The 265813-nt window shown below is 40.2% G+C and overlaps 5 protein-coding genes and 1 non-coding gene across 14 annotated transcripts; 5 read left to right on the top strand and 1 right to left on the bottom strand.

Moving 5' to 3' along the window:
• Positions 1-8294: 8294 nt before the first annotated feature.
• On the top strand, positions 8295-20451 carry cry2 (cryptochrome circadian regulator 2). Of its 3 annotated transcripts, none has more exons than XM_066700544.1 (12): positions 8295-8542; positions 9194-9302; positions 10759-10901; positions 12395-12579; positions 12843-12931; positions 13389-13529; positions 13794-14105; positions 14585-14736; positions 15014-15216; positions 16029-16112; positions 16642-16790; positions 17242-20451. In XM_066700544.1, the coding sequence occupies exons 1-11, from the start codon at positions 8385-8387 to the stop codon at positions 16782-16784; spliced, it is 1719 nt and encodes a 572-aa protein (XP_066556641.1). In that variant the 5' UTR covers positions 8295-8384; the 3' UTR covers positions 16785-16790; positions 17242-20451. The 3 variants fall into 3 exon arrangements, with proteins under 3 accessions (XP_066556641.1, XP_066556642.1, XP_066556643.1); XM_066700546.1 differs by lacking the exon at positions 8295-8542 and adding an exon at positions 8612-8831; XM_066700545.1 differs by lacking the exon at positions 16642-16790.
• A 26815-nt stretch (positions 20452-47266) lies between these two features.
• mapk8ip1a (mitogen-activated protein kinase 8 interacting protein 1a) lies at positions 47267-71447 on the top strand. Its single transcript, XM_066700543.1, has 12 exons — positions 47267-47381; positions 54962-55204; positions 58941-59022; positions 60088-61002; positions 64077-64152; positions 65034-65206; positions 65789-65892; positions 66237-66353; positions 67386-67439; positions 67671-67741; positions 67917-68015; positions 68543-71447. Exons 2-12 carry the CDS (start codon positions 55037-55039, stop codon positions 68613-68615), a joined length of 1932 nt encoding a protein of 643 aa, XP_066556640.1. The 5' UTR covers positions 47267-47381; positions 54962-55036; the 3' UTR covers positions 68616-71447.
• Positions 71448-73893: 2446 nt separating this feature from the next.
• Positions 73894-113587, bottom strand: cstpp1 (centriolar satellite-associated tubulin polyglutamylase complex regulator 1). Its single transcript, XM_066700542.1, has 9 exons — positions 113375-113587; positions 108853-108955; positions 100453-100583; positions 86498-86582; positions 82768-82853; positions 80542-80737; positions 78976-79085; positions 75564-75627; positions 73894-74809 (listed from the first exon to the last, which is right to left on the bottom strand). The coding sequence occupies exons 1-9, from the start codon at positions 113415-113417 to the stop codon at positions 74644-74646; spliced, it is 984 nt and encodes a 327-aa protein (XP_066556639.1). The 5' UTR covers positions 113418-113587; the 3' UTR covers positions 73894-74643.
• A 12059-nt stretch (positions 113588-125646) lies between these two features.
• lrp4 (low density lipoprotein receptor-related protein 4) lies at positions 125647-217558 on the top strand. 3 transcript variants are annotated; one of them, XM_066700540.1, is made up of 38 exons: positions 125647-125720; positions 172776-172922; positions 183774-183890; positions 187215-187328; positions 188959-189075; positions 192289-192417; positions 194611-194730; positions 194887-195012; positions 195275-195400; positions 195840-195974; positions 196926-197051; positions 197253-197483; positions 197640-197796; positions 198291-198508; positions 201191-201367; positions 201475-201600; positions 202243-202451; positions 203031-203112; positions 203318-203423; positions 204021-204222; positions 204352-204541; positions 204890-205021; positions 205509-205649; positions 205838-205924; positions 206342-206513; positions 206631-206793; positions 206987-207212; positions 209909-210212; positions 210342-210560; positions 210826-210960; positions 211403-211511; positions 211744-211888; positions 212332-212445; positions 212550-212676; positions 212963-213033; positions 213198-213285; positions 213665-213806; positions 215257-217558. In XM_066700540.1, exons 1-38 carry the CDS (start codon positions 125663-125665, stop codon positions 215593-215595), a joined length of 5727 nt encoding a protein of 1908 aa, XP_066556637.1. In that variant the 5' UTR covers positions 125647-125662; the 3' UTR covers positions 215596-217558. The 3 variants fall into 3 exon arrangements, with proteins under 3 accessions (XP_066556637.1, XP_066556636.1, XP_066556638.1); XM_066700539.1 differs by having other exon boundaries at positions 211696-211888; XM_066700541.1 differs by lacking the exon at positions 215257-217558 and adding an exon at positions 214075-215240 and having other exon boundaries at positions 211696-211888.
• Positions 217559-220091: 2533 nt separating this feature from the next.
• On the top strand, positions 220092-242052 carry ckap5 (cytoskeleton associated protein 5). Of its 5 annotated transcripts, none has more exons than XM_066700534.1 (46): positions 220092-220223; positions 223867-223951; positions 224174-224367; positions 225483-225689; positions 225802-225973; positions 226117-226249; positions 226518-226615; positions 226761-226874; positions 226969-227073; positions 227267-227356; positions 227549-227713; positions 227842-227970; positions 228248-228400; positions 228655-228753; positions 229001-229111; positions 229345-229437; positions 229550-229735; positions 230005-230099; positions 230230-230287; positions 230376-230501; positions 230669-230802; positions 231007-231181; positions 231316-231429; positions 231518-231646; positions 231865-232059; positions 232210-232333; positions 232666-232772; positions 233136-233225; positions 233788-233913; positions 233998-234147; positions 234263-234466; positions 234833-234968; positions 235151-235344; positions 236203-236372; positions 236589-236612; positions 237139-237312; positions 237566-237686; positions 237773-237952; positions 238383-238570; positions 238691-238766; positions 238884-239072; positions 239211-239348; positions 239533-239616; positions 240017-240179; positions 240473-240624; positions 241162-242052. In XM_066700534.1, exons 2-46 carry the CDS (start codon positions 223895-223897, stop codon positions 241399-241401), a joined length of 6162 nt encoding a protein of 2053 aa, XP_066556631.1. In that variant the 5' UTR covers positions 220092-220223; positions 223867-223894; the 3' UTR covers positions 241402-242052. The 5 variants fall into 5 exon arrangements, with proteins under 5 accessions (XP_066556631.1, XP_066556634.1, XP_066556633.1 ...); XM_066700535.1 differs by lacking the exon at positions 220092-220223 and adding an exon at positions 221419-221498; XM_066700537.1 differs by lacking the exon at positions 233136-233225.
• Positions 238189-238296, top strand: LOC136748944 (small nucleolar RNA SNORD67). Its single transcript, XR_010816665.1, has one exon. It is a non-coding gene; the product is annotated as a small nucleolar RNA SNORD67 (small nucleolar RNA).
• Positions 242053-265813: the final 23761 nt, after the last annotated feature.

Here is a 265813-nt window from a genome sequence, read left to right as displayed (position 1 = left end):
TAAAACCAGCCAATATTCAATATAGTAAATGAGATTAAAATACCTGGAGCTGATAATCAAATAGGGGGTCCTGATTTTATTTGGATAGAGCAGAATAGATCCACTACATGTTAGATAACACAGTTACATGACGGCATAGGTGTAACACACACACACTTCTGAAACGAAAGTATGTTTACAAGGCTACAAATGGTTTCATAATATAATTCACAAATTGAGTTTTTTTAATATTGATTATCTTTCCTATTATCCGATTGCTGCCCCGCAAACACACTCTTCTGAAATGAATGCATGACACTCAAGTGAGGTGCAACTCTGCTGAGCGCTCTGTCCCCATGATGCGCAGTTTTATCCTTGGAGGAAGATGAGCAACAGTGTTGCCCCTCAGCTGAGCCAAGCAAATCACGGCCAGTAACCTTCTGGTCTCCTCACTGGAGCACTTTAGATGGGCATCAGTCAGATAATAGGCAAGATAATTAAGTACAGTAGTTCTTCCCCGGAGTCAGAGTGCCACCTGATACAACACGTGCGTTTTTATTAAGTCGATGCAAGGGATTGTTTAAATTTATTCTACCGTAGTTTGAGACTCAATTTGTGACTTATATTATGAAATCAATTGTAGCCTTGTAAGCATAGTTTTGTTTCAGAAGTGTGTGTGTGTTACGCCTATGCCTTCATGCAACTGTGTTATCTAACATGTAGTGGAAGACAATCACGACCCCCTGGTTGTTTATCAGCTGAATTTAATATTGGCTGGTTGTAAATCTGGCCGATCAGCTGCATTGGCAGTTACTGATGGCCTTTGAAATGGCGATTTAAAAAAATAGATCTGTTTACAATTTCAACTTGTATGCACCATGACTCTCATCAGATTCACCAATATGTCTCCCGTGTCACGATGGTGTCACTGATCAAGTCACGTGACTCACAAAATTGAGTTTTGTCCCAGGCAAAATTTCATGCAGTTAAATCACATTTCGTGCACTTAGAGTATTTTGTCCTACATTGCTTAGCAATTTTGTGGGCGAAAATAAAATATACTTTGCCTTCCGTGGATGGAATGAACACCCGAGTACGCATTATGTCCTCAAAGTGAAATTCCGTGGACGAAATGAAAACCCTCTTTCATCATTCCGTGCACTAAATTAATTAAATATATCATTTGTGGCGCAAAATGTCTGACACACAAAAGGCGCCCCATACGGGCCGGCCTAGACCTGAGAGAACAGAGAATCATGGGAGCTGAGGGAGGAGAAGACGGTGGAAGTAGCACAGTCAGCAGACCGATGGGAAACACAGTCACTGGGAGGCAGGAGGTGAGAGCAGTGGAGGTGGGGGTGGAGGGCGAGACGGAGCGGAGATTACGGCGGAAGGTGACAGTGGGTGTGGGAGGGTGGGGAGGGAGACAGAGGGAGAAAGAGAGGAAATGGTGCTCTGAGATGTCCAGGGGTGTCAGGGAGAGCGTCGAAGGGGAGCAGCCTCTTGAGAAGATGAGATCCAGCTGGCAGCCGGCCCTGTGAGTGTGGGGAGACGGGGAGAGAGAGAAGATGAGGGGAGGAAATGTGGCAGATTGGGAGGGATTGGAGAGGTGGATGTTGAAGTCTCGAGGGGAGGAGAGGGAGGGGAGGAGAGGGAGGGGAGGGAGGAGAGAAGGAAGTGCAGTTCATCCAGGAAGTGAGTTCTACTGCATAGAAATTTGTCTGCTATTTCTGCCTGAATGCACTCACAACACCTCAAGCTCAACCTCTCCAAATCTGATCTCCTTTTTCCCTCCCTCCTGCTCCTCACCTTCTGCTGATCTCTCCATCTCAATTACCTCAGAATCTACGAAACTCTCTTCTTCCACTATGAACCTAGGAGTCGCCCTCGATCCTGCGTTCTCCTACATTCAGCACATCACCACGGCAATCTGCAGAATCTGCAGGTGCGTGTCAGCGTGGTGATGTGCTGGGTGTAGGAGAGCGCAGGATCGAGGGCGACTCCTAGGTTCTCAACAGAAGAAGAGTGTCGTAGATTCTAAGGGGATTGAGATGGAGAGGGGGGCACAGGAGATCAGATTTGGAGATGTTGATCTTGAGATGGTGTGAGGGCATCCAGGTGGAAATAGCAGACAAACAGGAAGAGATGCATGAGGGGATGAGGGGGTCATAAGAGGGAAAAGAAAGGAAGGGCGTCATCTGCATAGAAATGGCAGTTGAAACCATGCGATGCGATGAGGGGCCCAGAGAGCGTGTTTAGAGAGAGAGAACAGGAGGGGGCCCAGGACGGAGCCTTGGGGTGCGCCTGTGAGGAGAGGGCGAGGTTCTTCATCCACGCCTCGCCATGTCACTTGGAGGCAAAATCATCAGCAGAGAAACAAGGGAGGAGGAAGGGGAGGGGGGACGAAGAGGGAGGAGAAAGTGGAGTAGTTCTGCAAGCAGAGATCGGTTCAAAGATCTTCATCCTGAAACCGTGGAATATCTGTAAAATATACTGTTTTAAGTATTTACAATCTGCATTGAATAAATACTGGCATTAACAACCTTACGTATTGCATTTCCATTGTGTTTTCATTGTTTCAATGTATATTTTTATTACATAAAACATGATCAGGTGTATATGAGCTAATGGCTACATATCTACCTACACTGCTCAAAAAAATTAAGGGAACACTTAAATCGCACATCGGATCTCGAAGAACAAAATATATCAAAGATCAAAATCTTTCCTGTACATTGTGTAATTCGTTGAGAACAATATGATGTAACAATGGTCAATGGAAACCAAAATCACCAACCGAGTGAGGGCTGGATTCAAACTCACACCGAAACATATCTCCTTGTTTATTCTCTATATACAGTACATAAATGAGGTTAAATACAATAGTAAAGATTTCACAGTTATTAACTATGCTGATGACATGGCCCTGGTTGCCTGCCTGCAGGATGTCACCAGCCCTTCCTTCCTCCAGCACATCGATCACCTTGCCACCTGGTTTGACGGCAGCTTCCTTGACTTTAATGTCAGTAAGACTAGGGAGCTGTGTCTGGGAAGTAGGATGGGAGCAGACAGCATGGTGCCTGTCTTTAAGCCAGTCACTATGAAGGGGCAGGAAGTGGAGCAGGTTATATATTTTAAATATTTGGGAACAATAATTGACAATAAGCTTTCTTTTCAGCCTAATGCAGATTATATTTATAAAAAGGCACGCCAGCGGCTTTCTCTCCTCAGGAAGCTGAGGAGTTTTAATGACAGCAAATACACTCTAACTATGGTTTACAGGTCACTCACCGAAAGTGTTCTCACCTTTAACATTGTTTCCTGGTATGGGAACCTCTCAGTTGAATAAGCTGACCCAGGTGGTCAATCAGGCCAGTAAGATTATTGGAGACAAACAACTGCAACTCCAGAACCTCTATACTCGGTCCCTTACTAAGAAGGCAACCCAGGTCTACAATAACCCTACTCACCCCCTTCATTCATCATTTCAGCAGTTACCATCTGGCAGGAGACTCAAGGTCCCATTAGCCCAGAAGAATGGGTACAAAAAATAATTTGTGATATATTAAAAAGCCTTCTCCCTTCAGCCCATGAGCACTGTTGCTATTGGAAATGTATTTTAATGTATTTTAGGTGTTTTTTATTGTTGTCCTGTGTTGTGTTGCCAGAATGCCGAAGGCAAATTTCCATTTTATGTAAATTTAATGGACAATAAAGTTTTCTAATCTAATCTAATCTAAAATCAAAGTAAACAACTGAAATCACAGGCTGTTCCAACTCAAAATGTGACTCAGTAGTGTGTGTGGCCCCCACGTGCCTGTATGCACTCCTGACAATGTCTGGGCATGCTTCTGATGAGACGGCGGACGGTGTGCTGGGGGATCTCCTCCCAGACCTGGATCAGGGCATCAGTGAGCTCCTGGACAGTCTGTGGCGCTACTTGGCGGCGTCCGATGCACCGATACATAACGACCCAAAGGTTCTCAATTGGATTCAGGTCTGGGGAACGTGAGGGCCAATCAATGGCATCAATGCCTTCATCATTCAGGAACTGCCTACACATTCTGGCCACATGAAGCCGGGCATTGTCCTGCACCAGGAGGAACCCAGGGCCCACTGCACCAGCGTAAGGTCTGACGATGGGTCTGAGGATTTCATCCCGGTACCTAACAGCAGTCAGGGTCCCGTTGGCTAGCACGTGGAGGTCTGTGCGACCCTCCAAGGATATGCCTCCCCAGACCATCACTGACCACCGCCAAACCGGTCATGCTGGATGATGTTGCAGGCAGCATAACATTCACCACAGCGTCTCCAGACTCTTTCACGTCTGTCACATGTGCTCAGTGAGAATCTGCTTTCATCTGTGAAGAGAACGAGGTGCCAATGGCGGACCTGCCAATTCTGGTGTTCTCTGGCAAATGCCAATTGAGTTGCACAGTGCTGGGCTGTGAGCACAGGTCCCATTAGAGGATGTCGGGCCCTCATGCCACCCTCATGGAGTCTGTTTCTGACAGTTTGGTCAGAAACATGCGCACCAGTAGACCACTGGAGGTCATTTTGTAGGGCTCTGGCTGTGCTCCTCCTGTTCCTCCTCGCACAAAGGAGCAGATACCAGTCCTGCTGCTGGGTTGATGCCCTTCTACGGCCCTGTCCAGCTCTCCTCATGTAACGGCCCGTCTCTTGGTATCTCCTCCATGCTCTTGAGACTGTACTGGGAGACACAGCAAACCTTATTGCGAAGGCACGTATGGATGTGCCATCTGTGCAAAACTAGACAAGAATCAGTCAGGAAGGATAAGGAGAGAGAGCAATTGTCTGTGGCCACCACCTGCAAAACCATTCCCTTTTTGGGGGTTGTCTTGCTGTTGCCTCTCCAGTGCACATGTTGTCACTTTCATTTGCACCAAAACAGGTGACATTGATTCACAATCGCGTAGGCTTCCTAACTGGAAAGATTGATATCCCTGAAGTTTAATTGACTTGGTGTTATACTGTGATGATTACATGTTCCCTTTACTTTTTTACAGTTTTTCTAAGATTTTTAAAAAATTTACATTACATTCAAGTGATTGTACTTTTAATATCACAAGTAATTATTTGCTTTGATTTGTATGTGGCCCCTACAAATACTCAAACTTTCACATCTGGCCCTTTGAGAATAAGGTATGGACACCCCTGATGTAGACAGCAGAGAGCAATAGAGGTCGATTACTGTACTATTACACTTTTATTGCTCTTATATGCATAAGTCACCCTGGAAAAGAGAGTCTGTTAAGAAGTAAATAATAATAATGATAACTGAACTGCTGCCCTAACCTGAATAGAAAAGGCCGCTTGTTGGCCATAGACAATGACTGAGGTTTCAATGCACTTTAAATTTGGCTTTTTTGGTGAAGATGTGTAGATGCTTTGTGTCTACAATACACATAACATTTATCAAAACAAAATCAAGTATCTCTGAATATAACTCTGACAACTGTTCGCCCCGGGGGGTGTCCTATGTGGTGCTCTGGTGGCGCTTCATGGCTGTGTGTCACCGCAGTGTCGTGCACCCTTCGGTTCTGATCTCTAAGGGGATGCAGAAGACAACGCAGGAGCAGTTAGAGAAAGGGACGCACAGGGGAGACGGGTCTGTAAGCTGCTGCTCTGACTAGTTCATTTATTGACGAGTTTCAGCTGACATGCAGGTATAATGCATTGAGGGAAGGCTGCTGGACCAGTGCATGCCAATGAACCCATGGCAGGCTGGCACTGTAGGCAATGCTCGGTTACATTAGACACTAGAGCAACACTGTATCCTTTCACCCAGATATTGTAGTAATCAACCGAGGACCTGGCACAGGCAGTCTGTAATGCACTGAGCAGGACTGGCTGACAGGTGATGCGTTCAGAGATTTTGTCTTCTTGGATGAGTTGAAATTGCAGAGGGGCACGACCTGCGATATTGATCATTTGGAGCTGTAGGTGGAGATGAGTCACGCAGGTGTGCCCTTGGATGTCTTATAGGTCTTTGTCTCAGATGTCTTGTGGGTCTTTGTCTTAGCTTAGTGGGATAATATTGTCATATCAGGACAACTACACACACAGCCAGCAAATTATTGTTATAGAGCCATGAAGGAGACGGCTGAGTCCAAAGACCAGCAGCTCACCGTAAGCATGCTGTTCTTTAGTGTGTGTCTTAAACAACAACAAGAGGAGAGAGCAACAAGTTAGAAACTATTTATTATTATTATTATTATTATATAATATTATATAATAATATTATTATATTTTAAATAACGCATGTGATATTGGCGATAAGTGATTTCCAATTTAACAGCCACAATGGAGAAAGCTCCTGACTCTCCACTCTCTGCCCTGTGCTACACACTCACCCCTCACACATGGGATTCACTGGGATTTGTACAGGAAACTAACAACCGATGGACAGACAATATTTTAAAAATAAAATAACAGTTTTTTTCCTTGCAATGGAACAAACAGAATCTCGCAGTTTGCTGGCCTGTGGCATAATTTAAGTTTGTATACATAAAATGATACTTTTGTGGAATTAATCAAATGTAGAATCAAACATGAAGTCCTCAGGCAGAGGATCGATAATGCCTATGCCTACGGGTGGAAATCCAGTTGCCTGCTGATGTAACAGATGACCTGACATTGACTGTTCTAATGGGAGTTCCCATGTATGCCGCTACAATACCTGAGAGCCCACTAGATGGAGCCAACAACTAATACATTAAAACAGTATAATTGTTTCATTTTGCTCCATCTGATCCATGTATTGTATTTCCTCAATACAAAAAAAAAATGTAGACATTCTGGAAAAAGGTTTCACTCCTTGACGAGCACCAATCTTGGATTGCCAATTAATGTCATTTTCCTTTTGGTTATGTTTTACATTCAATACAATAATAATAATCTGAGCAAATCATTACTTATACATGAGCCATTATATAAACCTGAACATAGCTGAAAATGTGCATAACATCGTTTTTCTTTTTTTATTAAAACATTTCATCTAGAGAAAGGGCCTATTATAGTAGAGTATGTATAATAACAATATTATAGCATCTTAAGTGAGAGAATTCCTGTGAAAATGCATTGGAAATGTGTTCTGTGTATCATTTTTCTGCAGGGTCACTGGGTCTTTAAGCAAAAGGTTTTCCTTATTTATGTCCAGATTGTTGTCCCAATTCCTTGAAGAATTGCATCCCTCACTGGCATTGATCTGCAGAGAGAAATATTTGAAATACTTAAGGAGTGTTTGCAAAATGTTACATTTCAGTTGAAGTCAACTTGTGAAATATCACCAAAAATCCTATTAATCTGTTCTTGGATCATGCAACAGGATTTATTTATTTATTTATCTAAATTAGTTTACACCGCTTTACTGCAGATTATACATAAACGTGGATCTACACTGCTTGTTATAAAACATTTAAATCACATAAAAGTTCCACATCAACCAGACCCTCCAAAAGTGAAATCTATCTTATTGAATATATGATATAAAGTGGATTAAAGAAGTTCCATACCCATTGTGCTGCAGTCTGTTCCTGAAGTTGTGTAATAACATAACTTATGTAAACTGATCACTGAAGCTTATATACATTCAATACAGGCTGTGCATATTGGAGGACACTGGTTTGCCATGACTAAAAAGTCACATTTGATATTAAATATTCCAAAAATGTATTTCTAAACCGCTGCAATTAAGCTTTGCTGGTGTACATTTTATTGGCATAGTAGAATAGTATCGAAAAACTGGACAGATCAAAAGATTAGGCTTTCAGGATTAAGTCTGGGAAAAGTCCCTTTGAAGAGTCAAATAAAGGCTAAGTGTGACAAGAGGGGACACTGACACTGGCAAATCAACACAACAACAACACCGTCTATACAAGCCTTATATAAGATTTTACTGCGAGTAAATAAATCATATAACTCGTGAAACGTAACGCTGATGCCATTCCTGCAGCAGCCGACACCAGGCCAGGCACGGTCGCGTTCGTGTAGCGCAGACTTCCGCAGGCTCCACCAATGGGAGCGGAGGGATGATGCAGACCTGCGCAGAGCTGCGGACCTGTGCGCTGCAAGAACGCCGCCTGTCATTCCGACAACACCGGAGAAACGTGAGGGGGCGGGCCTACACGTGAGCAGCAACCAATTGGCGTGGAGCTGGGCAGTGACCATGTCAATACTGGTGACGTTACTCGCGGCTCAGCCAATCGGCACTGGAGTTGGGCAGGTCCTCATTATAATACGCCCGACGCGTGTCACAGCTCAGCCAATAGGCGCGGAGTCTGACGTGCCGATGTGCGGAGACAGGCGGAGTATGGCAGCACCGCGACGCTGTTGTGGATGTGTGTGCTATTGCCTGTGTTTACTCGAATGAGCTGTGCGCCATCATGGCAGTAAATTCCGTGCACTGGTTTCGTAAGGGGCTGAGGCTGCACGATAACGCGGCTCTGCAGGAGGCGCTGAGCGGCGCGGACTCGGTGCGCTGTGTTTACGTGCTGGACCCCTGGTTTGCGGGCTCGGCCAGCGTCGGGGTCAACAGATGGAGGTTTGTGCGCGCTGCTGTTGCGTCATGGCATGTGCGCTGCGCGGTGTGATTTTCACGCACGTCCGGCTGCAGGTGTGTGCAGTGCGGGGCAGCGTGACCTGCCGGGGCCTGTGCAGCTGCTTATGACGTGTGCTGGCTTCCACCTCTAAGCAGCTCTCTTTAAATTAATACATTTGCCAGCATTAATCGCTCTAGATCATTTACTGTGCAATTGTGTTGTTTAAGGAAAGTCGTTTTCCCAGCCGGTTCTTGGAAACGCACGTGTGGTTGTTGAGGACTGAGCTCGCAGGTAGTGCATGTGTCTGATGGCTCCAACATCTGGGGATTATTGCACGGTTTCATGCGCTTCAAAAGTTTTCCAATAACCTGCAACGCCTCGTACTCGCATTATTGCGTTCACTAACTAAACTCTGACATGATTTTGAAATCCACTGCATTGGATCCATGTTCATAGCTGAAGTTTTTGACAATGCAATGCGCACCCAGGCTGCCGGAGCTGCGGAGGAAAGGTCATCCCCGGTCATGAGTGGCAGGGCAGAAGACCTGCTGGAGCCACAGAAGGCCCTGGAGATCTCTACAGCAGGGAGACTAACGACATGGACGGCATTTTGTGGTGATAACTCTCTCTATCCCTTCTGATCACATTGGCAGATTCCTGCTCGAATCACTGGAAGACCTGGACCTCAGTCTGAGAAAACTGAACTCCAGGCTGTTTGTCGTCAGAGGTCAACCTGCGGATGTGTTCCCGAGATTATTCAAGGTAAATGCAGCAGGGAATTGTCCACAACCTCCATGCTAACTTAAATGTGTGTAAGTGTGTAAACAGCAGACATTGGTGTGCTGATATGATGATGGATGTCTCCTGACACTGGAAACTGAAAGTTAGTGAGTGAATCTGTTAAACCATAACACATGATCTCCTATCTATAGGCAGTGATCTCTATATATGGGCAATCATTGCAATGGATCATTCCCTTATAAAAATACAAAACTGAATATCGTCTTGCAAAACATTACTGCAATTACAATATAAGAACCCCTCTACTGTATAGAAAACTATGAGGGAATGCACACATTTATGACATGTATACATATGTACATGTATGCAAAATATAAGAGAGCAGATGACTTTTAACAAGTTTAAAATAACTGGTTACATGTAATTGAGCCATGAATATGCCTAGTGTCATTTACCTAATTTCATACAGCAGTTAGACAGCTTAAAAAGTGTTATGACTTGAAGTCTCCCATCAAAACGTTTTCAAATGCCTCTCAAGACGTGCACTGAACTGTTGTAGACTTTCAGGGCATTGCATTGTATTGTTCAGAAATGAGTGTAATTTTGTAATTAGTAATTTATTTGACTCGGACTGAGAATCTGGGAAGTGTTGCACAGATCAATACACATTGATGAACCTTGACCAACAAAACACTATTGGAGATGCTTGGTAATGTGGGTGTCAAATCGCAATCTTCAAAAGCATCTCTTGCAGGCAGTGCGTATGCCCGTATCAGGATGCCACTGTCTAACCGTAATGAAGTGTTCTTAATGAGAGTGCGTGCTTTACTTAAAGGATGAAGTATTGTTTTATCACCATTTAGCACGTGGGAGCACATTGAGTTTAAACAGAGACAGAACTGTAGATGCATAGATGTGTGTCATGGTCACTGATGTCTATTACATGACCTCCAGAAAATAGTATTCATGAAGATAAACCTGTTGGACATCTGCAAGAGCACCAGCTATCACCAGCTATGCCGAGTCATTCCTGTTATAAGAGATTCTGTGGGAGCTCTTTCTCTCTTTGTTATCATTAATATGCCCAATGAATTGAAAAGGCACACAGCTCTGCCTAGAGAGAGAGCAGTTTCCATCTGAAGTCTTTCACCCGCTCTCCACTGCAGTCCCAGTGTCCCCACCAGAATCACCACTCTGTCTTGCTCAAGGGAGAGCACAATGTATATGTATTAAAGATCCCACAGTAAAGCAGTTGTCTATCTGCTGTGACTTCTTTTTGAAGCGATGGATCTCTTGACCAATATGGTAAATTCTGTCTTGGGTATTTACTGATCATGATCTTGCTTCAGGTTTCTTCACTCCACAGGGTTTAATCTGTGTTTAATCTCTGGTTACGCACCTCCGGGGTTTACACAGTGACGGGGATGTTTGTCTTCACAGCTGACCCTGTTCTTTTTGGCTTTTCGTGTTTCTGTAGGAGTGGAATGTAACGCGGCTGACGTTCGAGTTCGATTCGGAGCCCTTCGGAAAAGAGAGGGACGCGGCGATCGTGAAGATGGCGCGGGAGTTCGGAGTGGAGACCATCGTCAAGAACTCGCACACGCTGTACAGCTTGGACAGGTGAGACGGCCGGACACGCTGTCCAGATTGAAACTGTGTGTCTGTGTCTGTGTGTGGGCGGGTATCTGTCCAGTTCTGTCCAACCCAAATTAAACTACATCTACAGCACAATACAGACGCGTAAGTGAGGGCACTGTTTTGGGAATTTCAAGGCAGTTGTGATGTATAATGCAGGCTGATTCATATGAAAAAGGCACTGGCACGTGAGAGGATTTCAGTAGGCTTTTAAAAGAAGGTTCAGCACAGTGTACATTATTTGTAAAAAAAATAGTTTTCTTCTATGAAGGCCTGCTTTCCATGTATGTATAAATATATAATGCATTCTTAAATCTTTGTGTGTGTATATATATATATATATATATATATATATATATATATATATATATATAATCAATAGCAAAATGAAAATGAGCATGGAGCATAGTTCTGTTATAGTATTTACTCCTGCATAATGATCATATCAAATATCATTATATATCTGAGAGTGTTTGATCTCCTCAAAGTACAGCGATTATTTAAAATGTGCTGGGTTTTTTTTATTATTTTTATTTCTTGGCAGGCGCCCATATCCAGGGCGACTTACAACATAAGTGCAAAAATACAGAGAAGTACAAGGCATCAATCATTACAAATTCAACTTAGCTAAAACATAGCAATTCCATATAATATATTTGACAAATTCCAATTTACAAGCTGTTTGCATTTGCTTTTAAAATTATTATTATTATTAATAATATAATTATGTATTGCACCATTCTATCGTGGACATTCTTGCAGTGGATGTCTTTCAAATCCCGAGAAAGCAGCCTTCATCTTCGAGTTCATGTAATCGGTGATGAAGCAGCGCACTGTCTGCTCCGGTCGTGCGGCTGTTGTGCGGCTGCGCATTGCCCTGCCTGGCCGAGCAGGAGCTGCTGCCCCCCGGCGGACATGTGCGCTACTGCTCGGCACGTGTCGCCGCCCGACGGGGGGTCCGGGCTGCAGCGACGGAGCTTTGCGTAAGGAGGCGCTGGAGTCTGGGTTTAATTGGATGCCTCCGCTTGTTTCATTAGGGTTTGTTTTGTGGACAGAGACATTATAATGCCTTCACAAATGCTGCTCTCCAGAACTTGATTATATATATCATCCAATGTGAGGTGGAATTAAGAATTAAAAGGCTTTTTTCATTAGTGCTATGAATAGGACCGGTTAGTAAATGAGTATACATAAGTTATAAGAATAAGTTCATTAGTTGCAATCTAATAATAAACAGAAATGTAAAAACCAAAGCTTCAGATAAGTCTTTTTTGTAGCTGCTGTCAGCGATTCACTTTTAACCCTTCATCTGCCTGAGTGTTTTCAGCAGAAAGGCTTTAATGACAGAATGTCATGTTTATTTATCGATGACGATTGTGTCTGCTGCACCAGACTGAACCACTTTCATAAACTCCATTAGATTTAATTGATCATTGATTTTAGTTTTTTAGTTTTTGTTTGTTTTTTCTCCCTGCTAGAATAATTGAATTAAATAACAACAGCCCTCCGCTGACGTTCAAGAGATTCCAAGCGATTGTCAGTCGCCTCGGTCTTCCAAAGAAGCCCCTGGGAACCGTGACCGCCGAGCAGATGGACAGGTGTAGGACAGACATTTCAGAGAATCACGATGAACACTATCGAGTGCCGTCCCTGGAGGAGCTAGGTACGATGCGGCCGAATTACCCTGTCACATAAAAAACACAGAGATGCGCACAAACCCATCCTAGAGTAACCCAAGTGTCATTTGTGTCTCTGGCTTATGTTTCTGTACATTTCCATCCACGTGAAAACAAAAGTGTGTTTTTTGTTGTTTTAGTTTTTTAACTGGATATTTGGGCTTTGCTTTTTGACTTTTCTTTCACAATTGTGCTCGGCCTCGGCTCTGGCAGCTCCAGAGAGTTGCTCACTGGGTTTCTTGTTTTCCAGGCTTCAAGACGCATGGGATCAGTCCCTCCACGTGGAAAGGAGGAGAAACGGCAGCCCTGGAGCGGCTGCATAAACATTTAGAGAGAAAGGTGCATAACTGCAGAAGTAGTGGGACTGCTGCAGATGTCTTGGCATTTAGATGTGTTCCCCACTAAAGTTAGAACTGTAAAAATAGGCCCTTTGTTTTGGTTTTGGCCTTGCTTATGAAGGATCTGCAATTTATATACATTTTATTTTATTTTTTTCAATAAAACAGGAGCAGCAAACACTCCATAGATTTTATTTTTAGCATATACATAATGAAACTTTAAAGAATAGAATATACCATTAATAATGTGTATTATCACTGTATTTTGCAGGGGGGGGTGTTCCTGAACTCATCTTGGCAAAGGATTTGTTATCCACATTTTATTGAGCAAATATAGTACCAAGAAATGTGCAGGAGTATGTTTTTGTTTTTAAATATTTTTCCCAGACCGTCTTCTGAGCCGCACTTTACGCTCCATTATTGTAAGGCTGGACTCTTGTTTTTCTTTTTGCCTCCAGGCGTGGGTCGCAAACTTTGAGAGACCCCGGATCAATGCCTACTCTCTGATGGCCAGTCCGACGGGCTTGAGTCCCTACCTGCGCTTTGGTTGTATATCGTGTCGGCTGTTTTACTACAACTTGCTCGAACTCTACAGACAGGTACGATCCGTAACGTCTGACTTATTTATTTTTAACGATTTTTCGACTGTGAGGGACATGTTTTGTAAAACAGATGTATATTACAGACACAACAGATTCTTACACCATCCTTAAGAAGTTCACTCATACAGGCTTCTGAACACCGTTCTGCAGCCCAGTTCTGATCCACTGAGAAGGAATATATATGAACTGTGTGATATAATGGTCTGGGAAAACCAAACCACATCAAATCAAATCTTCCCTTTCCTGTTCTCTGTGGCGCAGGTGAGGAAGAACAGCAGTCCTCCTCTGTCCCTGTTCGGGCAGCTGCTCTGGAGGGAGTTCTTCTACACGGCGGCCACCAATAATCCCAAGTTCGACCAGATGGAGGGCAACCCGATCTGTGTGCAGATCCCCTGGGACAGGAACCCCGAGGCGCTGGCCAAGTGGGCCGAGGGGCAGACGGGCTACCCCTGGATCGATGCCATCATGACCCAGCTCAGGCAGGAGGGCTGGATCCACCACCTGGCCCGCCACGCCGTTGCCTGCTTCCTGACCCGGGGGGACCTGTGGATCAGCTGGGAGAGCGGCATGAGGGTAAGGCATCGGATGGCCCACCTTCAGCGGGACGGGACCCTTTTGCCCCTTTTTCACTGGCATATCCGACCCAACCCGGAACCAGGCTGACAGTTTTGTCGCACCGTCCCTGAGCCAGGCTGTGCATGGATGGATCCGTTTATTTATTTATAACAGTAAAAGCTGATAGCTGATTAATTACAAATGGTAGCAAGGATTAGTCCACACAAGTTGCAACAGCTTTTGAAGTAGGTGAGCTTGTGATGTCACTGACCTCAGCTCGGGTCACGCCGTGGAAACACGCCCGACCCGCACCGGGCCAGCTGGGCTCAGTTCCAGCTCGACTCGGGGTCGGGTCGGATGTGTCCGTGGAAAAGATTGCTGCCTCCCCACCGCAGTGTGATTCTGCCCCCTCTAGTGGCCCGGTAGCGGGACTGCAGCCGTGGCCCGTAGAGACGGGTCTGTGCTCGGCCTCATGGTTGAATTGATTCCCCCCACAGGTGTTCGAGGAGCTGCTGCTGGACGCGGACTTCAGCGTGAACGCAGGGAGCTGGATGTGGCTGTCCTGCAGTGCCTTTTTCCAGCAGTTCTTCCACTGTTACTGCCCTGTGGGCTTCGGAAGAAGAACAGACCCCACTGGAGATTATATCAGGTGAGACCAGAGGGAAAGAGCTTTGCAGTGATTGAATCTTTTATTTATATATATATATATATATATATATATCTTATATATATGGAAGCAGTAAACGCAGCTAATCCGCAAATTATTTTTGTTGTTAATTCATTGTATTTTAAATCCCCGAATCCTTACAGTGGGGTAATTTGTAACCTTTCCCACTATTAGAAATTATATTTGATTCTCAGAATTCAGAGTGGTGTTAAAGTGAAAAGAGAGTGCACACGTTTAAATGTGCTCCCTTTCCACCCAGGCGATATATACCAAAGCTGAAAGAGTACCCGAACAGATACATCTACGAGCCGTGGAACGCCCCCGAAGCGGTGCAGAAAGCGGCCAACTGCATCATCGGTGTGGACTACCCCAAACCCATGGTCAACCACGCGGAGGCCAGCCGGCTCAACATCGAGCGCATCAAACAGATCTATCAGCAGCTCTCGCACTACAAGGGCCTCAGTAAGTTCCTCCCTCTTGTGAATCTCTTGAACCTCAACCAGCACCACCAGCACATTTGATTCTCTGTTGCTTTACAGGAGCTTTTTTTTCTTTCATCTTTATCGGTAAAACTGACTTCTGATACAGAACAGTCCAGAACAAATATGTACATTTAATTTTGGCAACATTTCAGATGTTTCAGCTCTGTTACGAAACCCTACCTTATTACATCAGAAAAGGTTAAATGGATGTATAGCATCAGTCTGTAGGAGAACTGAGCACACAGTCTAGCCAGGTGCTAACGCAGGGTTTTAAACTGTATTAGATGTCTCATGGTTTTTAGTTTGTTGTGTGACCTCACTTTATTAGATTTGTCTCTGTTCAAATACGATGTAAGCAGGTTAACTCAATTTCCGTGTCTGTGGACTGTCAACGCTGTGGGTTTCAATGTTGTCTATAATGTGTTTACAAGGCATGCCTCCTTCACTGTAAATGCATTAAATCGTTTACCTCTTCTGTGCCTTGTTTTTCCCAACACAATATCGTGAGCATCACCTTAGACCAGAAAATCTGTCCGTGGAAATGCAAATTAGAATTATCATTGGCTTCGAGGGATCCCTTTCTCTAAAGCCTTCTGTGGTTTTGATACTTAAAGCGCCCTGAAATATCCGATCCCTGCGATTCTTGGCGTGATTTGGGTCTTGTCTGCAACTGGAGTTGACACGTTTTTGGAAGCCATGTTTTCTTTGGCAGTGTTTCAGTTTCTCAAATATCATGAACCCAGTTTCCCCGAGAACTCTCTCTGACACAGATTTGTTGTTTTTCTCCCCCAGGTTTGCTGGCCTCCGTACCCACTAACCCCGAAGACGCGAAATCGCCAGGAATGGACGATTCCCACGGGCACAGCAGCAGCAGTGGTGAGTTACGTTGATGCATTTTGTTATGATTTGCTGCATTTCCAAGCAAAACTGACTGTCGGGGGATACAGACACTCGATCTCCTGTTCAAATTTGAGGATCTTCTTATGTGGTCCTCTCTTCCGCACCTAACTGTATCAAAGACAGAAAAGAAAAAGTGAGGACTTTCTGGAGCATTCAGTGCAGTAATAAGGAGTGTACTAGGATTAGCATCCCTGTTGGGATTACTAAAGGATCTGCAGTGACCTCGGGTGGCCTCTCTTTACAGAGGGTGCTGTCTGTGGCTCAGCGCCCCTGTCACAACATATGGGTACTGGTTGAAAATGTGTGGTGCATTGTGGTCTAGATCCAGCTACGCCACCTCCAGGAGCCTTTGCATCTCTGATTAGATCCGATTAGATCAGTCTTCAAGCTGGAAAGGCTCATTGCGAGTCGAGGAGTGCATCCAACGCTACTGTGGGGCTGAGTGTGATTAATGTAACTTTTGATCATAACTACAGCGAGTTAAAAGCCTATTACTCCTTTTCAGCGTCGTGTTCATTAAAGCACAGTAAAGTGGCCACTTTGAGGAAGAGAGAGAGACCGTCTGAGTTGGAGAGTGAAGAGAAATGTTCAAGACCCAAAGTTCAGCGTCCGTGTGTTGCGGGAGGGAATGTAAATGACATACAGTAATCAAAGGTAATTTTACTTCCTCAGCTTCTATTAGACTGAAATATGAATCTTTATAGACTTTATATAGTGAGGGACACCCAACACTTCTCATTGAACAAGGAGATATTTTCAACATAAACTAGATAACCATTTGGTGAAAACATATATATATATATATATATATCTAACGTGTACGTTAAGGTGTTTTGACCCATTCCTGCGGCAGCATGTCTGAACTTTGTGATATTCGATGTATAGCAAGAAAGATGTACATTTTATTTTTCGTTCTGGAACTACATTCCCCAGAACTTTTGAGCTCAAAGTTTCTAAACCCTTTGAATAACGCCGAAGTGGGTTCGAGTTCATGTCTATTCTAAATTGTTCATCTGTGCCTTCGGGACGATTTACCACGTGTGCATGAACTCAAAGGCCGCCCGCTAAGCATCGGTTTGAACCGTGTCTCCTCTCTGTTTCACAGGCGGGAGGCGCCGCGTTCGGAAGCTGGTGTCGCGCTGAAGCACGATCTCCCTGCTGCCCGCCCGGCATTCGAGCAGCACGATCTGGCACATCTCTGACAAGCATCCTCCTTTACAGACTAAATGTTTCTCATAAACTCATTCCTGGAACACAAGACGGAAAAAGGATAATTGCCAACGATTCCTCAGTAGCATCAAGGCTAAACTAGACCTGTAAGATTAAACTAAGGCATCGTAGTTGACAGCCAGCTTTTCAATAGCTCTGCTTGGAGGTTGTGGTTAATGTAGCTTTTCTGAACAAGCTGTGAGTTCTGAGTGGCAGGCTGAAGTTTTGTTAATTTGTGTTTATTTTTATTTTTTTTCCTCTTACAAAATATTACAATGCACTGGAATCATCAATTACATAATTGCAGCCAAGAATATGTAGCTTCCCGTTTGGCACTGGAATACCGAATGCTTTTTTCCTGCATTGGCTAGTCGAGTTCAAAGGCATCTTGACACAGAGGTCGCTTGTAACTAAAAGGCAACACTTTCACTGAACCAAAATTTGCTGTCACAATCTCTAATAGTTTTGTTCCCCCCCAATATTTATATTAATTCCCTTAATATGCTATTTTGCACATTTACCAGACTTATTATTATTAATGATAATAGTAATTATAATGATAATAATAATCAGCCTTAATAATCTACAGATTTATTCATTTCCAACCGCTTATGCTGTGAAGTAGAATAATGCAAGAAAACTGATTTCAGATTTCTGCAGTAATATGAATCACTAAATTGCATCCTCTGAAAGCTTTATTTTATGATGTAAACTGACATTTATTTAAATTATTGCACATACCGTACATTCCAAGTTAAAAGTAAAGTTTAACATTGTGTAGTAAGAGTTTAAGTCCATTTTATTTAGTAGTTTAACAGTTTAGTTTTTTGTAGTTAAATAATTGATATTTTATGATTAACCATTTTTAAATGCAATAAATATCATGCATTGTTTATTGGAACTTATTTATTGAAATGCTCCTTATGTAATGCATGCCGAGAGTTAAGTAAATTGTTAGTTTGAACACTAAGAGTAAGTGTTTAGATGTATCTATAGAGAATGACTGCAAGGATATCTTTCATAATTTACACTGCATGTGATTTTTATTTAGCCAACCCCCCGTGCAATAAAAATGCAGATTGCATTGCATAATCGACAGTCCGCTCATCCAGATCTCAACATTTTACACTTGCATTCCCCAGTGAGATGTGAAGAAAGAGATAGAACTGCTAAAGGTTTCCACAAAAGGACTGTAATTGTGCAGAGAATCACCTTATCTGAGATATTTCACTTGCACTCTTACATTTCCTCCAGGCTTTAAATGTTGCCGTTTCATTTTTTTAATACATTTTTTGTATGTCTGCCATGGATGACAAAAGAAAGCAGGAATTAAAAGTACAACAACAGATCTGTAGGTAAATGCACCAGCTGTACCAGGATTTTGGGTTCAAGCAATACACGGTTCCGTCTGTTTCTAAATGATGCACAGTGACGTTGCAGGAAACTGATCTTTCTCAAGCAGCTGTCTTTGCTTTTCCTCTAGAATATGCATTTGTCATCATTGTGTGAAGCAAAGCAATTTTCATTTGGATTTAGACATTGAAAGAAGTGTTAATCTTGTACTAAAGAACATGTCCGGGAGCTGCCCGGCTATTGTGCGGCTGTGCAAAGACAGTAAAGTGAGAGGTCTGGTAAGAAGCGTCTTTTTCTAGTTTATTATATTTTGCTGGATGATGAATTTCATCTTCAAAGATTACTTTTTTCCTGAATAGGAAAAGGATTAATCTCCCCCCACCATGTGTACATCTCTAAAGAACAGCCTCTTTTATTAATCCAGATTTGACAAGTCAAGCTCACAATGGCGATTTCTTTAAAATCCTTGCATCTGATTTTTTTGTTTTTTCATTCATTTTATTTCTTGGCTGCTCGGATGTCATTCCATTATAAAAGTCAGTTTTTGTTTTTGTTTTTCTGGGTGTGCTGAACAATTACCTGAAGCTCGTTCATGATTATAAGGCCAAGCGAAGCAGCTGGAAATGCTTCTTGAGGTCAGAAAATAATGTTGATATTTCCTTGCTGAATGGAAAATCTCCTTCCCGTTAAGGTCGGCCACAGAGGTTCCTAAAGGTACTTATAGACTTAGTCTTCCATTCCAGGTCAGTGAATGATAACTCACTATTGCACTACTTCAAGTTAGGACCCTTCTGGCCAATCGCCCTGATAAAATAGGAAATAAAATAGTTTCTGTGATGTAAAGTAATATGTTTAATTTATCTATAGGTGCCTTATCAGTGAGTCTCCCTCTGTATGTGTTGCGTTTCTCTTTTGTGTTTGTCTAGCAAGCATAAAACAATCTTTAAAAGAGTTATTGACCGAATTAAGTTTTTAACCTTGTTGTGGGTTTCTGCGTTTTATTTTATTTTGTGGCAGCTTTGGCAGATGGCTACCTGAGATCCAGGTCAGACTCGCAATACATTTATGCCTGTAACTTATGACTTGTAAAGATTAATTTTTAAAAAGAGAATGTTAGCCCTGGCAGTATATCAGAAAGTCCTAACTTAGCCCTACTCTATTGTGTGTCATTATTTCTATTTATTATCAGAGAATGTGAAATGATGTCAAGATTAGGGAATAATCCGAGTGTTCAGACAATGGGTCGATTCCCACTGAGAGCATGCTTTGGGTAAATTGCCCATCCAGTGTGTTGAAGTGGGCATATTGTGTCCATATTAGAAAGTAAGAAACAATTTTTCTTTTTATTTATTATAAATCTTTTTCTGCTCATCAGATGTGGTTCTAAAACTACATTTTAGTTTCCTTGTGTATACCACGGGAATCTGGAGCTTTAGGCCATCGTATAACATTAGTAATGACTATAAGTCAAACTTCTGATCTCTCCTGGCTCTGCTGCTGTTAATCCACCTGCTTTAAGGACTCGGTTTGTCTATAACTATGATTTCACTTCTCAACTGCAAAAAAGGCCTGGTGTCAAATGTCCACATACAGCTTTTTATTTTATTTTGTTTTGTTTTCATTTTATAAACTGTGGAAATTGATGTATTATAAATGTATATTTTTTTTGTTTGCCGGTTGGTTTGTTTGAACAGAATTTGTAAAGTGTAAGATACATTTTGTTTTTTCAAATTAAAAAGCAGCTTGTAAGTAATTATTGAGTTCCTGTGTGTGTGTTTACTGTGTGGGATGTCTAGGAGAGACAGTTCACCTGCTCGCTTCATACAGTACTGTACAGTTCAGGCATGAACACGTGTGCCACAGATTGTTTATTAAATGTTGCACTACAAATATGACATTTAAAATACTCCTTTATTTAAATTCAGTAGGTTCCTTGTGTAATTTTATTTTGCATAGGTATGCCTTATATTACATCAATAAGTTACCTTCCTCCTTTAAACAAAAAATAAAATCCTACCTGAATTTGCACGTCTTTGCAGTAAGACACACTGTTGTTTTTAACTAAAACTACATTTAGTTTCAAAATCAGGTCAGCAGACAGAAGGGCTTGGTGCTGCACAAAACTGAATATAAACTAGGTGTAATTAAAGCTTCAAAAGAACGGGAGACGCTGCTACGCAAATCTTCAACACAGTGCCCGGGTATCTCTCTGCGCTGTGGGGTGTTATATCTGCCACTAGAGGCTGCTACGTGCTAGTGATAAAGCCACTGAACATCATAGGAGCAATAGCCATTGGTTTTGTTAAAGCACAGAATGGTTAAAGTAAGATCTGTGTAAAGTAACTTTTTAATATACATTACACCATCCATGTTTAATATATGAATTGTGTTGGATTTGTTGTGGCAGCCAGCATTTCTATTTAGCAATTTAAGTCACATAATATCACCTGAAATCAGATTTCTAAAACCACACCCCAGTCATTATCATTGTAAACTGGCAGCAGGGCTTTTATTTTCTCTTCTATATTCATGCCTTTAATTAAAGTATTCAGGTTTCCTCTTGCAAATTTCTTGGGGGTGTGTAACTCGCTGTGGTGTACTTACACCGTTTGTCCAGAGAGCAGCAGTGGGCCCCCGTTACACACGGCCCGGGGGGGTGCTTTAACCACATTAACTCGGATGCTCTGCTTTGTGTGGTTTTCAAAAGAGCGTGTTAACTGTCTTAGGTCCTGATTTGACAGCATTCACAGATGATGGGTCTCGCTCTTGGCCTGAGGAAGTGGGTTAAGATCATCTACAGCGGTCTAAGCAGCAGGGTCCTTGTGAACCGCCACTTGACCGAACCATTTCCGGTCAGGTCGGGGGTCCGGCAGGGTTGTCCCCTGTCGGCCCTGCTGTACGTCCTCTGCTTGGAGCCGTTCATGCAGGCGATCCGCCGGGACGTCCGGGTGACAGGTTTCCATCTCCCGGGTTCCGGCGGAGAGCAACTGAAGGCCCTGGCCTATATGGACGACGTGGCCGTGGTTTGCACGGACGCTCCGTCCGTGGCCAGGGTCGAGGAACTGCTGGACGACGGGGGCCGCTGTCAACAAGGCCAAGAGCGAGGTCTACCTCTCCAGGGCATGGCCTGTCGGCCGGGGCCCGCCGACCGTGTTCCCTGTGAAGCCGTCTATCAAGGTTCTGGGGATCACGATCGACGGGACCAACACGGGCACCCGGAGCTGGGAGGAGGCCATAGCGAAGGTCCAAAAGAAGATCCACGGCTGGAGCACAAGGACCTTGATGATGGCTGGTAAGGTGCTGGTCGTAAAGGCCATCCTCTTCCCGATACTCCTCTACGTAGGAATGATCTTCCCCCAGACAAGGTCATCGCAAAAGTAGTGACCCGAATTATATTTCGGTTTGTCTGGGGGAGCAAAATGGAGAGGCTGAAAAGAGTGCAGATGGTGAAGGGTACCCTGGATGGAGGCAGGGGGGTCCCGGACGTTGTGCGGCTGATAAAGGCGCAGGGGCTGGCCTATGTGGTCAAGAACATCCAGGCTGCTGACAAGAAAGTGAGTTTCATGAACCGCTTTTATTTTGCCAGCAGCCTGAGACCTTTCGGCCTCTGCGCCATGGATAACACCAGGCCGCACTCGTGGGATCCCCCGCCGTTCTACAGGGCGCTCCGAGCCTTTGCGCTCGAAGTAGGCCTCCATAAAGTCGTGCTGGCCTCCTGGGATTATAAGACCATCTGTAGCCAGATGAGATCTACCCAGGAGACCAGCCGGATAGAAGATTTCCCTCCCGAAACCTGCCGGTTTATCTGGGCTAACGCTACGCACGTTTGCCTCACGAATACGCAGAAAGATGTCTCCTGGATGGCTGTGAGTCGGTGTCTCCCCACCCGAGTGTTCATGCACAGAAGGGGCATAGCTCCTTATGACACCTGCCCCTATAAGGGTTGCCTGGGGAAGGAGACGGAGGCTCACATCTTTAGTGAGTGCCCCTCCGCCCACAGGGTCTGGCTCCTGTTTTCTTCGTTCCTCCACAGGTTTGCCGTTCCTGCGCGGGCGACCGCCCAGCAGATCCTGTACGGTCCGGCCAGGGGATTATCATCATCCACCCTGAGGTGCTGGTGGCGTGTCGTCTGCGCAGTGAAGCAGGCACTGTGGGAGGGACGGAACATCTGTCTATTCAACAAGCAGGAGCTGGACCCGATTGTCATCGCGCGGAGGGGCATGGTGTTCGTAAGGGACTACGTCAATCTGGAGGTCCATCAGAGGGGCAAGGAGGAAGCCTATAAGAACTGGCACATACAAGATCTGGGGGAGCTCAGGATCCCATGATGGGACCCACCTCCGGGGACGGTCAGTTCCCCCTGCTGGAGCCCGAGTCCAAGATCTTTTAAATATTTTATGGATGATTGTTTTTAAAAAGATTTTAAAAATGAATCTTAATTGTTTTTAAAGATTTAGTTGTTTTTAAATCACTAATTGTTTTAGGGGTTTTTTGGTTTCGTTTTGTTATATTCTTTTGTCAAATACATTGTCCGTCTTGGATTTAATTTTAAATGCATTGGACCTTTTTTGTTTGTTTTTTATTTTTACCTTTTTAATTGTTTCTTTATTTTGTCCAATGCATTTTCAGTTATTTTCAATGTATTTGACTTTTATGTTGGTGAGCAGTTTTGCTTTAATCACATTTGTTTTGTTGTTTTGGGCACGTTTATTTTAAGTTAATTGTTTTGTTTTTCGTTAAAATCACAAAGATTTTAAAAATTTTAAGTGATTTTAAGAATTGATTTTTAAAGATTTTAATCATAAGTATTAAAAAATTGAATTGTTTTTATGTAATTGTAAAATACTACACCCAATAAAATAGTATTCACAGATGATGCTCTGAGAAATCCCTACTAACCTGCAGAGAGGCTGCGTGTAAAAGAAACAGTACAGGGACGGAGAGGTATCTGTCAAAACCAGGGGACTTACCTCATTGTGTGGGCAGATGCATACGTTACACAAAAGTATAACATCATATTACATTTCAGAATATAGTACAGAATGTTTACATCCTACCATCAGCATGAATATATGAATGATATATGTGTCTTAACCATAGGGACAAGGCTGTTCTGCATACAGTTACCTTAGTCTGTCAGCACCGTGGCATACCCTGCAAGTGTAGAAACATTAACTGAACATAATCCAAGAGTTGTGTTCCCTGAATAAAGCCTGGACGACGTTCTGGGAATAGAAAACAAATGAGCAATATGGATGTGTGGCATGCTCTCGTTTCTATGTTTATGCCAGTTGTTGTTTTAGGTGTATTTTGTTTTTGTTCATGTTATTTATTCTCCTATTTGTTGTAGCGATGATGCTGTACTGAATAAGTGAGCTATTTCTTTTCTCTTTAAGGGAAGCAGTTTGCAGAGAACGCACAGCTCATGCTACTTTGCAGCACAGAGAGCTATTTGCTTCCATCATTTTCCCAAGCGGTCTTCTCTGGCAGAGAATGACACTAAAACTGATTGCCTGACTGCACTGACTTGCAGATCTGCAGGAAAAATAAGGACAGACTTATCTGAGTGTGCTGAGTTCAGACGAGCACTTCAGTTGACAGCTGATAGCTACATTCAAAGCACTGTGTAAGTAAATGGGCTGTGATTAAAGAGTTACTGTACTGTAATATAAGCAAAAGGAAAGCTTACCTCTAATTTGACAACATTTGCATGTATGAAGAAATGTTACCTCAATGTTTTTTGCCTTGGAATAATGTGGTCCAGGAGGTTTTATAATATAGCAGAAGTACTTTAAGGACAGACTCACCAGTAATCTTATAAAAGGATCTATCTGATCTATTACATTTGCCAACATGTTTGCAATTTCAAATGTATAATTTTCAGATTGTCTGTTTTTTTGATCCCAGATTTAAATAAAAAATCTAAATCAGTTCTACATAGATGACAGTTAGTAGCCTGACAGCCAAATCATGTTTTGGATTTTGTTCTGTTCGGTGCATTACAATAACAAAGGGAGAGATAATGGTTTTACTCATGAACGGCCTCAGCGTGATGCCTTTTAATTTTGTGGCCAGTGAATTGTCCCCAGCACTCTATTTACATGTGTCCAGTAACACTTGGATTTCCTGAAGGCTTTTGAAAGAGGATTGCAATAACAAAAAAGTCATGTCTCTAAATTCCCCAATGCTTCAACAGAAGAACTAAACAGCCAAACATTCCTCACTTGCTTTAGCAAAAATGTATTGATACTTTACAAATACAGAGTCTAATCTTAAAAGGAGTTTGATCAGGGACTCTATCTAAAAGCCTTTGCTAGATGGGCTAATCAACACAAGTCGACTGAATGCCTTTTGTTCAGCTTCTGGTCTCAGAATATGTTTTTGTGTCTCCAACCCCGCATCTGCTGTTATAAATTATTCATTTAATATGTGTCTGGTCCTTTATCTTAGCGTTTATTTGTCTTCCATGTTGGTCATGTTCCTTCCATGGCCACGATGACTTTTTATTGTGGAACTGATTGCGTTTACAGCTTACAGGCTTGACATTTTGTGAAAATATTGAAATGTCACATTTTGGTGAAACAAAGACATTGCACTTAATTGATTTACAGGCATCCAGGACAAAGGGGATGGGTTTAACAGGATATTCAGTCAAATTAACAATACATCACACATCTGAAAAAACAACAATATGTGAGTTTAAATAAAGCACTTTGGAAGGACATCAATACTATCACACAAGTTTAAGTAATTCATTGTCCCTTTATACAAGTTCCTTTCTAGGTGAATTCCTTAAATGAGTTTTACTATACCACCGGCTGCTATTGACTAAAACAGGACAAGGCTGTCTAGCATTAAGCACTTTCAGCACATGAAATATAATTTCCCACTCGGTAGTCCAAGCAGTAGTGCTGTGCAGTGTGTGCAGTGTGTGTGTGTGTGTGTGCAGTGTGTGTGCAGTGTTTGTGCAGTGTGTGTGTGTGTGTGTGTGCAGTGTGTGTGTGTGTGTGCAGTGTGTGTGTGTGTGCAATGTGTGTGCAGTGTGTGTGCAGTGTGTGTGTGTGCAGTGTGTGTGCAATGTGTGTGCAGTGTGTGTGTGCAGTGTGCAGTGTGTGTGTGTGTGTGTGCAGTGTGCAGTGTGTGTGTGTGCAGTGTGTGTGCAATGTGTGTGCAGTGTGTGTGTGCAGTGTGCAGTGTGTGTGCAGTGTGTGTGTGTGCAGTGTGTGTGTGTGCAGTGTGTGTGCAGTGTGTGTGTGTGCAGTGTGTGTGTGCAGTGTGTGTGTGCAGTGTGTGTGCAGTGTGTGTGTGTGTGTGTGTGCAGTGTGTGTGTGTGTGCAGTGTGTGTGCAGTGTGTGTGTGTGCAGTGTGTGTGCAGTGTGTGTGCAGTGTGTGTGTGTGCAGTGTGTGTGCAGTGTGTGTGTGCAGTGTGTGTGCAGTGTGTGTGCAGTGTGTGTGTGTGTGTGTGTGTGCAGTGTGTGTGCAGTGTGTGTGTGTGTGTGTGTGTGCAGTGTGTGTGCAGTGTGTGTGCAGTGTGTGTGCAGTGTGTGTGTGTGCAGTGTGTGTGCAGTGTGTGTGTGTGTGTGTGTGTGTGCAGTGTGTGTGCAGTGTGTGTGTGTGTGTGTGTGTGTGTGTGTGTGTGTGCAGTGTGTGTGCAGTGTGTGTGTGTGCAGTGTGTGTGCAGTGTGTGTGCAGTGTGTGTGTGCAGTGTGTGTGCAGTGTGTGTGCAGTGTGTGTGTGTGTGTGTGTGTGCAGTGTGTGTGCAGTGTGTGTGCAGTGTGTGTGTGTGCAGTGTGTGTGCAGTGTGTGTGTGTGTGTGTGTGTGTGCAGTGTGTGTGCAGTGTGTGTGTGTGCAGTGTGTGTGCAGTGTGTGTGTGTGCAGTGTGTGTGTGTGTGTGTGTGTGTGTGTGCAGTGTGTGTGTGTGTGTGTGTGTGTGTGTGTGTGTGTGTGTGTGTGTGTTTTACAGACGAGATATGAATGGGCTGTTGCCTTGGCTACACAGTGCTGGGGTAAATGGTCGGTCAATGCAGGTGACTCTCGGAATAAAATATCAGATTCATTGACAGTAACCCCCCCGGTGGCTGAGCTGGGCGCATTAGTGAGGCTTAATAGGAATAAATGATAAGCAGAAGATAGAATGCATCCATCAATAATATTGGATTATTTATTTATTTATTTATTTATTGTTGCTTCTCTGATACCTGTAGTTATTAAGATGAAGGCATGATAAATGGTACTTATATCAGTTGACTACTGAATATTTTTGGAAAGTTGAATCCCTGTCCCTTGCATTGCATTAAAACCTTTGAAAATATTATTTGCAACCATTTTTTAAATTATCATGACATATCTGTTGTTGTTGTTGTTGTTTTAATGATGACGGAGGGGATTAATGTGGCTGTTGTCTTGCCTGTTCAAACTGCCATCCTCTCGGCGCACAACGCAGCGCTGCATGGAGCTCAACTGAAGCGTTTTCCTCACATCCCTGCCTCCCTGCTGTCCCAGGGATCTCATCGCAGCATCACTATACCGGCTATTACTACTAATGGATACATAGGGGCAGAGCATGGCGGATCGAGAGAAAAGAAACGCTTCTCCGTCTGGATCCCCCTTCTTGGGTTTGCAGATTGCGTCTCCTCCTAATTTCAGGTAAACCACAATAGAAGGAAGATGCTGTATTGCGGCCAAGGGCTTTTCCTATAATGGATCGGGTTGAAAACGCTGCTGTTGGATACATCAGCAAGACTGGTGCTGCATTAAAGGATGCTTGTGGATACTGGTTGCTAGCAGGAGCGAAAGTACTGGGTGTTTTTCTTCTGCGTGCATTATTTAATTAAGCCTGCTTGCAATCAATACATGTTTGCAATGTTGCCATAAAATAGCAGCCTTTATTTACCAACGTGTGCCATTGATATGCAAATTGCAGGGCGTAGTCTGCTGCTCTTCAGGTAAAGAGATGAAACACTACCAAGGTACTCTTGCAAACGGAAAAAATAAATCACATTTCCGTGTTGTACCTGTTGAAGTTGGGCTATTATCATATATATTTTCGTCTTTTTAAATTAAACTTCCCAAGGTATTGGTTCTTTATCAGCTGGGTTGATCTGAATGATAAGAAAAAGTAAGTAGAATCCTAGATCTCCATATTAGTTAATGCTGAAAAGTGATATTTGTTTTTATTTATGCATTATTATTATTATTATTATTATTATTATTATTATTATCTTGCATCTTAGTTATGTAGTAACTTAGTAACTCTGATTTTAAAACGTTAAAAAATAAGTCTGTTGGATGTATCAAAGAGCAGACACATTATTTTTTAGAATAATTGCATTACTTTATAATAACCTTCAATACATGAACCAATATCAGAGGTACAAGCATGTTACCATTTAGGAGAACGATAGACTGCGTTCAGAAATGCAATAATATGGCAATGCAATTATCTAATAATGATCGTTGTTTCAAGCTTGTTTTCAATAAATAAATTAATAAATTAATACATTAAAAAACTGCTCTCCGTCTACACACGTCCTGCCACTGTGATGTTGTCAGCTTTGTATCAGCAAAATGTTCAGGGGGACAATGAGTTATAACCATACGAGATAACGGTCTGCTTTATTTTCCGTTTTATTGAGCCACATTCTGCAACCTTGACCTCTTTTTTCCTTTCTTAAAAATGATGCACGTTGCAGAAAGTGACCCTCGCTTCATATGTGTCTTTGTGAGAGGAGGAGAGAGATTGCATTTCTGCAATACACTGAAAAAGATGGAGGGGGGGAGTAAAAGTATGCTATCCTTCATTGAAATATTCGTTTATGTGGTGTATGTTAAGTGTTTATTGTTACCATTTAAATGTGCTGTTTTGTCTTTATATCTGCTTGGAAATGAGAAGCAAACACCCCTTTTCATGATTTTAATCTGTTTTTATTATTTTACAAATGTGCAGGTAAAATACGTCATAGTCAACTTGAAGAGCAGTAGGTCTACTGTTAGGGATCTCAACATTACTTACAAAGAAGGATATTGCAATGCAGTAATCCCATCTTTCACATACGGTGTACAGCAAATACAGCAGGTTTGAAAAACAATAGTGTGTGTGTGTGTTGGAGAAAGAGAGAGAGTATGAACAATTAGTATCAATTCAGTAAACTATGCAACAATATGGCTACATTGACAGAAAATGGAGATTGTTGACTGGCGTATAGTACAATATTAGATAGAGAAATGAAGGAGGTGAGGAATTCAACCAAAACACCACCATCGTATGAATCTCATGTAGACTGCTTTACACCAATCCCCCTGGGCTGTCGTCAGTCAACATTGTTCAGTCTGCTTCTCAGATTATGCACATTTTCTTGCTGCATGTAGCAGAAACTGCTCCCGACAAGTATCTTCTAGTCTGATGTAAGTGGATAAAAAGATGGTCAATATTGTTGTCCATCGTGTCAGATTATCCGAGGACAGCTGTATGGCCAGAATGGTTAGACTATTGTAGGTCCATGAAACATCTGGATGAGGAAAAAACAAAGCAAAACATATTTTGAACTTCATTACAAATGTTCTGATGGGAAGGGGGTCATATTGCAGGCTTGTTACAGCCTTATGATGCTCTGTGCAAACTATATTCTCATGTATTCATGCTTACAGGCTATCAAAGTAAGGGATGAACTTACGATAGTGAATGTTTTGTAAAAAGTTAAACAAGAGCAGTTCATTTATTTATTCACGCGTTTTTTGGGGTGGCAGAAAACATAGAAGAATACAGAAACACAAATTCCCTGCACGTATTTCTGAAAAGCGATCACCTGCCAAGCTTTTTAATTAGTATTTGTATTTTTAACTTTCAAGCTTTTCTGGTATAACCTTTAGAAATCCCCAGCATTTCACATGTTGGCAGTTTCCCAACACAAGACATCTGTTGAGTCGTTTTTATTGATAACCATTTGCATGGTTAGTTTCATAAACATGTACTGCAGTCCTCTAAAAAACTGTGCAATGTTTGTATGACATATTCTACTGAAAGCTTTGTGGCCCTTATATGTCTTTTCCAAAATAAAGATTGTTTTCATTGACAATTTTATGTATTAATTCTAATAGGATTCTAGCTGTCACAGCAAATTATGTCTGATTTCCTGTAGACATTGTACACATCAAGAGTATTTGGCAGGATCTTCTTGCATCTTACATTCGTCTTAGACTGAAATAACACAGTTAGTGTTCCTACACAAAGACATTAGCTGTGTTGTGATTATTGCATGGAGTGACTTTGTAACCTCAGCAGTGTCTCTAGATCTGGAGTCTTGGTTGAATTTAAAAAAATCAATTGTTTTTCTCTGGTTTCAGTATAAGCAAAGCACTAAAGCAAAAGGAGGGAGTGATTTGGTGAATTCGGTAAGCGGAGTCATGATATTTCAATTAATTCTAATTAATTGTAGATCTGATCAGTGTAGTGATGTCAGGATACAGGCCGTTACAATTATAAAGTCTACTTGGGTGTTTATGTGCGACACTGAAATATTTCTTAGTGTTTCAACTTAGAGAAAAAATATAATTATGCAGACTCCTCAATTAACTGCTTAGACCCAAGCTGGTCCCTTCATTGAATGCTTTATGAATAATAAACTGTGTGGTCTGCCTGCATAATACCGTCTGTGAGGGTGCTGTGAAACTTAATTAAATTTGCCTTCGGGCGAGTAACACATCATGCAAAACAAGTCTGTGTTGACCAGTTTCCCTGTGAAAGTACCTATCCTGTTATAATTGATTTCTGACTTAGTGATGCATGTGATATGATGACCTTAAACTCTCATAGCACCCTGATTCAAGAGTCATGACCTCAATAATTGGCCAAAATAGTCCCAATAATATACACGACAATAGTACCAGGCAGTCGTTATTTGGAATCCGTTTCATTGTGTAGAATAGCCAGAATGTCCCAGGCTGTCTCTGGATGCATAGTTTTATGTTTCGTCCGCCACTAGTATCATATTTAGCGTGCAGATCATAGATTCTCCTGCATGGAGACTGGGTAAGAACTAAAGAATAAAAAAAATTCTGAGGACATTATTATTAAAGGTACCTAAAGCACGTTTCTAAAGAAGCTGTCAATTTCTTTTTGAATGGAGATTAGATCATTTATTGTTAGAATCCTTTCCCTTGGATTCAAAACAATTATCCACACAAAGTACATGGGCACTATCTTTTCTCTTCATCTGTTTTCAGGGGGAATGCAACTATTATATACCACCCACAAAGTATGACGCATTACCTATATAACTGGTGTCATTAGGCTTTTCCAAGGCAGGGCTGCCATTTAACCCTGTCATAGTTATTGAAATAGTTATTAATAGTCTTTGTGCTGATGGCTTAAGTGCATATAACCCATTTCTGAAGCAGTGAACTGACAGAGACGACAATCTTTGGGTTCAATTCTTTGTCTGAATGACCTCTTATGCATTACTTATCAGATTTTAAGATGGTTGGATCTCCTTTTTTAATTTTCCGTTCTGTAATCATCTCTTGTGTGGACATAGCGTCTAAAAAAATCTGAAAAGTATGGTATCTAGTTAATTTATTTGTAGGCTATTTTTTTTATCAAATAGCTTATATAAATATGTCATGGGTGGATAATTCCTCAGCAAAGTGGAGAAGCTGAACTTGCAGTTGAAATGCAGTGTTTAATTTGAATTCAAGTATGAAGCCAACAGATGACACAGCGCTCGAGAGACCACAGATTCTGCTTTAATAATCGGGAGGATTACGCAGGAAGTGGTGTAGAATTGCCTGTCAATCTTCTAGGTCTGCCAAAAATAAATGAAGAGGGTAACCATGTGAGAACAAAGTAATCTTTCAAATCTGTTATGAATTGAAACCGATACATCCAATTAACTTTATAATTAATTAATTCATTCCAATTATATATTTTTTTCATTTTAAATTTAAAGCATTGTAATCCATACTTGAATAGCTGTGAGCAAATAGTATCAATTTTTATCGAAGGAAATTTCCCTAAACTTCTTTCTGCCATTTTTGCCCATTCTCAATCCTACGTAATGGTGTTTCTTATATAACAGGGACATTATATTATGCCTTCTGCTGCTCAGTGTCACCTGCCCTTCTATCCTGTATATCACATTTTCTGCAATACTCGTAACTGGCATATTTGCCCCTCCATACTACGGCCCTTGGTTCAGTATATTCTGGTAGGTGGGAGTAAAACATCTTTAAAAAAGACTCAAAAAAATAATGCTTTTGAATACGGTCTCAAACTACAGCCGTTTGTGCTGCCTGATGTTCGAGCTGTAAGGGAGTGATACATCATTGTTATTGTGGCTGCTTTGATGTTTTTAACGCTTTGGTAACTGCATCAGAATCTATCAGACAGGTTATCTTTTCTGTTTTCCATTTTTCTGCAATTATTTTCCATTTTCTTCCCTGCTGTAAATGCCATGTAAGTTTGTAGATGCCCTTGTGCAGGATATTACCTGTCACAGGTGTCTTCAAAATCAGGGAGTTTCTTGTCAAGTAGGCTACTTATATCTAACTATCATAATCTTCATATCATTTTTTCCTAGTTACCCTTCAAATGGGGAAAACAACACAGGTTAGTGAATTTGAAAGACATTCAATCAATACAAACACATGAACTATACACAGTTTACTCAACATCCTTACTAACTTAACTTATTGTGCGTATTTGATAATACAGATTTCTTTGTATCTGTAATCCATGACAGTTATCGTAACTGCTTGAAAAGAGGGTCTAGGAAATTACTAAGTCAATAATTTAGGAGGTCAGTGATTATAGATTATGATTTGGGAAATACACTGACTGGGTTTATCTGTGGCACGGTGATGCAAATCTTTAATTAACCTAGGATGGAGAGAGCTGGCTTCGTTTCAAATGTAGCAGGTTTGCAGTCCCATTATATACAAATTACAATTCGTCATGAGATGGAAGAGCTGCGGCCTCATGGGCAGACTTTTGAATTTCTGGCAAGAGATGCCTTTAGCTGGAGTTCAGAGAGATCATGGGCTTTTTGAAGGCTTGATAATGTGAGTACTGCTAATACAAGGTTGTTACACTGCAAGGCTGATAAATATATAATCATCTGTACATAGTGGGTGCCGATGCATTAGCTCTAAGTGATCAGGGTAAACCAACAAACACATATTTTAAAAAGGCCATTTGAAGTCAGTAGTACCCAGGCCCTGTAATTAAACATCTCTCACAAGTCCTAGGTATTTGTAAAGGGAGGCGGGTGGTATTAGGAAAAGTCACAGTACTGCAATCTACCGTGTGTTGTTGCATAGTTCAAAATCAATGAAAGAAACCTGACCACTTATGATTCCTGCTTGAATATGATTCACCGTAAGGAGGCTGCTGTGTATGAGCATGCAGTGTTTTCAGCTCAGGGCCAGGGACAGTGAAACACCGGTTGAGGCCTCAGCCAGGCTCAGTGTCGATGCAGACATCCGCTGGGACTGCTAATGGGAGCCCAGTGCATCTCGCTTTACACCGAGCAGGCTATTGAATATTCCTCCTGATAGGGGCTCGTATTTGGAGTTCTCTGAGGTGTGTAACCTTTTCCTTTCCTGTATTGATCTCAGTCAGTGGTGGTGAAAAGGGAATGAGAAAAACTGCAGGTCTGATTAATCCATAGACCTGCTTTGTCTTCTGGTGTAGGCCAATCTGGAGGATAACAATGGGGGTGTTTACATGTCTTTTTAACTCGTCAAGTATTCCACGCGTGCACCTTTGGCCCGAAAACTCAGGAGAATCAGGTTATTGGTAAAAAAAATTTTTTTAAAAAGGCCTCGGGGTCAATCCAAATTACTTGAGTAAATGATGTAAGAATGATGAAAACACAGGAAAAACATGCCCATTTCCACATGTAAACCCACATTTCACATGTAAATGCTACTGAGATATTTGTTTATATTCTAAAATGACAGTATAAAAAGTGAAAGATAACTGGTGAGTTTATCATGAGTAAATTGCTGATGGACCTTTCATGGGTAGCAATGATGTATTTCAGGTTCATAGCACTGCCGAAAGCTGTTTTTTGTTTTTTGTTTGTTTACTATTATCATTATACTCTCTATTGTTGGGGGTCTGTTGTGCGCTGCTCAGTACTGTACATCATGTTGTAATCAGTAAAAGAAAATATTAAACCACTAGGCTCGAGGCACAAGCCACAGCTGAACATGTCACATGACAGCCATGGATTCGATGATGTCAGAGGCTGTATTTGAAACCGCATACTACCCTACTACATACTGCAACTACATACTGATTTTCTGACTAGTAAGTAGTATACTACACAGTATGAAGACAAATGATTCAGTGTAGTAAATATGTCATGTGACCTCATGGGACAGACGTGAAGAATGCTGGGATGCAGTATTCCTCGTAGAGAGCTCTGGTTGTATACTACATATTTTGGCAAATGTAGCAAGCCATCCGGGTACTTTTACCATACTACAAATTACTATACTACGTCCAATATGTATACTGCATAGTACTGAAATGCTGGTATGTGGTACATGTTGTATGGTAGTATGCGGTTCTTGAGTACTGTTCTCGCGCATCTAAACCAGCCTTTCTGGGATTTTCCTGCAAAAACAGCAGGAGAACTGTAGAGTAGAGCTAATTTACATATTAATTAACTCCTTTGCCCTTAATTTGCATGACATCGGGTAAACAGCAGCTCGTCCCAAGTGTAATAAACTAAGACCCTGAGAGGGAGCGGGGCATTTCATCTGTGAGTCGAGACTGTTGCCTGGAGTAAAGTCAAAACACACACGTAAACTCTGCCAATGACATTTTCTGTTGAGGAGATATTGAGTCGGGTCATCTTTCCTGGTTGGTGCAATAACCAGCTGCACCTGAACAGATTACTTGGGAGGTAGGAAAATGCATTTTGTGGTAAATTCCTCATGTTATATGCTAGAGTCCTGACTGCTGAATGAACTCTGATACATGTGTCTTGGGCACTGTCTCCTGGCACTATGAATTACTGCTTTGCCGTGATGTGCTGTGTTTATCCTAAATAAAGCAGAGGGTATGGTAAGCTGTTGTGACATGTGTTGATATCAAGAATTGAATTGCTGATATCAAGAATTAACTGCCAATTGTTGATATCAACAAATTTATTTTTGATATCAAAAATGCATACTGATTAACATCTGTTGACGTGTAACTTAACCCTTTACACTCCGCCCCATTATTTTCAGATCATTATAAAAATATGTATCAAATAAGTTTATCAAAATATAAATAATAAAATAAAATAAAAATATAGAAACTAGAGACCAGGAACTTTCAAACTATGTCTGACTCGTGTATGTAGGGTCTTCCTAGCCTGAGATACAGGCTTGTGAAACGGCCATTTCTCACTGTGTATAGGACTAATGTGCATCTGCTGGAGTTTTGTTTGTACTCTGTCAGCCGATTAGCCCTACGAAAGGCCACAACTTGTTCATTCATTTGATATAAGATAATTGCATATGGTACAAACTATCAAGGAGAAACACACAAATAAACAGGAGCAATGCCATTAGAGAAGGGCAAGTAGAGAGGATGCCAGTCTGAGAGTTATTCACATCTACTGGGGACTTTTCCGAAGAACGGGAGAAACTATAACACGGAAAGCAGCCAAAACCGGATGTGTATACATTTTTTAATATCCAAAATAGAACTGAATGTTAATTAGTATGCATTTTTGATATCAAGAATTCAATTTCTGATATCCAAAATACAATTTCTGATATCAAAAATACAATTGTTAATATCAAAAATACCAGATAATTCTTGATATCAGAAATTGAATTCTTGATATCAGCAATTATTATTATTATTTTTTATTATTTTTATTTCTTGGCAGACACCCTTATCCAGGGTGACTTACAACATAAATGCAAAAATACAGAGAAGATTAAATTATGGATTAAATGTCACATAATCTATATGTTATAATCTAACACTTAACATGGGCCAGAAGAAGAAGAATCCGATCCGAAGTTTCTTTCTTGCAGATCAAGACGGCCATCTCAATAGTAGAGAAGTGGACACTGTTCCACAGACACATGTGTCTCTGGTGACGTTCCCCTGAAAGAGCGACTTTGGGATGTACAGTGGGAATCATACTATTGAGCTCTGTTGCGTATCAAAGTTTAGGACAGGGTTTATTGTTTTGTATTTCCATGTACAGATAACGACAGCCTGTCTCAATATTGTCAGGGAGTAATGCCTGTCTGATGCAAGTCGTCTGCTGTTTATCATTACATAGCTGTCGGTCTGGATTATGAATCCAATTTACAGTTTTATTTACATCACTGACAGGATGAGATTTCTCCAGACATGCTCACACGGGGGCCGGGCACAGCTGTTAATCCAGAGCCGCGGGTCCTCAATGAAATGTTTGATGACGTTTGCCCTGATTATTTAACCAAAGCGACTGGACAGCTTAGATGCATACTTTGAACCTGATTCATCTGTGGCAAAAATGTAATATCTTTGTAGTTTAAGTTTAGCATTTATCAGAGAACGCAGTTTGTGATCAGTCACCTCGGTCTATGAGAGTAGTTCCTAGTAGTTGTATGTTGAGTCCTGCCCTGATATATATTTCTTAAATGCAATACACAGAGTTTTCCTTACTCTTTTGCACTGAGACTCATATCAAATGAAGGAGGGCTGTCCGATTCCAGTCCTGGGGGTCTGCAGTGTCTGTTGGATTTTGTACCAGCCCAGGTTTTGGCTCCTAAATCAATTAACTGCATGAATTTAACACTTCTCTCCAGACTCTGAAAATCTCGTTGTTTTGACGAATCAAAAATTGTAAGGTATCAGCTATAAAAAGAAAACATGAAAGTTTTAGATACCTGAGTAAATAACAATATTAATTAAGTAATTGGGATCTCCTGTTGGAACAAAAATCAGCAGACACTGCGGCCCCCCAGGACTGGATAGTAATAAATAATAAAGGATAGTTAATTACATTCTTACATCTTTCTTCACATGTAGATTAAATGACTTGGGCCACAACTAGATTTGAGAGGCAGTAACCAATAGTAAACATCACATCATGAATGTTAATCAGAATAAGATGCCTTTGGTGGGGCCGCTCAGCACTGTGTTCCTCTCCCACCATGTCTTGTGCCGTGCCTGGTGCTCTGAACGGGCTTTTGCACGAGTCGCCTTTCTTCTCCTCATCATTTATATTAACTCCCTCTGCTGTACACTACCCTGTGGCCATAAAATCCCCTGAAGGACATTTTTTTTTTTTTTAGTCATCATTCACTTCTACTTACATTTTTGTGTTCTGTAAGTCAGCAAACTTGCATTTATTTGCCAAAGCACGTCTCAATACTCAGACTGGACTTTCAAAAATAGCAGTACTCTTAATTAATCTGTAACACCATCTTAATTATTTTTCTGTAATGTACTTGTAAGTGTCTTGTGCAACAGTTAATCGATCCAATAATTTCTTGTACTGTATTCACAGTGTGTATATATGTATATGTATATTTCATTATTATTATTATTTTTATTTTTATTTTATTATTCCTAATATCATCAATGCCCGTATATATTGTTTTAAACATTTCTGCCCGTGCCTTAAATTACTTTGAGGTCTACTGGTTTGAAACCTATTTTATCAGTTTATAACTTGTTTGTGTTCAAAATATTATTCAGGGAAAAGCACTGGGATTTCTATCTTAAAAAATGAATTGTTTTGTTCTTTAATCAGCTCAGCTCAAGACAGCTCAGAAATGTAGTTCACACTAACAAAACTGTGACTAGTGACAGACAGTGAGGGGTTTATATGGGGACCAGAGGGAAGCAAGGAACCAGGTTTGGGAGGTGCATGGCGAATGGGGCAGAGGGTGATTGAACAAGTGTACATGGTGTTCAGGAATGTTGATTTGATTGATTGATTGATTGATTGATTGATTGAATGAAGGGAGCTGGGAGAAGTGACTGGTAAGGAAGGTTGATGGTGACATCTAGTGGGGAAAAGTGGAAGTGCTTGGACTGGGAGAAGAGTGCTGGTCTGTGGCCGTGACAGTATCTCTGTGTCTAATATACAAATACATGGTATATGCTACAGCATTTTATTAGCTAACCAGTTGGGAATCAGGTAAATGATAAATGATCACTATAAATGATCAGACCTACTTTGTTTCATATGTTGAGAAACTAACTGGTTAAATTAAGTGAAATTCTGGTTTTGCCCCTGTTGTCATTTAAAGACATGTAGACAATTCAGAAGTATTTCATAGGGAAGTGCATCTTGATTGTAGATGTGTTCCAGGAAGTGTATGTTAATCTCAACAGATGCAGGGGTTCAGAGATGGATTCTGCGCCGTGCCTCAGCATATAATCAGAATATAGCACTTCAATTAAGCACAAGAAAACAAACACTGCTCTAATGAATTGTAATAGACAACATGCGGCTGCAAATATCATTTAGCTCGTGGTGCTAATAATTCAGGTCCATGAAATACTGGTGGTACTCTCAGACAGTTACACAGAGATACACGCAATACATTATATAGAAAATAAACACTGAATTTGATCAAATTAAGCAGTTTGTAGTTTTTACTGCCTTGAGCATGTTGAAATATGCACAAACATTGACTGTAATTAGCATGGACAGAACATGGATTACAGTGGATAGCTACAGATAATCCTTTGTGACTGAAAGCATAGATTACCCTGCACTGTTTTATGAGCAAATAGAATTGTCTTGATAAGGAAAAAATCTGGGGCTAATTACTTTAGTGAGCAGTTAAAGGCAAACACTGCTACCGTGCGCCGCAACATTGATTGAATTTCACAAATCCGTCGTGCACTGTCCTAAACAAAGCCTTCTCTGGGGCTTTTGTTGTACCTTGAGTTACAGCTTTCATACCCCCAATGCTGTAATAGCCAAGATTGTTGCTTTCTCTCAAGGCTGTTGCAAGGAGTTTTCTTGGTTTCTGTGCAGACGGGTGTCTCGAGAATCTCTCTGGCAGTCTCTATCATTTCCCTTTCTGCACTGACCATTCAAATAAAATAGCTAAAATCAGCATTGGGAACTTAAATGTGCTGTATTATTGTGGTTATTATTATGACTTTCAGGTGGTTTATTTGACTAAAGTAATATAATAGTGCATGTGTTTTTGCTACTACTGCTAATAATACAAGGAAGAATGATAATAAAACATCTGAAACTAACAGCACAAAACTGGGAATTGCAGATTTTGCGATTTTTTTATGTTCCCAGGACTACTCCCTGCATTGATCTTTTTACACTGTGTGGCTTATTTCCATTGTGATCTTGACAGTCCTATTTTTGTTTAATTCAATATGCTGGATACTCAAACTTTCACTCAGGTCTTTCTCTATAAATCAGAAGTTTCCCCTGAGTTAGACCCTGTATTATGTTTTTTTTCACAGAATGTACTATTATTATTATTATTATTATTATTATTATTATTAATATTATTACTACTGAATTAAACTAATAAAGAAAATACACAGTACATTGTTACATGAACTGTACATAACATTAACACTGCAGAAAATGTCAACATGTTTGATAGTTGAAATATGGTTTATTTATCCTTTTAAGAATGTCATGCCCAAGACGTATGGAGATTAATCAATCCTTGGCATGCATAACGCTAAGTAACAGAGGTATTTATACACACATCTTTGTTTCTATACTCTCTGATTTATATTGGCAATTAGGAATTATGGATTATGTTACATATTTACAAATTCCAAGCATTTCTAAAGATCATTTATTTATATTAAATAAAGGCAGCAAATAATCACACAAATGAACTGAAAATGGTGTGAAGGAATTATTACAATGCAGCCGAGCAGCTTAGAGACCTCGAAAGGGTTCTGTGAGAATGCAAGATGCTTTCAGCGTCCTGATGAGCCTCTAACCTTTTATTCAGTAATATTGCAGTATCTTGTTTCGCAATTACATGAATAAATATTTAGATAATTCCTAATTAAAATGTAAAGTTATCTGCAAATAGGAGCCTTTGTGTTCTTCTTACAGTCAATTCAGAAATGTGATAAGCTGTTTTCTGTACAGTCTAAAATTAAATGCTCCCAATTGTGTGGCATAGCACGTTCTCTATTGCTATTGACAACAGAAACATCTCGACCGAAGAAAGGGATGTTTTAATTTCCTGTGTACAGTTGCTTATGCAGACCTCCTTAGTCTTTGTTTTATTCTTATGAAAATGAATCAATTAATATATATTACTGCAGAAATACACAACATAGGAGTAGGTAATTGTTATCCCACACCTGCTACATTTAATAAACTCATAACTCGGCAGGATAAACATCTCACAGGAAGGCCCTTGTTAACAGTGTTCAATTAGAAGAATACTGTCTCTTTGGAAGGTGGGGATTTGTTGGTAATAAGCATGCAAATGATAATTAGTGACAACGTGCAAGGAACTGTTCTCTTGGATTCTTCTTCTGCATGTAAGAAAATGCAGGGTCAATTGCAATTAACTGCAGAGTGACTAGGGGTGATCCTGTGGTCAGTATGGATCTCCTTACTACAGTATGCTACCTAATTGCCAACTGCAACAAACTTCTCTGCTGAAATGAGTCCCCAGCTCCCCACTAAAAATGTTATCAATTGCTATCAACAGTAACAGTTGCTGCCCCCTAGAGGATACTACAGCATAGGAATAACTTATAGACTTTATAGATGCATTAAAATATATATTTTTTATTTACACATCCTATTTAGATTTTTACTGAGTTTCTTAACATGTTTTTACCATGCTACACCATACTATGCTTTACCATACATTGACATGTTCTTACCATGGTACACCACATTACCTTTACAATATTTAACCCTATTTTTTACCATGGTAAACTAAACCACATTTTTAACATGCTACACCACAGTACAGCACACAACAATGTACTCTTGTTGGGGACAAAAGTGTCACAGCCTCATGTTTCGTCCACGGCCCTGTATGGCATATCTTGTTCCCTTATGACACTTTTAAGCTGCCATATTCAACTTAAAACTAAGTGTGATTTGTATTATTTAAGACCAGTTAACAACTTGAGCAGAGAACAACAAACTAGGAAATTGAGATGTGTGTTTTTTTATATCTTGATTTCAATAACCAGCACACAGTACAGCCTATATATCATCTGCAGAGGATTGCTAGAGTTTATAATATAGTAGGAATCCATGCGGCACTATTTCTTTAATTTAGAGAGCCTGTCATACAATGTCTTCATGCAAGCTAAATGACTACAGAGGGAGTAAACCCACACAGGAATAGACATTGCTTAAGTGCTACAGTGTAAAGATGGCATAATTCACTTTCCTGCCATGCTTTCTATAGTATTACTATCAATTGTACAGATATGCTGGAATGTGGTTTTAAAGAGTTCCCATCGTGTCTAGCAGTTTTTAGTTGGCATCTCAGGAGCAACACAGCCTAGCAAACATATTGTCTTGGCCATTCAAACCGGGCATAATATTCCAATATTATTGCAATATAATATTGCAGAGGAAAGTGATAGTTCTTTTCATAAAGCATCCTGGCATACATATCAGATAAGACACAAGGAATTGTCATAAAATGAAACATACAGTGTTTTCACCTTTTTGTTTTTGCTTCATGTTGCTCGTGGCCTATAGCTGATTTCCTGTTATTAAGCATATTCATCTTGGTAGCGTAGGTCTGAATGAGCTGGCCATAAAGCAGTCACTAAGGTGCTGAGTCAAAGACTGGGTTCACCCTGAGTGGGACATAGCGTACCACGCCTCCCCTGGCTCTGCTCCAGGGATTTAGCAGCTGATTTCCACGTTGACAGACCGTCCGGGCCTTTGGCGATGCAGTACAAAACACGCCTGTGCTGCCAGCGAGCGATCAAGGCTCAGTCGTAGTCTATACTGTCGTTGCCCTTCAGTGTTGCAACAATGTATTCCCATTGACGTCACAACGATGTCAACAGCAACACAAAGGCAAAGCAGATGTTTATGGATCCACTTAAAAAACATTTGTTGTTGATGCAGAATGACATTTCGAGATGCATAGAAGGCATTTTTTTGGAAATATCAAATGTCATGTAGGATATGTTGTCCTTTCCGTAACGAGCGTTATCCACAGACGTGCTCTCCTCCACACTCATATATATTGCGTATTGCAGTGTGATTATATTGGAGAAAGCTTTTCCTATTTATTTTTTAACCTTCGGGTTATCATGCTTCTCTGGTTTCCTGTCTCCTGATGCTCTTTAACACGGTGTCCTGGATGTCCTGTGTACAAACATGCACACTGCAGGTTAACAGCTGTTCTGTGTCTCAAAATGTAAATGTCATACTGAAAACATACAAACCTGATAAAATTAAAAATAAAGCAAAACGTGTATGTTTACATTTAAGAATAAAACATCTGAAATGGTCTTAATGAGACCATTTTACCATTCTCAGGGAGTTCACCTTATTGTGAGGCAGTCGAATAGACTATAGCAACTATGTTTAAACATATATATGTAGGCAGATATACTTTAAATATGAGGATCAATTGTTTTCCCTTGTTTTTTTTTTGTGTGGAAATACGTCATGTTGGTAATACAATTTACTAAATTGATCATATAATGAATATACTAGGAAATAATTAAAGTATGTACAGCACAGTTCTGTCCAATGATTATCTCAGGAATAGCATTTAACCATAAATTACACATCAGCTGTGAACTAAATTTGACCTTGATTTACAAATTGAATTGATTTCTAATTGTGTGCATTTTCTGATAAGCAGATGTTTGTTTTCCAATCAACTAAAGATTTTTTTGCATTGCTAAAAATTAAGCTGAAATATTTTAAATGACAAAAACAAAGAAATACACATACTAGCCTAGACTGGACTTCAGACTGGACCCCAGGTCTCTGATCTCTCAGTCGGATAGATCCGGTGTCTGAAAAACCTCTGATTACTATTTCTGCAGCAATTCAATTCAATCTCTTATTTGCAGTGGTTTTATTACTCCGAAACCATCGTATCCTCTGCAGAGTCTTCTGCCTTGGACAGCCCCTTTAAAGAAATGCAGTGTCCATACCCTGGGGTCAGACAAAATCAAACCTTTTAAATATCTCCTTCATTGAACCACATAGTCCATCACCAGATGCAAATTGTTTGACTTTCCAGCTCGGTCTATAAATAGACTGCAGTCTTGCTTTTGTGGGACATGTCTCCTTGTGTCGCTATGTGGAAAAGTGAGTCTGAGGTACAGGAGGCAGCACCAATTGTATACCAGCTTCCAGTTAGAGTAGGGTTAATACGTTTTCTGTTGACCTTTACAGCCTCCTTTAAGATGAGGAGGCAGGTTTTAGAAAGCACCAGCCCCATTGATCACAGTAACACTATCTACCTTTCTGCAAGGATCAAAAATGGAGGTGGGAACATGAGCTTTATTGATCGGAGCCATTAATAATAAATGAGCAGAGCTTTTTAGAAGAGTATCTTCAGTCAAAGCCCAGACGGAGCATTTTGTCATTTTTCTGTAGAGGAAAGCAATTTTCTTTTTTTTTTTGTCTTTCTAACAGCCGATGATATTTTGATGGACCTTTGGAAAATGTAAATACAAAAAAAAGAAACGAGGCAAAGTGCAGCAGTGAGAAGCACAGAAGCCCAGGCACTGTGAGAGACGGGCTGGTGTGAGGAAATCCGGAAGGCACTTAGAATAAGGGCATCTATAATTGCTTTTTAAATTGATCTTGCTGGTTATTGCTCTGCCGGGTAAATGTTGCTCACTTTCACCATGGAGTCTAACGAGGAAGAAAGCTGGATGGAGGACCAGTGGGAGAAATGGTAGGAAAGAGCTGAATTACTTGATTGTGAGATCTTGCCGTTGTGCTTCTCGTGTAATTGGGGGGTTTGCTGCGAGCTTTTCGGTTTGACCTTGTGTTGCTTGTCTGCCGATTCTCTTGTCCTCTGCTCTTTAGCAGTGTCTGAGGAACGTCCTTGAATCTGAGGTGCTGCATCTGAAAGGGATTAGTTTCTATAGGAAACAGGTTAAGGTAAAGGAATGGAAATGGGATGAAACAGTCAAAATATTGGGGTCACTGCAAAATATTGGGATCACAAATGTGTGGATAACAGGATACTGATTCAGGGTTGACAGAGCTGGATTACAATCTGGTATGAAAAAAGTTTTTTCGATAATATATCCACATTTGCTATGGACGTTTTTTCTAAAACTTTTAATTGAGACATATATTTATATATATGCTATCCTTATGTTTCCTTGCTAGGTTATCATCTTTAATTATGATGGTTTAATCTTTATTATTTAGTAAAAAAAAGAAACACTGCATTTTTTGCTTCCAATATAATTATTTTGTATGACCCAGAAAGAGGAAAAAAGCGATGGCCCTCTAGCTGAAATTACCTTTTGTTATAATTCAGTGCCTGAGTCAGCAAATAAATGACAGCAGTCAATCAAGAAAGAGACATCAGCAAGCAACAATGGTTAAATATATTTTAACAATTATCTTTATGTAACTGCTTATTGTCGAAAAAATCATCGCTTCAAATTTATATTTGCGTTACGCTTGTGTCCCATCTGATGGTCCTGCAGGGAGATGTTGGTTGCACATTCAAGTTCCCTTCCCCCATGAAAACAACTTGACTTGGATGTTGCATTCAGGGGAGGAAAACTCTTTTATTTATATCTTTCTCTGTACAAATGTCCTCTTCATTTGATACCCTTAATTTCTAAGGGTCTCAATTTCTGAATCTTAGTGTGTGCTGCGCCTTAATCTTATAAAGCGGCCTATTTTCCAACCTTCTTTCTCTCTTTGAAGCAAACCTGATACTCAGCAGAGACTAAACTGTACTTCTGTCACGTGTTTTAGACCTATTTGTGTGTTTGACCCCAGCTTGTTATTCAATGTTTATTTATTTAAAGCGTTTTTATATCTTATGAGATGTTAGAACAAATCAGTGCATTTTATTTTAACCATATCTAGCCATGTATTCAGTATTACGTCAACTCCTAAGTTAGCTTTCTCTCCAGGGTGGCCTGGTGGACATTTGTATGATTATTTTACAAAAAGATCCTGAAAGTACCACCCTGCTTTGTTGAAATAGCTTTTGTTGTGTAATAATTGTACTTGTACGTTCACCTACTTGAGGTTCGAGGAAGACTGTTCCCTCCTGGGTTGTCTTCACCTGTTTCTCAGGCAGTGTGGAGACTTTAAAGAAAATGGAGACGGTCTAATTTAGTTTTACTCTAAACTTCAGGGGCTGCCATTTTTTCGACCGGCCATTTCCCGTCTAGGACGCAGTGGTGTGGGAAATCGTCTCGAACGGCTGCAATGTGTGAAGCAGCCATTGTGTTCGTAACTCACTTAAGTGGTGTCAAAGCCACTGTCACTCTGTGCAGATGCAGTACCGCCAGGACTTGGCTATATTTTACCCCTGACGAATCTTGTGTTTGCCCGTGCAACACCACTCTTCGTTAATGTCGAGTGTGAGAGACCTCAGAGCCCTCACTGGAGAGGTGTGTTTTCCAGCGCTGTTGCTTTATTATCTGTAGCATTTCCTTTCGAGCTCAGCCCTGTAACTGTTAATTCTTCCTGAGTCGATCAATTTGTTTTAATGACCTTATTAGGGTCGGGGTCGTCACTCAGCATCACTTTCTATAAATGTAAACCATTAGCAGAAAATGTTGCTTATGTTCTAAATATAAATGTATGAAAGAAATCCATGACAAAATAAAAGTCACTCAAAGGTCTCAGCTACTTCAGACGTCAGATATTTGGTTCTCATTTAGTACAAAAACAGCTTCCTTAGTTTATCATTGTAACACCAGTTTTTACCTCACATCTGCACTGGAAATGGTACAGATTAAACTGATCAATTTGGTACATTTGTATAATGAAAAAGTTTGCTTTTTGGGAAACTAATCTAAAAAGCAAGAATGAAGGAACTAATCTAAAAAGGAAGATCTTCAAACACATTTTTCTCGTGTGTGTAAAATGGCTTCATTGATGTCTCAATTTGTTACACGAGTACATGACATTTTAGAACGTCTGCTTCTGGATATTACTGCCCAAATCTTGGTCTTAACAGCAAACACTGCCCTGTAAATATTTAAATCATTATTTTGAATACAGCAATTATCTCTTTAAATAAGTAGGCCACTATTTTCCCCCCTTCATACTTAAATACTTCACACAGCCAAAACTCAAATTTCGTTTTCTTTTAGGGGCTATCATCTTAATGCAGGGTTTCGGCATAAATTAAGCCCGCAAAGACATTTTAATAAAATGAAAATGAAAAATAATAATTAGTAAATGCAGGCCCGTGCAAAGAGTTTCTGGAAGGCGGGGGTGAAAATCCAGTAAAGGGGCACTCCTGGAGCTCCGTCGAAAACCAGGGGGGTGAACCGTCAACGGGGAGGGGATGTGCTGAGAATAAGTAGAGGTTTGGGGGATGACAGTAGTTTCAACAAGGGGGCAAATAAATTGTCGGCTGAGGAGGCATTGCTGTACCTTTTGGAGTTTCAATGACATAGTCGTTGTGCAGATCAGCACTGAGCTTGGCATCATGGGAACGTGTGGCCCCACTTGGGTCCAGTTATCCAGCATCACTCGTCTGATAATAGTACACAGAGCAAATTTTAAAAATATTTGATTTTCTATCTATGTTCACGATGCCCGCCATCAGAGGCCCAGAGTCCGACTCCCTGGAGACCTTGTACGTCTCGAGCACGTTGCTCAGCCAGGGAACCGAGGGCCCCGTGTTATCCTCAGGAGGCCGGCCACAATCCCCTCGCTTGCTGTCAGAGGAGGTTAAGTAACAGTTACTCCAGCTCGCCCTCCCGGGCAGGAGGGCTCCTTCCCTCTCCTCCCAGCACATCACAATTTAATCGCCAGCACTGGAGTTTTGTCACTCGATTGCCTACATGACATTAGTTAGCTGTAGGCTTTTATCATGATTTTTCAGAAGATATAGAAATGACTCCCCCCACCCACCGGCCAATGCAAACAGACATACAAGACGATAACAAAAAGTTACATTTGTATGTCCCCAAACCCCTCTTTCAGTTTAAATACATTACAGTGTTTCTGTGCAGCCACTGAATACCTGCTTTACCAAGAGTTTCACTGACAGTTTTCCTAAATATCAGGAATGAAATTGAAGCAAAAGTTGCCTATAAACCAAACAATGTGCCCCAAACCCATTTAGAAAATGGAGTAACTATATGATCGTTTTTGATTTCATCATAGTCATAGACTTTACCTGCACCTATAGTGTAAATAAATATCAGCCGATTCCTTTGCTTGGCATCCAAGTTGAATTTCAACATCTGTAGTACAATTATGAAGTATGTAATACTACCAGTGTCAAATCAAATAGGAATTAATCATAAATGACAGTCTTTGAAGGAAACCTGATTTTAGCTGGGCTGATACAGTGCCGAATGGGATGTAAAGAGAAAATCAAATCCCTTGTAAGCTCTTGGCTGTAAATCACATGAATGTGTGTTCTGTCGCTGTCTTTCCTTCAGGCTGACCCATGACATCAGTCTGGATGAGTTTGAAGACGAGGATCTCTCCGAGATAACGGAGATTGCGGATGAATGCGGCCTGAACCTGTACTGTCATGACAGTCTGGATGTCAAGGTAAGGGCCTTAGTACTTGATTTCTGATGCCTCCGGTTGGGGGGGAGACCTCAGGCACACGTCAGTCAAAAGTACAATGGAAGTGGATTTTCTTACTCAACTTTTAAACTTGCACCTTCACACAGACGTTTACCCCGGTGAAGGGTTACCCACAACGCAAAATCAATTACTTTTGAGATTTTTTTTATAAGACCTGTTTTAATTCAGGCTACTTTTGAAGCTAAACTAAATATTATTTTACAAGAAAGCACTTTTCAGGATTCTTATATTTATCTGTGATGGGAAATGAAATTTTTAGTTATGGGAACACTGGTGAACTGCATGTAATCTTTGGTATAAACCAGGCAAGCAACTGATGCTAATTGCACGCGCCAAGCTAGGGGGAAAAAAAGATTCCACTTTCAGACGGAACTATTTAAATATACATCTATGATCTGACGATTATCTGTGATTTTTGGATTTCTACCCATCAGCGAATAAAAGCAGCTGCATTTATAAGAATTGAGACAAAGCCAAGACAAAGACGTCAGTTTCAAGCCTGGGTGGCTGATAGAGCCGCCTCTATGGGAGGACAATTCGGTGGCTTTTAAGTGTGTGGCTCCCGGAGTGACAGACACATGATCGGGGCCCTGGTTTGTATTTGTGTGCTTGTTTGGATGGGTGACTCTCACTTAGCTCACAAAGTGTACATTCCCCCTCTCTTCATGGAACCGCAAGATGCTCCCCCGGGAGAAACATGAAACTTACAGTTCACACATAAGATCCCTTTTAGCACACCATTTAAACTCAATGGGCCTTTTCTTTCGGTGCTCAAGTACTCCCCCATGTGAAGAATCATGTGGCCGTCTCTAATAAAGCAGAGCTTTCTATATGTACTACACTCAAACTAGATGTCCTTCATTTTGTTCAATCAGTGAATCGACCATTATTTATTAATCAGATCAAGCCTATCTGAAGACACGTCTGCTGATTTAAAATGATGGATAGAGACGAAAACGGGGATGCATAACTTGTTGGGCTAAATACCCATTTTCCGCACTTTTACATTTCTGAGCAAGTTTTCTTCCTTGATAGAGCAAGTGCACAGAGGCGACACAAGATATGACCCTATTACTAACGCATCTCATTTAAATTCAGGGAATGCAGAGATTTTTGCATAACTTTCATTGCTGTGAGCACAATTTCATGGAAAGCCACTAGGTACATATTATACTTATGTTTTATTGAAAGCAAACCAGAGATTTGCAGTGTAGTTGGATCTTTTCCCCTTCACAAGTCATGCAGCAACTGGCGTGGAAAATCAGCATCACACTCGAAGCCGTGCCTTTGAGCTGAGACATTGACAAGGTGTTACCTGCAGAAGCAGTAACCTTAAAGAAACACGAGTTCGTTCCTGCAATTCATGTGCTCTTACGAGAGTCCCAGTGGAAGCCATTATAATTCATTCTGCTGCATTGGGGATATAGGAAATGACAAGGTACACAGTGCAGCCCAGTTACACTGAAGATTAATGCACATGTAGCATAAAATATAGTTATTAAAGCTGTGAAAAACAGTCACCAAAATGTACCAGCTAATCTGGACTGTAAAAACATGGGCAGCTACAAGAGCGCTATGCATTCCTTTAGGAACAATTCATGTATTTGTTTGTTTGTAAAATAAATGGTAAAGGGTTTAAAATATGATCACACCTGTAACAGGAATCTAGAGGAAGGGAGAATGCTTTAAAATATACACTACTGGTCAAAAGTTTTAGAACATCAAAATTTTTCCAGTTTTTATATAGATTTACGCAGTTTAATGTCTCAATGTATTCTTTCTACAATGGAAATCAAATTTTGTTCAGCAAGTTCTTCCCAACACTGTTGCTGAAGTTCCCACAAATGTGTTGCACGTGTAGGTTGCTTTTTCTTTCGCCCTTCTGTCCAGTTCATCCCATGTTTTGGGTCATTATCTTGCTGTAGGATGATCCCCTGGCCAACTAGGCGTATACCAGAGGGTATTGCATGGCGCTGCAAAATGCCGTGGTAGCTGGTTTGGTTCAGGGTGCCACTCACTCTGTGCAAGTCGCTGACTCTGGATCCAGCAAAAGAGTCCCAGGCCATCACCTCCTCCATGTTTGACAGTTGGTGTCACACACTGAGGAACCATCCTTTTGCCTACTTGATGGCGCACAAAAACCGATGAACCGAAAATTTCAAATTTGGATCCATCGGTCAATAAGACCTTCTTCCAGTCTTCAGTAGTCCACAGGCGGTGCTTCATGGCCCAGGCAAGCCTCTTATTTTGCCTTCTCTTCACAGTTGAAACTGAGACTTATACTTCGACCAGTGTTCAGCTGTGCTTGAAGCTGTTGTCCTGTGAGCCGCCTATCACGCAAGCTGTTGACTCACAGAAACTTGTCTTCTGATTCTGTTGTGGCTTTGGGTCTGCCAGACCTCTTCCTGTCAGAGTTTCCTCCAGTTTCCAAGTGCCTTTTGATGGGGTAGGAAACTGTACTTAAAACCTGGGCTTAAATTACAATAAAAAATTGAAAAATGGGACTGTTCTAAAACGTTTGACCGGTAGTGTTATTATTATATTATCACAGTTGTCTTAGTATCTGGGGAGCTAATGATAAAGACATACACATACAGGTGGATAGTCGCATGTTTTCAGACACAAGTATATTATACTTCCCGTATTTTTGTACCTGCAATTTTTATATCTATTGTAAACATCCTAACAAGTCTATATCACTTTTTTGAAGATCACATTACCCTCTGGTACTTTCCACAATAAATATTAATTTGCCTTTTAAGTAATGTAAGGATGTGTGTAAAAGGTAAAACAAAGTTGGTTTCAGCAATATGTTTTGTATATGAACTCTGCTATGTGTTCATCAAGTTTAATATTGGGTCAGATGTAAATGTAAATATATAACGTAGTGTATTTACTAAACCATTTATGAAGGCACAGAGCTTGAATCCCAACCTGAGATGTTATGTTTTGCTCTTGAGAAAGACCCATTCAGAGAAACTGCTTATTAACTCGTCGTATGGCTAGGATGGGACAAACTCTCACCTATAAAATCTTTTGTCTCACATTTTTCACTTACATACTTGCATGTCAAAATAGGGGTTCCTCCTTTTTTTAATTTTCTTTATTTTTTACACAACTAAAACAGTCCTTGTGTTTTAAACTGTGGGATCCACCACCATCTTCCTCCTTCATTTTTTTAAGTCTTTCTCTTATTTGATTGACTTAATGACCTCTTAACATGTAGATATGCTATGTGGTCCGTCAGATTATTTTCAAGAGCTTTTTATGATCATCTCCTGCTATAAAATAAATTAAGTTTATTCTGTTGCTAGGTATGTTTGACCTTCCTCAGTGGAGAGCAGCTTCACTATCATCCTTAATACCAACTGATATGGCAACCCGTACAGTACCTGCACAACCTCAGCTCCTGCCTGTATTACTGATTAGCTTTCAAACCTATTGGTCAGGAATATTCTTTATTTTTCTTCTTTCAGACCTACGAGAATCCACATTATTAACAGCCAGAGACCCGAGATGACATTCTTGGGCATTATTGACAGGGTCTGTGTGAAATATGGAGATTCCAGCAAAGCATGATGCATTTACCTAATTGCTAAGATGGCAGTTCTAATGTTTTCAGAGATGACTATATAGTGCCAGCCGTTTGTGAATTAATTGTAATGTTCTGGTGTATCTTTCTTTAACTAGCAAGAACACAGATAATGAATGGATATCCGTTGCAAACATTTGGAAGTGTAGGTTTAATAGTACATTGCAATTCCCATCGGAATTTCTGATTATCTGTCTGCGTATTTGTTCATTCATGAAGAAAATAAGTCTTTAGCCCCGTCTTGTTTTTAAAAAAGAATAGCCAGATTGGTTTGTGCCCACAGACAAAAATAAAAGCACTCTTATTAGCTGAAATGGTTTTGCCCAGCTATTCTGAATATGTTGCCTGCTTTATGTTTGAAGGAGTGTGATCGTTTAGAAACAAAAGTGGTTTAATTCTGCACATAATCAGTTTAAATGAGATAGACCAACTGCCACTGAGCAGCGGGCATTTTACAAATCAACGCAGCGAGTGTTCATGTGTTTGTAATTGACCACATTTCTCTCTGAAGTGGTGGATTTGTTTTTCTGTAGAATAATAGAGTGGTTAACAAAAATGGGGAGCTGCTTCCCGCTCCCTGTCCAAACCTGATTCACCCGACGTGATATGCCCCCGCTGTCAGCTCTTATTACAGTAAGGCGTGTGAACCTCAAACCCAGAATGAACCCCTTCAGTCGATGCCATAGGCGCACGTCTTCCCTTACAAAGGCAGATGCCCTGTCTCGGCACCGCCGGAATTGCCCCCTGTGCGTCCCTCCATAATTGATGAGGTCAGCCTCCTCACACTCCCCGGAGACAGTGATATCAGGGATGAGGTCATCTCTCGCTGGATGAGGTAATGTGCACACACGATGCTGCAGCCTTTCCCTCTCGCCCCAGCTGTGGTGCTGTGCAGTGCAGGCCTTGGGTTTACAGGGCTGGACAGGTGGTGTCGTTCTACACTAATGGGAGTTCATGAACTGACCGATTCCTGTGATGAATGGATGCGGTTAATGGATTTTAGGCACTGAGAGATGGACAGGGTAGGCCTGGCTGTGGATGATCAATTTGTTATTGATGCTTTTGTTTTAATGAGGTCGTCTGTTGCTAAAGGAGACGGAAAATATGACTGTTGTGTATTTTTTAATCTCATAGTACAGTTCTATAAGGTTGATGGATGTACCGGTTGTTCTTGTACCTAAATAATGCAGTTCTAGATGGAATGAATTTCATATTCAGTCATTTATATCTGTTCCCACTTGAGTACGGAAATAGTCAAGGTTTTACTTCCTAGAGTTTGGCACTTGGTCCTGTAGGATTTGACTGCATCCTTGACAAACTAAAAGCTATACTACAACTCTCTAACTAGAAACACAGTGCTTATATTCAATATTCAATTAATGAACTGCCAATCTCTTTACAGTGACAGTGGTAACATAAGACAGGGGAAACCACCTCACTAGCAGATAAGTGGTTCCCTAAAGTAAGCTTTTAATACTGAACCTAGAGTCCAATTTGGATTTAGTACATAAAAACAAGTAATTGTGTAACCCTGCGAATTAAAGGTCCAGAATACCCAAGCAAGAGGAAGGTGTAAAACTGAGAAACAGTATCAAATAGTTTAGAAAAACCAAACAACAGCAGGGAAATGAGCAGAGGACAGACCGCAGGGACGGGGAAGAAACACTGCACCTGCTGACATCAGGTCCCAGCCGGCCTCCAGGCTGCCAAACAGTTGGGTTATGTTAGGGCTTCTGCTATTGATAATCATTATATAATTATTCTTTTTATTATGTTATGTATTACTGAGTGTTTAAATACATTGTGAATGTGTTATATTTCACACCTTCGGGCCAAAAATCTTTCTTAGACTGGAAATTGTGTACATATTGTCTATATTGTCAATGCACACACACACACATTTTGCACGGGTGCCAGGCAGCGCTCGGTGCACTTCCCGTCAGGCAGTCAGACTCAGACCCGCTGGCCAGGGGCATTTTGAGGGACACGGATAGAGAGAATGAGCATCCGATCCTGCGGGGATGTCTCAGAACCTTGTCTCTGGCTGGTTGCCTAGCAACAAGGCGGTCGCTCTTAAAGAGAACGAGCATAATTAAAAACATTACAAAGAAAAGAGACAAGCTGTAGAAAGGTAACAGTCCTTTTCCTCAGGGATGGGCTATTGATTTTGCTTTTCTCGTCAGGACCTGAAATGGATTCCTGGCAATGTATGAGAGCGGTTCAGCTTTCCAACGTGGGCTTTACGTTACACAGGGAGAAGCATACCGAGGACTGGTGGTTTTGATTGGACATTAAATATAAGATCCTAAGCTGCGTATTGCCAGATTGAAAGAAATTCTATGTATTAGTGCTTTAAAGATTTTCTGTCAAGTAGAAAGAGTTAATCTGTCACTGAAGATTTCCGCAGCATTTCTAATGTGGAGAAAGCATCTCGTGATTTCCAAAAAATGAACCCTGATACTCTATTCTAAGATCAGACTTGGAGGGAACGTTTCGTACAGTTAAAAGAGAGGCAGAGCGTTGTTCATTTCAAGATCACATTGGCCTTCTTTTCGTTTGCCGTTCCTCCGAGAGCAGAATAGTGAGATGCCTATTTTTGGTTGTCTGGTATACTTCTGATTTTGGTGTACACATCTCTGAACTATAACCCTCCCCCCTCCTGAAATAATGACGTGATTTTAAAATTAAGAGGGCAGTTCAATGTCTTTCCAGTTGCAGCATGTGTGGAAAATACCTCACTATTCTCAATTTGTTTTCCTGGTAAAGTGTAATACTCTGTAGCAGTGGTTCTCAATCCTGGTCCTGGCGGAACACAGACCCTGCTGGTTTTTGTTCCAACCGAGCTCTGGATTACTTCATTGAACCCTTAATTGAATAATAATAATATAATAATCTTGAACATTACCTGAACATGTATTCCTTTAATTTCAAGGAAGGGAATTAGTTATTTGGGAAAATAGTCATGCACTATTATCATATATTGATTTTGTGCTTGTGTGTGTGTGTGTTTAAAATAAGAATAAATATGGTTGGTATATTTTGTAAAATAAAATAAAAACTTCCTTTTTAAATATTACTATTTAAATATTACTTCATGTCTTTCATGAAAAGCCAGGGTGAAATCTTACAGGAGCTGGGAGGGGGTTTCTGACCGGCTACTCCCTCAGTGCTGCTCTGACGTATGATTGTGCTGCCAGACCGGGCTGGGGAGGGAGGGAGGGTGTGTGGACATACCTTATACCTGAGTTTCAGTGCAGGGCGATCCCTGGGGTCGGGGGAGCAATGGCAGATTCTAAACACAAAACAATATTAATAATAAAAACAATAATGATGTCAATAATCATGATGAATTGCTACGAGCCGTATTGCCTGGATCTCCTCCACACTTTCCCAAACGCCATAAACAGGGCTGCCCCCTCAATCATCGATTCCAATCATGATTCATCGTTTGCATTTTCTGTCAAGGCCCTGCAGTTTACAAGTGAGCCGCACCGGGGCTGAGTCACACACAGTGCTGCTGTAAAAATAAAGGTGTGAGATTTCTCCAGCCTTTTTTCTGCCTCTAATTCTACTGTGCTTACTACTGTGAAGCAATCCTGTACCATTTATTAAAAAGACAGCAAAATAGCACTGAAAAGCAGACATTTTAAGTTTTCCACAGACAAATCTATATTGTTTTCTAGAAAGAAAAACAAACACTAAGGAAAGGCCCTGGCACATAGTAGATTATATCTCTGCAGCCTTTTCTCTGATTACAGTGGGTTACAAAATATTTTAAGCAGTACCCAGAGTCAATCCAGATATTCCAAGGTGCTGTGAGCCCTGGTGAGCACAGAAAGGGTTACAGTCTGATGTCATGACGTGCTTTAATTGGCTTCCCTGCCTCCCCTGTCGAGGCAGCCAGCTCCCTGACTGATCCGAGCCGCCCAATCTTGTGCCGTCTTCCCAGGGCCATGTGACCAGGGGGGCCAATAGCGCGGCGGGCAAGGTGGATGGGAGTGAGGCCAGCAGGCTGCAGGCAGAGATGCTTCATTTGGATTTGATTGATGCTGTGGATGAGATACAGGACGAGGAAGCAGAACTGCCCGTCACAGAGCCCCCCGTGAAAGAGCCCGCTCCCGTGACCATGGACACGTACAGGCCCAAGAGACCCACCACCCTTAACCTCTTCCCACAGGTGCCTCGGACTCAGGTAAGCAGGCGTCTTTTGTCACCGTCTGGCGGCTGGCTTGGCTTTTTCAGGAGGCTGGAATATTTCAGTAAGGGTGGATTAATGCTGTCATCTTGTGTATAAGTGGGCTGGGCAATGTGACAGTGCCTTCTATTCAGATCACATATATCCCTGTCTTTGTGTTGTTTCCAAAGGGTTCTGGTGTGTCTAATCCTTTTTTTGTTCTTGGGTATGTGACAGTCGCGTGAATATTCTTATCAGAATGTTTTTTGAATCCGGCTCAAATATTACTAGTGGATAATTATCAGCATTGAATAAAATCTCCTTTATGTCCCTGTTGTTATTGTAAATGATTGAACTGCTTTCGCACTATAGATTATGTTTCCCCCTCAGTTATTTGTTAGTCTAATATGGCTTCAGCAGATATTGTTTAAAGGTCAGGCTTGCATCGCTGGCTGAGGAGGAGGCAGCCGCACAGCTCAGACAGAGCTCTCCTTTACCCGGCCCACGAGCACAGCCGGGCTGCAAATACTCCCTGAATTCGTGCAGAACTAAATTTGGAAGCAAATTTCTTTACAGCCCGTTATGTCACCACTTTGATACAATCCGCTTTTCCAGTGCCTTTCATCTGAATCGGGGGAGGTTCGCCATGGAGATGTGCCACGAAGACAGGTTTTAACAGAATGGACGGATATCAGATAAAGCATGAGGATAATAAAAAAACAGACACTACAAACTGACTTCCTCGAGCACTGCCAGACTGTTAAATATTCCCTTTCTGATATCAAATCCTGCATATGAAAGTCGAAAGGTTTGGAAATAAATAACAACACTTTGCTCAGGCAGATTATATTTTTAAACAGGTGTTGATTGTAGTTGATATATGTTCTACAGTCATTAAAATGCAGTCAATATGCATTAAGCACTCCCTAATAAATGATGGCCGGTTTTAACACAATGATTGTGCAGTTACAGCAACCAATTACAAGGTGGTGCTGTGTGCTAAGAAAGTGCTGGCTATAAATGTTCACAATAATTATGATTATTGAGTAGTCTGGTGTTTCTATCCTGTACAACAAACAGACTCGTAGTTTATAATGTTAAGCAACACATATGATTTTTTTGTCCTTTTTATTGTTGTTTGCATATTTGTTATTATTGTTTACAATGATTAAGGCAATTGCCATGCAAACTGATAGTTAAGACTGTGAAATAACATTTATTAAGAGCCGTGAAGGAGGGCCTTTTATAACGATTTATAACAATTAACAGACATATTTCTTCCTAATTGAGATTTAACTGACCTCCCCTACAGCCTAAAAGCCAAGTGTGAACATTTTAGCAGGAGCAGACTTCCGAAGGGGCTCAGTCACCACTCCAATGAGGCAATAGCTGTGATGTAACTTCTCACGCTTGGATTAGCATGGTTATTAGAGGAGAGACCATAGGAATGACCATGGGATTAGTTGTAATAACTGGTGCTGTGTGAAATCATAATATCCAGGTCAGCAAGTTTGTTGTTGTTCATCGAGGAAAGATAAACAACCTTCACGGCTGATCTTATTTTGGGATCTCCCGCCTAATCCCTAATCTCAGCCCTGTCAAATCTGTTCATGTACCCTGTCAGTGACTCCATTGAGTCCACAGCCTGTGTTATGTTCACCTCACAAAGTTTATGTGATGGAAGTCATTCGTTTTGAAGGAGATCATATAGACTGAAGTAATTAAAAAAGTAGTTAAAAAAAACACAAACCATTAAAAATGACATTATATGCCATGATATACGGTTGCACAGGGTTAAATTGAAATATTACTGCTTCATTCTGTCCATGAGTTCTGGACAAAAGTTGGTCTTCATGGCATTCTCTGTGGACGTCTCTTTAGATCAAAGCACTACTGAGGAACAAGCTTGACTTGGCTCCGTCTATAAAGAAATTAAGTAGTACAAAAATGATCCTGCACTCCTGTGCAGTGGGCTATTTAGCTTTGGCTCACTGGTGTGTATTGGATCTTTTTAATAATACCAGGAGATTTTCCTTCCTTTTGTTTGTTTGATCACGCAAAACATCAGTCCCGAGCCTCCCACATTCTATCAAAATTGTTGCCGCTGAATCCTCGCCTGTCTCCTCTGCTGTGTGTCACGCTAACAGCGTCAGACAGAGCGTGGAGGTTTCACTCGTTTTTAACGTCTCTGAGTGTCAGCTTGGGTTCTGTCCTCTGTTCTCCATTATCTGTAGCTCTGCTTAACTGAGTTTGGTCTCACCCGGTACCGTTCTCTCAGATAATTTGAGGAGCTGATTTGTGTTTTGATATTTATTTGAATAACTGCATTTTCAGCATCGAGGATGACATATGAAGACGACAGCAGGCCTTCTGTACAATGGGAGTTTAATTATAGTTACTGTTGCATGTTTAGTAGAAAGTTTTGTCATTGCTTTTTAATGTTTTCTTGATCTCAGGTTTATATAGAGGCCTATTACTAAATCAGAACTGGGTGGATGTTTACAAAAGCCTAGCTACTGATGGGGAAAATCTCAGATAGCAAATGCCTTTTGTTCAGTGAAAAAGATGTTGCATATTGTATACAATACGCACACCAAGCATAATAAAGCAAACATAATAACATAATAGACAATAATTAAACCGGGATAAAAATAATCAGTTTTTCCGGTAGTGTTGTTACTCCATTACTCTTGTGACTCAAGGTAGATCCAGAAATGAGTCACTTCCCTCCCCCTGATCATTTTCATTCTCTGTGCCCCAACTGTTTTGCACCCTTTCCCAGCAACATCACTCGTACAGTAGTACAGCAGTTGCCCTGACTACAGACCACATTGGATCATCTAAGTGAATCAACGATTAGATTAGAATATAGTTTTTTATTCAAAAGGGAAATGATGTCACAGGCACCCTGAGCCAGGAGCCTCTCTCTTCCTGCATTTACCAGCAATAACAGCATGTGACATTTACAGGTTTTTTATCACAAGTGAACTGCTGTTGCAACTAGTGTTAATTTATTTAGAGATATATTGTAATAAGCTGGCCCTAGCCATTTTACTTACTGTGAATTATATTGGCTCAGGTTTCTTAGTGATGTATTGGTATCACACCATTGGAACAGTAATTACATCAGTGTTGCCATTGGGCCACAATTTAAATAGCCGGCCTGGTTTTCTTTGTAGGTTGTCACAGTGATGCATCCACTATGCATCACAAACTAGGGGGAGGCCGCTTCTCCACGGCTTCTCTGTTCTGGTTAAATAACCTGGAGATCCTATAAGAAAACAGACTATTCAAATCAGTGTTGGATCACTTTTTCATCACATAGTCTGTTGCACAAGAAGAGAGAGGAACATAAAACTGCTTTTCTTTTTTCATTAAACCAACTCAAATCTTGTTCCTCGAGAAACAAAATGAATATTCTATCTAATACAAGGACCCTTTAACTGGCTGTAAGGCTCTTTTGTAGGTAAGAATCAGTAAGAGGCCTGGGGATTGGATGAGAGGGTGTCGAAAAGGAATAGAAGCAGTTTCCCCGATCATGAACGGCTCTCAAACTTTCCAAACAGTGAAAACAAACTCTAGGGGTGAAATGAAATGCAGAATCTGCCTCAGACTCCGTATTTGGCAGTAAAAGGGAGCCGTGTTCCCTTTAAATGAACGCTGCAGCTGGGAACAAAGATTCGTGGTTGTTCAGCAGAATAAAGGCTTTGTTGTGTGTTTTTCTTTTTTTCCTTCTCATTTAATTGAATCACAGGACACGCTAAACAACAACTCGTTTGGTAAGAAGTACAGCTGGCAGGAGAAAGTCTCTCGGTCATCTTCCCCCTTAAAGACAGGTGAGTTGTGAAAGTATCCTGGTTTAAAACAGAAAACTTAATGAATGCTACGTTGGGAAGCTTTTTGTCCCGGAGGATCGCAGGGAGAAGTGTCAGCATTAAAGGGGACCCAGCTTTTCACACTGAATGTAAAAACACAGTTGCCCTAGGTGAATTTTGAGTATAGAAGGGACCTAGCGCAGAACCCACTGATTTTACAGCTACTGTCATAGAAAATAATAAATAAAAGCCATCATCTCTTTTGTAGAGGTCAAGAAAATGCCATCTTTCAATTCCATTAGTTTGTGCTCTGCAGTTGTGCAGCAGTGACTAAGTGACAGCCATGTAAGGCGGCCATCTTGAGCCAGCTCAGGGATGAAATGTGGATTCGGTGTGATGGTTAATGAATTGTAATGTTCTTTCCATCTCCACCTTTGGTAAGATTTAGACATATTTGCAGTATTTCATTTTGTTTTTAGTTGACACGCAAATAGTGAGACGTCTGAAATCGGGCGGGGGCTCTTGTTTAGATCTTATTTTAGAACAAGGCTCCTTTGTAATAAATACATAATTTGTTTAAATACCGTGAAGTTGAAGATCAAAGAACATCCCACATGACAGCTTTAAAAGATGATTTTTCCAGTAGGTTGCTGTCATGTGTTGTTGTATTTCCAATGTGCGGATTGATAACCCATTCCAAAATGGTGGTAAAGGTGATTTGGGTTTTTATGTGTTTTTTAAAATGAGGTTAATAGATCCAGACTGGTAAAAAGTAACCTGTTTACCATACTTTTGGATTCTGAACTGCGAAGATTTGAACAGGCCTTGATGAAGGTGAAGGGTTTAAAGATTAGGGGCCAGGTAGTGTGTGTTTCACCACTATTGATTGTTTTCAACCAGATCATTTGCTTTTCTGAAAACACACATGCCACGCACAATACTGTGGAATGAAACAAATGTGACAGCCTTCACACATTTCCATGTGTTTCTTTAAAAAAAAAAAACACACGGAAATGTGTGAAGGCTGACATATTTGTTTCGTTCGACAGTATTGAGTAAATATTGATCCGTATGTGTTTGTGACAGGGGAACTGACACCAACGCACGACCATATCTGCCTAAGCGACGAGGATAAAGTCCAGCACAGCACAACCCAGACCAAAGACAAAGGCACCTCGACGGACGCCCCGTGCCGGCGCAGCTCCTCGACCCAGAGCAGCGGGGGGACGCGATCCAAACTACAGGACAAGCCCACGTCCACAGCAGGTCAGCAACAGCAAGCACACCCCCAGCAACAGCAGCAGCAGCAGCAGCAACAACAGCAGCAGCAGCAACACAGTAAGGGGGCGTCCGAAGGGCACAGAGACCGCATCCGCTACCACACCGATGTGCGGCTGGAAGCCACCGAGGAGATCTACCTGACGCCCGTGCAGAAAAACTCTGACTCCCTGGAGCACGACAAGCCCTTCCTGTCCCAGTCCAGCGACAACCGCATGTCCGTCAGCTCGGACGTAGACACCACGCATTACCAGTCCCTCCCAAACCGGACAAACCCTTCCATTAGCGAGGAGGATGAGGTGTACACCACCGCTAGCACCGCCTCGGCCTTAGACCGCAAAATGAACGCCAGCCAGGCGGCTGATCGGAGTGACGAGGCTTTTCAGGGGCGATCGGGTGTCCCGCGGACTTCTATCAGCTCCGAGGCCAGCGGCCTGTCCTACGACTCGGTCAAGTACACGCTGGTGGTGGATGAGAACATGCAGCTGGAGCTCGTCAGCCTGAAGCAGTGCTACTCGGGCTACAGCGACGACAGCGACTCTGCCACCGTCTATGACAACTGCGTGTCCTCGCCCTACGAGTCGGCCATCGGCGAGGAGTACGAGGAGGACCTGCTGAAGCGCGATGCCGCGTGCCTGTCGGAGGACTCCACGCCCGAGGCCGACATGCCCTTTTCCAGGAAGTTCCTGAATGTCTTCATGAATGGCCGGTCGCGGTCTTCCAGTAAGTGTCAGAGCACAACCTTCATAACTTGCGTTAATACCATGAGCAGCCTCAGCACGGGGGTGACGTGTAGCTGGGGCTCCTTTAATACGACAAAGCTCTGTGTTACAAAGCAGGGTGTTAGAGAGATGAAATGTGTTGACATGAATTTGACGTGATGACATGATGACAAGCACAGCAGCCCCGCCCACATGACTGTCCTGGTGTTTGTGGACGAGGCTGACAATAAACAGGAGAGCTGCCACAATCTGCAGTCATGAAGTGTAATATACTCAATTATGTAACTGGAATGTGTTTTATTTGAAGACCTTGATACTCCATTTTGATTAGGCAGATAGACCTAGGAGCAGTGGATGGCCTGCTCTACATGTCCAGATTCCTCAGATTTGTCTGTTTGGCTCAGGCTCAAGCTAATTGGTTTGAACAGAAATCCACAGTGATGGAGACAGTTCAGACAGTGCTCCGAGGAGTGGAAACGGCATCTTTGGATTACATGAAATCCTAGCCACCTCCATGACAATATCTAACCTTGAAATCTGTCCTTTGACTCGCTTTGGGGATTATAACCCATAGATATTGTTTATCAGTCATAATATAAACTCATTTTCGGGAGCCCTATAGTTATTAAAACTTAACCTTGACTTTCACCGTAATATTTTATTAAAGTCGCTTTTCAATTTTGCGTTTAATCCATCCCTTCGATAGACATTGTAAAAATCTAATTGTCTGCACGTGAATTCTACACTTCAACCTTTACAGACAAATTGAATGTATTTGCCACTGTAGACTCAAAACACATAAAAAAGCATCTGCAGCTGCCTTTGCTTGTAATACAGTAGAACTGCGATCCTGATCTTGATCCAATTCAGGGCTGGCAGGCGTTCATAGCACTTGATCCTGTTTTTAAACATGATTATAAAACTTGAATGCATGGCTGCTTCTTATTGTGGGGTTTTATTGTTGTTGTTGTTGATGATGTCGCAGGTGGGAGATCTTCGGGGCTTAATGTGTTTTTGTAAAGCGTCGTGACCCCATGCTAGGCTAGAACAGTGGAGCATCTGTGGCAGGTTTGTCTCTGGCGCCGAGGTTAACGTGCCCACTGCTCGCTGACAAGAGCCCTGGGAATTTCCCGGCATAAGGCAGGACCTCGAGTGTACCGCCTGTGATTTCAGTGTGGGTATATTCTCCCAACCTCCTTCAACATTTTAATGTCAGTTTTAGAATTAAACCGTGACACTGGGAGGGGGCATCCAGGACCCATGAACATTTGCCTGGGGGTGGGGGTTCTCTTTTAGTTTTCAGATAACTAATTAAGTAATACATAAATAATAAACAATAATTTGAATCAATAATTATGAATAATATTAAGAAGGAGAATTTCATCAATTCAGTTTTGTTTCTTTAATCCGATACCTTCTCACTTTAACCTCATACTGTATAATGTACTCCATATATGCCAAATTTAAAGACAGACAGACAGAGAGACAGACAGATTCATAGATAGATGGATAGATAGACAGACAGACATATAGATAGATAGGTATCCACAATTAAAGCATCCCTAATTGGCCCTGTATTAAGCACAGTTGTTGCCATCAGCGTTTGTATAAAACAGTTTGAGTGCCAGTAATTACGTGAGTAGCTTTCACCCTGAAGGCGAGCGGGGTCTTCAAAGCCACAAGCGAGGCCCAACTGTGAAACCTGTCCAGAAACCAGGCAGCTCTTTATGTGAACAGGTGCCAGTCAGCGGCGCTCGATCAGCCAGCTGTCAGCAGGGCTGGCACACACAGGCCCCCGCCCGGCCCGCTGACGGATGGATCCGGGGGCTGTCTGCTGGCAGGGAATTATGACATCTGCCACCAAATTCCTTTAATGAAATCAAGAAATAAAACTGCACAAGAAAAAAAAAAGATTTGCAGATGTCTGCAGATAGAACAGGAACCGAATGAAGGGAGGGAGAGAGGCCAAAGAGAGGATATTAAAAGATTCACAGAAGTTATGTATTGAGGATTTATTTTACGTTGTTCATTATTATTATTTTTTCGGACAGAACAGTTTGTGCCTACATCCTTCTATGGCTTCAATCGGGAGCCCAATTCTCCATGCTTTACCGTGTCGTTAGATCTGTGTCGATGCGTCACCTTGGGAAACCCCAGGGGGGTCCTTTTGAAGATACACGTCCAGCCGAGCGTGGTGCTCAGTGGCTGAAAGACCTCACGTGCTCCTCATTACGACCCTCTTGAGAGGGTGCTGGGAGACGAGCCCTTGTGCACAACACGTCCGCTGGCTTATTTAAGTCACTTCCATGTGGGTCTGGAGCAATCGAGGTAATTTCAAGTGAGGCTTCGCAGATGATGCATCATCACTGCAGTTGAAATATGCAGTACTAATGCAAGACGATGGAGTACTGTATTTAAAGCATACTTTAAAGGCGAACAGTCCCACGTCAGATCAGAGCTCAAATTGACATAATCTTCTCAGGTGCATTTAATATATATATAAATGGTGATGATATATAAATATATAAATACAGCTTTTCCCCTGTATCTCCCCCTGTATACAAAGATATAAATGTACTAGAACATAGGAATTATTCAAGCGCATTATTACTCAGAAGAGGAGACACTTTACACAGAGAGGCGTCACAATCTGAACAAACTTCCCAGCGATGTGGTAGATGCTGAAAATTTGGGAACATTTTAAAATAGACTGGATAGGATCCTTGGATCACTTAGTTATTAATGGACACCAAACGAGCACGATGGGTTGAATGGCCTCCTCTCGATTGTAAACTTTCTTATGTTCTTATTAAGCTGTATCGGGCTCTTTGAATTAACAGCAGCCCTGATTTGAATAATCTGCATAATTCACCCATTGAAAGAAGTTCTGGAATTTGGGTTTTGTTCTTATACACAATGTTTTTGATACATATTAGTACATTTAAGTAAGAATATATATATACGCTTGAATATAGAAAGTAAGAACTGATTGCATGGTTCTGTGCCGGGGAGAGAGGAGATCTGCTGTTAATGTCCTCTGAGAACCTTATTCAGGTTCTTCTTGGGCTTTTCCAGGTGCCGAGTCCTTTGGGTTGTTTTCTTGCGTAATAAACGGAGAGGAGAGGGAGCAGAGCCACCGAGCAGTTTTCAGGTAAGCAGAACAAAGGGCTGTCCTTGTGTGGAGCGCTCACAGCCCGTTGGAGAAGGGGCGAAATATGCTGTGCTAGCATTGCTCCGGCTGCTTTCCCTGCAGGAGTGTTTGATTTGAGATGTGCCGGGAGGTCTGTGCGGCCCATATTTAAGTTATTAAAGGTCTATGTTTCAAGGCTTTGTGATTCAGTGACACAGTAATTGAACCACAGACTCATCATCGGAGCATTGCAGATCCCAAACTGCACAGCGATGAGTCCACCTCGTACTCTACACAGGTGCAGGAACGGGAGGCTCTGGGAGGTGGTCCTGTGTGTTTTATAAGCATGTAAAGGTTTGAATTCATCTGAGAAAAGCTTTTTTACACAACAAACAAAGTTATGTTGGCGCTGCAGAAGTGGTACAGTTGTGTTTATTGAAAACATTCAGATATTAGGGTGTTCTCTGGCTGCTGCCATTGACGCTGGATTACTGCTGTCTAATTGAATGACGTGTACACAGCTTACAGCACTACACTGCTGTGAAAGAAGATTAGTTGAGTGTGTCCTCCTAAGATCATAAGCTGGTTACATCTGCTTGGAGGTATCTTCCAAGCGCATTGACATTCAGAGAGCACTAATGAGTTAACGACGGGAAATGTTCCTTTATTGTGACAAAAGCACAGCTGAGCCATTTTCTTTGTCTTATTTTTGTTGGCACTCACGGATGAATCTGAAAATCAGAAGATGCACATATGAAATGGAAGCAAACAAGGAGAAAATGTTGCTCTCAGAAAGTTTGTAGGGCCCAGAGCAGAGTGTGATGTCAGCAAATGCTGTAAAGTGCGCTGGTAAAGCTGTGTAAATAAGTCCTCTGACCGATGGCCTGTGTGCTTCCTGGCAGGTTCGTTCCGCGACACAATGATGAGTTGGATCTGGAGGTGGACGACCCTCTCCTGGTGGAAGTCCAGGCTGATGACTACTGGTACGAGGCCTACAACATGAGGACAGGGGAGAAGGGTGTCTTCCCCGCCTACTACGCCATCGAAGTCACCAAGGAGCCTGAGCACTTTAAAGGTAAGCCACAAAAGCCTCTGGTCGGGGTTTGTCTCTCTCTCGGGAAACTGTTTTTCTTGGTCACCTCATTCTCAATCACATGTATGATGTAAGTAGGACTCTACGCATTGTGCTCTACACATTGTGAAAGCGTGAGAGGAGCGATGCACGAGGGGAGATACTTTAGGAGCGCATGGTTTCCTCATCCAGCTCTATCCACACGGTGAAAACGCCACATCACGCACCTGTCCAGCCAGTGAAATTACACTCACCTGTCCTGCAGCAAGCACCCACACAAACACACACTCAAGGCAAAGTACCAGTAGGGAAAAGCACGGAGGGTGAATCGGCGAAAACGGTCACTGATACCTCCTGAATGACCTCAGCACAGTTCATTCCCCATGCCCTGCCACAATATATATATATATATATATATATATATGACAACAACAGGGAGTACTGTATAGTTACTCATCATCAACTGAAAATGTATGACAGCATCCCTTCTGGGTTTTATTTTGTGATGAGCTGTATTTCATTATAGACCCATTTTCGCTCTTTGGGACTCATTCACATACTTTTGTTTTCCTCTCCTCCGTTCAGAGAAGAGCAGCGATTGGGTGGACAAATTCCGGGTGAAGTTCCTTGGCTCCGTACAAGTGCCGTATCACAAAGGGAATGACGTTCTCTGCGCAGCTATGCAAAAGGTATGTCCACTGGCACAGGGACCAGGCGTTTCGAGGGATATAGCGGGCTTTATCTCCACGGCTAATACTCTGGACGACAGGGTTTTCACAGTGCTTTAGATGTGCAGTTTGTGTGCAGTCAATGGTCTTCCGTACTTCACAATGCCTGTCACACTCTGAGCTCTTTATGTCACAGTGTAAGCGTTGATTTTTTTTGGCAGCCTTCTGTTTTTTCACTTTAAAATACATCCAAAATGAATTTGCCAACCTTTGCTGAGAAACATTGCCCTCACCTGTTAGCCAAATCCCACGGACTATGAAGAAACTTTTTCATAAACCTGTCTTGTGCCGTGCTCTCCTTTCAGATCGCTACCAACCGAAGAATGACGGTGCAGTTTAACCCTCCTTCCAGCTGCGTTCTGGAGATCAACATGAGGGGGATAAAGATTGTTGTTCAGGATGACTACAGTGGATTTGACCGGGTATGCTTTCATATTGTTTTTTTCCCATTTGTCCATCGGTCCCAGTTTACGGTTTGCTGGGAAGCATGTTACTAGTCTCTGTACCAATGAGAAATCAGATTCAGTCTTGTCTCCCTGTAAATATAAATGACAGAGAACTTCTCCTGTTTACATTCTCTGTTATAAGTAATACATTTTACAGAAGGCCGCAGTATATTTGCAGTGTTGGTGTAGTCTTGAATGTGAAACATCTCCATTTAGAACTTGTTACATAAAGAGCTTTTAAGTGGTGGTCCACTTGTGGACGGTGGTGGGTACTGCAGTCAGTGATGTAATGATTTGTTGCATAATGGACTTTCACTAATAAATCAGAGGTTTGTGTAAGTTTTGTACTTTTAGTTTAATCTTCAGGCTGGTACAGAGGAGTCTTTGTCCGTTGAGCTGCACTCGCCACGTCTCCAGGGAACAAAGCTGACTCTGTGCCCGAGAGACATTGAGAGAACTGGCAGCGATTGCGTTTAAAACGCCGGAGTAGTAATCCCGATAATTCATTGTCCGGTCTTGAGTACAACATAGCAGTGAATTTATTCTTCATGATGAGGATTTGCTCAGATCAAGACATGTCCCCATATTCACTCCTGGCTTCATGCATTGAAATCAATAGGTGTGGTGCAAGTAGTGAGTTTCACTCCTGAATAAAGAAAGATTGGATTTTCGATTCTGATCTTAATCTTGAAAGAATGGATTTTCGTAGCAGATTACTCTATATTTTAAGCAATATTTTTGCTCATGATATCAATTACTTATCCCTGTGGATACTATTTCCAGATCTATCTAACAATACATTTATTGTTATACAATAATATAAAATATGATGTAATGCAGTGGCTGTATCTTTTACCGTATATTATCCTTTTTTACTACATGACACTATCTAACTTAACAAATTACGGTTCTTGATCAGTTTATAATGTAGTGTTACTACTACTACTTCTACTACTTATAATAATATTAAGAAAGCAACATGATAATAATAATTCTGCCTCTTTACAGGAGTTTGCGTGTGGTGGAAGAAAGCTGGGACGGATGTTTGCCCTAGAGTCGGGGGTGAGTGTGTTTAGTGTGTTTAGGAAACAGCAGCTGAAATATTTCTGTACAGAAAACTACCAGTTCTGGAAGAAAAGGTAATTCAACACCCATCTGATCTGTAACCCACTGTTGATTTTCACCAACTACTTTATAAAAGCCACGTTAATTCTGCTGCATGCTTTTAGGTCTGTACAGATGCCTTGACATAAAATGTAAAAAAAATATGTATATATTTTCATTTCTCAAAAGGGTACGAAATGCAGTCACTTCTTCCAGTTGAAGAACATCTCCTTCTGTGGCTATCATCCGAAGAACAATAAGTGAGTGAACGGGCACCGCTATAGTCCCATGGTTCATATTTTTTATATGTATTAGGTAATTTTTTTTATATATATTTATAATTGCATGCATTTATTTGTTACAGATACATCTATGCTTAATCTGAGGTACTACCACTGTGAATCAATGACAAGTTGATTTACATTTTGATTTCAGGTACTTTGGATTCATCACCAAACATCCAGCTGATCACAGATTTGCCTGCCATGTGTTTGTCTCTGAGGACTCCACCAAACCGCTGGCAGAGTCAGTAGGGTACGTACTGCCCGCGCACACGGGGAACCAAGCACTGACATCTTTGAACATTGTTGTAACTGAGCTCTCTGCTAACCTGGAGTATAGTTCCCCACTGTGTTGTAATGATGTATTAATCATTGAGGTATTTAGCACATAGCAATATAAGTATCACCATAGTATACATTATATGTAAGGACTTCCACTGTAGTTGCATTTTAACTGAGGTCAGCATAATGTATGTACAGCAGTTTTCCTGCTGTTTTTACTGTGGTTTGCGTGATTTACACAAAGGCAGAGATATGATACTAGTTTCCCTTAGTTTTTTCAATATTTACAGGTTGGTGGGGGGGGGGGCGAAATGTATTTACAGAAGTATGTAGCCTATAGCCACTTCCTACTGTATCTTTGAGGGAGACTGTATTTTTTGTATATTTTCTTAGAAGAGGAAAAATATTTAGTATAAATTAAACCACTGTTGGTAGCTTGACATTTCGGTTCATCTGCACAAATGGAAACTAACAGTCTGTTCCTGTCGTTTTGCACAGGAGAGCGTTCCAGCAGTTTTATAAAGAATACGTGGAGTACACGTGTCCAACAGAAGACATTTACTTGGAATAGACTTCCCTGCCTTGCCTACCTTCCTTGTACATTATTGTGTATCATAACGTTGCATGAAGGAGAAAAAAAAATTACAACTACATTCAAGAAAAAAGACATCTATTTTTTGCCTGTAAATTTTCTTGAAAATAAAAAACGCAAAACAGAAAAGAGCAGCAAAATATCAAAGGATCGTTTGTACTAGTGATTTATCGTCAACCCAGTAAAACCACTCCCAAAGCTCACAGAGCAAAGCACAATGCGCGGTGAGCTGGACGTTTCACTCCTGTGAGTGGAAATGGGACACACGGCTGGAACAGCTTTTTCTTGAAACATCCAGGTGCAAAAAACTAAAAAAGAAAAACATTCAAGCGTAAAGTTGTAGGGATTTCAAGAAAATTTGTAAGCCTCTAACTAGATGTCTGCTTAAGATGTAACAGCCCATTGTTATCGGCCATTTTGGTGATCTGATAATGTGAGCTTGTCAGTTAAGCTGGAGAATTGTCCTGTATTTGCACAGGGGAGAGACCAAAATGTATCTTTCTCATTTTTATTTTGGTTTCTGGCAGAATGTATTTGAGCAGCATTTTTAACCGTAAGAGTTTTTAAAAATGTGTGGGGGTCAGAAAAAAATAACGTACTTTCATTCAAAGATCAGATCTAAAAATCAAGCATTCTACTTCATGTCCCGAGTTTTCTCTTCTAGTACAGAAACCTGAGAAGGGAACTTCTTGTTATGTGTGTGTTTAACAGTAACAAAGGCCTCGGGCTTTACCTGTTAACATGCATGGCCTCAGATGTGAATAGACCATAAGTCTAAGAAAATAGTATTTCAGCAAGCTGTGCACTTCTCATATACTGAACCACGTGGGTCATAACGTAGCTGTGTCTCCTCCATATATCAGCCAAGCTTTGTCAGGAAGTCTGCTTCAGTTTGCAGCATAAAGAGGGTAAGACAGTCATATTACATAGTACATATTATTTTTCTGTACCCTTTTTGATGGAAACTCATCCTCAATTACCCCTACAGACACTGGATACCGCAGTGTGTTCAGTGTGTCTTTAGTTGACAAGGTCACCATGTTCCCTGCCTCTGTTCTTGATGATGAAATTAAGGGCTAGAAGTGTGAAGCTCAGAGCACTTTCATCTGATGGAAAGTGACAATGGATCAAGAAGCTATCTTGTCCTCCTACAGCGAGGCTATATCATGATACCCAGATACACGCAAAGATAAAACATATCGAGAATCGGCAGGGAAACTGTTTTAAAGGCTAACTGTAAATACACCTTCCAGAAAGATTGTGAAATGGTAAATACAGAGCGATAACAGAAGTATAATAAAGCATCATGGAAATGACGTATATTTGCTCAATTGTGACTAAAAAGATCAGCGATCCCATAGCCGTGCGGGATGAATCAATGACTAATGGGGGTGTTTATTTTGTTTGGAAAGCACAATAAAATTGGACTTTATTGTCTTTCAAATCTTAGTGCCTACTTCTATTATTATCATTCTAATCATTATTGTTTCTCTTATGTTTTAGAATTAAAATGGGGCTGTAGCAATTGCTTAAGCGAATACTATCAGGGAATGAAATATCTTAAAATGTTCACATGGTTTCCTATGCCAATACATTGTGTAATGCAACTCTAAATCAATAATGCATCAACATGGTACTGACAAATGTCAATGTTAAACTGAATATACTACAGTTATAATTTCAGAAACCGATATTCCTCCGTTCTGCAGCAGACAATACATTTATTACATTTCAATACTCACTGCAAGTTCAGAAACATTTAAATGAAACATTATTCAGATAATAATGTTGTATAACATTGAAATGAGCTGGTTCTTATTCGCCATTACCTAAACAACCACTCATCCCTCAAGAAAATCAATTAAATTAGAGTTGAGGAGTAACAATGCTTTACATTTACATTTTTGATTTCAGTATCATGCAAGTTGCATTTTGGTTTACAGTGGATATTGAATCTTGCTCTTACAAATGCTGACAGCATCCCAGCAAACAGCTTACAGCAAAGTAACCAGACAGCAAAACCATGTTTACAGCACATGGAAGAGGCTGCAAAGAAACCCAAGGCATGTGGGCTGTCAAGGGTCCTGTGCCTCAGTCAAAGATGTATATCAGATTCAATCCATGGGCTTTGAACTTTGAAACTAAAAAGCACAAGGAGGTTTATATTGTCCTCAGCCAGGTCTGTTGCAGAAACAATTCTCTATTGCGATCTTCCAGTCTTGCCCTCCTTGCTGGTTCTGCTTTGCTGTGGAAATAGACATACGTTCATAAGCTGTTCCCTGTGACTTACCTGGATTGAGATTCTGTAATAAGGACATGGATATCCAGAAAAGATGTGTGTATTGGAATGTGCTCAGGTTAGAAAGACCATCTTAAATTTCTTCCTCAGTAATTACTGTAGCATTGTTTTTGGCGTACTATAAATTGAGCTATCACTGCAACCCCACAGAAATTGTCATTTTACTAGACCTAATGCTAGACATATACTTTGCATATTTTCTATCATAGCCTCGATTCAAATGGAGATTTTAAAAAGAAAGAAAAGTTAATATCCTTAAGTCTAGAGCATGATAATTTCATTAATTAATTTCTGTGCAAACCTGAATGAGTCTACTGTGAGATTTTTTGTATGCATTTTCATTTTAAAACTGCAAACCCAACATTAACATACCAAGAAATAGCAAAGAAAAGAAGTTGTAAAGATATGCCATATATATTGTAATTACAATGTTACTGTAGTGTGTGGAATTCTTATTTTTGGGGTTTTTTGGAGTGTGATTTTTTTCTTTATTTAAAACTTTTAAAGCAGAATTCCCATTTGCACTGTCGTGATTTATCCCAGCAATGGCATCCGCTAGCTGAATGTCTGTGTGAAAAGTGTGTTTGTGTGTGCATATGCGTGTATTAAATGTCATCATTTCTTGACAACTTCCATACCTTCTACCGTCAACACAAACCCTTACGAATTTAAATTCCAGAATCCAGTGAGAAGCAGCAGTATTTTCAGAAGGGACACAACATACAAATAAAACCACAGTCACAGAACATCTGAATGAATATTTCTGGAATAATATCTGAATTTCTCCTGCACCTCCTCTGAGCTCTGAAGGAATTCTTACAACTCATGACGTCGGTCCGATAATCACTGACAAATCACTAAAATGTGACTGAATTACCATTTAAATTTTCTCACCATCTTGTAGGTAAGATTTTGAGGTTTGTCTTTTTTATGGTGTCAATAGCTTTGTGTAGATGGACGTTTAACAATGCTGCACAATCAAATATTGCAGACTAGAGGAGGCCACTTAGACAACCATGCACGATGAAGACACATTTCCTCCACCGCCCCCAAATCAGGGAAAACACAAACATGTAATACAGGTAATTTATTTGCAACTGATGTTAAAAAAGTAGATACTCCGTGACAATAAGTCAGTGTTGCTGCATCTCTTTTATGGAAGTCATTCACTAATAATAATCCTCCAGGTCGGGTTCGTCTCTCTTGCTGAGGCCGATGCTCAGAAGGCCGGGATACGTCCTGGGTGCGACGGGACGCGGCAGTCGTGGTGCTCTGGGCTTCAGGCCATAATCTGGAATGCATTGATCCCATTCAGAAAACATCGTATTCAGCTGAAGTGCTAATTTTACATTTGTGTTAAGAAATAATGAGTTATATACACATTCTCTGGGGTTGAGATACACCTATTCATTTTATCATGTTGACAAAATATTCCAGTCTATTGTATTTGATACAATATGATTTCAGTATGTTGTCGATATTTAAAATGGATTTCAAAGTACAAGATCATGACTTTATATTGTGCTTAACCAACATTCATCTCGAGTTTTCAGTGGAATGTATCGAAGAAAAATAAGTTCTCACCATCAAAAAGAGCAATATTCTTTTGGGGAAGATCAATTGTTAACAGAGGTTCCAGAGGTTCTGGAAGTGTTGCTTCTCTCCTTTCCCTAAATGGGAAAATGAAGTATATTTTAGACATGCAATGGTTACATTTTTAACAGTTTGACAAGTTAATATAAATTAAGCAGGAATTCAGCCCCAGCATGTTAATTTGTGTTTTTTTTGTGTGTGCATTATACACAATGGGTTAACAACTAGCTGGGGGACAATGCAGCGTTGCCCTTGAACATGTGAGAATGTGTCTGTGAGAGCGAGAGCTGATATCATTGCGGAGGAGTGGAATTCCAGGTGAAAACCTCATCAGGAATAAGTGGATGATTAGTTTACAATTGCACTTGCTCCCATGGATAGGCTGAATTGCTGCTGTGAAGATTGCAGTTGAAAAATCAAGTATTTTCTTATTTGGTTCCCCTTTTTCTTCCCCAGCTCTGGCAAGATAGTCAGACAAGCAGGAGAAGCCAAAGTGTTATTTATCCACTGCAGTGTTTTAGGATTGTGTAAAAAGTTAGCTCAGTTCGCAGTCTGTGAACCTGCTATATGCTAACTCCTGAAATGTGCTCCCTTCCCCCCCAAAAAAAAGAGAATCCTATCTCTGAAAACAAAGTACCTTTTCTGCACTGGAAGTGCAAATGTGCCTCCAACCAAAACTGCCACCAAGAAGAAAATTGTCAGTGTCTTCATTGTGAGGTTTCTTGTGCTGCCTTTAAAGAGAATTGAAACTGTGGCAAATCTACTCTTGAGAGATGCTCCTTGAAATAACTGACTTCAGAAATGTATTTCTTATTCTGGCTCTCATATTTAGAATGCTCTTTAGAATACTGGAGCATTGTAAAACTGTGATGTCACAATATGAACATAGCAACCAGTGCTGATAATAAACTGTACCAAGTGATCTCAAAGTTGTGCCATATTGGCGTTTTATAAATTAAAACATTAGTATATTACCTCAGATTACTGATAATCCAAAGTCTGTGAAGGAAGACAACCATTACTAAAAAATAGAAATAAATGATGGAAACCAAATTGGTTTGCCTACATTTTTTATTGTAATTAAAAATTAGAAAATGACTGTATAGGTTTCTATATTAAATGCATCAAATTATCCTAAAATTGAGACTACAATTGGGGGCACCATTGAAAATATATCTACATTGCCAAAACAAAAAGACATATATACTGTCAAAGCTTCAACGTGATCCTGACACTGGAAATTGCATTTGAAATTGCTCTTGTTGTTCTGAACAGTGAAACCAGAATTATTAATACACAGTTGTATAGGAATTCCTCTAAACCTTGTCCTAGTGACTTTTTCATAAACACAAAAAGACATTTGAATGTGTTTCTTAACTTTTATTTCTATATACAATATTTTCATCATTCATTGAAGTTTTTTTTCTCAAGACAAAATCTGCCAATGTACTTCTGTTCATACAGGGCAGTGAATATTTGTATACCTTCAGAACAAACACAAATACAAAGCTTTCTTTTGTTGTGTTGAATCTGTTGAATGTTTTATCACAAGTACAATTCCTTACTGATATAAATAAACAATTTATAACAATTTAAATAACTATAACTAGTAAACAATAAAGAAAATAATTGTATTCTCTTGCATGTGCGCATCAGTTATATTCAACCACAGGGTGGCAGCACAAGACACAAATACTGAACCCATGCATCGCTCTGTGGATTCCATCTCTGCAGCTAAAAGAGCGAAGACAGACTGGTTGTGGTTTTCTGCTCGTTTTCCTCTCAGAAGGATTAATCTGGAATACGTTTCCTTGCGGTGTTTATTCAGGGCACAGGGAGAGGCCTGCAGTGCTGGACTTCTGAAAGAAATACTCGTTTGGAGAAAAACACACTGAGGTGACAAAAATGGCATCAGCTGCTTCCTTTGAGGCTGATTTCTTTCACCTAATAATCTGAGTGTAAAGCCTTCTTTTATCAAATAATATACAGCATTAGCCGACGAGAATGAATTACACTGGGGAAACAGAGGGCTGCGGTGTCAATGGGTGGAGTCTGACACAGTGACGCATCACAGGAGGTCAGATGAGCAGCGAATCCCAGTGTAAACCTCCACTCCTAGTTCTCTGAGGAGTCGGTCTCTTCGGTGGAGCCATCACTCTCGATCTCTATCCTCTTTCGGTGATGCAGGGATTTGCGCGGCGACGCCTTGCGGATCAGCTCCTTGTGGCCGGTGGCGCTGCTGCTGCTGTTGGATGTCGGGCTGACTGAGATCTGGGCGATCCTGCAAGACAACAAACCAGACAGCCAGCAGAGCAATGTATTTAATACCTATCCACTGATTCTTTCAGTTAATCCCATATATGGACCTGTTCTTTGGTCCGTCTCGAGGTCTCGGCCTATAAAGGACAACGTCTTAGGGCTCAGAGCCATTGCTGAGACCACTGACCCTCTATATCTCTGTCCCGTTTCTCTAGAAGATTTTATTACTGAATAAACATCTTATCGATCCGTCGTGGTTCTGTGAATCACTTTTATATAGGCCCTACTTGCACAATCAGAACTGTTCTCCCAGGAGATTGACGCTCCTACTACTACTACTACTACTACTACTACTACTACTAATCTATCCATATGCAGGATATATGTATACAATTGGGAGAGAGCAATTAGTTTCTGTTACTATCTTTTAGTTTCTTATACAGAATTGCAGCAGATATCCCTATGAATTAAGGCTTGCTAGCAATTCTTGGGATGAATCTGACTGGAATCGGATGATATTTGTCATCATACATCCAACACAAAACTGGCAGCGTCAGAAACCCTGTCACAATTCAAATCTGATCATTAGCCCTTCCCTCCCAAAGACACGGGATGAAACCAAAATCTTCCAGAGCAGTACAGGACTCTGAACAAGCCCAGACAGACGCAGCGTTTCGGGGTGAATGTTTTCCATCACCCCCAGCCAGAGAGCGTTTGTGTCGTGTACGACGCTTCGAAACATCTGGAGTGCTTTAAACGTGAACAGATTCACTTACAGCTTCTCCAGCTCGTGGTCCATGTCAGGATCGATTAGCAGCTCTGCTTTGCTTGGCAGGGAACCTGAATATGAGAGAAGCAACATTAACACGAACACACTGGTTTTCCATTCAGCTACAAGATTGGTTATTTCCTCTGACCTCAGAAGAACACATCTTAATATAATATTCCAATCAAAATTCATTCAAAGAGCTGTCACTTTGTTTTCAGCTTCAAATGGCAAATCTAAACACATTACTTAACCTATTAAAAGGGATTTTCTATTTTTCAATGTATTTTTTTTAAACACAAACTTTGAAGCACCCTGGCCTGACCTGATCTATGGAAGTATTTATTTAAATAAACCAGAAGCAAAATCAACTGTTTTGCATTTCAATTACTTTTGAATACTACTTTATATAGCAAAACAAATCTGTACATCTGTATCTGCTTTGGCTATACTATGATCGGTCAATAAAGCACCTTTTGAATTTGAATTTGAATTTGAATTTAGCAAAACAAAAATGCTTAGCTGATCGTTCACAGCCTCAGCATTGGGGGATCAACAGTCACATCTGGAAAGACATTCGATGAGAGATCCCCATGCTGCCTAAAACACTCCTGTGACAAATATGTCATTCTCACAATACACAAATCAATACAACACCTTTTACTTTGAAAACAAAAGACATCAATGATTGAACTCATTCAAATGTTTGGGGTTTATTTAACACAAGCCACATCACAGCGACTGATCCACTTTAACAAAGAGGACAGCATGCTACAGCAAGAATGACAACCTGTGGATCTAAGCAGAGATAAACCTGTGGATTTGAACACAGATCCCCCCCGGGGGTCTGAACAGAGATCCCCACGATGATGAGGATCCTTCATTTTCTATCTCACAGAAACGAGTGCCTCTAACCCGTTTCTCAATCTGTATATTTGAAAATCGACTGAAAGCCCAATATAATCGTGGCTGGCTGTACAGTTTGTTAGTTCTGACACTACAATCAATCTTTCAGCACACATAGCCCTTTGGGTCAGTGACGTCTTTCCTAGGAAAACAAACAAAACATCAGAGTGTTTTCCCACCACTCTTATGTCACTCTTATTTCACACGGGGAATTGATTTAATTGAATGAATATGTTGGTTAAACTGAAATTCAAAGAGGGCTCATTCTGAAAATGCCAATTAAAATCAACAGAGAATCTTATTACATGGTGAGCGGTTGTGCCCGATGTGTTTTAATAAAATGAATAGTACATCTTTTGTTTAGTACATCACCATTTTTTTGCCAAAATGGAAAAAACTAAACGGAAAGATATTTCAATTGTTAATGTGTTTGGAAGACAAGTGAATGATGGGTATTTATGATGATGTGTACTACATTAATATACTGAAGGACGTAAGAAAATTGATGGACATACTGTATATTTAAAATCCCCTACATTTGACATTTCTGCACCTTCTGGAATTCAAATTGATAAGATTTTGACATTCCAAACAGTTGACCCTTAATGGGTGGTACACGCCTCGATAAGACCGATACGAAGAAAACTTACAGCGCAGTGTGAGAAAGGTACATCGGGGAGGGACTAGATTTGTCAACGGCAGATAAGCAATTCGAATAGCCGAGTTTTCTCTCAATCTCATTTTGATCACGAATCCTACAAAAGGCAAACTACCACATCAATAAAAACGTCATTAACAGAAGGATCAGCAAAGCTGGCGTGGGCTGAGTTTTAACCTGACCTGCACTTTAAACTCCACCTATGCTCCATCTACTTACTTTCCTCAAAAGCCCAGGCAAGAATAAGGAATCGGTGAGTCCTTTTGAAGCCTTTGGATTAGAAACAAATGACTGCGTTGTAAATCCTTCCTATAAGGACTAATGGTTTTAAATATGCGAATCATTCCAAAGAATGGCAAAGAAAGAAACAAGGACTTTCAGATGAACAGGTCACACAATTATGAACCAAACAAATAAACACGAAAACATCTGTATACGGGCACCCAGTAAAGCCACATTCCTGTGAATGCCAGCATGTAGAAGCAGTCAACATTTCTATTCAACGGAAAACAACACTGGTAGAGGAAGAGATTTCCTGGTCATGGGAATCTAGCGTGGCCAGCCTGGTAGTGAGGGCACATTGAAAGCATATTAGTACTACACGTGAGGGGGAAATAATTCAAAAGAAACTTGCGAACGAGGAATGAGGAATCGATGTGACATTATGACATTCTCAGCTGTAAACATGATAAACTAAACTTTAAAGAGTGTCTTGCATCAGAACTACAGTGGAGGTAGGATGGGAAGACACTATATTCATTATTAACACTATAATCAATAGCATCATATTGATTCTGTATAATCATTAGTATAATGACATAAAATGCGAGGATCACAACAAGTGGAGAGACACCTTTGTACTTCATGGTTTGCTACAGGTGTCCTGTACTCATAACACTATGACACTAAAGGCCCATTTCAAAAATGTTAAGCATACGTCTCTAGCACGTCTGCTACAGGTACTTTTTTTTACCTGTCTTCCTAGCCTCCATTGTCAGCGCACAAAGAATGAGAGCCTGTCTAAATATTTAAGGGGGGTTTAACTAATGGGCTGACAGATGTATAATAGTTTCAATAGTTTAAAGCACAGATATTTGAGACAGTAAAAATAATTGGCCTAATCCACCTTGTCCCGCTTTATGTGGGCCGTTCTTAGATCTTTCCCAAATTCAGATGTTCTTTGTAAATCGAAGTCTGTTTTCAAAGGCCCACTGCTAAGACCACATAAATTGTACCTTAATGGCTTTTGTGTGGTAGATGGAGGCATTTAAGTTGAGACAATGAAACTGGTTTTCTGCCAAATAAGAAAAGAAAAAAAGAAGCGATCCTCTTTTTTCTTTTGCACGGGTTACATAAAAGATCCAAGCGAAGTTTTATTGAAAACACGAATGAACAATGATTCTGTCAAAACTTCAAAGTCTGCAATTGAATTATGATGTTATGTGACCATAATGTTTTTTCTCTCTTGAATAGATCATAAATTAGTGCTCGATTCATCGGGGGACAAAGGTTTTGAATTCAGTTAATGCCGACATGAAGTTATTGTTTGCTGTCTTAAGTTTAAATTCACATCAGTTAGGCTCATTCAATTATTGTGGAAAATAATTTGCTGCTATTAAATGAGCCAATATTTATTACTGAGCTCCAACTTAAAAAAAATATAAACACTACCCAGTATGATCTGCTATAAAATAATCATATTAATTTTGTAAGTCTAGTAATAACCAACTGTAGTCTAGTGTCACAGCAGCTGGACAGCATGAGAGTTACACGATGAACAATGATCAAGGATGAAGCCAAAAATGACACACGAGCAGATAAATGGCCATTTCAAGTACCTCTCCAGCATGGCACTTACCAATCTCATGATTAATCCCCTCGTGCTTGGCGATGGCCATCAGAAACCCATAGAAGGACACGCGCTGGACGTGCTGAAGGATCTCCCTAATGGAGGACGTTGATGGGTGGCTGTTGAAGACATGACAGTCCTGAAAGATGCCTGGCAGGTCAAATATCACCTCTAAACCTCTCATGTCTTTGCCCAGGATTACATCGTGAGGTGAATTAGATTCAAGCAAGACGATGTATGCCATTAAAGTGCGAGAGAGACGAGATAACTGCAAGAATCTTCATGTAAAGAAGGGGGAAGTGGGACACGTGGCTGGTTGATGTATTTCATAAGCGATTGGTACATCTGATGCTCTGTCATTCCGTCTCAAACACACAAACCAACGACACAACTGTAACTGTGAATCGACCCAGCAGACCATCGGCCTGTCAGTGGAAAGGGAAGGAAGGGAAAGTCTACAGTCCTGACTATGTTCTCCTTCCTGTTAATCACTCACTCAGTGTTGCACTTTAAACTCTGGAGAAATTCCTCGTGCTCGGCAGATACAATCGAGCACAAAACACTGCCGGAGAACGGGCTTCACTTTGAAGTCGTGGTGAGGTAAGTAAAGCCACATTCTTTGTCTAATCACACCTACTATCGTTTACAGTTTATGGAAGATGTCAACGATAAGGAGGGGGTTCTAAAGAGAGCGAAAAAAAAAGGAAAATGGTGATATTCTGGTAGTTCATCTTGTTAATCATAAATTCCAGGATGAAGGCGATACAAAAGATCATTGTATGGCTGAGCTGAATCTAATTCGTTAAGAGCACAAAAAGGCAAACTTGTGGCGGCTCAAGGCCTATCAAACACTGATGCTGTACGGCCCAGTTTTATGCTCTGATAAGTGAGGTACGCACTGTCAATATGTCTGGAGTTGCAGAAAAAGAATAAATAACTGTTTCAATGGAGCAGTGGACTTCATAAAACATACAGTGGACTTCAAAGGATGAAAGGGATTGTGGGATTGAGAGTCGGTGTTCTCTTATCATGAGAACATACAAGCGCCGTGACCTTCTCCTGAGGGGAGAGGTGTGTTTGTCTTGCATACACATCTGAAGCCTGCCTTTACGTTAACTATTCATTGACCAGCCTGGGTGTCTCTACCTACAGGACAATATCCAGGATGTAAAGCATATGTTATACAGGTGGGCTGATACTTTGTGAGGCTTTTGCTCAGATGGTAATAAGCCAAGCTGAGCAACAGTCTGGCCAAAAGATCTTTTGAAACTTCTGTGAAATGACTGAAAATGACTTCTGTAATTCCTGCTGAGGAGACACACTTTTCTCTGAACTCATAAATACACAGGGTTGAGCTCTGAAGCCTTGTTGGCAGCATTACTATATGGTACTGAGTGTATTCCTCTATACATCTATTTTACTTTTTTGTATTGTAATTCAATGTTTTGTGTTACAGTAAAATACATAACCATTGTACCCTATAATGTATTATATAATGTAACTCCAAAGTCACAGTCACAAGGCATTTGTAAACAACTAACTAAAAATAAGGCTATCACTTTGAAGGACACTTACCTGTGCTTGTATCTCTCACACAGGGCTTCAATACAGGCGTTAAAGAGAAAGGAGTCGACACCATCTTGGGTTGCAGTCTCGCCAGCGATCACTGGGGGGAGCTGTTCCACTGAGGTGGATGTTGGGACAATCACAGTATTGGGGCTTTTTCCAGAGAGCAAGTCCTGGTAAATCACTGCAACACTCTCCAAAAACTCTAGAAAGAAACACATTGACACACATCATCGATTACAGCAAAACACATTTACATCCTCTTATTTGCTGTCGTTGCCGTATCCTTGACTGTTTCCCCCAATTTACCGCAGTCTGCTGTATTTGTGAACTCTACAACGTGTACGGTTTGCACAATATATGTTGCTGTGGTTCCTGGTTTAAAAGCTGTCTCTTAAAAAACATGCAGGAAAAAAAAAAAAAAATCTAGAAAGAAGGGAACCGCAAGCCTACACGTAACAATTTGGTCAGTGTGTATCTGAGTATTTGGATCAAAGTTTAATCACACTTTGTTTGAGAAAGCAGAATCACATGTCCAACGTGACAAATCGAAATTTGAATGGTCTTTTCAGCGTTTTACGATCATGTCAGATGCTTTTTATATATTCATTAATTTTCCTTCAAAATAGTCTTTAAAAACTGCTACAAATAAGACTGTGCTGTTCCAAAACTTTTTTCCCAAGACGTGTTAAAGACGTGAAGTGTTAAAAAATGCTAATATTGCCAAGTTTGCTCAGCAAGGACCTGTGAGGTTCATCTTCCACCAACCTTTAGAGAAATCAGGACTACAGATTTATTCTCAAAAGCTGATTTTACAGACAATGTCCAGGGAACGAAGAACCACTGGCACTGAAATCCAAACCCTTGTCCCCTGTGTTACTTGAACAAAGGGTCAGACCTGCTTGTGAGGTCAGCATGTGTGCGTTTACCCTATTTTGTCACCTGGGTGCAGCTGACTGTATCTAAGCTCTCCTCGCTGCCAGACATCTACTAGCACAGACAGCCCACAGAAGGTTAAACGGACAAAAGGGATAGGACATGTGGACATCCTGATAATATATCCTCTGTCTGTTTAATGCAATTAGAGGTTATTAATAATTACTCTGGCCAGGCAGCGGGGCCTGTTGGCAGCAGGAGGTCTGAGAAGAATACTTTCTAAGTTCGGATCCAAAACAAACAGCATTCCAAGTGGAGCAGAAAACTCCAGAAATTACAGGACAGAAACTGAACGTAGAGACACTTATGGCTTTATAAATTCCTGTCTGTATTTATTTTGTCTGTCTGCTTTTAAAGCAATTTCATTTATTGACACAACTAGATGTTTGGATCCTGTTGGAAGGGTGTATTTGCACATTCACGACCAAAATGGGGGACGCCGGATCGAGCCCTTTCCAACAGACCGCTGTGATTCTGGTGTTTCAGCGTTTCCAGCGGCACAGAAACAGCCGCATTCGAGACCGTTCCTCGCCAGGCAAACATTCTCTCTGATTTTGTAACGTCTGGGTTTTTGAATTTACGGGAATGAATTAAATAACAAAATGCGAGGACTGCTCGTGCTACTCGAGTTCATTGGGATGCAGAAGCCGTTGCAGGATGGCACCTACTCAAAATGATTAAAGACTGCGCATCACCGGGGGTCCAACTAATTGGCCCAGAAATGTGGATGGCTGAGAGTGACTTATCTGAGGAACATCATGTGAAAGTTTACAACTTCATATATCTACTGGAGGTGCGGGTTCAAATAGATGTGACTCATTGATGTGGCTGCACAGAGAACTATTCGTACAGAACGGGAATAAGAGATCCAAAAATAAAGGATCAAAGATACTTTGATAAAGTGCTCCACAAGCTTGAAAATATTTTTTTTATGACTGGTTAGATATTACGCATCGTGTTCCTCCTGTCCCAGTGAATGCCTATTCCTCTGACGTTAATGAGGACACTTACACTGAAAACAACACAAAAGAAATATACGGATAAAAACTTAACTGTGTCACACTTTTCTTCAACTCATTACCTCAAAAAAACAGGACAGTAATTGCAGTCAACTGTCTCTCTGACGCACTAAAACACCATTGTTATGCCAAGTCATGACTGTGCAGCAATGAAAGCCAACACTCGATTAGCCGAACTGTTAGTGTGCAAAACGGATCGCATTTCAGAAAACCACCGATTTTGTCATTGGTGCGGAAGCGACGCACAGTCAGACCCATTGAAAGAGTGTGGCGAACTCACCCTCATAGTAGAACTGGATCTGAAACGCGTAGAGAAAGTCAGCAAAGGACATCAGGCAATCCATAGCATCGTCCATCAGCACAATCCTTCATTGGAAGAAACTTTCATTAGTCTGGGCAAGGTCTGGGTCAAGGTGTTTCTGCTGTGGGTTTGTCCTGTCATGCATACGCAGTGTCTCACTTTTCTCAGTTTCTGACAATGACTCACTCCCTGCAACTGCCTCTAACAAGAGAAGCACACAATAGCCGCCTGTCATGGGGTTACCTGAGCAGGAATCTTGCACATTTCAAGCTCCATGCGACTTTGCTTTGGTGGCCAGTGGAAACAAGTGCCGGTGAAGGGAAAGGTTGAAACTGTGTACATGTACCGGAGTGGAGCCCCTGGGAAGCAGCTCCTAATACAAGGACCGTTTCAGTGATTTATCATTGTTTAATAAAGTGCTCGCGATGTACAGGCACTGAATCAAATAGATTACGCTGCTTTGCATGATCAAAGCAAATCAAACATTATTGAACTCTTTCACCCGCTGATTGGAGAAACAATTAAGATGATCCACAGAGAGAGTATTGACTGAAATACCAGATGCAATGCAGGTGCTGGGGGGAGACTGGTGTAAACATTGCCACAAACACACAAATAATAACCATGTATAGTCAGAAATTGCTGGATAGGTCTGGAACTGAAGGGTTTGTTTACATATTTGATTGTGGGAGCTGTACAAACCAAATTAAATATTTAACTCATAAATGGCATAGAAGGTAAATATATGTAGCAGCTGATGCATTGATGACTTTTCAAATGTATCAACAAAGCATTTTTAAAACCTTCCACATGGATCCACTGATGATTACGTCACTGCTGCGGTTATTTGGCCTTCTGAGCTGCAAATCTACAGCAGTTATCTACCTGTCTGTGTGGCCAAGAAGCACACAATCGTGTACAGTCACAGAGAGGTAGTTTACAGCGTACTATAGGGAGCATGACGCTGTTCTGTGTAGTGGAAGAGTCCGCTACCCTGAAGATTCAAGGTGGTTTAGCCTTTCCTTGCGTGAACACAGCATGTAAAGGAGACTGGGTTTTGCAGTTTTGTTTCATTATTTGCTCTGTAAAGATCAACCTCATATATGTGTAAGTATTATGTGTGGGTTGTTTTAAGAGATTGCAAAGGAATGAGAGGGTGTCTGAACACTTTCACTCTTGGCTACTGGAGTTTGTCTCTATAAACACCTTATGCAAATACCTGCAGTTTGCTTGAGGTAATCAAGCAGGACAAACCTGAATTTAAAGGCTACATTTAAAGACAATCTCAGTGCCGACAAAGCACTCCCAGGATAGCAATTTTTTCAAGATGCGATCATGCAATTATTTGTTAACATAAGACCAAACAAGAAATATTTAAAATGACCCATTTGCTTTTATTGTGAAGCAATACACAATATTTTAATTTAGCAGTTTTCAAATTTCTATTTTATAATCTCATTAAAAGGCAGAGACATTGTTTTTCTGCTCACCAAAGTGAGTGCTGTTAATTTAATAAGACACAGTTTCAGACAATGTGAGAGTGATTTGGCCTAGTCATAGATTATTAGCAACAAGTATAAAACTTTTGTCATTGCAGTAAAAGTGGATCACCAGCTGGCATTCACAATAACTGGCAATTTACCAGTACAGCAACTCGACTGGTGCATAGATGGGTGTACTTAATGGAAATATCCACACAAATACTGGCAACTTCTTCTGAGCGCGTTATTCTGCTAAATATTTTCTAGTTATTTGCAGTGTTAAGAATCACAAGCACACTGTAAAAATAAATGAATAAATAAGGGGAAATCCACTGGCAAACACTGTTAAAAGATTAAGAATTTATGGGGTTTCTCCTTATGTCTGCCGTAACTATACAAGACAGATTTACCTTTATGTTAGAGAAAAAGAAAACTTCTCCTATCTGGCCGAGTAATTAACAATCAGTTTGTTCTTTTAAATACACATTTTTGTTGTCATTTTTTAGTACGAGGAGCGTGCTTCAGTTGAGGTGAAAGATCTAACCAATAAACAGGCTATCAATCACTGTACAAGTGTGTCACTCATAAAAAAAAAACTGTTCTCAAACAATTCCGAAAGAGAAGACTTAAAAGAAAAGCTGTCTTCTAAAGAATGCAGGGAGAGGCTTCTTATTCTCAAAGTTCACAATCTTTTTGCCGGCTGGATTGAATATTTACCCCATACTGATATCTCCCACTGCAGCCTGCTCTGGCACTGTAAATATGCATAATCAAAGCTGCCACCGCACAGTGCTGCTGGCACATCTGAGTACCATCAGATACTCCGGTTTGCCAACACTCAATGTCAAGATGAAAGGAGGCCCTGCGATGTCAGGAAGAGCCGTTTCCCCCCTGAGGTGAACTGAAACATTTAATGCAAACACCGTTCTTTAACCATATTCAACAGAGGCGTTCACATAACACTGCAGAGAAACCAGCCAAAGGAGACTCCTTTCTGCAGAGCACCTGCGATGGATACAAAGCTCCGGGTTTTGTTCGTTTATTATAATTTTTTCTATAGCGCGCGTCTAATAAAAGCAGAGGAATTCCTCCCGTTACAGAAGATAAAGAAATTCCTGTGCACAGTTCAGATTAGGTTTCAGGTCCAGGGGTGCTCAACTTTAGTCCTTCTCAAGCAAAGACCGATAACCACCATCCTGTATTCAGTTTTTATTCTCTCAACTGTGAAAATTACACCTGATAACGACATCTTTCATACCAGTGATAGACGACGAATCTGTTATTGCAGAAATTTGAAATCCACTTCTTTCTAAGGGCCTGGCGTGAGCCTCCACCCATCTCAGTGATAATGATCAGAAATATTACACCTCCAGTCTGTCACTGTCAAAGCATCTCCAGCCCCCTAGACGACACTTCTTCATTTAGACAAATACATCACCTGCTCTGCCACTGGTTGACAGAACACTGAGATGTGATGGACTTTAACAATGAATGGATCTCATTTAGGAATAGCAACATTCAGACGTACAGGGGATGTCGTTATTATACCTATAGCTGTGGGACATGCTGTCATGTTTATCAGGCTGCCAATTTAAAGATGTGGTGAACAGTCTTGGAAAATGTGCAGTTATTTATTTCTGATTCAACTGAACTTAAATGCAAAATAACCTGCACACAAACCACAGACTTAGGTTTGGGCCTCAGAGCACCCTTATAAAGCCCTTCCCTCAATTTACCCATCATCACCTAGGTACGACAAACAAAATAAGACATGCAAATGAGAGCTACGCGTTATTCAAGGAAATATATATTTATCCAAAAAGACTAACATAATCTTTATAAACCTGGTATTAAGACCACACAAGTTTCAAAATCTTGGGCTAAACGTCAACTTTCATCTTGTTCCCCTCGAATGAAATATGGATAAAAGCTGGATTTTATGAAGTTATCTTTAATTATTGTGTGGGTATATGGTATTAAAGCAAATTATTGTATTTTTCTTGCTAAAAAAACAACAACAACAACAGAAATGTATATAAATGTAGCCAATTTCTTGAGACGAATTCGTGAAATAGATCACAGATAATAAACATGTTAAAATAGTAAACAAAGTAAAATATAGATAAAACAAGTAAAGTAAAACAAATAAAATATAGATATACTGCAATGTTAACCAAGATCAAAACCAAAATGAGACTGCAGTGTAGTGCAAGGTTTATATAACTGACCTTGCTGCATTTTGCACCATTTCTACGGGGAAATCTGGACAGAGCAGCTGCAGGAGGGAACAGTACTCAGTCATGGCCAGCAGATCTGAAAGACAAATGGAGATCACTTGCATCAAACGAGTGTTCTTTTCTTTGGAGGAAAGGCTTTAACCTACTATGCGTATGAACTGAATTATTCTAGAAAACAATCTGATCGAATTGACCAGTCATTTTAACTGCCCACACTCATGACCTCCCAGCAGTGTAAAACATCTGCCAAAACAGTTTATGAACGACATCAGCTATCACAAATACATTTGCAAGGTCAGCTTTGGCTTTCACACAATGTATTTCTGTGCCAGGTTCCTGACACGTTAACAAACACAACATTTATTGAACAAACATTTATAAACACCATGCTTTCTACTCTACTGGGAAAACGGTTTGATTTCTAATGGTCACCTCTAGGCCCCAGAGACCATTTGGGCTTCCAGACTTGATTGCAATGATTTGTTGGATAGACAGAACAGCTTTCAGCTCACAACACGCGTAATCCACTGCGAATGGGACAAATACAAATGGAGACGGCTTCTCTTTCACTGGCCAGATAAGATATTCTTTCTATAGAAGTTCACAATTCTTTGTTCAAACAGGCAATACCACAGAACATGATTAATGTTTAAAAGTGAGATGTGTTTTACTTGAATCGTGATGGGTTATAATGCCAACAAATCATTACAGCCTTAGAAAACTGTGCCACCGTCACAACCTGTACAATTTTACCGAAGACCCTTTGAAAACTGGTCTTGTGTAGAGAGTTTCTGGAGGTTTCTTTGAAGTTCTCAGCCTAATATGGTTCATTAAAATGTATTTTAGTTGTTTGTCCATTTTAGTTAATGACTCATCTTCTCTCCTGCCTTCTACAGTGAGTCCACAATGCCTGGCAGCTGTGGAGCTGCAGATATCTGGGTGGTCCTCTCTGCCACTCACAGCACCTCCTGTTGACATTCAAGGAACATTAACAGCCTTACATTTTCTGGGCCTATGAGCCAACTTCTCTTCCTTAATCAAACAAAAAACATATTTTCTCTCCGCAGAAGAACAACTGCGCACGAAAACCCACCGAGATCCTAAGTAAGCACCGCTCCTGGCAGCCCCTCCTCGGCAGAACATATCTCCATTTGTCAAACGTGTTTACCTAAATAATAAGTAGAAAGTACAATAATTGAGGGTTAAATGGGACGTGTCAGAAGTTGTTTAGCAGATAGTAATTGAATAATTTTGCTCGCAATCCAGAGGCTTAGCAGAGTTACTTTTGTGACAATACTTTGCCCCATTTAGGATAATTATAAGCCTCTTTCAGATCCTAATGGCTACGTAAAGCCGCACTACCTCAGAGCTACCTGCCACCTGCGTTTCTGAGAAGGAACTCCCGCCACACAATGGCTGGTAGGTGTGGTGGCGGCTTCAAAGTGACATCATGGCAAATCTTTTAACACCCCTGTGATTATCGCATAGCAATTAATCTCCTTTAGAAATCCAACAAAACGACTAAATTTGATAGATTGAGCACAGAAGAAACTACGCGTGTTCAACCTGATAATTAACTCACATCAATTACAGTGTACCACTGCATTGTTCCTAATACACTTTACTGTAAATCAGCTTCCCTAATTACTCATTTGTTACCCTGCATGCGACGGCTTGGGTTCAGCTACAGAGTCCTGACTCGTCCTGGAGCAATACGTTATCTTCCAGACTTATGTTCACAAGGTACTTATATTACCAACAAGGAAAACTCGACAAACAAATGCTACAATGTGTCAGTGTTTTACACTATTTAAAAAGAGTCGTCACTGAGAGTAATATTAAATGCTTCGCGTAATGTTCTGGCTTGAGTTTCAGTGACGTCATACGAGCATTGTCCTTCTAACTACTATATCTATCTATCTGTAGTTAGTTTGGGCTAACTTTGTTAAATACCAAGATCAAATACACAGTCTGTTATTTGAATGATGTATAAAAAGTGAGAAATGTTTTCATTCTTAGAATTCCCCTTCTATGCAGTTAAGAAAATTGATTATTCTAGAAGGTTGATATCTACAAATCAAGTGTCACAACAATGACCTGTATAAAGGGATTTACCTAAGTAGTTGAGTTTTTAGATTTGGGGAGAAAAACCCTTTTGCAACTTTCTATTGAGAGTACTTGGTATATTGTTCAGCATTCAAATGTTGTTCCTCGTGCTGCAGGCATCTCATTAAGAAGAACTGGATATATTTTCTGAAGCAATGAAACAACAGAAAAATTATGCAAAGATGGTAATCTCTGCGCAGTGAGGGACAGCTCATTTTTCTTCCCTTTACTGACAGATATTGTGACAAATATTTTGTTTGTGCCTCAGTGCATAAAGGAAGAGTACTGATTACAGTAGCTTTTAAACCCTTCTCCTCATTAAAGTAAAAAAAATCGCAGTCAGCTGTCAAATCTTGAATCTCATTATGAGGTATATTGAAAACACCACTTAATTATTCCAATCCCCAACTAAGCACATGCAAACGTATTCTCTACAGATTTCATAAGAACCCAAGGGACATCCCTCAGTAAACCCACATGAAAGGAAATGGTTGTATGTTCACTCAGTCACGAACACACGCGCACACACACAAACACACACACATAAAAACTCTTACAGGGAACAACTTGTTATTCCAAGCCAAGAGAATCACAATTAACTTAATAAATAGCCACTTTTTATAACATAAGTGGGCTCCAGTAAAAGACAGTTTACAAAAACATTGTAAAAAAAAAAGAGATTGTAAAACGTAAAATGGATCTGTAGAAAACAGCTTGAAAAGCAGCAAACTGTGTATTTACTATACTTTTTATTATCCAATTTAATACATTTATGACTACCCACTCCCCATTTATTTGTTTCTAACAAAATGTTTCTTTAACATGAGCAGTAATTTGCAGAAATGGGTTTGTCTGAAAGGTTTGTGGCATCGAATATCTACAAAGCAAATCCTCTGCTTGCTGTGGGGGATGTGACACTAAAACATGTATACGACCATACAGAAATAACAGCAAATAATGTGGAGAAAGTTAACTGCCACTGGCGTTCAAAATGTAGAGAAGAACTGCACGTTCAGACAGAAATTCATGTTTTATGCGCATGACGTGCATTAACAAAGAACAAAAATACTGGAAGTTGCCAAACCTTTGCTAAAAAGTAAGTTCACACTTACACCACCCCTATGACTGCCTCCGCTTGGGCACCAGACATCTCTGCATTTATTACACTATCCAATAACTACATATGCAATAAAATATTTGGACTTTTGGATGCGATTTTGAAAATGAAGCACTGCATAAACACACACACGCAAACAACACCCCTATAGTGAGCTGCACATAATGAAGTAGATTATGAGGAGGTCACTTAATGATTGTTTGCACGCTTGCCATATCGGTCTACATCATTTGAAGAAGCTAGGTCTGTCAAGTTCTCTATTTACATGACAATGTTCAAACAAAAGGCACCGGTTTCACAGGGTGATCGCCTAGGAGTTTCAAGTCCCAGTCAAGAAAGACATTTTTTGACATATTTGTATTCGAATCATGAGGAGATTTAGAGAAAAGCCTTTCTAGTCAGGAGGTTTCGGCTGACAGGTGAAGCAGCTTGTCAGTTTTTCTGTTTTAACACGTACCACGGCTTTTGAGATCTCTCATTGTGCACACAGAGTGCTCCTAAGTGTTCGCAAAGACCTTTGTTGAATAACAGATGGGCTCCAATATCAACTCTCACTTATTTAATTGAATCAGCTGTAATACACAAATGGCTAAATTAGTCATGGCTCCCTGCCTTAAGCTCAGATGTTAATTAGAAACAGACCAGTCTTGCTTCAGCTCTCCCCCTACTTCCAATATAAACATTTCTGGCATGTGCAGTGCCAGTTTATTGTTTCTTCTGTAGTACAAGTCAAACAAATGTTGAAGGCACTGGTTGCAGGATTGAGGTGCTTATGGTTTTGCACACAGTCCTTATGGGATGATTAGACTGTGTGTTTTCAGTACCCAGCTTGGCTTGGTAACTTCAATGGCTCTGTGCAGGTATACGAAGTGTATACAGACAAACACACAAGATTCTTCTGTGCAGTGGATTGCTATTTAGAGTTCATTTCTGTTTATGCCTCTGGTGCAATCTTTCATTCTCACATATAATACTGCTATTTGTTTCACGGTCCACTCACAAATCAACCCATTCAGGTCCTTCAATTCTCATCTTTCGTGTTTTGTTTACGATGGGAACTTATCTATTTCCAACTGTGAGGCCCTGTCCATTGGTTTCCAACTGAATGGGAGGAGAGTATTGAAGTGTGAGATGCAGTCGCTTTGTTTGTCTGTTTCTGCAAACTCTGCCCTTACCTCTTGGGAACTGGCTAAACTTGGATTTGTTTCGGAAAGTAACTACTTTATAATGAATAGTGCTGCTCAAAAACCCTCCTGTAGACTGTAAAAAAGATTTCTCTGATTGCGTTGCTGTTTGGTTTTTATTAATGACGGCTCTGAAGCTAACCATCTAATTATCTTTTAAAAACTGGAGCTTGTGGCATTTTAAATATGTGTCTTGAAACAGCCTGGGCATTAATAGAGGGGAAATCATCTCTAATGAAAGACATCTGATGATTAATTATGGGCCCAGGCATCAAGATTTAGACAGTCGCCTAAGGCCCCATCACTCATCTATCCTGACAGCTGTAACAAATATAAAGATCTCTTCTCTAAGTAAATACTCACTACAATGGCTCAGGCCTACTTTGTAATGGAGAAAGCTCTGTTTGCATAGTGCAAATCATGTGCTTCCTTAATCCAACGGGATTATTCCCCCGGCTCTACGGGGGGAAATGACAAGAATGTGAGAATGATACCCATCTAAGGAAAGCAAACAGCTGTAAACAATCAGTTTACTTGTTGCCAATTAGGGATGCGACAGAATGAAACACGAGAACGAGAATGACTTAAATTGCATTAATATTCTAGGTACACCCCCAGTACTGCTTCCTATTTTATACTTGCCTAAAAACAAACAGAAGATGCATTTTTCCTCTCTAACCAGGTTCACCCTCTTGTTGTCCAACCATAAATGTTTCAGTATCAGGATGTTTGGTAAAGTTACCTTCAAGCCTAACATTTTGATGTACAATGATAACGGTTTTCTCTCTACCTCCAGACATTGGAACAATGACCTAAACATAAACCCATACACATTTCTATGGCATTTGATGTCCAACGTCATTGATAAGACACTGGATGACTGAATCTGTTTATAACTGAAGCTGATTCAGATTACACTGCATGCCTGCAAGTTTGGCTACATATCATATTCCCCTTAATGATGCTGCTTATGTGATGCAAAGAATTGGGTTGACTAAAATAGACTCCAGCCCATGTGGCTTTTGCAGTAAGGACTCACTGTGGGGATTGAAGAATGAAATAGAAAGAGCCCTAGAACAGCAGCAGGAATAAAGCAGTACAGAAGAATCCAGAAGAGCATTGCCAGGTAAATGCCTGACCCATGCCAAACGCAGGGAGGGAATAATATATCAATGCATTTTACCAAAATGTGTAAATCTCTAACAGCTCAGTTTAGTAAAGTGTGTGATTTATATGCATAACAGCGTCTGTAACCCTGGGATTTCCTTAGGCGTACAGACAGCCTTTGCTTAGGGCCCAAGATGTTATACCAACTGTGGAGTAAACTTGAATTTCCTCTCCTTATCTAATAACATGTTCACAACTGGCCAAGACTGCATTACTCACTGGTTGAACATTTGCCCTGGACAAGGGCGTCTGCTAAGAAATAAATAATTTGAAAGGATCTGTGTTCTGCCGACACAGGGATTAACCCACACCGCCTCTCTGGGCCGAAGTTTCATGCTCCCTTGGTCTCTCCTAATCGAATCACCGAAACATCATTTCAACTCCCCATATGGTATCCACTGCATTTGATTTGATTTGAAAATAAATGTTAATATCTTTCGCAACTTCATTACATTTTGAGAGCACGTTTTAAGCTGAGGTGTAAAGAACCTGAAAACTGAATTGTGGCAAATTGTTTCACATGACATTTTTCCAGTCCGTAATCCTAACCGCAAGCTCACATACTATGTAAAAAAATGTTATCTCCCTCCATTATTGCCTGTAGTAATGTAGTTGCTAATCCCAGTCAAAAAGCCTTTAAATGCTGCCACTATAATTGAAATGTATTCTCAAAGTTTTACACTGGAGCATAAGAGGTTATATTAACAAATACACTGAATTGAAAGGACATACGGTATTTATACAATATCCTTTCGACTGCAAGTGTGGAAAATAATATTTTACACCGATATATTCTAACAAAAAAGCACACCGTCTCAATAATATTATATTAAAGGGAAAAAACTGTTACAATATTGACTAGGTTCCATTCCCTGTGTGAGATAGACTATCACCACTTCAACCCATCGCAAAACACTGAATTTCACTGCTTGTCTTGCGATTCAAAGATGAGAAGATCTCGCTGTCAGATCTTTGTGAAATATGCTGCCTTTCATAAATGATAAGTTTAACGCACTGAAGTGAAAACGAACCGTCGTGGAGAAGCCAGGTGAAACAAGTGCTTTTAGTCTTTCTGTCTATTCTTTTTTTTAATTCCAAGAGAGTACAACTGACAGATCTGTTCTGGCAGCTGGTTTCATATGCGGAGTGTATAATTACTGAATGCTCCATCACCCACGGACTTAGGATGCACTTTAGGTAGAACAACGAGGGAAGCGTTGGGGAAACTCATGACTCATCCTGAGAGGGTGTTTGGGGACGCTGTACTGTAGACATACAGTAACCAGGCCGAGCCCCCTGGAGGGCATCGCTCGTCTGGACTGAAATTTCAAGATCGTTCTCATGCTTGAACGGAAGGCAGAGCGCAGCGTCTGAGACACCCGTCGGGACTAGATTTAAGTGTCAACTTGCGGTCAAGTGCAGCACCTACCTCGTGCTTTAAATGTCTCTGGTAATTAAGAATATGATATTATAATTTGCAGGCGTCGTTTTTAGGATGACAATGCAAATTCAAGAGGACTATAACAGGTATAATCACAGGCACAGTTGGCTTTCTATGCTTTGCTTAGGATATCGTTCACAAATAATCTGTGGTGAATGATAGCTACGGCATAATGATACTGTCGATTAGATCGTGGGGCCTTTAGTGTTGGAAAATATGACACAAACCTCAAGCTGAGCCCTCGGATACAAAATGTACATCACAATTTAAAGCTGACGGTGTCATTAAATCACTTCACCTTGGCAGCCATTTTACACCTGTGTCTTGCTATGTGCTTTGCCAGCGTCCCTCTGGCAAAAGATGGTTACAAGTTTTTAGTCATGTTCAAAAGCCTTGTGATCTTTGGAAGTGCACCAAACCACAGGAAGGTAACTAAAGGTCTTTGTACTCCGCAAAAGCAGACTGACTTGTTTTTTTAGTTTAGTTTTGCCTTTTTCTTTCGTGCGCCTTTATTAAAGCCGATACACAACCCCTTCGTCCTAATGCTTGCTTACGGTATTGTCAGGCGTGCTTGAAATTACCATGGAAAATGGTAATAATACGAGACATATTAAAAACACAGGGGAGAACATTCTTTGGAAACCAGGCATTACAATGCATGTTCTGCATACCAATCAGAGATGAGACCATGACTGCTGTTGTTTACCAGTCTGAGAAATGCAATGAAATCTATGAAATCTGTCTTGCTTAACTTCAAGATGTCCCTTTCTCAAGCAGAGGAAAAGATGCTTAGGAACAGTAGTATTAAATCAAGTTATTTTTCCTAGAAGTCTTCTAACAGTAACCCTGATTAATTCATTTATTTTCTGCGAATACCTTATGTAATATTCTCTGGCTTTGTTTAAGATTAAATACTGAACACACCAGCCACATAATCTGAAGCTCTTTCTAACTAAATTGCAATAAACAGTCAAATATTTAAAATAATTTTCTCTCTGTGTCTTTCTATACTTAAAGGCTATATTTGTGTGTGTGTATAAAATAGGAGAGATTTGTTGATAAGACAGATCAAATAAAATGAATGGTTAACACAGCAACATCTGCCCCTAAGGCAGTCATATCGGCCTAAGTTTGAGAAGAACACAAATTCAAGTTTTATACCAGTCTCTTGTGTGGTCACTAGAAAACAGCAATGTATGAATATGGCATCTATTGAGACACTTCTGGGATGCAGAAAATGCAAATTGTTCACAGCATTTTCAGGAAACTGAAATTAGCCATCATTCCCAATACAGCACTTTACATCCACTGTCACTGAGTTATTTATTAGCCAATTGGCATGCCTGTACAGACACCAGCAGTCATCCATCAATCTGATTAAGCACGATCCCTATATGCCCACACCCAGCATATAAGAGGCTTCAAATCATTATCATTTTGCATGCAGCAAATGTGTGCCTCTGCTAAAACTGCAAAACATCCAGACGGCAAAATACTCCATAAGATAAAGCACTAAAAAACGACTATATCTCTCCAGTAAGAAAGATTTTAATGGTAGTGTCATGTGCCAAGAAGCCAGTCATATAAGTTTTGTTTTCTGTTGATGATGATGATTTTGGTGTGTTCTTTTATTGCAAACTTTACAAATATCTAGAAAGATCTTTTAATAAGGGGCCAAAAGGCATATATTTTAATTTAATGATATGGATTTGAATGCAGCACATGGTGGAAGATTCATTTATTTATGACTGGAATATTTCTAGCAAATGTATACCATATGAGCAAGACAGCAACATATGGACAATTATCTAAACTGGTAATAAACTGTTTAAATGCCACACTTTCACCATTTCACATGCCATAAACACACAAACGGGATTACCTTCATGAGCCCCATATGTAAAGAAAAGCATTGTTCACTACATTAATACACATTAGTGTGGGTGAGATTCACTCATGTAAACCAAACACTTAAATATATAGAATGACCTTTTTCACAATTACATGTTGTTACAGATTCCACGTCACAATGATGAAATGTTCTCCCATTCAGGGCAATTTTAGTTGATTGATTTTAATTAACCTGGGTTCTGTGAAGGCTTCAGACAACACAATTGTTTACAAGATAGCTAATCAAAAACTCACGCTGTAAAGCCAATATATACTTATTCTTTTATGCAGAAAAGGGAAAAAAGGGAAGTTTTAAGATTTTTAGTAACAATTAAGAGATTGCTTTGTGTGGCCACTGCAGGAAAACAAAAACAACAACTGTATTTAATACTAATTGAGCTCATTTGATAATCTTTCTAGTATTATACAAATATTAAAACAAGGCAAACGGATGCCAGGTTTATAACATCATGTCAAACAAATCCGTGGGTACTATCAGTGCACATATGAATGGTACAACAGGACATCCAAAAGATTAATATTATGCATTTTAATATTAAAACAATAACAAGAGAACTTTTCCCAAGCTCTTCCCAATATAGAAACAATATCCCGATCAAAATCATTAGCAGCTGCCGTTTACTAGGCTGTAAAAACCAAAAAAGAAATCAACTGACAATTGCCAAACCCCAAAACCAAACCTAAAAGAGGGCCATAAAAATACCCATGAAAAGCATTTCATAAAACATGAGCTCTGCAGCACTGGTATCACTGTTTGCATAGATCCAAGTGGGGCGATGGAAAGCTGGATGGAAACGCTTTGTACATGGATGACCGCGAGTTTCCAGACTGGAAGAATAAATAAATAAACAAATAAGTGCTCAGAAAGAGACTGTGGATACACAAGCACAGTTTACTGTCATCTCTAGCTGGTGAGAAGAAATGCAGATGCTATAAGTGCTATACACAACACAAACTGAAAAATACATTTCATTTTCATTTAACCTGCTGTTATTTCAATTTGTTTAATGTAGCCTTCTGTTCTGTAGAAAAAATGCCATTACACCGAGTGCATATTTTGGTCCGAATGACAGATTTTGATTCTGCATCATCTCAAAGCAAGTAGTAGCGATGTTAGCCTGAAAGTACAAACGGGATGTGTTGGGGCGGTCGACGCACAATGTCAATTCTGCACCACTTACCATAAACAATCTCACAGTGTGCCCTAGGACGTTGTGTTAAATCATATTTGCGGTAATCTTAGTAAATGAACTCAGACTTGTTTGCGGGATTTGATGTTATTAGGCATCCTTGTTTAGACTACTGAACCTGCATATCCCCGGGTGAAAGCATGAGAAAGAGGTATTATGCTGTCCTGATCAATAAATCTTCGTTGCTAATGGCAGTTAGAAATCTCAGGGCCACATATGCAGCCATCAGCTCTGTGTCTCACTCTCCTGTCGAGCCCCGAATGACAGATCTCTGTACAGGAGATCAGAGACTAGCCCTCTCTTTCACGACATATGAATTCACAGAACCATCCTGCGAAATAAAGAAATAAATACAGGAGTCGGTGCGGAAACTTTGGAATTGGCTTCTGGACTTGAAATTTATTGCAGGGAGTGAGATAAGACAGCTGTCAGCAAAGCAAATAAATGCCACTGGGCAAGGGTGTCGAAAAAAAAAATCTATGTTGTTAAGAGTCAACAGCTCAGAAATGTCATAAGACGCCAGAGAGGACTGGATGATTTTCGACAATTAAGCATGTTAAACTGAGCTGTTTCTGTATTCTTCACTGTGAGCTGAAGTGAGTTCATAACTGTCGGAACAAAACACTAATTTGGTCCGGAAGAGAGAGTGTTCGCAGTTTTATGATTAAGTAATAAAAATAGATACTGTGACTTCTAGTGGCGAAATTGGATGGCCGGTGGTGGTTCGGCTATTTGAAGGGCTATCATACGTAGAGCTGAAATGACAGCGTGATTTAGTCAAACATCAGTCGACGGTAATGTCATCATAATCAACAACTTTACAGCAGCCAGCATCGGCGGGTATAGAAGCACTGACAATACACATTTTCTTTCAGATAGAGAGAGGGGTTGGTGTTTTGATAGCTGTACATTTTTCAGATGGCGCACTTCAAAAGAATAATAATCACTGCATTCATTTTGTATTTGTCCAGTTTACATTCTCGCTAAACAGCTGGCTGAGTCTCCCGTCTTGAGGATTTTGTCCAGTTATACAGATTTATTTCCTCTGCTTCATGGCTCATTTTTTCTTCCATTAGGTTGTTGCTTACATTATGGAAAAACTCACACAATACTCGGCCCCAGAGAGACACCTGGAAAAACATCATTACAGGATTATACATCATAAGAACTTTCCAATACCTTCTCGAGTGCTCGAAACGCAAGGTGTTAAGCTGTTAATACCGTGTGTGAGAGAGAGGTACTGCAAAGTCCCAGAATTGACTGAGTAACAGAAAAATGCAGAAGAGCCATTCAGTATTGCAATGGAGGACAAGAGCATACAGCCCAAATACTTGGAATAAAGAGATTTTATCATTCGGTAAGAAAAGGAGCAGAGAATTATGAACACTGCCACTTGAAATGTCTGTCTTTGCTTTAAGTATGTTAAAACAATATGCAAAGCGAGTCTGCAACAACCAATACCATCCCTTTCAAAAATATCAGAGATAATCCTTGTTTCTGAGATGACTGGAAGATTTTCCAAATCCCAGTAGATCTAAAAATGTATTTCAGTCCCGTAATGATTATGTGCAATGAATTAGTCACTGTGAGATATATGAAGGGCTGTGCGTGTTTTTATTACTACTGCTTTTTTAAAGACTCCGTTTAAAGGTGTGTGTAATTACAACTTTAGTGTTGCTGTAACCTTGTTTAAGCAAGCTACAGATTATATTGCCCTGGGAGGCTGGTTTTATAATTATTAGCAACTCGTGCGTCTCAATGGCTGTGTTCCTACAAGCCTTGTTCTTCTTTCTGTTGCCAGGAAATGTCAGATGTTTATCAGAGACCAATGACAGACATTTTAGACTTCAGAGGCATCTCGTGTTGTGGTAAAGCTGCCAACTCTCATTTCAACAGGGAACATACAATAACTTGCTTATTTTTCTTGATATGAGAAAGTATTAAAAAAACAAAAAAACATTTTGGAAGCCATACTCTGTGATTGTTTCGGTAGCGCTGTTGCTAGATTCAAGTTTTCCATTATGGCACTCGGGGAACACCAATAACGCTGTAATTTATCATCGAAATGAGGCTCATATGTAGTTTAAATACCAAACACCAGGATAGCGTTTGTTATTACATTGCATCACTCAGTTTAGAATTAATAAATAAATAAATTAATACATTAAAACTTCATAATCACAAAATCAGGGTCAATTTAGTGACCCCTTTTCAGTCTCACTTGCAGATCCTAAAATCCAACCAAAACTTACTTTTGTCTGCGTCTTATCAGGCCTTGGTGATCAAGGGATTTCTTCAAAAAGACCTTGCAAATGAAAACAGCCAAGTTCAGCCTATGTTAATCAGTAATCTAAGGTTAACTAAATGCTACCCTTTAACCTGCAATACAGGGTCGTAGTTCCCTGGATCACAGGACTTCCTGTGTAATAGACAGAGTTGTTCAGAATGAGGAAACCTGAATTTCTAATGTTTTGGTGTCACTCTGAAATGACGCCATGGTTCCTACTAAGTGTATTTGCTAATTGACAATGGCAATGACGTAATTGTCTACTCCTCTGCTTAATTCTAAAAACTTTCACAAACCCCCTAGCTAAAGTAAAAAAGTAACAGCATGTTATTCATACCGGACAAGAAAATCTACACACAGAAGATAAGGTCTTGTTAAGATATGAAAGGAAGAATAAGTAGAGTAGAATAAGTAGATTAATGTTATTATGAATTATATTATATTACTAATGATTAAGCTCTGTTCAGTTTCTCGAGCCCGGTTCAGTTTCTTTTATCATATTTCATGGAAAGTAAAAAAAAAAAAAAAAAGTCTATAAATGAGCGAAGGACTGTCAGGCCTTCACTGTTAATGACTGCAGACACCAGAGACCATTAGCTGACAGCTGCAACGCTACAGGGACCGTGAAAGCCAGCTTACCTGTGACAACACACAGTTAGTGCTATCATGCATCTCCTGGTAATTGGTCACTCAGCTGCATACATTTACAAGACGAGAAACAAACCTTTTGCCCGACTTTACCTGCTGCATCCCCGCACCGTGTCTGTCCTGGATGTCAAAATCCACGGCGCGCCAAACTGAATTGTAAATGGGCTGCTGCCACCAGCGAGGGATTCATCGGGAGCGAGAGACGGCAGGAAATCTCTTTTTGTCCCGGGGCTGTGAATATTGCCTGTCAGCTTTTTACGAGCTGAAGTGACAGAATAAGGATGTTTCCGCCCACATGCCTGCCGGAGTTGTATCCAAACTAGGATGAGCAGCAGGTAAAGTTAGGCACAGTACTAATAAAAGCTTGTCCGGAATTATGTTGAATTATTACTAATGTATTATATATGTTTAACTCAACAGAATCAAAAGGACTACAGAGCCACAGGTGTTCAAATCAAAATGACTTCACATTAACTGGAAAGTCTTGACTAAATTTACTGTGGAACAGCTGTGCTGCAGGACCCCAGTTTATATTTCATTACTGATATTATCATGATGATTATGATATCGCACTGTGCTTCTCACACCACTTTAGACTGGGACTCACTATTGAAAGCAGTAGATACGGATTTTGGTTCTCGTTGCCATAAAGGTTTAAGCATCACGTGGCCTTGGCGACATAAAAATTAAACCCACCTGTCAATCAAGGATGTAAACATTCCAAGAAATGGAGGACTCTTGCTTCTAAGTATAGGCAGCCATTTTAGATTTGTGATTGGCAACCGCTTCGATTTGTTTACTGGTCCCGGGCCTATGTCCAGTGCCTTTGTGTTCAAGGATATTTCCCCATTAAAAGATTCGCCCACCGCCCGCTAAAACAGTGAACCTGGCTTACCTCCATTCTTTCCTATCTGCCTGAAACACCTCCAGAAGATGCGAATGAACGCCGCCCTGTTGTGCGGTGTGGCCTTGACGTAGCTGAACTCTCTGAAGAGGACGTGATTGCCACTCCGCACGCTGCCAAAGCTGCACGAGACACAAAGCAGATTATTACTGAGGGAACTGAAATGAGCTGATGTCAACAAACTCTAGCATTTTAATTCGATTTTTTTCTCCTTTAATAATAGAAACATAAACACTTAATGGTATAAAAGTACGTTGACAGGAGCTGGGCTGGGGCAGATCATGGTTTCCATTGTTTCATACACATTGCTCCAGCTTGTGTTTCAAATGAAATGCTTGTAAAACATATTAACAGTATTATAGGGAAGAGGGATAGTTATAGTAACATTGAGCTTCAGCTGATTGTTTTAAATAAGTATACCAAGTATAAAATACGCTTACTGCTGGTGCATCAATTTAGACTGAAACCATTAAGTTCTCAATACAGTAATTATATTGAATTAGTCACACACATACGGAGAACCATTGACTTTCTACTGAATTGCATCTATTTTAACAACTGGCCAACAACAGTGTTTTCTAAAATGAATCAATACATTCGATTTCTTTTCCTTATTTCGCACAGACACTCCACCACCCGGAGAGTAAAGCTAGAGTACGTGTGTGTGCTAATCTATTCAGCACTGACCCATCTCAACTGTCATTCCAGTGGCAACGCTACATTTTTAAACAGTGACAATTATTTCAAATTGTGGTGTACAGCAAATAATCAAAGCAGAAAGCATTTCAGTCAGCTTGAGCAGCGCAGATCACTCCATTCAGAGCATAGTTTCTTTGGGGGATAAACATTTTGTATGATCACCTGCAAATTCGCTCAGACAGAGACTGCGGTGGTGGTCTGGATTTTTTTAACAAGGGGTATTTATTTTTACAGGCAGTGTTTTAATAGCACAAAGGAGAAACCACTTTCCTACATCGGTTGCAGTGCTTTTCAACAGTGCACATTAGTATTGATCCCTGCTTAAATTATTCATTTTTCATAGGGTTCACTTATTTTTATTACCTTCCACAACAAGACAGAACCATTAGGGGGGGAAGCTCAGTATAGATAGTGTACTACCAACAGTGCCTTATAAGCTTTCCCTTTATAACTAAAGACTGTTTTACAGCTCCAGCATTAAAAAATACAATAATAAGTTATATTGTGATTCTAAATGATATTATCCTGCCAGGCTTAATAAGGGAGCTGTTTCTTTACAATCTCTCCAGCTTTTCATTAAGGCTTTCCAAAATACAAACTAAACAATACATGGAGTATTTTTTTGTATATATGTGCTGCAAATTAACTTAATGTAACCAATATAATATTGTACTCCCCCTTAATCCTTTCTTAACAGTTAGACAATTCAAATAAAAAATGTCACTTTCGGTTTTACTACCCCATCTGAATAATATATAAATAATATATAGGTTGACTGCTTAATCAAACATAGCATTGGACAGACCTATTGGGTGAATGCCAGACTGTATTTCAATTTCATGAGAAGAATCTAACTTTCAAAGCTAAGTAAGGAAAATGCCCAGATCTAGCCAATTTACAGAAACCCGACACTGATAAATCTGATCAATTTGTGTTCCTATGACATTGTTTTTCTATGTCCTCAATTCTGTCGAGGCAATTGCCATTTATTTGCCTTCTGTGTTATATTTTATGTCATGTTTAACAAGAAGTCGTGTCCTTGTTAAGATAATCTAGTTAAGGCAAATTCTCCTTGTGTGCTGAATTGCAGGCAGTATGACTCAAACTGAATCATGCAGCTATGATAATTCCTTGGTTGTATAATTTTTGCACTAAAACAGTAAAACAAAGATGTCATTGTGGTAATTACTGAACAACAACCAAGAGAAGACAAAAAATAATACCTCACAACGGCAGACAAAGTGTCAGTAACTCGTGCTGGCCCATGTTGAATGATCTGAATGTGGTCCACTGAGAGAATCCAGATGTCTGCTATGGACTCTAACAGTGTCAGAGCGTGGTGCTGGGCCCTGGAGAGCCCACATCCAAAAGCCAGGTTTAATGAAGCAAGTTTAATAAACTTACTGTCAATCTTGTCACAGAAATTGACCAAATGCACAGGAGCTGCTGATAATAATTAACCCACATTAAGAGAGAGAGAATTAAGTTCAAAGGGGGAGTAATCAACAGTCAGAGATCTTGTAGTAATCGAGAGTAAACAGTCCGGAGTTGTAATTGTATGGGTTAGCCTCCTGCTACTGGTTTATTGCCAGTCAGTGGATAAAAATATGATACGAGCTGCGTCTCCTTCACAGCAGTGCACACAAGTGTATAGACCAAGGGGCACGTAGCTCTGAATGTTAACACAATTAGCAGATAATAGCTGTGTAATAGCTGAGGCTTTAATGAAGTTCTACTTCACAAATCTCCAATCACTGACAGCCACATGGGCCAGGTAATTGTGTATTTTATTGTAACCCAGGTGAAAGTCAGTTATGCAAAACAGGTACAGTTTCCCTTGGTTGGCTAAGACTCACAGTACATTTGATGCCTATTCTAGTTTAAACCGTTGACCTATTTCGGGCTGAAGAATTACAGCGTTTTGTGATCATCCAGACACTTTTACTGCTTTTAAAGCGCAGTTTCCATAGAAAATCCATAAAGCCCCTTTTATCACTTAATAATTTCATGCCTCATGAGATACTCAGTCTTACAAGGGACACTTTTACTGTAGAAATTAGATTATTAATTTGCATTCTGCTGCTCCCTGCAAGATTTTACAAGGAACCATATTTTATTAGCCAGACGTTATTCTAAACTCAAACTACAGACCTTGGAACATTTTCAGCACATTTTCCCCATCTTGTTTCACATGCACAGTCAAAACAAATCCACAGCATATGAATTAAATAGCAATACATGCTATGGATAATTTAACAAATCACTGCATGAGCTTGCAATCATTGCGAGGCAGAGATCGCAGTCTGAAAGACCGACCTCGGGTCAGATTTATATTGAGAATGGGCCGGCTTTCACGCAGTTTGCCTGAAGAACTGCACATTAATCTGACTAATCCAAGTTGCATATTAAATTAATATGAATACATTGGAAGTGGAATTGTTTCTGACTAAATGGTATCTACTGATTTAGAATATGGTATATTGTGAACAGAGCTTTGATGACCTTTGGGACATTTTATTCCCATTTATATTGAGCTTTTTACATTGAGTTGAACATTTGATTGCTTAACGTGTAGGAAAGGTACAGATCATTTTCACACTTCTCTTTGTGCTCGTAATCCCAGCAGTGCAAACGTTGTTTTGACAGATATATCTTTTTAAATGCCAGCGAGCATTCATGCCAGATAACGCCTAATTGAAAAATAAAAAACGACTGATGATTGACTGACAACGCCCCGGTTTAACAGTAACCCGGCCTGCCCTGCACAATCAGCATTTTAAGAGCTAAAATGTACTCCTTTTAATGCAGAACCTTTCTCATGCAAGTGGTCCCCAAATGAGTTTCAACCGAATTCAAAGGCAAGGCCTGTAACTCAACTCCTTTGTCCCTGTCTCATTGCTTGTAATGACCTTGTTTTTTTATCTTTTTTGTTGTGTTTTGTTTTTCCTTTTCGCATTAGTGGCGCATAATGATAAAAGTAGCCATCCCCCCACCCTTTCATCAAAAGCATACAGCAGTACGCAGTAACTTAATCCCAGTTATAATGAGGGGCTTTTGAGACCCTCCTTGAGGGCTGTACCTCCAGACTAGACAATACCTTTCAGAGAGCCTACATGATATGGATATAAATACTGAGTCTCTTTGTGCTGAGGAATTTTCTTTGAGTTTCAACAAGGCTTTTGGTTAAATGGGGTGAGAGGGCTGTAAAGAAAAAGGCGTGTCATGCAAGTAGGGGTTAAAATACCCAGAAGCCCCCACCAAAAGATCATTAAAACCTAAAAAAGCACTTGTTGATGCAACGCTTATGATGGATATGTTATCACTTGAATTTGTTTTGTTTACACATCAAGGTGTGATAAAGGAGTCCTAGAACACACATCCACCTTATGATCCAATTCAGGATATGAAAGGCTTTTATTTTTACCATCTCTGTAGATATTTCATAAATAATGCATAAGGCCTCTGAAATGCAGACGTTTGAATGGTGTGTTCTACAAACAAACAAATGAATAATTTATATTTAAGATAATGTATTCCAGCAACAACGTACACAAACACTTTCTGACAGTTCTTAAAAGTTTTAAAGAGGGAGGAAATATTTAAAAAACAAAGTGTGAAACATCTTCATTTTAAAACTGCCTGTTGATAAGTGGGACGAACACACACACAAACACATTCAATATATATATATATGTGTGCATATATACAATACGCTGATCATGCAAAGATTTGAAAAAAGTTACTTCACGCTGAACTGCACTACGCAGTCTTATCAGTTTTGTATTTCACTGTTGAAAAGTGTAACAAAATAAAGTTAATGAGCTCACAGAGCCCTAGCCTGAGGGAATACTACTATTTTATTAAATTAAATTACCACTGCTCTGTAATTGAAATATTTTCAGCAGGGTAATTTTAAAACAAGTGAGAGAGGCTTAAGTTGCATATCTGTTGTAACAATGATGTTCCTGAGATCTGTTTTTACTGTCTGGCCTACAGATCTGTCGGCTGTCTGAATGTACTTGAAAAAAAAACAACACACGCTACTATCATTTTCTCTCTTCAGAGGATTAAAGAAAATGAGGGTCACGCACAATTAGAATCTTTCCCCCCTACATACCTTTGAAGAAAAGTCAGTTTAAATGCTTTATAGACAATACAAAAGAGAACTACCATACGCACGTGCAAATGCTTCAGGGCACTGTTAGATCTAGACATTTCTCGGGCACGTTTTCTTTTGTACCGCGAAAGTGCTGCGAGGCCAGTTTGATCTCACTGGGTTCCTTTGTCAACCTGTTGCTTTCATGGCTCCCCATATTTTACACACCTGTAATGACATCAAACCCCTTATATCTGTCTTGTTCTTCGAATGGAAATGTTTGCCATGAATATTAGTCTTTGTTGGAATATGTGTCTTATTTATTTATTTCCAACACACGAAAAATCCAGTGTTTGCTCATCTGTGGCTTTGATAATATCTTATTGGAGCGCCATTGGCTTCCCTTCGAATCTGGGGTTTGGCTCCATCTGGAATTAAATATTGACTTTACAGTGTGGTGGGGAAAAAAATGAACTGTCAGAGATTAGAAAATGAACAATGATTGACTACAATCCAAATGAACCCTTTATGAAAAAGAAGTATAGTAAAGTGCACTATACATGTAATTCAGAATACATACTCTACATATAGTATAAGTACACTAGTATTGTAATCATAACTGTGGGTTAAGATAAATAAAATGTGTTTAAAAAGTTGAGGATATCTTTAGACAGTGAACTTGGACTACAGTAGCGAAAATAGCCATCTTTTATATACTAGGAACATTGACGTAATCTTTAAATAGCTCTGAATGTATTCTACTCATACATTAAGGTGTATAGATACAAGTTATAATCAAATCTTCCACCCACCCACCAATCACAAATAAGAAACCTAGTAGTTTCATGGTGGCTTTTGCTGATCTTAACCTCTCTTACATCACCTGTATCGGTGCCTACAGAACTAACTGATGGGCAACACACCTTTCAACCCCAATACTGACAACTCTGTCCAATATATGTGATGAAGGGCACGGTGTCCCCCTCTCTTCACTCAACGTACATTACAAACCCATCTTGAAGAGAGGACCGAATGGGAGTGATGGGCCCCAGCCAGGATATTTTGAAGACTCAGCGGGCTGGCTTATCATAATGTAATACAAAGCCTTTTTCACACGGCATGGGTTCTGCGCAGGATCCCGTCAAGGAAAATAAAATCCCTTCCAAGCCCCTTCCAAAATAGAGGCATTACAATACAAAGAGGATGGAATTACACATGCTAACCACGAGCCCAGCCGCTTTCCTCCCACAACACTACTAAATATGTTGCTGAATGTTTTTAAATCGAAAGGCGAATGAGGATGTATCAAAAAGGTTCAGCAGCTAAATGCAGAGCATTGTCAAAATCTTTAACTTCAGAAGGAGATACAACATCATTCCCCAGGATTGGGAGAAGATAACAGGTGAGTCTAAATCATGTCCATCTTACAGTTTAATTTATAAGACTCTTGACGATAAGATTCCCGACAAACAATTAAACAATGTTGTGGAGAGAAGAGGACACAACTGTTACCAATGTGGCGCCGTGCCATTCCTGCACTCCCACGTAAACCGACGCTAAGACTTCTAAAACACTGATTAAGATATTCTCACGTGTCATTAGTTCATTTTAGGTTCAGCATTTCTAAACAGCATTCTGAACCTTAGCAGACGTGATGTGAACACAGGCCTTGTCATCTGTATAAAGCATTAACACGGCAAACACCAATATTGACTCTTGCAGATCGAGCGTTCTTCCGAAGCAGTCAGGGACCTGTTTGAATACACATCTGCACGCTCGGCTCAAGAAGTGCAACATCTGACAGCGTAGGAAGCCAATTAGCTGTGTCACACTAGACACCGAGTGGAGCATTCGCACTTCGTAGTCCAACTGACACCTCCTGCTTTTGCTTTTAAAATATGCCTGTATGTATATATAAATCGATATACATCTAGCATATTAGCGCTGACCGAATGAGAAATAAAAATGTGCTTATAATTCTTGATTTACCAGTTAGATTCTCTCAAGTTAGCCAAGGTAAAGCCAGGCTGTTGATTTCCAAGAATCTTACATTTCCAAATTAGTTAAATAAATACAACACAGAGAAACCAAGCCGTGATCTAATATACTGGGGGGAGGCTATTATATGTGTACCTTAACAGATGAGCTGGATGAACGCCCACGTCTGCCACTGAGGGTATCAAAGGATAACAGCTCAAAACCTCGTTCATTATGTTTTTCATTACCTGGGATGAGACCTGCTGTTTCTCGATGGGGTCCTACTCCAGCTCTGTATTACGGGTGATTGAAGCTTGCCAATAGTCAAATAAAAATACATTCTTTGTAAAACCTGGTATCACACATTCTAAATGAAAATAATTTGCACTTCTGCCTCCTGTACTTTTTTGACTGATACTTGTAAGTTGGGGATATATTATCCACAGAACAAGAGCAAAATGTGACAAAGACTTCTGTCAACCCCTGTCAGTATATATCTCACAGGAGGCAGAGTATATCTACCTGTATTTTTTTCCCTGTTTTAAAAGCACATTTCTTAAACACAGCTAAAGCTTTTCTTCCTCAAGTTCAATGCCAACCCAGAGACTGTTCACAGACTGTTTTGAAAAGCACTGTTAATTTTATTATCTCCCCTACCGACACAGACATTTTCTGACCCACCAAACCCCGCGTCCTGATGGTTTCACAGTTCACTGACCGTAGAAACCTAAGCAGACAGCAGCTGTAACAAAGGCGCGGCGGTTCATTAATGATCCTCTTTCATTTCCTTTCAGCAAAATGCTTTTCCACCAACTCGAATGGCAACACAAATACTTTAATCACATGCAGAGGGTTAAGGAAACTCGTATCATGGCTTTCCACAAGGTTTGCATATTGGACTAGTGAAAACTTGGGCTTTTATTGTCATTTTTCATCAACCAAAATATAAACAGAATGTTTATTACTTCTTTCTTAGATTTTTTAATTACTATAAGCTAATTGCTGAAGCAAAACGTACAATAATTGCTTTTTTTACTGAAATGCATTTTTAATGTGAATCCATTGCAAGCTAAAATGAAATATGCTAATCCTTTCAAAATGTATTTCTGTTAAGGAAAATAACAGTGATGTAAAGCTAAATATTTGTGTTTGATCTTGATATGAATTTATTTGAACATTGACAGGTTTTGTGACCTGTTAAGTGAATTAGAGTTGAAATAGTCTTTATTTAGGCATTAATTCTAAAGCACACCGTTTCACTGAATATCAAGAGAGGAAGTGTCTGCACTCATTTAACCCTAGGTACTCAAGACACTGTGAAACTCAATGCAAATTGTAAAGCCACACTAAACCTCCTTTACTACACAAATCCCATTGCAATTGATGCAAATCATGTTTAATGCTTCTTCTTCCTGAGTTAGTTTGATCTGCTTTCATTATTTTTCCTCATCACAAAGGACTAAATACTCTACAATGGAAAGTTTATAGTTTGTCAGCCCTATGCATTGATATATACGTTCATGATTTAACTACTAAATGTTCAGAGTAAGAATGTCGATCAATTTCATGCTGATTTCAATGCATGCAGCACTTGATGGAAGTTAAAATAACAAACTTACTACTCTGCAAAGTATCTCACAATCCCAAATTGTGTATACTCATCCCTGTGCTCCAATAGCTGGTTGATTGCATCTTCGAGGTAGAAGAGCACACTCTTTTGAGCTAAAAGACAAAAGCATTTGAGAAAAAACATTAGCGTTTTGGAAATCATCCATTATCATAAAAACAACCATCATGAAACATCTGTGTGCTTTTAACAGCATGCTTACCCTTGTGTGACTAAGGGCTCAATTAAATTAAAAATGCTTGCATGCCGCTAACGGGAAAAAGTCGCAGCTCTGAATATTGCAGGGCCACTTGTGACTGTAAAAATCTAAAATATCAGGACCCAGGATCAGAGGAGCTGTGGGAGGATTTGCAGGTTGTTTTCTCGCAGGTATTTTCTGGATGTAATACTGCTAGAATGTGACTACTCCCATGGCATTGTTGTGTGAAACAATATATGGCAAGAAGGTGGTTTGGCCCCGTAAATCATTTTAGATTTTACATCACACAAGTTAGCAGGGTGAAATCGTTTTTTGCCTATGCAAGCGATTCGCAGCGCAAGCATTAATTATTTAACTAGGCCATACGTCTGTTATATCAATCCTTCATGGATCATTCAAACCGAAGTGAAACTTTCTCAATATGGACAACGGAATACATTTGCAGTATGCATGACGAAGGATAAATAAACAAAAACGATTAAACTACGTACAGTATTCCAGCAAAACATGTTTTGTCTTCATTCAGAAGCCATTCACAATTCTTCTGGCCTATACACTGATTCATATAAGAGTATGTACTTCAAATCACCTCAAATTAATTTATTGTCATAAACATCTTCAACTTAAAGCTTTAATAATAAGTGACACTGTTACATATCACATGCATGCATATCCCAGAACACTAGTTTTAAACTAGTAGGCTATACCATTGTGGGTTTTATTTTCAGCTTGTTGTGTTTAGATGAAAAGAACAGCAAAGTGACCACCTACATCATCAGTCTTTACAATAACTGTACGTATGAACTACGCCAGTCCCAAGAAAACATGACACTAAGTTAAGAAAATGATTTAATGTTTGCAACACTGAAAAGAATGAGAAATGCTTTCACCAGACAGAGGTCCACACGGATCAGTCACGGATATAAAGAAAAATACACCTGCAACCCTAAGGGCATGATATTTCAATGACGGTTTGTATTGAAACAAGATTTTACAAGTATCACATGGAAAATAATGCATGTAATTACATTCAGCATCCACAAAAAGACAGAGTTACAATAAAAACACACTCGCACACAGTTTTCTGTGCTATGTCATGAAATGTACATAAAACCTACCTTAGTTTTGAACAACAACATAAGCAAATATAATGCCGTTTGTTTAACCTTCATTAAATAAATATAACAACAATTAGGCATTTTGCAGGCTCTTTCATCCAAAGTGAAATATGGATTTGAGGGTATTAACTTAAGATTTAAGATATAGCCTGTTTTTCTCAGCAGTGAACAACTCCTCAGACCAACAAAGCAATGAGATCCCTAACATGATATTCCCGTCTGAGTCAAAATGCAACCCCAGCCCAGGAAATAGCACATGCTTACAGAAATTATATCATAATTTAGAAATATAGGCTAATTGTTGGCTTGTCGTTTTCTTTCGGATCTTGCCAGTACGATTAGTAACGTATTACTGAGAATAAACCTCCAGGAGCCTGGTTTTCAATACCACAATCATATTAACAGAAACATTAACAGTGGAACAAGACTGCATTTTTCTACAGATTGAGACACCAGTTCCTGAGATACTCGTGTGGTGCCAGTACCCAGTCCCTGGTGTCTAGCACAGTCTCAGTGATGAAAAAAGAAAACAGAAATCATAAAAATGTAAAAGCTGGTAACTATGGGATCTAGAGAGAACAAACCAGAAAGGCCTTCAAAAACATTTCTTAAAAGGGTCAAAACATTATGTCATATGAAAGTTAAAAAAAAATAAAAAAACCACAGCACTTGCTGCTGCACTAACAATGGTTAAGGATCAGGTTAAAGCTAAGCTACTGTTTCAATAAATCTTTCCACACTTAGCTTAAGGGGTGAAATGTTTGATACTTTCCAATTGTGCATTTGGCAGACATTACAAAAGCTGTCTGTCCATAAGTAACTACAGAGCACATTTCCAGGCACTGTTACAGTTCATACAAATCTTTCTTCGGTGTAGCATGGACAGCTCAAATGTCTGTTGATTTTCCGCCTTACTTTTTATTTTATTTTTTATTTACTGTAATAACATAGCATTATTCCTTAAAGGCCTATTCATGAAAAATGGGCATTACACCAGCTTAATTATTTTAACATTTTCTCAGTTAAGCAATTCTCTCCAAATGTTACAAACACATAATGGAATTTGGGTTTGAACAAATATTACAAAGAAAATTAAAACTTATTTTTTCTCTTCCCTCAGCTACCTTAAAGGGATTGATATTAAATATTTGGCAGCAGATGTTCCTGCCTGAAGGGTTTTATGTTTTATAAGCTTTCACCTTTTTAAAACTGGCAAGAGAAAACTTAATCCTCTCCCTTCAGGGTGTGACAAGGGCATCCAAACAAACCTGAGATGTTGGAGAATGGAAAAGCAAGACATTTACTTTGAAAGAGATACATGGCAGTTTAGAGGCTGTACAAACGGGGCAATCATTTTCAGCTCTGCAGAGCTCTGTAGGTTTAAAAGTTTACTTAAATATTTACGTGTGGAACAAGTAGGTCATTATTCTTATTCTTATTAAAACTGAATCAACAAAAAATACTGAACAACGCAAGATAAAATAACTACAGAAATTAGGTGGAGATTAACAATAGAGTAGGCTACACCTAAACCACAATCATGGAGTAGAGCCAAGAACTAAAAATTATGATGGGTAATGTCAACGAGTAAATTGTTGGCAGTAAAATGTTATAGTTTTCAAAGCACACGCTTCATGTTTGTTTGTCTGTTTTATATTAAACTTAAAAGGAAAACAGCACGACCCCTATGTTTGTCATTAATTAATGTTAATCTAAGTGGTTTCAAATAGTGATCCCAATTAGTTAGGCTGTAGGCTATAAGTCTGTCCATCTAAGGAAACTCAGAGAATTTGACAGCTAATCAAAACATTATGTTTTTAATCAATCACTACAGAAATGACAGGCTTGGTATTCTGCTGCCAAAAACCTTTCAGAATTTCAGTTAGTGCAATAAATTATTTTGCGCATACTTTAGGAAAATGTAGAGAAGTGTTTTCAAAAAGCAAATAAATTCATTCGACTGCAGCCAGATTTGCAACTGTTTCAACACATTTCAAAATATAAAATAAAACAATAGCCTACTATGCAAAACTACATTCCAGCGAAACAGACAAGAAGGATACAATTTTGGCCACTTGCACAGATTGTAATTGCTTTAGGGGCGTATATTTTATTAGCCTGGATAAGAAAATATGTGCTATAGTTGGAAAATGTCAGTTGGAAAAATAATCTAGTATTTGGGGCTATGATGATTGCCTTCTAAGCCATAAAATGAAATGCAAATAAACCTGAAACTGGAGTCTTACATTGTAAATGATTATTAAATGCCGGGGGACATGAATTTAATAGCAACCACTGTATCTTATTCATGTATCACCCTGCAAAAACACACAATTTGTACTTTTGTAGATTAACCAAATTAACCAAGGAAGCTTTAAAATGATAGTTTTCACTTTGCCAATAAAGAAATCCAATTTTTATCATCTCATATAATTACCACTATTTTGTTAGTTTCCAAAAAAACTGTTCAGTTGTAAGTTGGTGGTCTCAAGAGGACGGAGAAGTAGTGTAGACCTCATATTATCATATATATATATATATATATATATATATGATAGAGAGAGAGAGAGAGAGAGAGAGAGAGAGAGAGAGAGAGACAGGATGGATGGATAGATGGATAAACATGATTTTGCGGTAAACACTGAGAGGGTGCATTACATTTCTTAATATAATTTATTTAATAATATAATTATATTAGCAGTAAATAAATAGATCAAACAAAATGTTAATGAATACATTTATGTTATGATTAGTCCAGTGACACAAATAAAACAGTAATATTTTGAAGTATTTAACAACCTTGAGTTGTTATCATTATTGCTGATGCTGTGATTCTGTTAGTGACGTCATCAAGTCATTTTCTTAAAATGCTCCCTGTATTACCTGCGTTCCAGTATTTGTATTATTAATAATTGTAATTGCAGTAGTAGGAGTTGTAAATTGTTCTGATTAATTGTATGTAATTAATAGCAAGCGATATTTTAAAAGTGTATATTTTAATAGGACATTCTACTGCATATAAATACAGATTACATACAGCTACATAATTAAAAAACAAAAAAACATATTCATCAGCACAATCAAATACGGCAACAATATATACTCTATGTAATATGAATTTTAATTGTAAATGAATACTCTGAACAGATTTACAATAGAAATCATCAATAGCTATAGGAAAAGAAAGGATTGCCTACCCAAATATTCATCAACGGTAAGCGTGAAGCGGTCGGGGTTCATTTTAATCTACCGGGCAACAGATATGTATTGATAAGCACGAATGGATGGTGATTAAATGTGAATTATTATGAATGTAGCTCCTGTATTCGAACCACATCACGTTCCAATTAGAATCCCTCAACGTTCGTTTCCATAACAGCAGCGCAGCAGCGCAGGGTGCGCCGCAGACAGCAGCCCCCCGCAACACGGGCCGGGCCGCAGGGTTCCCACAGTATTGGTACCGGGCAAAGCACTGTACTTCACTTCATTTTAATGTAGATGCTAGCTAAATTCCTCATTACTGGTGTTCTCTAAAAACGGTTCCTACATTCAACTGTAATTAAAACATCTTGAGAAAGAAATTCTTTTTTTTTCAGATTTCCAGTTGTTTTTCTTATGCTTTTTGTTTTTTTCTTAAACATTCAAATGTCCAGTCCAAGGTGGTATGGCAATTAATTACACTAATACCTAAATTATATTCTGAATTTTGATACTCTATGGTAGTGTCGACAAGCGACCCTTTTCACTATAATGCATCGCATTATGTCAGTAGGTTGCCTGACACATTTGGAGACCTAAGAGAAGGCTTAACAACGGCGTCAAGCTAGGATTATACAAACCTACACTTCATTCAGTAAACCCTAACCCCACACCATAACATAACACACATTTTAATTCAAAAGTTCGATATATTACTCAAAATAATAGCTTGTGTCAACCAAAATCGATCTGTAGGACCATCCCTGCCTTTATCTGTATCACTAATGAAAACTTAGCTATATAAAAAAATTATGTTTCAGATTGGCCAGTTTATTTTAACCTGATATTTTTACTTTTTACATCTCAACCCACCTGCTCTTTTAATAAAACTTCAGTTGGTGGGGAGTGGGGCAAGAATCCTGCCAAAAAGACATTACACAGAGAGTAGCATGCAGTTAAAATGTATTAGGGGCTTATTTTCTGGGTCCTTAGTCCTTGGTATCTGTCAAGAAATGAGACTGATTCATCTTCTGTCTATTTGTCCTTCTTCTGCACTTTTTACACACTTTCCATCCACCATCTGAACACCTGTCTGCAAATCTGGCCCACATTAGCGGACATCATTTAAATCACGAGCTACTGAAATGGAGGAACAGCTCAATTATGAAGTGTAAGATGTCTTTGTCATCAGGGGGTTCGGGCTGAACTCTGCAGCTCGTGGCGGAAGCAGGCCTAAATGAAAAGTAAATTGTCAGCCAATCTGAATATGCCTCACACATGCTAAAGACATTAAGGGCAATGAAAGTATCGTTATTTGAATGAAAACAATTATTTACCATCAGCAGCCTGTGAGTTTCAAAGGAAATTGAATAAGAAGGCTAAAGTACTTCCAGATTCCCTTGGCCCTGGTCTAAATCATTTTGATCTGCATGACTGCCCAGGGATTCATTCAAGCCGTTTACACAGGCACTCTCCGTCTAGCTTGGGACTAGACATTTCAGTCAAAACAGTACAGGATGCAGACATGATACATTATTTAGATGCTGGTTGCGAGAGGTCCAACATCAATAACTGGGCATTGCGTCTGATATTCTACTCTCATTTGAAGCAGAATATCTTAGGTTTCTTTATTTCCCTGGGGAGCCAATGCTGTAATTTTCTATTTCACTCATTACTATGGTGGCCAAGGTCCTCTTTAATCATATTACACGGTATCTATTAAAGGGTGCAATCACACCTTAGTACTGTGTTTAAAATACAACACAGTCAACACCTATAGATGTTTGGCCCTTATAAAAACTAAGTTTACATGTTTAGAATACCGGGAGAGTTATATATATATATTGGCTCACCGACATGGAATTTATTTCACTTAAAATTGTCAACAACTGGAAGAGGCAGTAAGGGTGATACACGTAATTTAGATTAATGACCTGCCAATAGGGATAATTGCAATTGTGAATGACCGCAAGCCTTGTCAACACAGAGGTGAGAGAGAATAATCATATAATCACAGAACGAGGAAGTTACAGACACAAAAATGTAGCATAATTGAGTACAGTGATGTGTCAGGGAGATTCGGAAAAGTCGCAAAGGAGAAAAATAAAATAACACATAGAGAGAATAAACATATAAATTATTTATTTTTAAAAATATGTTACAGACAGAATTCAATGTCTCCGAGACAAGCTCGTTTCAACAGCGAGTTTTGTTGAAAGGTTATAATGGGGTGGGAAGGCAGGCAGGAGCGGTTGGTGTGCTGCACAAGATGTTGCGTTAAGTTGGTGTGCCTCAGGCTTGTAAATATTGAGAAACACTGATATAGTGCAATCATGAGGAAAACATATTCTCTTTGAATACTTGCTTATTGACAGCAAGAAGTTTGCCAAATGCCCAACAGGAATTTTTCAGTGGTATCATGATTGCTAGTATAGGATTCATGGGAGTTTAGGGAGACTCCGGCTAGTGTATTAAATCCTTAACCAAAATGTAAAGAATGAAAACAGAAATCATACATTTTAAGATTATGGGATTTTATTTTCTGTTAAATGCTTAATTTTGGAGAGTGTAAAAGGGAAATGAAAGTGGGGAATGTGGTGCTAGGAAAAGAAGCTGAAAAGTATATCCAAAGTACCATGATTTAAACGAAACTCCCCACTGTAAAGCTAATGAAGACAGCAGTTTGTCTGAGTAGTATAACTACTCAATGTATTTCATCAACAGAATTGTTCATTGTCATCTGCCAGAATTTGAAGGTTTGCCATAATGTTTTTCTGTTTGTGTGAAGGAATATTGTTGACTGTGATTAAATAAAGGGCTTTAATTTTTTTGTGCATAATACAAATGTTTTTGGTTCATAACTCTTCTCTTGTGGTTGTAATAATAACATGCTTCTCCAAAGATGGCGCCAGACGGTTACAGAGTTCAAAACAACCCTGCCTAAGTTATAATCACAGGATTGTGTTGCTCTGTACAAGTTCAAAAATAATCATTCTCTGTGTGAAATAGATTCAGACAAGTGGTTGTGCACTAATTATACTTTCATTCTGGGAAATATGTGCCAATTTAATAGTTTGTGCCTCGGTCAATTTATTGTTGTGTTGTAGGGGATAACACTACAATGCTGTTCCCCTTCTCAGTCTAATTGTGATTTGCTTTTTATAACCCATGAATATATGTGCAGAGATTAAAATATCAAAGTTATCTGAATCGTAAGAAGACACACTTTAACTGGAAAGCAGACTTTTATATTTTGGGGCTTAGCTAAGGAATGTTATGTTTGTATCGGATTCCACAAGTAACTAGTGTGTTTGCATACACACAATTAACTTTCTCAATTACTGTCACCTAAACAGTCTCTCTCCTGGCTTCTTAACCAAGCGAATGAAGCATGAAATTGAATTTTTTGACATCAGCTTAGACAGCTGTATTTGTATCATTACCTCACAATAATGGGACGAAGGCCAAAGCACCTAATTGTTCTGGGAGAATGCTATAAAGTTGCTCTCCCAGTTTTAAACTGAAAAGCAGGGCTTATTTGTCCTCATTCAAAACATCTATAAATGTACTGAAGACAACAAATCTAAAAACTCAAATGTCTTCTCTGCCCCCAGGGGAATACTTTCATCTTTACAATACATTTCACACAAAACACGCATTCATTTTTTGGCTTATACATATTTATTTTATTGTATTGCTAATTAAGGAAAGCACCTAAACTCCTAATAGAATATCTAACTAGCATTGTGCATAATTGAAATGTACTTTTATTTCCTGAACCACTTCACAGAAACTTCGGAGCAGTAAAAGAAAAAATATGAATGCGCAGGCACACTTTGATGGCACTCTGTGTTCCTTTTCCTTGACTGCGAAAAAGAAAACAGGACTGTTGGGATTAAAGCGACAGATTCAGATTAGTATAACAGGCGTCAAAAGTCACCCAATGACATTCCTGTCTTATGAACTGCCAAAAAGGCGTTTGAAATCATAATAAAATACATTTTATATATATATAAGCCTGGATTTTTGTTACCACATAAAGTAAAAAAGCTAATCTCCCATGCCTTTCCCAAAATCATAAAAATCTTCAAAGAGTCTGAAGTGCATTATGATTGTACTGTGTACGTGTTGAAACAGGTGCTCTTTTTGTTTGTTTGTTTGTTTTCGGAGAATCAGCCGAGCAATCTCGGCTGTTGAGAAACGGAGGTGGGATGGCACACACTAAACTAATTACAGTGTAAAACTTAAAAAAACACCATGTGTATTGGATATGGTTAACACTATTACTCCAAAACCTGTTAATTACTCCTCTGATTCATGTGGGTTTTGTGTATGGAGCTATTTTACTTATTCTTTATAACACAATGAAACAATGTAAGCAAAGCTTTTCACTGTAGACCCCTCTAGGATACTTAGTTCTGATCCTACAGATAGTCATTTGTTCTTTGAGAGTACCAAACCATGAAGTGACTACTTTATGTGACAGAGTAATTTGACATTTGAGAAATTGTTGTTGATCTGTCCCCACATTTGTCTTTGTAAAAGCAGAAATAAAATCCCCCCCAATGAAGTATATTATCAGGATATCAGCCAGTGATTCACTATGTGTATTGATTTTAAGATCGATACTTCCTAGATAGAGGTGTGGACTTCAGGATCACTGAGCGTTTATGATCCTTTTTATCTTGTTTAACTAGACAGGCTATCCTGAAAGATGGTTTTTTTCTAGGTCTGTCAGAAACTCTTCAGGACTCTTGTCATGTTATAGGTTTGCATTTCTTATTGTTAATGATTTAGGCAGTTACAATCCAATATCTCCAAAGAACTTTGCAGTACATCTATCAATCTGTTTATGTATCAATCCATCTATCTGTCTATAGATAAACAAATGAAAAAAGTATATTACTCTTTTGCCAGTAAATAATATAAAACAAACGTTATAAAATGATTACAAGATCACTGAATAAATCTTGAGCTTCACCACCCCTTAAATCACACAATTAATGACCTAATATGACTGTCATTGGAATGCACATGTGAATTATGGATAGGGATAAACTCACACGCAGAGGGGGAAAAATATGTTTTTATGACTTCGGTAATTTGAAAGAACCTACTATGTTTCTGCCCATTACATCATGTGATTGATTTGAATGACCTGTAAAGAGATATAACATTTGACACCCTGCTGTCAGAGAAGTGTCTGTCGTATTGATGAATAGAGAGTTATTTAAATGCTAATATTAGTAGACATCTGCTTTTGTTTGTCATGGAGAATCCATCTTATTAACATTACACACTATTTGAGTTTATTATATATATATATATATATATATATGCATGAAGAATATTGACATATAGCCAACAAACAGTAGAACATATGCCGTGACTATGCTGTGAACCAGAACTGTGTAAGGAGACTAAACCAAAATGCTCAGCTGATTTCCAGATTTGTCAACCATTTTTGAAAGATAGTACCATGAGCATTTCAAAATACTATTTTTTGTAATACTTTTGGAGGCATTGTAAATAAAATCTGCTGGGGCATGACACCACAGATGCATAGCAGCACTAAATGTGCAGATGTGTAGTATAAATACTTTTCTCTGAAAAAGAAGGCAGTCAGATTGAGCCCAAAGCAATGATTCATGGAAGATTTAATGGCATTCTTTCAAAAAGAGCTTTTCATGTTTTCTTGTTCAAAGTTAGCAAAGTAAGCAATGGCCAGATGCTACTTTATTTTGCTGTACTAGTAATAAGACAAATATAGTTACCTGTCTACATAATTAACCGTGCTCCACAAATATTTTTAGATCTCAAAAGTAATTTGCTTTTGAGTTTCCATAAACACGTTAATGAGCAACACATGAAATTAAAAACAATACTTGCCTTAAAAGTTGCATAATCCTGACAGAGCTGTGATTATGATTTTGTTGTGCTATAAAAAGAGTGTTTTATAGTAAGAGTTGTAGTCCCTTGTCAAACTCAAGACAAAGGGTCCCTTATATGAAAATCCTGAAAGACAATTATTTATTTTGACATATTTAAACATGTTAGGCAATTATGTACGGCAAGAAAGGACATAAAATACAACAGAATAAAAAAACAAAAATAATCTATATTTAAAAACCACAAAGTGGCTAAGCTCTAAACACCAGGCCTCACTACACAGCTGTTGGGCTTAGTGGTTTACAAGCTCGCCTTTGAATTTGTCTTCAGTTACATCACCAGCCAGGGTAAACTCCACCTAGATGCCAGGCTAAATCAAGTACACTGGCAAATGCTTGGCTGCGTGTCAGAGGGGAATCTCATCCCCGCTCGGCTGGCACGGAGGTGTCATGAGTATGAGACTGTGCACTTGTGTGTCATGGACTCGGCCATGGACTCAGAGAACACCCAGTGTGTCTGGACATTGGTGGTCCCCCAATATAAACCCTGCAGAGCTCTTATATTCCAGCACTGCATGCATGTTTACAGCTGCTTGGAGTTACACAAGCCTCTATTTCAATATGTGTAAATATTAAATGAAAACGAGATCATGGTCACTTGCTTGATATTTGCCTGAAATTCATCTCTTAATCTTTAGGTTTCACTGTGCATTAATTCTGATGATTCTGAGTTTTGTTTTCTATAGTGTATGTTGTTCCTGTATTTCATAAATGCCCATCAGTCTCTGAAGAATCGCAGAGAAAGCATTCTTGATTCAAGGCATGCTGGGAAGGAAAGTCAAAATTGACCAGTCCTCTAATTACAGACTTCCTCACTACTTGTTTCATAGTGCCAGAAAAACATGGAAGTAATGATTTTATAGTTAGACAGTTTTCTATTTACAATAAGTAGCAGGTATCTTGCGCAAGAAAGGTCTCGAACATCCTGATCGGTGAAAGTCACATCTTCCACGACCCAGTTTTCAGCAAACAATTCTCTGTGGTTAACCAAGAGATGACTGGAGTTCAGACGGAGAGATACAGACAACAATTAAAAGACAGACTAGGGATAGGTATTAAAGATGTATGAAATAAAAGATGTATTAAACTTGAACTCGGTCCACATTGTCAGATTCGATTGGGATTCACTTGATTTATAACATTTTTAAAATAATTTGCCCAGATGTTCTTTTTAGGGCTGTGAGGTTGCTCAGTCTGTAAATGAATAATAAATGTTACAGTCATTGTTCGTCAGGAAGAAATATAATAAGTTAGCTTAAGCAAACCAAACCTCATGACTAAAAAGGTCACTTCTAAATTATTAATTCAACTCTCTTATGAATTTAGACGAAATACGCTATTTATTCAAATCTTTCTCAGTTACCCTAGAGCAGTATTCACACAGTTCATTTTCTGTTCATATAGCAATGCTACATTTGCCAATTATACAGCAAAGACAATAATTGCCATTTGAATTCATCATCTACTGTTAATTTTAGCCACCTGAAAGCACTTGGGGGAAATGCTATAAGTTATTAAGCATAAAAAGATCTGCATGTATATTTCATATGTGGGTCATCTTATGGCTACACAATATCTGAAAGCTGTAAATTAAAAGTTCTGTCTCACTGTGTCTCATAAATAATTCAGAAAAGATTTATTAGGTTTTTGCGGTAGATTTCCATGGCTGAAAATGAACACTTCTTGCCAAGATTTGAAAGCTGGAGCATAAAAAAAAGAATAACAAGGGAGTACAAGTATGAATAAACTAATGTGTGGCTCTTTTTGTTGTTGTTTACTTTTTTGGAAACATCTTAAATCACAGAGGATTTAATCAAAAATTAACTTGACTATGGAGGTGTAAAGCTAGGTTGTGCACTGCAGTTTGCTTGGATTGAATTAGGTCTACCTTCAGACATTGTAAAGTTATGGGGTTTTTGTAAATCCAGTTTCTCAACTTTCTATGCATCCTCTCAACACCTGTGATTTGTAGATGTTTGTGTGTGACCGTTTGCCTGTGATTTAAAGCACAGTTTTCATCTTCATTCAGAAAGCTCTGTGTAGTTCTAACGTGTTTTTTTTTATTCACACCAATTTGAAGTACTCCCTACTTTTGCTCATCTAAGAAATAGTAGTTTTATAAGCTGCATATTGCTTTAGTATACAAGGATAATGTACATATTAAACTCCCCTCTTGATTTACAGTTCTTGAATTAAATGAGCCAACATCGACTGAATATGTTTAGTGTGAATGTGTGAAGTGGTGTCAACAACTTGTTGTGCACACTCAAGAAAAGGGATATCTCTCATTGGCTATTTGTTATCTGGTGCTTTTAATAATAATGTAAAAAATACTTGGGTGAACAGTGTTGTGCTACTTTTTGACCTTAATGTATTGATAAAGAGATTAAAAAAAGCTTGCAGTGAGCTCAAATCTGCAAAATCATTGAGAAACTTCCTCCAACATTTCATTGACAACTTCTAAGGTTTCCAATGAAATCAAGAGCAATAAATAACATCTTCAAGGGTGCTTGATATCCCAGTGTTATCGGTGAGTGTAGCCATCTCTCTTTCTAACAATTCTGCTCAGCCCTGGTACAGGTCTGTATGGGTGTGATAACGTACAGCTTGTCTTCTCACTCTTGAGTAGTGGACCCAGATAAACATCAAGCTCTGTAAGGTCTGCGTTGTTTCAGCCTTCTGGCACGCATTTAATGGGTATCAATAGATTATACTGACACTTCAGCAGTGCTGTGTGATGTTCCCTGGTAATCAGCGCCTGATTAAATGCAGTCTCACAGTTGTTTCTGATGCAAACCTACAACTTGCAAAAACAATCCCATTTTCATAAGGATTTTGGTTTGACCACACATTTATAGAGACAACAGGTTCTCTGTCAATGTAATTGTTTTCTTTTTATCAAGGTGGGATGGTGAATTAGCTATTGGAAGCAATCTCCACACTCCCTAATACTTTATTTAGGTTTTTCTGCTTTATCTCTTTTTGTGACCATAAAATACTTCAGTATAGAACGGAAACAAAAGGGCTTTGTCTGATTTTAAAGGAATTGCCTGTACCCTATCATATACAGTGATAACAAGAAATGTTTGGTTTGTTAAAATGTTTCAAATGATTTGGAAATGCAATGATTTATCTTAGTTGCTAAAACATGTATTTTGGAAGTATGGATACCTATTAATATACTAAGAGAATACTTGATGTATTTGGAGGAATCTATTTGTTGTTTTCAAGATGCCTTTATTATTTATCTTTATGAATTCAGTACATACCAATCCACACATCAATGGCAGAGCACAGAGGTATAATTAAATTATATCAAAAATATGAATTACAAATTATATATATATATATATATATATATATATATATATATATATATATATATATAATTGTGTTTACTCATTCATATTTGTAAATGACTATATTTTATTTTCCTCCATTCCAGGGTAATTTGATGTGGTTATAAATAAACTCGCTAAAACACATTTTATTCACTTGGGAGCATCATTAACAATGGCTCGCTACACTAGAAGAAGCATTTGTGTTGTGGTCCTATGATGGTGAAAATAAATAATCATCACACATACAGCAGACTAGAGCCCAGGGATATCTTTGTTGCTTGACAGTACATTGTTTTACCACAGACATTTTTGATGTATTTATGAGGGATTATTTTGTACTGTAAAAAACAGGCTCTGGTTGCTTTCAATAGCCTTGAAAATAAATCAGTCAACCTGGAACGAATCCAGTAGGGTCTCACGTTGGATTGCAAGTCTTCGTCGTTTTTATTTTCATCCACAAATCCACAATTCAGTTTCCTTGAAAGAAACTTGAAACCAACTGGCCTCAAAATATATCAGTGGGCAGCCGTGTGTAAAGAGACTGGGAACATGCCTTCAATGTAAAACAGATTTTAAGTAATTCAAGAGGTTACCAATAAATATACTACAGTGCTGCTACTAAGATGGAAAGCTCAACTAGCCTGTGGATTGCACATTACAGAAATACTTTCTTAATAAATATTTTCATGTGTCAGAACAGGATTACTGGAAATTAAACTTCAAAAGCGAATGTAATTATTACATGTGGATTATGTTATTTAAAGTAGCTATTTCCTTACCTCAACTGTGGGCACTTGGTTTTATAATTTCATACCTCTTTCAAGATTTTTCTAAACAGCTTAATGTTTCCATTCTGTGGATGTACTTTGTTTTAGATGTTGCCATCAGTTCAAAGCTTGCCCATTCTAATTTTAATGTTGTTAAAAATTAATGAGGAAATGTGTATTTTTTGTGAGTGCCAATTCAAAGGAACTCCTATCAGAAGAGACTATATACAATATCTTTTAAAATAAATATACTCCTTTTTTATCATTTATACTTTTGACAATAATTGACCTGCAGACAGCTTAGCATAATACAACTAACTGAAGACAATACTTGGTTTAAGTACAAAGTTTCTTTTAGCAGAAACTGATTTAGCTTCTTCCTTTAGCTTAGTAACATCACAGCTGGTAAAGAGGATACAGACTTTCCATTACACTTCAATAAAGACTCTGGGTGGATCATAAATAAACAAAACTTGCTTGAGGAGTTCTGGAGTGCAACATAAATATGTATTTTTAATTGAGTTGAAAATGACCTTAGAAGGAGGGGTCCTTCTTAAATTTTAAATGACAAACCAGAATATGAAGTGGCTCCAGGTAAGGGGCCTGTCTCTCACATATATATTAACACTACACTACAGTATTTTTAAAATGGTGTGGGGGTAACAAATAACTGAGGATTTCTCAACTTCAAGGCTATATGGAGGAGTGGCAAGACAGATTGGTCAGCACCAATGAGAAATCAGGATTTGTCAAAGCTTGAACACATGCAAGGAATGTAAGAAGGACTGTGATGCTTCTCTGCAATTACTCAATTTCAAGAATCATTAATCATACACTTAATTAAAGTCCCTCATGCAGCCATTCTGCACCACAAAACTGCACAATACCATGACCATGGGAACAGTCAGAGAGGGAAAAGGGCGGCAACAGCCTTTGGCACAGTAGGGGGCATTTACAGTAGGAAGTCTGGATTTCACCCCCCTGTATTGGATTTCACTGTGTTGCAGGGTTTTTAAACACCATTCATCTTTGGGTCTATTTCAATATTTAAGCCGTTATGTGGTGTATGCTGTCACACAATGACTTCTGCATTTGGATCATTTTAGCTTTGATGAAGCTTTTGAAGTCAGCATAAATACAAACTTCATTAAGATGGAAAATCTTACTTCTGCAGGCTGTAATAAAAGAATACCATATTGTCTTGCCATTGATCCTATGATCATGCATGAAAAAACAACAACTCTGGAAATAAATCAGTGTGACTAGATAAATACGCTGCTAAAGTCTCTCCAATAAATAACCCATCACAGAATGTGAATGATAGCACAAGCGCTAGTCATATCTGACAGGTTAGCTTCGCGGCAAAATGGGGATCTCTGCTTTTTTCTTATGAATGTATGATTAATGTGCATATTATCCGTATTGCTCCTATTGGTGCTTTTAAAAGTTTTCATGCTTGTTTGTTTAAAACTGCAGATCTTTAAATATTTTGCTGAACGCAAAATTAAAAAAAACAAAAACAAACAAACAAAAAAAACGTAACATTGCTCCTGACACAAATACTTACATAATCATCATTTTACTGGATTAAAAAACATGTTAGTCTACAAAACCACAGATTGAATTTGTTTTGGAAGCGCATTCATTAATCACAATCTTATTAATAAAATATCAAAAGCGTGATCGTTCTTTCACAATTAAAGCAATAAAATAACGCCGATCCTTCCCTCTTGTAGCTACAAGCCTGAAAACAGACACTGTAACTTTTGGAAATGACAAGGGGAACAATCCAAGTCGCGGCCAACTCGGACACACCCCCGGGGAGACTGTGAAGAGACTAGATGCATGAATTAAAGAGATAAACTATTTTGTCATTCTTAATGTCATAATATATTCTTAAGATAGAGTCTAAAATTATATATCGGTAAAAAAAATGTTTTACTTCTTACTTATAATCCAAATTGATGAATAGTATCCCCCAACGTCCCCCTGTGTGCAATGTGGTACAGCCCAACGCTCCTTTTGATCAGTACAGCTCGGAGCGCAGCGCAACATGCAGGAGCAGCCCTAGCGGCAGCAGCAGTCAGAGCGACTTCCAACGCAGCACGTATCGGAGGACCTAAAAGAGTCAGATGAAGCCAAAGCAACCATGATCTGAAGCCGCACTGATCAGAGATACGGACTTGATTAGACAGAGTGCAGAGAAAGCGAGCCCGGAGAGACGCTGCGAAATGCGGCTGGCTGCGCTGCTGTGCGGCGCTCTGGTGGCGGGGCTGCTGCGGAGTCAAGGTAAGTGCAACTTTCTGGGGGCATTGTTTGATTTTTGTCCTGTGTCTTTGTGTCGGGTTAAGAAGTTACTCTAAAACAACTCGGTGTGTTGTGCAGAAATAACCCCCCCGCTTTCCTGCTCACTTTTCGGTGTCAGAAGACCCCCTACGCTGTTCACAGCACATCTCGAATAACTAATACAGATATTATGGAAGTGACTACATTATTATTATGATGATTCTACCAACATGATGTTCATTGTGCAATGAATAATACTATTACACGATCTAACATGTTGAACGTTTCATTTGATGGTGAATTATCATCCTGTCCTGCGTCTAATTAAACTAAACGATTGTATGACCCAAACATCCCCATATGTGTGAACTGCAGCATTCAGCACCCAGTATGAACTGCACAGATGACAAAGGCAGGTTGGGTAGAGGGGGTGGGGGTGGAAACTTCGCAAGTCAAGAAACACACTCCATGTTTTTATTTTTTGCACCACTTCTTACTATATATTTGCACCAACCGGCACAACTGTGTCCTTTGAAGTCCTGCACGCCTGGCTTTGCACTGGCATGCAACTTCTGTGCGAGGCTCCTCTTGCACATCTCGGCTCTGCCGCTGATCTCCAGCCGGCTCTCCTGCCCGGATTTACATCCCTTAGACCCGCTCAGCTCCCGACCATCCCGGGCTCCTGCGTCCCGCAAGTCCAGCGCCTTGTCGGCGGGTTGGTGTCTGCGCGTTTCTCGCACCCTGCATTTCCAACATGTTGGGACAGCGGGCAGGAATGCAGGAACTGCGCTGCTCCGCCACGGCAGCCTTTTAAAGACGCACACCCCTGGTTTAAACCCTTTCAAATGTGCGTCCTGTCCTGTGTAACGTAACCACTAACTTTTCTCAGGGACTTAATGATGATTTAATTTGCACTCAGTCAACTCCGCGCGTCTGATTAAATCTGTAGCGAGAGAAACAGTGTAGCGTCGGGGGAAACCGGCGCCTCCTGTCATAGATGAGCTTTAATATTGCGGGCGGGGGGTCAGATCCTCCTGATCACCCGAGTTAATGCTCGTCTACTCCATCTCTGTTTTACAGCACGCATGTCTGTTTTTATCATATTTTTTTTACTAATATTGTGCAAATGCTATTCCTGGATTGTCGTACTGGGTAGCAAATGTCTCTACAGGCTAATATTCCCGAAACACCGTCCCTATAAATACAGTTTCATGCTTTTCAATACAGTAAATCACTTGGTGAGATCAGAGGTCCTCAGACATGTGATTTGAGTCGCAAACACGCATCTGTGTCTGTGTGGCCAAAAATGTTCCGCATTGGCGTGTGTGGAAGAGCTGCAGATACGAGCAGGCAGTGTGATCTGTCACAAATATGCTTTGTAACATTGCAGATTGGGGCAATATGGCGCCACTGACACCTGGATGTGTGTTGTGATGCACACGCTGTGTGTGTAATTGACCGAGCCGGATGACACGGCACAGATCACACCTTAGGATCCAAACATAATTCCCGTTATGCGCCACTTAAGCCAAGCCAGGGGATGCACAGGCTATTGCGCATGGACATGATTTGCCAAGACGTGTATCTTAGGCATTGCAATACCAAGGCAAACAATTATTATTATTTTGTTCTGTTGTAAAAATCGCTTTAAGAAACGGGTATCAAGTGGAATAAGTTGGAGCTGTGCAATGGGAAGATGCTCAACAGCTGACGACGAGGCTGAGGCTGTGTCTGTTACAGTCGCTCCCCAGGGACGCACATTTAATTACACCATGCTATATTTATTTATTATGAGTAATTTCCAGTGTTAACCCTTTAGCGGCTACACTTACATTTGCTTTAATTATTCACTAAATGCTTACACGGATTGATTTGGGTGAAGGAGAAAAAGAAAGAGAAACAAATAACCCCCTCACCACCAAAAACAACAAAAAATGCACCAAAATGAGATACTGGACACCAGTTAATTGTAAGTGAAGATGATGAGTGGAAACAATTAAACATTGTTATTAGAAGTAATGGTGGTACATTTGTTCATAGTGATTTACCTGAATAACAAATTGAAAGTGTTTGTAATAATCACCAACTGTATGAGCTATAAAAGATAGGCAGGTGTGTGGTTACCAGAGTGAAAAACTGGGACATATGTCAGACAATGACTATTTATAATGAGGTACACACAATTCATTTCAAGTGTATGGCAACACAAAATCATTTTATAACTTCCGTTTTATAAGCGGAATCCTCTGTGCATGAGCCACCGAAAAATCATAAATATTGAGGTCGATTTTGATTGAAAACTATGCTTATAGGTTATTCTTATATCAATTCTAGTGATGGTGTGTGTAATTAGTGAGAATACAAATCGGTTATCTTAATGGAATTAAATGTACTGATGTTTTTTCCAATCTAAGTTCATGAAAAGATGACCAACAATAAGTAGAGGGAAAGAGAGCGCGCTCTGTGAGGACTATATTCAATTCCTACAGGAACCTCATTCTTCCATTGTTGTGCTGGATTAGAGGGTTTGTACAGAGACCGTTAGTTTACATCAATTTGTGTTAAACTATAATTCAGAGCTTCGGGCTTACTGCATTGTTCATTTACTTTCAGTTTTACCAGACAATAAGCAGAATATGTCAAATTTAGATTTTATGCTCAGCCATCACATTTTTCAATGGAAATGTATTGCTTTCATATTAGACTGTCATTGTGGCTGCTGAACTGGTACGATAGGCAGACTGTGCTAAAGAAAGACATAAAGACGTATATCTGACACCTGTAAATTCTCCAGTTCCTTTCAGGCAATTAGGGTTTCATGTCTAGCTTGTGAATATTTTAAGACGATCTCCACTCTTTCTTCCCAGAGCCCCACGTTCTGAGTTGTGATTTTAGGATACAGAAGTAGGGGATTATGTGCTAAGAATGAAGATCCTCTCTTTTTCTTCATTTCCTTCTGTTTTTCTGTTCTCCCTAATCCATTTTAAACTAGTCATTATGTTTTTCTTCTTCGTTATTTTTATGGTCTTAGCCTTTAGCGTTTCAGAACACAATTTCATTTCGTTGCGATGTTTCAATATTTTATTTATTGCTTAGGTTCCCCTTCAAGCTCAAAATCAGAAAATCGTGCATACAGACATTGAGAATATTGTGATCCAAGTACTGAAGTTCTTTACATAGAACACAACAATGCAAAGCACTTTGTAAAGTGATGTGTGCAATTTAAACAAGCTTGATTACTGGGTTATTATCTATAGGACTGGTGCCTATGCCTACTAATGGCAAATATCATTTAACTGTATAGTTATTGTTTCTGTTGACTCCTGTACCGAAAAGTGCAACTTATTTCTTAATGGAGATAGTTGAAAATAATTTTGTCAACTGGTAAAGTAGGTTTGTTATTAATAACCCTGGAAATATGTCTTAATATTAAATGGGATTAATAAAATATGTAGGCAACGTTGATCTGCTAATCTAATGAGGATTTTCAAATGAGAGCCTTGTTGTGGTATAAGAGGTGGCCAGAAATAGCCCTTTCTCATGCACACTGTGCGACTGCCCGGCGTGTCCTCAGTCTGGCTGTGTTAGACTCTGATGCTGTTGGAGGTTACAGTAATGGGGGCAGACAGCCGAATAAGTGTGGGGATGTGATGAATGCATTGCAGATATTATCTCTATAGGTTGGGCACAGGGCAGTTCTTTCTGCTTCTTGTTTTCAGTTTAGAAGCTCTTCAGAGGACAGTTTGAAGAACTGCTCCTCCTCGCCGGGAAGATTAATGATGCCGAATCTCCACTCTAAACAACACATGATAAAAGTCCGATGCGACATGTATAGTAGACCAATAGTCTGAGAGGAACAGAGGGAGATCTGGGGAGCGGAGGGAGAGGAATTGTAAATAGTTATAGATGTATATATTTAGAAGGAGCTTAATTATTTAAGCTATACTTTCCTGTGTCTCTAATGGAGATTGATCGTCTATAAGATTGTTTTTCACAGACCTATCCTGGAGATGAAGATGTTTCTGCCTTCAAATGCAAAAAAGACATTCATACATAGTTTTGTTTTATGTATTTTTAATTTCAGCTCCTCAAAATGCGTATTCCCCACAGTTACATTGAAAGCAGGGTTGTTGTTATTTTGTGTTTGTTTGTATCTGTTACATAGTTTCTTTAAGCTTTAAGACACATTTGTGACATTTCAAGACAGAATATGTGATGCGTTTCTCGAGCTGTAGCTCTCTGTGCTGCATCGGCGAGATACTGTATCAAAGCCAATTATTATTTCATTATGTTTATGTAAGAGACCAGCACAGAAGGGACTTTTGGATGTCTTCCCTCATGACTGAGGAAGAACAGGTGGGCATGGAGTGGGCTTCAATTACTGCTTTCTATCTAGATTTGCAATGTTGCGCACTGGGGGGGAACAAAAAGTCTGCGAGTTAGCTGTCAGAGATCGCAGGGTAGAATTGTCAATGGACACGTACACTATAAAGGTCGGGTTCATAAAAGAGAAACTAATACAGTAGGAGCATTTTGTCATTTCTGTGGACACCCTGTTGCCCAGTGGCCTTTTATGGCCGGGGGCCCCTCAGCTGAAAACAACTTTGCGCCCTGGAGTGTGCACATTACAGTTTGGATCCACTAAAAAAGGCACGCATAAAAATAACTTCGGAGACCAGAGATGGCCCCTGCGTTGAGCGGAGGGGGGAGGGGGTTTGCTGCGTGACTGGCTAAAAACATTTATTCTTTTATGAAACAGTCTATGAAGACTGACAAGATTTTTTTTCTAATTGGTGTTTGAGACTCTGCTTTGCACATAGACCTCCTTTTGTTCCTTTGCACCTTTCACTTGGAATATGCTGCCTTCCGTCACCGTGTTTGTACAGTGCGCCTCACAGCTCCGTTTTAGATGGGCCAGTTGTCCCTCGTCCCCCTTGCTGATGTGCTTTGCAGCTGTCGGGGCTGCATTGTTTTTCTTTGAAGCCGCTTTAATTGACTATTTGACATTTCATGGTTTGCCAACCCAACACCCTCGAGACCCAGCTTAATAATTCTAGTGGGTCTGCTGCGGTCTGAATGTAGTGAAGAAGGAGTTTGCCGAAGAGAAGCATTTTCTAGTTTCGCCTGTCGGTTTGCCAGTACTGTTGCCTGGGTGAGTGCTGAGGAGAAGCATATCCATGGAGACTATTTTAAGTAAAAATACTGCATACGTACTGCATGTATTGCTGGGTAGAAAAAGTCATGTGATGTGAATCGTGACAGAGTATATTTCCTTCTTTCTAGAGCCCATTCTGACTGGGAAAACAATAAAGGCCACTTTATATACATGTGTAAAACAGAAATATTGAGAGAAGACTTTCTGATAGTTACATTTTGATTTGTCTATAATTACGGATTAAATGTTAATACGTTAGGGTTGCACACGTCTGTTGGTAACAACGCTTTATTGTCTGACCGCAAATCCCCCTGGTATAGCAATGTCACGTTTTCGAGCTACCTTCATCCACATTCATGGGCCTGTCTCTCTGAGAGCTAATCAATGAAGGGGCCTAAGCAACAAGCTCTATTAAACAAACAATATCAGCTCCCAAATAGGCTTTTCAAACATAGGGCTGGAGTGGCAAACAGGCTGAAAGAACGGCCTCCTAATGAAGTCAGCTAACTCAAGTACTTCATTGGAGCTGTGCCTTTCAACAGGGCTTCTGTGGACAAAGTGTCAAAACAACTCAACCTCTGACTGTTTTTAAGTGTATAAATGGTGGCTTTTGACTTTTAGTATTGTGGGTTGGAAGGGTGAAAAAGGGGAGGAATAAGCTTGTTGAAACAGTGCCTCTCAAATGAACCTTTTTGGTTGTTGTTTTTCTTTTTGTTTTGCGTACCAATCGTGAGAAATGCCCAACACAAGTGCGTCTTGGACTGTTATTCCTGCCTTAATCCTAATCGTGTGAGATTTCCTCAACTTGAACGACTGACCGCGTTTGGTACATCTGTGTTGATGCTCGAAACGTTTGCTGGACCTTTTATTTTTCGATTTGCTCCGATTCCGCTCTCCCTTCCTCTTTGTTTGTGCGCTTTCTTTTTCCCTCTGCCGAAATCTTTTCTTTTCTTTGTGACCCCAGCTTCTCGGCTCTGCTTCAGTGGCCACAAATTGGGGGATTTAATGCTGTTTTTTCCCCCTCTAGTTATTTGTGCAACATTAGTTCAACCAAAGACAAGTATTTTCATGAGTTGCTTTTAATAAGAACCTGTTACAAAATAAATTATTATAATCCTTCTTGGATACTCATAATTTAAATGTTTTACTTCATAAACTGATATTGGAAATATAAAATGGTTATCAATGTATTTATATTATCTCTCTATATATACATTTCCTTATATAACTTATCTATTTGTGTATGTTTCTGAAAGGTAATCCCAAATCTGAGTTAGCAAATATAACAACTGTTGAATTGAAATGAATAAATAAAGGAACAGTAGGAAACAAACTGTAAGTGCTTTGTTGTTTTACCTTATTTCTCCTAGTAAATAATTTACCAGTACTTCACAACAGAAAGCTTGTGGGTTGGGGGATCTTGACATGAACAAAAATATCTTGCTTTTTCTTTATTCAGTTGTTGCCTCTCTTCTCAGCTCCACAGACACCACAAGAAGCACCAAATGTGTTTCCTCTTCTCTCTAACACCAGAGCACTTCACATCCTCGACAAATGGCCCTAATTCAAAATGTCAAGACTGTTTACATGTTTTAAATAGGAATGGGCCCTCATTGCACATTCCTGACCTACATCCTTAAATGGTACTCAAAGCAGCTAACATTTCAAGGTATATCTCATGATATTTGTGTAAAAACACCGCACCGGGTCTACCCTGGAGAGAAGGGCTTTGCGTGCTACAAAGTATAACCTTTGCATTTCTGCTCTACTGGATATTCACAATTTAGACAAGCAATGGAAACTAATAGAAACTTAGTTTTTAATGAAACCTTGGGAAGTGAAAAAATAAAAGCATAAAAAATAGAAACTGTGTTACGATGGTTACCATGAGGTTTCCATGTCCTTCATCTTAAATACGGGTTTCAGTGATATTTTGGCCTTCTGTGCAGATTTGCAATAAGTTAATCATGGTATTAAGCATCCCAATTTAAATTATTACATAACAAACGTTTGCACAAAAGTGTTTAAGGCTGAGTAGGGAAACAATAGCTAGAAATGCCTTGTGGTGCCAGCAATATCAAAGACGTCCTATATAAAAAGTGAATAACTACGACAGCAGCGTTGCTAGAGGCACCATGTAATGGCCTCTCCCTTGGGTAGAAAGAGTGGCATGTAATTGATTTTGCCTGGGGTGAAATGGTGGTGAGCAATTGGTCTGCTTTATCTGTAATGGTTGAAAGCACAACTTGCATACTCGGTGAGGATGGGGGAGAGATGAAGCCAGGCCTGTGCTAATGGGGAAATTCATGGCGCACAAGGCATGTTGAACTAAAGGGACTAACATAATTACACAAGTTGCAAACAACATGATCGTATTTTGTCCTGTTCTTTTTTTGTTTTCAGTCGACATCCTCCTGCCCCTGTCTACTGAATCCCCATTTCCTTAGCCCACTTGAATTGTCGTTAGCCCCCAGTTAATGATGCACCATCATGCCCACCAGCAGTTTACCTCAGATGGTTGTGTGTGGGATTATGCACAGGTGTCAGGCCCAAGGGATGCACGTCCCTGAAAAATTGATAGGTGCACATTGTTAGGAACAACAACAAAACAAGACTCTTAGTTTGATGGAGATGATAATGGAAAGGCAGCTGTGCAAAGATATTCTCTTTGAGACCTATAGATTATCCTCTCGCCCTTATGGGAGGCTTTGTTGAAAACCTACTTTTAAATAAAAATAAATTGAAGTTGGGTTTCAGATGAAGAATGCTTCCTTCTCGCACACCTGCATCTTTTGTCTCTTGGTCTTTGTGCATGAAGGCAGATGGTTCCCCCATTTTTATTTAACATCTGTACCAAATGAGCCTCTTTGAAAGAATCTGAAGTGAAACAAAACAGGTGAGAACTGGAGCTCTTTTTTTTTTTTTTTGGTGCCTACAAAACCTTTATTTAAATACTTATTCTCTTACCAAATACAGTTATGACAAGGCAGTGTTGATTGGTAAAATGAATGTATTGTACACTGTTTTAAGAAAAAAATAAAATAAAAAGGGTGCCGTTTCTTCCAGAAATGTCTTTTTGCAAATATAGTCTGAATGAGTGTTTTCGCCCAATAGACTGGGACTTTGCAAGCTAGCCTTAGTATACATTAGGTCTTTCTCTCGAATCATCTTCATTATAGTATGATTGATGCCCAAAGGCAATTTTTGCTTTTAAGACTGCTTCCACCTCTAACAGCAGTGCTCTGAATCTCTAAAAGATGTATCAAGTAGTAAACCAAAAAGGTTAAATGATTTATCTTTTAAGACTGGGATGCTTTTTTGGTGGATCGTGATTAGAACCATGTACTCTGGATCAGCCGATTCCTCTGGCCCAGTGTGACACTTTATGTATCCCATGAGCCAAATGTATCACTCATTGAACCAAGGAGTGACTCTTATACATGAAACAAGCAGTGTATGGATTATATTTATTATGCAGATCACAACAAAATCTCACATACGTTACAATGAAGTTCCCATTGTTTGAGAAGTACCCAGGAGTGAGGGTCAGCGAAGAATATATTGTAGTTAAGGTTTGGAGATCAGGAGGGCAATAATGGGCCTATTAAAAGAAAATAGAGTATTATTGATGCAGCACTCCTCAATATTTTGAGAATGCTGCTCTGGATCATTAAGAAGAAACAAGCCAGGGAATAAACAGACTATAACCATTATAGTTCCTATAGAAAAATATATAAAAAAGAACAAACACATGAAGAAATGGCTAAACTACTTTGGAATAAAGGAGGTGAAGTAAAGATAATCCCACTACTGAAACTGTGAGTGTGCAGCTGCTTTTTAAAAGAAAAGAGGTGAAGAAAAGCTTAGTATTCACAATCTCCTTTTATTGCAATGGCAAAGCAGACTCTTTGGAAGGGGACCTTGATGAGCTGGATTTCAAAAACCGAAACCATTCTGTCTAGGATCTTTAGGGCTGAGCCATATGTTTGACTTTTTTTGTAATATACAAAATGCAATACTATTTATGTGTTATTCTACCTTATTCACAATTCTACATTTGATCATTTCTGTATTGAACAAGTCCCAACAACTACTTGATACAAATATGTAAAGTAAAACAAGACAAGTTAAAACATGTAAAACAGACGACGTAAACACTTTCATTAATCTAATGTATAATCAATTAAGTATTTGAAAGCCAGTAAATTGATTTGTTCACACAGACCGACCCAGAGAGAAACTTAATGAAGCAAGATTCATTTGGTGTGTTCTGTGATTTCCTACAGGCTGTTAAAAGCGCTGCTGCTTGTAAAAATGTGAGGTTTCATTCTCAGTCTCTTTGCACTGTTTTAAGCTTCCCTGTCAGGCTGCAGGTTCTGGTCTGCATTCTGTGCCGAGTCTCTTGGTTTCAATGGTAGGCGTCGGAGCCCCAAAACAAACAGGCTGATCAAATCAGTCCCTGCTCCTCGCAGAGCAGGAAATGGTCAAATTAAATCATCCCAGGGCATGACTGAGGTCAGTACTGGAAGGAGCAGAAAAGACAGCTTGTCTTCACTCGGCTTAGACTATTTGTATTTATTTTGTGTAGTAAAAATGTTTGGAATTAGGTCTGCTTCAAGATTTTCTGTGGAGGATGGGGACTCTCATTTAGAACATTTTTATAAGTAGCTGAAGTGCTTGGAGTGTGCATGTGTGTGTATATAAATCTGTATATCATCACCATCAGCCTGTATGGATCTACTTCTGGATGAAGGCCTCCGCAAGATGTTTGCTTCCATCTTCTCTTTTCCATAAAAGATGGGAAGATGAAATCATAAACGTTGCAGGCAACGTTTATGACTTCATCTTCGCATCTTTCATGTGGTCGCCTTCTAGGTCTTGGTATCCACTCAATAGCTTTCTTTCTCCATCTGTGTTTCGCGCAGTGTGTCCGGCCCATTGCCATTTTAACATTTTCACTCTTTCAATTATGTCACATTTTTTGGTTTGTCCTCGGATCCTTTCATTCATTTCTCTTCTTGTTATTCCACGCATACATCTTTCCATGCTTCTTTGTGTAACTGTGGGGTCCTAATAAGTTAGAGGGGCAGATGCAGAGTTACAGTACAAAGGAAACGTGCTGTGAAAGGGTTTTGTTTGTGTTTTGCGTTGATCTATTGTGTGACTTATTAACCTGTACGTTTAGCTAGTCAAAAAGGAATTAAGATATAGACCTACATTCAAGCGTTAAAGCACTTTTAATATGGATTGCTGCAACCTAATAGGCCAGGAAAAAAAATGAAAAAATAAATCATGAAATATTGACAAAATTAATTTCTATACGTTTAAATCAAGTCCTATTTCTTGATATTGCTTCCGAGCCGTATTTAATGCATATTTTAATGGAAATCTAAATGACAGCCGAGACGTGAGTAGTGAATGAATATATTATTGAATATCTGTCCCCTTTTAAGCCTTCTGAAGATATTATCCAGTTTTCTCCTGTTTAACCTTGTCCCCCGTATTGCGCTACCGAGAGCGGGCTATCGGGTTTCATTGCTCCAGCCACCTGCTTGTGAGTGGAATTATTCCTCTGGTTCTGATTATGTACCAGCTTAATTAGCCTCAGATCTTTTCAAATGTCCTGGAAATATGTACTTTACTCACCGATCTACAAATAGGCCTGACTGAAGTGGGCAAGCGTCCGCACACGATTGCAGCAACGCACGACAAGGCCAGCGCTGTCACTGAGCCTCTGATCTAAATTATTATTGTCCTCGGCCTCAACGTGAAAGCAGTACATTCTTAACATTTCACAAGCCTTGTTGCTGTTGATGATGATTGATGTATTTTCGCCACTCAATACTTGTACTCCAAGAGTTTGAATGTTTGGAGTGGGGTGTCAACATCTAAAATTGCATCAGTGTGTTTCATATGGAAATTAAAAAGCTTAGTGAATATCATAAATCTTCATTTAAAGAACTTGTACAGTGAAGGCAAAACTAAACCTATACTCCCTTGTCCTTTAGCAGTCCAGTACTGTTGAGGATAAGAAATATAACAAGCGCCACATCTAAAATAATCAAGAGCATCCAAACCGAAATCATTTGATTCATAATCTTTCCCTTCCATAGTAAAGAGATAATAAAACGTCAATTAAGTATCCCTGTAAGTATCCTACATTGCTTAACGAGTTTAATAGGGGTCTGACAGGTGCCCTGGTGCTCGCCATTTGCTTGTCGGTGAGAAGAAACGGTTCTGGCGTCCGCTGTGACAGAGCTCCAGTTAAAATATTTCACTGGCACTGCGTTTCAAATTGGAACTGGCATCGAGTCCTGTAATATTTGCCTCCTGTTTCCCCCTCTCGCTTGAAACGGCTCCACAGCCTGGAAGGTTTTGCCGTTTGGCTCTTGCGGAGTTGCCAGAGCTTGTTAGGTGTGGATTTCTTACTGGCACAAAATCCTCTGCTCGCACTTCCTAACAATTCCTGAAATCTAACCTCGGTCATTTACAGAAAAGTAAAATAGCACGATGTGCATTGTACTCGTAACGCTGAAGAAGAAGGGGGTGCTTTGCAGTTCCAGATGGACCTTTTTTTTTTTCATTTGACACATGCAAGTGAAATGTGTTTTTCATAACCATGCAAAATGAAATAGTTGTTACTCAAATCCCAGCTTTTGGTCAACATAAATAAACGTATTTGTCACGTTGCCTTACAGAAGATTAAAGACTTATGCATGTGTTTAAAGACATTATTATTCATGTTGTGCAAAAATAATGGTGTTTCTTTCCCATGGCTGAAAGCAAATCTGTGGCCTGAGGTAGCAATTTTACACATCGAAGCAAGTATGTGTGTGTGTGTGTCTGTGTGTGCATATAATATTTACAAACACACACTATAAGAATCACTTCATTGAAACTAATGCATCTGTCCTGAAATTGTATCCCCTGGAAACGGTAGCATTTTAAATGACAAGTTCTTGAGGATGCCAAGTCGTGTCCTTGTACTATAACTGGAACGTAAGCCCTCTCGAGTCCCTTTCGCAGGTTTTGATGTCACTTTCTCTTCCTGCGGTGTCAGTGACGGCTATTCTTGGCACACCGTCCCACACATTCACTGCCCCCCTACCCCCCCGTGAGAATGATGACCTTTCATCCTTTGAGCGCCGGCCGAATCCGCGATTGTCTGAGCCGGGGAGAGAGAGAGCGAGATTCTCCCTCGCAGACGCACACAAATGCAGCCCCTTTGGTTTTGTCCTTGACCTTATCTGGAATGTTTTGAAGAAGGGTAATGCTTATTACAGATGCGCTCCCTGGGCCGGTGGAATTCATTGGCTTTCGCCTCATTCGGTGGATCTTCCCTGAAAACAGTGAGGAATGATAATATTTCTATTAAGAAAGAAGGCTTTTGGGTGACACTCTCCAGGGTAAAGTACTTAATATAGGTCGCCCCACGTTGGAGTTCAGATTTTGGGTGTGATAGGGACAACCCCATACTATTCTTTGTACGCAAGTCTTTCTTGCTGTGAACTGCTCTGACTAATAATTGGAGAGAAAAAGCGTCTGCTGGGCTCTTAAGGAAATGGCGCTTTCTATTTGTGTTCTTTCACTCTGTGTTCAATCATCGGCCCTTTTTGAGGCGTCTTGCCACAGCTTTAAAATGTTCTAGCATTAATAAAGACGTTTTAAATCTGTCTCACTCCTTTGAAAGCATTTCCATATTTTAAAGCCCAGGATGAGAATCCCCTCTGTGCTGAGATGAAATAGACTGGTTGGTCAGGATCTGCGTGCCACCTTATGATAGCAGATGGCAACTTCGAGCAGTATATTCACACGAACAAATCTTGGCTTTCCATTCAGCCAATTGAAAACCGGTAAAAGGTCTTCGGCTGAAATCTTTTTGTTGAATTGTTGTAGCATCTGCTTCAGAAATGTTTTGCAGGAAGACTTGATTTAGACTCTTCTTGGAATCTCCAGTTCTTAATCTGAAAAAAATCACCGCTTTCTTTTTCACTTCCTTTTTTTGCACAATTTGAAAGCAGCACATGCCATTCCCATTGTCAGATCCCAGTGTAATAGCAAAGAGGATCAAGTGTAATTCCGCATCTACAAGGGCAAGAAACATGTACCTGCATAACTAAGATATGTCAGCCTATACGAATCTCTAACACGAGGATTGGTATCATATTTCAAAAGGTATACAGTAGAACAAATGTTTGCCAGGAGTATTTTTGTCCGTTGTACATTTAGACGTATACTGGAAAGAATTTCGGCTCTATATTGAGGTTACTCATTCAACAGAGTGATTGAGAGGCATGCCGAATGCCCCCCCACAACCCCACTTTAAATATCGGCAGTAGTAAGTCGGCGGATTGACTACAGGCAAAACAAGATATTGCAGGGAATGATTTCCATTTCCGAATGTAAGATCAAAGCAAATGTCAATTGGCTTCCTTGTGCTGTGGAAGCCATTCAAACAATTAGGGAATATTCCTTCTATTTAAAACCAAACCGCTTTATAAAAATGTACGTCTTCGCGAGACTTCTGTCATTCGCAGTAGGACTGGTCTCGAAAAAGGGGTCTCCTGGGGTTGGAATTAGTCACAAATGTAATTGTTTCCACAATCTATTAGTAGAAAAAAAAACTAAAATTGATTTTAGAGCCTTAACTAATAACATCTGTTTGATTTGAAGCCAATCCCTCATGTTAATCCTTTAGTGGATTTAATTGGCTGTGGAATTGGGAATTTCTGCTCTGATACAGTAATGTACTTCTCAACGAAGGTCAGAGCAGAGCTGAGCAGAGCATGGCTCTACCACCGAAAAGCAGGTGATCTGGGAGTAAGAAATGGTATCAAGAGACTCTACCAGACGGATGACATAGATGTCTTTGTTAATTTACCTGTTGCTTTAAACATGTTGGTCAACATATTGTATCGAAAAGCCAGTTGATATGAAGCGTTTTCTTATAAGCCAGTTAGTTAACAGATCTTTTTGTATGATGTAATATTTGAGTCACAGCCATGGGAAAGATGGCGTTAACTGCTATGAAATGTTGCACCAACGCAAAAAATTAAATGGAAATGCAAACCCCTGTCTGAACTGAGTCCTGTTTCCTAGGTATTTAGTTTATTTACATTTGATTTGTTGGTTTGTGTATACAGACTGCATGTGCTCGTTTGAACGTAATGAGGTGCTGAGATACGGGGCTTTGGGGGAAGAAATTTATGATTTCTTAATTTCCAACAGACGTGCCTGGAAACGTGTGTTTGTCTCTCCCAATTCTGACATCACAATTGAATCGCAGCAATGTGCCAAATTCTCATTAGAGACAAAGGCAAACTTGTGTGTTGGTTTCAGTATTTCAGAGTGAGGATATTGTCAGAAAAATAAGGAGAGGAATTTAGGGGGCCATGTCTCTAGATTCTGGTCTCAACAAAATCTCATGAACATTTATAATGCTTTTAACCCTTCTCCTTCGGATTAGTGTTCACAGTGTAGTAGATGTGTTTAATAACTAGAATGGATTTATCTTTTATTCTTTTCAGTATGAATCATTTAGACTAATTAGGGAATGTGTGTACACTTCTCAGGGACAGATTCAGCAATGACTTTTTCATAGTAATGTTAAGTTGGTTGCTGCAGTAATAAAGGACAGTTATTAGTGTGGGGGTGTAGGTGGTGGGGGGGGACTTTCACATATCTCTTGTCCTTTTTCTTCTCTGCTGCAGTTGCTTTTGATACCCATTACTCCACAAAAACGTTTCCTCACTTACACCTATGACGGCACATCAATTACCAAACTTTGGTGAATAATCATGTTCTTTTTTTCCTGTGGCTTAACAGTGCAGTGTAAAATTAGCTTCAATGACTGTGAAGCCTTCATTATGCCATGTGTGTTTAATTTGTGGAGCACTTTCCCCTCACAGTCTGTCCCATGTTATACAATCAAAACCGCGTGCGTCGTATACTTCTGCATTATCACGAAGCGCCGCCAGGAACTTGCTTTTGCTTGTTTGTCACAAAGCTGGATGTGAAACAACGATCAGATAAACAGTTGTCTGGTGATTTTTCTCTCTTTGCCTTACTTAAAGAAGTCAAGCATTTAATAAAAGGTTATTCCTATGCAAATCTTCACAACTTCAGGGTTTGAACAGTGATTAACTGTCAGTGTTCTTCACAAAAGCCTAACTTGGAAAATGAAGCTAATTATATAAGAGTGTCGCTTTTATAAGTTTTTCTTTTATCCCTGCAATCTGGAGGCAAACCATCCAGACGGCAAGGGGCAGGGCGTTACTGATTTTTAAATGCATGAATATTGTTTTCTAGTTGGGCTCTAAATGCTGCCGGATTGCTTTGCACGGTGCGCTGCAAACTATCTAACTTGGAGAGCTGCCAAAGCAATTCTGATTGTATTCAATGCAGTGTGTTGACCTTGATTTGATCTGGGCAGGGAATGGAAGCACAGACCAATGCTTGTACTTGGTAATAAAAAGCAACCCGGCCAGGATTACACTTTCTTGTTATCGGGTTTTACTGATCTCCTGGGTTTTTTTCGCACAGGAGGAAAAACAAGGCAAGGAATAATGAAAGTCGTGAAAGAAAATATGAGAGACCCTTCCTGAAACTCTCCCCAACATCGCAATTCAGTTTAAGACTTGATCTCCATTCATGCAGTCGTTGTGGGTGGGGGGAGTGGGGAATTAAATCTATAAGAATGAGCAGTTATTATACCGAGTGGGCTCTGAAACTTTTAACACAGCCGGTGTAATGTGCTGGAACCAGCGATCTTCCCTCTGTCTTTCAATTGTCCCTTTCTGGTCTGGTTTTTAGAGCAGAGAACAGTGTTTTAAATTAAAATTATTTCCAGGTCAGTGGGAATTAGGGTAAAAGGTCACTGTGGGGTCACCATGGCCGTAAATTGGACAACATCCTCTCTTAATCTTGGAGCAAAGTGAAAATCATTATGAGTGTGTTGTGGATTTGGCCATGTGCTGTGTTGTTCTGAAGTATCATTGCTCCCACATGACCTTAGAGAACGAGGTTTTCATCTTCTGAAGTGAACAGTGACATGGGCTAGTCAGGCCTACTTTGTAAGCAACTATTTTGGCATGCTTTTGTCTGCTGTGATTATGGAAATCCCCCATGGGCCCGGCCTAGCCCCCGTGCCCATGCTTTCGGATGGTAGCAGGAGGACAGCAGCGTACAAATATTGATCGGTGAGTCTCTGGAGGGATCGGCCTTCAAGTCCAGTCATTTAAGCACCTTTTCTTTCAGTTAGGCCTCAAAGGGTGTTTGTCGGGCTCCACACTTCCACGGCGTTCGATGACAGCTGCGAGGAACCCATCCGCGGAGAGGCCTTTGAATTCATAGAGCCGGCCACATTGTCTGCGGCTCAAAGACAAAATTCTCCAGAGGGCTGGCAAAGTGTCCCGATTTTTAGTGACCTGTCAGGCTTATGAAGTCCATTGAAGCAGGTCCTTACAAAAACCTCCAGACTGGCCTTCTGTTTGAACACGACCGGGAGAGGATCCCCGCACGCCTCTTTGTTAGACTGTAAATAAGAGCAGAATTCTTACTCCCTCTCCTCTGTTATCGGAGGACAAGCCGGCGCTGTCAATTGGGAATTAATGGTGTTGGCAGGCCAATCGATCACGCCTGCTCTAAAGCCTGTCAGCGGCAATTGGTTTCACTCCAGCAGTGACCTCTCTCCGCTGGACACTGGGCCTTATGTAACACCTCAGACCGCGGGCAGGAAACGAAGGGCTTTGTTGTTTTATGGTCTCCTAGACCAAGGGAAAACACTGTGAGGAAAAACAATGCAGGTGAATCAAAGATGGGGAAAAATAGGTTTTTCTTTCCTTTCTTTTTATTCTAAACAAACATTTCTCTACAAATAAGTAAACTAACCAGGTCAAGATTATTGGAGGTTATTGTTACTATTGACAAGTTCTCTAGCTGTAATCCTGCATTTCTTCTCTCTCTCGGTTTTAAAATTTGAAGGACTTTTAATTTCAGCACATGCTACCTGTCAGTCATCCAGTTAGCCTTAAAGCCCTTTTGCCTTGCAGACACTCAGGTGTGAGATATAGGATTAATGTCTGTCGTTTTAATGAAGTAAACTTCAATGCATTGTTCCACCGGTGGTTGTATTGACTCGAAACAACTAAAGAGCATTTGTTTGTATCCTCTGGCACCTGCCTGCTTGTCCACTCTTATTTTGTTAACACCTTTTGCGAGCATTGACCTGTGTGGCCCAAGGACTCTCATTAAGTGTGTTAGTCCCTCTGAGCTACAGACTTCCTATTTGAAGTGCTAGGTAGTTTAAGTATACATTTTTTTCCTTGCAGGGGGATGCTACACTTCCGACTTAGATGCTAATGGTTTGCCACTTTAGCGTAATGTGCTGTAAAACACTGCAACGATGTCCATATGCCAGCATTGCTTCGGTGCCGTTTCAGATCTGGAAGTCCTCTAGTTAATGTGTTTTTTCGCTTTGTACCGGCCACTTAAGACCTCTCACGAAGCCATAGAATGAACTGAGGGGGAGGTGGTCAATATATAAAACGTTGATGTTAAAATGTGGAAAAGCCGTCTTGTCTGTCTCTCTCTGGGGGATTGTTTTATTTTTTATCTTTTATATGCAAGTGTCCTCCAGATGCACACCATGTTTGAAAGAAAGTTGAAAAACCTGAGCATACTTGTCTCCGGTTTATTTACAGCATCGTTCGGTCTTCCATCTGCATGCACTATAACTCTGTCAAGTCTAGGTTAGCAGGAATGTCCCACGTCTTCAAGGCACGGACTCCATATATTCTGAATTCTGAAGGCTGAGCGAGGGGCTGGGGCTTAGGAAGCAAATGAACATTAAACAGGACCGTTATCGCTGACAACATGGTAAACGTTCTGGTTAATTTAAACATAATGTGATGCGGTTCTCGTAAATTCTGAATATTCGCCACAAATAATTGGTAATTTACTTCACCTGCTTTAAATCGTAACTGATCAACTTAATCTGGCTTGACTGGGACTAAATTGTGAATCCAGTTTTACATTTAAACTCCTAAGCTCTGATTTAAAGTGCAAGCAGTTTTTCAGGTGTGTTTCTTTGCTTACGTATTTCATAGATTTCAGATTCTACCTTGTGTTATTGATACTATTTTTTTTTAATTTCTTTATTGCGTGTTATTGATCCCTAAGAAGATTGGAATACAAAGAAGTGTAGCTTACAAGTAGGTGTGTAACCGATACCGTGCAACTCAGCTGAACTCGATGACTCATCTACATGTCAGTCATGCTGCAGGTCTGTGCTTTCTCTTCATGAACCTCTGAAGAGGCTGAGAGAGAGAGAGAGAGAGAGAGAGAGAGAGGCTTCCTCTCCCAGAAGTTTGGACCTGGAATCCATGATTGTCTGAACTCGCAAAGTCTGTGTTAATCAGTCATGCTTCTGTACTCTCTCATTTTCTTTATCACAAAGCTATTTTGACCACAAAAGCAGTTTTTCAGTCTTATCTTTTGAGTGACTATTCAAACCATAATACTTGTCTGCCCTTTCATTTAGGAAAAAATAACAAAACTGTCCTTGATCACCCTGTCAGGAAAACCCCTTTACTGGAGCTAGTATTATAATTGTATCCATAGGTTTTTTGGGTCCGTCTCCTCTTTCTGTCCATATATATATAATTCGTTCCCATTTTGTTGTCAGTGCCTCACACTTTTTAATTATTTGTTTTTTTCACACCATACTCCAGTTATACAGTTTCATAATAAAACCTTTCCTCTTAAGTCTACACTGCACTGAATACTTGGTGGGTTGGGATAGGTCCTAGGTTTGGCATTATTTAACTGTTCTTCTTTGCAAAACTATTCGAGTTCATTGAGGAGCATTTGATGGACAGCAATCTTCATGAATTTCCGATTTGGATTTAGGTCAGCGCTCTGACTTGACCTCAAGAACATTTACCTACCAAAGTTTTGGCTGTGTGCTTCAGGTCATCGTCCTGCTGAAAGCTGAACGTCCATCCCCAGGCTCGGCTTTCTTGCAGAGTGCAGCAGAGCAGGTTTTCCTCAAGCATTCATTTCCTCTTCTATCCTGACAAATGCCTCAGTCCCTGAGTCTTGTACTCGTCTCCTCTCCAGATATAGTTCTTTGATTTAATAAACTCCTAGTCTTGTATCTGATAACACTTCATTTGTCCAAATTGAGTATAAGAAAGGCAAATGCACAGAAAAGCTTTCTAGGCAAAGCTCTGTCTGTAGCCTAAACATGGCTTCGGCATCTGTTATTAATGTAGTTTTGTGGAAGAAAAATCTCCTTTGGGTTGAAGCCAGTGGGGATACCGCTGTAATTTACTACGTGAAGGACTACGATTTAATATCGTGTTGTACATAATGTTCTGTAAGTTAAGACTTAAGAAAGCTTTTAACATCAGTTAAAGCAATTATATTTCTATGTAGTGTCTTTTTACTATTTTATATATGATTAGGATTCAATTTTTAACATCTGCTGATCTAGTTCCTTTGCTGAAATGTATATCAGACTTTGTAACATTTCAGAAATATCACATTTTCTTTCACTTGAGAACATTAGCGCATGGAGGCCCTTGGTTTCCCCTCCGAGACGTTCCTCGGTTCAAGTCGCCCATCCAGGCAGGAATTCCTAATCCAGTTTTCCATGCAAGTGCTCCTGTATGAGTCATCGCCTATCGTGTGTCTGAGGGGGGGAATGTGTCGGAGCAATAAAGAATTGACCCATCAGGACAATGACACGCAGGCCTTTTAGTTACAGTATATTAGCCGTCTTTGTTCACCTGTTGAGGTTTCATTGGGATGAAAATAGACTTGAATGTCATTAGTGGCTTATTAAGTCACTTCTGCCAAAAGAATATGCGGTTCTGTGCTTTTCACCACAACTTCATTTATTACTGACGGGTACTGTAAAAACTCTCTCTCACACACACACACACGTATATGCAAGTTAATTTGTAACCTAATTAAAGTAGTTGATCAAATTCTTTGAGTTTCTAAATAAACCAGATTTCTAAATCCCTACCAGTATACTTGGATTAGGATCTCTAAACACAAACATTAATGGTTTAGGTATGAATTCTGTATGAATTAAATTCTGTAGACTACAAATATTGCAGTATAAATTAGCAGCGGTCTAATTGAAGCAAGCACTTATTATTGGGTTCCCTGTTTAGCCATGGAATTAAATGTTTAGTTAAATTTAATTAATTTCAAGGCAAAGTATCTCGTACATTTTAGATGTTAAGGATTTATTAATTAAAGGAAATGATTAAACATAAATGTTTTAATGTTTAATTTTAAATAAGCTTTTTGTATGAAAAATAGTACTTAATATTTACTCTCAAGAACATTTTCACAACCCGTTTTAAGAGGATATTTTTTGTGACATGTCTATCTAAAAATATGAATGGGGCCCCAAGGTTTAAATGCGTTGTCTTTAAATCTGTGCTTTCAGTAAGTTATAAAAAAGACCATCGCTCTGCGATTTCATGTCTTGCTGAGAAGGTAGAAATCTCTGAAAGCACAAGTTTTCCACCTGCTGCGATTTAATCAAGTTGTTTCTGTTTCCCTCATTTCACAATTTTTCCTTTGTGCCGGATGGCTCTTTTTGACTAAAATTGGAAAATAAAAGAAAACCTCAGTTTTACACAGTTAACTGCAGTTCAGTTTGGTGAGAGGCTTTTGTTCGACCCGCACCCCTGCCGGGCATTGTGGGGGAATCTTCCCTCTGCAGGGGATTGTGGGAACGACTCTGGGCCCACTCATCACTGCTGACAAATCAATGGGGGCCTTCACAAACCCAGACCCCAGGAATCTGCCTGGGCTAGGCACACAAGCAGTGGGAATTGCTTCTGGGACATAATAGAGATTTTGTGGATGTGGATTACTTCCCTGATTCATTTTTTCTGTCTTTTGTGTGTGTATTTTATTGCATGTTTTTAAATGTTACATTTTCTTATTGTTATTTACTATTCTCTTCATTACCTGTTTTTCTTTAAAATACTTGATTTAAAAAAAAAAACAAATCTGCTTTCAAACTGTAATGAAGTCGACTGCTGTTCTTTGCTATGGAAATGGAGACCCCAGCCAGAACCAACTTTCTAAAGACTAGTTCCCGGGGCTTGGAAGTGGCTGTTGGCTATTCAGTGGTGTATAAACAACCACTGGTTAGTATAATAAATTGAGTGCAATCCATTGTGACAAGTTGGGTATACGTGCATCCTCTGTGCATTATGATTCGTGGCATTGTCTGTGTCTAATGAACATTATGCATGGGTTCCCAGGTATAGGATTTGGTCTATATGTGGCTATGTTTTTACCTATTTAAAAAAAAAAAAAAAAAAAATTGTACTTAAACACATAATCCATCAAGTGTGTTTTTTAAGTTATACAAGTTAGTCAGGAAAACCTTTATTAGAAATAGAAACTTTAGAATCGCCTCTACAAAGGAAATGTTTTCATTCTTTTCAAAGGAAGAATAACTTTCCATCACATGGCTAGAATGCTATGAATATTTCTCGGCACACCAGTGTTTCTTTCATGTTTATATTTTAAAGGAAGTACTTTTGTTCTTCACCGCAATAACATATTTTATGCAGAATCCAGCTCTTTAGCAGTTTAAAGGAGTCGCAGCAGATTCTAGTTTGCAGACTGAACAAGCTCCACAGCTACTACAGGTTTGTCCTGAAATGCGCTGGTCGAACGGGTCTTACTCAGCAGCTACTCCGAGTTTGAGCGCACAGGAAGAGAAATGGGAATTCCTTCAGATAGTGGCACTGCCGACTCGGTGTAACTCGTTGTATAAGAGTGGAGATGGGAATCGATGGTATTGATCCGACGGCGCCCTGTGGGAGGCGGAGGAGAACATCCTTCTGACGGCGGTAGATGGTCTACTGGAGGCCAGGAGCTCGGTGTCTGCAGTCTCTTTCCATTAATTGCAGATTGATCGGTGGCCAATGGGAACCCGTTGAGGCGGTCGTGGGAGCGGGACTCTTCGAGTGTCTGTGTTTGGCCCAGCCACTCGTTTGGCTTCCCAGTCAAGGACAGCATGAGGTGGGATGGGGGTGAATCTTTAAAGAGACCTGCCTTCTGTTATTTAACAACGAAACAAAGAATATATATTTCTTGCCACACAGGGAGTCAAACCACAGAGCGGAGGTTCACGGCATTGCACTGCCTCCCCTCTCCTGATCTGTCACTAATGCCCTCTGCCGCATCCGGCCTTTAATTGATTGCCTCTGTGCTATCTCTCATTCACAGGAGCTGCCCTCGATTCTTTAGCAGGTGTCTAAAAAGGGTGGTGGTGGTATCACTTCTTATAGGTCAAAATGAATGCCTGTGGAATAATGAGGCTTTTTTTCCTAATTCAAGTTCACTGTGAAGTTCATTTTACTAGTGGGGGGGCAGCAATTAAATTGAATTGAGCGTGAGCTTCATGTCAGACCACGTGCACTGCGTGCTGCATTTCATAGCTGCCTCTGGCTTAATCGGGGAAAGGCGAACAGATCAACGAACTCGGGCATCCAGTGGAGAGGGGCGAACTGCACCGGGCAGAAGTGCGCGCTGTTCACCCCTCCTGAGGGAAACGACTGCCCAGTTAATCAAGCCAGAACTGTGCAGAGAACACAACGAGCAATCTGCGGACAAAGGCTCCTTTTAATTTCACATATTAATCTCTTTAAAATGAGGAGCAAAGGCCACTGAAAATGGAAAGCGATCAATGGCGTTCGTCCACAGCATGAAATAATCCAGTTTGGTACATTTCTGTTGGGAGATGTTTCAGAAAATAATGGGGATGATACCATTTTACCAATCTTTTAACCTCCAATCAGTGTAAGAATTTTTTTTTTTTTTAGATTTCTTTATTCTAAACTATTCCCTGTGTGAAAAAAGCCAGCTGTATTGTGAGTGAAATCAACTCATTAATTCATTGCAGCCTTTTCACTTTATAATGTGTTACACATTACACCTTGTGCTCTGTATTCCACTGTTCAGCTGAGATAGTTGTTTAAGGCTTATTTCATTTAATAAGGCTACAAAATGAACCATATAAGGCATTTTCTTTAATTACTTCTGCTCCATATGCTCTTTCTAGTCTAAACTTCAAACAGACAAGGGCTGATTAAGAATTATAAATTAAGCTTGAGAGACAAATGTTTGTCTTTTTTTTTCTTTCCCATTTTTTTTTTCTCAGTCCGTTAAGTGGAAGATGAGAGAGCTCCTGCCGAGTTGTAATTAGCGACTTAAAAGATTTAACACAACCGAGTCATTTTCGTATGATAATGCAGGGAAGTGAATGTGAGGCGGGGGAGGGTGGCTGGGGTTTGGGCAGAAGATAGGGTTGTTAAAATAAATAAAAAATCAGGAATGCACTTCAGACATCAAGCAACCCATGACTTCAGTTAACTCCTGAACAAACAGTTTATCTTTCTGCACAGCTGAAAATTTCAGCTATTTATGACAAAGACCCTGACTGGCACTGGGCCATTTCAGGCGACCACCCCCATGAAAAAATTAGGAAAATGTCCATCTCTTCACACCACGGGTGTTGGAGTCCTTCCATATTAAGAGGGTTGTATAGTTTAGCAGCAAACAACTGCTCAGCACTACTACTGTCAACTCCAGAAACCCAGACTCGAAGAGCCACAAGTGCGCACACTGTCATCTGTAGTTAGCATTGCATTCCTGCTTTCACATGTCCAACTGCCAGATAAAGTAACTGATGTTAACTCTAACAGGCGGACACACTATTTTTTAGTCCGTTTGAAAGGTAAGTATACAGTGTCCCACTCTGATGCCTTGGATATATAAATCGCACATCAATGTGTATCACAGGTCAACAGCTGGCACTGATTTTTATTTATTTTCACAGGAAAATGTTTGGCAACCTTGTAGCCAAAAAATGAATTATTGGCCATTGCAAGGGCCTAATTAACAATTCCTCTCGTAATCACTGGCCAAGATTCCCCATGTGGTTGGGAAATCTCTTCCTACAGAAATCCTATAAATAATCTGGGAAAGCTGTGGCCGTGGGTGAGTCAGGCTATGGTTATGCCACACATGAGGTTGCAGTTGGTGCTTCCTAAAAGTAAAGTTTTATCAGCTGCTTCTTTTTTATACATATATATAAATGTACAGAGGCCAGAATTGGGTTTTGAGGAGTGACTGTTCTTTTCTTAAAATAGTAGTTTGTGAATTAATTGAATACTTCTAAGGGAGTGCAAATAATTTTCTTAGGGTAGTACAAATAATTATAAAGGGCAGTAGCTTTCACATGGTTTCCTGTTGGTTCAGCACTTTCGGTTCCATGCTGTTTGCATTTGAACATCTGTAACATCTTGAGCGGTTCCTGTTTTCCTGCTTAGTGTTGTCTGTTGTCAGCCATGGTGTTCTGTTTGCCTGTTTGTTTGTTTGCTTGTTGCGTTTCTGTGAGGGAGTCTAAGGAATAAGCAATATATTCCTGGCATTGGTTGCAGTTCTTTGATTTTCCCTTCATGGGAAGTTATCCTTTTTTAACCGTTCACTTGAATGGGATGGGAGAGCAAGCTGTTCTGTGCTTTTCCTCTCTGAAAGGTGACTTCTGATTTTAGTAGGTGTTTGAGCAGCGTAATACAAGAAGGGCTCGAGGATATTTGTCAGCGTAACCTAGGCTGTTTCTGTCATACCCTCTGTGCCGAAGAGCAATATTGGCATTAGCTGTGATTTCTTGATGGGAATGTCAAAACAAAGTGCTTGAGCATACTCCAGTCCTTACTTTAACCTCTCTAATTGCATGTTAATGCCACTTTGTTGCTTTGAGATTTCACTCAGAGAAAAACAGCACTCCCTGTAAGAGCCCTCTTAAAGCACACACTATGCCTAATTTTACACCACTACTGTGACTGCAACCCTCGCTTTAAACCAAGTGAAAGAGTCCCAGGCATCGAGGAGAAAATCCTGTCTCTGATTTTAAAATCATACAAACCAAAGACATGCCGTGGAAGTCCTCGGTTCTCACTTCAATCCCATGTGGAACACGGGTTTCATTTTTAATTAATTTATTTTTATTATTAATAGACTTTGCTATCTTTTCAGCAGATTGTCATTTTAAAGTTTGCCACCGGCAGTATCTGAGCTTTTGAAGCTCCTGCTCCACAGCTGGGCAGCCCGAGGAAAACGCTGAACCCTGGCAAGTGTGGATCCCAGCAAGTAAAAATAAACCAACCTTCTGCTAAATTAGCTACAAATGCATCTAATTTTATTGGCAGTTACTATTAATTTTACAAGCCAAAGCTGACAATTACCCAACATTATGGTATGAAACTTGGGTGAGCTGTGAAACTTCTTACTAATTTCAGTGTAAGAAGTGTTTAGTGTGAAGGTCTAGTTATTCGCTATACAATGTGTAATTAATATGCCACACATGGCAATGGTTTAGGCTGTGGATTTTACCTTTTCATGTATCAAATCCAGGACTCCATCAGATTTAAGCAACGAGTATAATTACTATAATCTGCAAAACCATAGAAACAAGGGGTAACAAAAATGTATGTGCTGTGTGTATGTTTGTGTTTGTATTTGTATTTGACACATTCTTTGCTTAACTGTATAAAGACATTTACAGTGCTTTTAATATTCCATTCCTATGTGCTTAATGGACCATTATATATACACAGGGTTTCCTATCAATGATTAACAATGTATTTTTGTTTTGATTGACAAGTCTACATTTGAAACGGGATTTAATGGATTCTTATAGCGAAGCTTGGCATTAATATTACCCCATCCCCACCCCCAGGAATAATGCACAAGAAAACCAACAGCAAATTAAAAGGATGACTTATTTTAGGAAGGAGAATAAAGTTGACTGCCAGCACACTGGTTCTCCTGGATACCCAAAGCTTCAGTCAGCTTCATTTTTACAACTGTGTTGCTAAGCCACATCAGTCTCCATGTTACAGATTTCTAAACACGCTGTCATAAAAGCCAACTGCTTTCATGTCTAAAGGTTTTATTTTCCCTTTATTGTAATGTTCCTCTCTCTGTAGGGTAGATTTTTTTTTTTTTCATTTTCTGATCCGACTTTAATCAAAGTGCAGAATATTCTGATAGCAGCAAACTGTCTTGAAGTTGTGAGGCCTGCGAGCTCTGGCACTGACAGCTGCCTGGCGTTTCATGTGGGTCCCCACTAGTCACGGTGGTAGGCCTCATGCTTTGATTGTATGGAAAATGGTTTTGGTTTTCGGCAGCGGGATCCGTTTTCCTTTTGAAAGCCGTTCCTAAGATCATGCCGAGGAGAACTTGCTAGTTCATAATGTATCAGTCGCCGTGACCGTACAGTTAAAAAGATTAAGTCGGTCCTGAGCCCACAAAATCAAATGCATTTTTCAATTACAAAAACATTTCAGGAAAGGGAAAAAAAAAGTTGAATATTCCTTCTTCAGTGTAAATGAAACTAATGTAGAACATTGTTTAGAGAACGTAGGAATATTTAGAGTCCATGCCAATTTGATATTTCTTTACCATATCTAGTTATCTAAACATTTCTGATTGTATACCATTACCCATTTTGAATATACTGTATTTCATTATTTTGTTTAAAGCTTTCCTGTACTAAACAGTCAATATAAACGATCCAATATCTATTAAATACATTTCTTGTATTCTGAGGTAATTTTTCAAAGAAAAATAAAGGTTGACTCGATCTGCATTCTCCTTTGACGGGAAAAGGCGCTCCCGGAGATAAGATAATCTGATGCTGTGGCCTTTCTTCCCATCCCCCGGTTGATTTAATGTTTAAAGATAAGCCATCAACTGTTCAGTGCGTGAACTGATAGGGCCAATTTTACTTCTTCCGTTCGGGCCTGGCTGGCAGGAGGGAGCTGTTGACGTGGCTCGTGTGAGATCGCTCTGGCAATCTTGTCCGAGGAGCCCGTGAATCTGTAGCCAGATGTTCTGGTTGTTTGTATAATTTGAACCTGCATTTGCAGCACGGCCCGTATTATCTTTTGGCACTTACAACTGTGGGCTCCTAGGAGGGGAAGAGAAATCTGAAAAAAGTACAACCTTTTAATCATCGCAGCTTTAGAGCTCTGACAACACCCGGCAGACAAGAAAAATGTAAACAAGAGCTTTGAAGAAACATTTGTTGGGAGTTTTCACCCGCCTAGACGAAGAGAGGTATTGCCGATGTGTAGGAAGGATGGAGGAAGAAGTGCCACCATATCCTACATGAGAAGGGCCAGGCATATGGGGGTGAATGGCAGGCATCCCTGGGTTAACCATATCCTCTCTCTCGTCTGTACAGCGGTTTCCTGAGAGGCTGACGACAGTGATAGTCAGTCGGGAGTTATCGTTACCGTTTTCTCACAGAACGATCGCCACCCAACTCCAGAAAAAGAGGAAATGATTAATCGTGTTTGTGTCTTGGATTTGAAAGATTATTTCCATTTAGATTTTGGAGAGGGTTATCCTTTCTGAGCGCTTCAAATCAAGATTTGTCTTGGAAAATAAAAAATACCGCTGCTTTTTCTCCTGGATTAATTTACATACAAAAAGTGATTACACAGTTCCTATACAATTTGTCTTGGAAGCAAGTGTTGTGTGGCTTTCATAATGCAGAAAGCATTTTTAAAAATAGTCTAGTTGTCCTTGACATACGCTGGCTCTTCTAGGCTTGATAAATGGAGACTGGGTAAAGCCTTTATACTCTGTAATATACCACGACTGACACGAGGGAAATTTGATGGATGATTTAATTTCAAAAGTTGCTTCTAGTTGAATTCACTTTTTATTGAGTTCATTTTTTCCAGCATGCAAATTAGAGGAGCTTGCATGTTATGTAGGATGGGGCTGAGACTGTTGTACTGACTGCACAATACTTAATTATGCTTGTGTAGGGATGGATTTTCCTTTAATTAACTTTATGGAGCGTTTCAATATATTTACAAAGTGGATACATTTTTTTTTCTGGCTTTGTAATTACATTTTTAAAGAGTTGCATTCATTTAACAGTTATATTTTCCTGGAATGATTTTCATGTCCAATGTATTTCCTTGTATTTTGATTATCAATCAGTTGTCCCAGAAAGGTATGGCAAGTATTGTAAGACTATATCTGAAGACGTATATATTCTGCAGCTCTCTGGTCAGAATGACATAATCACAAGCGGCGGTCTTTGTCAGATAAGACATGGAGTGCAAGAAGACAGTTGTGGAACATGCGTACCTGCACATTTCGTACTTGTCAAAAAGTATACGCATAAAATGATATCGAAGATGGCAGAATTTGTTATCTGTTCCCTGAATGACCAGATAATCGCTGTTGCCAGCGTCTGACACATGACTTTGAAGGTAATTACTGTGGTGTGTTAGCCTGCTGTTACAGGCCCAGAAAGAAGATACCCTCGCTGTGCTTTTTGACAACACAATTATGGTGGCCTGTAATTAGTCACTGTAAACCAGACTTCTTTTCTCCTTTTCAAAACATTTTACAAGCATTATAGGAATGTGTTACTAAGCTTTCTGTTGCCTTATTTGTTCAACGATATCAGATCAAACGTAGCATTGATGACTTGGACTGTTTACGCTAGCTAGTTTCGGTGTGGGATCTTTTTAAAGGAGCCATTGTTGAATATCTACTAGAAAGCAGAGATGGGCTCTAAAGGGTGGGGGCGGTGTGTTCTAGTGGTTTGATTTAAATCACGTTGATGGATCATCATTTAGCATGTAAAATGTGTTTTACTGGAGCTGTGCGGAAGAAACATTAATAGCCAAATCATGATAATGGCAGGTTTCTGAACTTTCAGTTATACATCCATCTCCTGGCACTACAAAAATATTGGTTTTCATTTTCCTCCAATGTGCAGGTATTTCTGCTACTTCATCAGCTACAGCTACACCGGAGGGTCGCCATTTGTCGAGCGATGTATTATTGCTTGTGCCTGTTCTTGACTGCTGGACCTTTTAACTGTATTTTCGGGACGCTGACAATCCAGCACAATTTGCACATCATTTTAGAGAGGGTGTAGTCAAAGTAGGGATTTGTCAGAGTAATCACACATCACTAAACAGTGTGTGTATGCAAATGTTTTGTAGCTATAACCACTGGTAACATAACCATTATGATTCATTTTTAAGGATAGCCGTTTCTTTATTATTTTAGTACAGTAAGGACATTTTCACTTATGCGAATATGACTGAACATGCTGCATCAATAAGCTGTGTTAATGTATTCATATCTCTTGCATGCACGTTGGCTTCTCTTCCCCAGACTTACTAGAGGTTATGAAACTATAGATGCGATAAGATAATGCACTGTAAATGTCCCGTTTAACTTTTTGTCTAATTAAAATGAATTTGTTAAAACTTCACGTTCTGATTGTGATTTTAAGCTTCTGCTTTATTATTAAAACTGGATAACTTGCTATTTTGCACAGAAAGCCATTTATTTTCCTGCAAGAGCTGATGTGATCCACTCTAGGGCTCCTGAAGTATTGTTCATGGGATATTAAAGAACATTGACTTGCTCAATACTGTGTCTTTATAAAAAGCAGTAACAATGTCTGTATTGGTCCTGGCCTAGCAGGAGGTAAACCTTAGTTCTGCTGCTGAAGTTAGAGATTTTTTTTGTAAGTGTTTGACAGGTGAAATACTGTGGGAACGGCAGGGAAGGTTTTTTTTTTAATGCTTTTTGTTGCATTTGTTTCAATCTGGAGGTACGTTTTGAATGCTCAATGCCCCTGTAGGAAGCAGCTGTCAAATGAAGAACAGTCCTGTTGTGGTGGAAGCAATAGGGGGGTGAAAATGTAGTTTTTAAGGTTATTTTATGTTGCGTGCTGCTAAGAATGACATTTGATGTACGCAAATGCATCACGTCACAAATGTCCATTTCAATGAAAAATAGATATTTAGTTCTCAATGCAGTGTATTAATAGTATTGAAGCGAAGATAGGACTTGTATATGCGTGAAGAAATGATTAAGTGATTACCGGAGCATGCAACGTTTTCCACCAAGTAATTTTTAGAGAGCCTTTGCAATCGCTCATTGTGGCGAATTCAGCAGAGCTGTGCATGTTGCTCCAGCAGACGATATTTGTCACATGACTTCCTCGTTCATATTCTTATTATAAGGGAGCTGATCGTAAATGTGTAATAAACCAAAAATAGTGTTTATAGTATGAAGAGTAAACGATTGCATGAACATCTAGGAAAATCAGTCTTCGGTGTGTACAGATGGTTCCCATCAAGACCGGCATTTGTGCCCGTGCAGCGTGTATTTAAGAGTCGGAAAGAAATCTAGTAGATTCAATCACCTTTTGATTATTTCGGCAATAGGAAGGTCAGACAGGTCCTGAGAACCCTCAAAATATGTGTGGTATGTCTTTTTCTTTTTTCTTTTCTCCTTTTACTTGATTTTATTTTGTTTGTTGTGTTGCTTTGCCAAAGTGAAAAAAAAAAAAGGGGGGGGTGTTAGAAAGAGGGAAAGAGGGAGGGGGGTGCAGGGGGTGAAGAAAACGTAGGCGCAGGGAGAGATGAATTGTTCGGGGTACCCAGTTGGCAGGGACCATTGTTCATCTTTCCCATTGAGCTGGAAGAGACAGAAATGTTCACACGCCATTTTCAGGCATCCTGCTGGGCAAAGTAGGAAGGCGGCCTTGCAGCTGGTCAATAAGATTTGGCCATACAGATAAATTAGAATGAATGGGGGGTTCTGTCTTAAAATTAAAGCTAACCAACAGGTTAACCGTTTCACTTCTAAGATTTATGTTGTTCTTTTTGAGTGGGTGTGGTGGTTAGGTTTGTTTTTGTCCGTTATGCATTTCTTTCAACATTGACATTTGACAGATGATGCACAATCTTCTCTAGATCGGTGACGCTTGTAGTAGAACCAAAAAGGACCTGAGAACATCATTGTCATGACTGTCAGTCTGCTGTAGACAACAGACATAATGTAGTAGAACAAGTGTCTCTTAGTAAAAAGTGTAAACTGTCACATTTACCACTCTCAAAACCGTATAAAATATTAAGTCACAGTCATTTGTAAACCATTTGTAATTCTTGAATCAAATTAGTTAAGATGCTGCTTGTTTGCTTTATCTAATCACCACCCCCAGCTCATTAAGTGCATTCAAGAGGACTGAGCACAAAAAAGCTTGTTGAGACGGACCAGGACTCCTCAATGCTCCAACCTGCTGCTTTAACCCCCATGTTGCCGCCTTTCACTACCAAAAACTTAGCTGTTTCGTCCCTGCGCCTGAAAAGGGAGACAAGTTCGATAATAACAAATGTGTCTTTGTCAGGGTTTGCCTTATGGAGACAGACAGTCCTGACCTGTCTTTCATAGGAGACTCCATTCAGACATGCAGCGAGGATGTGGCTTGGGAGTCGAGGGAGTTCTTGTGTCAAGCGGGATTCTTTGTCAACCATTCAGTCTCGTTTTTAAAGTCCCTGCTTTTAATTGCCGACCACGAAGGTGGAAAGTGCAGCAAGTCCCAAAGTTGTTGATTACTTGAGGAGCCATAGAAAGAGGGATCTTGATTGATAGAGCACAGCAGAAATGAGCACAGAGGGAATTGAGATTAATGATAATTTAAGAAAGAAAAAAGTATTATCATCATAATAAGCCTTGCCATTTACGTTATACTTTAGTTTAGCTTAAAAACCGCCGTCCGCCCAGCATTGTGCTCAACGGGGAGACCTGTTATATTTAGACATTGCAAGTCTCTGAATGGTTTTAATGTTTCTTTTGGCTTCTGATCAATACAAGCTCTCCACATCCAGAAGTAATTCAGCACGTAGAGTGACAGCAGTACTTAACATCTTGGAGCGACGCCTGAATCACAGGTCTTACAAAAGCTTGTAAAAATTTGAATTAATAAATTATATCACAGATTACTGCATCTCTATAATCCATTATTATTAATTTCTTAGCAGACGCCCTTGTGCAGGGCAACTTACAAAATATAAGAGCAATACAAAGTGCAATAATACAGAGCAATTCAAGGCATAATACATTACAAATTCAAATTTACACAAGTGTATACAAGATGTACAATAAACAGTATACACTGATCAGGCATAACATGACTACTGACAGGTGAAGTGAATATCACTGATAATCTTGTTATCATGGCACCTGTCAGTGGGTGGGATATATTAGGCAGCAAGTGAACATTTTGTCCTCAAAGTTGATGTGTTAGAAGCAGGAAAAATGGGCAGCGTAAGGATCTGAGCAACTTTGACAAGTGTGATCCGATCCAACAGACGAGCTACTGTAGCTCAAATTGCTGAAATAGTTCTGCTGGTTCTGATAGAAAGGTGTCAGAACACACAGTGCATCGCAGTTTGTTGCGTATGGGGCTGTGTAGCTGCAGACCAGTCAGGTTGCCCATGCTGACCCCTGTCCACTGCCGAAAGCGCCTGCAATGGGCACGAGAGCATGAGAACTGGACCACGGAACAATGGAGGAAGGTGGCCTGGTCTGATGAATCATGAGTTCAGGGTGTTGACTTGGCCTCCAAATTCCGCAGATCTCAGTCCAATCGAGCATCTGTGGGATGTGCTGGACAAACAAGTCCGATCCATGGAATCCCCACCTGGCAACTTACAGGACTTAAAGGATCTGCTGCTAACGTCTTGGTGCCAGATACCACAGCACACCTTCAGAGGTCTAGTGGAGTCCATGCCTTGACGGGTCAGGGCTGTTTTGGCGGCAAAAGGGGGACCTACACAATATTAGGCAGGTGGTCATAATGTTATGGCTGATCGGTGTATGGAGTCTTACATCCTATATTGTAAAAGCTGATGAGTGCAGACAAGATGTTAAGTCACAGTCAAGGGCCAAGGGAGAGGGAGCATAGGGGAGATCAAAATAACAATACTAGTACTAGTAATGCAAGGCAAGTAGTATGACAAAATGTATAAATGCAACCTTACAGGATAGTAAATTACTAAATTACAAGTAGAGTCTGAAAAAGTGTGTTTTGAGTAATCGCCGGAAGGAGGTCAGAGACTCTGCTAATTTGACTTCGGTGGGCAGGTCGTTCCACCACTTAGGGGCCAGGGATGAGAAGGAGCGGCTCTGGAGGAAGGAGAGTGGAGAGGAGGTAGAGTTAGTCTTCTGGCACTGGAGGAGCGCAGTGGTCTGGAGGGGATGTATGGAGAGACGAGTGACTGAAGGTAGCTTGGTGCAGTGTGGTCGAGACAGCGTTAGGTGAGGGTCAATGTCTTGAACTGAATGCGTGCCGCTATCAGGAGCCAGTGGAGGGAGTAGACTGGATTGGATTGAGCGGAGAATGGAAGGGTTCCATGGCTGAAGAGGGGAGGAAGAGAGGGCGATGGAGAGGAGTGGTGGTCGGAGATGCCCTGGGGTGTCAGGGAGAGTGTTGAAGGGGAGCAGCCTCTAGAGAAGATGAGATCCAGCTGGCGGAGAGAGAGAAGTTAAGAGTGCAGGAGAGGAAGAAATCCGGCAGAGAGGTGGAGAGGTGGATGTTGAAGTCTCCCAGGAGGATGGAAGGTGAGGACAGTGAGGGGAGGGAGGAGAGAAGAAAGTCGAGTACATGGAGGGCACTAGAGAACTAGAAGGAAGAGGTGAGAGGGAGAGGAGTTCTACTGCGTGGAATTCAAAGTTGTTAGTCGTGATAGAGGAGAGAAAGTGGGGGGACAGAGAAGGGGAGATCAGAAGCCCTGTTCCTCCTCTCCGCCCGGTAAGATGGGGGGAGTGGTACAGGACAAACGGAGAGGATAGGGCAGCAGGGGTGGTTGAGTTCTCTGGGGAGATCCATGTCTCAGTGAGAGACAAGAAATCCAGAGAGTGGTGGGAGGTGATGGAGGAGATGAAGTCAGCCTTGTTGGAAGCTGAATGGCAGTTCCACAGACCTCCAGAGAGGGGAGTAGAGGAGGGGAGAGGCAGGGAGATGAGGTTAGAGGGATTAGGGAGGCAATGGCATGCAGGTGCACGCCGAGAGGAAGGAGAGAGCAGGACTGGAATCGGAGAGATTGTCATGGCTGCCTGCTGTTGCTGTGCTTTGTCTCCTCGCAGTCTTCTATTCGCTAGAGTCCCACAGCTAGAGTCCCTGCCCTTTGCAAATGGCGCAGAGGTCTAGGGGGCCGTTAAATACTCCACCTGTATCTAATTAGGATGGTACACACCGGCATTGCGCTGAATGACACAAGGCTGTCGGGATGGCGCAATCCCTTCCAAGGCAGGACTGCTAATAGCACAATTAATGGCCACTTTAGATCTGAATACAGACAAGGGTAGTGCCGGACATGCACAGTTACACTGATCAGTAGCTCGCAACAATGCAAAATAATAAAAGCCTACAATGTAACCGCTTCTGATTTACAGAAATCCATCCTTTGATCCATTTGATCTCAGGTCACCAGTTGCTAGTGCATAGCCAAGTCAATTGGTGCGCACCCAGTAAGAAGTTGGCATTTTCTCCCCTGGGTAACTGATACAGTAAAGGTTGTTGTGCTAAAGGTGCCAGGGGATGACCTGCTAACAGAGAACCATCTATTTTATCTTGGAAAAAGGAATTTATCAGAATTATGCAAGCAGTTGTAGTTTAATGTCCTCCTGGTGAAAAGGGATCAATTTTAAGCCTCTGAATATTGGGACTTTATGCCTTTAAATAGCTTTTTTTAAACCTTTTAAAACGTTGCCAGTGATTCCTAATGAGACTTGGAAGAGATGATTTGCAGTTCTAATAAAACCTTTGAATTGATAAGAGTTCTTACAAATTAAATTCAAAATATTTACAGAAAAAATTTACAAGAAATGCATCCCTCTACTACAATAACTAACAAAGTAATACCTTGGAAAGGAGATATTGTAATAGGATTATCTAGGTTTAATTGATGCAAAGGTTTCATCTGCAATGAATCCAAAAGACTATTTTAATTGACCTAATTAGCTGATTTATAAAAGCAGTGATATTCAGTACACAGTTATGTTTTTTTTTTATGTATGTATTTATATATTATTTAGGTTTACAGAATCAATTAATATTTGTAATGTACACATAGTGTCAAAAAGTGAATTTTATTCTCTATAGGCAATTTTTTTTGTTAAACCCGAGTGGTTGATCTAGTTTGGACTGAAGTTGTGTTGTCAGCTACCCTCCTCTTTCTTTAGCTGTAACAACACCTGGAGAAAAGTCAATCATTTTCCTCCGATTTCCTCTGATCCTGTGACACCGAGGGTTTGGAGTCGCTGCAAACTTGGCAGCATAGCACAGATCTGTGGCCCAGATAGCAGTTTGAAAGTTGTCTCCACTTGGATTTACTTGTGGATTGGTTCACTGCCAGAAAACAAGCAACGGTACAATTTCACTGGCATTCTTCACATGCTGATGATGAAAAAAAGAAACAAAAAAGGCAGTATTCTGTAAAAAATCCAATTCTGATTAAGGCCATTCTTTCCCTTTTTATCAAAATCAAATCAAAATGCTTGTAAGTTTTTATCATTTGGGGAAATAGCCTACTGTTTGTTAACACATCAACAAATTACGTAATACCAATATTTTAAGTAATTTCTTAACTGATTCACTTACTTAATAATTCAGTTATTTATTAATGAAATTGTTTATGGAAGATATTGTAAAGTCAAGAAAATGTAAACCATATAAAATCTATAAGTAATTAGTTTTTCTGTAATTTACACAATTTCTCTTTCACATATGTACATAGGCATATCTATGTGTGTACAGATGATTGTCTGCAGTACAATACAAAATATGATTCATTGGATACACGTGTATTCTGTGAAATACTTTCTTATACATTATTTTAAGTGATAACTATTTGTGCATGATAAGGTAGATCATAAGTAAGAATATTAATTAAGGTAAAATAAAATGTTCAATTATTATGCAGAACAATTTGAGTTGTCTTCAGAAGTAAGGTCCTTAATTTGACAAAATTTGCATACAGTATTAAAGAAAAATAAATGTTACAAAGCCTCAGCATGAAATTTGTACATTGATATAGTATAGATTAGAAGATATAACTGCTAGTTATTCGAAACCCATTCGAAGTCAGAAAGTTATGTTGAGATGAATGAAAGTTAAAGACAGAATACTGATACTTTGTTTAAAAAAAACATTGGCAGATATTGTTAGCCTACTGTTTTTTTTGTTTTGTTTTTTCCTTGGCTGCACTGAAGACTGGGGTCTGTGTGTGTGTGGTTTTATAGTGGCGCGCCCTGCCCCATAAGGATGGCTCGGCCTGTCCCGTGGAGCGCGCTTTGATGTGTCTGACATATGGAGTCATGGCTCTGTCACCAGTCGCCGCAGAGCGCGTATCCTGTTGCTCGCCAGGTCTCCCTCGCTCACTGTATAATTGTGGCTTCGTGGTTTCTGTGAAATCAGAACATGATGTGGGAAGTTGTTCTGGGCCAACCTTCCACTGAGGAGCGCGGTTGGACTCGGGGTGGGGGGTGCGGACGATTGTATGAGATGTTCCAAAAATATCTTCCCAAATGAGAAGTCTGTGAAGCTCGGCCTTACTATGAAAACATGAAATGCATTTATGCAGTTATTTATTGTACTGGAGGCAGGAAGACTTGAGCGTATTACATCTAATCAGCGTTATGCCAATTCCCATTCACCTGTTTTCTTCCCCGCTCAGAAGTATTTTGGTTTCATTTAATGCATTATTTTATTTCGTCAATGAATGGTGCATAACAAATGTAATTAAATATCAGATTGAATAGGCTTGCGCGCACACAAAAATACATACTAAGAAACAGAGCCTCCTCTACAGCCTTTTATGTCAGGGCTACACATCCCAGCTCTGTTGTAGAGATGGGCTATGATAGATGCATTGATTGTACGGCGCACGTGGCAAAGTCACATGCAGCGTCTCCTGAGCTCAATACAATTTCAGGATCACAATAGGGGACACTATGGCCAGTGTTACGGTCAAATTATACATGGTTACAGTTTTCACAGGGAAATCCAGACTGTTTTCACAGAAGCCTTCTTTGCTTGCAGCTGGACAATCAGAATTCAGTTTGCTTGGTTGCCTGTTAGTGGGCTTCTTTCCATGATCTATTAATTGAATCACATTATCTGATGAAAATGTTTTCCCCTAATGATGAAAGTGACTGAACCTACATTTTTTTTTATTATTATTATTATTATTATTTTTTTTTTTTCGGAGGGAGTTGAATATTTTTCTGCACAATGGTTTGTTCTGGGCTTTATGCACACATCGCATGTTGTGAGTTTACCCCCTTTTCACACCTTAAAGGGGTCACAAACTTGTATGTATATTTGTTCTACTACTATGGAAATACAGGAATCTCCCACCAGGGAGATGAAAAGCCTTCGCCACGCAGGCCAACTTTCAATTTAAGCATGTTTTCATGTTTGGGGATCAGTGGTGCACGCCCTCGAACCGAAGGTCAGAAGTTCATCGGCTGCTCGGCAGAGTGATGACCCTTTCACACAAGCTGCGACAAATCAAGGACTCTCCTGTCCACCCCAACACCTGCTTTAGTTTTTTTGCCCACGAAAAGGCAGTCGAGCTGTGCCTTGATTTGAGATCTTCATTGAAGAAAGTACTTTTGATGGCATTAAAATTCCTTGCTAGGCTTTGGTTCTGGATAAGTAGACCTCTTAATTGACTATAAAATGTGAAATGTTCAAGTTCTTACTGTACGAATGATAGGACTAAAGAGAATAAGTTATCTTTCTGGAGAATTGAAGGAGTTTTAATATTTTAGGGGACCCCAAGGGTGTGTGTGTCAACCCAACATCTGCACTGTATTTTTTCAGGCTTTGCAATTTTGCAACGCACTCATGTGTTCACTCCATTACTGACATTTTTTCACCAGCCAGCTGGGCTTTAAATTCTGATGGCACTACTTGCATAAGCATGAAATTATTGGGAGGAAGAAAAAATATTTTCCCATTCAGAACGTCAGGACAAATCCTTTTCACAAAGCCTTCTTCTATCCGAGGGAGTGTACGACCACAGGGTTCTCAGGTCTGGGGTTGACATTTCTTTCTCTGACTGTTGACCCTATGCAGGAACACTTCCTGAACCCGACATGTTTTTTTTAATTGCTTTATTAACACTGACTGAGTTCTTCCCTCTGGCTCCTCCTTCCTTGTCTTTCTTTACACAAAAACTTGGCAACTCTGCTCCCCAAGAACATTAATGAGCAACCCCTCCCTCCGCGCTCTTGCTTGACAATGTAAGCTTTGATATTAATGTCAAAACCAGCCGGCTGCATTTTGGATCGGAGGAGGGGGCAGAATTTTTTTGTGCAGAACCCTGCTTTTAACAGGGTTCAAATTCAGTCCAATGCAAAGTTAACAAAGGCTCCAGTACAGTTTGGGACTGTTAAGGGGTCAGGGCTTCATTTCTTTCTTTCCTGATGACCACAGATCAGTTCCCCCTCAGAATTGCTCTAAACCACAAAGTGCAGATTGTAAGTCCTATGTCATTTTAAATGGCTGACACTCATGGAAAATATAGCAAGAATGAGAAATGTGAGCCCATTCCCCACTCCCAGCCTGCGTACATCGGTTCTTTTGGTCAAATGCATGTCCCTCATTTTACTGCTGTGATTTATGGTCTCTGCAGATGGCCACCTATGCCTGCCTCCATAATTCGTTCACGTTCAATTCTGTCAGTGAGTCAAACATGTCAAAATGCGGTTGGTGTCTGATTATTCAATCCCAGGGGCAGCAAAGTGGAGCGGCTGCTTGTTGCATCGATGCAGATCTTAATGAGGTCTTCAAATGTCTCAGTGCCAACTCTTGGGTGGATGCATTATATACTTGTCATTGATTTCAGTGTACTTCAAACTGTGCTAATTGACAATTGTTATTGTAAATACGTTTCTTATTTTCATTTCTGATTAGGTTCAATACAGGCCTACAGGTATACAGGAAAACCCCACACTTGCTCCCTAATTGGTTAATTGAGAGCTGCCATAAGACCCCCGATTTCCCAGAGGTGCAGTGTATAAATGATGGTTCCGTTCCTGAAAACCCATTTCGTAAAAAGAGCCAACATTGCGGAAATGGAGGAAACTAAATTAAACTGTAGTGTATACCTTTACACACATGTATGAATTATAAACAATCAAACCATTTATATATGTATTGGGTTATTGGAGAAAAACTGAAGGAGAGGGGACTCTGCATCATGTGTTGCCGTAAATGCCTAAATTGGGGGATTAAATACTTTTCATGAATGCTGGGTGGTTGTAAGTTGGGGTTCTGTGTTTTCTTGTTGATTTGAAAGACTTACTGCACTCGCATTCACCCCATCCCCAAGTGCAACAAAAGAAAGTAAAGATTTGAAATGCAAGAGTTGTTTATGGCAGCAGGGGAGTAAGAGGAAGGACTTCAAAAGCACTAAAATGGTACAATAGTCAAACATCGATGTGTTTTAGTGCCAAATCAATTTCCAGCTGGTAAAGACACAATTTCATATAATGTATAGTTTTAAGCCAACCCTTCTGTCAAAGCATTGGACTGCATCCAGTACATGGTCTCATGAGAGCTGACAGGCATATTATGTCCTGTGTTTTTATAACCCCTGTCCGTAGCAATGTGCTGCATTATTCCGGTGGCTAAATGAGCGAACATGATGGATCGTTTAGTAACTCTCATAATAATGCCACTAGTCTGGGGCTCTCGTTTGCCGTGACAGTGATACACTATGCTCCTCGGCACACCTGTCACCCCTGCTGCTTAAAGGAAGTGATTGAATCTCCTCCATAATCAGATTACCTGGTTTAATAAAGCCTGGAGATGAGGAGGTGAGAACAGGACTCCGGTCAGAAATGCCATCCTGTGTACTGGTCCTGCGCAGAGAGAATGAGCTGAAGTGGGAGCTCAAAATGTATTAAGGACCTTTGTGTACAGTCAAAGTAAATGGAACTTTTACAGTCAAAAGCCATCTGCACAGGTCCAGCATGGTGCATATGTAGATGTATTAAAAGTATTTTAATTGCAAGTCATGTCTTTTGGAATCAACCTAATGATTTAGGTTTGTATTTTTTGCAAGCAGTCTTAGAAAGACATTGCTGTTTTTCGTTCCAAATGTTAAAATAACAAAAGCAAGCATTTCTCTTTGGGATCCACACATGAAATATAATGAGCTTTTTCTGTTAATGGTCCAACTATTTCTGCTTTTATTTTGTAATTTGTTTATTTTAATCGCTTTGATCTTCTGGGTTTGGAATAGAGGGATCCTCAAACAGAAAACAATCATGGAATGAATCCCCACCACAGAAGGGAGCTTTTGCTATAAGTTTTACCACTATAAAAATGATCAAGGGACCTCTATCCTTGAATTTCCTTAATTCGTCCTCAAATGCATCATGTGCACACTGGCAGCTGGCAGCTGGAAACAAAGCAGCTCTTATTGCTCTGCAGTTATCTCCATTTGTCAAAAACAATCTTAGCAAGAGCTAAAAAAAGGCCTTCTTTTGGGTTTCCTTCAGCTGTGTGCAACGTGTGTTTTGGGTCAGGAGCACTGCAGTCAGATCTTGGAATAACATGAGTTGAAATTGTGAATGTGTAATTAATAGGGGAAATGGGAAAACTAAGACTTAAATGATGAATTATTGGCGTTTTAATCAGAAACCACAGTAACCAGTCCTGTACAATGAAGACTCGGGAACCGCAGTGACCATGAATGCAGGGAAGACTCTGCTAACCGGTTCCATATGAGGCGTGCGGTTAGAGGAAGGAGTTTGCAACTGGAGCGCTCACTGACATCTTTCAGTTCTAATGGTTTAATAGCAGGATTGAAAGTAGGATTGATGCTACGCTACATATTATTGTTTCAAAGAATTAATGCAAATATTTGTGATGCCCTAAAGTATTCTCAATTATGCCTAGTTAGAGGTTTTACATCCAAGATGCTGGAAGAGATGCAGAATTTTATTTGGGGTTTCTAAAGCAAAGGGGGATTTTCCTTTCTAAAGATTTTCAGTGCAAGTCTGCCTATTGTATGTTACAAAACCAGAAACTAATGTATAGTCCTCTTGAATGTACGAGTCTACAGGGGAACTACATAAACTCAACATGGTGGTGGTACAAAAATTCAGGAAAAAAGAAAGTCAGGCAATAAAATTCTTTCACTGCAGATCTAGGCCTGAGTTGCTGGGTTTAATTTAGCATTACAGGGCAGAAGCCTCCATTGAATTATGGGTCAGCACGTTCACTAGTTAATTACATTGCTCTGTAGCACCTGATTTGCAATCTAAAGAGTATCCTTTTATTAGAGAGCAATTATAAATGCACAACTCCTCATCAGACCTCCGTGATTTATTTGAGGAACATGGTCAAAATGGGAATCTAATATTCAGTAGGCCTGGTTCTGTGATGAAGACAACAGACACGGTTTGTGTAAAAATCCTGTGGAGGTCTTCATCCAGCAGAGGATCGTCACAGGCTTTGTCGTTTGGGTATGAATTTGAATTGCTGTTGATGTCAATCCTGGAATGTTCTCTGATGTAATGTTATTTTTTTTACACACTTAGTGACTCGGTTGTGTTGGATGCTTGCCTTTATACTTTAAGACAAAGCCATCACATCTGTTGACAACGGATTCCCAGTCCATATTAACTTTTATAGCAGTTGGTGGACAGGGGGAAATATCTGTGATATGTTTTATACGAGTGCGAAATGGTCTTGTTAGCGCAATAGGTGCCCCTGGCCTACTTAATCAACACAGTTACTGCCTACGAGTTGCTTTGGGTGACTTTTATAGTACTTTTTGGGGATAGAAGAGATTTAAATAAACTATTGGAGATATAAAAATTATAACAATTTGCTATCTTTGTGTGGCATAAGATTTGGAAGCTTTAAATGAGAACCTGCAGTCTAGGGTCCAGATGTTTGCAGGGGAAAACAATGTGTAGAAATTAGGACACTGTTTTGACAATGATATAATGAAAAATACAGATTGTCATATCGATAAACTCTACAGATTTGGAATTTGAATTCTAAACAAATGTATTTTTATGTACCACCAAAACATCCAAACGTAAATCAGTCTAGTTCAACTTTGGTCATTCCAATCATTGTTTATTTTTATTTTTTGTAGTCTTTATTAGGGGTGTGAATACGACAGGCTTCACGGACACCAGCACTGACAGCTTCTGGTTTACATTGAGGTTTTCTGCTCTTACTGTCATGGCTGGCAACTCACACACAGCCCCACTTCCTTCTCTGAATTGTAAAAACACAATAACAGCAAGAACCTCCACAGTGTCACTTGGGAGGTCTAGCCCAGTTATTGGTCACCCTTTTTAAGATGCACAGAGTAGATGTGCAACTTGGAATCTATGAAGTGTTTGACTGTGTGTGTCGGGAACCTTGAGTTCTTGTCAGCGTTCACAGCTGGAAGTTTCACTCTGGTTTTATGTGCCATCGGTTGAGTACGTCTGACTGCATTGGCTTTTTTTCTTGTTCTTATGCTCCACTCAGGCCTGTAGCATTGGTTTAATTGTTCAGTGATCTTGTATAGAAACTCTCCCAGATAGTTAGTCCTGCAAGTTTTTTTTGAGGACTAACCTATTTTACTTTGTGTGCCTTAGTTTTGTTTTACTTAAATTTTCTTTATTTTTATATAGAATATATTTAATAAACTGTAATTATCCACAGCCACAGTAGCAATGCTGCAGTTTGTGGCTGATTTAGGGTTTTCCTTGGAGCTCTTTCAGTTGGGACCACCTGTACTGTACCTTCTCTGTAGTCTTTCATTTCTAGGCTTCCCAACCACCTTGGGAGTATGAAGTGTTATTCTTGACTGGCTGAAATTGCAGGCTACTGGCTTTGAGAAATTACATTGATGGTGGATCAACCTTTTAGGCTATTCTTACGTGAAGCTATTACATGCATATTATAAGTTCCTTAATAGAAGCCATGCTTTTCACATTGAAGCCAAAAAAAAAAGACTCGGTGAAGTCCTTTCTATAAATTATAGGGAATGCATTGACCTCAAATTGTTCTAGCTATTCACTGTGAGTTTAGAGAGGTTGATTGTTCTATATTCAAACGACTGCCAAACATTTATGTAGTTCAGACAATATTTGTAGCACTTTCCATTAAAGTTATTTTTCTGACAATACTTGGCAAGTCTTATAGCATGGCATTCGGTGTCTTTAAGAGACACTGCTAAAAATTAGCTCATTCTGTGCGTTTCATTTTTTTTGGACGGCCCTTCTGTGTTTGTGTTTACAGCATGAAAAGTAATCCTATTTCAATATGACTTAATTTATCCCCAAGGAAGCAAGCATACAACTTTTAATTTTGGCACAGAAAAACAAATACTGGATTTCAAGGTTTATGCTAGCAATTTTATCCCTCGTAGCGGTTCGATACCTCCTGGAACCATTTCGGTCAAGTTTGCTAACAGGTTAATCCAGAAGTCGCTAATCCTCCAGAAAATTCTTCCTATTCGGTCACAGAGATGCTGTTGGAATCAATCACCTTTGTCTAGGCGGGCGGGTGGCATCTGCCTTAACACAAACTAAAATCAAATGAAATCAAATGAGATTATGTCTGCCCCCGCAATGACGGCAACTCCTGGGTCGGTGAGGTAGTTAACAGAAAAGCGGGGCCGTCTCTGTCCCGGATGCTGCCCCCGACTCCAGCTTGCCTTCTAATGATATCGCTTATGGAGGCTTGTCTGTCTTGCTCGTGTGGCTTATTATGTTGACGAGTCTCAGGGCTACTTTTCAACTTCAGAGTAAGGTGAGAAGGTGGACCAAAAATGCCTCTGCAGCACTAACCTTTCCTTGTGTTTTGGTTTGCGTTTGTCAAGAAAAACAAAACAAAAACTCCCAAACATCTGTTGTTGAGATCTGAAAAGAATGCCAGGTGCTCAGGCATGTTCTGACAGTGTCTTAAACTGAGAAGCATCCATTCCCCTCCATGTCGATCAACCGTGCGCATTAAATCCACAGCTTCGAGGCTCGAGTGAGAGTATTTTCATCCCTGCCATTTTAGCATCACCTCATTATCAGAGCTCACTGAGACACCACTAAAGCACAAGGGGGCTTTCCTGTCGAACAGTGTGGTTTGTGTACACATCAGTGAAAGTCACATAGACTTGATTTTGCCACTCGTTGCAATAGATTTGCGTTCAAACGCTGTGGTTTACAGCAGTCTTGAAAGAGGACTGATGCCTCTGCCAGAGAATATGGAGTTTAGGGGACATCAAGCAGGAATCAGAAACTTGAAGATGTTGCCTGTTAATGATTTATCCCTTAAGTGGTACTCCCATGTAATTGTGTACTCCAGTTGCAAAGAAATGTCGAGCCTATTATTTTAAAATATTTTTTTAAATGATCCAAAGCAGGGAGACACTGTGCCTGCATTTTAGGGATTATGATTTTGAAAATACTTGGCTTTTCTAATTTTCAACTTAACGTGTGTGTGTGTATGTATGACAAATGCCATTCTTTCTAATGTGGAACGGCTTGACATAACCATGCAAAAATCTAAAATTAAAAGTTAACAAAGCATTTAATTTTGTGTTGTGAAAACCCACACATATACCAGTTGTGGTAGACAAACCTCTGAAATGTTTTCTAAAATGTCTGGCCTTCTGTGAGAGTTAGATCTTTTCAAAGACCAAATCTGTTAATTTCCTAGTTGGTACAACAACAGGCTCAGATATGCTCTTAATAGAATCTCACCCTCACAATTAGTGTTTTCCCTCAATAAGAAACCCATTTTTATATATATTCCCACTACTTCTTCGTCCTCCTGGGGTGCAGCTAGATGGAACCATGGAAAGGATGAAATTGCCAAAAAAATACCCTCAGGGCTGGACTAGCATTATGAAAGAAACCGGCCCTTGTTTCTAAGGAGAAGCAAGACATTTTTGGGTCTAGCTGTAATGAAGACCCCAGCAGGGAAAATGAAGAGAATTCTTTGGAGTATAACATTTCCTTTGTCAAATTTGACGCAATTCATAAGAAAGAGGAGAAAAAAACGGAGGAAAAGTGAGAATGGGTGAAAAAAAAGGCCATTAATTTTGTGAGGCTAGAGTGTTTTGAAGGGTTTTTGCCAGACCTCCTGTGATGAGTAATTCCTTTGTGTCGAGTCCAGAAATAAAGACCTTTTCAAAACAGCAGTTTCCAGCTAACACGGGTCCCTTTTACAAGGATTTGAAACAACGCCGGTGATTAATTGGCAAATATTGGTCATTTTTCACTTCAAGTGAATGATACTATTTCAGCCTTTTTCTTCCCCCGCTTGAATATTAAGACTTATTGATTAATTACTTTGAAAACGCAATGTATCTGCTCTTTCTTCCCCAACACTTATAGACACATGGAAACGCACGTTATTTATTCTCTCGAATGGAGATCACACTAAATAGCGTTGCTTGGGTTGGGGAAAGCAAACAAGTCTTGCTGGATCTGAAATATAATGAAGTCCCCTTGCTGATGATGCCATGCAGTTAAAAAAAAAAAAAAAAAAAAAAAAAAAAATACACAATGCATTCAGAACAAGTGCAGCAGAAAAGGTTTAATTTTCGGTTTGTCTGGAGTAGTATCACTTGAGTGTTTAGCTTTAAATGCATTTTGGTCTACAAAATAGCACCAAACAGCTTAAAGATATCCCATTTATTTGTTAGTGTAACTGATACATTTCAGATTTGCCATAGTAGTGTGAAGGAAAAGCTTGTTATTCTACCGAAGCTGTAACCTAAAAGTGTATCTTTTAAAATCACTATAAAGATACATTTAATAAACCAGTACAGCCTTTAACAAACAATGTTTCTATTCTGTGCATTACCTTCACTCTGACATAATGCACTTTTAAAGGCTGTTGTTGCACATGCTTTGCAGAGCTTTTTACAGGCATTGCTGACAGCTGTGTAAGACTGGGTGCAGAGATTTCACATTTTTCATTTTATTTCCTCATAGGAAGTTGAAAGATTGTTTTCTAGTAATGGAGGCAACATATTCTTGCTTATGCTGCATGCAATTGCTTGCCGTGTGTGTGTGTGTGTGTGTGATATATATAAATTACACACACACACATGCATATATAATTATCACCATCAGCCAGTGATTTATATATAATCTGTTCGTGTAAAATCCCTATAGTAACGGTCTACCTTATTTGAAGAGTGAATGCTAAATAATAAATGAAGTGAATTTGTTCAGGTGCTTTGACATAATGAAAATGGTATAAAACAAAAGAGCATTTGGGAATCAATATCTTTACCTAATATAGTATTTTGTCATTTGTTATGCATGTTGGCTACGAAGGGAAGTCAGACTAAATGTAACCGCTGTCCACAGTGGAGAATTGGCTCCTAATGGTGTCTGTTGGGACGCTTACGTTAATTTGTAGCATAGGAGCAAAAAGCGTCCAACTGGGGAATTTCAAGTGTGGCGTTCTTGAACACGGTCCAAAACTCAAGGAGCCAATGTGTGGCATCCATTATAACCTAGAGGTTTGGTTATAAAATAGGAAGTGAATCTTTAAAGTGTTGCCCCATTAACTGCCAGTGGAACACTTAACAATTACAGGGAGAAGAACAAATCGAAATTTCCTTTTCAGGATCTGCCAGGAAAGCATCCCCTGCTCTCTCCCTGCTGAGCCTCTAGCTAGTTAAATGCTTATGACGGGCTGGTACTGACTTTTACAGCCAGCACAAGTTGTGACACAATAAAAGCACTGGAATGCAACGTCCCCGAAGACTGTTGCTATGGGATGCACTTTACTGCGGTATATGGGAAACGGACCCCCCCCTCCAACACACATGCACATAAAAAAACTACCAGTTTACCAGTGTGTAAACATAAAAGCAAACCAGTGCGTTTGAAGTGCAATTTCCTTTGAAAACTTATAACTGGAAAATGAATAGTGCCGTCTGCTGTCTGTTGGGCTAACGGTGTTCATTCCTCTCTGACAGGTGTGGCAGGAAGTGCCGAATGCTCGTGTGGGCGCAATCACTTCACCTGTGCGGTCAGCGCCTTCGGGGAGTGCACGTGCATCCCAGCACAGTGGCAATGCGACGGAGACAACGACTGCGGAGACCACAGCGACGAGGATGGCTGCAGTGAGTACACAACCCCTCTCTCCGCTGTGTGAGGCGTAGCTGTTACTTTGCTTTATCATCCAAAGCTGAGGAGACACCATTAGACCAGCCAGATTTTATACCGTCTATTTGAATTATTACATTTTCTCTAGTTTAAGCAAATCAGGCTTGTTGAATATGTGTGCACTGACACTGTCGAAAAAATGCAGTGCTGTAGGACCTTGAGGCATTGTAAAATGCATGGATTTTGTTTTGGAGGGGTCCATAGGTACTACAAATATGCTCCATCAGGAACGCCTGCTTGGCAGACTGCATTCAGAGTTGATGTAGGGTTCAACCTGACACACGGATCTAGAGCAGCCTCCGTATATCTGTCCTCAGGTGTGTGGAGAACAGCACTGCAGAAACCTCTGTCTGTTTGTGTTCGGCCTGCATTCTTCTCATAGATTTGCTGTGAGGTCTGTTACAAGTGTATCAGGTTACGCTTGAAACAGCCCCATGCTCAGAGGTATTCGTGAATGTGCCGGTTTAGAGAAGTGTTGCATTATGAACAATGCAATAAACAAAGGGAAAACTGGACAGCAGAAGAAGGTAAATAAACTCAGTGCAAAATCTTACCAATCTACAAGAAAACATAGATAAAGCAAGGAAGGGAACTGGAGAAGGAAACAGTGTTTATTTTTTAAGGGGAATCTAATATTTCAGCAGTCCTCAGGCTACAAAAGCACTAGAAAGTCATTATTTTTTGGTATTAGCCTAACATCTTCTGCGGCAGATGGACCTGGCATTATCAACATTGTAGTCACGCTGCACAGAAATGATGAGGTAATCAAGGAGATATTTCCCCAGGAGCTCCTTGTGTTTGACCTGCTAAAATGTATAAAGATGATTAACAGTGTTCATAGCCACAGATAATTTGATTGAAAATTTAATTAGATAATTGAAGGTATAACTCTTATACACTTAATTACTTGCTGTGTCATATATTTTACCAATAGCAACCTTAAAAATCAAAGCAGACTGCGGTCCTTTTCAATTATGAATGTAGGACAATTTTTCAACATTGTAAAATCCATTCTGTGAATCTTTTTTTTGGTATACAAAAGCCCTAGATTGATTTTGAATATTCTGCACCCCTCTCAAGTAGGTGAACAAATTCCAAATAAACTAACAAATGTCTTGTACTGCCATTCCATTAACAAAGATTAAATGTGACATCTTGTCAAACCAGCCCTAAGTATGGAATTTAAATGAAGGAAGAGGTGATTTTATGGTTTTTAATATATTCTCAAAAATGATGCTGAATTATTTATGGCGAGCGCTTCTTGGTTCGGCAAAGGAAAGCTTTCTGGGATTTAATGTAGCCACATTTGTTCAGTCTTGGCCACGATCCAAGCACCGTGCTGTGTAAAGGGCAGCAGCGCTGTAATTATAAGACATGCAACCGAACGGTAAATAGAGAATAATGCAATATGATGTGATGCTTTTTTGTCTCTTTGAAGTTCCGAGTATTCCCCCCTCCCACCCCCCAATATTTCTGTCCTAAAATATAGGCTGAGGATAATAGGACACAAGTGGAGGAGCGTATTAAAGTGATGCATTTTATATGCATAGATTAGATTTCTATATACTGCCTCCCACCCTCGCTTGATTTGGGGAACACAAATCAAACATCACGTCAAGAGCAAAAGCATTTAGTTTGGAATTGATTTTACACGGGAATTGGCAGTACTTTGTTAAATTGTAACACCTTAGCAAACCGTTCTTGTTCTTCTAGTGTCAGTTATTACAAGTCCGTGATAACGCAGTGAAAACAAAGACATCGGGATGATTTACGAAGCAGTCTCGGTGAGAAACCTCTGTTCTGTGGCTTTAGATGACAAGGAGACCAAGGACTTCTCAGAAGACCATACCTGCCCTGTCGATACATCCACCCTGCAACGGCTGACCTTCATTAAGTCTACATCCGTGTAAAGCAGCATGTTGACGTGGTAGTGTTGTCTGAAGTGAATGAGCACAATCCGCTCCACACGCATGTTCCTGTGGAGGGGTTTTATTTCATTGTTACATTCTTTTGAGACCATACATCAAAATCAGTCAGTTGTGATTTATTAAGGTATCATTGACATGCACTGAACTGATATTCCCCTCCAGTCCCCTGCCCTGAAGGTCTGTGGTGACGGATAAAACATTTCAGCGATTTCTTCGGTCATGTTCATTTTTCCCCCGGTACCCTTAGTAATGGGTAGAAATAAACTCCTTTTCTGTTTATGGCTCTGAATTGTACGGCACATCAAAGTGTTTGCAAGTAAAATTAGGGTATGTTTTGACAGGGGATGGATCTTATTTCATTGAAGAATGATGCTTCCCAAATTAATCCTTACATGCTGAAAGAATGCCACAACCCTGGAGACACATGGCTGTCCCCGGGGACTGATTTCATTCACTGCGGTGTCAGGAAACACGATATTTATAAAAACTATTCCGCAGGGAAAAATAGGCAGGAGGATAGCGGTTATGAAAAGTAAAATTACTTTATTTTTGTTTTTTTTGCACCTTGTCATAAAGTTAGCATTTCACAAAGTAGGTTATTTTTTGTTTAGTTTAATTTTCTTCCACTAAACACCAGCTGGAAATAACGGCAGGAGTGAAGGAAAAAGTAGGGACTGCTTTTTAAAATTGTATTGTATTCCACCAGTTTATCTAGTCTCTTAAAATGTCCACACTAATAAAATGTATACATTAAAAAAGATTAATATTAAGTAATGTTTAAATACCTTTGTGGTAACACAGGAAGTAACTGTACTTGCAAAAATGATTTATCGTAAGTATATATCGAGGCCCACCAAAGAAATACCTTTGCTAGAATTATTTTTCTTCTATCATTGTTGAACTGAAGTAGACTGAAGTTTCAAGGCCAGGCGCTAGCGATACTAGCGTGGATAACATTTTAATGGATGGATAAATCAATAGTCAGAGTTCTCGTTGTGACTATATTCTCCATGCTGTAAAATGCATTTAATACCTGCTCAGATTGTGACTGCTTGGATAGTGAGTTTTCACCATGACTTGCAGTGTGTGGATTCGTTTTGTTGCCTAATTAGCCACAAAGATTTGGCTTTGGGAGGAACATGGCCAGATTCCTGCAACACATGCAGAAACACAAGGCGCTATGGTCAAATGCATTATGCAGTGTAAACTTCAAAGATATTTCACTCTTTCTGGGAAAAAAAAAAAAAGTATAACCATCTTCTTTCTCGCCCCTGTAACTTCCCATTCAGCTCCACCTTGAACTAGGCCACCGGCCACTCTGGGCTTTGCGTTGTCCCTGCATAGAAGCCCTGCAGCAAATAGCTGGGGGGGAGAGGCCAAGTTATGAGACTGAGGAGGTATCCGCTTCAATCCACGACTTGATAAATGCTACTGTACATGTGGCGTAAAAATATGGAAACAATAGCGATAGTGTTTAAAAAGAAATTAGCCACACTGCCTGGTCCACAGGCGGCTGGAACAAAGGCTGTGAGGGTGATCGCAACGTCCCGCCGTGTTCGGTGGGGGTGTAAAGTTAAGTCTTCCCTCCTTGCTCTGCTTCCCACTTTCTGCACTTCATCCTCGCGCTGAGATACTTTTGCTTGAGAACATAAATCGAGGCCAGCTCGACGGCACTTTCATTCACCATGCAGTCCCCCTGCTGAGTTGAAAGGCTTTGGCATTACTGCTGCTTAGGGGGTAAGTCGAGGGGGGAGCGAAGATGCGATAAAATAGTTTTTTTTTTTTAATACTTGAAAGCAAAAATAACTATAAGAAAGTCATTCTAATGCTCTTCAAATAAAGCGGGGAGGTGCGCGACTGATGAACATGCAGCACGGCCAGTGGAATCGCTACTGGGGAGCTGGGGCCCTGCTGGTTTTGGCTGGTCCAAACTAGATTTCTGCACTCCGTAATCCTCCTGCTTACAGCCCCTGGCCAATCAGAGGGATGCCCCTCGTATGGGTATGCTGGAAACCAGCATGAGCTGAGAACATCTCTTAAAAGAAGATTATGGGCAATATTTATCAGTTGCACCTCAGGGGAGCCGTTTTCTGATACTGCTATTATCTTCAATGGGAAAGAATACCAAAAGTGAGGGAATTTGCACCCCCCCTTATTTTTTTTTGTCCTTCGGTTGAATTCGTATTTGCATTGTGAATTTGCATAATCCCTCCACTGCGTAAAACTTTCTGGCCGAGTTTTAAAGTAAAGCAGACATTGTCCTCTCTAAATATTTACTTATGCATCTGTGTGAATAAATAAGGGGCACAGGTAAAATAACACATGATCAGCAAGTAAAGGTGAAACATTTTTTCTGACATGGATTTTTTAAAATGTATTACGTTTTGTTTTTATTACTCTTCCCATGTGGCGCATCTAGATCAACAAATGTCAAATAAATGTTAGTTTTGTTTTTAAACTTTAAAAAACTAAACTGTGAAATCGTATGAACCTTCAGAACCGATCAAATAAAATGAGGGGCAGAATTTTGTCTGTGTGTGGGTGCGTGTGTATTTAAGGACTTGAAGTTGATTCTGTGTGACAGTCGTCCTTTATAATAATTACTTTACAATTTAGAGTCATCAGGGTTGAGTCTTGTGATCCATTAGGGGAGAGTAGGGCTAACAGCCACGCTGGGGTTTGGTAATGTGATCAGGTCAAAGGCTGGGTTTCAGAGGTCCTTGGCCTGACTGATCTTAACAAGAATGACGGAAATTGAATGAGTAGGTACATGGTGAGTGTTCGGAGATTTAAGGGGGATTGTTTTAAGAGGTTTCAGACTAGTCAGGCAGTCTTGTTCACCGTGTAAAACCCAGTATCCCAAATCCAAACAAATGTATAGACTTTGTTTCGTTAAGTTTATGTAAAGGGCAAAGGTCTTTGATGTTTTTCCTTCATAGATAACAATGATGTTATGTTTTACTTAATCATTTATTGAAAACAATTACAAAATAGTTTCCCTTGTACAACCCACACATGATAAGTGGTGAGGAAATCTAACATATTGACAACTTTTAAAGTGTCGCCAGATTCGTCTATGGATCAAACGTTTTGTTTCAAGACTTCAGTGGCTGGGAGCAATACTGAACTTTTATGTACATCCGTTTGCTTTCTTTGCTTACATGCTTTATTTGTCAATGTATTTACATTTCCCTATCGAGCTGGGGAGAGTTTGACGGTCATTTGACAACAAGCAGGGTTTCCTCCGAAAGTCACTTTTCTTCATTTATAACGTGACTTCTCAAAAGAGGGCACTAACAGGGCTTCAAAGAGACTTCCGAGTCTTGAAAAGAAACAGAAGGGAAGAATCCAGTCAATTTAAAGGGGCTGAGGTTTGGCAAGACTGCACTTAAGGAGACGAGTAGTAATAGCTTGAGACCTCCTACTCTTTTAGGCCTGACAGTAGTGTGGCTTGATGAAGCCAAGCTACCGAGGACAAAACCTATTTACAGAGAAGTGGACATTGATGGCTGTCTCATGAAAAACATACAAAACCAATAAAAAAAATAACAAAATACCAATGATATAGACAGTACAATGTTTGTATTTATAAAGGATTTTTAAGTTGTATACCAATTACATAAGTACTTTTGTGATTGTGCCTCAGGTCAGGGAGAACATATTAGAAATGATCTGCGCACATGGCCAGTAATAAAATGTCATATTACCATGCAGAGCAAGCCAAGCAATTGCAGGAGGAATGAGCATGCTAGGCTGGATATTGCTGCAATTATCCTGGGAGGAGACGAACAGTGTGAACAAAATTACAGTACAAGGTTTGCTTTCCTTGCACATACCAGAGAACATTCTGGAAAATACGCTGTGCTCCAGAGATTCTTCTGAGATACAAGCTACTAGTGTAATATATGAATTTTAAAGTGTATGTGTGCCATTAGGTTCCTTTTTAAGTGTCCTTACAATGGGGCAGCAACACAACAACACATTTCTGAGATTTGTTCTTGTATGACCAAGATAACATCTATTCCTCAAGTAACATGCAAAATATGGAGACTACTGGGAGCTCACTGACAGGTGTGGAATCATCTTGGTCAGATTCCTACACATCTGTTTAATTGATTTGGCTTAATCTTGAAACCTTAGACACACACAGAAGCGCTGAAAACTTGTCTGGCCAGGTGTTGGGTTTTGTGTTCCTTTATCGCTGCTGTGAAATAGATTTTCTCCGAGATGTGGACAAATGAGAAACTGACAGGCAAATTGTCCTGTTTTTCTTGGCACTCCCATCTTACAGTGTTAAGAAATTTGTTTGAATAAATAATTCCCAGGAATAAAATGTTCTAGTCGATGGGGAAAACACAGAAAAGAGAACATGATTTTCTTCAAGTTGGAGCAGTTAGGATTTAGTATAAAAATGCACAGATATTGGAATTAGAGTAATTGGCATGCAGGTAATATTGTGGTTTTCAATAAGGATCTGGAATCCATTAAAACTGTTATTGCATACTTGTAGGTTTAATTGATATGAAATTATGTGCTTTTCTATATGTGGTTCCTGAGATTTTATTTTATATGTAGGATTTTATAAAAAAAAAACTATTAGCAAAATCTTATTTTGTACTTTACTTTATGTAACAAAAAATATCCTTCTGTGTTCTTCTGTGTGTTAGATTTTATTTTAGAAGCAGATTCATTAATCCTTTACTTGATTTTGCTGGTACAGTCACTACATTCTAAATATAATTTGACATTATCCATCCAACTCCGAATTGTGCATACAAAGAGATTTGACATTTAGATAAAAACACGACTATCCAACTCAATATCGTTCCGATGTTGTCTTCTGGTGCGGACATGTTGCTTGTATGGTGTGGCTAATGAGCCCTAGTTTGAGCCAACACAGATGTACAGTTGTGTGTGTGTGTGTGTGCGTGTATCTGTGCACGAAGCTTGTGAATATGGGAAAACATTTTTCCATTGTATCACCCTCCGTCCTGTCACTGGGAAAGATGGAATTGTTTCAGAAGGTCATGTGGTCTGGGGATTGGAACTGAAACACAGTAACAGTGATAAATAATTTGGGATTTTGAAATGAAGAAGTACAGATCCTGCAAAAGCCTTAACGAGCCTCCTCAGATCACTGCAGAAATGGTCTAAAGTGACCGTACATCTGCTTTTCTACTTCCCTATGTTTTATGATAAGCTGTGTTTAGCCAGTTATATTGGTCCCTTTAGGTGTGCTTTATACTCTGCCTTTCTGTAAAAACAAGACTTTACTGGGGTCTTCTGTACCACTTGTAAGTAGTAATGACAGATCCCAATAAAATGTATGTTTTATACCCAAGGTCCACTTAAATAAAAGAAATGTGAAAAGTGTAGGATTACAGCGTTTTTATTGGATGTTTCATATTTCAGAAGCTAGCAGCAGGTTTCGTGTGACTCAACGGACAGTCGGTCAGGTGGTTTGAGTTCAGGTGATTTCACAGACAACTTAAAACATTTGAGGGTGGAATCTGAGGGCTGAATATAAAAGGATATGGTCATGAAAAAACAGTCCTTTGAAAATGAGGGAACATTAGTCAAATTAAATTAAACCCCTTGTCTTGTTAAGATGTGAAAAGCGAGGATTGTTTAGTTCTTCCTCTGTGACAATTATATAAGATGTATGGTACGAATAAAGCCCCAACAGTTTTCTTATTCACTGTGGAAACCATTATTCTACTTAATCACTAGTAGAAACAGCCTAACTTATGTAGGAGGAACGGTCCCATGATACAGTTGCTCTGATGAATGAAATTACAATAAACAATAAAGAGAAATCTGATAGAGAATCAAAAGGGCATGAAAACACATGATTAGGAGACAATTTCTCTTCATAACCCAGATGACGTTTGCTAAGCATTTGCATGTGTGTATCATGCCATAGAAGGATAATTAATTAATTGCTTAGCAGATTAACTTATTTGGAAGGAAATGTTATGTACCAGAATACATTTGAGAGACTAGGGACTTGATTTATAGTTGTGATCTCCAAGAATAATGGCAGAGTTGGGACTTCAATTGCGAAAAATGTAATACTGTGTTGATGGTGGTTTTCTTATTTTCAATTTTGCACCTTTTTTATTGTGATATTCAAATGTAAAGGTAAGATAGTCTTAGCTTGACATTTTGTATTTTGTCCAATTTTAAAAATGTATGAGAGAAGATGATTGGAAGAGAGGAAACAAAAATAAAATTAATAATAAATAAATAAATAAAATTAGTTTCTTTGAAATTACTCCATGTTGTTTGATTCAGTTCACACAAATTTCACCCCGGTCTGGCAGGAGCCCCATCCAACCAAATCAAATTACTTCAAAGAAAGAAAAAAGAAACATTGTAACCATGAAAGATGGTAACTTTTAAGTTAATCTTGTTTTATATGCTGTTTTTGAGAAGAAATGTTACACCACTTTCCTGAAGGGACTAAATTAGGTATTTGAAAGAGATACTATAGGCAAAAGGAAAAACCTAGTTTAAATATTGGGTGAAAAAATTACTTTTGCATGTGTCCTTTAAAAACTTTTAATGAAGAACCAGGATTGACCCTCATGGGATACTGAAAATTAACACCACAATCCAAGAAATCTGAGTTACTGCTGGAGATTTATATCAGCCAAACTCCAATCAAAGAGACGGAGTTCAAGTACGAAAGATCTGTCTTTGAAGCTCGTTCATATATTTTCAGTGTTTGAGATGGTGCTAACAACAACAATAACACAAATGTTGAAATGATTGAGCTTTGTTTTAAGTTTTTGTAAAGCTTTGCCTTGTGAAAAATACAACTAGCTATTAACTGAAATGCCAAACTCTCACTTTGAGAAAATCCATAGAGGCCAAGTATGTGACGTTTGATTTAGTCTCATTAATGTCGAAGTCTGAATATCAGCAATAACTAAACTTGCACCCTGTCTGGGTTTGTCACCTCGGGTAGGATATGGTCCTGCAGATTTCTTGTTATCTTATGAGCTTAAGGACTGATCAACTAGCGAACACTGTTCTGCCTCCTGTCTGTTTGGAGATTGTGCTCATTATCTTGAACTGGTGCCATTATAACAATAAGAACATGAAGTTTATCGAGAGGAGGCCATTCGACCCATCATGCTCCTTTGATGTCCATTAATAACTAAGTAATCCAAGGATCCTATCCAGTCTATTTTTGAATGTTCCCAAATTGTCTCTTCAGCCACATCGCTGGGGAGTTTGTTCAGATTATGACGCCTCTCTGTGTGAAGAAGTGTCTCCTGTTTTCTGTCTTGAATGCCTTGAAGCCCAATTTCCATGTGTGTCCCCGGGTGCGTGTGTCCCTGCTGATCTGGAAAAGCTCCTCTGGTTTGATGTGGTCGATGCATTTCATGATTTTGAAGACTTGAATCAAGTCCCCACGTAGTCTCCTCTGTTCCAGGGTGAAAAGGTTCAGGTCCTCAGTCTCTCAGTAGGACTTTCCCTTCAGACCTGGAATAAGTCTGGTTGCTCTCCTCTGAACTGCCTCTAGAGCAGCGATATCTTTCTTGAAGTGTGGAGCCCAGAACTGTATCCAGATGAGCTCTAACTAGCGCATGGTATTTCATCTGCCAGGTGTCACCCACAACTGAATATTATCTATAAATAAGTATTTTTGAAAGAGTACTAACAGGAACTAGCAGAATTCAATGGTTATGGTTGATTGTTTCAGCCTTAGAGGTCTGATGGATTTTTCTTTTTAAATCAGCCTGATCACAGGTCACAATTTCACCACAGTCCTTGAGTGGCTTATGAAGTATGTATAAAGACGAATGTAGGTCACCAGTGTGTTCATGCATGAGCTTTTTATCTCTTTCCCCCCCTTTCTTTCAGTACTGAAGATAAGTCAGATTCACCTGTCATGCAGATCACCTGTAGAAAAGGAACATGCACGACAAATGCTGTGCTTTTGCATATCTGGATTAATAGCTATCTGATTAGGATTTGTTATGCCAAAAAAGTATGTTCTCTTTCCCCAAATCAGGCTTTTTGTTTCCCCTTGCTAAAAGTATTTCTTTAGTAGAGGAAACTATACACCTTATGTATTAACAATATCACTAAAACTAGCAGTCAGATTGCAGCTCTACAAAGATATATAGGTTCAGACTAAGAAACTGAAGGAACAGTGCCTGCTTGAGTGATCTGGGGACAATTCAGAGATTATGGTAATAGCTAGACCTCTACTGAAGCTTAACAGCCTTTGCAATAAACAATGCTTTTTCATAACAGCGCCTGCAATGGGTTGTGTGGAAAGGTAACAAGGCCCTACTAAACACATCTTCATTATCCATCATTGGCCTATTCACGACCGGGTGTGCAGGCGGAAGCAGGGCCTCCCCCTTGGGGCCTTTGATTGCCATAGAAACACAAAGTGCTCCAGTAAACCCCGCGTTTCTTCAATCCCAGTGATTCTGCGGGTCTTAGTTACCTTCCTGTGTCCAGATCAGTGTTTGGACGGTTTTGTTTGTAGTGTGAGAGAAGGCGATTTATGTTGTGTAACGGGGTCCTTTCATATATATTTTTTTTCTTCCTATTGTTCACATGGGCCGTCCTAACCACGCCTGGTATGGGGAACGAAATGCCTGGGTTCCTTCAAAGGCCTTCCTGATGCTATTAATACCTCCTGGAATTATGTGGTCACAGTTGTCGGGCTGGTTGGGCTTCCGTGTGTGGGGCGAACCGAGCCCCGTTGCTCAGCGGAGTTGTTTTACAAGTGAAAATTAAATGAAGCTGTAGGTTGTCTTGTGTAAAGCTTCAGGAGATGTCAGCTGTATTTTGTCGGGGCTATTTAAATATTAAACTTGCCAATGTGAAAATAATCCGCTGTGCCTCTCGTTTCAGTGCTCCCTACGTGCTCGCCCTTGGATTTCCACTGTGACAATGGCAAGTGTATCCGCCGGTCCTGGGTGTGCGACGGAGACAACGACTGTGAGGATGATTCAGACGAACAAGACTGTCGTAAGTTCTTTCTTCTGTCTGTGCTGGCATTTCGTATTACTTCTGGCACAACCTATTGATATGAAAGTGAAGGATTTACAGGAGAGAGAGAGAATACTTAGTATTTTTGTTAAATGTGGATAGGAGAATGTAGCCTAAAATTTAATTTTGACTGCAGGCTGTTAGTGAAATTAATATCTATGCAGATTTGTGCTGTAGGTACTGACTGCGGCCTCTTCTCCAAACCATGATTTTCCATTTTGATTTGAAGAAAGATTTTCGTTGCGGCCACATATATATTCAAGAGGTCGTGACTGGAGCTGGAACTGCACCTGACTTCTGGGAATGTTCCTGCCCCGACCTTTCCCCTCCTGCTTCCACACTTCCTCTGCGCCCTGGAGGAATACTCAACAAGTGTTTTCAACTAAAATAGGACACAGCTGGTGGAGGCAGCTCAGAGGGTGTTTGTAAAGAGGAGAAAATAACCTATGATGTATATAGCATTGCATTTTCATTTAAGCTCCATCTAGTCGCTGGGACTTTTTCGACATACCGCACCATGTGCTTGATGCAGAATAAGCCGCGTCTCTCCGAGCTGCTGGGACACAACTGCTTCAGGCGTCATAGTTTAGATTCTGTAGCTCAGACCTTGGCAAACGCCATGAAGTCTGTAGATTCTGTCTGTGGGGAAAAAATAAATATATATATCTATATATTTGAGTGGGGGTTTATTCATTTGGCAATTTCAATTTCCTTTTTCTAATGGATTTTACATGCATAAAAATCCAGTTCAGTTCCCATAGTTAGCAAGACCTTCTGACAGAAGAGATTAAGTGCCTCTCTGCAGTAAATGTTGTAGAAATTGTTTTGGTTAAAATAACATCTTCAATATGCAATTGATTTAGTATGGTAATTCAAATATCTTCGAAAAAGTAAAAATCAATATTTTGAAATGCGCCTTATGTTATTGCTATTGGTTTTAGAATTGTTTATTACCCTTTGTGCCACTGATCTTTAGTGCATTTGTTATGCCCTTCACTGTTACACTGTTCTGCCACTTCTAAATTACTACACCAAGTGTCCTCTGTTATGGAAAATTGCATTTGCAAGTAAATTCTTTACATGCTGGGTCTAAGGTGAAGCAATATGTCTGACCCATATTTTAAGAAGTCCAGACAGAGAAATGTAGCATTCTGGGGGGTCTGTCTGGCACGAGCCAGTGATAAATGTTTAATTTGCGTGCAACGTAAATGTTCTGTTTCTCTCCTTGTTATTATTTAATGCTTATTTCCTCTCTCCTATGGTTTTTATTATTTAACATGCTTTAAGAAAATAATGTGTTCTTCAATAGAGCTCAGCAGGTCATCAAACTTTCAAGCAAACAACACTGAGCAACAAGCCTAACAAATATGCGTCAACAGGGTTTTTTCAGGCTAACTGAACAAGACGAAGCCAAGCAGTAAAATTTAGATGTGGTTTTGATTTTGTTCGTATTTATGCATGGAAAAGTATGTTTATGTAAGCATTATATTGAGGGAAATGTATCAAGCCGCTGTTGGTAGCCCTTTTTTAAATTCCGAATCTTGTAATTAGTAGCATTTACAGCATCTTAAAGCATAATGGCTTCGCAAATGAATAGCTGACTACGACCTTTGACCTGTCTGTTCAAGTTGAATGATGTTAACGTGTTCTGCTGGGGGCTATACTGACATTTGACCCCTTTTCTGGTTTAGGAGGAATCAAAAAAAAAAAAAAAAGTGGAACAGGAGATGCATTTTGTTTTACTGAATATTACTTTCCATTATTTTAATCTTAACCATGTCAAATTAATACACGCACACACACATCTATATTTTAGCACAGTCCTCTCTTGGCCACTACAGATTTGTCCACACAGAGCCTTGTGTGTCAGGATTGTTGAGCAATGCACTGGGCAGTGAGAAACAACATGATATTCTTTGCATTGTCACACTCATGCAGACTTTGTTCTTATGTTTATTGTTCTTGTGCAGGTAGATTTGAATATGAATCAGGCTGGCGGTCGGGGTGGGGGGGGGGTTCTCAGTCATTACCAAACAAACTGACAGAGTGAAGGACGTAGCCATCCTAAGATTTGTACTTCCTCGGGGCCTTGGTCAGATCAGTACCTGTCACATCAGTATTTGAAGTGCTAGTATACGAAAGAGATGGATTACTAATATGGGCCTCAAAACGATCTTGTATTTCATGTATCTTAAATCCTGTCACACAACACAGTAAAGTGACGTTACATCTTAGAAATAAGTCACTTATTGTTTATGGTACCATTGAAATGTCACACTAGCAGTTTTGACATTTGGCGAGAGAAGTATTATCATAGAAATATGGCAGACTCTATTTTATTGCATGTTTTAAATAACACTAGCCTGTATTGTGCAGAAAGCCAATGCTCCTTTTATTTTCGGTCAGTGTAAATGTCCTGTAAAATGTTTGTTTCGCAGACAATTCAATGAGATTCATTGACATTTTCCTTCTCTTTATCCCACTTTGCATTTGTCATGTTGGAAAAACACAACGACCATTATGAATTTTGTTTTATTCTGCTTTGACCATTTAAAAAAAAAATACATCATTGATTGTTTAATAAAAGGTTGTATTGGACAGAGAATAGATAGATGGAGAATAAATACTTAATGACACCGTCGTTTCAATTCTTAATTTGACAAATCGGAGTCTCAGGGCAGAGACCAAATGTTTCATTATCCATTAGCTCAATGCTAACCTATTTACCTCAAAGGATATAAAGCAGAGTAATTGTGTATTGATCCTCTGGAGCCGGCGGAGGCGAGCACAGCAAGATATTTTTACCTTGTACTGTGTTCAGGGCCAAGGGGGCCCGAGTACCGAGTATCTCACACCCTGAAAAAGCTTTACTTCTGAGGGCCAAACGAAAGCTGTGATAAAACATGTATACCTCGCGTTTCAGATACTGAACTACATTGAAAGCGATGAAGAGTTCCGTCAGCTTCTGGCATAAAAATGACTCGCACTGTCATTATGAATCCAAAGCTATCCAGTCCAGTTAAACAACATTTTCACTTTTACGAGGACCCTCGGTGTCAGGTCAGACAGAGACAACGACTCGCTAAGACATGTCAGAAAGTCTATTTACAGTCTTACTCGGAAGCCAAATCGCTGTATTTTATTTTTAATCGAGAATGCTTGAAGCGAGACAGCGGTCCTGCAAAGTGCGATATAGACCTGACAGGAGTCACAGTTTGGGGAACTTTTGATTTGAAGAGGCTGCTGTCCCTTGTCGGTCAGTTGGTTTGAGCGTGTTTTTGTTTTCCCCCATGTCTGCCGCAGCCCCGCGGGAGTGCGAGGAAGACGAGTTTCACTGTCACAACGGCTATTGCATCCGCAGTCTGTGGCACTGTGACGGCGACAACGATTGCGGGGACAACAGTGATGAACAGTGCGGTGAGTGGTTCCTTACAGAGAGATTTGTTTTCCTTATTTTGTACAATTTAAAACACTGCAGATACCATGGCATGTATTTGTATTAATCCCTAATAGATTTAGGTGCCACTGCCCCTGATGACCTGATGGAAATGACTGTTTTGGGTTTATAAACTCACTCACGTCAGAGCGGGGTGGAGGTTAATGGGTTAAATGGTTTTCCCTGGTGGAAGCTGGTAGAACAGAGGGAAACTGTCCCTCAGCAACATCTGTTTTCAGGTCCTTGACCAACTTTTTAGCAGAGCTGTCTATGTGCTCAATGGCTGCATTGTTGAGACGTACGAAATCCAAACTCCGGGTCGACTGAAATGCTCATCACAGAGTGTCAGACTGGTCAAATATGCCTGAGAGGCTGGAGGTGTTAAAGGATATCTCTCCTTCCTGACTTCTGTTGTTTTTAGTTTTTCTTCATGACCCACTGATGTCTGTCTGCCTTGCTAACAGCCGACATACTTATTTTAAGTTACCTTACGTTAGGGTTTCATTTATTTCGGTGCTTTGATGGTTTATAATGAGTGCTCCGGTGCCAAATCTCACTTCTGGTTTCCACTGAGTAATTAGTTCCACCCGTATAGCAGAGTCTGAAAACTCCCACTATCCCAACATGTCACTCACATCCAGGGCCATAACCGGCATCTCTGTCACTTGGTTATGAGAAACAGCTGAACCAACGTCACCCTCAGTTATTTCATAAAGCCCCCTAATCCCCCTCGCATTACCTATTCTTGTTATTGCGATGAAACGCACATCAGCCAGCCAGGCCCTTCCTGTATGCAGATCAAGTAGGTGGGGAACCGCTTAGGGCTCCAGCGCTGCAGTTAAAACCTACAAGATTAAACCCCAGTAATAAAATCCTTCGCCAATCTTTCTCTTAAACCGCCTTTTACTATTCACTTTCTTCCTCTTTCCATATTATTCCCAAGGTTGAAGGATTTACTTCCACTTGCTAGTAGGGTCTTTGTTAATTTGGACGGTTTCAGGAAGTCTTTAACAGTTTTATTGAGCTCAGATTGCAGGTAGGGGTGTGTTGCAATTAATTGCAGGTCTAAACCTAAATCGTTAAAAATAGTCTAAGCCAAAAATCCCCCAAAAAATAAAATGCATCTATGTTTGCTCAGTTTGACTCATTAATTCTTGTTTCTCTTCACTCGCTTCTTTTATCAGTCATTTTTTTTATTTTTTCAAAATATGATTAATAAACCTTTCAGTAAAAGTCTTAATTGAAAAGAAACTCAACCTGTCCCCCTGAAAGTGCAGGTATATCCCTCCCTCTCCCCACTGTTGAAGTTAATTGAATGACAAAATCCTTTCACTTGTCAGCTGAATGTCCCAGGTAACAAAGTAATTCACACTTTTATTTCCCTTCTGTGTTTTCTACACAAAGGCCTGTGTCAGAAACGGCTGCTGCAGGGTGGGGGTGCGAATAGAAGACCTTGTGTGTTAGTCATGTTAGTACCATTGACTGTGAAAGCACTTCTTAATCTAATCTCTGTGCTTTTTACTAGGTCACAACTGGTACATGAAAAGATATTTAACTCCCTGGGCATCTGTGTTTTTTTTTTTTTTTTTCTTGTTTTTTTCTTTTTTCCAGACATGAGGAAATGTTCAGACAAAGAGTTTCGTTGTACCGACGGGAGCTGCATTGCTGAACACTGGTACTGCGATGGCGACACAGATTGCAAAGATGGGTCGGATGAGGAAAACTGCCGTGAGTAATGTTCCCTTCGAGCTTTACCCTGCAGATGTATGCATTTTTAAAGACGACGATATCAGGGCACATAACTGACTGTAAACCCCACTGTTCGGAAATCAGAGCATTAGAAACTGTCAGGTCTCTGGATTGGTGCAAAATACTGCCCGACATCCTTTCAAGTGCAAGATGTAGAAACGGTTAAATAATCGATCATATTAAGTAGAAAAGAAACTCGAAACCAAATAAAATTCAGACCGTGCGTGTGCTCTTGGAGGATCCCTCTCAGAAGCGCTCGTCCTGCCATTAAAGAGTCTCAGACAGCAGCCGCTCTGTGTTCGTCGTACAGCTGGACTGGCACGGGGGGGCGAGCTCTTTCACTGACATCCCTGCTGCTTTTTCACCGGACATGAAAGCCTCACTATTTTACTATGCATAACCTGCGGCATTGTTTTGTGCCTGTAGGTCAGTTTACCACAGAATTCTGCAAATAAATGACTGGTCACTTTTTTTCTTTTTTTTTCCTTTGCCTTGATGAAGAAAATCAACTTATTCAAATTGAAAACAGTTAAGAGTTGATCGTTATTCAACAGAACTGGCCATTGACTGTTTCCAGCTCCAGATCATCAGCAGTTACCCAACAAAAGCCCAGTGAACTAGATTGATTGATTCACTTTTAATAGACAAACTGCGCAAAAATCAATTTGATATCAGTTTGGTGTTCTCCTCCCTGCTTTGAGGAACTGTGTGACGCTGAGGAAACTTCCTGGAAGGTTTTACACAAAGATTAGTGACAATATGTGAAACCCAAGAGTATTTCCCTTAAGATTTTAATAAGAACATAAGACAGTGTAAAATCGAGAGGAGGCCATTCGCCCCATCGTGCTCGTTTGGTGTCCATTAATAACTGAGTGATCAAGGATCCTATCCAGTCTGTTTTTGAATGTTCCCAAATTGTCTCTTCAGCCACATCGCTGGGGAGTTTGTTCAGATTGTGACGCCTCTCTGTGTGAAGAAGTGTAATATTTATTTTCAGAGAGATTTAAAATCTAATCACAGACTTGCTGAATAATAATTTCATAAATCCATCCCTCACCTCATTATGTACTTGATTATACCTCGCTGGCAACGATTGAGACGAAGTTACCAAGACTTTTAATGTGTATTTGAAGAATATGCTTCTAGACGTGGGTTTCCTCAACTTTCCACGCACTCGACACAAGGAATTATAATTAAATCATTCCAAGAAGATACGATTACTCTTGATACCGAATTTCATTCATTTAAGTATCGCGCTTAAATTATTCATCATGTTAGAGGAGCTAGTATGGATGCTATTCAAAACAGCAAAAGATTATTGATTCAGAATTACCTATACATTTATCTTTACCTTTCGTCTACTTTTAAAACAAATCACAGCAGTACAAGATAAATGATATCCTAAATCCATGTACAGACGAAATATAAATAGACAGAAGATCAGTTTGACTTTCTGTCAGTCCTTATACAGAAAATAGGAGTAACTGCTGACTTCTAACACTGGCAGTCTTATTCTTCAAAAAGACCTCTCCAGAGGACTTCAAAGACGAGCCGAAACAGCTCCGTGCTGTCAGCTGGCTGAGGGCAGGCCTTTCATCTCTGCAGATAAAGGCCTGTCTGCCGATAATGAGTATTGGCAGGGAGCTTTGCAATTGAAAGCTCGGTGCTCATCACTTGAGGGAATTGCTACAACTCTCTCTTTGCGTCCATATTGTGAGCATAAGCAGTGTAGCGAGGCTTGCTGTGAAAGGGGGCTGGCAGGTGGTTGTGATGGTGGGGGGTTAAATGACAAAGTCCTGCAAATGGTATTCTTCTGAACCAGTTCCTGTTGGAGCAGTGGAGCGACCTGGAGTAGAGGAGTTACACCGCGGAGCAGGAAATGAGTCCGGGCAGGCCGTGGGTCAGAGCCCGTGATTTTCCGGAGTTTTTCGTCGGATTCACACTCCATATGTCACGGTTAGATGATGTTCTCGAGGTTACATCAGAATTGTGTGTTTAGATTCGTTTAGTGCTGCAACTTCTGACTAATATTCTATCGATTTATTTTTTACAGATTTTTCGAATAATTGAGAGATGGCATTATTTAAGCTTTTAATCATTGTTTACTCATCGTGGCCCCCACCCTACTACTGCCATGATCAGGTCCTTGACATGATATGATACAAACTCTACCGGAGTCTGTATTTTATCAGAATAGGAACTATTTATTGAAAAATGCACTGTAGTAATATCTGTTTTATCTGTTGCCATTAAAAAAGGGAGAATAGCCTACCATCCACAAATGTTCTGATCTCTACTTAGAACTCAAGAACCTTAGAATTTAGAATATATTTTATTTGTTCTGCGGAGCAATATTCAGCACAGTTTATTATCTGTCTATTATCTGTGGGACTTGGGAATTCAGTTGAGTCACCCATTCAGTTTCATCCAACCAAATGTTAAAAAATGCATCATTGGACTGAAATTTGTGGCATTTAATATTGAGCAGGTAGAACTTCAAAGGAAGCGCAGTCATGGCCTGTATGTTGATCCTTTCTTTGTCCTTCTGTAAAGGGTGTGCACATTACTGTAAGTTATGAACTTCTGTAGATACATTTACCATTCATTGAAAACATGAGTGAAAAGCATAGAGCATAAAAGATAAATATTCAATTTCAAAGCAGTGCTTTTCAAAGAATCAAAAGGCAAGAAAGAAAAAGCAACTGAGTTCTTTGTTCTGTACAGGTGGTTTTCTTGGTACTACTTTTTTTTTTGTGCACATGGATCCCTTTTTTTTTTTTTTTTAGAAATGATTCCTCTGTACATATGTAAAGCAACAGCAGCTGGCTCAGCTGAAAACATAAAACATTTAAAAATTGAAAAGTACTCCACGTTTTTTGGCATTGCGTGTTTATCTGTAGAGAAGAAAGGCCTAAAATGCAACTCGGTGAGGAGCCGTGATCAAATTGTGCAAACTGGAACTTCAGCTGATGCAAATGCTGCAACAGTAGTGGTTAAATTATAATGTAAATCAAAATCATCCGTCAAAATCAAATTAATGTTGGCAGATGGTAAAGTTTACTGTTTGGGGCAGTCGGGAAGTTCCCAAACGTCTTGTAGCGTTCAATGGTTTATTTATATGGAAAAACATTGAGGAAGTATATGGAGCAGTTTTACTGTATAATAACTCTGTCCCCCCTGTGTTGCGTGCAGCCTCCAACGTCCTCACTGCAACCTGCAGCGTCGAGGAGTTTCAGTGCGCCTATGGACGCTGCATCCTGGACATCTACCACTGCGACGGAGATGATGACTGTGGGGACTGGTCTGATGAATCCGACTGCTGTAAGGACCTTTTCTCAGAGCGGGCAGAACCGTTAGGCCGGGAATGCCGGGCTTGAGTGCAGCACACACACATGGCACACTTTAGGAGGAAGTGTTTGACGAGCATCATAAATTTGGAGCCGTTTCCAATGACAAAACTAAACATGTTTCATTTTGAAAAAGAACCCGCTCAGTGATGGATCCATTACACCCTTCTGTTGTTCTTTGGTAAAGTCACACATGCCAGACACAATGGCTTTTCTGAACCCACCCTGTGCATCTGTGTGTCTCAGTGCACTGTGGAGTTCACAGGCCTGCAGAGGCCATGCGCACAAGGCATTAGGGGAACACAGGAATGTCAATATTCTTTATATAAGAATTGTCTGACCAGAGCAGGACATCTGGACGGTGTCCAGGTACTCGAGATGCCAAACTGTCAGTTCATCTGGCATCGACAAACCACCCCTGACCGCCCCCTCCAACCCAGTCCCATCCACACAGCGGCAGCGCTGGGGTCAGGTTACAGCTCCGGTCTCTCAGAGTGTGCAGCTGCTTAAGACGATGGAAACGCAGTGTTGGTGTAAGGCACTGAGGGAGGCAGGCAATTAACAATGGAAAAACAACTTTAAATGGCCCTTCAAGTATAGATTAATTTCCCCTGTTTAAGGCAGAGTCCAACACCACATTTATTCAAATTCAAGGTAAAAGGTAATCCATTACGTTGTTTCCATGGCACTTAGTTTATCCAGAAATATAAATACCACAGTTGGCATATAATTGGCAACAGTAAGTCTACAATAGACAGTGTGTAATTATTACAATTATTACAGTGTTTGACATATTCCTTAATTATGCTTTTAGTTGTGCTTTAATGCACAGAATGAGATGTCAACATACACGTGGTTTGGGATGATTAACACCTATTGTGCAGCACTACGGGGAGATAGGCTTGCAGGAGCTTTTCCTTGCTAGTTCTTTTACAAACACACAACATGTGCAGCACAACAGCAGGAGTTTCTCCATTACCCTTCATGTGTAAATGTCAGCCAATTCTGCAATAATAGCTGGGTGTGCTCCTTGTGTTAAACATGGATAAGTGGCCAGTTAAAGCAAATCAAACTTTTCATGGCTTGCTGTCTGCGGTGTGCAATTCCTTGACACATTGTCAGTCTGAGCTTCCCCATATTTTAAGTTCAGACTAGATATGTTTTTTTATTTTTTATTTCAGCAGACTCCTGCACTATACTTCCAACAGCTGATTCTTTAATACTTCATTTTGAAATGGGCTCAAAATTATTATAATCAAATCTGTCTAAAAGTATCTTGAACATCAGGTTTAGTATTTTAATTTGTTCTTCATTTGGAAGCTTTGTACCTTTTTGTGACAACAAATGAAAATCCTGTACATTAACAATCTCTTAAAATTAATATTTAAAAATCTGTCAGGATTCACTTATAGTGATGAATGTGTTCTTTTTCTTCCATTAATCAAAGAGGCGCACAGTTTTTTCCTAGCCTAATATTTTGAATTCTGCTTTGACAACTGTCCTTTTTGAAGCAACAACATAATTAAGTCTAATTCAGTTTCCCATCTCCCACAACATTTTTAATTAGCTGTGGTTCCTTGGCATTAGATATTTTGCATTTTTTAGACATTTGAATCTGCTTCAAAGGAAAAACCTGAACAATGTGGCAAATTCACATTCCATGAAGGAGGATTCATCTTCAAATGGCATTCCTTGGCATCCATCTTGTGTCGATGACACCATCAAGGCTGCTTTGTTTGATACAAAAATGTGTACTTGGCTTGACTATGTAAGCTGAAATGTCTTAAGCTTTTTTTTCTGCGAGATATTCTGTATTCATGCTGATAAAGTTGTTCTTGTGCATGTGGTTTTGTCAATCCACAATTGAGCTGCATCTTACAAAAGAAGGATGCTTTGGATGGAATGTGTTATTGCTATATTTAACTTTGATTTTATTGGGTATTTCTTGCTGTTTGCATAAAATCAAAACTGATCTTAAATTCCCTAAACTTCTACATGATAGTGCCTTTTGGTTTGGTGAAGGCTCCTTGCGTGTTCCCTGCCATCAAGGTCTGGGTTTGGGATTAGTGTGGGTTGCAGTTCTGGTTGCGCCTCAGTCCTAGGTTCCAAGCTTGCACAATACATGTTTGCCTTGTCTTCACGGTGTGTCCCTGTTGTTCCTTTTCAGCCTCCCATCAGCCTTGCAGATCCGTAGAGTTCATGTGCAACAGCGGCATGTGCATCAACGCTGGCTGGAGGTGTGATGGCGAGTTTGACTGTGATGACCAATCTGATGAGAAGAATTGCTGTAAGTTTCTCCTCCTACCCCCATTAATGAAGCAATGACTTGTGAACCAATTATTACTTTTAGATGAGCAATTGGGGTTGATTACAGGCAGGTGTCACGGCCGAGGGGGATCCATGCTTGTGTGTTTTATTCATCGGTTTCTGCTCTGCTCTACAGCCACATCCATGTGCACTGCTGACCAGTTCCGCTGCAAGTCGGGGCGCTGCGTACGATTGCTATGGAGGTGCGATGGAGAAGACGACTGCTCGGACAACAGCGATGAAGAGGGCTGCGAGAAAACTGGTAACTTTGGCGTTGGCCATAACATCCAGTGTCACCTTATGAGTGTACTGCTGCAGATCACGTGAAAAACCATGCACAATGTCATAGAAAATTACTGAATATAACTGATCTGTATTTGTAATTACCTGGATGGACCCCTGGGGTACACCTACACGAGGCGACTTTTCATCATTTGCGTTCAGTAGACCCCCCACACACACAGTGGTTCCATTGTAAGCCTGTCCCCGTTCTCTGTATAAATGGGCTCCGTTTGTTCCTTCAGACTCCCCGCCCTGCGCCCCTGACCAGTTCCTGTGCGGGAATGGCCGCTGTATCGGCCAGAGGAAGGTGTGCAATGAGGTCAGTGACTGTGGGGACGGCACTGATGAGAGGCCCTACCAGAACTGCCGTGAGTTCTTTGTCACCGTTTTAACCATTTCATTTAACATAAGCAAGATTACATTTTGTTCAGACAGTTTTGTACTACCTCAGAAGGGCTAGCCAACCCAATCACGTCTGCGTGACCAGGGGGTTCGGAATGATGGATTGCTCACCATTTACATTTTATTTCAATATACGAACATTGTGCTGTGCCTTCGTTTTTTCACTCTCAAGATATATTTATTTGACATGTTTATGGGCGATAGCTCACAAGATCAACTAAAGTGAACTTTTTTGTTCCCAGGCATCACAATAAAAGAAATCTAACCCAGATTCCTACATTTTTTGAATTCTTGTCAAGACAGGCAAAAGAGCGATCTGTGTTTTATCATTTGACATTGCAGTGTCATTTGAGGGGAGTTCAGTGCTTGATCATGCGTGTTGGTGTTGTCCTGTTGGTTCACAAGGTCCCAGGTCCAGTGAGGGCAACTGCAATATGAACAATGGTGGCTGTGCTCAGAAGTGCCATATGGGCCGAGGGTTGGTACAGTGCACTTGTCACACAGGCTACAGACTGATGGATGATGGAAGGTCATGTCAAGGTAATGGTTTTCAAGCCGTATGCAATGCACCTGTTTAATGGGTGAACTCCTAACCGCAATTTATTATATTCTCTGTAGCATTTCTTATTAATGAAACGCCCACTCGTTTTATAGACGGGATGAAACTGGAACATCACACGTTAGAAATTCAAGAAGATCCTTAAAGCACGCCTGGTCTGCTTTGGCCCCTCTCCTCCACCTTTTTGCCTTCAAAACCTTCACATTCTTTATCTGATGAGGAATAAAACATTTGTCAAAATGTCAGAGGCTTCAGGCTTCAGGTTTTAATGCTTAGCGAGACCGTCAGACCTGCAGCACACGTCTTTGCAGCGCTGTCACCTTGCATTGTGCATTTCAATTTCAAGACAACTCGAAGAATTGCCAGTGACATTTGAGCGTTTTTTTCCTACCCCTTGGTAGTTTACCTTCAAATTGATGGTTTTTTGAGTAAACCTTTACCAGCAGTAGGTGGATTTAGTCAGATGTTTTGACAAAAAAAAAGAAAAAATAACACGGAAAAGGTCATTTATTTCTCTACTAGCTTTGGCAGTCAGTCTTCCAAGGAATATCCTAGATAAACACGCTTCTGCTTTTAGATAGTGAGGTATTAGAGCAGAAATGCTTAAGGAACTATTTTTATTTTAGTTTAAGTTCTGTATTATTATATATTTATTGTGACTTAGTTTCACAAATGCAAAATCAGTACAAAATAAAATAAGCTCACATCCTAGTATAAATGAGCTGACACATGCAGACATCGTAGGGTCCTGTCCCTGGTGTGTGCCTAGCGGTAGTTAAGTAAAATGTTCTGTACATTTAACATACATTAACTTTTTATCATTAGTCCTACTGAAACTTAATCTTTCAGTAATGTTACCGCTTGCACAAGATCTCTGAGGAGTCTGGTCATGGACTGCTTCCTTATCTCTCGTTTCTTTGTCCGCCGTGCAGATGTGGACGAGTGTGCGGAGGAAGGCTACTGCAGTCAGGGCTGCACCAACACCCAGGGCGGCTTCCAGTGCTGGTGTGTGCAGGGCTATGAGCTCCGGCCCGACAAACGCAGCTGCAAAGCATTAGGTACGTCATTTGTTCTCAGCTTGCGAAACACGAGCTGTTTATTCACGACCATCGCTTCATTTTAATTAATTTCATCTAGGCCTTGCACGGAGGAAGAATGTGATCTCCGTGTTTTGTTTTGTTTTTCTCGTAACTTGAAAGCCCCTTTTGGTCAGAATTTATTTTCTTACCTCGCTTGTGTTTGTTGTTTTTTGTGCGCAGGGCCGGAGCCTGTTCTGCTGTTTGCCAACAGGATCGATATCCGTCAAGTGCTCCCCCACCGATCCGAGTACACACTGCTGCTTAACAACCTGGAGAACGCCATCGCTCTGGACTTCCACCACAGCAAGGAGCTGGTCTTCTGGTCAGACGTCACGCTGGACAGGATCATGAAGGCCAACCTTAATGGGAGCAATGTGGAGGAGGTGGTGTCCACAGGCTTGGAGAGCCCAGGTAGGCTGAGGCAGGGAGACTGGAAACTGTGTGGAGATACTGTCTTGTGAATTCATGACTGTATTCTTTTATTGTCCTTCGAATCAACAGAGAGCAAATTGTATGAGGTTCCCAGAAAAATTCCCGCAAAGACTGAGATGAATTGTGTTCCCGCAGGTGGCCTGGCCATAGACTGGATCCACGATAAACTGTACTGGACGGACTCGGGTACTTCGAGGATCGAGGTTGCCAACCTGGACGGGACGCACAGGAAAGTGCTGCTGTGGCAGAACATGGAGAAACCCCGAGCCATCGCCCTCCACCCTATCGAGGGGTAAGACGGCGTCTGAGCAACATGTTGCTTCAGTCACACATGGCATAGCACAGTTGTGCACCCCTGGTATAGCATATGTACTTATGTGACACAAACAAATTAGATATTACTATGCCTGTGTCTGAGCTTTTCTTCCCACACCACCTAGGGAGTCCATAGCAGTGAGATTGATGAACTGAAGATTAAATTGAAGTAGGAAAAAGACGCATTTCAAAGGCAGCACAGACATTATATCAAAGTTATATCAAAGCCACCACTTCTGTCACTTATTTTTAGAAAGCATGGATAGAAATGATAGATTTTATATCTGTTTCTGCTGCAGATGTACTGACTGGTTATTTAAGCACACAGCCTACATTGTTTGTAATTTTGGCCAGTCTTTCAAGCACAGTGTAAGTGTGTTTATTTTGCAATATACAATGTGATTTCTCAACCAGTTCTGAAGAATTTAATGCCTTTTTATCAATCATGTTTTTTTTCTGGAACATTTCTAGGAAGATCTACTGGACTGACTGGGGCAACACTCCCAGGATCGAGTATGCCAACATGGACGGCTCCAACCGCCGTGTCATCGCAGACACCCATCTCTTCTGGCCCAATGGACTCACTATAGACTACGCTGGTCATAGGATGTACTGGGTGGATGCCAAGCACCATGTGATTGAACGAGCTGATCTCGATGGAAAGAACAGGAAAGCTGTTATCAGCCAAGGTAATATTTTTTCTTCCCTCCCCCCAATTCTTCTGTTTTCACTTGAACTTGGATTACAGCTGTCTGAAGGCTAAGGTCTGCAAGTGCTGTGATAGGAACTGGGCCACTCGGACTGTATTTTTCCCTCAAGTGTTTCACTGTTAGTTATGACTCAACCCACTTCAGCCTTGGCACACGTTTACAATTTGCAAACGCATACAGATCGCCAGATAAATGAAATGGGGAAGGTAATCTCTATTTTTCTTTATTCGGACAGTTGAGGTTTTGGCAAATATTCAGAATTGTGTTCCAATATAAATGCACAAGTGGATTGGCACTCATTGATTATGTTAATACAGTTAGCTCAAACCGAGAGAGATAGAAGGGACAGATCCACAAAAATTATGGTGGTAAATGTATGCTATGGATTCAATCTACTGATCTATGTAATGTTATGTAAATGTCTACTAATAAATCAATTAGTAGTCATTTATTATTGCCAGTCTTTACATTAAAAAGATTTGTGATGATGATTCAGACATCGAAGGGGTAAATATTTGTAGTGAGTTAGTAAGTTGTACATTTTTGCTTTCTGAAGTACAAAAACATTTCAATATAAACAGGCTTTTAAACAATCAATCAAGTGCCAAACCAGTCGGTGAGGAGTCCGGTGGGGCCAAATACAAACCTCTTCACATTGCTCTGAAGAGCATAAACTAAACCGAATCAGTCTTCATCTGTACATACACAGATTTTTGCATTTTAAAATTAAATTACTGTTGTGGCATGCAACACGAAATGCAATTAAAGGAAGAGTCTGGACATGGCAGCCTCATTTTTGACTAATGTATTATGCTTTTGTGTTGATGATCAGAAATGACATGATAATAAATGTACTCAAGTTACTAATTTGGACTGCTCTCAGCCCAGAATCTGTTTAGTCCAACTTGAAGGTTAATAACTCGTATTGTTTACTGGAGTATAAACTATCCACTTATAAGAAAGGGTTCCAACTAGGGCGAACTAATTCTAATGTCGCGGACACCGATTAAACACACGGCTCAGCTTAAAACAGTAGGATCTCTGTTTTTTTTTCTCCTGCAAAGTTCATTTCTGGGCCAATGTGATTATGTCAAGAGGAAAAGAAAAAACAGTATTGCCATCAGCTCACATTGCAGAGTGGGATTACTGCATGCCTCGTGCTGTCTGCAGACACTAACACAGTTGAAAAAAGTTTTCATCGTGGAGGGGGGTGAAAAGACATGGAGAAAAACAAATGTAGAATCGCTTCATAAGGACATCCTTAATGATGTGTATTATGTGCAATAAGGGCTGTTAATGGTCTGTTTCTCCAAGGAGCAGTTCTCACTGAAGCCTACTGTTTGCTTAGACAACAGATTGTACAAATCAGACGTGTGTACTCAGCGTTCGCCCGTGACGGGAGCTGGGGGTCTGCCAGGCCGTGCGTTTGATGGGAGTGGACGGGCGCCCGGAGCAGAGGCTGGGCGGACAGCCCCCTGTGTCTGTGTGCAGACGTTGTTGCACCCACCTGCACCTGCGGGGCAGGGACAGCGATACAGCCCCCGGCACTGCCCCCCGTGGGGTCACAAACTCCCCTGCGGCTGCTCCCTCAACTGCCACTTCGGCTTTAAGTGCCTGAAGGAGCGTTGCCTGCGAAGCCTGTGGACTCTCCGGTAAAGGGGCAGTGACCAACTAATTATGCGTCGCTCCCGTTTGATAAGATCAGAAAACAAAGACTCCCCAGTCTTTCATGGTCACCTGGGAAGAGAATGGTTTCCTATATTGAATCATTCAGTAGTATAAAATTACTTTCCAATAAAGAATAACTCCCCCCCCACACCAATCTAAAGCCATTATTTTTTGTTAGTACTTCACAATATAAATGTTTAAAAGCGATATAAACGAGCTGAGCACTTTTGGATGTGAAAAGAGCCCCAGCAATCACAAAAGGGCAAGGCTCACATTTACAAGGCATTTTGGTGAAACAAGTAATGTTCTTCTCGTGTTCGTTTGTGTTTATTGGTGTGTCTTGAGATAGCAAAGATTACACATCTAAACAGACACTATTTACTAGAAGAAGAAAAAAAATGGAGCAGTAAGTTGGATCATTTCCACGTTCTCCCCGAGCCTGAAACATTTGCTACAATAAATCCATTGAGCTCGACTCTTTAAAACATTTTTTTTACAGATAATTAGAACCCGACTAATGCAAAGCAGGTCCATTAGTTAAATCACGGTGCCATAAGTATGTCCGGCTTGTGTAGAAAAGCTTTTTTGACATTTACTGTAGGTATAAGGATCTTCAGATTCACAAGACTAAATAAACTAAAATTTATTTCAGAAAAAGACTAACCTTTTCCGAGTAAAACTGCGGATTCATAAACTGAGGGGAGGCATCCATTGGATCTAAGCCTAGACCCCCAGAGATGTTTCTCCTATAGGGGCTTGTCATCCTATAGGAGGTTTTGTTTTTCTCCCCTCTTGGCCTACAAGTTTATTTGCTTCCACACCTTGTAGTAATTCTAGTAAAGTGCCCTGTGAATACCTTGTTAAGGGTGCTATACCGATTAAAAAATGATTTGATTGATTGACACAATGATGAAAAATGGCCATGATGAATTTTTGCAGTAACTTGTAATTCCTTTTTCATTAAATACTTTTCTACTTTTCTGCTTGTTCCAGGATTGCCCCATCCCTTTGCCATTACGGTGTTTGAGGACAGCCTGTACTGGACGGACTGGCACACCAAGAGCATCAACAGCGCAAACAAGTTCACGGGGAAGAACCAGGAAATAATCCGCAACAAACTGCACTTCCCCATGGATATCCACACCCTGCACCCCCAGCGCCAGCCTGCAGGTACAGAGATGGACAGAGCGCAGTTTATAGAATTACTGTCTTGTTACAGAATTTGCCTACCAAGATTGACTTAAACCTTAAACACAAACTGTTTTCTGTACCTGCAGGAGGTAGAAACCGCTGCGGAAACAACAACGGAGACTGCAGTCATCTCTGTCTGCCGAGCAACAAGACGTTCACGTGCGCCTGCCCCACCGGCTTTAAGAAAGTCGACAACCTCAACTGTGCGGAAAGTGAGTTGGCTTCTTCACAAGGCTACCGTTTCAGTTTTGTGTAGCTTATTGTGGGTGATGTTTGAATACTACCTGAAAAGATTAACTGTAACTGCTAATGTTTTTTCTTCTGCTAATTACTGGCATTGTGTCAGTCAACTTCATTATTAGTCACATTCATCACAGGTTAGGTAATTTGCTGTAATAAAATATAACAAAATATGTATAGTTTGTAGTGAAATTCTTTCCATGATCCCATATTGTGTAACAGATGTTTCTCTAGATTGCAGTAATATACTTAGTGAAGTTACTTGATTTAACTGTTTAAATGGGACAGTTGTTTTTCTCACAAGTAAGATACTTTCCCTTGAAATATGTCCTGTCACTCTTTCATAAAAGACTAAATTAGCACATGAATAGGAGAAACAATTAGTTATTTTAGGGACTGAGTGATGTATAGTAGAAAACTGTCAGGAAGAAACTGCTTTGAAATGTAGGTTCATTTGTCTTCATAGATACCTCTCATTATTAACTATAGAAGCTGTCACTGCATGAAACTGTAGATGTGCTTAGAGTTTAATTGAATAAGACAGGTTTTGTGTGTTTGTGATTATTTTTTGTTAAACATAGAAGAATGACAAGAGACCTTTGGTCTTTGATCAGGTCTTGACAAGTTCCTGCTTTTTGCCCGAAGGACGGACATCCGTCGGATCAGCTTTGACACCGAGGACAAGTCTGACGATGTCATCCCTCTCGCTGACGTGCGCAATGCAGTGGCCCTCGACTGGAACTCCGAGGAGGAGTACATCTACTGGACCGACGTCACCACAGACTCCATTAACAGGGCCAAGTGGGACGGATCCAAACAAGAGGTTAGCAGTTTTCCCTCAGGCAGACTCACTGCTACTGTAGCCTGAGCAGAGCCACAGTGACTCAGCACAAACACAGCATCCGAAGCATCGTCTTGTTTCATTCAGGTTAAGCTGCATTGGAAGAATGTGAAGGTTTTATTTTGTTTCCTTTCTCCTTTGCACTTTACACAGCTGCATTACTGTGTAACCCATAACTCTCAATTGTTTGTAACATGCTAATCCATCCATTCCAATGTACGACAGCCTCATACTGATTTGACAGAAGAGATTTTATCAAGACATCTTTCTTCTGGGGATGCATTTTAGTGGCAGGATAGCACCATCTACTGGTTGTTGCATTGAAGTGAAACTAGCATTTAATTACATTAATAATGCATATGTTTTCCATATGGAAACTAAATGTAAGCATGACTAAAAACTTACAGGAAGAGCCTATGTATAATCTATGTATGTTTTGGTGACTGTAATTGCACTGTTGGGCAACATGTATGGGAGTCAAAGTTCAGGGCATTGTTTAATTTATTATTATATTACACTTTTTAAATTGTCTTCCTCTCCTTTCTTTTGTCTTTGTCCCAGGTTGTTGTGGATACCAGTCTGGAAAGCCCAGCAGGACTTGCAATTGATTGGGTGACAAATAAATTGTACTGGACAGATGCAGGTAAGAAAATAAGATAACTGCTGCAAATCACCATTTATCTCACACACCCTGCATGCATTTAAATAATTTTAACAGCATAAAAAATGTACTGTTTTCGACGTGAGCCGCCAGACTGCATGATAACTCATCACTGTAATTCCTACATTCTCTGGCAGCCCCCCCCGCCCCCTGCCCCACTGAAACTTAGTCATCCTCGTCTCCTCAGGTACTGACCGGATTGAGGTGTCCAACGCTGATGGCAGCATGAGGACTGTGCTCATCTGGGAGAACCTGGACCGGCCCAGGGACATCGTGGTAGATCCAATAGGAGGGTACGTGTCTGGGCTTCAGATGTGTTCCATTTGAGAAACTTTCCTTGATGTGTTGCAGAGAGAGATTTGCTGCTCCTTTTTAATATGTATGAATTGGAAACTGATGCTTTACAAATGTATGTCTTGTGTATCTCAAGTAGAGGTTTAGTTTAATCAGTTTAGTTAATCTCACCATTTGTTTAAATGTAAAGATGCTCACACACTGCAGCGTGGGGATCCTATGGACGGAAAGATAGTATTAGAACATAAGAAAGTTTACAAACGAGAGGAGGCCATTCAACCCATCGTGCTCGTTTGGTGTTCGTTAATATCTGAGTGATCCAAGGATCCTATCCAGTCTATTTTTAAATGCTCCCAAACTTTCAGCTTCTACCACATCGGTGGGTAGTTTATTCCAGATTGTGACGCCTCTCTGTGTGAAGAAGTGTCTCCTGTTTTCCGTTTTGAATGCCTTGAAGCCCAATTTCCATTTGTGTCCCCGGGTGCGTGTGTCCCTGCTGATCTGGAAAAGCTCCACTGGTTTGATGTGGTCGATGCCTTTCATGATTATTGTATCTTTGTGGTCAAGAAGAGTAATGGCTGCTGCTTCTATCTCAGGTATATGTACTGGACAGACTGGGGAGCGAATCCTAAGATTGAAAGGGCGGGAATGGACGCCTCCAACCGTATTGTCATCATATCCTCGAACCTGACGTGGCCCAATGGACTGGCCATCGACTACGAGACTGAGAGACTGTACTGGGCAGATGCGGGCATGAAGACGATTGAGTACGGCAAGCTGGACGGCACAGACCGGAAGGTTAGAGACTCTCTTCCTTTTGTTTTAGTAGACTGTATTGCAGATTATATTTTGTTTTGAAAGTGTGTTTCTAGGAGACGAATATGGGCCAAACATGATGCTGATCAAACCCACACCTTGGTTTCCCAGGTGCTGATTGGAAGCCAGCTGCCGCACCCCTTCGGCCTGACCCTTCACGAGGATAAGATCTACTGGACTGACTGGCAGTCCAAGAGCATCCAGAGTGCCAACAAACGCAGCGGCCTGGGCCGGGCCACGCTGGCTGAGAACCTCGAGAACCTCATGGACATCCACATGTTCCACCGCCACCGATCCCCAGGTAGACGGTCTCACATGTGCTCTCCTCTATCTGCAATACGCTGCCCTGTCTGACCTCGGCAGCAGAGTTTAGTTAAACCTCACATGCGACATCACATGAGCAGAGAACAATGGACTTCTCTTTTTTTAATGATGTGGCATCGTTTTGGAATGTGTCATTTTGTCTGGAAGGTTTTAAACCTTTGAGAAGCAGCTGAATTCCCTTTACAGAGGAACTATTGACACGTCGTCCCCAGGAGGTGTAATTCAACCCCGGGCCACATTATTCAAAAGGAGAAGTAGAGGGAGACCATTACACGAAACCATCTCTTCTGATGTTTTTTTTTTTTTCTCTTCTTTTCCACCCCAGTTCATACAGAATGTAAAGTGAATAATGGAGGCTGTAGCCACCTCTGTCTTCTGGCTCCTTTGCCTAAGGGATCGAGCTGCGCCTGTCCGACAGGCATTAATCTCCAGTTTGATGGAAAGACCTGCACACAAGGTAAAGCGCCCGCCCGAAACGTTCATGTGTCCAGGATTCCAGCAAGTCGTGCCCCTTGGACATCTGCCTTTGAAATTCAACCTTTTACACAAGTGCAAAAGGGTGAAAGAGACAGCTCTCGCTTACGTCAATAAGAACAAATGCTAGAACGGTAACTTAAAACGCCCTGCCTGCACTCAGAAATGGGGTTTTACCATGGTACTGTCACTCGAGCAAAGCATGGTTCGAGCAGAAATGCAAACGACATCTCATTAGCAGAGTTCTTTCATATTGGTCATCTTAAGACATGGAGGACAATGATCTGGTCTCTGAATATGAATGTGTTTACAGATCTTCTTAAAGGTACAGCAACCATGATTAGTTGGCGATTATCTGTTTATTTAAACCTGATTCCTTCAACATAAGCCTGTGTTAATATCTGGTGACATCTGTTGGGATATCTGTCCTTAAAGGCTGCCTGCTTTAAAATCCTCTCTTCCTGCTGAAGGTATGAACAGTTTCCTGATTTTTGCACGAAGAACAGACATCCGCATGGTGTCCCTGGACATCCCATACTTTGCTGACGTTGTCCTGGCCATAAATGGGTCGATGAAGAACACGATTGCCATAGGTGTCGATCCTAAAGAAGGTAGATGTCATGTCATGTGAATTGAATAGCTCTCAGAAACACGAAACAAATAAAAACAAACAGTGATATTCTTCATTTTGGACCCACTGTCCCTTAATTGTTATGACCAATGCTGTAATTCAGGAAAACAAGCCTCATTTGAAAACCAGAACATTGTTAAATTGTATTTTCACATTATTCCCCTTCAGGTAAAGTTTACTGGTCGGATAGCACACTGAAGAAAGTCAGCCGGGCAAATCTGAACGGCACAGAGTACGAGGATATCATTGCCACCGGTAAGGGAGCTCTCCGCGATTCCACAATTGATTAATTCATTCAGTTATATTCAGTTTCATTATTTGACAAACATCAGAGAGATTAAACCAAACCATTCCTTAGCCCTGTTTCCAGTTTTCTTAAATGTTTTGTTTCGGTGACTTCAGTGACAGTTTTTTATTAACCTTCAAATACATTTTATCAATTTTAGATATGCATTGGAATGAATTATTCATGGACACGTTTGATTTCTTGGACTATAATCATTCTTGGTTTCTCTCGAGTTCAAAGGATCCCAATTGAAAGGATTTAAATCTTAAGATCTCCGTTCTTTAAACCGGAGACTGTAAATACGGACAGGCTCCCTGGTTAGCGTGTGTGGTGTCTGAGATAGATTGATGAATGCCGTGGGTTCTGTGCTCTTGTGTGTCTACCAGGATTGATGACTACAGATGGACTGGCTGTGGACGCTGTTGGCCGAAAGATTTATTGGACTGACACCGGCACTAACCGCATTGAGGTTGCCAATCTGAATGGATCGATGAGGAAAGTTCTTATATGGCAAAACCTGGACAGTCCACGAGCCATTGCCCTCTACCACGAAATGGGGTAAAAACTCCCTCACCCCCTTTTTATATTGAAAATGTCTCATTAAGGGCACCTGTTGTGTTACAATGTGTTGGTGTCACAGAGACGTTCATGAATCCCCGCTTCCTTCCCTCTCAGGTATATGTACTGGACGGACTGGGGGGAACACGCTAAGCTGGAACGTTCTGGGATGGATGGGTCAGACAGAGCGGTCCTCATCAGCAACAACTTGGGCTGGCCCAACGGACTGGCCATAGACAAGGCGGGCTCTCAACTGCTCTGGGCTGATGCACACACAGAGGTCTGTACCTGCCCTGACCGAGCCTGTTTTTCATCAAAATGTAGACCCTATCTGAACCCTTACAAACAAAGGAATACAAAATAAATTACATTTTGCACTAGAGAAGAGAGGTTTTGAAAGGCAGGTTTTGTTGTATTTTGATTCTAAGACATACTTATAAGTGTAAACCATGTCCTGCTGCTCCTTCTCTCAGCGAATCGAAGCGTCGGACCTGAACGGAGCGAACAGGCGGACGCTGGTGTCCCCGGTCCAACACCCGTATGGACTGACTCTGCTTGGCTCCCACATCTACTGGACCGACTGGCAGAGCCGCAGCATCCAGAGAGCCGACAAGACCACCGGGGGCAACAGCATCACCGTGAGAGGCAACCTGCCAGGGCTGATGGACATCCAGGCGGTGGACAGGGAGAAACCTCTGGGTGGGTATTCTGGCTGAATCGGCCTCACGCTGCCCTCTAGTGTTGACGTTCAGAAAAAAATAAATAATAATAATAAATAAATATAATATATAATTATTTTTTTTTAATATATATATATATATATATATCTATATATACACTCACCTAAAGGATTATTAGGAACACCTGTTCAATTTCTGATTAATGCAATTATCTAACCAACCAATCACATGGCAGTTGCTTCAATGCATTTAAGGGTGTGGTCCTGGTCAAGACAATCTCCTGAACTCCAAACTGAATGTCTGAATGGGAAAGAAAGGTGATTTAAGCAATTTTGAGCGTGGCATGGTTGTTGATGCCAGACGGGCCGGTCTGAGTATTTCACAATCTGCTCAGTTACTGGGATTTTCACGCACAACCATTTCTAGGGTTTACAAAGAACGGTGTGAAAAGGGAAAAACATCCAGTATGCGGCAGTCCTGTGGGCGAAAATGCCTTGTTGATGCTAGAGGTCAGAGGAGAATGGGCCGACTGATTCAAGCTGATAGAAGAGCAACTTTGACTGAAATAACCACTCGTTACAACCGAGGTATGCAGCAAAGCATTTGTGAAGCCACAACACGTACAACCTTGAGGCGGATGGGCTACAACAGCAGAAGACCCCACCGGGTACCACTCATCTCCACTACAAATAGGAAAAAGAGGCTACAATTTGCACAAGCTCACCAAAATTGGACAGTTGAAGACTGGAAAAATGTTGCCTGGTCTGATGAGTCTCGATTTCTGTTGAGACATTCAGATGGGAGAGTCAGAATTTGGCGTAAACAGAATGAGAACATGGATCCATCATGCCTTGTTACCACTGTGCAGGCTGGTGGTGGTGGTGTAATGGTGTGGGGGATGTTTTCTTGGCACACTTTAGGCCCCTTAGTGCCAATTGGGCATCGTTTAAATGCCACGGCCTTCCTGAGCATTGTTTCTGACCATGTCCATCCCTTTATGACCACCATGTACCCATCCTCTGATGGCTACTCCCAGCAGGATAATGCACCATGTCACAAAGGTCGAATCATTTCAAATTGGTTTCTTGTCACCAGATCTCAACCCAATAGAGCATCTTTGGGATGTGGTGGAACGGGAGCTTCGTGCCCTGGATGTGCATCCCACAAATCTCCATCAACTGCAAGATGCTATCCTATCAATATGGGCCAACATTTCTAAAGAATGCTTTCAGCACCTTGTTGAATCAATGCCACGTAGAATTAAGGCAGTTCTGAAGGTGAAAGGGGGTCAAACACAGTATTAGTATGGTGTTCCTAATAATCCTTTAGGTGAGTGTATATCGGATGCTTTCCCAAAATCTACTCTTTTGAAATCTCCTCTTTGGTTTTCATTGATAATCCCAAGGGCTCCCCAGCTATAACTGGCCCAGTGAGCCAAATTTCTCTAAAACTATCCTGATTTTGTCTAATGTCTTTCCTTTCTCATGTTATTATCTTAAATAAAACATTCTTTTTAACGTTATAGTATACTTTTTTTTATTCCCCTGCTTGCGTATTCACCCACCTCGTCTGGCGCTCTGGGGACAGCATGCTTGGTTAACGCCGCGCATTTATGCTTCTGAGTAAATGAGAGCTAATGAGAGTCGGAGGAGAAAATTGGCTCCTGTTGCGTGTTCATTAATTCCCCTGATGAGGCTCGCTGCTGCTTCTGCACACGATCAGCGGGAGCATCGCATTCACCGAGTTGCGCTGCTCGGGGGGGCTCCGTCTTTTAAACGGAAAATAACAGACTTGATGAATCAGTCAGCAGAGCAATGATATTTCATTCCGAGATGGGAGAAAACAGATGCCAGTTTATTCTACCTGGCCTTATCCTTCGCTGTTATTTTTTATTTTCCAGTTTCAACATTTTTACCAAAGCTTCATTGTCCTAATTAAGTGGGTTATGTTTTTTTGCAGTTTTAATCTGCCCACAGTTTGTTTTTGTTTTATTTTTCTGATGTCCACATGTGTAGCATACACGAGAAGTTAAAAGAACTTCTGTGATTAACATTGTATTTATTATTAGATATGTTTACAAGCTCTCTCTACAGGATGTCGAATCATTAAAGAGCGATTACAACCGATCAGAAAGTAGGCGAATGATGTCTCACTGGCGTTTCTTATCCTGATCCAAAGCTTTGTTTCGCTTGTCTTTTGTTTCCGATGCCACAACAAAGGGGGATCATTGTTGGCGGAATCAATGGAGCATAAAATAAAACATTTGTCATAACCGCGCGGTGCCTGTCCGGCCCGTCGCCAGCACCCTGAGATCTGTCCAAATCGGCCTTGGGAATGAAAAGGCCCCTTCCTATGCCATCGAGGCTCTTAGTCTTCCTGACCCTGAATTTTGTGCCAGCGTCCCTCAAACACTCGTGCACATCGAAACAATCTATTGCAGCAGGTGACTTTTCACCGGCCTGTGTCTAAACATGTTGCCAGTTGGTTTATATAATTCCCAGTCATCTGTGTAAGTCCATGTCAGATTTGAGTGTAGTGTTTTTTTTTTTTTAAACCTTAACTTTTGTGTAGATAAGAGGATTGCCTTTGAAAATGCAAATGGAAATGAGCTGACATTTTAGCCAGATATCTGCAGTGCTGGAGTGTCTCAGCTGCGAACCAGAAGCCAGCTGCAGCACAGCATGGTGTGAAAGGTCTCTCTTTCTGTCGCCACAGGGTTTAACAAGTGTGGCTGGAGAAACGGTGGCTGCAGTCACCTGTGTCTGCCCAACCCCAACGGCACATCCTGCGCCTGCCCTACTGGCATCCTGCTGAAGAGTGACAGCCGGTCCTGTGACGACAGTCCAGAGACCTACCTGCTCTTCTCCAACCGCGTCAGCATCCGGCGCATCTCGCTGGACACCAGCGACTACACGGACGTCTACGTGCCGGTGCCCGAGCTGCACAACGTCATCTCTCTGGACTACGACAGCGTCGAGGGCAAAGTCTACTACACCGATGTGTCTCTGGATGTCATCAGGTAGAGCATCTGAGACCCCTGGGTCCCCTAAGAGCTCCTGGCATAAAGATGGGCAGAAATTGTAGTCCTACCTTCTGTAACAATTTAACCTTAACATGGAGTGCCAATGTTCCTCTCTTCTGTCTGAAGGCGTGCAAACCTCAATGGCAGTGGCATGGAAACAGTCATCGGGCAGGGCCTGAAGACCACCGATGGCCTGGCCGTGGACTGGGTGGCGCGCAATATGTATTGGACCGACACGGGCCGTAACACTATCGAGGTGGCCAGACTGGATGGTTCCTCGCGCAAAGTGCTCATTAATAACAGTCTGGACGAGCCCCGAGCCATCGCTGTCTTCCCAAGCAAGGGGTATGAGGCAGTTACTGAGTTATTCATTGGAAAACTGGATGTATTGGTTTGTTTTTTACTATATTAAAGCACAAGTCTTCAGGCTGGAACGTGTATTCCTTCCACAGGCTTTATCAGTTTTCTCCTGCTGATTTCAGATTATTGTGTGTGACTATTTTACAGACAGATCACTGAAGACTCATTATCATATTAAATAGTTTTACACTTCCATCCTCTAAGAGTCAAAGTTGTCAAAGTACATTATTTGAATCGGCTATGTTTCCAGGTATCTGTTCTGGACTGACTGGGGTCACATTGCGAAGATCGAGAGGGCTTACCTGGATGGGTCCGATCGCAAGGTCCTGATCAACACCGACCTGGGCTGGCCTAACGGGCTCACCCTGGACTATGACACACGCAGGTGAGACCGCAGAACCCCCGCGACCGCCTGCGCTGGCTGAGGGTGAACATGCATGTGTGGACTGTCTATAGGAGCTAAAGTTGTATTAATATTTGATTTAAAAAAAGATTCTTCATGAACAGTGATATTTAGATGTAGATGAATTTCTCGTTTCATCCTCAGGCATTTTAGAAGAAAATTAAAGGTTTTTCTGTGCCTTTTATCATGGTGATAGTTCAGAAATCTGAAAGGGAGCAAAATGAGGGTTTTTGAAGGTTTTCAGTCTCTTGATAGGAGAAATCTGCACCTCCTAAGGACTGTGTGGCTGAACTCAATGATCAATTTATAGAAGAGATGTTTGTTTACAAGCCGACTGAATGTTGGTGTGTTTTTATGCAAGTGTTTATCATAAGGGTGAGCTCTTAATAGACTGTAATCCCCCCTGCTGGGCCTCTCTATGTAGGATATATTGGGTGGACGCTCATCTGGACCGAATTGAGAGTTCTGACCTCAATGGAAAACTTCGCCAGATCCTGGTCAGCCCGGTCTCCCACCCTTTCGCCCTCACACAGGTATCTGCAGAAAACGAAATCACCCCCCCTTCTATGCAACACTCACTTCTTCTGAATCATGTCTCCTTTCATACACCAACCCCCTAGATCCTCTCATCTCTGACCTCCATTTTCTTTTCTTCCGTCTCCTCTTCCCCCCCCCCTCTCTCTCTCTCTCTCTCTCTCTCTCTCTTTCCATTCTCAGTTGGAGACGGTGTCTTCAAAATTAACCCCTCTCTTCCACCTCTCACAGCAAGACCGATGGATTTACTGGACTGACTGGCAAACCAAGTCCATTCAGCGAGTAGATAAACATACAGGACGGAGCAAGGAGACCATTCTGGCCAATGTAGAGGGATTAATGGACATCATTGTAGTGTCCCCACAGAGACAGTCTGGTAAGGATGGGTTTATCGCATTGGCTCTTAATCCCAGACACTGTGTCGGCCTTCCTTGAAGATCAGTAAGTCGGCCGTTTCATCTGCTGTGACTCATTACTACACATTGTGGCCCGTTTTATTGAACTTGTGTTTGAAGTCATGTTGCTCGAGGGTAGAGCCCACACTCCCAACAAATCAAAAGCTAGGAAGACACTAGACATGAATTTCCTTTACTTTCCCAAGATAGTTGGCAGCACATTGAAACTGCATTTTCAGACCTTGTCAACAGACACTTGAATTACTGTTGAATGATTTAAATTAAGTTAATTGGTGGCATTTTCAGTCAGCCGTTACTGGCAGCATATCTGGGGAGGGTACTGTGTTATATGATGTCCCTGGATTGTCAGCTCTGTGATTTCTTGTTCTTCTCTCAAAGCTAAACGCCGTCTTTCTCATCCAAGGTACCAATCACTGCAGCGTGAATAATGGAGGCTGCACTCATCTCTGTTTCGCCAAAACTGGAGGCCTCGTCTGTGCCTGCCCCGATGAGCCCGATGGGAGGCCATGCTCCACCAGTAAGTGATGTATTCAGCCAAGCACAGCGCTGACAAATCAGTGAATTTGATTTTTAAATCATAAATTAAAGACAAAATCCTGACACTGTTCATTTGTTGTGAAGTTTCAGGTTATGTTCCCACCCCCTCTGATACGAGCACAACCAGCACCACGCCACCTCACAAACCTCCCAAGATCCCCAGCGCCTCCACGGACAAGCCCAAAGCTGCCGATCGCTCGCCCGCGGGAAAGTAAGCATCTTACTCGGCTGCGTAGTGTGCCGTTATATCAGTGTTTGAAATGGTTGTTTGTGAGCACATGAATGAATAGTTTGATCGTTAAATGAATCTCACTATGGTAAATATGCATTCTACTGCATACTAGGTTGTATTTTGTTGCAAATGTAAGTTTCTTTCTTTCTAGGTTAATGTCATTTGTATTCAGTTTCAGATCATCTCTTCCAAACGCTTGAAGTGACAAACTAACATAATTGCTTCAGTTGTTGATGCGCTTTCTATTTTTCCCTCGTTTCTGTAGTTGCACAGGGAAGGACAAAAGCCTGGAGCGCTGCGGGACCGACAGCAGTCAGGTTGTTACGGCCTCCAGCGGTAAGAGGAAATAATTAACGTTCTGCTTTTTACCAGACATTTAGAGTTTTATTACAAATCGTGCACATATTTCTGATTTAAACTGAAGCCATACATTCACATAGGATTCAACCAAGATGTCCAGTTTATGTCCTCACTAATCATTGAATTGTCTCTGTTAAAAGGAGAAGGTCTGCATATCAGCTACGTCATTGGAGGAGCTCTGACAATCTTGGCGATCCTGGTGCTCATCGTTGCATTCATCATATACAGGTAACTAGAAGTACCGTATGTTTTAATGTGTGAACTTGTTCAGAGTAAACATTTCTAGACAGAATATGCATCATCAATATTTGTTTTTGGGGAAGGTTGTTATCGACCATGATCGTATGTTTCTTCTGACTATATAACCTTTCTAGAAGATTACAAATTTGACATTAAAAATATCTGATATTATTTCACAATTACTTTTTTACTGTCTAAGCATTTTAATCATGTACAATACATTATTTTTCAAGTATATTTGAAACATACATGTAGAAATGTATAGATTAAAAAAGGTAGACAAAAATGTTGCCTTGCAAAGCTGATTTTTACAAGTTATCAGACATTACATCATAGTCTAATTATTTATTGTTTGATTGTTCTTCAGGCACAAAAAGTCTAAATTTGCAGATCCCGGAGTGAGCAACCTCACCTACAGTAACCCATCGTACCGAACATCAACACAGGAAGTGAAAATAGAGACTGTTCAAAAGCCACCGATCTATAACCAGCTACGATATAAAAAAGAGGTACATTTTATTAACGATTGTTTAAATGCACTCATCCCTTTTGTTAAACAAGATTCATTTTGAATTTAATGTTTTTTTCCATCTGCATATTTCTGTGGCTATTGTATTATTATATTGGTTAACGACATTTGCAAGTGTAATTTCGGTTTTCACTTATTTAACATGGTAGTATTAGACCTCTTTTTTGTTCAGAGTATCAAATGGGTTATTTTATGTTGATATACCAGGATATCCATATTTGCAAACTCATCTCTTTTTTGTTCTACAGCTTTCCCATCCTTACAACTCCCTCTCACCTTTTATCTTTTGACCTGTTTTCTACACATTACTGAAGGTAGTCAATCTGCATGACTGGATGTGACCTTGAATGCATCAGAAAATAACACCATTATTAATTTCTTGTTGTTTTAAACTGCTGGAATGTGAATGTACAATATATTTTAACACGTGGCTTTGCACGGACTGCTGAAAACATTAAAACTCTTGTTTAACGTTAAAGAAGCATTGATTAATCCAGGCCGCCTGTGGTGACTGCATCTTGCTCCAAACTAGTTTGATAAATTCACCTTGAACAATGTTATTGGACCATCCGGGCAATTCTAGGAAATACCATGAATCTACACAGATGTAAACAGTCTATTTAGTATTGATATATTTTGTAACAGGGACTGGAGGACATGGAGGGTTCAGGTTTAGCCACAAGGCTCCTTTATTTTTAAATAAATCTTTTCTCCTGGTGGAGGAGTGTTCAGACTCCTGAGGGGAGATCTCCAACAACAAACTAAGAAAAGAAAGGCAAATACAAATAAACAGGCGAGGCAATGTCGGGGGGTTTTTAGTGATGCTCACAGGCCGAATCTGCAGCTGTGGTGCATGGGAAAGGAGACGGCTGACAAAACAATAGGGGGTTAAATAAGGTGAGGGTGGTGAGAGGTGCATTGAAGTACCTGGAGACTGCCGGCACTGAAGAGTGCCCCCCCCACCAATCGCTGTGCCGTCACAATCTTATGATTAGGAAAAACCAATATGGGATTCTACCTACATTCTTTGATGTTATTACTTAAAAAGAAAATAGTTATCAGCTAACTTAGTTTCTAAATTGCTTCTCTTCAGCATAAACAAACCTATATGATTGTGAATTTTTTTTTTTCCTGTATTCAAATTTTGTGAATATTTGAATTTAGTTTCCAGTTAAAATGGATGCAAAACAGCTGAGCTGGTGTTCAGCAGTGCAATTTCAGTCTCTGATGCTGGTCTCAGTAAGAGAGGATTTGGATATTTTTGGTTATCCCCAGAGCGTACTATACATGAAGCACACTTGTTGTAATGACTGGGAGTAGGTGTGCTTTGTGCATCTGAAGTGATGAAATACTGGAAGCCCAATATTCCTCCTTATTCTGATTCTGATGATGATGACCCTCTGATTTGACCCTCTGATTTCCTCCTGCAGACCAATAATGACAACAGCTACACCAAGGAGAAAATCAAGATTGTGGAGGGGATCTGCCTGCTGTCCAGTGACGAGCTGTACTGGGAGGACCTGAAGCAGATCAAGCCATCCCGGGGGGGCATCCTGCGAGACCACGTGTGCATGAAGACGGACACCGTGTCCCTGCAGGCCAGTAGCGGCTCGCTGGACGACACAGAGACTGAGCAGCTGCTGCAGGAGGAGCAGTCCGAGTGCAGCAGCATCCACACCGCCACCGCCGCCACGCCCGAGAGGCACGGCGCGCTGCCCGACACCGGCTGGGACCTCCCGCGGAAACCCTCCACCGAGAGCGAGGTCTGACTGCTTTCACGCAGGCCTGCCCCTCCTCTGCTCGGCCCTGAGGGTCTGCTCCACCACAAACAGCTCCCGGCTGAGAGATCAAACCCCACGACTGCTTCCTCAGAGAAAAGACTGAGAGGGGTGGAGGATGAGAACAATAAAAAAACAAACTTGATCAATAAATAAGCGGACGTATCTGGAACTGTTCTGAAAAAACAACGACGACAACAACGATCTGTAATTGGACTTCTTTTGTGTGTCACTCGTTTTGTGGACTGCTCTTTTTTTCTTTTAAAAAAAGATCGTTCCTGGATTTAGTAACTTAATACTCTAGTATGCCACTCACGTGTCGAGCAATTATGAATTCTATTTATGAACTTTTTTTGTTTTGTTTTTGTACATTGAGTGGTTTGTGATTAATCATTATAGGTTTCCAAAAATAATTTAGTGAAAAATATGGAATTAAAAAGGTTTTTATCATCTAGACAATGATGTATTTGTACTTTGTGTGCCAAAGGGCAGGGCAGTTATTTTAAGGCAAGGCCTAATCACTTGTTTCAGCTTAGGGCGTTTACAAAATAGCAACGATGGTCCACAGCGCATTACAAAATTACTCAGCACTGAGAAAAACTATTGTTGTTTTTCCTTAGCATTTGACCATTTTCTTTTCATTAAACCCATTTTCTTAACTGCATATTGTAAAGGATTAACATCTGTTCACAAGATTTATAGGCGAGAGAGAACCACATAAAACATGACATTGATCATTTCTGATGCATAGGGGAAATGTTTCTTTAAAGGGTAACAAAATGTATTGATGAAATAAAAGTGCCAAAAAATAATTGTATTTATAGTTGTTAAATTATTTTAAACTATTCTTGCCATTTGCAACATTTCAAAGTGATTCTGCTACGCCCTCATCTTAAAAGCACTGTGCACAAATAACTCGACATCAAAAGCTTGTGTACCAACAATCCCAACTGACAGTGCCATCAGGATCAAAATAGCAATTGAAATGCATGAAGGAAGATACATTTTGTTAAGAAAATACTTAACTATGCAGTAAATCACTTGGGATTCTAGAAAATTCATTCTTATGGGTATTATACAGATTCACTGGAGTTGCATTAGGTGCATTCTGAGAGCAATAGACTGATTTTAAAAAGATATATGTTTTGAAGTACCAGTCTCTACATGACATTCACATACATTGGACGTTGTGTTGGGCAGATCTAAAGACTTTCTGAAAGGTCAACACGCATTCAATTCATAAAAGAAAAACACTAAAAAAAAAAAAAAAAAAAAAGAACCACTGACCACTTAAAATGGAGAATGTTTCTTACTAAAAAATATTTTTAGGACTTGCGAGATGTTTTAGTAGACTTGTTATTCTGCCGTCGACATATTACTCTAAAATGTTAAGAGGTTGTCCAAAACGATGACAAGCCTTCAGATGTTTTTTTTATTGTGAAGTATGTTCAACCAGTTTGATAACTCTTGCTGATTTGCTGCTAAACGAATAGCACTGAGACCCACTGTTTTGGTCTTGGCAGCTACTTAACTTAAGGTTTATGAAAAACAGTGATTTTGCTCAATAACATTAGTTATTTGTCCATTCGTCGGCAAGCCTAACAAGACCCCTATACTTTTATTTCTGATTTAAGGATTACTAACAGACTTGTACAGAATTCAGAGAAGACATTTGTAATTGTTGAAAATATCTTGTATTGAAATATCTTGTATTGATCTATTGTATAAAGAATGTTTTTGTTTTGTTTTTGTACAAAGGGATTTCTTGATTGTTCTATTAATTTTACTCACTGGAGAAGAAAAAAAAAAGTTGGCTGGATTTATTTAACCACTGTGTTTGTTCAGAACCGTATAAATAATAGGGCTGTGCCAGTTATTTAATAGTGCTTTTTTATGTTACAAAATATTGGTCACATATAACTGTTGTAAAGTTAACTAAAAATGATATTTATAATCTTGTGTTTTGTTTTTATTTTACTTGTAAAATCAAATGTATATGTATATAGAGTGTGTGTGTGTGAATATAATATATAGTTTTTCTACCACAATGCTAACAAACTGTGCTGTATGATATAGTGAGTATCCATTTGCTAGTTGGTGTTATTTTGACTGAAACTGTTCAGGATATCATTGTAAATAAGTGACCTACTTTTCCCTCAGATCTGCTCCGAGTGGTGGTTTGAAGGATGGTTACTGTTGCACGCAGTTTATTTAGCTTTTCATCTGCATTTGCTTCAGGACATTTCTGTTAATGGAATATGTAGATGAAGGTAATCTTGTTTTTCACAGCACAGTCGTGTTCTTGGCATAGCTGATTTAAGGCCACAGCATATTTTGGGAACTGCATTTACTGGTTTCAATTTAATCATGCATTACACTTAAGAGCTTTCTCCACCTGATATAAGAGTACTGTAAATCACAGTCAGTCATTGTTATTTTCCACCTGTATTATCCAAACGTTCCTGTCGAGGAAGAATAAGTCAGTTCTTTATATCGGCAATGGTTAGATTTGCTGTGCCTGTTAGCGCAGCATGGAGGCGCAGTTGGCATGTTCTCCCCATGGCTGTGTGGGTTCTCTCGGAGTACTCGGGTTTCCTCCCAAATTCCAGAGCCATGCAGCTTGGGTTGATGGGTTGCCGTGTGTGTGTGTGTGTGTGTGTGTGTGTGTGTGTGTGTGTGTGTGTGTGTGTGTGTGTGTGTTTGTGCTGCTCTGTGATGGACTGGTGTCCCATCCAGGGTATACCCTGCCTTACACCCCAAGTCTGACAGGTTAGGCTCCACCACACTGTATTGGATGAAGCATTTTTTGAAAATGGATGGATGCATAAAATATATTGCATACTGTGCTAAACCAACCAAGAAATGACACGGACCTAGAGTGGATGCATGCTGGTATTGATAACTTTACAAGGATTAACAATTCTGAGCAAACGAGAAGTAATCATGAAGCAATATATTGGAATTTAATAGAACAGCATATCTTGCACTACAGATTTTGCATAGAATAGTTAAGCATTTGGTTAAAACCATCATGAACTGAAGTAAACCTATTGCTATGGTGTCCACAAACTTTCTTGCATAGAAAAAAAGGGTTTGTGTATATATATAGGACATTCAAATATAATACACATTGGGAAACATTTTATTTTTTGTGATGTTGAAATTAATTTCAATGTTTCAAGCTGTAAAATAACTTGCTTTGGGTTTATTTTAAGTTATTTAGTACTGATATGCACACCACTTGAGTATTTATCTGTTAAAGAACAAAAAAATGAATAAAAGCTGCTTGCTATGATATACTGTGACTGATATCCGCAGGTAAATGATGTTCTGTGGTTTATATTTTACGGTTATACCAAGGTGGGTGCAATGATACTTTTTTAAGCTATATTGGGAAGCAGCCTGTACACAGTTAGATGTTTTCATGTGGTAAATAAAAGCACACATTTAAGTTCAGTGCCTGAATGGACAAAATATTAAACCACACTGGTAAATGTATATTTTTTTTTAATCTCTAGCAAGGAGCTTTAATTAAAGTGTTTGGTTTAAAATAAAACCGATGGGAACTTGAGTTCATGGTAGTACAGGACACAGGCTGTACTAATTATAAACTATGAGTCATCTTTTGGTAAATTGTAGGGTTTGTCCTCCCTGTTTTACAATTCCACATCCTTTCTTCAAATTACAATTATACAAACATGTTAATAAGCTGACAGATCCTTCAAGAGAATTAGCAGCAGAGACCAACAATCACTGATCTAGCCCAGGATCTGGAGTGCTACGTGTCATTGCATTTATGATTTATAATATGTATTGCGTTTTAGGCTGCAGAGGAAAACACACCATAGATGAAAGGTAAGTTGAAGTGTTTAAGCATACACAAGTGCATCTAATTTTATAATAAAGCAAACAAAAGCATGTTTTATTGTCAAAACATTGTGTAAATGTTTAATATGCTTAACAAATAGCACAAAAGCAAGATGCAGTTTTAATGGGGATGTCTTGTAATAAGCAGAAATGGGTTATGCCATTGCTTTCTTTATTTTTAAGTTATAGGACATAAACAATGCACCATACTGTTTTCGAGCTACATTTCACTGTAGATTGAAAACACCACTAGCATAGTTAACTGCACAATCATGTAGTTGTCTGTATGTTTTTGTTCATCATCCACCTTACAAGAGTAACAAGATGAAAACTTCCCCAAGATGTTTCGATTTCGCCAATATGCACACCACTCCAGCGCATTTAGCTGTTTCTGTATCCACGCACATCACAGCCCCGGTGAACGTTTTCCAAATATCCCGGCCTGCGGTGCAGAAAACCGGACCGCACGTCTCTACGTGCCCTTTGAAGTCCGGCGCGAAGTCCCGGCACCGATTCAAAATGTCCAATCAGGTCACAGCGTGATGACGTCTGCGTTTACCCAATCAGCACTGCGTGACCGCGTCAGCGCTTAACCAATCAGAGCCGCGCTTACTGCGATACGGATATTTTCAAACGAAGGGGTCTCCGGCTACAGAGAAGCAGAAACGGATACCGGGCGAAACAAACGCGAATAGAAAAGCCTCTTTAATATTGTTTTACTTTTATTATTTTAACATACGGACGCGTTGTAGGTAAGCGCCTTGTAATCACTGTCATGTCCATTGGTGTGTGGTTGTGTACAGTGAACTAAATATAGTACCTCGACTAGGTAATGTTGTTTAAGTGGAGGACAGTTCATTTTATTTTCAAAATAATCGCGGTATATGAGCGCTGCGCCGCAGTGTGGTCCTGCTGTGTCTAATGGCGGTGCCCGAGTGCGTCGTCTTGCTCCGGTTTTCATCCCCGTCTCCCTATGCGTGAGGCCCAATGGGAAATTGAGATGTATTTTAATGACGTGCGGCTGTGAGACCGACCTGCTTCTAGAAAACTGAGATGAACGAGCCCTTGCTGTGGCAGTGCCCTTCGCACGGAGCCGGGCGGGCGGTTAAGCTGTCCGGCAGCCCTGCGTGTGAAGCCGAGCGCCCGTCCACCCTGCCTCCAGTCAAGGCGTCGTCTTGCACACACTTCCCCTGCGGGTCCGGTCCCGCATGACCGTGTCACTATCTCCCACATCTGATTAGCGACCCTCCCCCCTTTTGTTTGGGTGCACTGGTGCAGGAATAGGTCGGTTAAGGCAGGGTGTCTCGTATGATGAAACTAGCATTACCTGAGCTCTGACCTGGGGACGGACGTGCATATCTGCAGTCTGAATACCCCGAGTGTGGGGGTATCGGTTTTAAAATGTGGATTTTGCCCCGCACTGCCTTTCTTTAGATTGCACAGTGTAATCAGACTGTTGTAAAGAAGCAAAAATGCAGCTTCTGGTCTAAATAGTGTTCAGATTTGTAATAAAGAAAGATGTAAACAGTTTTCTGAAAAGGCAGATCCTACAGCGACTGAAAGGGCGCAGAATCGGGACTCGTCATTGCTTTTCTAACCCGTAGCCGGTCGTGTGAAACTAACTCCGCTTCAGAGCTGTGTAAACATTACAGCGTGCCTGCCACTTCAACCCGAGGTATGATCTTTCAACCGGAGTAACGCCGAGCCCGTTGCGTGCTGTGCTGCTTCGACAGTACCTATATATAAATCATAATGCCGGCCTATGACGACCTGTAGTGTTGGCTCTGCCCTCGCCCCGGTGTTGCGCCGGGCTCGGGCTCGGTTCACCCGTGTGCAGCAGCCTGCGCGGAGCCGGGCCGGGCGGCGGGCCGGGCGGCGGGCCGGGCTGCTCCCTCTGCAGGCCGCCGCCAGCCTGCACTCCTGCCCCTCCCTCGCTCTCTCCGCCCTGGGAGGCGTTTCCAACCCCGGAGAGTAATGATCGGAGCTCGGCTCTAAAATTTCATCTCCCGTCCCCGGTTAAAAGACACGTAAGTAGACGCATCGCGTTTGCGTGTTGATATGGGCGCGTAGTTTATTAATAACACGGCTGCCTGTCGCCTTTGTCTGCTTCGCCTCTCGCCCTCTTTGATTCCTCTAGTCTGTGTATTGCTGCGTTGTCGGGCCTGCTGGCTGGCATTGCCATTGTGTCCAACAATAGCAGCTCTGTTATTCGCTCGTAAACACGCTCCGGGTTGAGTCCTGTCATCGGGCTGTGTTTTGGTGGCTCGGTTGCCTGTCTTTGTGAGAGCAGGGCTGGGCGGCTGGCGATGCGGCTGCAGACGTGCCGACGCTGGCCGGGCTGGCAGGCGAGGCAGGGCCCTGCTTGTGCCGCTTCTTCTGCAGGACATGCCCGGGGATTGTAGCGACGTAGTTGCTGCTGCATAACGGTTTAAACGACGAGCACGACATGAATGATATTTCTGCACTTATTCCCTGTGTGCAGTGCAATGTCGCAGCGCTTCTGTATTGTATAGCGATGCGATGCAGATTGTAAACATCCCCCTCAACAGTGACCTTATACCAGAGCTGTGTAAATGAACACCCGAGCTGTACACTGTGCAGAGAACGGCATTTGTTCCCTCTATAAATCCCTACTTAGGTTTAATTATTTTATATATTTTTGTATACGTAACCTTACACTAAATTGTCTACTAGGTTATATCAGTCAGTCAGTAGTCCTCCTGCGTATGCAGATCAACTCTTTTCTGCTTTAAAACATTCATAATAAATAGACATTCTTCCAGGTAATTGTATGGGTGATATTTAAATAGGCAATTCCGAATAACTCGTATTGTCAACTTCAGGCGTCACATGTTTTTGTTTTTGCATCTTGGTTTATCTTGTTTATTTCTAACGGTTTACTAACCTAGCTTAACCCCGAAATGCTGAGATTGATTATTTTGTTTGCCATCAGTTGCATATGCATGTTTTTCTTGGGTATTGACCATGCCTGACTCGTCTTACCAGACAGCTGGGTTAGAGAGCCATGCCATTTGGTAGTTAGACTGGAATGCCTCGCATAAAAGCAATTTAGAGCATTTATGTGCAGATCAATATGAAAGTTGAGACTGAATACTCTTTGGATTAATCTAGTATCCATCACGTCAGAGATGTAAGATGAAAAGTGCTGCTACACATTATTGTTTTATTTCTTTTAAAAGTAGTGAACTCTCATGTGTATACAGGAAAAAAAAAACTTGAATATGTAGTTTTTAATTTGTATAAATCCTATATGATCCCAATAAAATGTATACCAAGGGACTTACTGAAACTAAACCAGTAACATGTGTGGTAGTATAGATTTTATATAAAGGTGAATTACTGGAGTAGGTACTACAGCATTAGTGATGCAATGTACTTTAGCATTAGGTCTTTCCTCAAGCTTGCACTAATAGCAGATCAGTGCTGTATGCTTGCTTTCTGTCCAAAGGATTCCTTTCAGGTTTTGCAGAATGTCTTTGCCATCACAGACTATACACATTTGTAGGAAATGCACAAGTTCTTAAATAGATCAGAAAGCAGGATGAAGTCAAAACAATTCTCTACTTTCACCTTTACACCTGGTGACAACACAATTGTTTTTGAAGTCTCCTGAAGATTTTAAAACTCCTGTTTCACTTTCTGTACATCTTATTTGACCCATAAGAAGCAACAATGAAAGTCCTCTGTACAGTATTCCATTATCTGTATTTTTTATTAAGAGTGTCAGTGGTTGCCTACAAAGGAAAGTAAAACGTTTATGTACTTTACGGGGTGTTGCCGATCTGCATTTGATAAGTACATGCTGGGAGAATCGTGCACTGCAAGTTTTAAGCCTGCAAAGTATCCCATAACATACTCCACAGAAAATGTTATGTCAGCCTTTTAGGATGTAGGTTGTGGTTGAGCTTGAGCTTGACATCATGACTTGTACAGTTGTATGTAATGCTTAGATTTAATCAGTAATTTCTGTTCTTGAAGAAACTGGGCCTCAAACTGTTGTACACCTTTTAAATATATTGACATCCAATTAAACATGCCTGCAATGTGTCTCTTAAAGCGATTATTCAAATTTAAAAGCTTGATCTTGAATTTGTTTAATTACACTCTTGTATGCACCGGGAAATATTCAAGACAAAATATTAATCTTGCTCCTCTGTGGTTTGTTAAAAACAAATAAACTTCCACTGATTTTCTCTTTGGATTTATGGGTATATTTTAACATTAATTTTACAGGATTCTCAAGTTCTTATCCAGTCTTTGTCCTGAATCCAGAACAAATGCTTTTCATGTGGTTTACTGGTTTTACATGTGTTACTTGAAAGGCCTTCATCTAGTTTCATGTGTAACTGATTTAAATGTTACTTTATTGTTCAGTTGTGGACAAGCTTAATCATCTATCGCCATGGGGGATGACAGTGAATGGATGAAGTTGCCCATTGATCAAAAATGTGAACACAAGGTAAGTTTCATGTCGTTTTAAACAAAAACAAATGTTCAGTGTCTAATAGTTCAGTCTACCAAATGTAAGTGTTCCTTTTTGTTTAAGCTTCTATACCACACACTCCAGTAATTTGTTAACATATGAAAGTTATTCTAACAAGCACGTTTGCAAGAAACGTATATGTACCAAAATAAAATTGAAAGCAATTCTCCAATTTAAGTGAATTGTCCTCCCACTCAGGTATGGAAGGCAAGATTAAATGGCTACGAGGAAGCAATTAAGTTATTTCAGAAGATCGAGGATGAGAAGAGTCCAGAATGGTCCAAATACCTGGGCCTGATGAAGAGGTTTGTGACCGACTCCAATGCAGTAGCTCAGTTGAAAGGCCTGGAAGCAGCTCTCGTTTACATCGAAAATGCTCATGTTGCCGGAAAGTAAGTATGCCTTTCAGTTGATCTTTAGTGGGTGTAGGCTTATTTAGATGCTTTATGTGAATAAGTCTTTCTGTGAATTGTTTCATGGCTTGCATGGTGATTGTTACTCTGATCAGATAAAATCTTTAATGGAGTTTGAATCTTCCCTGAAAGTTATTTTTGAACTACATCAGACCTATGTACTGTATAAGGCATCCAAGTGGGCAGGGACTACCCAACTCTTTTCTTTATCAAGCTCAGGTCTGCACATCAAAGCTTACACATACGAGTGCTGACCTTCATGGAGAGAAATTGGCTCTTGGCACTCTTGCTCATATAATTTTTTATTTGCTGTAAATTTGAATTTACTCAAGTTGTGCCAGGTATGTGTTAATCACCTGACACCCCTTACCTGCTGGGGAAACTCAAACCTCCTTCACTTTGGACATAGACTTTTGAATTACCTGCTGACCTATATCTTTGTGCAGTTCTTGTTTGTGGAGATCAACTCATTAGTAATGTGAAACTTACTCATACTATGAATTTGTAATTTGAAATGCATCCTTAATTCAGATTTTTTTTTTTTTTTTAATATACAAGGATAATTACTTGTCCTAACATCTAATATTATGCATCTTCATTCTAAAACTGATACTTCATCACCATGGCAAAGACTTGACACTGCAATCCCTTGTTTACTGTAACAAGTAAACACCCATGTTTTGAAGCTACACCCAATCCACAAAACCAATAGGTCTTAAGTCTAGTGACAAATTAAACAAATATTTAGGCGTCCTACATGAAACTGGTAGTCTTACCTTGATATGTTTCCCTAATTAACTCCAAATGTGCTGCCAGTTTGATTGAAAAGTGCCAACTCTGAAATTTGAGTAGCGTCACTCAGTTATGAGCAGTAACATGTTTTATAGAAAGGTTTGAAATGTTGGGTTTTCAGTGGCATATAGACTTCTGCTGCCCTTTGCCAGTGAGTACACAACCCTTCTTCTGACCATCAGAAGAGAGCTTGTGGATTTGACATCACACTCGGCTTTATTAACCTAAGGTGATGGATTTAAGTACTTATTTTATCTTGTTATAGTATACAGTTAAAACAAATCATTTTATTTGTATTTTAGAACCACTGGAGAGGTTGTATCCGGAGTGGTCAGTAAAGTTTTCAATCAGCCCAAAGCTAAGGCTAAAGAACTGGGAATGGAGATTTGCATGGTGTACATAGAGATCGAGAAGTCCGAGGCTGTTCAAGAGGAGTTATTGAAAGGCCTGGATAACAAAAACCCCAAGATTATTGTTGCCTGTGTTGAAACGATAAGGAAAGCGCTCAGGTGAGTTTGCAAAACACTGACTGCTTCAAATAAAGGCCTTTTTATTCTCCTTGTGGAACTCAAATATTGAAACAATGGGAACTTGCTGACTTTATGCTTTCTCTCACTGTAGTGAATTTGGTTCCAAAATTATTACCCTGAAGCCAATAATCAAAGTGTTGCCAAAATTGTTTGAATCTCGAGAAAAAGCTGTTCGAGATGAGGCCAAAATGCTCGCTGTGGAGATTTACAAGTGGATTCGTGACGCTCTACGGCCGCCCCTCCAGAACATTAATTCTGTGCAGGTACAGTAAAACTGAGGCGGATACTGCTTCATGGTTAAGGCTGCCTTTATTGCATTTTGATTTCCTGCAATATGTTTCTGTCTTAGCAAGATACAATTCATTGAGTATACAATCCTCTCTTCACACGTTTTCCCTTTACCCAGTTAAAAGATCTAGAAGAGGAATGGGTGAAGCTGCCCACTTCAGCCCCCAAACAGTCGCGATTCCTTCGCTCCCAACAAGATCTCAAAGTAAAATTCGAGAAGCAGCAGGCGTCCGGGGCAGATGATGTTGATGGTAAGATTTCATGTTTTGTTTTGTTCTGCAGTGTGATTTTGCTCCGTTTAATAGTAACTTGTTTAGTTTCTGAAGTGAACTTCTGTTAAATGCCAGCTCTTGAACCATGAGATTGGTTGATTGCTGTTTGTAGGGAATAAACGTCGGTGTAAGCATCATAAATGGACTCCTAAGGTGGAAGTAAACCTGACAGTGAATCGTCGTCGTGTGAAGTATTTAATTGATATTGGTTTTAAGCTTGATTTCTCCTTGTCTTAACTTTTCTAAGGTGCTGAAGAGGAGTCTGTCCCTCAGATCGATCCCTATGAGCTCCTGGAAGCTGTGGAGATTCTGGGGAAGCTGCCTAAAGATTTTTATGAGAAAATTGTAAGTGGAGATAAACATTTTAGTTAATAAAGTTTATACCTTATTAAATATGATAATGAACATGTCAAAAAAAAGTCTAGTTTAGCTGATGTATCAGGTCTTGTGTATAATGTTTGAATGTCATTTTCTTTTGGTCATAATCTAGGAGGCAAAGAAATGGCAGGAGAGGAAGGAAGCTTTGGAAGCTTTAGAAATCTTGTTGAAAAACCCCAAGCTAGAAAATGGTGACTTTGGGGATTTGGTTAGAGCACTTAAAAAGGTAGCTGTTTACCATTTAATGACAATACAAATACTTATTCAATAGTGTGATTGAAAAATGCTTGACTAAATATTTATAATGTTTATTTTTTCAGGTTATCGGCAAAGATTCCAATGTCATGCTTGTTGCGTTGGCAGCGAAATGCGTTACTGGATTGGCCAGTGGTCTCCGAAAGAAATTCGGAACATATGCATGCTATGTAAGTTCATGCATGGAATGATTTCTGTAATGCCCCCCCGCTTCCTAAAAATTGTTGGTTTCCTCCAGCTATAGCCTTTGTAAGAGATGGATACAGATCACCATTTTTATCTCTGGATCTTCATATTTAATAAATGTTCAGACTGATGTATGAATCTGTACTCGCTGCATTTCATTGAATTTTATTTTTCAAGGTGGTGCCAACCATTTTAGAAAAGTTCAAGGAGAAGAAGCCACAAGTGGTACAGGCCTTGCAAGAGGCTATCGATGCCGTCTTCCTTACTGTGAGTGAATTTTCTTACTGGGTACAAGTCGTGTTGCACAGGCACTCGTCTGACCTCTTTGTATTTTCATCACTGAAGTGGGATGCTTGGAGTTCTGTTGGTGGAGCCTCTCAGTGTTGTCAGGCTGAGATGCTGTAGTCATGCTGCTCGACAGTCATTCCCACGGCTGAACTTTTCTTTTCTGATGTCTAGACCACTCTGCAGAATGTGACTGAAGATGTACTGGCTGTGATGGACAATAAAAATCCTTCAATCAAACAACAGGCGTCTCTGTTTCTGGCGAGAAGCTTTCGCCATTGCACCCCGTCTACGTTGCCAAAAAGTCTCTTAAAACCGCTCTGTGCTGCACTTCTCAAGGTAAGGTTTAGAGGTGTTAATGACATCCTTTCTGAAGAGACCTATTGAAGTCCTATGGCATTACTGTATATTTATGATTTATCCTTTCCTGTTGAAATAATTACAGGAACTTTTTTCTTTTACTACAGCATATTAATGATTCTGCTCCGGAAGTAAGAGATGCTGCTTTTGAAGCTCTGGGTACGGCGATGAAAGTGGTTGGAGAGAAAGCCGTTAATCCATTTTTGGCCGATGTTGACAAGCTCAAACTCGACAAGGTGAGTAATGGGGCTATGGCCTGGATTGAGTTCTGTTGCAGTACATTTTAATAGAGCTGTGGGTCTCTTAAGAAATTATAAACTAGTTTTACTGGTGACACTTTCACTGTGTGAAGGAAAAGATGAAGGATTATAAATTACCTGAGCTGTGGTATTGTCACGTGTGAATAGTGCAGTGGGGTGGGGGGGACTGGAATTGCAAGCAGGTTCGATTTTTATCACAAGATGAAAGTTTCATGGCCAGTATATGGTGGTAAATGCATGTATATATTTTTAGATTAAAGAGAATGCTGAGAAAGTGGATCTGGTGGGGGGGAAGAAAGGCAGTTCGGGAGCAGAAAAGAAAGACAAACCTGCAGTGAAAGCGGAGCCAGCGGCCGAAGTACCTGCAAAATCCGCAGGACCGACCAAAAAGGCAGCTGTGGTCAAAGTAAGTAGCCCAGTCAGTGTGTGTCTGTTGGGGAGTTGCCAGCAGTCGGTTGTTTTTATTACCGGTAATTGTGCTGAGGGTTGAAAGTGATTTGATTTAAATTTAAAAATGCTCTCATCAGTGTTGATATTCTTGATTTGCATCCAACATGTTCTGTGTATCTGATACTTCTAGTTCTTTAATCAACGCCTGTTAATGCATTACAGACTTGAAGTATTTAGAATAAATATTAAGTGTGCTTATTTTGTTTTAAGCCGTCTGGACCTCCCAAGAAGGGGAAACCTGCGTCGGCTGCTGGTGCCAAAGGGAAGAAAGTGACTGAAAACAAGGAAATAGTGGAAACTGAACTCTCTGTAAGTTTGAGTATAGAATTGTGGTCTTGCATTATAGAGTTTGCCTTTCTGATATGAAAATGGTACAGATTAATGTAAAGGTTTTGGTTCTGGAAATGATTCACTCTTTGTATGTCTATTGCTTATCTACAGCAGTGTCAGGGGTTTATATACAGCTTCTCGGCTGAAATTACGCCAGTGCTGTATTGAGTATATTGAGAGGTCAATATACTTTGAATAAACCTGTATATCAATGTTTTCCTGGCAGATTGAAGTGTGTGAGGAGAAGGCTGCAGTGGTGCTCCCTGCGTCCTGTATGCAGCTCTTGGACAGCAGTAACTGGAAGGAGAGGCTAGCCAGCATGGAGGAATTCCAGAGGGTGGGTTTGCTTGGCTGACCATTTTAATTTCCTGCCCGCTGACATCCTTGGGGACAGTACTTCTTGTAGACAAATGAACATGGCGTCTCGCCCTGTGGAGGACAGCCCTGCCAAGCCATTGACTTCTTTCTCAAATGCTCCAAGAGCCCAAATTATCTGCTTGCCTCACTTCAGTTTTTTTTTTTTGCGGTGAATGCGGTTGAACTAACTGCGGTTAATTTGCCCATTTTCAGGCGGTGGAACAGATGGACAAGAGTGACATGCCCTGTCAGGCCCTGGTGAGGATGTTGGCAAAGAAACCAGGATGGAAAGAGACCAACTTTCAGGTACAGTTTAAAAAAAAAAAAAAAAAAAAAAAAAAAACTACAGGCCTCTGCAAAAAATCACCTATCCCTCTATTAAATTAGTAATATCTAAAACAAATGTATGGCTTCTCAGGTGATGCAGATGAAGTTGCACATTGTTGGGCTCATTGCTCAAAAGGGAACCTTCTCCAAGACCTCTGCGTTTGTGGTTCTGGACGGCTTGGTGGATAAAATCGGTGATGTGAAGTGTGGCACTAAAGCTAAAGAAGGTCTCACTGCGATAGGGGAGGCTTGCTCACTGCCATGGACTGCAGAACAGGTCTGTATTGTATGCATTAAAGATTCCCTAAATCCTTAATTGACTCTTTAAATAAAAATATATACTACATTCTTTCTTGGGAGGAGCCTTTCAAAGCTATACATAGCCAGCTCCAGATATAAATGTTTACAATGCCTTTTGTCAGTCTGTTAATGGTTATTAAAGTTTGTTTCCCCTCTGTAAATTGTCTGTATGAATCTCCACAAAGCTGATGGTGAATATAATCTATGATTAGAATTTAACAACGTTCTCAAACCCCCGTTTTACAGGTTGTCTCCATGGCTTTTGCACAGAAGAATCCTAAAAACCAGGCCGAGACATTGAACTGGCTTTCAAACGCCATGAAGGAGTTTGGGTTTGCAGGGTGAGTTTGAACATTAAGAGTCCAGGCTTGAATGTCAAACTACTTCATTTGTTACTCTTAACATTCTGTAACAGGGCCTTCTTTAGTAAAAACATTTTCACTAAAGGCTGTTTCTCTGCCCCCCTCCCAGAATAAACGTGAAGGCTTTTATTAATAATGTGAAGACAGCCTTGGGTGCAACAAATCCTGTAAGTATATCCAGAGTCTTTAGGTTTTATTCAGTGCCTTTGTGTAACCTATGGAGAGGGAAAACAACAATGCTTTTCTTTTCCCTAGGCTATAAGAACAGCTGCCATCTCCTTGCTGGGTATTATGTATCTGTACATGGGAGCCCCTCTCCGGATGTTTTTTGAAGATGAGAAACCAGCCCTACTGGCACAGATTGATGCAGAATTTGAAAAGGTTAGTTTAATTTTACTGAAGTATTATAGACTTGTATGTAAAACTGAGGTTAATGTCGGCTTTAAAGTAGACAGATTTGTATTTTTCTACAGTTTTTATTTTGCCCATTGCTGCAGCAGAACACCTTTTAAAAAGCTGATGTGCTTGAAAATTTGTCTGTGATGCAGATGCAGGGGCAGTCTCCCCCAGTTCCCTTCAGGGGTGCCAAAAAGGGTGTGGAGCAGGAGGGGGAGGAGACTGAAGAACAGGAAGAGGAAGTGGGAAGTGATGTCGTGGACCTGTTGCCAAGAACGGACATAAGGTGATTTTGTGGTTTCTGGGGGAATGTTATCTTGAGTGGTCTGTCACTTTAATTTGGTCCCTTCATACAAAGGGCTTATAGCTGCACTGGAAAGATAACTCCTTGTGTCCTAATCCAGTCGCAGGGAGGGTTTCCTTTCCAAGCCCTTTTCAATCGTTGTGAAGGTCACGGTGAATTCACTTATTTTCTTCTCTGTTCTTACAGTGACAAGATTACTTCCGACTTGGTGGCAAAGATTGCAGATAAAAACTGGAAGATCCGGAAGGAAGGGCTTGATGAATTGGCTGCCGTGATCAATGAGGCCAAGTTTATTCTGCCCAGTATTGGAGAGGTGCCCATCGCACTCAAAGCGCGCCTTAATGACTCGAATAAGATCCTGGTATGACAACTAGAATAAGTCTAAACAAAGCTTCATGTAATGCCTTCATTTTAAAGTATAAGGGAACATTTTCCTTCTTATACTTTGTGTTCCAGTACAGGCATCAGATTTTATTTTCCTTCCCTCCCCCCCAGGTACTACAAACACTGACTATTCTGCAGCAGATCGCCACAGCCATGGGTTCAGGCCTGAAGCAGCATGTGAAGTGTCTGGGCATGAACATTATTACAGTTTTGGGTGATAGTAAGGTATGCATTGATTTATGGTAACGGAAACCCTCCCACGCCCTGGCTGCCGGGCCGTTCTTCAGTTTCTAATGACCTTTCACTCCCGCAGAGCAATGTTAGAGCTGCAGCCATGACTACACTCAACGCCTGGGTGGAGCAGACTGGGATGAAGGAGTGGCTGGAGGGCGAGGACCTGTCTGAGGAGCTGAAGAAGGAGAACCCTTTCTTAAGGCAGGAGGTATGAGTGTAATCGGTGTCAATCAGAATCCCATCAAGAACACATCCCGCTTTAGTTCTCTCATTGCCTGGTGGTGTATTTAATTTGCACGTCTAAGATGCCTTGGTGCCGACTATACTGTTTCAGCACCTGGGCTTTTCTCGTCTCCTCCAAGGTCCTCTAGCGTCTCTCCAGCATGGTGCCTCTGCTTTGCTCTAGTGCTCTGTACTCTCTTGCAGGTGCTGGGCTGGCTGGCTGAAAAGCTCCCGACCCTGCGCTCCGTGTCACCCGACCTCATGCTGTGTGTACCCTACCTGTACGCGTGTCTCGAGGACCGCAACGGCGATGTGAGGAAGAAGGCGCAGGATGCCCTTCCCACCTTCATGATGCACCTTGGATACGAGAAGATGCTCAAAGCTACGGGCAAACTAAAGGTACCCGGATCGGTGCTGGAGTTCTGCGTTTTGTGACCAGTTCACTTGTTCACATCAGCAATTGTGCCAAGAAGCAGTTTTATATAGTATATTCATAACTTTTTATTCCAACTGAAATCCTAATTTGAAGTCTGTTTTTTCCCGTTAAAGACGGCTTCCAAGGACCAGGTGGTGGGCATGCTTGAGAAGGCTCGGGCCGTCATGCCCCCCGTGCCTGCTGCTCCTGCGAAAGCTGGGGCTAAATCGGGAGCTGCAGCTTTAAAGACGGTTGCAGGTTAGTTGTTACTGATACAGACACGAAAGAAACCATCTAACCTTTACCCCTGACTACTGTAATCATCCAGGAATGTAGATTGAGGGCTCAATTGCAGGACTCGCTGCTGGGTTTGTATTTGCCAAGAGAAGCTTATGGGTTCAGTATAGATAATAAATACATTGCATTTAATTTTAAATCTCTATTTATGCACACTGTCCTCATAGGTTATGCACTAGACAAGGTGGGCAATAATTACCATGTTTGAACAGCTCTTGACACAGCCCTTTGAAATTTGATATTTATTGTGTATTCCCATGCAATAGTTAATATTTTACAACGCCTACTTTTAGGTTCTGCGAAGTCTCAGTCGGTCAGTGACGACTCGGGGATCTGTGTTCCTGATGCTAAAGCAGATATGAAGAAAGGCAAGCCTGCCGGAGCCGCTGCTAAAGGAAGGGTAGGAGTTGTCTTGTTACACATTTTCGTATGCATGCTTTACTGGAATCCATATGTGTGTCTTTTGTATATGTTCACATTTGAAGTCGAAGGACGATGCTGGCTGTTGTTCCCAGCATGCTTACTCTTTTATAAGGGACATTTAAATGTCCGGGGGCCCAAAAAGCTGCTCTGAAGTAATGCTGATGTGTAATAACTGTCCTCAAAAGTCCATCAATATTGGGATAGCAGCGTTTGTTGCTACCCATCCCCCATTCCAGTTGAAATCGTGCCTTTGCAATGAAACTTGTCTGCCTGTGGAGCTGCAACAGTGCCACTGGATTCTGTGTTGCTCATGAGCGAATGGTCACTTTTGTATTGGTAGACAGCTTCGCAAGATTGTAATGACGGCATGGGAATGGATAATAGTCTCAGTAAACCTAACAAGCTGTCAAAAGGGAAGCAGAGTAAACAGGTACTTTTAATACAAACATGGAAGAAGGGGAAGGACCTCTCCACTTTATGCATGTTGTGTGGCACATTTTTGCACGGGGTGGGTGGGAGTTAAGAGTATATATTAATGTTTATCTATTCCACCATTTAAAATGTGTTTTAGAATCTGATAAAGGCATTTTAATATTGGTAGACACTGATCACTTCACTGCACGACTTCTGGTCCATAAAGACCCCATGTGTCTGCTCTGGTCTGCATGTCCCACCAGCTGCGGCCCTTGTTACTTAAGATGTATTCTCAGATTATGTATAACTATGGTATAATTTGCTTAATTGGACATTTTCAATTGTTTTCAGTACTTGAACAGCTGGAGATCTCACTCTGAAATTAACTGTTAATCTTCAACTGTTTGGAGCTGAAAACAATTACAATGCCTGATTAAATTAAGAGCTAGTATGGAAAAGATAACACAGGGGGTGTCCCAAGTATCAGGTCTGTGAAGCCCTGAAAGCAACCTGTAGCCTGTGGAGGGTTTGTATGTTTTAAAACAGATTATATCAACTGTTTTTCTTATGGCTTCTAGGGTGCTCTTGGGAAGAAGGCCCCAGTCAAGGCTAATCCCAAGGAAGAAGAGGACAAATCTGGTCCCATGTTCATCTTGATCTCTAATGGCAAGGAGCAGAGGATGAAAGAGGAAAGGGCCCTTAAGGTAAGGACTGAACTCTTCTGTCTTGTAGGTCTCGGACAGAGTGGTGCAGGCAGGAATGCAACGGGTAAAATGTTGTTTTTGCAGATCTTAAAATGGAACTTCATGACTCCCCGAGACGAGTACGTCGAGCAGTTGAAGACCCAGATGTCCAGCTGTGTTGCCAAGTGGCTCCAAGATGAGTTGTTCCACTTCGATTTCCAGCATCACATCAAAGCTTTGACTGCTATGATTGAGGTATATTTCAGTTTCCCCCACCGTCGCTAGTGAAAAATGTCTAATGCTCGTATTTCACTTAAAAAAAAAAAAAAAAGTATATTGATGTGATTTGCCGTCCCTCTTCACCCCAAAGCACATGGAGGAAGAGAAGGAGGCCACAGTCGGCTGCCTGGACCTGATTCTCAAGTGGTTCACGCTCCGCTTCTTCGACACCAACACCAGTGTGCTGATGAAGGCGCTGGAGTACCTCAAGCAGCTCTTCTCGATGCTCAGCCGGGACAACTACCACCTGAATGAATATGAGGCCTCATCCTTCATTCCCTACCTGATCCTCAAAGTAAGCCACTCATTTCAGTGAATCGCATTAGGACAGCCTTTTTGATTGATTTGAAAAACTAAAATAGAGTTCACAAGGTCAGTATTTCCTATGAAGCCCAGACTGCATGGAGATTACTGTTGCATGTCGATGAATCCTCCCCCTCAAGCCATGATATTGATTTTCAAATGAGAATAACTTATGTTTTTATTCTCCTAACCCTTCTACAATCTGTTATTCAGCCGGAATGTAATCAAAAGATTTAATGAGTTGCGCTGGTGTCACACTTGCTTCAATCGGGTTGTCAGTGATGACAGACTCGGAGTGCGTGCATCTCTTTATTAGCTTAGTGTACTTTCATTGACCTCCTAAATATTGTCTTCACAGGTTGGGGAATCGAAAGATGTGGTGCGCAAGGACGTGCGTGGTATTCTCAACATGCTGTGCAAGGTCTATCCTGCCAGCAAGGTCTTCACGTTCTTGATGGACGGCACGAAGTCCAAGAACTCCAAGCAGCGAGCCGGTAAGGTTTCAGAGGCTCCGCATGCACCCGTGCCATCTCTTGGTTGTAGCCTTTTGGATTTGGAAACACTGCACCCTTCTGATTTTTTCCAAATAAGTTTAATTTTGAGCAAGAACAATTCTCCCCCCTCACTCCCTAAAGACTTTTTATTTCTCCTTTTGTTAATTTCTTTATCCCTCCAGAATGTCTTGAAGAACTGGGCTGTTTAATTGAGTCTTATGGCATGAATGTTTGCCAGCCGACAGCAGCAAAGGCACTTAAAGAGATTGCTGTTCATATCGGTGATCGCGACACATCGGTCCGCAACGCTGCTCTGAACACGGTGCTGGCTGTGTATAATGTCTGTGGAGACCAGGTTTTCAAGCTCATCGGAAATGTGAGTTCACAGGGTTATTTATTTAAAATCTCTCTGCAGATTTGTTTTGTTAGGAAGTTGCATCCACTGTACTTCAGTATTCACTCTGGATCAGTCTAACTAGTTACTTTGAACTAAAGAAGGTTAAAGGGGTCATGAACTGAGAACTCAAAATTCCCGTCACTATTGCTTTGTCTGTTATTACAGATCGTTTGATATGTACTGAGTATTTATGCGTTTTTAACCTAAATCACAGTAGCGTCCATCTCTGAAGGATGTAGGCTGTCAAACATACATGCAGTTTTCAAAACAATTATACACCTGTACTGACGGGGGAGTTGAACATTTGTAAATATGCAAAACTGTCAGCCAATCATACCAGTGGGCGTTTACTTCCGAGTCTACAATCCGCCACGCCTATTCAAATGGTGTGTTCTGATGAGGGGGGTCAAAACAGGACAGGAAATAGCCTGTTACTTCTAAATTATGATGTTTTTTGATGTTATCAAGATTTTTACATTTATAAGTGGACCTCCGAGAACAGTACAAAAAAAAAAAGGTCAGTTCATGACCCCTTTCAAGTAATCAAAGCAACAAGACCGATCTGAATTGATTAAAAAGCAAACTTGGTTACTGTTAAACTGACTCACTTTAAGATGCACGATTTCCTTGTGTTAAATTAGGATTCTTTGATTTAGTGGGATTTCCAAATTGCTTAATACTATGAAACGTTCATGAACATCTTCAAGAATACCCCTCCTCAGTGCTGTTTAGGCTTGTGTGCTTGAAAGTCAATACTGCAGATTCAAATTGTTTAGTACTCTTTTTTTTTTTTTTTTTTTTTTTTTTCTCCTACGTTTTTGTAAATTATGTGAATAGCTGTCGGAGAAGGAGATGAGTATGTTAGAGGAGAGAATCAAGCGATCTGCTAAGAAAACCCCTGTGCCTGTCAAGCAAGTGGAAGAGAAACCCCAGAGAGTGCAGGGCGGAAACCAGAATGCAAGTTTAATGCGGAAGCCCCCTCCCGACGAAGTACCTTCCAAGTTAAAGTATGTGGCATTGTTTTTATACAGCATCACTTCATGCCATTTCAAGTTATGTCGTCGGTCCTATTTATCTGTGGTCCTGCATGCTTTTATTCTTTGCGTAGTAATTAACATTTCTCATTTGCTTGCTTTTTTTTTTGCCTGCGTTGATCTTGGTCTCGAGCGTGTTCTCTTCTCTAAGTGTGCTTTCTGACTTCTTTCACTGCTTTCCATGGACAGAATAATGTATCGTACATATAGGATGTAAGTATAACATCTCGGATTTGACCGAACGGAATAAAAATAATAAAATGGGTCAATTGCAAACTAAACCAAATCCAAGAATATAAATGAGATTCTACTTCACCCTTTTAACTTTTGCTGTATGCATTTATAATATCAATGCACAGCGTACACTGCATGAAAAGACAATAGCCGCTTCCACAATGTAGTCACCGGTAACATGGCTACATTATCTGTAAGTTTGTTGCATTAGTGATGACTAGTGCACTTGCCTTATTCTAGTCCTCAGGTACTAACTATGGCATATTGCCCAGCATTTGGTGTGTTGCAGTTGACCCAGTGGACTTTAAACAAAACCTCTAACATTTCACTTAATTTTGCCAAAGAACAGTACTGATGAGGCACTTTAAAAATTGCCCAGAATAACACTTTGGCATTGTAAGGTACTATAGTCAGTCTTTTTTTTTTCCCTGTCATTCACCAGTCTCTTACATTTTACGATAATATCATGAATATTTCTAATGAGCACATCTTCTCCCCCGAACAGTCAAGCCCGCTCTCAAAACGCACACCCGGAGCTGTCAGCACCGTCTATCCCAAAAGAGTTCCAGCTGGACCTCGACGTTATCGAGAACGACCACACGCGGGTCAGCGAGCTGCCCGACCTGGTGCAGCACAAACTGGACGAGCTGTTGGAGCCGGTCTTGATCCCAGAGCCGAAGTAAGCTCGCTGCATGGTTTATTTATAATGTTTTTCTTATGGTTAATGTAGTATTGTCTTCCTGGGAGAAGTTTTGTGAAGTTCTGTGCAGGAATCCCAGCGAGCCTGTTTAATGGCTTTAGTGCTTTTTCAATTATTCAGTTTTCCTGGAAGTTGATAGATGCCATTCTGCAGTGCCTTCACCCAGATTGATTATTTGTCAATCGCTGGATGCTTTTGCAACTCTTTAGTATTTGTTTTTGTGTGTCTACAGAGTCCGTGCAGTCTCTCCGCATTTTGATGACATGCACAGTAGCACCGCGTCCACCATCAACTTTGTGATCTCACAAGTGGCAAGTGGAGACATCAACACAAGCATCCAAGCCTTGGCACAGGTACACACCATGACTATTGTTTGTATAACTTGTTGAAGTTGGGGGTTCTTGAAACACTAAGTTTTAATTCACCTTCTACCCCCTAGATTGATGAAGTTTTGCGGCAGGAGGACAAGGCTGAAGCCATGTCTGGCCATATCGATCAGTTCCTGATCGCGACATTCATGCAGCTGCGTCTCATCTACAACAAGCACATGGCTGACGAGCGGCTGGGCAAGGACGACATCGCCAAGCTGTACAGCTGCATCATTGGCAACATGCTCTCGGTACGTGGTTTAGTCCTGTAGGCATCGCAGCAGACCTGGATCTCGCTTGGTCAGTTTGAATATTCACTGTTTAGTTGATTGGGAACGCTGTCCTTTTGCCTTTGACTGGAATTTCTCTAGGCCAGAAATATTTTAAACTCAAAAGCTGCTAAACCCAAAATCTTTCCTCCTCCTTTGATTTGTGTCCTTCATGCTTTACTTGGCGATTTGCTATTATGGTTTGATATTGTCCTGTATGCGAGAGTGATGAGTTGCACCTGCGTTTCAAGTGGCTTTGCAGTGGCGAAGCTGCTTGTCAGATTCCTGATGACAAGCCAATGTGCACAGGGGCCATCTGACTCGGATACAGGATTGTCGCTCTCCTCTAGAGGGCTGCATAGAAACGGGCTTCTGTCCTGCAGTCTAAGGCTCTGCTTGTCTGTGGTCTCAGCTCTTCTACCTGGAGAGTTTGGCTCGAGAGGCATCCATGGGCGTTCTGAAGGACCTCATGCACGGCCTCATCACGCTGATGCTGGACACGCGAGTGGAGGACTTGGAAGACGGACAGCAGCTCATCAGATCCGTGAATCTGCTGGTGGTGAAGGTTCTGGAGAAGTCGGACCAGACTAATATTTTGAGGTAGGTTTGTTCCCCGTGTTGTCCTATAGGCTAGAATACCTGGACTGAAACTATTTTTGCTTTTAAAAAGTGGGTATTTTTCAAGGCATTGTGAACGGTTTTTCTGATGTCTTTTAACAGTGCGCTGCTTGTGCTGCTGCAGGACAGCCTTCTTGCCACAGCCAGCTCGCCCAAGTTCTCAGAACTCATCATGAAGGTAATCCTGTTTATCCGTTGCAAAATAAACGTTGACATTTCATATTCTGTATGGTGTACATTCGAATCTGCTGCTGCTGCTCTGTAACACCCGCCCCTGCTGTGTGTCTGTCCACAGTGTCTGTGGCGAATGATCCGCCTCCTTCCAGAGACTATCAATAGCATCAACCTGGACCGAATCCTGCTGGATGTCCATAACTTCATGAAAATCTTTCCTAAGGAGAAGTTAAAGCAGCTGAAGAGTGAAGTTCCTCACAGGACCATGAAGACGCTGCTGCACACGCTGTGCCGACTGACCGGGTCCAAGGTCTGTCGGCCCGAATGGATAAGATTTGTAAAGCTGGTGTCTGAGGAGAACTCGTTTTTGCCCAAAGTGTTGGCTTTGTGAATTGACTAAAACAATGTAGATCCAATCCAGTGTCTTTGATTTATCTTTATTGTGCAGATCTTGGATCACTTGACGATGATTGAAAACAAGAATGAGTCGGAGCTGGAGGCGCATCTCAGACGGGTCGTCAAACACTCAAACGATCCCTCCAGCACCAAGTCAGACAAGGACACAGAGAAAGGAGCCATCAGGACGGTACGGTCGCTCGCTCGCTCGTCTTCTACACAGTGTCCTGGTTTGCACTGTCATTTAATAGCATGGACCGATTTCAAATCTTACACAATCATCTCGGTTTGTGATTTCAGCTGGTGTCCGCTCTAAAGTGCGGCAGATTGACTGACAGTGGTGTAAACTGAACAATGTTTGTCTTGACTTTTAGGATGAAAAGATGTCTAAAGCTAAAGTGAGTGACATCCTGTCAGAAATCTTTAAGAAGGTCGGCTCCAAGGAAAACACAAAAGAGGTAGGTGGTGGGTTTTTTCTCCCCCATATATTCTGATGTGTTCAGCTGCTGCTTTTGCATGAAATTAGTTTAAAATGCTGACCAGGTTTACTGTGGGGGGAGGGAACCTGCTGCATTTTGAGGCAGTTAAAAAATTTAGGAATTGGACCTGTTTTACTCGGTATTTGCTTGTTTTTAGAAATGAATGCTCTGCTGAAGCACAGGCAGCTGCTCCATTAGGGCTCTGAAAGCAAACCGTATAAATATCTTTCACTCGGCTGGAACAATAGTCCTTGATTCAGTCTCTCTAAGCTGCTGACAATCAGACCCTTTATTACCACTCAAGTGCATTGTAGTGGTTTTAAAATTAGTTTCTCTCATTGCTTGTGTATTTTTAAATACTTGCCTGTTTTGCCCACAGGGCCTCACGGAACTGTATGAATACAAGCAGAAGTACTCCGATGCCGACATCGAGCCTTTCCTGAAAAACACCTCCCAGTTCTTCCAGAGCTACGTGGAACGAGGCCTCCGCATGATCGAGTCTGAGCGCGAGGGCAAGGGAAGGATTCAGCCCTCAAATACAGGTATCCACTGCGTTGTGAACGACCCAGTTCTGATTGACAGATCCGCTGGTTTCACAGACCTTGATTAGCATTAAATCTGGGAATACTCCACCTACAATTGCATGGGACAGTCCAAGACTAGTGCTGTCCCAGCTCTGTTAAAGCTCCCCTGTATCCAGGTACGGTGGGATCTTTTCTACAGCACAATCTAAACTGACTGGAGGAGACTAGAGCGATACTCCATCAGTGATGAAGGCTGAAGCTCAGCCCACCTGACATCCTTTTGAATACCAACGTTTGCTCTGTTTCCACAGTAATTCCCCAACACCCTACAGATACGTCTGCATTCGTGCCAAGCTCCACTTCTGTCCCAGTAAATACAAACGGAGAGGATGTCAAGCCAGCAGTGTATTGGGGCAGGTTACAGATATTGAGGCAACGTCATGGACTGGAAAATAATTCTAAGGTATGTTTTAAATGTAAAGGCATTTATAGATTCTTAATGAAGGAAGTTAAGTAATGTTTATCTAAAGCTGAAAACACTACATGTTGCTAGAAAAAATTTGAAAGGGTGTTTTATTGTGGAAATGATGGGGATTCTACATTTTCAAGCAACTTTATCAGATTTTTAAATTGTTACATAATTAGAATAGCTAGTCAAAGTTGAGAAGTTGTGTGACTACCTGCTTCAAAAATTCTCCTCAGGAAATTGTTTTCTGGATTTAATAGAGTATGTAGAATTGTGTCCCCAGAAGTTAGAAGCAGCGGGTTTCATTCTACATGCTCTAGCAGAATGTAGACCATTGTCCCCTAAGCTTTGCTTTTATTTAGTGAAGTATTTGGTCTTGATGGAGATGCTGCCCTAGTCGTTCATCACGGAGGCTGATTGGCAACCAGAGACCTATAAGACACGCTTTCTTTTATTACATTTTCCTCATCAAGCAGTGTCTGAGCTCCTCTTAATAACGAGCTGCTCAGTAAACCCTTGTCTCTGTGATCGCAGCAGCAGGAAGAGCGGCCTCCCTTGACCTCCCTGCTGTCCAAACCCTCGGCGCCCACCGTGGCCTCCTCCACCGACATGCTGCACAGTAAACTCTCTCAGCTCAAGGAGTCGCGGGAGACATGCCACCAGGAGCTGGAGTCCGGCCAGTCGCAGTCGCAGAGCCTGGGCTCGGCCTCCTCCACCGCCAACCTGGACGACTTGAAAAAGAGGCTGGAGAGAATAAAGAGCAATCGCAAATGAGTCGCAGCCGCAAAGCCCTTCATTGCTATCGGCCTCCTTTTTTGGGGGCCCAAGTGTGTATAAAGAGTTTTCATGTATAATAAGTGGACTACTTTTTGTTAAGTATTGTGGCACAATTATTTGTATATACTTTAGGCTTCCTAACCTCCCGAGCTCTCGGAACAGTCGTGTACTAGAACCTTAGTGTACAGTTTCTCTGTGCAGTTTGCTGTAATATCAGTGTATTTTCTGTCCCTTTTTAGCAGTTTCAGAATTGGTAGTTTAAGGAAATGGATACATTTCGGTTCTGAGCTTTTAAACTTGTAAGTTCTAAAACCTTTGCTTGCTTTTTCTTTTCTTTTTTCTTTTCTTTTTAAAAAGTTATACTTGTAAAACTTGAAGCATTGATTCTATTATGGGATCATGGCGCATGGCATGAAGTAATACATGTTTTGTAAATAAAGGTTGCATTATCTTAACTAAAATGTTCTGTTGACTTGTGTGACTGGCTCTGGGGTAGTGCAGCGGAATATTCCAGGTGCTTTGAAGTTCTTACCCGTTTATTGGCTCAAATTGAGGTGGCCTTCAGGAAGGGATGGTTCCTGTGTGTGTTGAATAGATGTATGGATGTTATCTGTAGTGAAGCAGAGAAATAAAGGCAAGGCAGGGGAATCATGTAACTTTCATACTTCCTGTAGTGGTTTTAAAATCTGTGGTGGTGTCCCACAGCCTCTCTTCTCAAATGCTGCAATGAAAGATTTGAATTCAACCAGCAGGATTCGTCAATGTGCGAGAATACAAAATGCTTTTGGAAAATCTAGATGCTCTCTAGCGAGGCACGCTAATGCTCGATTTGGCTTTAGAAGATAACAGCGGCACATCTCTGATCATTACCGAATGCACTTCAGCATAGACTCCTCTGAGCTATAGGCGCTGATGCAATATCTTGGTTTTCTAGTATTGAAATGAAAATTGTAAAGCAATTCATAATCCTTATTTCAAGTCTGAAAAACAAGTTGACATTTGTGTTTTTTGTGCAATTTCTGGTTCTGTGGTGCTGTATTTACCACAATGATAGTGGAAATTATTGTAATTGAGGCAGAGCATGGGAATGGAATACAAATTAGTCGTATCCAGTTGGACAATTTAAGAGTGAGCTGCTGCTTTTTCAATGTACTTGCTTTAGTGTTAGTTCCCTTTGTTTTATCCAGCTCCATTTCAGTGTTGATATTAAGCAGTGCAGAGAGGTAGATTCATAAAAAAAAAAGAAAAATCAATCTTAAAACCATTCCCATCTGAAGATGCCATGATTGTTCTAAAATTGAATGCCAGTTAAACTTTCATACATTTTATTTAACAGCATTTTTATAAACTGGACTTATAAACGGTGTAATGACTCCAAAAAAGAAAAGAACTGCAAGTGTTGATGTAAAGTCATGTTTCAAAACTTTATAATTAAAAACTAGTCTGCTTTAACACACATGGTTCAGACCTTTTACCTCCATTATATTTCTTCACATTATTTATAGCAAGTGCAAATAAACTAAGGCAATCCAGTCTGTTGGCAGGATCAATGTCCTTTCCTCCTGGGAGTAATTCAATGATCATAGATCTTTAAACTAGAAGGCAAACTTGCATTACTTGGTAGAAACTTAAACGGATGGTTGTCTCATTTAAGGGCTGCTGAACACCTGTGAACGGTGTTCAGTTGGGATCTGCTGGGGCTGTCCTGTGTGGTTAGACAATTCTAGAAATGTGTTGAACGTTAAACTGAAATAGCTTGGTTGGATTAAGTGTCCACCTCCCTTGAATTGCAATCCTAAATTAGCTCAGGTGTAAGAGATCTTCATCCAAATCACACTAAATTAAGTGCCTTCCACCTGCGTTAAATTCTTTGATTTCAGGGTGAATTGATCCGCTCCTGTAGCTGCTGAGTTGTGTATTTCAAAGCACAGACTCAACCGTTAGTGTCAAGGAGCTTTCAAAGTAACTTTGTGCTTTTTAATGAGAGCACTGTTAAAAATGCACAGTTCAGGGAATGGATATATATTTAAATAAAGGCCTTGAAGCACAAGAAGTGGAGACACTGCCAAGACCCTCCAAACTGGATGACCGAGCAAGAAGGAGATGGATCAAAGATGCTACCAAGAGGCAAATGGCAACTTTACAGGAGCTACAGGCTTTTATTTTCCTAAGACTGGCCAAAGTGTGCATGAGACATTATCCCCAGCACTCCACAGATCTGGCCTGTATGGGACTCAAAGCCCATCTTGAATCCCATTTGAAGAATTCAAGAAAAGTTAGGAGATTCTGTAGCCGAGTGGCAAAAAGTTTTGTGGTCTGATGAAATTAAAATTGAAATTTTTGTCTTCAATGCAATGTTTGAAGCAAGCAAACACTCTGCGACGGCTACGTGTGATGGGGATGATTATCACTTATCCCAACACTACCAGCTCTAACTGCTGCCACAAGAACTTGGGTAGGTGGTCACCTATCCAATTATTATATTTTTAAATAGTTTTTAATTTATTTTTGAAAACATTTTTCCCCCTTAATAGTGTAGAGTTGTCTGTTGATAAATGGAACTCTGAGGCACTGACATCAAATGAAAAAAGTACAAGGAGGTAAAGATTTTATATAGGCACTGTATTAAACTATTTTTAAAGGTAATTTTGTCTTTGAAATAAGTCCTATGAAATGCTTTCACACACTTAATTAACACTAACAATTTCCTTTTAATTTTATATTTTGACCTAGTTTAATGGCACCATTTTCTGGGGGCAGATGTTTTCTTGTTTAGTTATTTAATGTACCAAGCAAACACATTTTAGGCAGAATGACTTGTAATTTAAAACTTCCCCCACTGTGTGACACTAAAGCTTCTGTTTACATGAATATTATCCTTGCCTTAAACACCCAAGACCAGATGCAGAATATGGTTAAAGAGTGATAATCGCCTCTCCCAGATAATAGAGCAACACTAATTCAGCATCCTCTTTTGTCACAAGCAAACTGTATGAAATAGTTCAGCAGAGGAGATGAGAACGAACCAAAAATGCATCAGTGGATTTTAACAAAAAGAGACCCAATTACCCTGTGAAATGGGAATGTCAAATCTCATTGTGCTTCTTGCTCAGCTGTCGAGAAGCTGCAGAAATTGGCGAAAGTCTAATTTCCTGTGGAGGGGAGGGGGTGTTAATGTCTCCACATGGGGATCAGAAGTAAACACTACTAATATCTGTAAAACCTTTGCTAGAGAAAGAAAACCGCATTGGCACTGCATGCTGTGTGCTTATTTATGAGTGTGTTGTTTTTACATCTGGAAAGTGTTTTGTTTTCACTACACATTGTGGTCACAATTATTTACATAACCGTGCCTCGACTGAGCAACTGTCAGACACTCCAGGCTGCTGATCTACACACATTTTAATCTGTGAGTTTATAATTGCATCAGGACATGTACGTCAAATACTTACAGCTGAACTAGTTTCCACCAGGGTTGTCTCAATTGCAGCGTACAGCAAAGCCCAATAACGTGTGCAGTTGACCAGCTATGACTTTGCAGATGGGCAAATGTCACTGTGGGAATACAAATGTCTGAGAAGTGTGTTTTTTAAGGCAATCTCTCCATAGACACTGTTACTGATCAGCGGCCCCTTTCCACCAAAGAAAGGTCAATCTGCTCCTAAAACTCATGAGACTAAAGTAGCGATTTGTCTTTCCTGCTGCTAGAACAGATCCCAACAGAATCGGATGGATGGACAGAATTAAAGACGTTTCATTTTCTTTGTATACTCATAAAAAAAAAAGAAACGTCCTCTCACTTTCAACTGCTTTTATTTTCAGCAAACTTAACGTGTAAATATTTGTATGAATATAAAAAGATTCAACAACTAAGACATAAATAACAAGTTTCACAGACACGTGACTAACAGAAATGGAATAATGTGTCCCTGAACAAAGGGGGGTCAAAATCAAAAGTAACAGTCAGTATCTGTGTGGCCACCAGATGCATTAAGTGCTGCAGTGCATCTCCTCCTCATGGACCGACCCAGATCTGACAGTTCTTGTGTGAGATGTTACCCCACTCTTCCACCGGCACTTGCAAGTTCCCGGACATTTCTGGGGGAATGGCCCTAGCCCTCACCCTCCGATCCAACAGGTCCCAGACGTGCTCAATGGGGTTGAGATCCGTGCTCCTCGCTGGCCATGGCAGAACACTGACATTCCTGTCTTGCAGGAAATCACGTCCAGCGAAGGCGGGTTTGTGCCCATAGGTGACGCTGTTGCCGGTGATGTAAGGCAGGTCCTCACCAGACAACAGGCCTACAAGCCCTCAGTCCAGCCTCTCTCATCCTATTGCAGACAGTCTGAGCACTGATGGAGGGATTGCGCGTTCCTGGTGTGACTCGGGCAGTTGTTGTTGCCTTCCTGTACCTGTCCCGTAGGTGTGATATTCAGATGTACCGATCCTGTGCAGGTGTTGTTACAAGTGTTCTGCCACTGCGAAGACGATCAGCTGTCCTTCCTCTCTCCCTGTAGCGCTGTAGGCGCCTCACAGTACGGACATTGCCATTTATTGCCCTGGCCACATCTGCAGTCCTCATGCCTCCTTGCAGCATGCCTAAGACACGTTCACGCAGATGAGCAGGGACCCTGGGCATCTTTCTTTGGTGTTTTTCAGAGTCAGTAGAAAGGCCTCTTTAGTGTCCTAAGTTTGTATAACTGTGACCTTAATTTCCTAACGCCTGTAAGCTATTAGTGTCTTAATGACCGTTCCACAGGTGCATGTTCATTCATTGTTTATGGTTCATTGAACAAGCATGGAAAAAAATGTTTAAACCCTTTATAATAAAGATCTGTAAAGTTATTTGGATTTTTACAAAATAATCTTTAAAATACAGTGTCGTGAAAAAGGGATTTCTTTTTTTGCTGAATATATTTGTATGCAATCCAAAACCATGTACTGCATGTTATACTATTATTATAAATGCTTTTATATATATATATATATATATATATATATATTACAAATTATTCTTTTTTGAGTGTGTTTTAGACTGCAAAACCGCTCTGCTGTTTCTCATGCTGTGTGATTCTGCAGGTATATTTTATATTCTGATGTTGCATCCTGTGTTGTGCTAAGATACCTCAGTTTGATGCAAGGAAATGTGCTTTTCATGGGGAGGGATGGTGTGATGTATTGACAGTGGTTATAGCCCCATGGGAAGGGAACAGCTTGGAGAAAAGCTTTCGGAAACACTATTATGGTCCGGTTGCATTTTATGGAAATTTTTACTGTGCCCATAAAAGATCTGTATATAGCAAAGATTGAACAGTGACATTACACTTTGTGCTCTAGCCTTCAATTGAATTGATTCAGTAAAACATATTCCTTTTTCATCAGATCTGAATTGCACTGCCTTTAAAACAAATATTACATTTCTAACATCCATAATTTAAATTCCCCTGACAATATCATTATTGTATTTAATTTACCATTTTGCTACATTTTAAAAACAATTTCCCCCGCATGGCACGGATGTAACCGTTGATGGTGCATTTCAAAATCTCAATCGATGAAATTACATTTTATTGGCTTTGATCTTTTGGAGATATGTTTATGCAGTGTTGAAACAATTCATTTCTTTTCTGGTGAGTTTTTAATGGGTTTCCATTCACAGTAATAGATTGATTTCATTATTTTTTTCTTTTAATTTCCTGCCTGTGATTCTTGAATCTGTTTGAAAGGGGGGAAATTAACCAGGGGGAAACTGAGGAAATGTGGGGGAGAAATATCTTGAGTCTACTTTTAATGCTGTTTGAAGGGCTTTCTATTCACTTTATTTAATGGATACTTTCTTTTTTAAAACAGCCATTAGTGCAGAGAGAACCACTTTAGAGTGAGTACATGTGGGCTTTCACAGCATGAAACAAACTTTAAAAGAGAGCTGATTTGATTGTTGTACTACAGTACTTACTGTTGATTTCAGGAGTCCCATGCAAGCACCTTATTCATTATTGATTCAAATATATGAATGTATATTGCAAATGTACATACATCTATACAATTAGGCATGATCTTGCTTTAGTTTAGTATTTAATTGCCTCATAAAAATTAAGTCTATTATATATTTCCTATGTGAGTCAGAAGTATTTGAGTAATACATACAGATAGCCGAGTTATTCGTGAGAGCTGTATGTTCGTGAAACATGCAATATTTGACTCTAAAAAGTAAAACCTCTCCCTTTTCACTAACCAGCTAAGGCAGCTGTATTTATCAATGTTCAAATCTTGAACTTTAACACAATGCCAGCCTCCACTAGTACAGTTTTCCCAGCAGATGGCAACACAGCACTGCAAACCATATCCTTCCCTGGTGTTTAGCAGTTGACCTCTTCCCTGTTGTTTGCAGTGATAGACTGCAGAGCCATAATATGATTACTTTCATAACAAGCCTCTTGCCTTAAGTAAAAATCATGCACTGCAACCCACAGCATATAAGTTATCATCCTCAAATAATTCTGTTGTATTTTACAGTGTCAATGTTGTTGCTGTTGTTGCTTTCTTAGTTTTTTAATTGTTTAGACACATGCTTCAGGAATGGTTTCTGTGTTATTTTAATGTTGCATAATGCTGAAGCTTTTATTTATATTTCTAACCTAATATAGCCACCTTTTTATAATGGGGGAGAACAATTGTGTCTCCTTTACCGTTTTAGCAATTTCATAATTTAATAATATTTCATTTTTTAACTGTCTCTATGCATGCATTCATTCCTTAAAACAGCTTTTGGCCAGAAGCTTGAATATCATTTAATAATAGTTTCGATCTTATCTACCATATCCCATGGTATGCCAAATAAAATTTTAAGATGGGAAAAGACCCTGAAATATAATGTGAGGGGTAATATTGAAGGGTTATAAATTTGTGCCAGAAATATATTCTTCGGTACTACCACAGTATTTTTCCTCTTCTGTTTTTAAGTGGCTGTACATTAACTTCATGTTCCATGACATTTCCCTGACACAACAGTAAAAATCCAAATAAGCCGCTGGTACCGGGGACACTGGCAATGACAGGGACTTTTGTACAACAAGCAAAATGCTATTAATTCAACAGCTTTGCAGGGAGCACTTTATGGCTGTCTTTGATCTGGGTGATTTCGTGGCGGTTCTGGTAAAGTTCTGAGCCAGTTTCCTGCTTGTCTTGGGTAATTATTTCCCCAAAGAAAGTGTAGACACCTGCATGGGAGACTATGTGAAACTTTGAGAAAGGAAAGAAACAGAATCTTAGAAAGCACCATTAGATTCTGCACTCACTTGACTGAGTATATTGTAAAATGACTATTGTACTTCAAACATCAAGGAGATTTCCTGAAGGGGTGTAATCTTCTGTAAAGGAAAAGTGAATTTTAAAACAAGCCGACTAACCAGAAAGACTGAAGGCAAGTAAACAAATCTTGGAGACAAAAGTTGTTCCACATGCCAGCCTTGCAGTCATTGACAGAAAAATAAATCATGCTGTCTTTTCAATATGGCTTGACCATATGAGATAAATATAAGACAAATGGATACATGCATATATAACGAATGATGGTTTTGAAACTGTTTTCTGCTCTTTTACAATTATTGTTACGTTAGATTTTTTTTTCAGTCAAAGTCTAGAAAATGTCAGTGTGACTAAAAATGGAGTTCACAGTAATTAAGTTGATTAATAGTCTTCCATTCATTAAACGTTCGATTAAACTAATTGCCATTTCCCTGGCGTATATTTTGAATTTCAAAATTACTGTGAATGGGTTGGAAAATATAACCTTGCTCTGACTGCAATTTATTATACCAACAAACAATGGGAGGCCATGTTTGTAAACAGTGTTATGTGATAATGTTGCCAAGAAGATGGGTGATTTAAAAAAGAATACATTGTGTGCTTAACCCACCAACCATTGTCAGGGATGTCAAAAGGCTAATTAAGAGAATAAAATGTAGAGATAATTACAATATTAATATGATGAACTAAAATAAGAACTTGAGGATGACTGAAGACTTTTCAACCAAATTCAGCTAAATGATTTATGAGGATTAATCATCTTGTGCTGTATTAAAAGCATGGACCTTTCCCCATGCTTTGAACATGCTTGCTCTAACATGCTTTTGCCGTCTTGAAGTCTGAATTCAGACACATGTATTTATCCTCCAGTGGTCACAATCAGAAATTGTTTCTTTTTCTGTGTTATCAAGAGCTGACCTCTTTCAATTCCATCGCATGACTTGTGTCATCTTATACAGCCGCGGTGTCCAGACACAGAGGATACTTAGTCGACTGCCATCAGTGCTAAGACTGTCAATATGTACGCTCTCATGCTGAGTGAAAAACCACAACAGCAACACCAGTGCTATTAGGAGAGAGAGAGCTTCAATTCTGGCTTCAATCCAACACATTAATATATTTCTTTGACGAGATTGTAAACAAATCTCTGTTTGCCTCCTTTGTGACAGGTGAAATTGAGAAAAACAAAAGGTAAATATCGATGAAATTCATGTTGGCTCCTCTTGTGAAGAAGAGACTGTAGCCTTGTGGGTTTGATTTATTACTTATTCGAAGAGGCAGGAGGTGGTGAGAGTTTTGAGGCAAGACAAACACGCCTGTTACATTCAACAGTCACCGAAACAAGGCATGGCTCACACTCCATTAAAAATCTATAGCTGGCCTAAAAGAAATATTATTGACTCATGCCTGTGTATGAGGAAACTCCCATTCATCAACATAAGTGCATTACAAAATTACAGGGGACTATAAAAAAAACACCACAGTGCACAAAGGTACTCAGTGTAGAGCAGTAAAATGGAGACAGAATGCTGCAATAGATTATACAGTGTGGCAAAATAAATTAATAACTCAAAATGAGACAAAGGATAGAGAGAGTTGTAGGCAAAGAAAAGAATCCAGACTACGTGACAGTGTGAACCCAGAAACATATACCGGCGGGTTGTTAACAGTTGGCTATGTGTTTTTATTTTTCTGATGAGGCGTTTGTGTGGATCTGTGAGATGTTGAATAAATGAAGCTGAACTCATGACTGATTTAGAAGAAACAGACTGACCAGTGCCTGCATGGACAGTAGGGAGGTATCTTTATAAACCAACTACAAGAACAAGATCACAAATGCACACTGTATGTTGGCATAGCTGTATCGAAGCCTATATTTAGGCTGACACCTCTGACAAATGGGAGCTAGATTTTTTATTGTATTCTCACTCTGCCAGGGTTACTGAACATGTATACCAGCGCAGGATGCTGTGAGCACAGAGCAACTGAGGGGTTTCAGATTAAAAACCGAGAACCGATACCGTATTGAAAATAAACAAGGAAATTAGCAAATAGATTTTTAACTTGCACCATGGCTTTTTTTATGAAAACACTGACGTTATATGTGCGTGCGTGTCAATAGCAGTGGGCTTTAGTTAGCTAACTTATATTATTTATTGAAATTTCCTTCTGTTCAAACGCAGCTTGGATAAATATTGAAACAAGACTGAGAATAGGCCTGCACTCTCCACGGCGCACTGATCGTTTTGAAATCAGCAATAACAAAATGTTGCAGGGGCTAACTTTTTGTATATAGACAATGCTAGGTGCTATTTGTTTCTGCTACACACAACATGTTGTGTATGTTTTCATTAAGACAAATATGGAATTATTATTTAAAACCTTCATGCATTTCCTGCTTTGATTATACTTGTACGGGAGCCCGAAATGGGTTAACTGCATTAAAAACTGCTATTCAGTGAGAGTGTTATTTCAATTCCTGTAGCACACAGTAATGCACTGCAATCATCTGCACCAGTTGGTAATGTTATTACTCGTGTTGTTTCCTTTGAGTTTGCCTTTATTCTGATTATACATGAGAGAAAATATTAGTATGATAAATTGCCTTCAGAAATCTCATGAAGCCCCATTTAACCTGAGGGTGGGTTCTCTCTGATCGTCCTCTCCTTCGGCTGTTTTCAATTAATCCTGCTGTGAACATAAAGGCCACAGCTCTGTCTGAAGGAAGACACTAGATGGTTTGAGAAAGGATGTTAAAGCACCAGGAGCCCCAATCGGAAACGCCACTGACATGCACAAATAAAGTAGTGGAAGTGCACTGTAATAGCTATCTGCATGATTTTAGTTTATTCTTTTTAGGATAAGAGTGATATATGTAGCTGCATTTATATTTAATAATTTTATGCAATGTCAAAATAAATTAGGCTTTTTGTTACACTTGTAAACATTAGAGCTGGTGAATTGAAATGACTGCCAACAATACTGTATTTTCATAAACAAGTTGTAAACGTTTCATTCACACGAGTTTGTAATTGTATATTGTTTCACCACTGTCACAAATATGAACAAATTTCTCCTCCATTTGTGATAAACGCCAGCCAATTTTGTTTCACTGCTCATTATTTTACCTTTTCTATTTCCATAGAGTTCAGGGACATGTGTCACTGTTATGTGTTTTTCTCGAAGCCTACATCATCCGCCATGAATAAAATAACTTCAGTGCCGTCTGCAGGACGTGGGACCCACTGGAGTCGCTTGGTATCTCCAGGCTGTCAGCTTAAGTTAGTTTAACATTTGAAGTTGTAGTGCACCAGTAGGTTTGCACCGGTGGCGTCTAGTGCTTCGCAATTAAGCATCCCATCAGCATGTTTCATGGCAAAAGATTACAAGACACCCTCTTCAGCCACTGATCAAGTCAGTATCATCTTTAGAGCAGAACACCCCAGTTAGAAGCTAAAGCTGTTCAATCTATATCATCATGATTGACATAGATCCGCACATTTTTTTTTGCTATAAAAATATACTTGGACACCAGAGACCAGAAAAAGTCAGACGAGACATCTATTATCGAGAATGTCCAAAACACATCTACTGTAATATAATAAATCATCACTATAAGCAGGGATGTCTGCAGAAGATGGACACATATTGGTGGGATGCTGATTTATTGTTTTCTTCCACTGAAGTGCCTGAAACACAATTGAGGGTTTTAACATGTTACACGCCATCATGTTTTGAATCGCCTGTGGGCTGGAGCGCCTCAGGAGAACCTTTACTTATTGTTTTATTGGATTTCACATTTGGCATTCCTGTGAAGTTAAATTATTTTGCTAACTTTAAGGACAACACAAAGAGATACACAGGGATATGTACTTGAGCTGCATTTAGGAATTGCTGTCTCCTGATGAGAGAAATAGGGATGTAACTATACCTAGGCCAGCTCATTAACTGCCAGATATAGTAGATTTTAAAAATACATTTTAAAATCCTGACTGCAACCAAGAGGTCACTAAAAGCTCCCTTTCAGCGCATAGAATAATAACAAGAGTTCATGGTAATTCGGCGTCAGGATGGTATAAAGGAAGGGTTGTACAGGTAAAAGAAATCTATGGATTAAGCAATTTCCACTGAAACCTTTTTTGTGGGCTTGAGGTTTTCAGTTCATCTGCTCATCATGTATTGAACCCAGGCACGCTGAACGATGGGGTTGCCAATATAACTGCATCTTTTCAGTCCACATTCTAGCTACGCTCCCCAAGAATATTTTCATGCAGATACCCACCAATTGGTTACGTATTATTTTAGTGCCGTGCTTCCTTTGAAATCCTATAATATAAATGTAAATTGACAGTATTAAAAAAACATTTAAATGGTAATGTTCTTTTCTGCATCTGAAGAAGCTTTAAAAAAACAACAACAAATGAAGATATTACACTGGGCTGTGTTTAAGTTATTCCCCCGAATGGCACTTCGTAACACCTTTTCCTGGTAATTAATTTATGTCATCAAATAAAGTGAAGCAATGGAATAAAATGGTAAGCAGGCAGTTTGTTTAATAAAGGAAATGCAAGTAGTGGAAAGTGTGATCAATATAAAAACATTGGATTCCTTGCATGTGGACACATACATATGAACAACTTGCTTAATGGGAAAAAAAGAGATAAACTAATGCTTAAAATGTGGTCACATATAATCAATTAATGAATTTAGAGATCTGTATTAATTGCAATGCAATGGAAAGGTATATTATACACATAGCTCACACATTTGTTATTTCTAAACATTTAGTAGAGTTGGCAAGTGTCCAAAAGTAGAATAAACCACTGATGAATCAGATACAATACTTCCCTGTTAGACAATACAATGTAATCTCTGCCGATGTGGCTCAATGTATTTTCTTAAGCTAATTCTGGCTTCCAGAGGTACACCACAATGTTTTCCCTGAGATTTATGACTTTGTTTCTTCTTGTCATGTGTAATGAAAACAGTTTGCATTTACCTAGCGATATAATATTGGTTTCTGTGCCGACAGTGACAAGATGAGATCCCGTGGAGTTGTTTCAGTATGTAACTCCAGTCAACAGCAGGCTTTTTCTAGGATTTTGGCGAAACACCTCCAGCTGCTCAGAGCAAGGCTTGTATTTAAACGATTAATATACTGGCAAGCCCTGAAGTCAAGAGAAGCGCCCCCAAGTTATTAAACACTCTGAAGTCTGAATTAGTCAGCCGTAATAGTCATTGGATTCATGACATTTCCCCCGTTTGTTTGCCTGGTAATTTAGGGGGGCTTTGACTGCAGTTTCATCATCACAACATGCTCCATTTTATGTGGTGCTGGATGACATAATATCACGAGAACTATAGAATATAGGGCATAGAATTTCAATTTCAATTGCATGAACCAATAGAGACATGGACATCTGCTGTCCAGCTGAGGGTTAACAGGTCACTAGATGTGGGAAAAGGGTTCAAGTTAAGGACATATTTCCCTAACTAATGTTATTAAAAAAACAGAAGAGATTGGTTGAACTCCCTTTATATAAACCATGGTACATTTTATGTGCATGCCTAAAACACTTGTCATCAAATTGCAGTTGCTTTTTTGATGATCCCAAGATGAAAATATTCACATAGGATAATTTAACATATATTTCCATTAGGTGTGATTCCCATTTCATATATATGAATACAGTAGTAGTAGTGATACATTTCTGCATTGAATTGAACGTGGCACCTCTTAGCATGAAACAATTGAAATCAGAGAGCTAAGACTCCTGCACATGGCTGACACTTTTCCCTAATCCATGCAGGTTTTGTGTTCCACCAGATTCCCGAAACAGAACCAAAATGTTTTTGGTTTTTAAGTGTTTAAGGTTGATAAGCCTTTCAGAATGCCATCATAGTAGCAAACTGCATTAGGGAACAGATTCATTTATCTAACTTTGTTTGTATTGATTTATATTGTGTGAATGCTATTATCTGTGAAAGGTGCTGCATTTTGATTAATTTCATTCAGCAGAAATGATTGCATGGACATATTATGCCGTCATTATTGCTTCAAGCTTGACCCAATTTTTTTTTCCATGGTGCAAATCAAAATGAAGTACCACAGTGAATGTGGGGTTTATCTGTATTTTCATCACAGGTTATTTAATAAGGTGAGAATACAATAAAACAGCTGTCAGAAAAAAAAGTAATTTCTTCCAGGGATGGCAGAAACAATGAAAAAACAAACATATGAAAAAATGTGTGTCTGGCAAATTGGGCACGGAAGAAAAGACTTCCTTTGGGGTGCTCTGCCAATACCGGTTATTCAAATGCATTTCTTTAGATAAACAGACTACTATAACAGTATAATAAATAATTAAATTGCAAGAGCTGTGCAAAAATGAGTGACACATTTTCTGTACAAAGCCATAACAATTGTCTATGTCATCGTGAGGGGGGGTCCACAGGCATAAAAATATATTTCAGTGGGGCCACAATATTGAGAATCAATGGTCTATGCGTTGGCTCAAAAATCACCCGCTTCACAGATTCTAAATGGCAAAAGGTTGTCTCTAAATTGACTTGTATTCTCCTGTGTCTTTGTGAACTAATTATTCAAACGTGCCCTTCTGGAAAGGGTTAAACAATGCTGATCGGAGTGAGTTAGCACTTCAGTTGAAAAAGAACATTCAGAATCTGTAATGATTTCTTTACGTTCTCAAGAGGTTGGTGCCAAATCTCTCATTTCATTTAAAATGCAGGCTTAATTGTTTCAATTAGAAAACAGCACTGTGATTGTTATTTCAATTGGTCTGCTTCGAGGGTGAATTGATATTGTTTAAAATATTAATGTTTTCAATAAGCAGGGGATTGAGTTTAATCCACGCTGCCCTGTAAATTATGGAACAAAAGTGCAGGGGGTCCAGTCAGATCCCATTAATTGTCTGGCAATTAGAATGACCATTCACTCTGGGCACATGCTTGTGACATTCAAATAGAACTTATGAAGCATCGCACCCTTGTCTTTAAAAGATATCATATTATATTTTACAATATACTTTAATTAATATAGTGTGTTAAAAAAAATCCTTCCTTCAAATCCCAGAATGCCATAACAATTAACATGACTCTCTTTATTGTAATGTCTTGGCTCCACTATGAGTTTTACATTTGTTTATGCTGCTAAGGCATCTCTTTAAATTGCACTGCAAGCCCCAGAGCCAATGCGGGCTGGAAAGACATGTCCCATGACACCCAGCTGTACCACCTGTTTAGATTCCACTGGTGGTGCAATAGATCAGGGTTGTACTTAAAGCCAGTCCTATATAGGATACAGATTCAATTACTTTGTCGTCTCAGCTCAGTGGTTGCCTCCTCTGTCTTCTGTTCTCCCATCAATGTCATTTCAAATGTAATCATTCAAACCGTTTCATTCACTGTCTGCTGCAGCCGGGCCTTCTGGGTATTGTAGTCCTGTCAGGGCTGAGAAGAGTAAACAATAGTCTGCATTAACCAGATGAGAATAACTGAGTTTTGTATGGTGCATCGCCATGCGTTGTGGCATATCATTCAGGACTGAAATCTATAACTCCAAATTTCATTTTAAGATGAGAGGCATCTTGTGGGAATCAAATTAGAGACATTTACATATTCTGAAGACTATCCATTGGAAGGAATCTCTGCTTGCAAATTTACAACATCTGACAGCTCTGTAAGTTTACCCACCACCTCTGTTGCCCTGTTGCTAAAAAGATACGTAATTAAATTCCAAGCATTCTGTAACCTTTCTGTACAGGGATTTTAGTTGTTTTGGAATGTAATCAACAGATTTTAATTTCTTGTAAGGAGAGTGATATCAGTGATAGTTTCTCACTGATTCACTTAGTTCCTTTTACTCTTTTAATAGTCATTTGTTTTTATTTTGGGGGTTGCACTTGTTTGAAACATAAATAGGTGAAATACCTGCAAATATTTCATATAGGAAGTACTTAAAACTAATTTTGTTTTGAAAGAGTCCAAGCAATACCAACCTGGATGATTTCTCTTCGGATTTGACTTCTAATTGGGCTGTAGAATATCTGTAGATAAATATTGGTGGGTGTTTATATTAGGTGTAAATCTATGTATGTTTGCTGTGACTGACAATGAGGTGGAGTGGTTTAGTAAACTCTCAGGATGCACAGGTGAAGAAGAGGCAAGTTTATTACAAAGATACATAAATACAGGTTAACCTTAAGTGAAGAAAAGAACTAAGGATGTGAGTTGGAGAAGTATCTTCAGATAGATAATAGGTGATTACATACAGTTACAAAAATATTTTACCACATGCATAATAATTAACATAGACCTGAGTTTGTTACTGTTGTTGTTGTGTTTGATGAGTTGGTTGGTGCTGGTCAGCGTTCTTCAGGCAGCAGATGTTTATTAAAGACATTGTTTAAAGTCCTCAATCAAATACCTGTGCCTCAAAACACACAACCTTTATACTGTTTAACTGTTTCAGCTGATTGAGTATCTGTCTTCGTAGCATCCTAATTAGTTGGCATGTAACTAGTAAATACAAACTAATGATTGCTTTATATACAAAACTGAATTAACAACATGAAACTGTTAATAATATAAAGGATAAAATGAAAATAAGGAAAGTACATTTTCCCACTACAGACGGTACTATGTCAAACAGCACATTATAATGCAGTGTCTCAAAAGAGTCATTCTACATTCATCGCTACCATCAGGATCTTCTGAAGAATTGCCGAAGCCAGAGAATAAATGAAAATTGTCGCAAAGCATATAAACATTTAATATTGAAAGACTGAGGAAAAACCCACGACATCTGCAGTTTGAAGATAAGTATATTTAGGTGTATAAAAAATATAATGTAGATCGTAACATTGAATTTGTCCTGCTCCTCAGTGTGTATGTATTTATTATTTTGTGTATAAAGTGATATGATTTGAAGATCCCATCTTTATTTTATTCATAGCTTAAAAAGAGAGCAACAAAATCCATATGAAAAGTTATATTTCTCAAATGAGGATTCTCTCTTAGAATGATGAATCGCCGACTCCAGACAATAAGACACAGTTGAACGACCTTTTGAATGCAGATGGTGTTTCATAGTAAATGCAGGAAACTATGGTCTCATCACCATCCTTTCAGCAGATTTAATGAGTAGTGTTTCCTTAGTAAAATGTATGCTTTACTTCTTCACCGGAGCTGAGTATTATTTTTTGCCCCTCAACACACCCACCCCCTAGGGTAACCCTTCAAAAAGGACACCCAACAGTGTCTAGTGTTAAAGTGTTCAAGTATTTAAATGTGCAAAGTCAGTGCTGATTGCATTTCTCAGTATTTTAACGTCCTAATCCTATGTATTCTAATTAGGCTAATTTACTCTAGTTAGCCGAGAAATAAACACAGCCCCATAATTCACTACTTGAATCGAAATTAATCACTCATGTTTTAACATCCCCCCCTTTAAAGTGCACAAAATAGAAAAAGCTTTATAATAAAATGGCAACAGATAAGCCATGAAGCTAACTTGTCTTACAATATCTGTCTGTCTGTTTTATTTTGATACTAAAAACAAATTTAAATGAACAATGTAATAACCCTTTTTAATATATATATTTGAAGAAGGAAAAACTAAGACTTTTTTAAGAACACATTAAACTTTGGAAATATCAGTTTATACATTTTCTAAAGGCTGCAGAGTTCAATTACATCTTTTCAACAAATTCTATATACTTTTTAAAAGGAAATGTATATTACACATGCTATAACACTCTTATAACAACTTCATCAGTAACTCCTGTTTCACGTCCATTAAATAAAGTATTTTAAAGAGGACTATCCTTGAATGTCACCATTGCGAGACTGCTCCAGAGTTTCACTTCCAGTTTGACCTGCACAAAAAGCCAGAACAGAGGTTTAACGTTGCGCTCTAAGAACTAAAGGTTCTAATAAGAGCCTTTTAGGGTTCCTGGGGTTGATACTGTAATCTTATTAGAAACTTTTAACAAGGTTCCTTGCAAACAATGATCCTTAAAGAACCTTAAATGTATCTTAAATCAACCGTGATAATGATGGAAAAGGGTTCTTAAATGATCCCTTGTGTTTACGACAGATCTCGCATTTATTAAATGAACCCTTTAATGAAAATAAACTCAAGCAGAACCCAAAAGTTCTAAATAGAACCGCTGAAGAACCTTCAATTTGTAGAGTGTAGTGTTACATTTTTAGTTTTATAACTTTCATCTGAAAACCTCAATATTAGGTTTCGCAAAATTTACATGTATGTAATTCACATATTTACATCATAGTACATAGTAATATCTAGTTGAATTTGTCACCATTTCAGTCTCTTGGCCAGAACATGTGATCTTCATTGCGCATGAAAGCTGTACACAATAAATCTGAATAAATTAACTTCAAAACCATCAACTCCATCGTGGTGATCACGAGACGTCTCTTCCTCTCATTGCTGTGCTCTTGAGTTACACACTCTTAAGAGATGGGAGATGGCAATGAATGCATTTAATGGGAACATACAATCTTCTACCCTTTACATTTGCCAGTTTGAGTTCAAAAAGTCACTCTTTGGCAATGACTAAAATAAATGAAGGAGACAGGTGATCAATGGCCACCAGCAGCCACTATCCGCCCACTTGGATGTCAAACTAATTGTATTCAACTTGAAGCAGCCTGGACCTGAAATAGCTGGCTCTTAATTTTGTTAGTTTCCTGGAAGCTCTATGGTCTGCCAATTATGGATCCCATGAATTATATCAGCCATTACTTTATTTTCAAATATTTATTCATTGGTTAGATTATAAGTAGCATACATATCCCTCAGTACAGATCCACAGGGAATTGAAGTATTGAATTACTGAGAGCTTTAGTTTGGCATGATGCTCTCCCTCAGCTAACATTATTTCAAACACAAAATAGCCAATGTAACAAGTCCTTCTTAAATATTACATATTCAGTCAGTGCAATGGTCTATTTGTACCATTTTCTTAATCTTGGAAAGTGGTTTGAACTGAGAATGACTTAAAACCATTGTGATTTGCTTTAAATGTCAGTCCTATTCAGGCTGGAAAGTATACACCAATGTAAGAGCCAAAAATCTCATCATAGCAATTACCCCAATCACCAGTAATGACATGGAAAATACACTCTGTAATGGCATTGTAACAACTCTGAGAATATCTCCCACTTTAGACTCCGGACCAACATTTATCAGCATTCTGTCCATGACAAAATATTTTCCTTAATTAGCTTTAAGTATTAGGTAAACACAAAAATGATCTAATCATTTCTCACCAATTATGTCTCTATTGTTATACAACTCAGACTACATGAATGCATCTTAAAAAATGGAACTATTAATTTTACTCACGACTATCATAGATTTATTTTTCAATTTTTATAAAATTGTTGTTTGTTCTAATGCAGCAATATTTATGTGGTGTTTAAAAAACTATTTCTGCTACATGATTTCTAAACCATTTGTAGATGCATACAGTTTAACCTATAAAGCAGAATATCATTCTGAGGAGAATAGGTTTCTCTATAAATATTTATATAAAAAATGTTTTTATATGTTGATTTGTCTTGACCTTTCATCACAATGATGAAATAAAAGAATTTATATATGTATATAACACTAAGGAACCAGCAACATGAAATGTATTCATGAAGATATTTTCAGAAGAACAGTGACAGAATATATATTGCATTTTTGCTGTTAATTCATTATGATGCAAAGGGAGTTGCTGTACTTTGCATGGAGACAGACACGTATTTTTCCTATCAACAGAGCTGATAAATGTACACATGCAGGAAGAATGTAGAGAAAGTAATTCTATATCCTTTTACTCTCCAAAAAAACAGTGCCCTTTAAGTGTAAGCATAAAAAATGATACCAGTTTAACAATCTGAAACTATTCTAGTGTAACTGATTGCGTGCCTGACAGAAGTACAAAGCACATTGGACATGAGGATAATTGCATGCCGTTCTGTGTAATAAAAGACTGCATTGCAGAGTATGTCCTGCTTTTGAAATACTTATCCTTTCATATGAATTAGCAGTTAATGATGTGGTGCTTAAAAATATATATCAAGCTCATTTTAACCTTGCTGTTAATTTATCCCTTTCCACTGAATGGAGGGAATTGGATTTTATGTCAGGGGCTGTGCGAGGAACGCAGGGAATCTATCAAGTTTCCCAGTGTTACAAAAAGCACATTTTGGCATTTAATCAAAAATAATCTTAAAAGAAAGATTCACAGCAAATTCTTCCTTGCATCCTCAAGAGGGTACTTTGTTCAGTGGAGATGCATTTTCTTCTGTCTCTGCAGAAGACCCCAGGGAGCTTCCGTTCCTCTCCCAACACTTGTTCCTGCGTTTTTTTCTATCTGATTGTCTGTATTAGATTTCTCTGGCCCACAGTATTGGAATTGCTAAATCTTGGTGGATGTTTCTAGTAATGTTCATGCAAAGTAATTAATCAGGCCTGCGCTAATATCCTCACAAAGAAACATTTGATATCCTTGTTGTAGAAGAGCTTGATCCATTAGTAGATTCCGATGCCACTAAATAAATGTAATTCCATGTGACCTGTTATAAATACTCTATAGTAACACTGTAAGCCAGCACTGAAGCTTCAAGCTGATGATTTCAATTTCAATTTAATGACACACTTTACATTGTTTCCATTTCTTTCTGCTCATTTTGCTTTTTAATTGTCTTACATCCTCTGTAATGTGTTGACAGTTTCAATGGTGAACTATAATCTGACAAATGAAATTGTGTGTCAAAATATGGCATTGCTTGTTACCACAGAGAAAACATTTTTGGATTCTGAGGTTTGTGACACCGCTTCATAATGACTAACTATAGAACGTGGACGAGCTGCTGCTTCTTTGGAAAGGTGATGCAATATTCGGTAACCATATTAAGCAAAATTTTCAAATGTTATATATGCATGCCCCCACCCACCCCTGATTCGCCCCTCCCCCCTTTATATATGTAATTTATAAAAAAATTTAAAAGTTCAGAAGAGAGAGAGTGAGAAAGCGGCAGAGATCACACTCAGAAGGATGCCAGTTGTGTGCTGTTGTTATTTGAACATCTGTGGTTGCACTTAGTGGGAGCGTGTCTGTCTTTTATCCCTGTATCAAATAAATAAGTCATTAAAAGCACCATCAGATAAAGAGGTTAGATTGTATAAACATAGTTAATTACTTGTCTTCAGGTGAAATCTACTCAGAGACTCCACTTTCATGTGTTATGTTACAATAGACACCCCCGATGATTAGAAAGATGGTGTAAACATCTTGAAGACATTAGATCATTGGTGCAAGATGGTGTATGTTTGTGATTTAATTCTGCGTTATTCTATTTTACGTTTTATGAGCAGCTACTGTGCGTAGAAGATAGCTCTTATCGATAGCATATATTTTATGACCTACAGGAATAACGCCGTGATCATAAAGCCTTGACAGACAAAACTGGTGCTATTCACAATTCATATGGTATGATAAAGTATGCCACATGGTATGGTATAGAATGGTATACATACATGGGTTGACTTGTTTTGAAAATCCAACCAATGTAACCAGAGATAAAGAGCAGAATTGAATATCAAAGCATTCACTTCATCAAGGCAATGCACGCGTTACCACTTAAAAAATGGTTGCTTTCCAAACTTGATAATGCTACATTTTGAATGACTTTTTATGCTTTGACCCTACTGCAAATGATGAGGAGAGGGTCGCGTTTCTCACTCTGAGCAATTGCCTCCCTCTCCTTGTGCACAATTTACTGCCGAGATTATACAGCGACTGGTTTTAGTGCTTAGTTTTCAAAGGTGTCTTGGGGATAGACCAGACGTTTTCACCCAGGTTCATGTGCGCTGACTATCTATAGAGTGGGTGAATTATCATATCTAGGACACTTTCTTCCATGAGAGCTCCTTTAGATAGGCAATCAACGGCACAGGGAGAAAATATTATTCCTTGATACCAGCGATGGGTCACCTTAATTCTGTCATCAGAGGAAGCATTGTTACAGCGCAGCAAAAAAGACTGAAAAACGGCATGCTTAATAACTTAGCAATCCATTTTCCGTGTTGTGCCATTGAAGCTTCATTAACTAATATATGTTTTATTGTTTTACACAGACATCATACTTATTTATTTTCTGCGGCTAAATCTATATACACTTCCAATTTTCAAGGAGTTGTGAGCATGTAATGAAGCCCCTCAACACAGATAAAGCTTTGTGGATGTGGGGGTCTTTTATTAAAGAAAGACTAGACCACAAAGTCCTCCGGGTACAAAGTTCCTATTCTTTTTTTTATTTTATTAAATTGTAGATCAGCAAAATATATCGTCATAAATCAAGTTTATATACAGAGTAGGTGTCAACGGTGATTTGATGGCTTACAAAAAAATAAACTACGACAGGGTTTAATTTTTTATGTAGCCAAGAAATGTAGATGCTGTTGCTTTTAGAGAGATGATGTTAATAAAAAATGAGGGATGCATGTTACAGAATATAAATAAAACAGTTGAGTGAGAATTTCATTTTCTCCCTGATTGGTTTTGAATTGAAATGCTTCACCAGGACAAAGGTATTTAGTGAAAACCAGGAGTAACAAAAGATAGATTACAGAGATAGGAAGGTTGAATGGAGCACAAGGCTTGTAAATGGCAGATTTTCTTCTTTTTTTTGTGTTATATAACTTTATAATATGAATTTAATATATACTCAGTAGTATAGATGCATTATGCGACCCTATTATACTGGCTTTGTATACATTCAAGCATTTCTTTGGATTTTTGGTACACTGTTGAGCTTTCCTTGCTTTCTTCTATAGCCAGGGTTAAGGATTTTACAGCTTTTCTTCCTTGTATAAACGTATGATGGCTTTATTGAGAGTAGAGGTGTAAGGATGTCGTTTGTATTGTTATTAGTTGTTCTGCAGACTTTGCTTTTGCTCATTTTGTTTTCCATTTTGCACAGGGAATTCACGTCCACATGGGTGCACAATCAATGTGTTTTTCAGTCCAGTGTAAATTGCTCGCACTAAATTTTGATGCCGCTATAATCCCAGAACGCTGGAAGGATGCCATTGATTTTGCATTACCGTAAATCTATAATTGGAGAAACTAATGAGCCTGGCATCCATCTTAAAGAGTACCAACAAGTTTAGTTTTTTTATATAAAAGAAAAAGAAGTTTTGAAGGAATGAATTGAATGCAAAGTCTACCTATTGCTGTGTCACCTAATCTCTGTATTCTGTAGCTCACTTCAGCTGTTCAGTGCTGCGTCTGGTGATTAAGTGGACCCCTCAACACGCGGCCCACCCAACGGCATGCTGTCTCTTCCTCAAAGCTTTAAGACTTAACCCTTTTTCTATTATAAACAGAGCCGAGTAGTTGGAATTGCTGGCGAGAGTCTGGCACCCAAATGAAGACAGCAGAAGACGGCAGCTAACTTGGAGCTCTTCTATGGCTCTGTATTTTGCTGCGGTGAACGGCAAGGGGTTGTGGGCCTGTGAAGCTGCAAATGCCAGCATACCAAATGAATGGTAAAATTAATTTCCCCAGAGCCTCCTTGCATGTGAAAGGATTCTGCCTGAATCTGCAGTTTCCAGCTTCACCCTTCCTGGGATTGTATAGCAAGATTTCAAACGGCTGAGATAGTTGTGGTCTGAATGTGTATTTGATCATATCATCCCAATATAAAAATGTGACTTCCAAAGAGTCAATGCACAAAATGGCGTCTTGGTCATTTCACTTTTGGATGACAGTGTAGAAACATGCTGAGTAGAATAAATTAATTAGTAAAGATAGCACCAAAGAGTTTTGTGGATCGCATAACGTTCTGCATAGATCATGAAAGTTAGCAGAATAATACTTTCAATTACTCAGTTCAACTAAGTGCACAGAAGTGAGGAATCCAATTATGCCTTCAATATGCCATGACTTCTGTGTTTTCCTGACAGTTATTACGTGAGTTGTCAGATTATGCTCATGTTCTTCTGCTAAAACTCACAGTGTGCCTACTATACTCCGGAGCCAAACCAAATACCCAATAAAAGGGAGATCGTGTTTCCTCTGAGGGTCTTACAGTACGAGAGGGGCGCATAGACAGCCAGATGTACATTTAATTGTATAAAATAAAATACAAAGGCTCCAGGGCAATGCTTGTAAGTGCTGGAGTGCAGGCATTTTTGGCAAGCCCTTCAGAACTGAGGAGAGAAACAATGAAAATCTATATGGAAAAAGTATGGTGTAATTGATCAGATATTATACTTATTACTTGTTAACTGCAAGAGGTTTACAGCAAAGCCCGTTGCTACCTAAGTGTAATCATGCCTAGTGTTTACAAATTGTGGCCTCATCTTGAGTTTAACCTTCATTAATGATGGCAAGTCTTTACCGAGCTTCACAGATCTGGGCAGTTCTCACCGTTTCAGATTCTGGAAATGTGATATCCTTTATTACAGATCTTAAGAGGAAAACAACCTAATCTACCTTTTCCAGAGACTACCATTTTCCAACCATATATATACAGCTCTGGAAAAATTAAGAGACCACTTATCATTGATTTCTGAACTTGGAGTGGTCTCTTAATTTTTTCCAGAGCTGTATATGAAACTCCTCCATTGCTCAATGCATTATTGAAGCTCTGTATGTATTTATTAAGATATCTGAAGAGTGTTACTCATGTGGCTGTAGATACAGTCCGCTAATGTATTTTATCTTATAGGTCAACACTGTTTTTTACAGTGATACAGACGGAGAGAACATTTCTTCAGTAGAGCTGCCTCCATACAGTGAGGATTATGCGAGTCATTTCTAAGCTTGCAGCTAAGGCATCCTGAGCCCTCTTGTTGTCACTCTGTACACCTTCCACATAACATTAGGATCAGAGAAGTTACACCTTTAGGATTTATATTCTTGTTTGTGAACTCGGTAATGAGAGATACACTGTGCCACACCGATAACTCCATGCAACAACTCATTCATGCTCAGCTGATGATCACAAATGTGATAAATTGACCTCTTGGGACCCTCCAAACAGCTCTTTTGCAAG

The sequence above is a fragment of the Amia ocellicauda genome, chromosome 4 (assembly GCF_036373705.1).
Source record: "Amia ocellicauda isolate fAmiCal2 chromosome 4, fAmiCal2.hap1, whole genome shotgun sequence".
NCBI classification, from domain to species: Eukaryota; Metazoa; Chordata; class Actinopteri; order Amiiformes; family Amiidae; genus Amia; species Amia ocellicauda.
This window is presented reverse-complemented; position numbering and strand designations above follow the sequence as displayed.

Excerpts from the sequence above, each read along its gene's own strand:
- cry2 (XM_066700544.1), top strand. The coding sequence starts at position 8,385 with ATGGCAGTAAATTCCGTGCACTGGTTTCGTAAGGGGCTGAGGCTGCAC. Across the intron at positions 8,543-9,193 it reads GTCGGGGTCAACAGATGGAG|ATTCCTGCTCGAATCACTGG; the intron begins GTTTGTGCGCGC and ends TCACATTGGCAG. Across the intron at positions 12,932-13,388 it reads ATAAACATTTAGAGAGAAAG|GCGTGGGTCGCAAACTTTGA; the intron begins GTGCATAACTGC and ends TTTTGCCTCCAG.
- ckap5 (XM_066700534.1), top strand. The coding sequence starts at position 223,895 with ATGGGGGATGACAGTGAATGGATGAAGTTGCCCATTGATCAAAAATGT. Across the intron at positions 231,647-231,864 it reads ACCCTTTCTTAAGGCAGGAG|GTGCTGGGCTGGCTGGCTGA; the intron begins GTATGAGTGTAA and ends ACTCTCTTGCAG. Across the intron at positions 240,625-241,161 it reads GACTGGAAAATAATTCTAAG|CAGCAGGAAGAGCGGCCTCC; the intron begins GTATGTTTTAAA and ends CTGTGATCGCAG.
- lrp4 (XM_066700539.1), top strand. The coding sequence starts at position 125,663 with ATGCGGCTGGCTGCGCTGCTGTGCGGCGCTCTGGTGGCGGGGCTGCTG. Across the intron at positions 195,975-196,925 it reads TGATGGAAGGTCATGTCAAG|ATGTGGACGAGTGTGCGGAG; the intron begins GTAATGGTTTTC and ends TCCGCCGTGCAG. Across the intron at positions 210,961-211,402 it reads CTGGACTATGACACACGCAG|GATATATTGGGTGGACGCTC; the intron begins GTGAGACCGCAG and ends CTCTCTATGTAG.
- mapk8ip1a (XM_066700543.1), top strand. The coding sequence starts at position 55,037 with ATGCTTCATTTGGATTTGATTGATGCTGTGGATGAGATACAGGACGAG. Across the intron at positions 61,003-64,076 it reads TGGCCGGTCGCGGTCTTCCA|GTGCCGAGTCCTTTGGGTTG; the intron begins GTAAGTGTCAGA and ends GGGCTTTTCCAG. Across the intron at positions 65,207-65,788 it reads GGAGCCTGAGCACTTTAAAG|AGAAGAGCAGCGATTGGGTG; the intron begins GTAAGCCACAAA and ends TCCTCCGTTCAG.
- cstpp1 (XM_066700542.1), bottom strand. The coding sequence starts at position 113,417 with ATGAACCCCGACCGCTTCACGCTTACCGTTGATGAATATTTGG. Across the intron at positions 100,584-108,852 it reads GTGAGATACTTTGCAGAGTA|CTTTGGCAGCGTGCGGAGTG; the intron begins GTAAGTTTGTTA and ends TGTCTCGTGCAG. Across the intron at positions 75,628-78,975 it reads GGGGATTAATCATGAGATTG|GTTCCCTGCCAAGCAAAGCA; the intron begins GTAAGTGCCATG and ends TCTCATATTCAG.